Source organism: Salmo salar, chromosome ssa01 (assembly GCF_905237065.1).
Source record: "Salmo salar chromosome ssa01, Ssal_v3.1, whole genome shotgun sequence".
NCBI classification, from domain to species: Eukaryota; Metazoa; Chordata; class Actinopteri; order Salmoniformes; family Salmonidae; genus Salmo; species Salmo salar.
Window position 1 is genome coordinate 32,240,754 of NC_059442.1, and position 288,358 is coordinate 32,529,111.

Sequence of the window (288,358 nt, forward strand, 5' to 3'; positions counted from 1 at the left end):
GTACATTGTGTTTATGCCAATGCATGTAGCAGCTCAGGTGGATGTGAAACCCCCATGGTTTGTTACAGGAGGGGCTGATGTATTCAGCAATGGGAAGGGGGACCCCTGCTGGTGGGCTATTAAGGTGGGTAGTGCACAGTGATGAAAGCGCCATAGGATGGCGCCATAGCCACAGGCATCTACTGTACATACCTGCAGTAGAGTATCAATATGCCACTGTGGTTGCACCAGTCTCGATGCTGTGTAGGCTGGTGCAGACTTTTTGCTGATTGCCACCCCAAGTGTTCTGTGATGCACAGTGGATGCTATGACACAATGTGTCCAATACATATTTTTGTGCTTATGCTCCACGGTCAGAGAAGGAATTCATGTGTGTGTGTGTGTGTGTGTGTGTGTGTGTGTGTGTGTGTGTGTGTGAGGTTAAACAGATATTGACAAAGATGAAACAAGTTGGTGTGTACCTCTATTTATTAGTCTCCATAAGCAATTCACTGAATAAAGCAAATACTGTTACAGCACAAAATTATTATTTTCAAAGCAATCTTGGCAACAAGTTATAGTAACAACTTCATAATAAAAAGACAACAGTTATATCCATTTCTTGCAGTTTTCTTCACTTTAATTAAATAATACTATAAAATGTACAGAAAGGTTGATAATTCACCACTAGATAAAACATAGAAGGGGAAGGAGGATGTTTGTTGGTGGTGTAGGAAGAAGGGTCCTTTAGCAAAATGGGAGGGTTGGGTTTATACAAGTTACAGAAAGCTGATCATCTATACATCAACACTAGCAACATAACAAAGTAGTTTTTTGTCCATTTTATTTTGTACAAAGTGGGGAGTCTTACAAGCGAGCATCATCGTCTGCACTGTAGAGTACACAAGTGAGAGTTAAGGCAGATTTTCTGTTCACGTTTGAAAAGTGACATGAGAAATGTCATGTTTTTGTTTCGTTTAGTATTTCTACTCTCTATCAAGATTTTGAATAGGAAGTTGTCATTGCATATCTTAGGCTGTTGACCTAGCCTATTTAATTCCATTAAATGGGTGCTGGATTTTCGCTTTTATTCTTCATCTCTCCCCAATGAAATAGACAGATGAAGTTATTTCCACTTCATTCCTTTAAGTAGCATTTGCAAGACTGACGATGCTGGCACTGGAGGGGTGAATTGGCCTTTCGGTCACAACGATGAAGGCGATATTAAGGTGTGTGTGTGTGGTATTCCTGGTGTGTTAGGGTGAGGAGGACTATGCATCAGGGCCACTATGCGTCAAAGGTCTGTGGAAGTGCTTCAAAAATCATAGTTGTGAGTATTTTCAGTTCAACTGTGTTCGCAGCAAAGAATATCTACCCTGACACCTAGTGGCAATTCTTAGCTTCACACAGTTATTTATATTTTACTGAGATGCCTCCAGTCCAACAGACAATGGCAGCAGTGGTCGGCTGAAATCAGTTGAACCCACACATGCACACACAGACCCAGACACACATTTCTGCTGTCAGACTGAAGCCCGACCTGTTTCATTGTCTCAGTTTCAGCTGTCTCCCACATCTGTCAAGAACCGCAGACACTACAAGTTTCCAGTTTCAAGGCTATATTTGTCTAAGTATCTCTGGTTCGCATTACATATGGTGATGAGGTCAAGTAAAAGTGAATGAAAGAATGGAAATTATTCCTCATTATCTCTGTTTCTTATGTGATCTCTAATTTTGGTTGAAATCATTGAGGATTAGTCAGTGCAAAAGTTATTTGTTTGCAAATTAACTGCTACTCTTTGAGTGTGCAGTAGGATGACTGCAAAAGGCTAGGTTGCCGAGTCTGGAAATGTATTTTTTTAAGATATATGCAGTACCAGTCAAAGGTTTGGACACACCTACTCATTCAAGTTTATTTTTTTATTTGTACTATTTTCTACATTGTAGAATATAATAGTGAAGACATCAAAACTATGAAATAACACATATGGAATCATGTAGCAACCCAAAAAGTGTTTAACAAATCAAAACAATGCCTTGATGACAGCTTTGCACACTCTTGGCATTCTCTCAACCAGGTTCATGAGGAATGCTTTTCCAACAGTCTTGAAGGAGTTCTCACATATGCTGAGCACTTGTTGGCTACTTTTCCTTCACCCTGTGGTCCAACTCATCCTAAACCATCTCAATTGGGTTGAGGTCGGGTGATTGTGGAGGCCAGGTCATCTGATGCAGCACTCCATCGCTCTCCTTGGTCAAAAAGCCCTTACACAGCCTGGAGGTGTGTTAGGTCATTGTCCTGTTGCAAAACAAATGATAGTCCCACTAAGCCAAAACTAGATGGGATGGCATATCGCTGCAGAATGCTGTGGTAGCCATGCTGGTTAAGTGTGCCTTGAATTCTAAATAAATCACAGACAGTGTCACAAGCAAAGCACACCCACACTATCACACCTCCTCCTCCTCCTCCATGTTTCACGGTGGGAACCACACATGCGGAGATCATCCGTTGAGCTACTCTGCATCTCACAAAGACATGGCGGTTGGAACCAAAATCTCACATTTGGACTCATCAGACCTAAGGACAGATTTACACCGGTCTCATGTCCATTGCTCGTGTTTCTTGGCACAAGCAAGTCTCTTCTTATTATTGGTGTTCTTTAGTAGTGGTTTCTTTGCATAAATTCGACCATGAAGGTCTGATTCACTCAGTCTCCTCTGAACAGTTGATGTTGAGATGTGTCTGTTACTTGAACTCTGTGAAGCATTTATTTGGGCTGCAATCTGACATGCAGTTAGCTCTAATGAACTTATCCTCTGCAGCAGAGGTAACTCTGGGTCTTCCTTTCCTGTGGCGGACCTCATGAGAGTCAGTTTCATCATAGCTCTTGATGGTTTTTGCGACTGCACTTGAAGAAACTTTCAAAGTTCTTGAAATTTTCCAGATTGACTGACCTTCTGTAATGGACTGTCATTTCTCTTTGCTTATTTGAGCTGTTCTTGCCATGATATGGACTTGGTCTTTTAACAAATAGGGCTATCGTCTGTATACCACCCCTACGTTGTCACAACACAACTGATTGGCTCAAACGTATTAAGAATGAAAGAAATTCCAGAAATGAACAAGGAACACCTGTTAATTGAAATGCATTCCAGGTGACTACCTACATTTTTGATCTTTTATTTATCTAGGCAAGTCAGTTAAGAAAAAAATCTTATTTACAATGACAGCCTAGGAACAGTGGGTTAACTGCCTTGTTCAGGGGCAGAATGACAGATTTTTACTTTGTCAGCTTGGGGATTTGATCTATAAACCTTTTGGTTACTGGCCCAACGTCTAACCACTAGGCTACCTGCCGCTAATGAAGCTGGTAGAGATAATTCCAAGAGTGTACAAAGCTGTCATCGAGGCGAAGGGCGGCTACTTTTGAAGAATGTCAAATATAAAATATATTTTGATTTGTTTAACACTTTTTTGGTTATCAAATGATTCCATATGTGTTACTTCATAGTTTTGATATCTTCACTATTATTCTACAATGTAGAAAATAGTAAAAAATAAAGAAAAACCCTTGAATGAGTAGGTGTGTCCAAACTTTTGACTGGTACAGTATATATATTTATTTTAAAACCGGAAATTCAAGGAAATAATTACTGTGAAACAGAATCCTAGTCTTGGCACGGGACAGGCGAAGCCTAAATGCCTGACTATCATGCGGCAGATTGTGTTGCAGTGCTTACTCTGAGTCAACAGTCTCTAATCTGAACATTGGTCTCTGGTTCCACCTGCTTGGCATACACAGACACTGGCAAACACTACTGTCATCGGGGAGGAAGTCAAGATAGAGCAGTTGGAACAATACATGGATGGAGAGAGAATGAATCTCTAAACATCATTTTAGTTAGTGTGTGTGTGCATGTGCGTGTGTGAGAGAGTACATCATGGAGGGTGGTGAGTCGTTGCTGTGCGTGTGTACGTGTCTGCAAATCCATGCATGTGTGTGTATGTTTATGTGTGTAACACTCCAATTTTTGTTATAAAACATGCAACCCATAGCTCTGGCTGGTGTGTGGAATTACACTTCCCATCGGTGTTCAGGGGAAGAGAAAGAGGGTTCAGACCCAAAGGGAAATGGGAGAGATGGAAAAAGAAGTTGGCAAGAAGCTGGAGATTTTGGCTGGACAGATAGAGCATGAAAATCAAAAGAGTAAATTTTATGTTGACAGAAGTCTATAGGGAGAAATCCTTGCACCAAAATACATACTTTTATTTGAACCTGACAAGCAACATGATGCTTTCTAATTTCTCTGTGCAACTGACAAACTTAGAGCCTTTTTGACACCCCCATGTGGTACACTACCCACCAATTTGGCAACATGTACTGTAAGTGCAACTCATTTTGGGTAATAATACATAAGGTTCGTCATTATGTCCCTCAATAGACTCTCAGTCCTTTCAGATCACTGAGCACCAACTAGTGTGTGTGGGGGGGCTGTTAGTCTCTACCGGCAATATAAACTAGAATGAAGCAAAATATACACTGCCAAAATGTTATAATGCAGACAGATTAACACTGGCAAAGGACAACATTTTGAACAGGGTGAAGGACAGGGAAGTGAGATGATTCCCCATATCATAATGTAAATATGACAAAATCTTTGACTCATTAAAGAATTGATTAATTTGTTTCAGTAGTTTGACTTTACAAATAGTTCTACAGTACGTTTGGACCAGTGTTTCCAGAGAATTATCTATGACTGACAAGCAAATTTGATTTAAGAGAGCCAGCTTCCCTTGTCAATGATAAATCCTAGTGCAACATTACGACCCTGAGCACTAGTGACGAAACAATGCTAATGGCTGTGGTATCAACTCTCGATTGACGCAATCCCTTTGTGGTGTGATAAGCAGCAGTCATACTTTTGCTTCCATGATGAAAGTCACATCATTACCATAACCCTACTGTACACATCAGAGATGTGGCTGAAGATATAGCATTATCATCAATATCATTGCGGTGTTAAAAATGTAAATACAGCCGTGACGATTACAATTAGAATTACACATCTGATTTTGTCTGACCAGGAGCTTGCAGAGAAGCAAAATAGCCTCCACGTTGGCAGAGATTGCACATTGTCCACAGTTACCCACCGTCGTTTGCTGGTGAGGTCTCTACCCTGTTGTCCACAAATCAGTGAGTGAGGATAAACTTGAAAATTCTTGTATTTTATGACCATGAAACCCACTGAAGATGAGCAGTTCAATAGTGCCAAGGTCTCCTTTTATTGTGGAGATATCCCCACTGCTCCACAAGGGAAAGGTTCTGTGACGCAAAGGGGCCCCTGGTATCTCCAGGAATAGAGTGTGCTACAGTCAGAACACAAGGATTTCACCCCTCCTCTTTTTTCTTGTTATTATTCCTCAACCTGTGAGGCTCAGAAAATGTCTCCCTCTGATTGTTACCTTCCATTATGAGATGTCTCTTTTTGGTTTCCAGTTCAAAACAAATGTCCTGTCACCCTCAATGGTGGGATGGGGGTTGGAGGTTAGCATTTTGTGCTGGTTGTGATCATGCAAAGGTGGGGGGCGGGTGGGGATGACTTTAGCCTGAATTTCTTGCCACATAAAAATGCTACACCTTTCACTTTGGAACAGATTGGCTAAAAATGCTACCTTAGACCTCTTCCAGCGAACACAAAACTGCTGGTAAATCTATTGGCTTAGCATTGTGGCTTATCAGTCTGACAGCAGAGATCTGACAGAGCATTTGCTTTGGAAGGAAGGGAGAGAGGGGCAGTATGGGCTAAAGGAATGTGTCTCAAGAGAAAATAACACGTCTGGTCTGGGTTAAAGGTGAATGCCTCCAAGTCCCACTTCCACTGGTCCAGGGGTTATTGTGGTCGGCCTGTGCCGAGTTGTTAAGATTAGGGTGACAAGGCTAGAATTTTGAGTGCTAGTTGGCTGGGAGAGAGGTTCATGGGGTGGAGAAGCGAGGGGTGGATAGTGGAAGGCTAGTGTTGTCAAGAGCTTCAACAGCATACCTCATTCTGTAGGGGAGTTACTGCCACCTGTCTGAGCTGAAATATGAAAGGAGAAAGAGGATCCAGAATTAGACATGTTAGATCAGACAAAGGGAATCCCCATTCTACAGGTCTATTTTTCAACCAGACATCTCTCTCGCTCAGATCCAATAGATTTACTGCTGCATGCTTGACTAAAGTAACATTAGTGTGTTATCAACCCTGACATCAAGAGTATATTTTCCTTCACGGTTGTACATTTCTGTCAGCACCCTCTCTCAGATCAGGTCAAAAGCTACGGCAAGGGCAGTGGTGAGGGAAACATTGCAATAGATCTATGCCGACAAAAAAGGTAATTTTATGTTTGATGAAGAAAGGTCTCTAGATATTTAAACAATATGATCAAACAGTGCAATTGTATGCATCAAAATATGCTGCAAAGCAGCACAAGCACAAAATACCCTACACAAAGTTAAATCGGACATCTTCATGTTTTGAAGGCCTTTTTGAAAAACTGTCAGACTGTTTGATATTTTTGTGATATTTCCACACCACCTTTAGGGACAGGTACAGGGCAGAGATGATGGGAGGGGGACCTTCTTGGGTCCTCAGTAGAGGGTGCCATGAGACCAACCTTTTCTGCCTCATTTGTTCTGATTGCGTATTCGCAGGCACCTCCTCTTTAGCGGCGGCTCCAGCTCGGGGCTCCCTGCCCCTGCTGCCAGGGGAGCGCTGATGCTGCATGACACGATGGCCGTCTTGTCGCTGGGCTTTGGCAGGGGCTGGATGACACAGCCAGCCTTGGGCTGCAGCAGTGCATAGGCGTGGTCGTCATCATCGTCCAGATCCATAAGGTCGCCGTTGGCTTCCAGCTTGCCTTCCCAAGTGCCCCCCTGCACTGCCTCCTCACTTGGGCCCCTCTTACCTGGTTCCCACTCTGGCACCAAGCAGCTGTTCTCCTTCAGCGCCTCCCGCTCCAGCTCGCAGTTGGCTGGTTCGCCGCAGCCTCCTCCTCCTCTCCGGCCAGGGTCAGACAGAGGTGTGGGTAGCGTGCTCCGGCTGGGGCCGTCTGTGTGTTGACTGCTGCCATTTACTATGACATCACAGGGGGCAGGTGGGCTGCAGGGCTGGGTCCGTGGGGTGCCAGGGTGATTTGTGAGCTGGGTAGTATAGGAGTTTTGGTTTGGCTGTGGGGATGGTGATGTGGCCTGGCTACAAGGCAGGAAGCCTGGCTCCAGAGAGTCACTAATGGCCTCCCTGACCTCCTGGCTCATGTCCTCTAGGCTGCTGTCCCCCTTCCCCTGCCCAGAGGCATTCAGAGGGGATGGTCCAGAAGGTGGGGGGCTGGTTGAGTCCCCGTCTCGTTCCACCTTTACATGGACACTGGGCACCACCCGCTGGATGACCTGCTGCAGCCGCGATCGCCGGCCCAGAGTCAGGTCGATCACGCCCTCGGGGAGGGAGGCCGCGGTGGAGGCACACCCCGGACTCTCAGTCTTCACGGTCAGGTCCACCACGTCAGTCCTACTCCTCTCAGAGCCAAAGCGGGCCAGATCGTAGCCAGAGAAGCCCGGGGAGTGCACCCCGGAACTGGAGGGCCCAAACTTGTGATCCCCTCTGGAGGAACCAGCGGAGAAGGGCCTGTGGTCCTCCCCTGATGCACTGGGAATGGGGTTGTTGTTGTTGCTGGGTTTGTCCTTGGAGGTCTTGGGGTTGAAGGGGAAGGGTATGGGGATAGGGATGGGCACCGGCAGGGGCACGATTACAGGGTAAGGGACCAGCAGGGTTGGCGGGGGAACCAGAGGGGCGAGGGAAGGCATACCAAAGTTCATCATGGGTGGCATAAGCATGGGCCCGTTTGGCATCATGTTGGAGTGGAAGGGAAAACCGGGTATGTGTAGGCCTGGATGGGGTGGCATCATCCCTGGGGGGGTTCCCTCCCAGGTTGGGGTTGTTGGAGGGATGGTGGTGGGGTGAGAACTGTGTCCTGTGCATAGGGCTGGATGGTGGACCCAGGGTTCTCGGCGGGGGTGGTGGTGGTCCGATGCCAGGGATCATGGGGTTGGACAGGGGGCTGTTAGGGCCTGGGCCATGGTGAGGTGGGCGGAGGAAAGGTGGCCGCATCTGCTGCATCATCTGGTGCTCCATGAAGAAGGGCAGGGGCACGGGTCCCCGGGGCGTCATCACCATTGGGGGGCTACCCAAGGGGACTCCCATGGGAGAGTGCAGAGAGGGGTGTGGGGGAGGGGGTAAGGTGGGGCTCTCGTGGGGTCTGGGCGTGGGGTTTTTGGAGGAAGGGGAGCAGACAGTGCCTGTCTCAGAGGGAGAGGCAGCGGTGGAGCTGGAGGGGACTGGCACAGAGGGGTTTCCCCCAGGGGAAGGGGCTTTGCGACGTAAGTCACCCAAGGGTGTGCCCCAGGACTCGGGGGTGAGGAGCTGCGCCCCGGTGCTGCTCTCCGACTTGCCCTCCACAGGGCCGTGTCCTGGGTTACACAGCCCCCCCTGGCAGCGCCGCCTGAGTCTCTTTGTAGAAGATGTCCATCTTGTACTGGTTCAGGCATTTGGCACTGCAGAACTGCAGCCTCCGTTCACCAGCACCAAAGTCCAGGTACTCCTTGGTGTGGCGGATGTGTTTGCACCAGTCACACACCTGTAACACAAAACACAAGACAAAAGACATCATCAGGTATAATGCATTACAGATACCACACATAAGCAGTTAAAAAAGTCAGCAACATTGCCCTTTTGCCATGTGGCTATTCAAACAACTTTGGTAACCAGAATGTAATCTCAGCCTCCCACAGTATCTGCAGATTAGGTACACTTAAACCTAGATTGTAATTAAATTAACTGGTCAAATTTTGTTTCGTTACACCAAGTAAATAAAAGTAAATCTGCATGGCATGTTTGTATCCTCGTAATTGAAACCCATCTGTATTTTTGTGCTTCCATTGCATAATGGCACATGTATAGTCTACATGTAGTGAGTGAGACAGAGAGATTTTCATACTAACTTCACACTGCTATGACCCTTCAGGTACAGGTAATGTACAACACATGGTAACATCCTGATAAATGCTTACAACTTGAGGAAGAAGTAGCTTTCAACTGGCTTTAAACGTGAGTGCAAATCTGGATCGGCGTACTTAAAGCTTTTAAATGAAAAACACTTTGTCCAGACATGTAATTCACATTTACACCTGCCATGGGGTTTTCACCTCTTAAACTTCCTTCATAAGGAGGAACCACTCCGATAAACATGAATCCACTGAGCCGTGTGTGACAGTGGCCACAGGCACAGCCGCAGGACATAACAGCCTCAAGTAAAAGGTTTTCCCTGTAAGGCATGAGCATAAGTGGGGGTAGATGAATGTGGTGGCTGGGTGAGATGGACAGACGGAGACAAGTGAACAAGCTGCCAGTAGGGGGCATGGAAGTGAGAGTGACAGCTGGGTGGAGTTTTACTGTGTTCTGGTGAAAAATGGCTGCTGAGAACCACCTAGGTGGGTGCTATGATGCATTACTTAATTCACTACTGGTGTGTAACTTTAATATGAGTGTTTTGGATATTTTTATTGCATAAAAAGATTCTGATTAATTAATTGACTGTATTAAAGTAGAATTGACTGCATTAAAGTAGAATTGACTGCATTAAAGTAGAATTGAATGCATTAAAGTGGAATTGACTGTGTTTAAATGGAATGTGATTATCGAACCCTACCCCGGGGGCATTACACACATTGGTCAGGGCAGGGGAGCAGCCTGGCACAGCTTGTCAACACTGTGGGATGCCAGGGCCTTGTGATGCCAGGATATTTTTCACTGGCTACAAAAGTTTCCAAAATGCTCACTGTGAACGTTCAATCATCATGTGGCTGTTAGTTTCCAAACTGTTAGTTTCATTAGTGTACCTGAGATAATGAACATGACCCTGGTGAGTGGATGGCAATGGGTGGGCCAGGGAGATGGGTACGGCCCGGGCACACAACTCACTCTGCCAGCTCAGAAGGACGTGACAGCGACTCACTGAAGATAATTAAAGCATTAATCAGCTGTCAGACCCATGAACGACGTCCATCCATCACACACACCATAATCCCCCTTGTTGAATGCTAATAAATTGTGGGATGCTACTGGAAGACGACTAGGTTCGGCTCACAGACATACATGTACTGTATGATCCTTATGATCCTAACCATTTGATTTTTCAGAGATCACATATATGCCTGCCACACTTGAGTCAAAATTAGATTTGAACACGCACACAAGCACGCAAACACACACACGTCATGACAACCTCAGATTTGGAACGGTCATGGAACCCTCATAATAATATGCTACTCTTGTGTCATCCTCCTCTGAACCCTGGCCTGATTCATTGATTTGTACCTCATTTTTCACTAAACTAGATTTTCCATAAAGTACTTAGATCTCAGTTGATAGGCCACCCTGATTCATTCACTCTTCTTTAATCTCTCTTTTCCATCCCTTCCCCGTCTCTCAATTGACAGGTCACACATGTCAAAGAGATGGACAAATCCGTCAATGACAATCTTGTCCATAATTGGATTTTAATGTTAAACAGAGGTCTCCTCCATCACTCGATTTCAGTCAAATGGCCACTGTTAGAAAGGCTGTCATAATGTAGACATGACCATCAGAGACCATATCTGTAGTGCTCTGTACTGTTATAGAGGCGCAGCATTACAGGACCAAAGACTAGTGTTCCATATACTGTCAGCCTGGTTTCATAGACTAGATGTATCATAGTAAACAAAAATCTCGTACGCTCAAATTAGTACGATATGTTACGTTTGGTATGGGTACATAAGACAGAAGGTTACGTGTTCGAATCTCATCATGGACAACTTTAGCATTTTAGCTAATTAGAAACTTTGCAACTACTTACTTTTTTTCTCTACTTTGCAACTACTTAGCATGTTAGCTAACCCTTCCCTAACCGTAACCCTGTAACCTAACCCTAACTTTAACCTTAACCCCTAGCCTAGCTAACGTTAGCCACCTAGCTAAGGTTAGCGTTAGCCACCTAGCTAACTTTAGCCACAACCAATTGGAATTCGTAACATCTCATACGTATTGCAAATTCAAAACATATTGTATGAATTGTAATTCATAAGATATCACATAAATTGTCATTCGTAACATATACGAATTGTAATACGCAATATATCATACGAAATGGATGATGGATATCCACAAATGAATGTTACGTCTAGCCCTGAGTCCAGGTTGATATTGCAGCTTGGTACTTTTACAGGTGAGTGATCAATAGTCAGCCCTTTAGCCTTGATATCAGTAGTCTTCTTTTTTTGTCCATTTGGTACACAATGAGCCATAGCTAAAAAAGTCTGAAAAGTGCTCTGAGAGTTGGGTTCAATGATGGTAAGCCTGGATATTTTAAATTATAAATGTGTTGACATTTTCTTGGGCTAAAAAAGAAGACAGATGGAGTGCAATTAACGACTTTCTGCACTGTGAGTGAAATTTCACTGTGCATTACCCTAATGGAGTTATTTTTTTCTCTCTCTCTACTCACTTCCTCTCCTGCACAAAGATGTTTGCAGTTTAATGTAATTATGGTCATTTATTTCAACCACGGCCATCATACTGGTGGTCGCTCTGGCTCGGTTTAACCATTTGCTTTGCTGTAGGTAATTACCTAGCTACCTGGGCTTCCCGAGTGGTGCAGTTGTCTAGTGGCACAGTGCTAGCTGTGCCACTAGAGATTCTGGGTTTGAGTCCAGGCTCTGTCCCAGCTGGCTGTGACAGGGTGACCCATGGGGTGGTGCACAATTGACCCAGCAGTGTCTGGTTAGGGAAGGGTTTGGCCGGGAGGGATGTCCTCACCACAGCGACTCCTGTGGTGGGCTGGATGCAGTGCACGCTGACACGGTTGCCAGGTGTACGTGTTTCCTTTGACACAATAGTGCGGCTGGCTTCTGGGTTAAGTGGGCATTGTGTCATCAAGCAGTGCGGCTTGGTTAGGATGCAATACCGATTTCTAGTTTGTCTAGAGAATTTAGTTTTTGAAAACCTGTCCATCTCGCTAACCGTCTGGTTAAACACTTAACAAAGTGATCAGCAAGGGAACAGATTCTGATACTGTGTGTGATAGTATGTGCTGGAGGAACACTATCTGATGGGGTGGAAAGTATTATTCGGGAAATTATATTACGGGGACCAGTATCTGCTGGGGGTACAATGTCTGGATCATGATGATCTTATGAAGCTTGCAAAACAAAGTGGGTATATTCCATCACAAATAATTTAAATTCATTCATTGAACCTGACACGATTCAAATAGAAAATTGCCAATGTTGTAGAGCTAATCTTTACAGGTGAACCGCATGTCCAATTCTATTACTGGATTGAAATGTATTGAAATGTCAGCAAAAAAAATGGTCAAGATAAAATTGGCAGAAAATTCCTCATTATGGATCTATGAAGAGAGAACACAACATCTGAATCTAACACAATGCAGAATGAAAATGAGAAAATAAAACAATTTGAATGAAAAAAGTATGTGATTCACTTTAAATCAACGTAATTGTTTTATATATAACTAAAGGCTAACAGTACATTCTCTAAAAACAAACCTCTTTACATTATTCAACACATCAAACAGTCATGAATATCAAAATATGTCATTACATTTCTAGCCATCAAAAACTTAAACTCTATCTGTGTTAAACGTTTTAGTCCTTACAAGCACATCGCTGTTTGTCTTGAAGACAAGCCTGGGCGTATCCTTAGAATAGCTGTGCTGGGGTAATTTCTCACCACGGCCGTCTTCGTCTCTCGCCTGAGGGGAGAAATAACGGCCTCTTTTTACGAACGGACAAAATAAACAGGTGGACAGAAAAGAAGAAGGGAAAACAACAACAAACTTATGAATGGAAAGACACCGACAAAGGTAAAATGGTGAACATGCATTTGGGTTGTGGAATCATATGCAGGTTCTCATCATCATAAAATAAAGCCATGTGGAAAGTGTGTGTGTGTGTGTGTGTAGTAACTATAGTTAATTGTTCACATTGACAGCTATAGAGCCTAGATGTTATATTGGCATTATGAACTGTGAAAGAGGGAAATTCTATGAAATTGCACATTAATCTAAACATTGTTATCCGGGGAGTAAATGCTGCATTAATCATTTTTAAAGACTTCCAAGGAGAAACAACTGTTTAACAATATCACAAGCAATGTCCCAGTAATAAAGGTTAAAGGAAAGAGGATATGGGATTTAAAATCCACCAGCATCGCTGGGTTGACGGGATGCTCTCTCTTTTTACATTGGCACTAGACACTGTGCAGTCACATCTATAAGCATTGAAATTTACACACACACACACACACACACACACACACACACACACACACACACACACACACACAGATGTGTCATTGTGTCATTATCCAGTCTCCATTTTGTGCTGTGACCCTCTGGTCCTGTGCCAATTCATTTACATATAGTGCTAATGAGGTGCTGGCACAGTGAACGAAGCATGAGGGGCACACACACACATACACAAACAGAGAGAGGGAGAGAGAGAGCGATGGAGAGAGAGATCAACCAGCACCAGACATAGTGTCGGGTGAAAGTACAGTCATACAATGGGGACACCACGTCCTTTACTGGGAATCAGGCACAACTGTGTTGTATGACGATACTGAGAGTATGAAGGAAAACCGGCTACCTGGTGATAAACCCAGACATTGGCTATGAAAGTGCCTACCCGCCATGGGTAAAACATTTGTCCATCCAGAGAAGTCAAGCTGCATTTTGAAACAACTTTCCTTCCAAAAAATCATATAATCATTGGCCATCATTTCTAATCATCAGTTGCTGTGATTATGAGTGACGATGTCCCACTCTCCACTTTTTGGAAGGAAAGCTGTTTCAAAAGTTACTCTTCCTCAAACTACTCCTTGGCTATTAGAAATGTTATTTACGCAAATATATTCCACAGCTTATTCCCCTGGAAAATCCAGTAACACTTTTTATCACAGAAAATATGTGATGTCTTATTGTTGGAAACACTATGACAACTAAATACAGTTGCAGTCTGGCTAAAGTGTCCGGTGTAAACATGGCATCACAGTTCCACACCACCGGTATCTGTGCCCATTGGTGACTAAGATGCCCAGAGGCAGTGGCACACCAGCTGTCACTGTGCAAGCCTCCATCTGGGCATCAGTGCCTGCCCAGGTGTGTGTGCTTTTCACCTGTCAAGAGGTGTGTTTCCCAAAAGGAATACCCTCACATATATATACACACACACACATACCCACAACAACAAGAAACAGACAATCATGGAGACGTCCCATCGCACAAATACACACACATACACACTCACACATTCTCAAACACATCTAGCACAAATTTACAACTTTCCACCCACCTGGGAAAACACACATCTTTGGGCCAACCCCCTCCTTCTGTCCTCTCATTAGATTACCCAGCTAACAGGAAATGTTCCTTGAACGTTCTTTTTTTTGTTCATGTTTGGTTGTGGGATAACAAGCTTGTTTAAGCTTGTCAAGTAACTTATGTACTGCTGTTGTAAAAGTGATCTTCATGTCATATTACAACGATCTAGAAAGTCAGTGTTTATTTATCTGACTAACATTTATTCTGTCGGTAGGTGCGCTGATTGGTCCATCCAGGCCTCTTTGTTGTGATTTCTAATGATCATCAACCTTTACCTAAAAAAGAAATACAAAATCTAAGCCCGAAGCTATCTAGCGAGGATAGTTAGACTTTGAGAGGAAGAGAGAGCATGATATGACCATGTCTGTGTAGTGCAAGTTCAAGCTCCAGTTTCTACCCTCAAACTACTCTCTAAGTTTCCTCCTTTCCCTTTTTTTGTATTAATCGCTGTCAGCTATGAAATAATCACCTCCCTTACTAGGCTCTCCTGCTGCGACATGGGGACCTATAGGTTCCCTAACCAGGACTGAATCACAATGAGGACCGGTAACACAGTTTATCAAACACACACAAATACACATCTTATTCAGTGTGTCTTCCTTGATATTGGATCCAGATGGTAAAGTAAATTGCACAGTGCGTCAGAGCAGTGCAGGCAACCGACAGCCTGTGTATAAAAATTTGTGTCTGTTTGAGGTGATGTGACATTACTGGGGTTACGTAAAGAAGCACTTGCCTGGAGGGACCTCAGAGACAAAGACAGAGATGGAATTTTACAGGTCTCTAGAGGTGTAAGGAAAGATTCCTGAGCCATTAAAAAAGATAGACGTATTACATCAGAAATGGGCTGTAAAATACAAGCTAGGGCCTCTTCACTTGGACTTTACCCTCTCTATCTTTTACATGATGTGAGGGGAGGGCTGAGAGAGAGAGTGTGTGTCTATGTTGAATGTCTATGTGAAATTACCCAGACTAGTCATTAGATGAGCTCAAAACTGGATCAGAACTCTTCTACCCCCAGCCACCCTATCACATGGCTGAATGTTGGTATTATTCCTGGTGCACTGGATGGATGGTGTTGTGCAGTGGCAATGGAGGAAACTGAATCCTCCTCACCCGCGCTCGCCATAAGAGGAGATTGGATTACACGGACGAAGCAGCTGTAGATATTTAGCGAAACATGATGCGTCTCCACTGCCCACCCCAACGCCACCCTACTCGCTATGTCCTGGCTCCCCTTTCAGACACAAACAGACAAGATACGTTTTCAGCCATGCCATTTTTTTGTTGGAAAAACTGGAGGGTTTGGAGTTGTGGCCAATCTTGTGGGTGCATGAAAAAAGAAACATGTGGATATCACTTACACAAATGGCCTGCATGAATGTGAGAGTGTGAGACATAATATAGAGTCTGCACCACCTCAGCAGACAAGGACTTTCTGTGCTCTAGCCATGTCTGTTTTCCTAACGTGGGAATTCTGTCCCTGGATAGCTCTTCACTTTGGTCCTTACTCACTGAAATGTAATACCACTTCAGTTGTGCTTTTGTTTATATATCTACATACAGTACTCATAGAAGTGTCAAATAAACTTAGACTTTAGTGTGAACTTTCACTTTACGACTAGCAATACTTAACAAATGTGGGAGAAACCACAGTAGGTACAAGCAACTCATGCTATGAAAATTGATAGTGTGAACAGAAAAAACTGGATTCCCGTACAGTATCTTACATTATCAGACATATGTATACTTCCATTTCAACAGCCGGTAGCATACAGAGCTATGCTAAGTGATTATGTTTTGATGAAAAAAGGGAAAGGAATAAAGACATAAATAAAAACATATCATACTTACACTGTAATTCCTTACATATCCAAGCTTAGGTATAAGAAAGAAAGCAGAATGTTTAACTTCAGAAATCAGGACAAATTAAAACACTATTTACTTTATGGTCTGTCTTTGGAAAGATAAAATATTCTGATAATTGGAACCAATGCATGTTTGAAAGTCAACTGCATAGGGTATGACTGAAACCGTGTTTCTGCATATTCAATGATGAAACCACAAGCCAAGGATGGATATTGGTTTTGTGTTATTCTACTACAATGGGTACTCAAAAGAAAGGCCAAAACTCAGGGGCGAAATATCCAAAGTACCTAAGCTTCAGGGCTCCTCACCCAGCCATCTAGTGGAGATATTGTACCAAGTTGAAAGTTGGTCAATACAATTCCTAAGGATTGACAAGTGTACTACAGCATCTTAATCTGAGAAATCAGGAAGAGTGGATGTAGGGAGGAAGTGATGTATGTCAGTACATATATGTACCACATGGTCTTGTGTGCACTTGCATAATTGGTTCATTAATGAGATAGGAGTGTTAAGAAGGAGTTTACCTTGTTTCTCTTGAAGTAGGCTCTGCGGCAGGCGGCAAAGCACTTCTCACTGCAGAAGCTCTTCAGCTCAGTGCCCATGTTGAGGGAATAGCGTTTGACGCCAACCTTCTGACACCATGCGCACATGATCTGGACGTTAGACACATCCTCGTCTGGGGGACCACAAACACAAACAGACACAATGTGAGGATAACTGGATAACACTCCAGCCAACCCCCCCCCCACCCAAACAAACTGACAGCCACCTGTCAAATCTCATCATGTGAATGATCCGACCAACAATGCATCCTGACAGTATTCCCCTTCCAAAAGAGGACAGTGCTTCCCACAGTGCTTCCCACCCCAAGGGTTTTTTGCTGCAGTCATGAAGGCAGTTAGAGACATTCTAACTAGACAGAGATGCCCTAAGAAAACGCTGTGGACAAAAATTGTTTGTCGATTTTAAAATGCTTCAGCTGAAGTCTACCTAATTAAATTGCAGAGGGCTTCATCGGAGATTCATTAGAACATGGAAACTAAACACCCTCCATGACATCAAATGGGTCTCTCATCTTAAACAAGGGTTGCTGGGTAATTTACATTGTTTTTTAGCCCCTCAGTGTTGTACTATGTGGAGAGACTTCTTCCTGTGAGACTCACAATTATCACATTATGACTAAGTGTGTGCAAAGGTGAAAAGAAATGTGCCCATTAGTCTTTCACCTCCGCTCACTCCCTTATCACACTGTGGTGGGTACTGGGAAGGCTTTTTCCCTCTTGTTAAGCTTAATAGATCTATAGTGCAAATCTGTTTTAAAGGAAAGACATTTTCAATTAAGGGGAATAACTCCCGGGAGGCCCAAAGATAGCACCGTGGCCACAGCATGCATATTTTATGCTCCTTTATGCTCCTGCTGTATGGCCCATATTGAGAGATCTCTGTAGAGGTAGGTGTGAATGGGGGTAGAAGAGCTCCAGTTAAAAATATGAATTTATTCTTTTAGAAAATATTCCTGGGGAAGTTCCCCCTCTACATCCCTGCATTATTGCATTGTTTTAGAAAATGTATGTTCTAAAGTCCCATGGCAACCTGGCAGTAATTAAATAAAATATTTGGCAACAACAAACAAGTTGAAGTGTGGCAGATAGCCGAGCGGTTAAGAGCGTTGGGCCAGTAACCGAATGGTTGCTAGTTCGACTCTCCGAGATGACTAGGTGAAAAATCTGTCGATGTGCCATTGAGCAAGGCACTTAACCCTAATTGCTCCTGTATTTTGCTCTGGATAAGAGTGTCTGCTAAATTACTAAAATGTAAAGTGTTCATTTGAAAGCATCTAATTATTTTCATACAAAAAGGTCACTTGACGTGGTATGTTTGCATTCAGATTTTTCTGGCCTTTTTCTCGGCTCTCGTTATGCGTTTCCTTATTAAAGAACTCACATCTGCTGGGAGAGAGCCTTGTACTGTAATTATGCAGCGCCCATATTAAATACCTCTATCATCCAGTGTACCTACACCTCAAAAGCCCCTCTATTGCTCTTGCAGGGCATATGAATAATTCAAAAGGGGTACAAGTTGGATGGGCGGTGGGAGGGGGAGCGGGGGCGGTTGGTGTTGAGCTGTGAGAGATGGACCATACCATCTGTTTTTCCCCCTGTGCTGTGTGAGGTTGTGTGAGGCTGTGAGGCCGCCTCTAGGGTGATGCCATGGCACTCTCCTCTCCCCACGCAGGCTGATGAGCCTCTTGAGTATCACGGCACACTTGTGGTTCAATGAAGCCCTCTGTCCATGTACATTTCCACTGAGTTGACCAGGTGATACTGACACTTAAACAGTTGGAGGAGGGGAGCCTGGGGTGTGTGTCTATGTATTTACAGACCTTTGTTCCTCATTTATCAAGTGATTGTAAAACTGACAGTGGATTTGAGCACTGAAATGGCAGTGATTCGTTAGATTCGTACTACACTTATGTATATTTGGGATTCGATTGTAGGATCCATTCTGATAGTCCTTAAAGTGCAAGCTTAAACACATGCAGTATGTTTGTTGTTTTTAGGTGTGTGTGAAGTGTTTTACCTGCTGGTGGCTTGATCATGGGGGGTGGGATCAGTGGAACTATGATGGGCATGTTCCCATGCTCCCTGGTGCTGGGTGTGGAGGTGGACGGGGTGGTGGAGGACTCTGTCACTCCGTTCCTCAATGTCGGTGTAGAGTGGGAGCTATTGGCTTGGTTTGGGGAGACATCACTATTCTCCCCCGATCCTCCTGGGATTTTTGGTAAAGAGTTTTCTGAGGGAGACAAAGTGAGTGTGCTGGTCTTTCTGGACTTGCTGTATGTAAAGCAATGGAAATGGACATCATTCATCACTTCAATGAATCCAAAGAATTATGCTTTTGACGCAAGATGGGTGTCCTTTGTGTTACCCTGGAAACCATGTTGGCAGCTTTGATTAGATAAGGCCCTATGCTTGCTCAATGCCTGATGTGAATTTCTACAATTTTATCCAACATTATAATCAGGGATCACCATGTAGAGATTCCAGAGACACTTGTTTAATCACCAATAGGAAAGCAAAGTGCAACTACACCATAATGACTGGATGATGCAACTACAGCAGATTTTGAACTGGATAGCCTGACTGAATTGCCTCATCAATCATGATAAACTACTGCCAAGTTGCAGCAGTACTTTCCCCAGCCTCTGTCCCTGACCCTGCAGAGGGAGTTTTCAACTCAGCATAGACAGTAAATGTCACATTTTGCATCACTTTTAATACCACTTGCAAAACCGTATTTTTAGATTAAGAAGTATGCTCCTGTGCACAGAAAATAGCTTTTTCAATGAATCAACAACTGCAATGACCAGATAAATAAATATCTGTCTCCATGGTTATGCTCACCTTTCAGGACAGAGATGTGTTGTTGTGCCTCTCCATCTGGGTAGTTCCGTATGTCGATGTTGTCCTGGTCTCTCAGGTCCACCTTGTCATAGCCATACCAGCCAAGCAGCTCATTCATGGTGTTCTCTGCAAAACTCTGCAAGACAAGAGACACAATATTTGCCATTAGGATTAACAAGCATGAACCCCGTTTCACTATTACATCACAGTGTAATGAGGGGAGCAATGAGGGATAAAAGGGGTTGTTTGCATATGAACAAGGTTTCCCCCCCCAAAACACACAATAAAGGAAATGCTTGTTATATGAAACAAAGCTACATGTTTTTTGAATGGGTTGCTCCAATTTCCTGCAATAATGCTTAATATATTCACAGTAGCAATTATTCACTGATGGCAGAATCCTAACTAGAGATACATGCACACGTACTAGATCAGGACAACTTGACAGCTGACTTATCCCAGACTGGTTTGATCAAGGCCTCGATTTACCAGCACACAATCTAATATAGCTTTTTACAGTTGATTTCCAGAAGCAATCCACATGAGTAGCATGTAACAAGTCTATACTGATCACAGCACAACAATTCCACATTGTCTACGTATCATACGTTATACAGAATTCCCAACCCATTAAACCATGACTGAGCACGACCACAGAGTTATTTTCACTGCACTTCCACTGCAAATCTACACAGGCAGTAATATCCAGTCAACCCCACCTCACATCCTTACATGTAAGGAGCACAATAGTGTTATTCTATTAAGACAGAACCCTCTGCCCCTCATACATTAAACCTGAAAATCTCAAGACACTCTCATAGTAGCACCAGAATTGTATGTAGACAGAGTTTGGTCATCTTTAGTGGTGCTACTATATGTTCATGTTGTAATTCTAACAGTTCAATTAGCTATCTAATTAGTGAATGTTAGGCTACCCAGGAAGCATTAACATGGCTGCCATAGCATTATGTGATGTCATGTAAATGACATAAATACAGCTTTTTGCCTGCAATTTCAATGGACAATCTCTCTCTCTCTCGCGCTCTCTCTCTCAATAAATCCAAGATGGCGTAGCAGTCAGACATCTTTGTCTTTGTCTTGTCCCATGTACATATCTTTTTATATCTTTTACTTTTTCTTCGCATTCTTTTCAATATTTTTCCTAAACCTCAACTTCTAAATACTCTCCTGCAACCCGCCTCACCCAATGTGGTGTGGATCTGTTTTTTTTCCTAAAGTATTTCTACTTACATCAGAACTGGAACTCCTCAACTGAAGCTAGCTAGCTAACTAAAAAATGCATGAAATGAAATGTATGCATTCACTACTGTAAGTCGCTCTGGATAAGAGCGTCTGCTAAATGACTAAAATGTAAAATGTAAATGTAGCTACCAGCTATCAGTCAGCTAACCACTGCTAGCGGTCATCAGCTAACCTTTAGCTTGGAAAGCTCTCACCAGTTCGAACAACGCGTTTCAAACCAGAGCATACCGGACCTATTTTTCTTTCCATATCCCCGGATTCCTACCGCAAACTCTGAACCTTTTCATCTGGACCATGGCAGCTAGCTAAGCGCAACCCGGGTTGACAACTCCTGGCTAACGTTTCTGTCCCGGAGCAAGCACCAATTAGCCTGCAGCTAGTCCATGCTATGCCCATCTCCCGGTGAGGGCTCCTGGGCTACTCCTGAAGCTCACTCCTCGGCTACAATATCCGAACCCCTTCTACTGCCGGTACGGGGTACGGAACCCCGCCGATCCTTCACGACTGGAATACCGACATAATCTGCCCGAGGATTCCAACAGACCCCCCAGGCGCGACGTCCCCTGAAGGCCCATTCTGCTAACCGCGGCCTGCTATCTATCTAGAGCATATTGGACTGTTAGCTGATCCATCGGCCAGTTTCTTGGACCCCTCTGCTACTTGGAACCCTACAAATTCCATGACTGGTCTACCGACGTCACCGCACGAAGAGGCAAAAACAGACTTTCCCCCATCGCGATGTCCCTCTAAGGCAATCTGCTAATTTGCTAGCCCCGGCCTGCTAACTACTAGCTTGCTAATCCCCGGCCTGCTAACTGCTAGCTTGCTAGCCCCGGCTTGCTAACTGTCTGAATCGCAGTGTCCCAAGCCAGCCCAACCACTCACTGGACCCATACCCATATGGCTGTGCATGCTTCTCCCTAATATCAACATGCCTTGTCCATTACTGTCCTGGTTAGTGATTACTGTCTTATTTCACTGTAGAGCCTCTAGCCCTGCTCAATATACCTTAACCAACCAGGTTGTTCCACCTCCCACATATGCGATGACATCACCTGGTTTAAACGTCTCAAGAGACTATATCTCTCTCATCATTACTCAATGCCTAGGTTTACCTCCAATGTACTCTCTTCCTACCATACCTTTGTCTGTACATTATGTCTTGAATCTATGCTATCGGGCCCAGAAACCTGCTCCTTTTACTCTCTGTTCCGAACGTGCTAGACGGCCAGTTCTTATAGCCTTTAGCCGTACCCTTATCCTCCCTCTCCTCTGTTCCTCTGGTGATGTAGAGGTTAATCCAGGACCTGCAGTGCCTAGCTCCACTCCTACTCCCCAGGTGCTCTCATTTGTTGACTTCTGTAACCGTAAAAGCCTTGGTTTCATGCATGTTAACATTAGAAGCCTACTCCCTAAGTTTGCTTTATTCACTGCTTTAGCACATTCTGCCAACCCAGATGTCTTAGCCGTGTCTGAATCCTGGCTTAGGAAAACCCTGAAATTTCCACCCCTAATTATAACATTTTCCGCCAAAATAGAACTGCCAAAGGGGGCGGCGTTGCAATCTACTGCAGAGATAGCCTGCAGAGTTCTGTCTTACTATCCAGGTCTGTAGCAAAACAATTCGAGCTTCTACTTCTAAAAATTCACCTTTCCAGAAACAAGTCTCTCACCGTTGCCGCTTGCTATAGACCACCCTCTGCCCCCAGCTGTGCCCTGGACACCATATGTGAATTGATTGCCCCCATCTATCTTCTGAGCTCGTGCTACTAGGTGACCTAAACTGGGACATGCTTAACACCCCGGCCATCCTACAATCTAAGCTTGATGCCCTCAATCTCACACAAATGATCAATGAACCTACCAGGTACAACCCCAAATCCGTAAACACGGGCACCCTCAGATATCATCCTAACTACCTCGCCCTCCAAATACACCTCTGCTGTTTTCAACCAAGATCTCAGCGATCACTGCCTCATTGCCTGCATCCGTAATGGGTCTGCGGTCAAACGGCCACCCCTCATCACTGTCAAAAGCTCCCTAAAACACTTCAGCGAACAGGCCTTTCTAATCTACCTGGCCGGGGTATCCTGGAATGACATTGACCTCATGCCGTCAGTAGAGGATGCCTGGTTATTCTTTAAAAGTGCCTTCCTCACCATCTTAAATAAGCATGCTCAATTCAAAAAATGTAGAACCCGGAATAGATATGGCCCTTGGTTCACTCCAGACCTGTCTGCCCTTGACCAGCACAAAAACATCCTGTGGCGTACTGCATTAGCATCAAATAGCCCCCGTGATATGCAACTTTTCAGGGAAGTTACAAACCAATATACACAGGCAGTTAGGAAAGCTAAGGGTAGCTTTTTCAAACAGAAATTTGCATCCTGTAGTACAAACTCAAAAAAGTTCTGGGACACTGTAAAGTCCATGGAGAATAAGAGCACCTCCTCCCAGCTGCCCACTGCACTGAGGTTAGGAAACACTGTCACTACTGATAAATCCACAATAATTGAGAATTTCAAGAAGCATTTTTCTACAGCTGGCCATAATTTCCACCTGGCTACCCCTACCCCGGTCAACAGCCCTGCGCTGCCCACAGCAACTCGGCCAAACCTCCCCCACTTCTCCTTCACCCAAATCCAGATAGCTGATGTTCTGAAAGAGCTGCAAAATCTGGACCCCTACAAATCAGCCGGGCTAGACAATCTGGACCATCTCTTTCTAAAATTATCTGCCGAAATTGTTGCAACCCCTATTACTAGCCTGTTCAACCTCTCTTTTGTATCGTCTGAGATTCCCATAGATTGGAAAGCTGCTGCGGTCATCCCCCTCTTCAAAGGGGGAGACACTCTAGACCCAAACTGCTACAGACCTATATCTATTCTACCCTGCCTTTCTAGGGTCTTTGAAAGCCAAGTTAACAAATAGATTACCGACCATTTCGAATCTCACCGTACCTTCTCCGCTATGCAATCTGGTTTCAGAGCTGGTGCACCTCAGCCATGCTCAAGGTCCTAAACGATATCATAACCACCATCAATAAGAGACATTACTGTGCAGCCGTATTCATCGACCTGGCTAAGGCTTTCGACTCTGTCAATCACAACATTCTTATTTGGCAGACTCAACAGCCTTGGTTTCTCAAAGGATTGCCTCGCTTGGTTCACCAACTACTTCTCCTAGAGAGTTCAGTATGTCAAATCGGAGGGCCTGTTGTCCGGACCTCTGGCAGTCTCTATGCGGGTGCCACAGGGTTCAATTCACGGGCAGACTCTCTTCTCTGTATACGTCAATGATGTCGCTCTCGCTGCTGGTGATTATTTGATCCACCTCTACGCAGACGACCCCATTCTGTATACCTCTGGCCCTTCGTTGGACACTGTGTTAACTAACCTCCAGATGAACTTCAATGCCATACAACTCTCCTTCCGTGGCCTCCAACTGCTCTTAAATGCAAGTAAAACTAAATGCATGCTCTTCAACTGTTCGCTGCCCGCACCTGCCCGCCCATCCAGCATCACTACTCTGGACGGTTCTGAATATGTGGACAACAACAAATAACTAGGTGTCTGGTTAGACTGTAAACTCTCCTTCCAGACTCACATTAAACATCTCCAATCCAGAATTAAATCTAGAATCGGGTTCCTATTTCGCAACAAAGCATCCTTCACTCATGCTGCCAAACATACCCTGGTAAAACTGACCATCCTACCGATCCTCGACTTCGGCGATGTCATTTACAAAATAGCCTCCAACACTCTACTCAACAAATTGGATGCAGTCTATCACAGTGCCATCCGTTTTGTCACCAAAGCCCCATATACTACCCACCACTGCGAACTGTATGCTCTCGTTGGCTGGCCCTCGCTTCATACTCGTCGCCAAACCCACTGGCTCCAGGTCATCTATAAGTCTCTGCTAGGTAAAGTCCCACCTTATCTCAGCTCACTGGTCACCATAGCAGCACCCACCCGTAGCACGCGCTCCAGCAGGTATATCTCACTGGTCACCCCCGAAGCCAATTCTTCCTTTGGCCACCTCTCCTTACAGTTCTCTGCTGCCAATGACTGGAACGAACTGCAAAAATCTCTGAAGCTGGAGACTCTTACCTCCCTCACTAGCTTTAAGCACCAGCTGTCAGAGCAGCTCACAGATCACTGCACCTGTACATAGCTCATCTGTAAATAGCCCATCCAATCTACCTCATCCCCATACTGTATTTATTTATTTATCTTGCTCCTTTGCACCCCAGTATCTCTACTTGCACATTCATCTTCTGCACACCCTACCATTCCAGTGTTTAATTGCTATATTGTAATTACTTCGCCACCATTTATTTTTTGCCTTACCTCTCTCATCCTACTTCATTTGCACATGCTGTATATAGATTTTTCTACTGTATTTTTGACTGTATGTTTGTTTATTCCATGTGTAATTCTGTGTTGTTGTATGTGTCGAACTGTTTTGCTTTATCTTGGCCAGGTCGCAGTTGCAAATGAGAACTTGTTCTCAACTAGCCTACCTGGTTAAATAAAGGTGAAAAAAAATACATATCACTATTGTCTCGCACGGACAAGGGGGCTCACCATGGAGTAGGGCGGGTTGCCATGGAGATCACCCGCCTTGCCTGCCCATGGGTGGGCCCGCTCAGCCCGAACCTGATGAGACACGAGTCATTTCATTACATTCTGGCATTGAACTGTCAATCAAATAGTACTCAATCAAGCATTTAATTGTCAATTACGGGCTGCCCTGTCAATACCACTGGATCAGGGAGGTAATTTCATTACATGAAAGCGTAATCAACATCAGTTATAACATCAGCTCGGAATCAAAAACTGTAGATGTGGAATCACAAGGCATGACATACAAGTAACATTTAGCCAAAGAAAAAAGGCAATGTTTTAGAAATACAAGCACTGAAAAACGTATATCTTACACCAAGAACAGACTGAGACAATACTAGGCTAGCTGCTTCACATGCCGATCATGTATATATTCATACCATATCTACTAAAGCGAACATCATGTCAAATCAATAATAATTTTGTTTTCATTATGACATTTGTAATCTATGCCCTAACCGATGAATTGCTTTTCAAAAGTTGCCTAAGCATCCATTGATATTACTGCCAGTCTTTAGCAGGGATGACTGGACCCTTAAGTGAGGTTATTCATTACAATCAGTTGGTCCAACACATTCGTTCAGGGTGAGGTGAGTTACCCCAACATCAATTCGGAGTGCAGCTGCACGAAACCCGATGGTAATGCCTGTGGTAAATTTGGGTTGACTTTGAATATCCCTATGGGGCTAGTTAGGGACCATCCGTAAATTACACAATGTACATGGGACAATATGTTCAAATTCCAATAGCTCCAAATTTCAATGACTTAATCACCCCCCCAGGACTGAGTTTGGGAAACCCGGTCTTAATATACCAAATCTAAAATTAGGCAAAATCAGCCGTCCTTTAAAAAAATGTTTGCCTTCAGCCCCTCTAGAGCAGTTGAATATTCCAATCACTAGGTGTCACTAAGGATGCTGAGAGGCATATCCACCACTTCACTGAGACTTCTTAGTCACTACACTCACAACAACATAACATAAAAAGACACAACGTCTGAGTTTCATCACCAGTCAATATCAATACTTATGGAGATCAAAAGATATAAACACATGAATAGTTAGTGAAAACAAAATCTAAGACATCATGACATCAAACACAAAAGGTCAATTGAAGTTTGCCTGAGACAGGTTCAATGAAAGAGTTTGTAGTCCCTACTATTGTCTCGGTTTGATTCTGCTGCGCTACTTCTTTCAACAACTTCTGAGGTTTTTACATGTTACAGAAGAATGTTGACTCTTGCTTGCCCATTGACTAAGTGCTTGTTTGACTCAGATGTGACTGGATCACATTACTCAAACAAAATGAAAGGGTGTAAAGCCAGCAACGGTCATCTGTCTGTCTCTCTCCGTCTTCAAGAAGGTTTGCCCTCGTCTTTGCTCCCTGTCCCCTCTGTCACCCTGCCACTTCCAGAAAGAGGGAGTGGTAAAGTGAGTGGAACCCAATCTGTTTGGCAGGTCATGAAAACAGCACACAGGCTTGATGAGGAGGGAGGCAGTGCTATGGTGCTGTCTGGTCACTGATAGTCAACTGTTTATTGCAAATGTGCAAACTCTCTGGACTGGACTAAACCTCTTCTATGGCAATACAATTTGTCAGGCTTGTCCTACAGAGTGTCCTTCAATCCTGGTCCTACAGGACTTTGTTCCAGCCCAGGACTAACACACCTGATTCAACTAACCATCAACCTCTTAATCAGTTGAATCAACAGAGATCAAAAGTGATCAATGTAGAAACAGAAGTATGAACAAACTTTAATATAAGAAATGGTCGCAAAATACCACCATTCAACCCCAATCACAGCTCTGCAAAACACTGACTTGCTGCCAATGTTCAACTTTGGAACAGAAAAAACTTTAGCAGTTTAGAATAATGATATTATTTTTATACAAAAGCTTGTTTCCTTCAGTTAGCAAGGGGTGCAAGGTAGGGGCGATCAGGGGGAATCCGATACCTTGGGCAGAAACCAGAGTAGGTCACAGTACACCATAATAAAAGTCTCATTGAGTGGGCCCTCCTTCAGACTCTCCTAGCCCAGACTTTCTCCCACTGCTCCGATTTCATTTCCCCCTACCTTCCTTGATATCTGATCCTGTGCAGACGCTCAGGTTTCAGTTTTTACAGCTTAGGCAGCCTATTGCTGTATACATTCCTTTCTCCCCTGCTCTTACTCTGCACTATCCCCTATCCCACCAAGTATCTCCTTGATTACTTACTGTGGCTTATTTTACCATGGTGCACATTAAAGCGGCACAAGATGAAGGAAACACTGTTGGATTTTCTGAGGTATGATCTCTCACAAGGGCACATTGTGTGGTGTTTTTTTTTTCATTCTTGCTTTTTCAAGCAGAAGAGAGAGGAGGGAGAAAAATGTTTAAAGTAGCAAACAGGCCTTCAGTTTATGGTTAAGGGAGAGAGTTAAACTGTAGCATGTTTGGCAGAGAATGTTTAAGATAGAGGCTTTTGAGATAAATACTGTATCTTACGGAAACATGGAACTAGGGCTACTTTTTCATCTGTATCCGCTAGTCTTATTGGTCTTTGTTTAGCAGTAACAATTTTGTCACACTGTGACATACAGTGCCTTCAGAAAGTATTCACACCCTCTTGACTTTTTCCACATTGTGTTGTGTTACTGTCTGAATTTAAAATGTATTACATTGAGATATTGTGACACTGGCCTATACACAATACCCCATAAGGTCAAAATGGAATTATATATACTGTACCAGTCAAAATTTTGGACACACGTACTCATTCAACGGTTTTTCTTTATTTTTTTTACTATTTTCTACATTGTAGAATAATATTGAAGACATCAAAACTATGAAATAACACATATGGAATCATGTAGTAACCATATTTTAGATTCTTCAAAGTAGCCACCCTTTGCCTTGATGACAGCTTTGCACACTCTTGGCATTCTCTTAACCAGCTTCACCTGGAATGATTTTCCAACAGTCTTGAAGGAGTTCCCACATATGCTGAGCACTTGTTGGCTGCTTTTCCTTCACTCTGTGGTCCAACTCATCCCAAACCATCTCAATTGGGTTGAGGTCAGGGGATTGTGGAGGCCAGGTCATCTGATGCAGCACTCCATCACTCTCCTTCTTGGTCAAATAGCCCTTACACAGCCTGAAGGTGTTGGATCATTGTACTGTTGAAAAACAAATGATAGTCCCACTAAGCTCAAACCAGATGAGATGGAGTATTGCTGCAGAATGCTGTGGTAGCCATGCTGGTGAAGTGTGCCTTGAATTCTAAATAAATCACAGACAGTGTCACCAGCAAAGCGCCCCCACACCATCACACCTCCTCCTCCATGCTTCACAGTGGGAACCACACATGCAGAGTTCATCCATTCATCTACTCTGCGTGGTTGGAACCAAAAATCTCAAATTTGGATTCATCCGACCAAAGGACTGATTTCCACCGGTCTCATGTCCATTGCTCGTGTTTCTTGGCACAAGCAAGTCTCTTCTTATTATTGGTGTTCTTTAGTAGTGGTTTCTTTGCAGCAATTCGACCATGAAGGCCTGATTCACGCAGTCTCCTCTGAACAGTTGATTTTGAGATGTGTCTGTGACTTGAACTCTGTGAAGCAGTTATTTGGCCTGCCATTTCTGAGGCTGGTAACTCTAATGAACTTATCCTCTGCAGCAGAGGTAACTCTGGGTCTTCTTTTCCTGTGGCGGTCCTCATGAGAGCCAGTGTACATCATTGCGCTTGGTGGTTTTTGCGACTGCACTTGAAGAAACTTTCAAAGTTCTTGAAATGTTCCGCATTGACTGACCTTGATGTCTTAAAGTAATGATGGGACTGTTATTTCTCTTTGCTTATTTGAGCTGTTCTTGACATAATATGGACTCAACTTTTAACAAGGCACACCTGTTAATTGAAATGCATTCCAGGTGACTACCTCATGAAGCTGGTTGAGAGAATGCCAAGAGTGTGCAAAGCTATCATCAAGGCAAAGGGTGGCTACTTTGAAGAATCTCAAATATAAAATAAATACAAATTGTTTAACACTTTTTTGGTTACTACATGATTCCATACGTGTTTCATATTGTTGATGTCTTCACTATTATTCTACAATGTAGAAAATAGTAAAAAATGAATAAAAACCCTTGAATAAATGAGTAGCTGTGTCCAGACTTTTGACTGGTACTGTATACAGTATATATATATTTTTTTTTAATTAAATAATAAAACTTGAAAAGCTGAAATGTCTTGAGTCAATAAGTATTCAGCCCCTTCGTTATGGCAAGCCGGAATAAGTTCAGGAGTAAAAATGTGCTTAACAAGTCACATAATAAGTTGCATGGACTCACTCTGTGTGCAGTAATAGTGTTTAACATGATATTTGAATAACTACCTCATCTCTGTACCACACATACAATTATCTGTAAGGTCCCTCAATCGAGCAGTGAATTTCAAACACAGATTCAACCACAAAGACCAGTGAGGTTTTCCGATGCCTCGCAAGAAGGGTATTGGTAGATGGGTAAAAATGTAAAAACAGACATTGAATATCCCTTTGAGCATGGTGAAGTTATTCATTACACATTGGATAGTGTATTATTTTTATTTCACCTTTATTTAACCAGGTAGGCCAGTTGAGAACAAGTTCTCATTTACAACTGCGACCTGGCCAAGATAAAGCAAAGCGGTGCGACAAAAACAACAACACAGAGTTACACATGGGATAAACAAACGTACAGTCAATAACACAATAGAAAAATCTATGTACAGTGTGTGCAAATGTAGTAAGGTTAGGGAGGTAAGGCAATAAATAGGCCATAGTGGCGAAATAATTACAATTTAGCATTAACACTGGAGTGAAAGATGTGCAGATGATAATGTGCAAGTAGAGATACTGGGGTGCAAAAGAGCAACAACAACAAAAAATAACAACATAGGGATGAGGTAGTTGGGTGGCTCTGACTGCTCTGTCTTCTCTGACAGCTGATGCTTAAAGTTAGTGAGGGAGATATAAGTCTCCAGCTTCAGTGATTTTTGCAATTCGTTCCAGTCATTGGCAGCAGAGAACTGGAAGGACAGGCAGCCGAAGGAAGTGTTGGCTTTGGGGATGACCAGTGAAATATACCTGCTGGAGCGCGTGCTATGGGTGGGTGTTGCTATGGTGACCAGTGAGCTGAGATAAGGCGGAGCTTTACCTAGCATAGACTTATAGATGACCAGATGCCAGTGGGTTTGGTGACGAATATGTAGTGAGGGCCAGCCAACGAGGGCATACAGGTCGCAGTGGTGGGTAGTATATGGGGCTTTGGTGACAAAACGGATGGCACTGTGATAGACTACATTCAATTTGCTGAGTAGAGTGAGTAGAGTGTATCAATACATCCAGTCACTACAAAGGTACGGGTGTCCATACTAACTCAATTTCCAGAGCGGAAAGAAACCTCTCAGGGATTTCACCATGAGGCCAATATTGACTTTAAAACAGTTACAGCGTTTATTGGCTGTGACGGAAGAAAACTGAGGGTGGATCAACAACGTTGTAGTTACTCCACAATACTAACCTAAATGATAGAGTGAAAAGAATAAACCCTGCACAGAATAAAAACATTCCAAAACATGCATCCTGTTTGCAATAAGGCACTAAAGTTAAACTCCAAAAGAAGGTGGCAACGAAATAAACGTTAAGTCCTGAATACAAAGTGTTATGTTTGGGGCAAATCCAACATAACACATCACTGAGTACCACTTTTTATATTTTCAAGCTTGGTGGTGGCTGCATCATGTTATGTGTACGCTTGTCATTGGCAAGGACTAAGGAGTTTTTTAGGATAAAAAGAAGCTAAGCACAGGCAAAATCCAAGAGGAAAACCTGGTTCAGTGTACTTTCCAACAGACACTGGGAGACAAATTCACCTTTCAGCAAGACAAAAACCTAAAACAGAAGGCCAAATATACACTGGAATTACTTACCAAGTTTTGACTTAAATCAGCTTGAAAGTCTATGGCAAGACTTGAAAATGGCTGTCTAGTAATGATCAACAACCAACTTTCAGAGCTGTAAGAATTTTTTCAAGACTGTGCAAATATTGTACAATCAAGGTGTACAAAGCCCTTAGAGACTTACCCAGAAAGACTCACAGCTTTAATTGCTGCCAAAGGTGATTCTAACATGTATTGACTCTGGGGTATAAATACTTACATAAATTAGATATTTCTGTATTTAATTTTCAATAAATTAGCTAAACTTTCTAAAAACAGATTTCCACTTTATCATTATTGTATTGTGTGTAGATGGGTGAGATAATTAATTTGGAATTCAAGCTGTAACACAACAAAATGTGGAATAAGGGGTATGAATACTTTCTGAAGGCACCGTAAATGGCATACAAAATAAAATCCATGAACACTTTCAGAGTCAGATTTGATTAAGTACCAGGTGCAAAGTTTAAACCTTGTTTTTCCAGATGGAATTACTGCATCTCAGTCAACATACATTGTGGCCCCATAACATTGTGGCCCCATAAGAGTATTGATGGTCAGGAACAGCTTGTTGGCACTACAGAACATCCTATAGACACAAACTGGCTAGGAATGCTATTTGATCGGTCTCTAATTCTATTACCACTTCCTTGATAATCACTTATCTGTTAAGGCTGACATAGAACTGGAATTCACAGTAGTAATTGAAAGATGTACATTGTACTTGATTTAGACTTTTGCTGTTTTCTGGCTACCATCAGCTCTGAATTGGAACTGTGTTCTTCCTTGTTGAAGGAGAATCAGTTAATCTTATATTTGGTTGTACGGAGACATACAGAATTCTCTACATATGCTGATACTTATACTATAGATGTGGCACCTTCCCCACTTTAAACTAAGCTAATTGCTTTAAACTAAGCTCATTGCTTTAAACTAAGCTAATTGCTTTAAACTAAGCTCATTGATGAGGAGATGGAACAGAAGGATATGGCAGCTTTGCTCTGAGTAGTTTTTTACAACTGATGTCAGTCAGTCACTTCAGAGAATGAATATGACTATTGAGTCATTTTCCCAACAGTGCAGACAACTTTTTCTGTCTGACACTATGAAATTAATTAAACTCTTGGACAGCATTTCATAATTTGATTGAGGGAGACAAAGAAACAAAATCTAATCCACAGAATACCATTATGTGCTAGTCAAAATAATTCCCATTTAGAATGCTTATTGGTCCATTGCCTCCCACTGGGCACAAAACAGTTGAATTGACTTTGTTCTCACGTAATTTCAATGAAATTACGTTGATATGCCACTCATTTTGTGGAAATTAAAATGAATCAATAAATAAACACGGCATCTTAAATGCAATAGGGCTGAATGTAGCACGCATGAGACCAATATTCAAATCCAAATATTGTATGTAGCATGCCTCCACACAATTCACAGCAAGAGAAAAAGGGGTGTTTCTCTGAAACCCAGTACACACACCTCTTTGACGAGAAGAGACATACATGATGCACACCAAAACGTCCGTAGGCTTTTCTGACAATCTTTGTTCATAATTCCTCTAAATCAAAATATAACAAATAAAACCCATACTCTAACAATAAGCCTATATCTGAATATGCTTTGGGAATTATTCTCTACTGGAAATTATTTTTCTCAACCCAGGCATAGAATGTGTACAAACAATGAACACATGATGAAACCCTGAGACAAAGCAGCGATAGGTTCCCTGCATGCCATGCCCTCTTCACGTTTTTTCCACAATGTACGACAATTCCATCACAGCAGGAAAATCTATCTTACTGCTAAATATTTAGATCAAAACATGGCATGCATAAGTGTACCATTAGGTAGACTTATAATGTATGCAGAACAGTATAACGCACGATAAACAATGTGATCTTGTGCGTCTGTAGACACACATCTGGAAGCACACCTCTAGCGCTTCGGCTCGTCCACAGCTGGAAAGGACAGATATCGTTTGGCTTAAGTTCACGATGCCGTCTCGAGACGATGTCGAGCGTTAATAATTTGCAGTAAGTCAATTTCCTTTCATAGATCATGATAGTCTCCCCGCGATGTTTTATTTTAAATGCGTAGGCTACACTCAGTGTTGTTTCTGCGGGAGTAGCGGTAGTAATAGTATAGTGGCACTGTTGACGCCTTGACTGACGCACTGGATTTACCATTTACTTCAATGGAACCATGTGGGCCAAGGAAAACCACACAAATTACTATAATGGGGTCCTAATTCTCCAGAATATGTTTTCCCATTCATTGCCAAAAAGTAAATGTGGGCTACTGGTAGGCCTATGTGGAACAACAAAGACGGTGTAGCCTAGGCTGTATTATAACGCATGGCAAGACATTCTACCCTATCCGTTTTTATTCAACCTGCTGTGGACACTGGACTATAAATGGGTTTAATTAATTCCCCAAAATGTATATGACGTTGAACTTATTCGCTATTCATCCAATACATTGCATCAATGAATCAGGTCTGCTCTAAAATGTGAAAGAGGATGCGCGCTTTACGCATCCACATATATCACGCGTTTTAATGAGTGCTCTGTTTCCATGCGTAATCACAACCAAGTGGTCCAATGTCGATCACTTACCTTCATTTCTTCGTTGATTTCCCTTTTCACGGGGTGAGCCGGTTTTCTGCTTCTTTTATTTTCGGGGGGTCTGCCCTCTTTTTCCATCTCTGCCATTTTTTATAATAGCTCTGTCAATATTTGCGATTGGGGTAGAGTGGACAAGTGCGAGGCGGGGCCGCTTTAAAGTTGCCCAAAGGCTAATGTCAAGCTGGGGAACAGCCCGGGTGAAGTTGATGATGCCGTTGAGGGCTTGCGTTGCCCAGTTAAGTCAGCCATCTTATGCCCCTATTTTTCCACGGTCTGTGCGCAAGTTGGTGTGTGTGAGCTGCCTCTGAGTCAAATGAGAGGTTGAGTGAGAAAAAAATCTAGACAGGGGGAGGAGCGTCCCCTGTAACATAATATGACGCTGTTGATCAGAGGTGGGCTATTTCCTCTCGATTTTCCGTAACGTTTTAACTTTGGGCCCTCCTCACCTCACACATGCAATCTTACAACCTAGTCTGGTGGGTTCTCCCACTTCATGAAGGTATTTTCGCCCTATCCTGTCTGCCACTGCTGGACAGATGTTGCTTATCTGTAGCAATTACAGATTTACAATAGAAATTGTGCAAGCCTCTGACAGGTGGTCCCAGTCAAGTTCTTGACCTCTTCCGTGTGATAGAACCAAGGAGTTTAGGTAGAACTCAGTTGCAAAGAAGGCAAAGCTCTAACACACTTGCATGATTTTATGGTGAGAAGAGGCAGATGCCCCCCTACTTAGCATATTAGCTCCATGACTTTCCACAGAGTGTATCTACTGTAAGGTGGCTTCCTTCCTTCCTGGTAGGCTATAATTGCTTTTACTATCCTCAATGCAGATGAAGGAAAGGAGAGGCATCATCATCAATCCACAGAGGAGTCCCAAAAATGGGAGCTCCTTGTTCTAAAAGAAAATGTCCTTGAAATAATATCCCTGTCTAGTCTCGTTCATAAGCAGATAGTGTGACTCAATGAGTGCATTGTCCAGCGTATGCATGCACAGACAGACAGACAGACAGACAGACAGACAGACAGACAGACAGACAGACAGACAGACAGACAGACAGACAGACAGACAGACAGACAGACAGACAGCCTGCCTGCAGTTCAATACTGTTACATGAATTGAAACATAATAATTATGTTTTTCCTGTAGAATAGTCAACACAAAATGTAATGTAGCACAGCTCCTTCCACTCAACCAGACCCTCCAGACATCTGCAATTGGTAGTTGTGTTATTACACAGGTAGGCTTATATGAGAAACTTGGTGTGTTATCAAAATGTTTAATGAAAGTAAACACATATTTAATGAAATTACAGCTATCAGTCATATTTAACAGATTTAGATTTTTTTCCCTTGAGTCCTTGCTCAACGGCTGCATTTACACAGGCAGCCCAATTCTGCTATTTTTTTCAACAATTTTGTCTTTTGACCTATCAGATTCGACAGTAGATCGGAATCGGACTGTCTGTGTAAACACAGCTAAAGATGCTCTAAGGCTGCATTTACACAGGCAGCCCAATTCTAATTGATGTTTTGAACAATCAGATCAGCTCTTTTGCCAATAATTGGCCAAAATATCAGAATTGGGCTGCCTGTGTAAATGCAGCCAAAGTTCTCAGAATAAGAGTGAATTTACAACTGTGACCCATGGTGAAGATCCCACGCTTATAGAGTATGACGTAGATGTAAAAAGTAAACAGCATAGTGGGTCAATTTCCGCAACAACTAACAGCATTGAAGAGCGAAGCTACAACTTCTCCCCTGTTTGGTGTGATGGCTACCATGCTGTCAACAGCATGAAGCGAACCCGTGCACATGTGTAGATACTGTGTGTGACTGTGAAAGAGCCAAGTCTTCCATCTCGCTCATCTCAATATCTGCGGTGCTGCTCGTGGCAACGTCATTTCGCTGAGTCTACCTTTAATTAGGCAAGCTTTTTTATTGGTAGCACACTGGTGCTCCCAACTTTAAAAAGTTAGGAGCACAAATTTTTGAATATTTTATTTCAAAAGAAACATTGAACATCTAACAGTCAAATCATGGTGTAAAACAGGTGAGCTGGTTCTACTCTTTTTGGCCATTTTCTAGTATTTTGTGGTGGAAAACTGAGCTGGTTGAGCACAGGCCTAACTTAAAATGTTTTGACAATTTCATTTTTTTGCTTACAATTGCCCTTCCCTGTTGCACACAACAAGCTTCCATTCCCCATGTCACAAGAGGATTTATGGCTGATTTTAGGTTAAATCGTCAACCCTGTTATTTTATTTGGCACTTAATAGGCACTTACTATATAGTATTTTGTTTCTCTTGAGATGTGAAAACGTGTTTTTTATTAAGTTGAACATGTGCTCTGTATGACAGAATGTTAAAATGGGGTGAAATCAAAGTTTTTGTTGTTGTTGAAAAGGCACCAATTGGTGGAACGACCCAAAGAGGGCTAAGCAATTTTATCAACTTCCACTGTCCTCCCAAGAGTTTCTGAATTCCCTCAGGTGAGGTGAAATGATAGGCTACAATGTATCGACTTTGCTCGCCGCTGATACAAACGTAACAGCAGCAGGAGCGCACCAGACACGAACACAAATGTAACAACTGTGATGCCAATGACAAATTCTAGCCTACATGGTGGTATCATGTCAGCTTTGTTAGCCTAAATGACTTTTCAATAATCATATTATATCAAAGACACTTCTTCTGAAGGATATCCAAAATCGGAAGAAAAAAATCCATGTTTTTTTCCTCCATTTTATTTCACACCGAATGTTGGATCCTTCTCAATTAGTCAAATTAAACAATGTTTTGTCAATTTTTCTACACGCAACCCTAATCTTTTTTTGCTAAATTGCGTGACGGTTTGTACTGAATGACGCGTTTCCCCCCAAAACATTCTTCAACGTTCTCGAACAGATTTTGAGGTACGTTTACTCCGTTAGGTGGGTGTCGCGGGTGTGGCTTGAAGCTATGAGTGCCTTATTCAAAGGCCAGCAATGCATTTTGCCAACCCCTTCCCATTTTTCAACTGGTTGTTCAGAACCGCACAGTTTCCGTTTAACTGAATGTTGCACACCGTTTTTTCGGCTCGCCACTGGTTAATAAGGCACAAAGTCCATGAGACACAAAGTAATAAACACCACCAATTTCTACAATTTATCTTCTTAAAACCTGTTTTTAAACCTATCCCTAACATTAACCACAATGCTAAGCGTATGCCTACAATAATCTTAAATTAAGACCATAAAGCAAATGTTTGTTTTCATACATACATTTATGTACGATATAGCCAATAGTGGATGTGCTATCTAGTGGAAACATTGTTTTCGAACTGAACGCAGCCCAGGGCACGTCAATCAACAACTGTTGTAAAGTTTCTGCGACATACCGTATTGCGTTTCGTCAAGATGGCGGCCTCCTATGTCATTGTTTAACATTTTAGGTCGTGTGTTACGGTATATATACTGGACATTTTATAGGATACATTAAAGGGTATACGTATCAAATTAAGTAGGGTGATAACATTATGTATAATACTTATTTCAGTTAATGTGACTGTCGACAGCGAGGATGATATCCATCATAATAACATTAGGTTCTGTAAATATGGATGGATAGCTAGCTAACAGTTACATATCTAATTTAATCAGTTAATGTAATTTTCCTGCCACCGTTTATTTATTTAATCGACTTAGCTATCTATACTAGCTTGTGTCAAGCTTGGATATAGACCTGTAAAGGGTTTGCTTGATATCTGTTTAAACTTTAATTAGTAAAAGACCTTCAGCTGTAAAGATGACAGTAATTTGGTCTCGGCTCTCGTGCATTGTTTTGCTAAACCGTGGACAGAGGAACATAAGTCTTTTCTCCAACACAACGCCTTCTAATTGGAATAAAGTGGTCTCGGATGCAGAGAAAATCGTGGGTTATCCGACTTCTTTTATGAGCCTACGCTGCTTGCTGAGTGATGAACTCAGTAATGTAGCAATGCACGTGAGGAAACTGGTTGGAACAAAACACCCGTTACTCAACACTGCAAGGTATTGTTTACACACGATCATCTAGTATTGCATACATTACATAATGTTTGTAATGCAAATGCCAAATCTTCCAATGCACAATTTCATCATACACAATGCAACTCTATATTGGCTGTGGTTTTAGAATACCTGATTTTATGGACCTGTCATGGCTATGACGTCATTCACCATCTTTTACATTTTTTATTAATTTCACCTTTATTTAACCAGGTAGGCCAGTTGAGAAAAAGTTCTCATTTACAACTGCGACCTGGCCAAGATAAAGCAAAGTAGTGTGACACAAACAACACAGAGTTACACATGGAATAAACAAACGTACAGTCAATAACACAATAGAAAAGTCTATATACCGTGTGTGCAAATGGCGTAAGGAGGTAAGGCAATAAATAGGCCATAGTAACGAAGTAATTACAATTCAACAAGTTAACACTGGAGTGATAGATGTGCAAGTGGAAATACTGGTGTGCAAAAAAGTAAATAAAACAATATGGGGATGAGGTAGGTTGTTGGATGGGCTATTTACAGATGGGCTGTGTACAGCTGCAGCGATCGGTAAGCTGCACAGATAGCTGATTCTTAAAGTTAATGAGGGAGATATGTCTCCAACTTCAGCGATTAAAAAAAATAAAATAATAATAATATATATATATATATATGTGCAATTCGTTCCAGTCATTGGTAGCAGAGAACTGGAAGGAAAGGTGGCCAAATGGGGTGTTGGCTTTGGGGGTGACCAGTGAAATATACCTGCTGGAGCGCGTGCTATGGGTGAGTGCTGCTATGGTGACCAGTGAGCTGAGATAAGGTGGAGCTTTACCTAGCAGAGACTTATAGATGACCTGGAGCCAGTGGGTCTGAGGGCGAATATGTAGCGAGGGCCAGCCGACGAGAGCATACAGGTCGCAGTGGTGGGTAGTATATGGGGCTTTGGTGACAAAACGGATGGCACTGTGATAGACTGCATCCAGTTTGCTGAGTAGAGTGGTGGAGGCTATTTTGTAAATGACATCGCCAAAGTCGAGGATCGGTAGGATAGTCAGTTTTATGAGGGTATGTTTGGCAGCATGAGTGAAGGAGGCTTTGTTGCGAAATAGGAAGCTGATTCTAGATTTAATTTTGGATTGGAGATGTTTAATATGAGTCTGGAAGGAGAGTTTACAGTCTAGCCAGACACCTAGGTGTTTGTAGTTGTCCACATATTCTAAGTCAGAACCATCCAGAGTAGTGATGCTGGTCGGGTGGGCGGGTGTGGGCAGAGATCGGTTGAAGAGCATGCATTTAGTTTTACTAGCGTTTAAGAGCAGTTGGAGGCCACGGAAGGAGTGTTGTATGGCATTGAAGCTCGTTTGGAGGTTTGATAACACAGTGTCCAAAGAAGCACCAGATGTATACAGAATGGTGTGGTCTGCATAGAGGTGGATCAAGGAATCACTCGCAGCAAGAGCGACTTCGTTCATATATACAGAAAAAAGAGTCGGCCCGAGAATTGAACCCTGTGGTACCCTCATAGAGACTGCCAGAGGTCCGGACAACAGGCCCTCCGATTTGACACACTGAACTCTATCTGAGAAGTAGTTGGTGAACCAGGCGAGGGAGTCATTTGAGAAACCAAGGCTGTTGAGTCTGCCGATAAGAATACGGTGATTGACAGAGTCGAAAGCCTTGGCCAGGTCGATGAAGACAGCTGCACAGTCCTGTCTTTCATCGATGGCAGTTATGATATCGTTTAGTGCCTTGAGCGTGGCTGAGGTGCACCCGTGACCAGCTCGGAATCCGGATTGCACAGCGGAGAAGGTACGGTGGGATTCGAAATGGTCAGTGATCTGTTTGTTAACTTGGCATTTGAAGACTTTAGAAAGGCAGGGCAGGATGGATATAGGTCTGTAACAGTTTGGGTCTAGTGTCACCCCCGCATCTTCCCAAGTATAACTTCTGATAGAGCTGATCCAACCAACTTCTGCCTTCTCGACTGACAAGTTCACCCCCACAACAATGCCCCAAAATGTAGGTGCACTAAAGGGCATGCTTTCTTTCATATAGGGCTGTCACAGCTGGCACCATATGCCGTCGGGCCACTAGAGCTCACTTTTAGTGACCCAAGCCATGCTGCAGTTACTGGGTACTAGTGTGTGTGCCATCATGGCACTCCTTGTCATGGAAGTTGACATGAAGCAAACAGATCTGGGACCAGGCAATGCTGCAGTTAGTTACGAAATGTGGCGATGAATTATGTAGACAATGCCATGCACATTTACATAGAAAAATGCTAAATGTCCCTTGTCTGTCACGAATGTTGAATACAATTATATTTAAACTTACTCTGCCGATTGTCTGTGGTGTTGGTGGTCCATCTCTGGTCGAAATCTGAGAGAAAATATCCACAGGAAAGTATTATTAAACCTACTTCAGAAAGTGGGTCTATGGGCCTCCCGAGTGGCACAGCTGTCTAAGGCACTGCATCACAGCGCTTGAGGTGTCACTACAGACCCGGGTTCGATCCCAGGCTGTGGCACAGCCACACACAATTGGCCCAGCGTCGTCTGGGTTAGGGGAGGGTTTGGCCGGCCGGGATTTCCTTGTCCCATCGCGCTCTAGCGACTCCTTGAGGCGGGCTGGGCGCATGCAAGATGACTCGGTCACCAGCTGGACGGTTTCCTATGATACATTGGTGCGGCTGGCTTCCGGGTTAAGCGAGCAGTGTGTCATGCATACTAACCGAAGTCTTACAGGTGTTTACATGGTTTTGTTTACATTTTGAGCAGCTGAAGGACCAACACTACGGACAATCGGGCAGAGTGTAAGTTCAAATATAATTTTATTTAACATTCTTGCTTGCAGAGCACCTGAGAGGACCAATCCATGATCCTATATTTGGTGCACCTACTCTGTCATGTTAGGTTGTATTTTGAGTTGACAATTCCTTTTAATTTATCATAATTACATTTCATTAGAAAACCCATTGTTTCTGGCGCCTCAGTACAGTCTACGCCAGGGGTATTCCGTTCTTACCCTTCAAGGTCCGGAGCCTGCTGTTTCTCTGTTCTACCTGATAATTAATTGCAGCCACCTTGTGTCCCAGGTCTAAATCAGTCACTGATTAGAGGGGAACAATAAAAAAATGCAGTGGAACTGTCTTCGAGGTCTAGAGCTAAGTTTGAGGGGTCTAGGCTATAGGCTAAGTGTGGCAAAGATGCTGGCATTGAGAGCAAGTGTGATTGACTGGATGGTTGTCACAGGCAAAGCCCCATAATTAACCATCCTAATGTCTCAGAAAAGTTTGAATTTCTTATTTTATTTCATGGTTGCTTTTACTGCTCCCAGAGTAAGATGCTGGTGTGTCTTGTTTCTCTGAGCTGTAGAAGAGTGAGCTGGGTACAGTGGCTACCCCCTTGTGGCTTGTACTGGCAATTTAAATAGTCTCCTCTCCTCGTACAGTGCCTGCTGGTATTGGGTGCAAAGTTATGTGTAGACTAGAGTGACCTCCTCTGACAAATAGTGTCATCCAGTAAATGTAACAAAGCAAAAAAAATAGCCTGAAATTAAATGTGAACATAACAAAACATATTGGCTAAGTTGCTTATAAAAACAGCCTACAGTAAATCAAATGGAGGATTTAAATAGAATAAAAAGACGCAATGATGCATTGTGGATCACGGAATGACAACTAAAAGAAAGCCAATTTTGGTGATTTTCCTTAAGTGAATTGTAGTCTACTAAAAGGTGAAACAAAATAAACTTCTCGTTTTATTATTCCATGTCTAATTTAAATGAAAAGTCCCATGGAATCTGTGCTGTTTGGATTATGTTAAATGATCAACCCCAAATGAGTGTGTGACATTGACAGAGTGAAATTAACTGATCTAACATTTGACCTCTGTTAGAGGTTAGAACTTTGATTTTATAGTACGCCTATCACTTAGTTGAAAGTGATTCATTACAAAGCCTCGTAGCTGAATTTGACCAAATTACCCCTTAAGCATTTACCCTCCCACCACTTCAACAAAGATATTCCCCTGCAATACGTCTTATTTTTTACCTCACTAAACTATCAGCTAGATAGAGTGCATTCGGAAAGTATTCAGACCCCTTGGCTTACAGCCTTATTATAAAATGTATTATAATTCCCCCCAATCAATCTACACATACTACCCCATAATGACAAAGCAAAAAAGGTTTTTAGAAATGTTTGCTAATTTATAAATCAAAAAAACGGAAATATCACATTTACATAAGAATTCAGACTTTGTTGAAGCACCTTTTGGCAGCGATTACAGCCTAGATTCTCCTTAGGTATGATGCCTCAAGCTTGGCACACTTGTATTTGGGGAGTTTCTCCCATTCTTCCCTGCAGATCCTCTCAAGCGCTGTCAGGTTGGATGTGGAGCACAGCTGCACAGCTATTTTCGGGTCTCTCCAGAGATGTTCGATCGTGTTCAAGTCCGGCCTCTGGCTGGGCCACTCAAGGTCAAGGACATTGAGAGACTTGACCCGAAGCCACTCCTGCGTTGTCTTGACTGTGTGCTTAGGGTCGTTGTTCTGTTGGAAGGTGAACCTTCACCCCAGTCTGAGGTCCTGAGCGCTCTGGATCAGCTTTTCATCACGGTTCTCTCTGTACTTTGCTTGGTTCATCTTTTCCTCGATCCTGACTAGTCTCTCAGTCCCTGCCTCTGAAAAACATCACCTTAGAATGATGCTGCCACCATGCTTCACCGTGGAGATGGTGCCAGGTTTCCTCTAGATGTGACACTTGGCATTCAGGCCAAAGAGTTCAATCTTGGTTTCATCAGACCAGAGAATCTTTAGGTGCCTTTTGGCAAACTCCAAGTGGACTGTCGTGCTTTTTACTGAGTGGCTTCCGTCTGGCTACTCTACCATAAAGGCCTGATTGGTGGAGAGTTGCAGTGATGGTTGACCTTCTGGAAGGTTCTCCCATCTCCACAAAGGAGCCTTGGAGCTCTGTCAGAGTGACCATCGGGTTCTTGGTCACCTCCCTGACCAAGGCCCTTTTCCCCTGATTGCTCAGTTTGGCCAGGCGGCCAGCTATAAGAAGAGCCTTGGTGGTTCCAAACTTCTTCCATTTAAGAAGGATGGAGGCCACTGTGCTCTTGGGGACCTTCAATGCTGCGGAAATGTTTTTGTACCATTCCCAAGATCTGTGCCTCGACCCAATCCTGTCTCGTCGCTCTACAGACAACTCCCTCGACCTCATGGCTTGATTTGTTTTCAACTGTGGGACCTTATATAGACAGGTGTGTGCCTTTCCAAATCATGTTCAATCAATTGAGTTTACCACAAGTGGACTCTATCAAGTTGTAGAAACATCTCAAGGATGATCAATGGAAACGGAATGCACCTGAGCTAAATTTCGAGTCTCATAGCAAATGGTCTGAATACTTATGTAAATAAGGTATTTCTGTTTTATTTTTAATACATTTGCAAAAATGTCTAAACCTGTTCTCTCTTAGTCAATATGAGGTATTGTGTTTAGGATTGATGAAAATATTTTATACATTTTCATATAAGTCTGTAATGTAACAAAATGTGGATAAAGGGGTCTGAATACTTTCCGAATGCACTGTAGTTAGTTTACCCTCCAGTGCCATCTCTCTTCACTGGGGATGAATGGCTCCTCACTGAAAGAAATAAAGAAAGGGACATGGAATGATAGTGCTGGAATCCAATCCCGCCATTGCAGACGAGTGTGTTGGAAACTGTAGCTCAAGGGTGTAATAACCTATACACCTAAATCTGATATGACAATCCATTTGGGTGTTGTAGTGCGGGGGCGAAGTGGACCTCTGACAGTCTGACTCCTCACTGTCAGCTTGGGTTGGCTGGTTCCTATTTCCTACTGTGTCTCCGCCCAAGACGCGGCGCAGATAAAAATATCCACAATAGCAGACAGGCAGACCCTTGTGGAGTTGTGTTTCGGTTTTCCGTTTCCTTTCATTCAAAAAAATGCAGCTCAGCTAACTTTGCCCAAAGTCTGGAGTTAGTGTGGCCATGCAGGAAAAAGGACCTTTCACTTTGTAGCAGGGAAAGACCTTGACACAGTTTGACTTTTCTCTTCAGGTGGCTTCCATTCTTTTTGACTGAGTTTTGTCCTGCTTTTTTGTGTGTCACATTTAGGGTTTTAGGAAATATTTAGAGGTAGATGTCAAATCCTATTTTGTACACTAAGAGTTTATCCAAATGTTCCTTTTAAGTGCTTAAGGCTTCAGTGGTTGTGCACTCACTTAAGAAATGGTTATTGCTGCTTTACCCCAAAATTGTCTAACTAGGCCTACATGCAATATATTTGAATGATTATGCAGGTCTAGGTAGAGGACCGGTAGATAAGATTTAGAGAGCACTGTAATAAATGGTGGCTAACATGTAGTCCTACCCATTAAAATGACATTGACCCATCTCTCTCCCTCTTTCCCTCTCTCCCAGCACTCATCCAATCCCCACCCCTTTGCAGGAGGGTGATTATGATTGATTGATGTGCCATGGTGTAGAGACTGGCATGCATATTAATCATTTGTCATCTTCAGGCTGCAGACTTGTCCAGTCTCGCCATAGGCAGACAACATTTTTGGTGTGGTTGCTGTTGTTTAATTGAAAGCTATAGGAATTCCAGTGTAATTTCACCCCTCGTAATGTCAGTTTTTACCTTTGAATACATATTTTTTGGTTACATAAAGTGCTTCGAAAGGCTAGTCAAAGACCAAAGACCATCACCACCTCTCTCGCCAATGCACTCAACCCTCCAATTTGCCTACCGCCTTGACAGATCCACGGACGACACAATCGTCATTGCACTGCACACTGCCCCTACCCACCTGGACAAAAGGAATGCATTTGTGAGGATGCTGTTCATTGACTACATCTCGGCCTTCAATACCTTAGTGCCCTATAAGCTCTTTACAAAGCTCACAGCCCTGGGTCTGAACTCCTCCCTATGCAACTGGGTCCTGGACTTCCTGACGGGCCGCCCCCATGGGGTGAAGGTAGGCAACATTACCACCTCAGCACAGATTCTCAACACGGGGGGCCCCACAATTGTGCATCCTCAGTCGCTTCCTGTATTCCCTGTATACCCACGACTGCGTGGCCTCACACAGTTCCAACTCCATCATGAAGTTCGCTGACAGTAGTAGGCCTGATTACCAACAACGATGAGGCGGCCTACAGAGAGGAGGTAGGCACTCAGACGGCGTGGTGCCAGGTAAACAACCTCTCCCTCAATGTCAGCTAAACAAAGGAGCCGATTGTGGACTTCAGGAGGATCCAGGCTGGACACGCCCCCATCAACACCAGGTGTCGCAGGAAGGCCAAGAAGATCATCAGGGACCACAGCCACCCAAACCATGCCCTGTTCTCCCCGCTTCAATCGATCAGACGCAGGCAGTACAGGAGCATCATGACAAAAACTGGAAGACTTATAGTTTCTACCATCAAGCTGCTGAATAGCCAACACTAGTCAGCTACCTTCCCCCCCCCCCCAAACTGACTTTTACTCTGCTCCCACCTCAACGACATTCATCACTGTTGTTAATATGTATATTAGAGTAAAAAAAAAAAAAAGTAAAATAATTTTTGTTTTTATTTCACTTGGTCCCCCACCCCCTCAATGGTCATGCTGCTCCCCCTATGGTCATTCCACCCCTTCAACAATCTTTACTCTGCCTCCACCCCAATGGACATTTTATTTATTCATCACTGCTACAGTTGTTATGACGTGTGTGTGTATAGTGCTATTTATATTGTAGTTTTTTTTATTACCATTTTCATTGTTTTATTTCACTTACTCCTGCATGTTGAAGCTCGGGGCCTACAATGTTCACTGTACTCTGCAATTACACCTGAAACCCTGTACATGGGACTATTAAAAACTCAATCTGATGTAGTAGGTATTTTAGAAACCTGGTAAAAGTTTTGTGGTTCACCTAGGCTACATGCTGTTCTTTTTGTTACCATTACGAACACTGGAAAGTATCAGACCACAACTTACATTATTTCATGTGATGGTTTTCGTTAGGGTCCATTGGATTTAACAGATCTAATTAGACTTGTCACTTTCCTCGCTTATCTATTGCACTTACTGTATCTCCTATCATCTCCCTTTTTTTATTTCTCTCCATTCCCCTCTCCCTGCTGTCTCTCTCTCCCTTCTTCCTCTGCCTTTTACTCTCCCTTCATTTTCTGTCTGTCTCTTTCTTCCCCTCCTCTGCCTCGCTCCCTCTCCCCTCCCTGTGGTGCAGGGCTGGGTCAGGGGGAGGGAGACTGTCTTGTGGACGCTGGTGTCTGGGCTCGAGCAGAGTGGGCGGTGCTCAGTGTCTACTCGGGGCTCTAACGAGAGTGTGATTCATGGCACAGGGGGCACCCTGGGGACAGGATTAGATGTGCTCTGTCTAAGCGCTCCCACGAGAGTACAGATATTTTATCTCCAGAGTGGCAAGACCAGTGCTAGACTTGCAGCTCTGCATGTTGTGCCACCGCTGATCAATATGGTTTGATCTTTAATGAATCATTAGTCTCTTTTATCTTTCTAGGCAAGTCAGTTAAGAACAAATTCTTATTTTCAATGACGGCCTAGGAACAGTGGGTTAACTGCCTTGTTCAGGGGCAGAACGAGAGATTTTTACCTTGTCAGCTCAGGGATTCGAACTTGCAACCTTTTGGTTACTAGTCCAACGCTTTAACCACTAGGCTACCTGCCACCCCAATGTGTAGTGAGGGCCAGCCAACGAGAGCATACAGGTCGCAGTGGTGGGTAGTGTATGGGGCTTCAGTGACAAAATGGATGGCACTGTGATAGACTACATCCAATTTGCTGAGTAGAGGTTTGGAGTCTATTTTGTAAATAACGTCGAAGCTTGCTTATTTAAAGCTATATATTTGTTTCCATCAAAGACTGGGGTCCACCAACAAAAATGGAGTAGTGGAGCAATATTCCAAGGTCCATTCAATGATTATAAATTTTCACAAATAGCAAATCAAGTTCTTCCCTCACCTCCCCATAGCTGTGCTCTCAGGTGGACACTTTCCCCTAGCAATTAAAAAAGGTTTGTCAGCTACTGAAAATGTTTATCTAACTCAGAGCTCTTGAATGAATAAAAAGCCCTTCCACTATTTGCAATTTTTATTTATTTTACCTTTATTTAACTAGGAAAGTAAGTTAAGAAGAAATTCTTATTTTCAATGACGTCCTAGGAACACTGCGTTAACCCTTGTTCAGGGGCAGCTTGGGGATTCCTTGTCAGCTCGGGGATTCGAACTTGCAACCTTTCGGTTACTAGTCCAACGCTCTAACCACTAGGCTACGCTGCCGCCCATATGCCACAGTGATGTAGCCCAAATAATCTTTGGCAATGCAGCTGAATTAATGATGATCTCGAAAAGCAGTTGTCTTCATGAGTGTGTTGACCTTTCTCTATGCGTCACCCCCATGAAGCAGCAATTAGCCATTTTGTTTGCGTAGCGACGATGTGAGTGAGAGGGAATAAAGGGATTTTTGGGGCACCCCTGGAGAGAGGTGGTGAAAGCTACACACAGCCTCATTAGCATAGTCACACCACATCTCATTTCCATACAATTACTGGCCATTTTCTGTGTCATTGTTAAGAGGTTGCTTGCTTAGCCTGCCATCCCAAGTCAATTCCCTGCTTGTCAGAATGGATTTATGAATGTTAGTTTTTTTTCTTACTCCTGAAGGACATTTCTTTAAATGTGTGGGAACTAACAAATATCCTACATGAAATGGCCAATTTATTAAAATTCAAGATGTGGCACGAGGGCTGCCTGTTTTATGGATTTTCTGTGTATGAAACAGAGTATTCCCACATTTATAAACCCTTACCCAACAATAAATATGTCAGTGATGCTTGTCCCTCTTCTCAGGGGCTTCGTGTATGACAGTAGAAACAACCTTCAGATGAGGGGCCTGGTTGTCCTACTGATGTCCAAGGCAGCCGGTCCCGGCCAGCACAAAGCCTCAGACGTCTTCCCCCAGGATATGGTCAGTGGCATCTACCCCAGGTAAACACGCCTCTCTGGGGCTTTGTCTTCACATTCCTATATCTTCCTTTCCTTAACTCATTTCCTTTATTACCACTGACTTGGTGAAAAGACAGGAAAATACTTGTCATTGCTCCTGATCTGACAGCACCCACACACACCAGCTCCAATTTATGTCCTTTTTTCTGATGACGACATTCACTCACACAAGCACACCGCACATACACAGAATGTTGCCCAGAAGAGGGAATTCTGTGTGAAGATCACTCTACAACCTTGCCAAGTGGTTACCAGAAGTCGCTGTTGTGTTTGGCAGGTGATGCGCTGGGTGTCTGAATGGCCCTTTTCTCCTAGCTGGCAAGCAGCACTGCCTCTACTATAGGATCAGTGAGGGAGTCTGTCAAGCAGGGCATGTGGAGGGGATATTGTGGGGTGGCAGAAATTAATATGCTTACAGTCTGACTTGTCCATGGTTAATAATTTGGTAAGATTAAGGCACCAGCTATTGACATGACCAACTATTCAGATTAAAGAGAATGAACGGTATCTTGAAAACTACTCGTGTATTTTTTAAATCTTCTGTTTTGGACTCGACATGGCAATGTCGGGTTCATACATGCATAGTACACCATTTATCTTTTCCTGGCGGAGAAAACCTAGCAGTACATTGAATGCATAAAATATTTGGAGTGGCTGCGGTTCCTGATTTTCTGGAACCTGGAAGTTTTGGACTAAAGATAGAGATTTCTGCACATGTGCAGGATCTGCTGCGCGCTTCCTCCTTCAGTCCTTTCAGCTGTGCTCGCTCACTCCTTCACTCCGCTGCCGCTTGTTCGAAGAAACGTAGTTCTTTGTCTGTTGTAACAGTGATCAAATCAAACATTTTATAAAAAAATGTATTTTAACAAGGCAAGTCAGTTAAGAACAAATTCTTATTTACAATGACGGCCTACACCGGCCAAACCCGCGCCACCCTATGGACTCCCAATCACGGCCGGATGTGATACAGCCTGAAATCGATCCAGAGTGTCTGTAGTGACACCTCTAGCACTCAGATGCAGTTCCTTAGACCGCTGCGCCACTCGGGAGCGCAAGCATGACACAACAGGCAGTCTAGAGATTTCATGTAATTTTTTCAGAAGGGGAGTTAGCCTACATGCAGCTATTTAGGCAAGCTATATACAAAGTATATCAACAAGCAAGACACGGAGAGTCATTTAATGGGCAACCATTGGCTATTGGGAGACAGAGTTCTTATTTCAGCAACTCTGGCAGCATAACTATAAAGATTACATCACATAAAACGCTGATAGTTTTGCCCCAATGCAATCTATTGCAAAATACAGATAGCCTTCATATATATTTTTGGGAAGGTTCGTTCAAATCCCCACCAAGTTTTTATTTTAGCTGTTCAGAAATACAGTACCAGTCAAAAGTTTAGACGCACCTACTCATTCAAGAGTTCAATTTTTTTATTTTTTATTATTTTCTACATTGTAGAATAATAGTGAAGACATCAAAACTATGAAATAACACATGGAATTATGTGTAAACCAAAAGTGTTAAACAAATCAAAATATATTTGAGTTTCTTCAAAGTAGCCACCCTTTGCCTTGATGACAGCTTCGCACACTTTTGGCATTCTCAACCAGCTTCATGAGGAATGCTTTTCCAACAGTCTTGAAGGAGTTCCCACATATGCTGAGCTCTTGTTGGCTGCTTTTCCTTCACTCTGCGGTCCAACTCATCCCAAACCATCTCAATTGGGTTGGATTGATTGTGGAGGCCAGGTCATCTGATGCAGCACTTTATCACTCTCCTTGGTCAAATAGCCCTTACACAGCCTGGAAGTGTGTTGGGTCATTGTCTTGTTGAAAAACAAATGATAGTCCCACTAAGTGCAAACCAGATGGGATGGCGTATCGCTGCAGAATGCTGTGGTAGCCATGCTGGTTAAGTGTGCCTTGAATTCTAAATAAATCACTGACAGTGTCACCAGAAAAGCACCCCCATACTATCACACCTCCTATCACAGATCATCCGTTCACCTACTCTGCGTCTCACAAAGACATGGCAGTTGGAACCAAAAATCTCAAATTTGGACTCATCAGACCAAAGGACAGATTTCCACCGGTCTAATGTCCATTGCTCATGTTTCTTGGCACAAGCAAGTCTCTTCTTCTTATTGGTGTCCTTTAGTAGTGGTTTCTTTGCAGCAATTCGACCATGAAGGCCTGATTCACGCAGTCTCTGAACAGTTGATGTTGAGATGTCTGTTACTTGAACGCTATGACGCATTCATTTGGACTGCAATATGAACGTATCCTCTGCAGCAGAGGTAACTCTGGGTCTTCCTTTCTTGTCTCATGAGAGCCAGTTTCATCATAGCGCTTGATGGTTTTTGCGACTGCACTTGAAGAAACTTTCAAAGTTCTTGAAATGTTCTGGATTGACTGACCTTCATGTCTTAGAGTAATGATAAACTGTCATTTCCCTTTGCTTATTTGAGCTGTTCTTGCTATAATATAGACTTGGTCGTTTACCAAATAGTCCTTCTTATCTTCTGTATACCACCCCTACCTTTTCACAACACAACTGATTGGCTCAAACAGATTAAGAACAATAAATCCCACAAATTAACTTTTAATGAGGCACACCTGTTATTTGAAATGCATTCCAGGTGACTACCTCATGAAGCTGGTTGAGAGAATACCAAGAGTGTGCAAAGCTGTCATCAAGGCAAAGGGTGGCAACTTTGAATAATATCAAATATAAAATATATTTTGATTTAACACTTTCCATATGTTTTGATGTCTTCACTATTATTCAACAATTTATAAATTAGTAAAAATAAAGAAATCCTGAAATGAGTAGGTGTCTCCAAACTTTTTACTGGTACAGTATGATGCAAAGACATAGGCTACATCATAATGTCGTTCAAATTGGTTGAGCGGTTCAGAAAAGGATGAGTAAAGCACAGAGTAAAGAGAGTAACTTGAACGTGTGTGTAAAATAACAACGTGATTCGAATCCTTAGTTTTGAGAAAGTGGTTTCTGGAGGGGCAGGCGGGCGGGAGAACTCTAATCGTATCCTTGGTTTAAAATATTTAGTGATTGTGAGTTGCGCGCTCGTCCCTTTCATTGTGAAACTGCACTTACAAATTCTTAACATACTGTATTGTACGCATTGGAATTCGTAACAAATCATGCGAATTGGACGACGTAACACATCAATCATACGAAATGGATAGTGGACATCCACAAATGAATACGTAACATATCATAATAAATGGAGGGACACAAATGTATTGTCAACACGATCAGAAACACTCTGCTCACAACCGTTTATCTTTTAAATTGTTTCGCTGGCGTGTTTTTTTTTTTTTAATTTTCGAATATAAATTGCGCAGTAGGCTTAATAAGGCTTTTAACAGGCGCGAGTCCATCTTTATCCTTTTGGCACAACACTAACTTTTTACGCGCTCGAGAAATGTATAGTGAATCAAACGTTCACCCACTTTTTAGATAAGAAAATATCGACCTAACTTTTTATGTCATCCATCCATCAAAATCAAATAATTACATGTGTCCGCCTTTTGTCTTTATAAACGTTCACACACGTATTCCATGATATGGGGTAATCTGGGCAACATCAACTGTTGATTGCCAGTGATAATCATTAACGTAATGTTACCATATGCTATATATAACCAATACTCATCTTCCAAGGAAATAGGGTATTTGATGCAAACATAAGTATAATTTTCCATTGTATAAATGTACATTAAATGATTTATAGATACAAAGTGCTTTCATTTCTAAACGGTAAAACAAAGTTGTATGAAAATACCCTCAAATAAAAAGGTCACATTCTGTACTGTTGCCTCAGATGAAACATTTTATTTCAAATCCAAAGTGAGTATAGAGCCAAATTAAACGTTTTAGCTACACTTTCCAAATAAATACAGAGGAGTGTATGTTCGCTGTCAGCTGGTAGCTACTGTAGGGAAGTTACAATCTAATGAAGCATTTTGTTAAATAACAAATTATTTTAGTCCAGGGGTCATGTTAACCCAGGATTCTGCTTTTTTTCCATGCAGAAAAGGAAAAACTGCTTTTACAAAAAAAGGGTTTTCTCCATTAAAATGGAAGATTAACATTTGGAAGTGTAGCTGGCTACATTCTTTCTATGATTAACATTATTATTATAATTGCCATGCATTGTTTTTACAAAAATACAAATGAACTTGTGTGGCACATCTGTCTGTTGTCATTTGATGATAAATATTTTTTGGCTGAAATGTGTTTCACAAAATGAAAAGATGAAATGTCTTGAGTCAATAAGTATTCAACCCTTTTGTTATGGCGAGCCTAAATAAGTGTGGTCAACAAGTCACATAAGTTGCATGGACTCTGTGTGCAATAATTGTTTAACATGATTTTTAAATGACTACCTCATATCTGTACCCCACACATACAATTATCTGTAAGCTCCCTCAGTTGAGCAGTGAATTTCAAGCACAGATTCAACCACAAAAACCAGGGAGGTTTTCCATTGGTTCGCAAAGAAGGGAACCTATTGATAGATGGGTAAAACAAATAAAAAAGCAGACATTGAATATCCCTTTGAGCATGATGCAGTTATTAATTCACTTTGGATGATATATCAATACACCCTGTCACTACAAAGATATAGGCACCCTTCCTAAATCAGTTGCAAAAAAAAAGAAAAAAAGGAAACCACTAAGGGATTCCACCCTGAGGCCAATGGTGATTTTAAAACAGAGTTTAGTGGCTGTGATGGGAGATAACTGAGGCTGGATCAACAACATTGTAGTTTCTCCACAATATTTAACATAAGTTAGAGTGAAAATAAATTAAAATATTCCAAACCATGCATACTGTTTCAAATATGGCAAAAAATTTAACTTTTTGTCCAGAATAAAAAGCATTATGTTTGGGGCATATCTAACACATCACCGAGAACATATTTTCAAGCATGGTGGTGGCTGCATCATGTTATGGGTATGCTTATCATTGGCAAGGACTAGGGAGTTTTTTAGGATAAAAAGAAACAGAATGGAGCTAAGTACAGGCTAAATCCTAGAGAGAAAAAACATAGCAGAATTGCAAAGGAAAATCCATATTTCAGGCTGTCCAATAAAAGATAGGCAAAAGAACAGACACTGGACAGAGGAAGTCATCCTAGAAGGCCAGCATCCCGGGTTCGCCTCTTCACTGTTGACGTTGTGACTGGTGTTTTGTGGGTACTATTTAATGAAGCTGCCAGTTGAGGACTTATGAGGCGTCTGTTTCTCAAACTAGACACTAATGTACTTGTCCTCTTGCTCAGTTGTGCACCGGGGCCTCCCACTCTTCTTTCTATTCTTGTTAGAGACAGTTTGTGCTGTTCTGTGAAGGGAGTCGTACACAGCGTTGTACGAGATCTTCAGTTTCTTGGCAATTTCTCGCATGGAATAGCCTTCATTTCTCAGAACAAGAATAGACTGATGAGTTTCAGAAGAAAGTTATTTGTTTCTAGACATTTTCCTTAAATCTGCTGTTTCCAGCTACAATAGTGATTTACAACATTAACAATGTCTACACTGTATATCTGATCAATTTGATGTTATTTTAATGGACCAAAAAATTTGTGTTTCTTTCAAAAACAAGGACATTTCTAAGTGACCCCCAAACTTTTGAACGGTAGTGTATGTCCCTGAGTGGCCTAGTTACAGTTTTGACTTAAATTGTCCTGAAAATCTTTAGCAAGACTTGAAAATGGCTGTCTAGCAATGATCAACAACCAACTTGACAGAGCTTGAAATTAAGTAATATTGGGCAAATATTGTACAATCCAGGTGTGCAAAGCTCATAGACTTATCCAGAAAGACTCACGGCTGTAATTGCTGCCAAAGGTGATTCTAACATGTATTGACTCGGCAGTTTTAATCATTATCTAATCAAGATATTGTATATTAGTGTTTTATTTTCCATGCATTTTTCTAGATTTTTTTCCACTTTCACATTAGAGTATTTTGTGTAGATCATTGACAAGAAATTACACTTAAATCCATTTTAATCACACTTTCTAACATCAACATTTTTGGAAAAAGTCATGGGGTGTGAATACTTTCTGAAGGCACTGTATGTGACATCGTGCACAATTTTCAGATACCTTTTTTGGCTCTTGAGTGCTACTTTTAAAGCTACTGGCTTAAAGTATACACAACCTTGTAGTGGCTCTTAAAAAAAAAGCAAATCTACATCATCCATTTTTTTAAGTCACTGCAAGATGTTGCATCCAGTTTCATGACCTCGTGCCTTTGTCATGTGTCGTGACTCATGATGACTAACTATTGTATTGTACTCACTGACATTTGCATACACAATCATATGTGTGTAGACACACACACTAAACCTAACCCTAGCTCCTAACCCCAACACTAATTCAAACCTTAACCCTAAACCCCCTAGAAATAGCATTGTGGGGACTAACAAAATGTCCCCAGTTGGTCAAATTAGTTTTTGTTTACTATTCTTGTGGGGACACGTCCACACACACGCACACTCAGAGAAATCTCTGCTGGGTCACCTCATTTGCTCCTTTCACTTTTTCTGTACCACAACCCCCCCCTTTTCCTCTCTCTCCTTCTGTCTCACCCACTCTTCCCTGTCAGAGTGTGGGCTCATTAGCACCTGGGCCAGAGCACTGATGGGGGGATTGATTGATACCTCTAGGGGAATGTTCTCCCCCCTTCTGACAGCCAGCATTTGTAAAATGTCTCCCACTCCAGTGCCCAATACTGATGGCTCACCAGGGAACTAAACACAGAGAGAGGGCCAGAGCTGTACAGAATCAGAGAGATGGAGAGAGAAAGACAGACAGAATCTGAGAGAGGCCAGATACACAGCTGTATTGCAGGGTAATGGGGACCCTGTAGAGGGAGGAAAATGGAACAGAACACTCAGGACAATGGGCGTGTTGGGGGCGGGAACGCCTCAGCGAGATGGCATCAGTTGCTATGCAACCGGGTGCCGAAGCTATTTATACACAAGTCCCCTTTTTCCTCTCCTGGCGAAGACGCTGCTTATCATGAGTTGTAGATCTAAGGCAGAGAAGGGGCGAGGATTCTGTAGGGGTCCTAGGGTGGGGTGGGAGGAGTGGTGAATATCGTCAGAATAGCTCCTAGTGCCAACATTATTATTTAGCTGCGTTTGTACAGGATGTACTCAATATCCTGCTTTTCACTTTTGCTGCTGTAACAATGTGTTCGGTATTTGTCTGATATATTTGTACCAAGGTTACTATTTGATGTAGGGAGTATGAACATAAAAATTATTAAACTATTTTGAATGTTGAATCCAATAATGAAATAGGCCTATTTTGAATGTAAGGTCTTAATTCATCTTGTTAAATTAGATCAATTGTTCTCAACATTTAGGCTGTCATTTTCATCCCTAACTTGAATTGTCTGTTAAAACGTCTACAGCAACACAATTGAATCCTGTGTGTGTTAACAATAACATCAATGCAGTGTCAGGGATTGAAATGAAAGACATTGCCAAATTTTCTCCACAGAAGGGGGACAATAGATATGATTGAGCAGAGAAATAAATTACAATATTGCATTTTAATAACAACTCTCTCTGAGCAACTGTAGAACATGCAATTACCTGCCGTTAGACAAAGCACATATGTGTATGGGCAGGAACAATTAGAATTGACAGACGACTGGAATTGAAATGTCTTATCAGGACTGTTTCACACCGGCTGAAAGATGGTCCTAAGTGGCCATCAGCGCACCCATCCCTGGCTCCCTCCACAGACAGATCCCCCTGTCTGTCTCGCCCTGGCAGGCTCAGCCCATATGGAGAGGGACGTAATTATCCACCCGCAATGAATGAATCAACATTTGATTATAGGCTTCCTCAGGCCAAGTTCAAAAACCAGTTGATCGTCTTTTTTATGGTAATCATGAACAGCAGTGAGTTAAGGCTTATTTTTTTCTCTCAATAATGGTAAACTTTTTTCTCTAGGTTATATAAAATCTATTTAAAAATAATCTCTGAAAAATCGTCACATTTGTAGGATGTGTGAACGCGCTTTGGTGACGCAATTTCACTTCCTTATGCTATAAAATACATTTTATAGCATTTTAATCCAAATTATAATTATTCATGTTCGGAATCGTTAAGTGGTGTTTTCCTCTAACATAACATTAACATATCCAAAAAGTTGGATTTCGTAAACTAATACATCCGATAATAACCACTGAGCGCTGTTGATATAGCGGTGCAGGTTTCTCATAACCGCTTTTGAGGATTTTACATTTTGTGGTATCAGCGGGTCGAAAAAACAAACATTATCATGACAGACCTAAATTAAATGAAAGACTTTGAAAATAAAAAGCTTTCTTATACGCTCAGTGCTCTGTTGACATTTCAGAGTTAAGTTTGTTTTTGTGCGAAATCTTCGAAAATGAACAGGAATTTTAAATTAATATGCAAATCGTATACTAAAACGCTACGTCATGTCTCAAAATCGATATCCTTCCAATTCGAGAAGAAATATGACGAGTTCAATGTGAAAGTGAGCCTGTCAGGTAGTCAGTAGCCTTAATACTAGCACATAATCCAGCCTGACACGATGCAATTTTCCTGATTAATTCTTTTTTTTAGCACTTTTTCCCCCCTGTCTGGCCTCCATTGATTTAGTCACCCTAATTCTGGCCATGCTACAATGGAAAAAATTCCAGTAACTTATGAACGGATTATGATGGAGACATGAGGTCTGGACCATTGGTTTTCTTAGAGGATTGTCTACACAATTTAGTCATTGGTCAAACTGTGTTTTTGATTAGACATCCTATAATTTGCACTTTTGATCTTTAAACCATTGTAACGCATTAACATTTGATACATGCTTTTGTAGAAGTGAATGTGAAATAGAATGAGCTTCAAAGGTATTGGGAAAGTGACACATTTTGTTGTTTTGGATTTGAAATGATACAATGACTGAGGTTAAAGTACAGACCGTCAGCCACTCCTCAGTTTTAGAAATGTAGAAATTACAGCATTTTCTTCTTTCTTTTTCATAGTCCGTCCGTCCGCCCCACCTGCCCATTTTAGGGGATCAAAAGTATTGGAACAAATTCACTTATGTGTATTAAAGTAGTAAAAGGTTTAGTATTTGGTCCCATATTCATTGCACGCAATGACTACATAAATATTTGTGACTATAAATTGGTTGGATGAATGCTGTTTGTTTTGGTTGTGTTTCAGATTATTTTGTGCCCAATAGAAATTCATGGTAAATAATGTATTGTCATTTTGTAGTCACTTTTATTGTAAATAAGAATATAATGTTTCTAAAACACTTCTACATGGATGTGGAAGCTACCCTGATTTTGAATAATCCTGAGTGAGAAAGTTAGACGCACAAATATATATGCTAACCTCCCGTCTTATTGTAATGGTGAGAGGTTAGGATGTTTTGGGGGTATGATATTTGTGTGGCTGTAACTTTTGGTCCTCTAAAATGGGGGGGACTATGTACAAAGAGTACTGTAATTTCTTAACGGTTCACCCGATATGGATGAAAAAACCCTCAAATTAAAGCAGATACCCACAGACTTCCAGTCATTGCTTTAACGCTAGTTAGTATTGGCTCATGAAACTACCTTTAACTTGCTTCATACTGGAGACATAAAAATGGTATCCACTAGTTAATCTGACTAGGGAAGTAGATAAAGGGCCTCATTGCCAAAATCCCAAAGTATCCTTTTAACCTCGTTATATCATATTTAAATCCAAATTGCTGGAGTACAGAGTCAAAACAACCAAATGTATCACTGTCCAATACCTTTGGAGCTCACTGTATGTGTTAAATTGGATGTTTTATTGATGTCATAAAGTGTGTTTTTCTCCTCTGCAGCCAGCGGAACCTGGCAGAAATCACAGAGCTCATCCACACGGCTTTCCTGGTGCACCGTGGGATTGTCAACCTCAAGGAGTGGACCAACTCAGACGGACCCCTGAAGGACATGCAGTTTGGAAACAAGATGGCCGTTCTCAGTGGGGACTTCTTGCTCGCTAACGCCTGCACCGGACTGGCCCAGCTAAACAATACTAAGGTATGAAATAGTCATCATATAACAAATTCTGTTGGAGATAGAAAGATTTCTTGCCCTGGAGCTTTTTTGTTCGGCCTTCAAATGAGTCTTCCAAAATGCAATCTGAATTCAGCATTTACATGTCTGAGGTCTCAATAGTTTTTCAGTGAGATGAAATGATACTTGACAATGTTGAGATCGTTGCAGTATGGCTAACGATATTGATGAGAACACAAACCGTCTAAGCGGAGGAGTTTAACACCACTCAATTTTTCCTGGCTGTTGTGGACTGATTGAATCAACAAATCTATTCTCTCACTTAGACCTCTGGCAGGCAGACAGCTACTCACACACATAAATAAATAAAAATATGTTTGGGTGGGAATAATTCACCCGCATATACACAGTACGTAGAAGAGGTTGCGTTCTCTTACAGCCTTCTACTCATTCTTACCAAGCACTTCTGCAGATTATGTTTGTGTGTCTGTGCGTGCATGTGTCCGTGTCTGGGTGCAGGCATGGGTGTCACAGATCACTTCGTGTGTACGCTGGCAACCCATTGCTGACAATCTGTGACCAAGCTCAACTGTCAGAATGTGGCTGCACAAAATAATCTAAATAACCTATTTTCTCTCTGCTTTGCAATCTTAACAAATTCTCCTCCTTGCATCAGCTCAGATGGTTCATGCTCAGATAGAAAAACGGGCATTTAAAATGCCACCTCAGGTCATGGTGATCATGATCAAAGGGATAGTAGAAGTACTTTTTCCCCCCTCAAATACATTTGGGCATATTACAGCAAATACATCTGGCAGCTTTCAGGTTGTCAGGAACAGTAAACATAGGCATTATTACACCTTCACCTTATTACACTTTCATGTGTTTTGCAGTGTTAATATCTTTTCACCATTTCATCACATTCTAGAGCTCCCCCTGCTGGACAGACATGCATGTCAAAAATATGTTTGGGTGGGAATAATGCACCCCTATATACACAGTAAGTAGAACAGGTTGCTTTCTCGTATGGCCTTCTACTCATTCTTACCAAGTACCCACTCTTTCCCTCAGATGAAATCATATGTTATGGGTCAGATACACATATTGAGCAGATGTTATCACAGATGCATCAAAATGCTTATGTTTATAGCTCAAAGTGCAGTATACCTAAATTAAAATAAAGAAATATCAGAACGAGCAATGGCATAACCTGGAATATATACATATAGTTGAAGTCGGAAGTATACATACACCTTAACCTGAATTTAAATGTATTTGGCTTTCACAATTCCTGACATTTAATCCTTGTAAAAATTCCGTCTTAGGTCACTTAGGATCAACACTTTATTTTAAGAATGTGAAATGTCAGAAAAATAGTAGAGTGATTTTTATTTAAGCTTTTATTTCTTTCATCACATTCCCAGTGTGTCAGAAGTTTACATACACCCAATTAGTATTTGGTAGCATTGCCTTTAAATTGTTTAACTTGGGTCAAACGTTTTGGGTAGCCTTCCATAAGCTTCCCACAATAAGTTGGGTGAATTTTGGCCAATTCCTCCTGACCGATCTGGTGTAACTGAGTTAGGTTTGTAGGCCTCCTTGCTCGCACACACTTTCAGTTCTGCCCACACATTTTCTATAGGATTGAGGTCAGGACTTTGTGATGGCCACTCCAAAACCTTGACTTTGTTGTCCTTAAGCCATTTTGCCACAACTTTGGGAGTACGCTTGGGGTCATTGTCCATTTGGCAGACCCATTTGCGACCAAGCTTTAACTTCCTGACTGATGTCTTGAGATGTTTCTTCAATATATCCACAATTTTCCTCCGTCATGATGCCATCTATTTTGTGAAGTGCACCAGTCCCTCCTGCAACAAAGCACCCCCACAACCGTGCTTCACGGTGGAGATGGTGTTCTTCGGCTTGCAAGCCTCCCCCTTTTTTCTCCAAAGATAACGATGGTCATTATGGCCAAACAGTTCTATTTTTGTTTCACCAGACCAGAGGACATTTCTCCAAAAAGTACAATCTTTGTCCCCATGTGCACTTGCAAACCATAGTCGGGCTTTTTTATTGGCGGTTTTGTAGCAGTGGCTTCTTCCTTGCTGAGCGGCCTTTCAGGTTATGTCGATATAGGACTTGTTTTACTGTGGATATAGATACTTTTGTACCTGTTTGCACTTTTCGCACCAAAGTACGTTCATCTTTTGGAGACAGAACACATCTCCTTCCTGAGCGGTATGACGGCTGCGTGGTCCCATGGTGTTTATACTTGCGTACTATTGTTTGTACAGATGAACGTGGTACCTTCAGGCGTTTGGAAATTGCTCCCAAGGATGAACCAGACTTGTGGAGGTCTACAACATTTTTTCAGAGGGGTTTTCTTTTTGATTTTCCCATGATGTCATGCAAAGAGGCACTGAATTTGAAGTTAGGTCTTGAAATACATCCACAGGTACACCTCCAATTGTCTCAAATTATGTCATTTAGTCTATCAGAAGCTTCTAAAGCCATGACATAATTTTCTGGAATTTTCCAAGCTGTTTAAAGGCAAAGTCAACTTAGTGTATGTAAACGTCTGACCCACTGGAATTGTGATAGTGAATTATAAAGTGAAATAATCTGTCTGTAAATAATTGTGTCGGCACAGATCTGGGGAAGGGTACCAAAACATTTCTGCAGCACTGAAGTTCCCCAAGAACACATTGACCTCCTCCATTCCTAGAGCTGGCCGCCCGGCCAAACTGAGCAGTCGGGGGAGAAGGGCCTTGGTCAGGGAGGTGACCAAGAACCCGATGTAACTCTAACAGAGCTCCAGAGTTCCTCTGTGGAGATGGGAGAACCTTCCAGAAGGACAACCATCTCTGCAGCACTCCACCAACCAGTCCTTTATGGTAGAGTGGCCAGACGGAAGCCACTCCTCAGTAAAAGGCATACTGAGGCCCACTTGGAGTTTGCCAAAAGGACGATACCTTATATACATACATAAGTATTCAGACCCTTTGAGATGAGACTCGAAATTGAGCTCAGGCGCATCCTGTTTCCATTATTCATCCTTGAGATGAAAACTTGGAGTCCACCTGTGGTAAATTTCAATTGATTGGACAATTTGGAAAGGCACACACCTGTCTATGTAAGGTTTCATAGTTGACAGTGCATGTCAGCAAAAACCAAGCCATGATTTCGAAGGAAATTTCCGTAGCGCTCTGAGACAGGATTGTGTCGAGGCACAGCGCTGGAGAAGGGTATCTGTGCCTCCCCAAGAACATAGTGGCCTCCATCATTCTTAAATGGAAAAAGTTTGGAACCACCAAGACTCTTCCTAGAGCTGGCCGCCTGGCCAAACTGAGCAATCGGGGGAGAAGGGCCTTGGTCAGGGAACCATCTCTGTATCACTCCACCAAACAGGCCTTTATGGTAGTGTCCAAACGGAAGCCACTCCTCAGTAAAATGCACATGCCAGCCCGATTGGAGTTCGCCAAAAAGGCACCTAAAGGACTCTCAGACAATGAGAAACAAGATTCTCTGGTCTTTTGAAACCAAGATTGAACCCTTTGGCCTGAATGCCAAGTGTCATGTCTGGAGGAAACCTGGCACCATCCCTACGGTGAAGCATGGTGGTGGCAGCATCATGCTGTGGGGATGTTTTTCAATGGCAGGGACTGGGAGACTAGTCAGGATTGTGGCAAAGATGAATGGAGCAAAGTACAGAGAGAACCTTGATGAAAACCTCATCCAGAGCTCTGTCTGCCCTCAGACTGGGGCGAAGGTTCACCTTCCAATAGGACAACGACCCTAAGCACACACCAAGACAACGCAGGTGTGGCAAGGGAACATGTCCTTGAGTGGCCCAGCCAGGGCCCGGCCTTGAACCCAATCGGAGAGACCTGAAAATAGCTGTGCAGCAACGCTCCCCATCCATCCTGACAGAGCTTGAGAGGATCTGCAGAGAAGAATGGGAGAAACTCCCCCGAATACAGGCGTGTCAAGCTTATAGCATCATACCCAAGAAGACTCGAGGCTGTAATCGCTGACAAAGGTGGTTCAACAAAGTACTGACTAAAGGGTACTTAACCTCTCTGGGCTAGGCGGGACAAATTCGTCCCACCTACGCAACAGCCAGTCTAATCCAGTGGCGCGATTTTCAAATACCTTAAAAATCCTATTACTTCAATTTCTCAAACATATGACTATTTTACAGCTATTTAAAGACAAGACTCTCGTTAATCTAACCACACTGTCCGATTTCAAAAAGGCTTTACAACGAAAGCAAAACATTAGATTATGTCAGCAGAGTACCAAGCCAGAAATAATCAGACACCCATTTTTCAAGCTAGCATATAATGTCACAAAAACCCAGAAGACAGCTAAATGCAGCACTAACCTTTGATGATCTTCATCAGATGACAACCCTAGGACATTATGTTATACAATACATGCATGTTTTGTTCAATCAAGTTCATATTTATATCAAAAACCAGCTTTTTACATTAGCATGTGACGTTCAGAACTAGCATACCCCCGCAAACTTCCGGCGAATTCACTAACAATTTACTAAATTACTCACGATAAACGTTCACAAAAAGCATAACAATTATTTTAAGAATTATAGATACAGAACTCCTCTATGCACTCGATATGTCCGATTTTAAAATAGCTTTTTGGTGAAAGCACATTTTGCAATATTCTAAGTACATAGCCCAGCCATCACGGGCTAGCTATTTAGACACCCGGCAAGTTTAGCACTCACCAATATCAGATTTATTATTACAAAAGTTTGATTACCTTTTGTTGTCTTCGTCAGAATGCACTCCCAGGACTGCTACTTCAATAACAAATGTTGGTTTGGTCCAAAATAATCCATCGTTATATCCGAATAGCGGCGTTTTGTTCGTGCGTCCCAGACACTATCCGAAATGGTAAATCAGGGTCGTGCGCAATTCGTGACAAAAAAAAATCTAAATATTCCATTACCGTACTTCGAAGCATGTCAACCGCTGTTTAAAATCCATTTTTATGCCATTTTTCTCGTAAAAAAAGCGATAATATTCCGACCGGGAATGTCCATTTAGCTAAACAGAGGAAAGAAAACAAAGCTTTCGGTCGACGCGGGCACGAGCCTGAGTCTCACAGTACTGTAACCAGCCACTACCCAAACGCGCTACTTTGTTTCAGCCAGAGCCTGCAAAGCCACGATTCAGCATTTTGCCGCCTTCTGAGAGCCTATGGCAGCCGTAGGAAGTGTCACGGTACAGCTAAGATCCTCACTCTTCAATAAACAGAGACAAGAAGAACGACACCTTGTCAGACAGGCCACTTCCTGCATGAAATCTTCTCAAGTTTTTGCCTGCCATATGAGTTCTGTTATACTCACAGACACCATTCAAACAGTTTTAGAAACTTTAGGGTGTTTTCTATCCAAAGCCAATAATTATATGCATATTCTAGTTACTGGGCAGGAGTAGTAACCAGATTAAATCGGGTACGTTTTTTATCCAGCCGTGTCAATACTGCCCCCTAGCCCTAACAGGTTAAGTAAATATGATATTTCGGTTTACATTTTTTCTTCTTCTAAAAAACATTTTTTGCTTTGTAAAAATGGGTTAGTGTGTAGGTTGAGGGGGAAAATGATTTAATTAATTTTAGAATAAGGCTTTAACGTAACAAAATCTAGAAAAAGACAAGGGGTCTGAATAATTTCCGAAGGCACTGTATGTTGTGGGTAAAACAGTATGTCAACATTATTAAAGTGACCAGTGTTCAATGACTATGTACATAGTGCAGCAGGGTAGAGTACCGGGTGGTAGCTGGCTAGTAACAGTTACTAAGTTCAGGGCAAGGTACTGGGCAGAGGCTGGCTAGTGATTATTATTTAACAGTCTCATAGCCTGGAGATAGAAGCTGTTTCTCTCTGTCCCAGCTTTGATGCACCTGTACCGTCTCCGCCGTCTAGATGCTAGCAGGGTGAACAGGCCGGGTGGCTAAGGTCCTTGATGATCTTCTTGGCCTTCCTGTGATACCGGGTGCTGTAGATGTCCTGAAGGGCAGGCAGTGTGCCCCCTGTGATGCGTTGGGCTGACTGCACCAACCTTTTATAGAGCCCTACGGTTGTGGACAGTGCAGTTGCCATACCAGGCGGTGATACAGGCTGACAGGATTCCCTCAATGGTGCATCTGTAGAAATGTGTTCGTCTTAGAGACCAAGTCAATTTTCTACAGCCTCCAAAAGGTTGAAGAGGCGCTGTTGTGCCTTTTTCACCACACCGTCTGTCTTGATGCAAATTTACTGACCTCGACTTCTGGATGATAGCGGGGTGAATAGGCCGTGGCTCATGTGGTTGATCTCCTTGATAATCTTTTTGGCCTTCCTCTGACATGGGATGCTGTAGATGTCATGGAGGGAAGGTAGTTTGCCCCCGGTGATGCGTTGGGCAGACCGCACCACCCTCTGGAGAGCCCTGTGTTTGAAGTTGCCATACCAGGCAGTGATACAGCCCGACAGGATGCTCTCAATTGTGCATCTGTAAACATTTGATGGTTTTAGGGGTCAAGCCAAATTTCTTCAGCCTCCTGAGGTTGTAGGACCTCCTGAGGTTGTTGCACCTTCTTCACCACACTGTCTGTGTGGGTAGACGATTTCAGATCGTCAATGATGTGTACGCCAAGGAACTTGAAGCTTTCCACCTTCTCCACTGCGGTCTGGTCGATGTGGATAGGGGCGTTCTCCCTCTGCTGTTTCCTGAATTCCACCATCAGCTCGTTTTGTTGAGTGAGGTTATTTTCCTGGCACCACTCTCCCAGGGCCCTCACCACCTCCCTGTAGGCTGTCTCGTCATTGTTGGTAATCAGGCCAACTACTGTTGTGTCGTCTGCAAACTTGATGATTGAGTTGGAGGCGTGGGTGAACACGGAGTACAGGAGGGGGCTGAGCACGCACCCTTTTAGGGCCCCTGTGTTGAGGATTAGCGAAATGGTTCAGTTACCTTTGCTTTCTTGGGTACAAGAACAATGGTGGACATCTTGATGCAAGTGTGGACAGCAGACTGGGATAGGGAGAGATTGAATATGTCTGTAAACACTCCAGCCAGCTGGTCTGTGCATGCTCTGAGGCTAGGGATGCCGTCTGGACCGGCAGCTTTGCGAGGGTTAACACGCTTAAATGTCTTACTCACGTCGGCCACGGAGAAGGAAAGCCCACAGCAATACACTTGGTAGTGGGCCATGTCAGTGTTATCCTCAAACTGGGCAAAGAAGGTGTTTAGCTTGTCCGGAAGCAAGACGTCGGCGTCCGCGTCGTGGCTGGTTTTCCCTTTGTAGACCCTGCCACATGCGTCTCGTGTCTGAGCTGTTGAATTGCGACTCCACTGTGTGTCTGTACTGACATTTGGCTCTTCTTTATTTTTATTGCCTTACGGAGGGAATAACTACACTGTATTCGGCCATATTCCCAGTCACCTTGCGGTGGTTCAGTTTTCAGTTTTGCGCTAATGCTGCCATCTATCCAGGGTTTCTGGTTTGGGTAGCTTTTAATAGTCACAGTGGGTACAACATCACCTATACATTTCCTGATAAACTCAGTCACCATATCCGTGTATTCGTCGATGTTATTCTCAGAGGCGACCCGAAACATATCAAAACAATTAGTACTCACACTTGTGTTTAAACTATGTTCATGACACTGCCTATTAAACAAAAGGACAATGACAACCATATTCAATCCTTAATGGAGAATAAAATGTTTTAAACTCACCAATTGCTTGAGGTGTGATGTTAAATTTTGTTTTGTGTTTGTGTCACCAAGACAGACATGACTGTAGTAGCAGTTGTAGCATTAGCACTGTGGTTTCGCAAAATATATTTTTTTAGGAGAGCAATTCATCTGGATTATGTGTCCCGGCTTTGAGAGGAATCCTAGGCCGGTACTTGTATAAATGGTAAAGTGATCTCAGAGCCCAGCTCCGGTTTCTCTCCCTCACAGACATGTCGGCAAAACACGATCCGCCTGGATTTGGGAATAGAGTAAGGGGGAGGCGGGGGCTTATCTGATACTTTCCCCAAAAATGTTCCTCATACCCAGCCTAACAAAGATAGCACATCTGGTAGCACTTTAGGTGCATTGTCCTTTTGGGCCTTTTGTGAGGCTGGTTACTAAGACTAGAGACAGACAGTGCAACCACTTTTTTAAATTATGAAGGAGAAAAAAAACTTTAATGTATTGAGGGAGTACAATGTATGAATTCTCTTTTTCTTGTCATCTACGTAGACCTGTAAATGTTTGCCCATACGCTGTTCTTTCTGAAAAATTGGTTGTGAAAGAAGATAAAGCTAACCTTTTGTAAAAATCATGGTTTGAGATTTAAACTCAGTCACTGGTTTGAACAACCACAAAATAAGGTGTCTGATTGAATTTACTTTGGAGGATTAGTATCACATGTGTAAGCAAGGGTGCTATTTAAAATGTAGTCATGGATGCCCCCTGCAAGAGGGATATGGCAACTGCAGACAGATGACACAAAAGTTTAGTGGAGCATAATGAGACAAAGCTGTTCAGCCTCCCAAAATTCTTTGACTTGGCATCCCAAAGGTCACAATTTTACCTGGGGCAAGTTGAATCCTAAATAAGAAAAAAACAAATTTAGTAAGAAGAACCTTTTTAATTTTTGAACATTTATTCCACATGCACACACACCTGGACCTAGTAGAATTCCTCGAAGGCGAGGGAGGGTGCTAGTGAAGAACATCTAAATCATGATGAATGTACGATACCACCCAGCAACACACTGTTGAACAGAGTGAAGTTATATCTAAAACAAGAAGAAGGTATCAATACCGAGTTGGGTTGTTAATGACAAAGAGCCACAGCAACAGATGTCAGACCACTGCTCTAGAGCCTCATCAACACCCACAGCCCCCATGACATTTCCTGATTTCTGCCTTGCCATCTGCCTTTCAGCTCCTCAGACTTTATACCTGATAAAGCCTCATATTTCAGTTTAAACTGGAGGTCGCTATAAATAAAAATTGAAAAAGCTCAGTCTGGGTGTACTTAAAGAAAACAGCAGGCAGTCCTCACTGGTCTGATAATGTGAGGAGTTAGAGCTGGTCAATTCACAGCCCAGACACCCACTAAGTCTCAACCCTGATGTTTACAGCCACTCCCTTAGTCTAGATCCCATCCTCTATACCAAGGATCAACAACTAGATTCAGCTGCGGGACAATTGTTTTCTTGAGATGGTCAGGGCACCGGAACATAATTACAAATAATTTGTAGACTGCACATTTTCTGCAAGAAGCCCAAAAAGATGTAATATTTGGGTAACACTTTACTTGACACGCCATAACACTGTCATGACCCATATATTTACATCTGTGACATATTGCATTATTTTATGGTTGGTTATGACACCTGCATAAGTGTCAAAACCCACATTTATTCAAATGTATTTTTTCCCTTGTGTGCAATTATAATTTAATATGGTCAATTTCATAAAATGTGCGACAAACGTACTGTTGACATGTAGTCTATGGTGTAATGGAATATTTTGCGTTGTGTGGTAGGTTTTGACACTCTTATGAAGGTGTCATAACCAGCCGTAAAATAATGCAATATGTCACGTGTTATGATGCTGGGTGTCAAGTTAGTGTTACCCATTGACTAAAACAATCATTTCAAACCTTGCTTACATTTGTATACGAGCACACATCTCTCTATGTGTGGGAATACTTTGGAGAACAGATTTCCAACATTAAAATCACTTGGAGCTGGTGTTTAGTCTTTTATGTCCAACAATAAAAATGTAAAAAATACATATATACAGTACCAGTCAAACATTTGGACACACCTACTCATTCAAGGGTTTTTTATTTGTACTATTTTCTACATTGCAGAATAATGAAGACATCAAAACTATGAAATAATGTAGTAACCAAAAAAAGTCTTAAACATATCAAAATACATTCTCTCAACCAGCTTCACCTGGAATGCTTTTCCAACAGTCTTGAAGGAGTTCCTACATATGCTGAGCACTTGTTGGCTGCATTTCTTTCAACCTGCGGTCCAACTCATCCCAAACCGTCTCAATTGGGTTGAGGTCGGGTGGTTGTGGAGGCCAGGTAATTTGATGCAGCACTCCATCACTCTCCTTCTTGGTCAAATAGCCCTTACACAGCCTGGAGGTGTGTTGAGTCATTGTCCTGTTGAAAAACAAATGATAGTCCCACTAAGCCAAAACCAGATGGGATGGCATATCGCTGCAGTAGGCACACTGGTTAAGTGTGCCTTGAATTCTAAATAAATCACTGACAGTGTCACCAGCAAAACACCATCACACCTCCTACTCCATGCTTCATGGCGGAGATAATCCGTTCACCTACTCTGAGTCTCACAAAGACACGGCGGTTGGAACCAAAAATAAAACATTTGGTCTCATCAGACCAAAGGACAGATTTCCACCAGTGTAATGTCCATTGCTCATGTTTCTTGGCCCAAGCAAGTCTCTTCTTATTGGTTTCTTTGCAGTAATTCAACCATGAAGGCCTGATTCACACAGTTGATGTTGAGATGTGACTGTTACTTGAACACTGAAGCATTTATTTTGGCTTCTATTGCTGAGGCTGGTAATGCTAATGAACTCTGGGTCTTCCTTTCCTGTGGCGGTCCTCATGTACTTTAGATTTGTGTGTATTGTTGTGAAATTGTTAGATATTACTGCACTGTTAGAGCTAGAAACACAAGCATTTCGTATCATCTGCTAAACATGTATGTGAAATAAAATTTGATTTTGAGAGCCAGTTTCATCAGAGCTTGATGGTTTTTGCGACTGCACTTGAAGAAACGTTCAAAGTTTTTGAAATGTTTTGCATTGACTGACCTTCATGTAATGATGGACTGTCATTTCTCTTTGCTTAGTTAAGCTGTTCTTGCTATAATATGGACTTAGCCCTATTTGGTAAAAGACCATCTTCTGCATACCACCCCTACCATGTTACAACACAACTGATTGATTGGCTCAAATGCAATAAGAAGATATTCCACAAATTAACTTAAGGCACACCTGTTAATTGAAATGCATTCCAGGTGGCTACCTCATGAAACTGGTTGAGAGAATGTCAAGAGTGTGCAAAGCTGTCAAAGGCAAAGGGTGGCTACTTTGAAGAATCTCAAATATAAAATAAATACATTGTTTAACACTTTGTTTACTACATGATTACATATGTGTTATTTAATAGTTTGTCTTCACTATTATTCTACAATGTAGAAAAACCCTTGAATGAGTAAGTGTGCCCAAACTTTTGACTGGTACTGTGTGTAGATTTTTAGTTGTTGTTGCTCAGAAAACTTGGGGGGCCAAATACAATCCTGTTGGGGAACCCTTCCCTATACCATCTCTCTTTAGAGCAATTTCAATACTACATAAAGTGCTTTCATGGTGGTTAACCAAAGCTTTTTTTATGTTGTGTTTGACAGGTTGTGGAGTTGATCTCAAGTGCCATTGGTGACTTGGTGCAGGGAATCTACCATGAGATGCCCAACAGTTTGGAGGTAAGACCATTTCCATACCACTACCAGGGACAGTGTAGCTAGTTAGCTGTAAACTCACCTAAACAAACTGCACTGTCAATTTAGGCGTCTACAATCTCACCATGGTCAACCTGCAGATCGATGTGCCTCACAGAGTGGAGTCTTAACATACGCAACAGCAGATATACTTTTGAGGAGATGGGGAAATGTTGTCCATGCTACATCAATTGGGCCACACAGTGCATTCTGGGACAAGGAGCCCTCCTTCAAGGAGTGAATGGGAGTCTATTGGGCGCTAGCTCAAAAACACAACATTAGCTTGAATTTCGTCAACAAAAAGTACAACATTACAAATCCTTTCTGAGATGTTAGATAATTAACTTGCTCTCCTGTAATAACGAATAGCTTTGGAATCATGACATTACGGACTTTCGAGGAACATAGGCACGTTTCTTCGACATATACATTGACTTTGAGAAGGGATTGTGTGACGATTAGCGTAGCAACCACGACGTAGCATGACAATGTGAACGTGATTGGTCGACAGTCTGCTGTGTGTGGCTTTATACTTTCCTTCATTCATTTGATACCTATCTATAATATCTCTGGCAACGCACCCTGGACTAAAGAGGCAGACAAATAGGAAATGTGCTAGACCCTCCATTAAATTACACATTTCTCAAGGTAGGAATATCGCCAATAAGTCAGATACACATGAAATGAGAGTTGCACAAAAACAATGAAACATTCAAAGTGGGTGTACCTTTCCTTTTAAGTATGTTTTATATAATCATAACAAACATAACATCATACTAATTTGACTGTCTCTTATTGAGCTTTACTATGTTACGTCCAGCCTGTGAGACCAGGCTGCCAGAAAGGTACATTAGCAGGCCACTCATGTATTTTGTCAGGATGTAGCCCAGTGTTAAGATTGGCATATAGGAAAATATGGGCTTCTCCTCTCCAACTTCCCACCCATTCTTAATGCTGTAGGCTATTTTACATTCAGCAAGCAAGAGCAATAATGCCTCTATCGTCCAATAAGCTATTAGTAGGTTAAAGAAAATAAGTGTCCAACAAGCTTTTGTAGGCTAGTATAGCTTTTCCTGGGACTCCACAAGATTTAAGAAGAAAAGATGTGTAAATGTAACACTAAATGTGTGCTCACAAAAATAGAGATTTAAACTTGGCGCAGGCCATACATACACACATTTCCCTTTATTAATCAGACCTGTTGTGAAAGTGTGCACATGTGAACTAGCATTATAATTCCACCTTAAACACCCATCATTCACCTTTTATGGCGACAAAGCCCTTATTTGCTGTATACAGTGCATTCGGACCCCTTGACCTTTTCCACATTTTGTTACGTTACAGCCATATTCCCCAAAAAATCTACACACAATACCATAATGACAAAGTGAAAACAGGTTTGTAGTTTGCAAATAAAAACTGAAATACATTATTTATATAAGTATTCAGACCCTTTTGATATGAGACTCGAAATTGAGCTCCGGTGCATCCTGTTTCCATTGATCATCCTTGATATTTCTACAACTTGATTGGACATGATTTGGAAAGGCACTAATTTAATCCATTTTAGAATACGGCTGTAACAAAATGTGGAAAAAGTCAAGGGGTCTGAATACATTGTAAGAAGGCCCTTCGTCAGGGAGGTGACCAAGAACCCAATGGACACTCATACAGAGCTCCAGAGTTCCTCTGTGGATATGGGAGAACCTTACACAAGGACAACCATCTCTGTAGCACTCCACCAATCAAGCCTTTATGGTAGAGTGCCCAGACAGAAGCCACTCGTCAGTAAAAGACATGACAGCCCACTTGGAGTTTGTCAAGTCACCTAAAGGACTCTGACCATGAAAAACAAGATTCTCTGGATGCCAAGCGTCACGTCTAGAGGAAACCTGTCACCATCCCTACGGTGAAGCATGGTGGTGGCAGCATCATGCTGTGGGGATATTTTTTAGCGGCAGGGACTGGGAGACTGCTCTTTCCCTTGATCCTGACTAAAGTACATAGAGATCTTTGATGAAAATCTGCTCCAGACCGCTCAGGACCTCAGACAGATTCGAATGTTAACCTTCCAACAGGACAACAACTCTAAGCACACAGCCAAGACAATGCAGGAGTGGCTTCGGGACAAGTCTCAATGTCCTTGAGTGGCCCAGCCAGAGCCTGGACTTGAACCCGATCTAACATCTCTGGAGAGACCTGAAAATAGCTGTGCAGTGACGCTCCCCATCTAACTTGACAGAGCTTGAGAGGATCTGCAGAGAAGAATGGGAGAAACTCCCCGTATACAGGTGTGCCAAGCTTGTAGCATCATACCCAAGAAGACATGAGGCTGTAATTGCTGCTAAAGGTGCTTCAACAAAGTACGAAGTAAAGGATCTGAATACTTACGTAAATGTATATTTGTTTTTTTTCCTAATAAATTTGCAAACATTTCTAAAAAACAGTTTTTGCTTTGTCATTATGGGGTATTGTGTGTAGATTGAGGGAAAAAACTATTTAACCAATTTTAGAATAAGGCTGTAACAACAAAATGTGGAAAAAGTCAAGGGGTCTGAATTCTTTATGAAGGCACTATGCAGTGCCTTCAGAAAGTGTTCATACCCCTTGACTTATTCCATATTTTGTTGTGTTACAGCCTCAATTCAAAATGGATTAAATAGATTTGGGATGAGTTTGCTGTAGAGTAAAGGAAAAGCATCCAACAAGTGCTCAGCATATGTGAGAACTCCTTCAAGACTGTTGGAAGAGCTACCTCATAAAGCTGGTTGAGAGAATGCCAAGAGTGTGCAAAACTGTCAAGGCATAGGGTGGCTACTTTGAAGAATCTCAAATATAAAATAATTTGATTTGTTTAACACTTTTTTGGTTACTAAATGATTCCAAATGTGTTGTTTTATAGTTTGTCTTCACTATTATTGTACAATTTAGAAAATAGTAAAAATTAAGAAAAACCTTTGAATGAGTAGGTGTCCAAACTTTTGACTTGTACCGTGTGTGTATAATGTACTGTATGTATATATTGACAGTAACATGTCTGGAAAATACATAAAATATGCAAACATGACAGTGATGGGAAAGGTCATAAGATTTTGCACCAAAATCATCACAAATCAAGAGATTGCAAAAACAACAGGTGGTACAGGAGGCATAAATAGCCTACATTGTCACCAGGTTTTGAGGAAACGTTAAATTATAATATACAATAGGCACAATGAGAGATGCGCATAGTAATATGTTGTATGGGTTCTTTGGGAATATTAACTTATCATAGCGAGAAAAGGTAAGGAATTTATTCCGCTAAGTTTGGACACCTACTCATTCAAGGGTTTTTCTTTATTTTTACTATTTTCTACATTGTACAGTAATAGAAGACATCAATGCTATGAAATAACACATATGGAATCATGTATTAACCATAAGTGTTAAACAAATCAAAATATTTGAGATTCTTCAAAGTAGCCACCCTATGACTTGATCACAGTCTTGGTATTCTCTCAACCAGCTTCACCTGGAATGCTTTTCCAACAGTCTTGAAGGAGTTCCCACATATACTGAGCACTTGTTGGCTGCTTTTCCTTCACTCTGCGGTCCAACTCATTCCAAACCATCTCAATTGGGTTGAGGTCAGGTGATTGTGGAGGCCAGGTCATCTGAGGCAGCACTTCATCACTCTCCTTGGTCAAATAGCACTTACACAGCCTGGAGGTGTGTTTTGGGTCATTGTCCCGTTGAAAAACAAATGATACTCCCACTAAGCGCAAACCAGATGGGATGACGTATCGCTGCAGAATGCTGTGGTAGCCATGCTGGTTAAGTGTGGTTTGAATTCTAAATAAATCACTGCCAGTGTCACCAGCAAAGCACCCTCACACCACCACCTCCATGCTTCATGGTAAGAACCACACATGCGGAGATAATCCGTTCACCTACTCTGTGTCTCACAAAGACACTGCGGTTCGAACCAAAAATCTCAATTTGGACTCATCAGACCAAACAACAGAATTCCACCAGTTTAATGTCCATTGCTTGTGTTTCTTGGTCCAAGCAAGTCTCTTCTTATTATTGGTGTTCTTTAGTAGTGGTTTCTTTGCAGCTGGATGGTTTTTGTAACTGCACTTGAAGAAACTTTCGAGGAAAGTGGTCTACTAAGCTAACATATGGAAATATTTTAAGATTTTCGGGATGGTCTGATTACACTGCTGTAGCTCAGCCACCTTCCACCGTAGATGCGGAAGGCTGACATAGACGGATGCGATGGATTGAGATGCAGCCCATGCAAAAAAAATATTTAGCTTAAATTGACCGATGTTAAAAAAAAAAAAAAAATTAAATTTTAATTTTTTATTTTAAATAAAAAAAAAAAAAGTATATATTTTTTTATTATGTTACTTAGATTGACGCACAGGTGCATCAAGGCTCTTAAGGATTTTAAACTGCGCTTCGGATCGTATCAAATAGAGCAAAACACTTGATATAGCTTATCTATTTACTACTGTGAAGTGTGTCCAATTAAATGAAAGATGGGACGAATGGTAGCCTAACCATCACAGAAAAGGTGAGATATTTATTCTGCAATGTTCATGGAAATGAAGTAAATTATAGGAAATAGACTATCTAATTATTTTAGAATGCAAAGATAAAATAAATATGTTTTTGCTCTTCTCACTAACAGCAAATGATTGCATCTTATTCTATTAAGCGACTTGTTTTTTTTGTCATGAATAAGAGTGTCATCATATTCCTGCAAAAGGCTACTACTAGGATAAAAATGTACTTCCACACAATGGGAACAGTCAGAACTGAATACATAACGTTTGACGTAAACTGCTATTTTCAGGACAAGAGCCTGACTGATGACATCAACATGGTTACGTGGGAGGAGCAGAGGTTCTTGTCCCATGGTGCCTTGCTGGCGAAAAGCTGTCAGGCAGCGATGGAGCTCGCCAAACATGACAAAGATGCCCAAGGACTGGCCTACAAATATGGCAAGCATCTATCACTGGGCCACAAGGCAAGTACTGCATGGAGATGGAAGGGGCCTCCCGAGTGGCGCAGTGGTCTGAGGCAGTGCTAGAGGCGTCACTACAGACCTGGGTTCGATCCCAGGCTGTCACACAAAGGGCCGTGATTGGGAGTCCCATAGGGCGGCGCACAATTGACCCAGCCACATCTGGGTTAGGGGAGGGGGGCTTTACTTGGCTCATCGCGCTCTAGCGACTCCTTGTGGTGGACCGGGCGCCTGCAGGCTGACCTCGGTCTTCAGGTGAGCAGTGTTTCCTCCGAAACATTGGTGCAGTTGGCTTCCGGCTTAAGCGGGCGGGTGTTAAGAAGCGTGGTTTGGCGGGTCATGTTTCGGGGGATGCATGACTCGACTTTCGCCACCCGATCCCATTGGGGAGTTGTAGAGATGAGATAAGATCGCAACTGGGGAGAAAAATGGGATAAAAGACAAGAAATTATGAGACCGAAGACCGGAATCAGTTCAACCATTATCTAGAACAGGGATGGGCAACTTTTAAAAGGGTGGTGGGGGCCACTCATCATGAGGGTCTGCAGTGGCTCGGGGGTTTGTGTATCCATACACACACATGCAGTCAGAGCCGGCCCTAGCCTTTTGGGGGCCCTCCCTCCCCCACCTAGAGGAGCAAAACTTTTTAGCTGCCCCAGTCTTGACAGCGGAGATATTGTTTTTTAAAGTGAGTTAATTTCCTGCAATTCTACTCATTTTGCCATGGGGCGGAGAGAACATGTTTGCAGTTTAATATCATCTGAGGGTACTATGCTGCATACAGACGCCGCTGTGCACTCAATGTTGCGGGGAAACTGAAGTGAGCTTTAGTCTGTTGTCTGTTTGAGTCTTATAAAAAAGAAAATGTAACATTGTCTATTTGCTGCTTTTCAATCAATAATGTAGCTGTTCTTTAGGCTATGGCCTAAAATAAATGTGTTCATATGGGCAGAATATTATATTTTTTTGTAGCGTAGGCTACTGAATTTATGAAGATAACCAGTTCATGTGAAAATATTCAGATCTGGTAAAAGGCCAACATTTGGTTGTTTCAATAAAATAAAAAAGACTGTCACATGACAATAGAAATGGAAACTTTGTGATTTTAGAGACAAAGTAACAATAGCCTCTACAATTAAAGGGATCAGAGTCCATCTTATTGGGCTCTTACCATTATTTATATCTTTCAAATTCACCAAACAATTTTGTTTAAAAGCCCACGAGGCTACGCATTTGTTGCATTAAATGTTTTTGAATAATAGAAAGGAAAATGCCGTTGGGTGTTAATGCAATAGCCTATCCTACACAATTGCACACAGTAGCCTACTGTACCTCGGTGTCCAATCCAAATACACAGAAACATATGAAAACATTAACTCATTACCTTGATGCTTTCTCTGTTAAATCTTCTGGACCCTGCTGTAACTCAAGCAGACGAGCAGATAGTTAACAAATGTAGGGGTATTGGATTGGATACAACACGGATCACAACTGCCTTCACCTGCACAACAAACGAGACAACATATTCTGGACATTCTTCTGAACGCTGTTTTGGCATTATGTGCTATATCACAACAGCTATCATTCAGAAACATATTTCCTGGATCAGCTGATAATGGCCTAACTAAACGTGCATCCAACAAGTAGGTCTAGCCTACCATAGCCTATGGAAGAACCACGAGAGTTAGGTGACTTTCGGTTAGAAGCATTCGATTTTGCAACCGCATACATCATTTTGGATTTACCAACCCTGTTTTATTCATTCTGTCTAAAAGGAATGCAACACATTTTTATTTATACAATATTCTGCCCATATTTTTTTTGTGCATAAGGGAACCAATATATGAGAACCTTCAGACCGGTTTAAACAAGTTTCCTCATGGAGCCATTGCATTTTTATTTATTTTACTCAATATTTTGCCTATATGAATTAATTTATAAAATATTTTTCCCATTTTAACAAAAAATTTTTAGGGCATAAGTGAACCAATATATGAGAGCCTTCAGACGGGTTTAAACAAGTTTCCTCACGGCGCAACCAATCGTTCCCCAGCCAGCGTGTGTGCGCGGGCGAAAAAGTCGCCGACAAAGGAGTTTGCTTCTGCTGCAGCCTTCGCTGTAAATATTACTCATTATGGAGGTGGTTCGCACACTCCGAGTAAGAGTGACGAACAATGGGTGCCCCATGGTCGGTAATTCGACCATGATTACTATAAAATGAGATCGCTGGCCGCTAGACTAACTTGCCAGTCAAAAGAAATGTAGTTGACATGGGCTAATTGAGTGACTGTCAGTGACTGACATAACAAGAGGAAAAACAGCTGATGCACAATCAAATTTAGAAATTGCACCTTGTGTATTCTGCTATTCTAAGTTGAGACCCGAATTCCCCAAAAACATTTAACATTTTTACTGATCTGCGGGCCAACAAAAGGGGCCAGTTGGCCATCCCTGTTCTAGAACGTGCTTGGTTTCAACACATACAACCCCCATGATGCTCCGCTGCACAACCCCAATACACCACATCTCTTCCCCTCCTACCTAAATTGTCCCCATTATGAACAATAGTCCTGAGAAGCTGACTGAGCCCCTATAGGCCAGGGTGTCAACCAATAACAGTTCCGGACCACTCCCGACTGGTGGTTCTGTCGGTGTTGCGGGACCAGTCTGAGCAATGACTGTAGCAGGAACCCACTTTGGTCCGTTGAGGTAGTTCCTAACGAAGACAGTTTCTCCAGGATTGAAAGCTCTGTCTTTTGTTCTCAGTTCACAACGTTTGACTTGACTCTCCTGTTGACGTCGCACTCATTTTCCTTCTGAGGTTTGAGTAGGTCGAAGCTTGTGCTTAGCACCCTTTTCATGAGTAGCAAAGCAGGGAAGCCTTGTTTGTTGCATGAGGCTTGTTCCTTTAGGATAGCAGGAAGCTGTTCAAGCGTTGGTGCAACTTTCCTTGACCATAACACTTTAAATGCATGTTTCATGATCTGTATGAACCTCAACGCCAGCCAGTTTATAGATGGATGATACGGGGTGGGCCTGATGTGCTGTACGCCATTCAACTGTAGGAACGTAGCCATTTATTGGGACACTAGGTGTGGTCCATTGTCGCTAACGAGTTGAAGTGGCGATCCGAACCGACTACACTTCCCCAAGTTTCTCGATGGTGTTCTCTGCAGTAGTAGACCTCATGATGGCAACATTTGGCTACTTGCTATGAGCATCCACAACCACAAGAAACATGGTCTTCAAATGGACCTGCGAAGATGCGTTGCCACGCCTCCTCTGGCCAATCCCACGGATGAAGAGGTGCAATTTGAGGTATGTTTGCGAACCTTCTGACATGAGGAACACGCTTTCTCCTCCATCCAGTCCATCAGAGGTGGCTTTGTGCAATTTCCTTCGTTAAAAAACATTCCACAATTACCTGAGTGTAGCTGGTGCATTTTCCACTTGTCTGGAGTAAAAGACCACTTGGCGGGACTCTGGCTTGACCACAGGTAGTGGTAACCTGGAAGAACTGTAACACAGATGGATTTAACTTGCGGCTTTTGATGTCCTTTGCAGCAAGTGACTGCAGTCCAAATGCTCGTCAGCGGACGATGATCTGTAAAAAGGGTGAACTTAGTCCTGTACAGCTACTGGTGAAATATACGCCCTCCAAAAACAAATGCCTAGGGCTTCTTGTTCTATCTGTGCATAGTTAGTTTCGGCTTTGTTCAATGTCCTTGACGCGAAAGCGATAGACTTCACCTGAAGGCATGATATGGGACACGACTGCTCCCGCACTATAGGTACTAGCATCAGAAGCTAGTTGGATGGGCAATGACTGGTCGACGTGCATCAGATTTCACAAGTGTTTCCTTGGTTTTCACGAATGCTTCCTCGGATTGTTCTGTCCATTTCCATGTTTTGTCTTGACAAAACAACTAATGCAGCGGCTTCATTGCTAAGCTCGGAATAAATCGTCCTTAGTAATTAAGTAACCCCAGGAAAGAACATAGTTGGCTTACGTTCTGAGGAGCTGGGGTCCAAGATAATCTTGACCTTGGACGGAGCCTTGTGAAGGCCCATTGTGTTGATGACGTGTCCAAGGTATTAAATCGGTGATTAGAATGCACTTTTTTTCCCCCACCTCAATCTGCACCCCATAATGACAAAGCAAAAAACGTTTTTTAGAAATGTATTCAACAAAAAAACGATACCTTATATACGTAAGTATTCAGACCCTTTGCGATGAGACTCGAAATTGTGCTCCGGCGCATCCTGTTTCCATTATTCATCCTTGATGTTTTGAAAACTTGGAGTCGACCTGTGGTAAATTTCAATTGATTGGACATAATTTGGAAAGGTACACCTGTCTATATAAGGTTCCATAGTTGACAGTGCATGTCAGAGCAAAAACAAAGCCATGATTTTGAAGGAATTGTCCGTAGTGCTCCGAGACGACAGGATTGTGTCGAGGCACAGAGCTGGGGAAGGGTACCAGATCTGTGTGTCCCCAAGAACACAGTGGCCTCCATCATTCTTAAATGGAAAAAGTTTGGAACCACCTAGACTTCCTAGAGCTGGCAGACAGTCAAACTGAGCAATCGGGGGAGAAGGGCCTTGGTCAGGGAACAATCTCTGTAGCACTCCACCAAACAGGCCTTCATGGTAGTGTCCAAACAGAAGCCACATCTCAGTAAAATACACGACAGCCTGGTTGGAATTTGCCAAAAAGGCACCTAAAGGACTCTGACCATGAGAAACAAGATTCTCTGGTCTGAAGAACCAAGATTGAACTCTTTGGTCTGAATGCCAAGCGTCACGTCTGGAAGAAACCTGGCACCATCCCTACGTTGAAGCATGGTGGCAGTATCATGCTTTCAGCGGCAGGGACTGGGAGAAAAGTCAAGATCGAGGGAAAGATGAACTGAACAAAGTACAGAGAGATCCTTGATGAAGACCTGCTCCAGAGCACTCGGGACCTGAGACTGGGGTGAAGGTTCACCTTCCAACAGGACAATGACCCTAAGCACACAGCCAAGACAACGCAAGAGTGGCTTCGGGTCAGGTCTCTCAATGTCCTTGACCTTGAGGGGCCCAGCCATAGCCCAGATTTAAACCCGATCGAACATCTCTGGAAAGACCTGAAAAGCGTCAGGTCTCTCCAGAGCATCATACTCGAGGCTTTAATTACTGCCAATGGGGCTTCAAAGTACTAAGTAAAGAGTCTGAAGACTTAGGTAAATGTAATATTTATTTTCTAAAGTCTAAAAAACAGTTTTTACTTTGTCATTATGGGTTGTTGTGTAGCTTGATGAGAACAAAAAAACTATAATACATTTTAGAATGAGGCTGTAAAGTAACAATGTGGAAAAAGTCAAGGGGTCTGAATACTTTCTGAATGCACTGTGTATACAAAACTAGGTGGACACCCCTTCAAATTTGCGGATCCGGCTATTTCAGCCACACCCGTCGCTGACAGGTGTATAAAATTGAGCACACAGCCATGCAATCTCCATAGTCAAACATTGGCAGGAGAATGGCCTTACTGAAGAGCTCAGACTTTCAACATGGCGCCGTCATAGAATGCCACCTTTCCAACAAGTCAGTTAGTCAAATTTCTGCCCTGTAGGCCACACAAGCTCACAGAACGGGACCGCCGAGTGCTAAATCGTGTAAGAATCGTCTGTCTTCAGTTGCAACACACACTACCGAGTTCCAAACTGCATATGCAAGCAACGTCAACACAAGAAATGCTTGTGGCCGAGCCGCCTCACACGAGACTAAGATCACCATGCGCAATGCCAAGCGTCGGCTGGAGTGGTGTAAAGCTCGCTGCCATTGGATTGTGGAGCAGTGGAAACGCGTTCTCTGTAGTGATGAATCACGCTTCATCTGGCAGTCTGACGGACAAATCTGGGTTTGGCAGATGCCAGGAAAATGCTACCTGCCCCAATGCATAGTGTCAAATGTAAAGTTTGGTGGAGAAATAATGGTCTGGGGCTGTTTTTCATGGTTCGGGCTAGGCCCCCTGTTCCAGTGAAGGGAAATCTTAACGCTACAGCATACAATTACATTCTAAACGATTGTGGGAATCCAACTTTGTAGCAACAGTTGGGGAAGGTCCTTTCCTGTTTGAGCAGTGCCCAGGTGCACAAAGTGAGGTCCATACAGAAATGGTTTGTCAAGATCTGTGTGGAAGAACATGACTGGCCTGCACAGAGCCCTGACCTCAACCCCATCAAACACCTTTGGGTTGATTTGGAACACCGACTGCGAGCCAGGCCTAATCGCCCAACATCAGTGCCCGACCTCACTAATGCTCGTGTGGCTGAATGGAAGCAAGTCTCCGCAGCAATGTTCCAACATCTTGTGGAAAAACCTTCCCAGAAGAGTGGAGGCTATTGTTGAGGACCAAATCCATATTAATGCCCATGATTTTGGAATGCGATGGTCGACGAGCAGGTGTCCACATGCTTTTGGTTATGTAGTATATGTCCTTACGAACTCCTAGTCCGTAGTCCTTCAATCTCTGTAAGGTCGTATCCAAGTTCAGGAGATGGTCTTCTTCGTCTTTCCCGGTAATGAGGTGTCATCCAGGTAGCATTGTACTCCTGGCAAGATCTTGTCCATCGCCCTCTAGAACAGCACCGTCGCACTTGGGATTCCAAATGGTAGATGAGAGTACTTGAAGAGCCTCGTGTGTCACGATGGTCAGAAGCTCCTTTGACTTTTCATCCATGTGCATCTGCAAGTAGGCCTGGCAGAGGTCGATCTTGCTGAACCTTTGACCCCAGGTAATCCTGTGAAAAGGTTGTGTGGTAGCAGATTCTGCTTAGTGGACAATTCAGGGTTAACGGTAAAGTTAGTCTCCACATATCCTAATTCCACCATCTTTTTTTACGGACTGGTACGATGGGTGTTGCCCATTCACTCACGCTGACCGGCTCCAGTATTTTGTTCTTGACTTTTGGTCTTATAGCATAAGGTACGAGTCGTGCTTTCAGAAACGTTGGTTTGCTGTCTAGCTTAATGCTAAGCTTCAATGTAATGTGTAGCATGAAATACAACTCTCCGTTAAAGATTTCTCTTATTTTCAGTTGCAACTCCCTGCACTTTTCCTGATGAACTCAACTACTGAGCCTCTTTAGCAGCTAGTTCCATGGACACAGACTTAAATGTCCTTTGCCAGTGTCAGATTACTTGCAGTCAGTCTCTTTTGTGTAGCTTCACGCCATAGCACACATACTATGTCTCTAATGGTGTCATTTAGAACATAAAGAAACTAATCAGAGCACTGAGTTTAATTAACAAAGCAGCAAACATTATCACTGATTCTCCCTCTTCCTGATTTCTTCTGTGGAACCTAAATTTTTCAGCAATAACTAGTGGTTTTGGTGAAAAGTGTCCTTTCAGTATTTCCACAGTATCCCCATATATCTTATTATCTGGCCTGTGTGGCTGTAGCAGACCGCATAGTCAATTAAATGTCTTTAGCCCCATTAAACAAAAAAAATGTAGGCACAATTTTGTCCTCATCAATGTCATTTGCAAGAACTAAATATTCAAACCATTCTGTATATGAGCTCCACACTTTCATTAAACTGTCCAATGTTTAACAATTCTAGCAATTTTTCATTTCTCAATTGGCTCCTGATTGTCACTCACTTGAATATTTTCCTCAGTCATGTGATCTTCATCCACTTCACTTATTGATGTTTCATCCTTAAATTTCCCCAGTTCTTCCTCGCATGTCCATTCCTCCCTTTTTAATCACTTTTCTCGCTTCGACATCCGTCTCAAATCCTTTTCTGCCGTCCATGACAATGCAAGCTCTCTCTCTTAGCTAGCTCGACTATGCACTTGCCTCTACTAGTAATACACTGTCCTAACATTAGCCTTAAACTTGTTAAAACCGACTTCTTCCAGACAAAATAGTTCCCATAGGTTCAGACTCGTTGCCAAAGTTTCATTATTTCTTGTGAGTTTCATAATAATGACACGGGAATCAATTTATCTAGAACATGCTCAGTCTCAACACATAAAGCCCCATGATGCTATGCGGCACAACCCCAATACACCACACTGCAGGAAACCTGAAAGATTGGCTTTGCTGAAAAGGAATCATGCTGAAATGTGAGTGAAAAGGACATAATAGTACAGCTGATTCAAATAGTCAACTCCTCATCAAGCTTTGATTATTTTAATCAGCTGGGTAACACTAGGATAACAAAACGTGCACCCCTTGGGGTCCCCAGGACCAAGTTTGGGAAACGCTGTAGTTGGTGACATGTAAGGATCATGATTAGGCTGTCATGACTGACTAATGCTGTCATTTCCCACTCTTTAGTTGAACTCTGACCTGCAGCCATTTGTGAAGAACAGTTCAGCAGGCCCAGTAACATTCAGTTTGAACTCTGCTCCCGTGGTTTTCCACCGGCAGATCGTGGGGCAGGAGAGATGGCGTCATCAGCTGCAACAGGTACTGAACCACTTATCCCGTGCCATTACTTTTCCCCTGACAGTTTAATTGGTGTGTGTGTGTGTGTGTGTGTGTGTGTGTACACACACACACACACACACACACACACACACGGTAAAGATCTACACCGAGTGTACAAAACATTATGAACACCTTCCTAATATTGAATTGCACCTCCTTTTGCCCTCAGAACAGCCTCAATTCGTCAGGGCATGGACTCTACAAGGTGTCAAAAGCATTCCACAGGGATGCTGGCCCATATTGTCTCCAATGCTTCCCACAGTTGTCAAGATGTCCTTTGGGTGGTGGACCATTCTTGAAACATACGGGAAACTGTTGAGTGTGAAAAACCCAGCAGCGTTGCAGTTCTTGAGACAAACCGGTGCGCCTGGCACCTACTAACATACCCCGTTCAAAGGCACTTCAATCTTTTGTTTTGCCCATTCACCCTCTGAATTGTACACTTACACAATCCATGTCTCAAGGCTTAAAAATCCTTCTTTAACCCATCTCCTCCCCTTCATCTACACTGTTGAAGTGGATGTAACAAGTGACATCATTAAGGGATCATAGCTTTCACCTGGTCAGTCTGTCATGGAAAGAGCATGTTTTATACTCACTGTAATGTCTTTCCCTTTTTCTCGCTCTGAACAGGCAAAAACTATTGGAACTATTGACTATACAAAGGTAAGCAGGGTGGATGTACATACATACAGTGGATGTTTTATTATTGTGGTATGGTGGCAAGGTTGGTTGCAAGACTAAGATGCTTAGAAACGGTTGACATCCGCTCTAACCAATCTTAAGTTTGAAATTTCCTTCCCAAAGTCAGTTGGAGGGAAAGGAGGGAACAGATGGGGCGCAGGAAGAAACAGAGGTGGTGGGGGGGGATCTCTGGTCACGTCTGAAACCAGATCGTGGGGGATTAGGTACCTAGGACTATTTGTGGAGGAGACAGCGACGGTGGCATTGTCAGAGTCTCCTTCATGAGGACAGGAGGGGGGATATGGGGAGAATGTATCCTCCTTAACGGCACCCCAGTTATTGTAGTTACTCTAACTTCCATTTCCATATAGATTAGTATTTAGAATAGAATACATTTGTTCTGCTTGCCTGGGCTTTTACTCTGAAATGTATATTGTGTCAAACACTAGGTGTACCCTGTGCACTGCTCCTCTTAGTCGTAAATGTAATGCAGTCTGAAACCCTGAAGATGGTCTCATTCAGACCATATTTTGGAAATATCTGCCACCTGTTGTTCGACATAAGAAAGTTGTGGACAGGAAGGACAGGGCCTTTCTGGGAAGTAATGGAATGTGGAGAAGATCCTTGGAGTGTGCCGTGTCCCTGTTTTGAAACTGACGAGCGTGCAAACACATTAGCGCAGTGGAGCAATGCTCCCTGCCTGCTGTTTTTTTAAGCGAAGGCCCACAGGGGCTTTTCGGTCTCAGAATTCATTAGGTAGAACGCCCTGAGCAAAAAATATGTCCTGACAGAGCTAGAGCAGCAGGGGGGAAAGACACCTAAGATTACTCAGTGTGTCTGGGATGAGGGGTTCTAATGACCAATGTACAGTCTTGTTATGACCACTGCACGTTGCATCCTCCGCAGTCACAATAGGCTGCTCATTTCAACATTTGCTTACATTAAAAAAATGCTGTCGTCCTATGGTCTCTTCCTGCAACAGCTGCGGTCCACGATCAAGTTGGAGGAAGGTGTCACCTCGACAATGGACCTGTGTCGTTACCACGGCAACAAAGCTCTGGAGTCCATCCAGTGTTTCCCTTCCTCTGAGGCACGCTCAGCTTTGGAGAACATCGCGAGCACTGTCACAAAGTTCTGACCCCCCATTACCCTGTGGCCTCAGGATGAATTGCACCATCAATTGATGCTCAAATACACACAAAATAAAAACAATCTTTGTTCTATTTAAGCCAATCAGTGAGCAGAACTCAGTCCTATAGATGTTTACCAGAAATGAAACTACAGATTGCCCTTTTCAAAACGCCATTTAACTGTTTGCTATTAAAACAGTTCCTATCCAGTCATCTGAGTTATTTTATTGTGTTTGCTACTATTACAACTTTGCTATGTCACTGTGCAATAAAGAAATAAAATCTAGGTGGGGAAAAATGTCAAAGCTTTCCTTGGCCCTGCCACGAGAAGCACACTTGAAGCTCCGCAAGCAGTAATTATTAATGAGGTCCATTCCCGTGACCTGCAGCAAATGGACAGGAAATGCAAGGGTATTGATTGGGCCGCTGTGCGCTGCGGGCTGGCGCCAGGGTGGTGGCCTGTGGTTTCCCAGGCACTCTCGGCGGGGACAGCCAAGGTGTGAAACTGGGTAGAGGAGCGTCACCACTACCAACAGTGTCTGTCACATGCGGCCCGGCCTGAAGGGCACACGGCAAGGAGGGGGAAAGGACAGAGGCTGATCCAGGAATGCAGAGGGCATTTCAAATACAAATTTGGATCTCAGTCGATGGTAGTTTGTGTCCACTCCCGCTATGTTTTTGGCTCTGTTAGGTTCCTTCATTCAGTGTGTACAAGGGCAAGCCTCCAGCCAATGATTAAATATTCATCCATGCTGTGAGCAGTCAGGAGGAAAGAAACATGGGAAGTTAAAGGTACCTGCTTTGGGTCTTCTTCAAATAACTAAAACTAAGAACATCTTTGACTGAGAACATTTACCTGTTCTTGAGATCCTTGCCACAGGGCTACAGGGCCTGAATTACATGTGTGGATCTCTAGTTAGCACTAATCTGTAAGGACTCGATTCTAACTTCAAGGCAGGGAGGTTGCATTTTAGAAGGCTCCATACAGAGGCACAGCTCCATGTACAGTATCATACATCTGAAACTCAAGACTCTGGTATTATTCATAGAGATGATTTTTGTGGTTTGCCGTCTGTCACACCCAGACTGCTCGGCTGTCAAGAGGGCTGAGTTTACATAAATGTTGGAGGGGGCAGCAGGCATCAGCTACCCCCCGTGGGTGGGTGTCTGTGTGTTGTAATTACAGATGGGGCACAGTGGAGAGCTAGCCAGCGCAGCAAAACAGATTCCATTACAGCGTCCCCACATCATGCTCCTACAGACAGAGGACAATACCACTTCAAAGTCCACAAAACAGAGACTTCAGACTTCAATGAGTGTGTTTGAGGGGCAGAATCTTCAAATGCCACTCAAATGAAGATGAGTACTCTGGCCTTGTCTACTAACATCACAGCATATTTGAAGTAAACCTCTACTCTCTGACAGGAGTGTCCCAAAAAGGGGGGGACATCCATCCATTGGTTTGCCTGCATTCTAGACCAACTTAAGACCTAGGCTACCCCTTTGCCTTGCATTTATTATTATATTTTGTAGGCATTGAAAACATGATACGTAAAAAGAAATCTGATCCATAATAGTGGGATATTAGACTTAATTAGTATTTTTTTTACAAGTGAACACCTGTTAATAACATCACATGGCTGACTGATGGATGAAATCACTCAGTGCAATAGGAGCAATATGCTATTCTCTCTTCTACAGAAATGAGCATATTGTCCAAAAATGGCATTTTAACGAGCACTTCTCAGTGTTAAGTGCTGATTCCCAGACCCTCTTTGCAAGCCTTCGCTTCAGTGATCCCCGACTCGGCTTTCCAGCACAGGTCTCGCGCTTATTGGCTGACAGATCAGACTGCTGCGCCACACGCTGCCACTGAACCAGCTCATTACCCAAATAATGACTGTCGCACCATCTCAGTTGCAGTGTCTTGTTATATACCCAACAGACACATTTGTGACCAGTCAGTGCTAGAACATTGGGTACTAGAGTGTGCGTGGATGTTAGATATGTTCTCTACAGAAAGAGATCAAGTTGTGCTCCCTACATTGTGACGGCACCAATTAATTACATTGCTTTGTTAACTTGCAGAATCCATACGTAATGCCATGGAATTTGGGTCTGGGATTTGGAACCTGTCCAATAGGGTCATTTCTATACAATTATTTATATCCATTAGGTGACACATTTTGCCTCGAGCAACCCAGGAGCGATAGGTTCTTATGGGGAGATGAATTGGTATTGCTTGCCTCTTCATCTCGCCTCCTTTTGAAAAAGGTCAAAAGGTAATCGAGGGGAGGAGAGGAAACGTAGAAACAAAAGCACTTGTGCTTGTGTTAAATTACTCCTTGTCCACTAGCGCGTCATCAGGAAAATTACTTTTTTACAGAGAAGGAATCCCAAAATATGAGTTGTGGTCAAAATAAATGTAGCTAGTTGTGCCAGACATTTTATAGATTCAAAATGATAGGGTACTTATCTTTTTTAACTTGCTTTTCTAATCCGATATAACAACCGCTGTTTCAAGGGGGGTGAGGTTTGTACGTTTGCCCACTGACAAAGAAATGATCAGTCTATAATTTTAACGGTAGGTTTATTTGAACAGTGAGAGACAGAACAACAAAAAAATCCAGAAAAACGCATTTCAAAAATGTTATAAATTGATTTGCATTTTAATGAGGGAAATAAGTATTTGACCGCCTCTCAATCAGAAAGATTTCTTGCTCCCAGGTGTCTTTTATACAGGTAACAAGCTGAGATTAGGAGCACTCCCTTTAAGAGTGTGCTCCTAATCTCAGCTTGTTACCTGTATAAAAGACACCTGTCCACAGAATCAATCAGATTCCAAACTCTCCACCATGGCCAAGACCAAAGAGCTATCCAAGGATGTCAGGGACAAGATTGTAGACCTACACAAGGCTGGAATGGGCTACAAGACCATTGCCAAGCAGCTTGGTGAGAAGGTGACAACAGTTGGTGCGATTATTCGCAAATGGAAGAAACACAAAAGAACTGTCAAGCTCCCTCGGCCTGGGGCTCCATACAAGATCTCACCTCGTGGAGTTGCAATGATCATGAGAACGGTGAGGAATCAGCCCAGAACTACACGGGAGGATCTTGTCAATGATCTCAAGGCAGCTGGGACCATAGTCACCAAGAAAACAATTGGTAACACACTACGCCGTGAAGGACTGAAATCCTGCAGCGCCCGCAAGGTCCCCCTGCTCAAGAAAGCACATATATGTGCCCGTCTGAAGTTTGCCAATGAACATCAATGATTCAGAGGACAACTGGGTGAAAGTGTTGTGGTCAGATGAGACCAAAATGGAGCCCTTTGGCATCAATTCAACTTGCCGTGTTTGGAGGAGGAGGAATGCTGCCTATGACCCCAAGAACACCATCCCCACCGTCAAACATGGAGGTGGAAACATTATGCTTTGGGGGTGTTTTTCTGCTAAGGGGACAGGACAACTTCACCGCATCAAAGGGACGATGGACGGGGCCATGTACCGTCAAATCTTGGGTGAGAACCTCCTTCCCTCAGCCAGGGCATTGAAAATGGGTCGTGGATGGGTATTCCAGCATGACAATGACCCAAAACAGACGGCCAAGACAACAAAGGAGTGGCTCAAGAAGAAGCACATTAAGGTCCTGGAGTGGCCTAGCCAGTCTCCAGACCTTAATCCCATAGAAAATCTGTGGAGGGAGCTGAAAGTTCGAGTTGCCAAACGTCAGCCTCGAAACCTTAATGACTTGGAGAAGATCTGCAAAGAGGAGTGGGACAAAATCCCTCCTGAGATGTATGCAAACCTGGTGGCCAATTACAAGAAACGTCTGACCTCTGTGATTGCCAACAAGGGTTTTGCCACCAAGTACTAAGTCATGTTTTGCAGAGGAGTCAAATACTTATTTCCCTCATTAAAATGCAAATCATTTTATAACATTTTTTACATCCGTTTTTCTGGATTTTGTTGTTATTCTGTCTCTCACTGTTCAAATAAACCTACCATTAAAATTATAGACTGATCATTTCTTTGTCAGTGGGCAAATGTACAAAATCAGCAGGGGATCAAATACTTTTTTCCCCTCACTGTAGATTTCAAAACTCTTCCGCATAGGATACACTTGTGCATCCTCCGCCAGAGGAGGTAATCGAGGAGAGGAGCAAACTTCTCCGTTCGCCTATTAATGAATTTACACTTCTACATTTGGCTTTCAGTTTCTGGGTAACAGAGGATGGAGGAGTCTAGGAGGATGGACTTTTATCCAATTGAGAATCTCCCATTGCCTCCTCTTGTATAGCCTCTTTAGCTTAAAGGGCAGTTCAAATAATTTAAAATGGTAGAATAGTAGTTGCCTTTTGTCTACATAATGACTTAGGGCTCTATTTGATCTGAAGCGTTATAGATTCCGCTACAGAAAATTAAAGCCAGTGTTTACTGTGAATGCAGTCACCGCTAAAACAATTCACGGATTTAATAGATTAAAGCCTCTAGTCATCAGAGACAGGTTGCTGTCCACATGCATGAATGACCTTACAAAACTGGATTTGTATTGTTAGATGTTGACATATTCCTTAGATCAAAGGGTTATGATGTTGGATTTGGGGCATTTTAAGTGTGAAATAAATAAGTTAAAAAACATAGCACATATTATACATGTTAGGTCAGGGATAAGATATTTAATTAAGTTCGGCTGACTTAAAGGGCCATGGGAATCTAACGTGGACCCCATAGAACCATTTCATTACCTCCACCCTCTGTTGTAAATACAATTCTGTTTAAAACCACAGTAGGGTGACAAACCATATAGTAATGTTACTTTTTATGTTCAATTTGCAAGTGGAGCTGAAAAGGGGGTTGTTGATTGCAATGTGTATTAAAGGGGTTTATAAATCAATTTCATTGATGTTTTCATTGTCGTAGAATGGTTTATAAACAAATTATGCATTCAATCACAAATGTTTAGGTAGGCTATATAGTATCATGGAATGTCATTCCATAAGAACACTATAATTTACTTTGTGCAGGTGAAAATGTCATGGGATGCATTTTCTCCATTGTTTACATTTAGTTTGTGGCCCACTCTGTGAAGGAAATGGTGTTTAACAGTTTTTATAGACCCCCCCCCCCCCTTAAAAAAGAATAATAATCGAACACGTCAGCCACTCACATGGTATAGACTTCCGATCACTGTCCATGGTGCTGAAATTGCTACTTCTATGCGGCTGCTTATCGAATTGATGATAGGCTGTCTGTGGTGCCAGGGCATGTATCCTATAGCTTTTCTTTAGCAAATGGATAATTGTTTATTGGTAGGCCTATTTGGTTGTCATTTTCTCATGTTAAGCCTAACATTTCAAGAAGCTATTCACGGTGTCGTAATGCTGACATTTAGAATGCTGGCTGGCGGCAATAATGTAAATTACTTCTTCAGTAATTAAAGTTGGATTTTTGTTTCGTTTTTTTTACACCTTTTTACACCTTTTCCTCCCCAATTTTCGTGATATTCAAATTGGTAGTTACAGTTTTGTCCCATCGCTGCAACTCCTGTACGGACTAGGGAGAGGCGAAGGTCGAGAGCCATGTGTCCACCGAAACACGACCCTGCCAAGCCACACTGCTCGCTTAACCCAGCCGCACCAATGTGTCAGAGGGAAAACAGTATAACTGGTGACCGTGTCAGTGTGCATGCGCCCGGACGCTGGAGTGCGATGGGACAAGGACATCCCGGCTGGCCAAACCCTTCCCTAACCTGGATGACGCTGGGACAATTGTGCGTCGCCTCATGGGTCTCTCGGTCGTGGCCGGCTGCAACACAACCCGGGATCGAACCCGGATTTATGCGCCTCTCGGGAGGCCCATAAAGTTGGAAATTCAAACAATGCAGATCGTAAAATACATTTCATGCAACAGCATACTAATCAGCTACTGTACCAATTGTCCTGTATAGCATATCTGAACCTGCATGACATGAGCCGTCCTCGCACTCTCGCCCAGCTTCCATAGAAAGTTGTGGTGTGTAAAACCAGTCTAATGCCAACTAATAGTCAGTCCACCCTCAAAGCACTAGCTTGCTAGGGATTGTTTCATTATGCAGTGTAGCCTACTATATATATAGCTATATAAAGTATTAAGCTGCTATATAACAATTACACATCAAATAGCCTAACAATTCTCCTTAAGTGTTTCTTTTTTTGTGTTTCTTTCTCAGAAATACGTTTCTCTGTCTGTCCTCTTCTATTTTTTTTTCTACGTGGAGGGCTATAGTAGCTACAGTATGCGACTGCATTGCCTTGCATTTTTCTGTGCAAATGTTTTCACTACGGCCTGTAGGCCAAGTTGCGGTCCCAACTGTTTTCTATAACAAGTATTGATAATTCTTTCCTAAGACACTATGCATTATATTGTGCATGACTCTACAAGGTGTCAAGTGTTCCACAGGGTTGCTGGCCCATGTTGACTCAAATGCTTCCCACAGTTGTGTCAAGTTGGCTGGATGTCCTTTAGATGGTGGACCATTCTTGATACACATGAGAAACTGTTGAGCATGAAAAACCCAGCAGCGTCTGGTCAGGGGCGAAAATCTGATATCAACTTTGGAGGGGACAATGAGGGGGACACCAAAAGTAGTGCTGTAACACATAGCCTACATTGTAATATGGTAAATGTACATTGAGGAACCAAAGAAATAAGGCATTTGCCGTACCCAAATCTACACAACTAATCACAACAGCAATACCATTGCCTTTAACAAATCTTAGTTCAGTCACCAGTTTAAGTTGAGAGTGGGGGTATCCATGGCATTTTCCAATTATGTTCCTATTTTACAAGTCAAAAAAATTGAGAATCTTTCATAATGTTGCCAAACAAAGACTCAACAAACTTACCTGAGACTCCCTGTCTCTGCCAGTCTGTCCCTGCATATCTGTCCCCAACTCTGCTGTCTGTGTGCCATCTGTTGCCTGCTCTGCCTAATGACATCATTGTGAAACATTTCCATTAGAATTTCATTTCTTTCTTATGAACATTTTATCAACTAGTCTTTGAGATATTAGGCTACTAGGGTTCTTACTTTGCGTTTTGGTGTACTGAAAAATACTCTGATGTCCGTCTTTTATTTTTCTGACATTTTTCTACCTGGCTGGCTGGCTACACACACACACACAGTGTGTAGGTTATTTACAGTAGGATATGGGCTTCTATCATCTTATCTTTTATCATTCTATTTGGGCTTCGATCTAAAAGGTAGCTAGCAAATGTGAAACGGATTAAAATGACAAGAGTTGACAGCTGTATGAGTTCACCATTTACACAACATATGCTGCAACCTTTTGTAATTTTAATAGTTTGTTTCATATTGGCTGGCTTCCAACAATAGCTGAATTTGCAAAGCTAGCGAGCACCAAAGCTAGCGAGTGGTGTTTGCTATAATCTTTGTTACCCGGGTTAAATAAAGGTGAAATAAAATAAATAAATAAAAGTTCCCTTGCGACAATTTAGCTTCTGCAACGAGACCATTAAATATGTTTAAGACAATGGTAGAAGAGAGTGTAGTTCTGTTCAGTTTGGACTTCAGTTTATCGCTAACCTTATCACAGGGACTTTGAAGCACTAACTTACATCATCTGCATGCTGATCTTGGAATAAATTGACGATAGCAAAGATTCCATCTTTGACGAGGCCACATAAATGGAATAATTACTAGCTAGCTTAATAGTTAATATTTGCCCGCTAGCTCTGCATATTCAGCTAGTGTGTGTGCGCGATTGACTGGATTAACCTCACGTCAGTTACGTTCATTGAGTGCCTTTCAGACAGTGGATACCACCCCTCTGTTACCTTGCCAACTAAGGAACTGGCAGTGGATCAAACCATTGTGAGGCAAAGGGTGGGGGGGGTCGCAATCTTTTGAAACTTAAAAACGCGCTATTAACCTCTTGGGGCTAGGTGGGACGCTAGCGTGCCACCCGTGGTGCACTCCATCAACAGCAGGTGCATTTCAAGAGCGGCAAATTTGAATCCAAATAAATGTCAAAATTCAAATTTTTCAAAAATACAACTATTTTACACCATTTGAAAGATAAACATCTCCTTAATCTAACCACGTTTTACGATTTCAAAAAGGTTTTACGGCGAAAGCATAAATTTAGAGTATGTTAGGACAGTACATTTACAAGAGTTGTGTGTAATGTTTTGTCAAGTCAAAGACAGGGTCACCAAAACCATAAAACCAGCTAAAATGATGCACTAACCTTTTACAATCTCCATCAGATGACACTCCTAGGACATTATGTTAGACAATGCATGCATTTTTAGTTCTATCAAGTTCATATTTATATCCAAAAACAGCGTTTTACTATGGCATTGATGTTGAGGAAATCGTTTCCCTCCAATAACCGGCAGTCAAGTCAGCGTCACAAATTAAATAATTAAAATTAGAAAACATTGGTAAAATATTATATTGTCATTTAAAGAATTATAGATTTACATCTCTTGAACTCAATCAACTTGCCAGATTTAAAAATAACCTTACTGGGAAATCACACTTTGCAATAATCTGAGCACTGCGCCCAGAAAAATACGCGTTGCGATACAGACTAGACGTCATGTTGGGGAGATCTAAAATCGAAAATACTATGTAAATAATCCATTACCTTTGATTCTCTTCATCAGATGTCACTTCCAGGTATCACAGGTCCATAACGAATGTAGTTTTGTTCAAAAAAGCTCATCATTTATGTCCAAAAATCTCCGTCTCGTTCGCACATGATCTAAGCCAGCCGGACTTCTCGTCATGAACGAGGGGAAAAAATATATTTCCGTTCGTTCAAACATGTCAAACGTTGTATAGCATAAATCATTAGGGCCTTTTTAACCAGAACATGAATAATATTCAAGGTGGACGAATGCATACTCTTTTATAACGTATTGGAACGAGGGTACCCAACATGAACTCCCGCGCCAGGTGTCTAATGGGACATCATCGTTCCATGGCTCTTGTTCGGTCAGATCTCCCTCCAGAAGACTCAAAACACTTTGTAAAGGCTGGTGACATCTAGTGGAAGCAATAGGAAGTGCCAAAATATTCCTAAGCCCCTGTGTTTTTCAATGGGATAGGTTTAAAGTCAATACAACACATCAGGTATCCACTTCCTGTCAGAAAATGTCTCAGGGTTTTGCCTGCCAAATGAGTTCTGTTATACTCACAGACACCATTCAAACAGTTTTAGAAACTTTAGAGTGTTTTCTATCCATATATAATAAGTATATGCATATTCTAGTTACTGGGTAGGATTAGTAACCAGATTAAAATCGGGTACATTTTTTTTATCCAGACGTGCAAATGCTGTCCCCTAGACCCAACAGGTTAAGTGTCTATAATCAGCACAATTGCTTTCATTGCGTATTAATATTATTTAAATTACATAGTTAGGTTTCAGTGATATATTGGGGGGGAAAATCATATTTTTCCCAGGATGGGGGGGTCGTGTCCCCCTCGTCCCCCCCGGGATTTCCGCCCCTGCGTCTGGCACCTACTACCGTACCCCGTTCAAAGGCACTTAAATCTTTTGTCTTGCCCATTCACCCTCAATGTCACATATACACAATCCATGCCTCAACTGTCTCAAGGCTTAACAATCTTTCTTTAACCTGTCTCCTCCCCTTCAGCTACACTGATTTAACAAGTGACATCAATAAGGGATCAAAGGTTTCACCAGGTCAGTCTGTCATGGAAAGAACAGGTGCTCATAAGGTTGTGTACTCAGTGCATGTCCATTGCGCTGCACACAATTTATGCATGCTAAGATATACCAGAGACTGTTGATATAGCAACCACACAACTCAAGCGCCGGTTCACCAGTATGAACGAAATCGGAAACCGCTTGTTTTGTTTCAACCCTCAAGAACTGTTGTCCGCTAAAGATGATCTGTTTGCATCTGCCACTTTATTGGCTGTCCAGTATCCAGACGACCTGTCCCCAGAGCTTCCTATACAGTTCATCGGTTTCTGTAACGTGTTGAGGCCGGCAATTAAGGATAATGAGAGGCTCAATTAAAGATGTTTCAGAACTGCTTATTTGAAGCACCACTCCCCTCTGCCAAGTTTCCCTGATGTTGCTATGGCAATCATGCTGTTTTTAACCATCCCTGTAACTTGCTTCGGCGGCGAGATCATTTTCTCAACAAAAACTTTTTAAGAACTAGGCCTACCTAAGAAGCATTAGGCTCTCGGTCTGATAAGCTCACGTTATTACGAAATAATTCTCATTATTATGAGAAATATAACATTATTTCGAGAAAGATGTCCGGTTGCATGTCAAGGTGAAATAGCCTTCTATGCTGAAACAGTAGCATTGGGTACTTGGCAAGCAAGGCATCCTCTCATGCACAGGTTGACATTATGGCTGGTTTGCTTGAGTTGATCAACTTTTATTTCCTCCTCCGTTTGAGGTATTGGGAGATATTCATGTCATTGAGCAATATAGATGGTGTTGTAATTAGTTTACGGAGAATTCTGAGTTCGAGGCTCTACAGCAGACGGAAAAAAACGAATCTGACCTCCTTGACCGATATGGGCAGCTTCATGGATACAAACTGATGCGGGATATATGGTTACCCAAAATTCAGTCTGGTGTTTACGTCATATTCTAGACCCCCATGGAGTGCGCATTTGGGCAGAAGTCTTACTTTCACAACCATGATGACATAGAGGTACATCTTAGGTAGGTTTCCTTTTTGTCATATAATTTCACATTTGGAAGGAGCATTGAAATAATTAGCTAGCATGATATAATTTCTAGAACAGACATATCTAGCTAGCAAGCTATATGAATGATGCACTGAAATTAACTACTCGAGGGGGATCACTATGATGGCTAATCTCAAGAACAAGCAAGCCCCTACCTGAGAAGCATGTCCTCAATGCATCCAGCATTCTACTCAATGCATTGTCAATGAGCGCTGATTATCAAAAGTGCATTTATAGTGGCTTGTAAATAAAATGACATTGCAAAAGGAAGCATAAAATTAGTAAGAAAACCTTTTGACATCGTCAGATTGACAGTATAACTAACCCAAGATTAGACCACAGCCTGTAAATTCCAATGTGAATAAATGGGTCATAGTGGACAGAACAAGCAAGGAGGGGGGGCAGAGACGTGCACGAGCTAGCGAGATCCTATTGGCGCATTCTAGCATGTACAGTATTTGCATATTTCTGTTAGGGAACACCTACTCTGAAGTGCGTGTGTGCATTAAATCAATTAACCCTTGCACTCCTAAACAACTTCAATTATTTTATTTTGGCAAAGGGTAAAATCTACAAAATACAGTCCACTCTGTAACAGATTCTAGTGTTGGGAAAGGAAAACGGTATTAAGATCAAATGTTTCATCAATGAGAACATTTGTATAATGCCTACCAAAATCCATCATGCTCCATCTTCTCCCACTGCCGCCCACTGGGCTTCCTCACCACCATATATGGCTGTATCACATCCGGACGTGATCGGGAGTCCCATAGGGCGGCGCACAATTGTCCCAGCGTCGTCCGGGTTTGGCCGGGGTAGGCAGTCATTGTAATTAAGAAATTGTTCTTAACTGACTTTCCTTATTTACATTACATTACATTCATTAAGTCATTTAGCAGACGCTCTTATCCAGAGCGACTTACAAAATGGTGCATTCACCTTATGATATCCAGTGGAACAACCACTTTACAATAGTGCATCTAAATCTTTTAAGGGGGGGGTTAGAAGGATTACTTTATCCTATCCTAGGTATTCCTTAAAGAGGTGGGGTTTCAGGTGTCTCCGGAAGGTGGTGATTGACTCCGCTGTCCTGGCGTCGTGAGGGAGCTTGTTCCACCATTGGGGTGCCAGAGCAGCGAACAGTTTTGACTGGGCTGAGCGGGAACTGTGCTTCCTCAGAGGTAGGGGGGCCAGCAGGCCAGTGGTGGATGAACGCAGTGCCCTTGTTTGGGTGTAGGGCCTGATCAGAGCCTGAAGGTATGGAGGTGCCGTTCCCTTCACAGCTCCGTAGGCAATCACCATGGTCTTGTAGCGGATGCGAGCTTCAACTGGAAGCCAGTGGAGAGAGCGGAGGAGCGGGGTGACGTGAGAGAACTTGGGAAGGTTGAACACCAGACGGGCTGCGGCGTTCTGGATGAGTTGTAGGGGTTTAATGGCACAGGCAGGGAGCCCAGCCAACAGCGAGTTGCAGTAATCCAGACGGGAGATGACAAGTGCCTGGATTAGGACCTGCGCCGCTTCCTGTGTGAGGCAGGGTCGTACTCTGCGAATGTTGTAGAGCATGAACCTACAGGATCGGGTCACCGCCTTGATGTTAGTGGAGAACGACAGGGTGTTGTCCAGGATCACGCCAAGGTTCTTAGCACTCTGGGAGGAGGACACAAGGGAGTTGTCAACCGTGATGGCGAGATCATGGAACGGGCAGTCCTTCCCCGGGAGGAAGAGCAGCTCCGTCTTGCCGAGGTTTATTTAAATAAAGGTTAAATAAATTTTAAAAAGTGAGTGGAAACGCCAACCAGAAACGTCACACTTATACATCCGGTGAAATATCTGGCTCATTGTTCTATGTGGTATAACGTTTATAGCTAGCTAACATTGAGGGGACACCACCGGATGTTGGCTAGCTAACATTCCTAGCTATTTTTGACAAATTTGTCACCCCTCCCTAGGATGTCTGGAGAATTTTGTACTGCAAAAATGGGTTGAATGGCCTGCTGGGAGTGATTTTGATTGGATGTTACATTTAAAGAACCCTCCCCCACACACCCATAGAAGGTGTGCTGTGTGTTATATACAGTCGAAGTCAGAAGTTTACATACACCTTAGCAAAATGCATTTAAAAACTCAGTTTTTCACAATTCCTGACATTTAATCCTAGTAAAAATTGCCTGTCTTAGGTCAGTTAGGATCACCACTTTATTTTAAGAATGTAAAATGTCAGAATTTATTATTTATTTCAGCTTTTATTTCTTTCGTCACATTCCCAGGGGGTTAAAAGTTTACATACTCAATTATTATTTGGTAGCATTGCCTTTAAATTGTTTAACTTGGGTCAAACGTTTTGGGTAGCCTTCCACAATAAGTTGGGTGCATTTTGGCCCATTCCAACTGACAGACCTGGTGTAACTGAGTCAGGTTTGTAGGCCTCCTTGCTCGCACACGCTTTTTCAGTTCTGCCCTCAAATTTTCTATGGGATTGAGGTCAGGGCTTTGTGATGGCCACTCCAATACCTTAACTTTGTTGTCCTTAAGCCATTTTGCCACAACTTTGGAAGTATGCTTGGGGTCATTGTCCATTTGCGACCAAGCTTTAACTTCCTGACTGATGTCTTGAGATGTTGCTTAAATTATGTGGATATATTGTCCTTCCACATGATGCCATTTAATTTTGTGAAGTACACCAGTCCCTCCTGCAGCAAAGCACCCCCACAACATGATGCTGCCACCCCCGTGCTTCACGGTTGGGATGGTGTTCTTTGGCTTGCAAGCCTCCCCCTTTTTCCTCCAAACATAACGATGGTCATTATGGCCAAACAGTTCTATTTTTGTTTCATCAGACCAGAGGACATTTCTCCAAAAAGTATGATCTTTGTCCCCATGTGCAGTTACAGACCACAGTCTGGCTTTTTATGGCAGTTTTGGAGAAGTGGCTTCTTCCTTGCAGAGCGGTCTTTCAGGTTATGTCAATATAGGACTTATTTTACTGTGGATATAGATACTTTTATACCTGTTTCCTCCAGCATCTACACAAGGTCCTTTGCTGTTGTTCTGGGATTGATTTGCACTTTTCGCACCAAAGTACGTTCATCTTTAGGAGACCGAATGTGTCTCCTTCCCGAGCGGTATGATGGCTGCGTGGTCCCATGGTGTTTATACTTGCGTACTATTGTTTGTACAGATGAACGTGGTACCTTCAGGCGTTTGGAAATTGCTCCCAAGGATGAACCACACTTGGCTGGATTTCTTTTGATTTTCCCATGATGTGAAGCAAAGAGGCACTGAGTTTGAAGTTAGGCCTTGAAATACATCCACAGGTACACCTCCAATTGACTCAAAATATGACAAGTAGCCTATCAGAAGCTTCTAAAGCCATGACATCCTTTTCTGGAATTTTCAAAGCTGTTTAAAAGGCAGAGTCAATTTAGTGTATGTAAACTTCTGACCCACTGGAATTGTGATACAGTGAATTATAAGTTAAATTATCTGTCTGTAAACAATTGTTAGAAACATGACTTGTGTCATGCACAAAGTAGATGTCCTAACCGACTTGCCAAAACTATAGTTTGTTAACAAGAAATTTGTGGAGTGGTTGAAAAATGAGTTAACGCTCCATCCTAAGTGTACGTAAACGTCCGACTTCAACTGTAAGTCACCGTCCGGGTAGGACACATTTTGTAGAGAATTGATGCATTTGCTCATTTCAAGTTATCAAATGTGGCCGACAGTCTGCAATTCATATTTATTGAAAGTGGATTATGCTGGTGAAGTCAAACATCACAACAGGTTCTAAAACCGCTCTTGGTTCTATTTTTGACACGCTGCAAGTCCCACCTCTCCCATCTCCTCATTGGTTTTTAGAAGCACATACCCACGTGGGTGATTTTAAGATGAACTGAGGTCCACAGTCCAGTTGGTGGTGGTAATGCACCTTAAAGTTGGTTGCAACCGCCATATAAAGTCAAAGAAGAAGACCGAACGAGGAAAAATTACTAAAAACTAACTCGGTTTACCCTTTTATCTGTGGAGTAATTGTCAGAGTAGAGGACCTTGTGCATTTCAGGTAAAATAACAACCCAATGTTTAAATTCTATGAAAAATTAGCTAGCAGCAGCAAGCTAGCTAAATGGCCCTGAGTGTGTCATGTGTTTCGCTCTTTCCCCAAATTAATATAGTTGCTTCAGAGTTCGTTTCGATATTTCAACATGCGTGTCCTGATCGCGTCTGGTGTGAATGGCCAAAATCAACATGCACACGCGGATGCTCGCCCAGTCTAGTCTAGTCGGCATGTAATGAAGCCTGTTTCTTTGTTTTTTGTCCTCAGACATGGAAAGTTGTGAGACTGTTTGCAGCTGAAGAGAGGTCCCAATGAAAGATCTAATCAAACTATTTGTCACATGCGCCGAATACAAGTGTAGACCTTACCATGAAATGCTTACTTACAAGCCCTTAACCAACAGTGCAGTTCAAGAAGAATTAAGAAAATATTTACCAAATATAATTTATTTTTAAACTTTTGCTTAAGTAACACAATAACATAATAACGAGGCTATATACAGGTGGTACCGGTACCGAGTCAGTGTGCGGGGGTACAGGTTAGTTGAGGTAATTTGTATATGTAGGTAGGGGTGAAGTGACTATGCATAGATAATAAACAGCTAGTAGCAGCAGTGTACAAAACAAATAGAGAGGGGGGCGGGTCAATGTAAATAGTCCGGTGGCCAGTTGATACATTTTTCAGCAGTCTTATGGCTTGGGGGTAGAAGCTGTTAAGGAGCCTTTTGGTCCTAGACTTGGCGCTTTGGTACTGCTTGCGGTGCGGTAGCAGAGAAAACAGTTGGGTGACTGGAGTCTCTGGCAATTTTATGTGCTGTCCTCTGACATCCTCTATTATATAGGTCCTGGATGGCAGGAAGCTTGGCCCCGGTTATGTACTGGGCTGTACGCACTACCCTCTGTAGCACCTTACGGTCAGATGCGGAGCAGTTGCCATACCAGGCGGTGATGCAACCGATCAGGATGCTCTCGATGGTGCAGCTGTAGAACCTTTTGAGGATCTGGGGACCCATGCCAAATCTTTTCAGTCTCCCGAGGGGGAAAAGGTTTTGTTGTGCCCTCTTCACAACTGTCTTGGTGTGTTTGGATCATGATAGTTCGTTGGTGATGTGGACACCAAGGAACTTGAAACTCTCGACCCGCTCCACTACAGTGCCACCGTGGAATCCAATGTCCCAGGAGACATTTCCATACAGGATTTACCCCAGTGTTTTACCCAACAGCTCAGACTTTTCTGTTTCCATCTACGCAGGCCGGCACACGCGTTTCACTAAGCCATGGATCCAGCGGACCTGCTCTCACTTGGGGCCAAAGCCAGGCCACTGGTACTTCTCGACTAGCATTTACATAACAATGGCTAACTGTGAACTAGAATACCTTCTCACAAAGCAACTGTGTATACCAGCAGTATTTTTGTATAAAACATTTACTAACATAGGTAGGCCTAACTATATGCCATGAGTTATATGTGGAGGCCTACCTATGTTAGCACATGTTGTATACACAAATACAGTTAAACAACACACACAATGTATAAACCTATTACAATTGGAGCACGCCAACCTTGCTGGATGTCAGCTGGGTGTGCAGGGCTCTGTCTCAGCCCAGCAATAACACACCTGATTCAACTTATGAAACCTAATGTGTTGATAATCAAGTGGGCTATTGCTGGGCTGGAATAGAAGTCTGCTCACCCAGTAGATCAGGGATCAGTGGAGCAAGGTTGGCTACCGCTGGTATAGAGTTTTTTTTGTTCACCTGAAATTATGCTCTAGTAATAATAGCATACGTGTTACTACTCAATTATCTATTGTTGTATAGACAAAGATGTCTAATCATTACATACAACATTTTGTAGATGAAGTGTTGAATCTTTGATGTGAAGTGTTTAAACTTGTTTAAATTGTTGAACTAGTGTCAATGTTGATTAATCACATTCCTGCAAAAAAGAGGGGAAGGGGTTCTGTGTCTGTTGTATTCTCAAATTAACATTTCCTTTTTGTCTATTTGTAAGAACTCCAAGCTGTTCCCTCCCCCCTCACTCTGTCAGCTATCTGAATCCATGTAGCAGCTTATCATAATATTATGGCATGCATTGCCATAGGCCTACAGCAGTGTTTCCCAAACTCGGTCCTTGGGACCCCGAGGGGTGCACGTTTTGGTTTGACCACGTCATTTGTTCACCAATATCCCCTTACTTTCAATCAGTAGAATTATGTATTTTTCAAGGCCTGAGGCACTTTGATCAGTCACATTCTTGAAGGTCAAAAAATTAACACTTAGCTTCCTAGTACATATGGAAATATTTATTGTTTTATTATATTTTCTTTTTAAATAGACATCGATGACAGGCACATGGGCCCCCAGAGCTGTGAGGGTGTCCAGTACTCCTGTGTGTGAAGGTACTAATTATGCACATTTACCCTGTTTTATAGTCTATGACATCTATAGAGAAGTGCAGTTGCAGCAACCTGTGGAAATGCAGAGACAATCTCTGGTTGGGCCATGTTCTGCCAGTAGGCCAGCTCACGTGGAATACCCTGCATAGCTATCAAGCCTCTGATATGGGAATTTGAGAATTATCCACTAATTTTGAAGCTAGTTACCTTCCAATGAATTATATTTGTACACAAGGAATTGTCATAAGAAATACCTGGTGTACCGAAGTTAAAAACATTGCAAGCTCCCGTTCACCCGACCTGGAGTTTCTGATGATAAAATGCCGACCCCACTATATGCTGAAGGAGGCAGACTTAATGCTGCAATCAAAAGATTGTTTTGAGAATACTGATCGACTTTGGTCACACATCTGAAAATATGGCGCCTTACTGGATCGCCGCCGTTTTGCTAGCTCAGACCCAAGTTCACTATTTTGTGATTATTTTGTCATTTATTTCATTCTTTATTTTTTCAATCTATCCGCTACTATTTCTTACAACCGATGTTAACTTTTGAAAATCAGATCAGCAGTTACCTCAATTCTGGCTTCAACTTCGACTCATCTGCCCTGGGCTCTTTCTGTAATTCCGACCCAAGAGGAAATTGGACGTTAGAGGCAGGAGAGGGGAGATTCTTGCAAGATTAAGGCGAAGGGAGAACCGTCCACCTCTTCCCTCCATTCTACTTGCCAATGTACAGTCACTTGATAATAAGATGGATGACCTCCGATTGCAAATTTGCTACCAACAGGACTCTCAACACTGCAATATTCTCTGCTTTTCTGAAACATGGCTCTTGGACAAGATATCCCCTATGGCTATCCAACTCAAATTCTTAATGAACCATTCTGACAGGACAGGAGTCTAGGAAATTGAGGGGAAGGGGTTTGCCTCTTCATCAACAACAACTGGTGTGCTGACTCGAGAACGGTGGAAGTGTCGCCCCATTGTTCACCCGTCTTGGAATACCTGATGGTCAAATGCAGACCCTTTTACCTCCTGAAGGATTCTTCAGCTGTTACCGTGACTATTGTACACATTCCATCTCAGGACAAGAAAAATAATGAACTGGCACTTAAACTGTACGAGGCTATAACTTTTCTGGTTGCCGGCAATTTTAATTCCACGTCATTAACTTTTTAGTGACAGGGGGCAGTATTCGGAAATTCAGATGAATGACGTGCCCAAATTAAACTGCCTGCTACTCGGGCCCAGAAGGTAGGATATGCATATTATTAGTAGATTTGGATAGAAAACACTCTGAAGTTTCTAAAACTGTTTGAATGATGTCTGTGAGTATAACACAACTCATATGGCAGGCAAAAACCTGAGAAAAATCCAACCAGGAAGTGTGGAAATCTGAGGTTTGTAGTTTTTCAAGTGATTCCCTATCCAGTATACAGTGACTTAGGGTTCATTTTGCACTTTCTAAGGCTTCCACTAGATGTCAACAGTCTTAAGAACGTTGTTTCATGCTCCTACTGTGACTGGGAAGAGAATAAGAGCTCCTGGAGTCAGATGACTGAGAGAATGACATGAGTTCAATGGCGCGCACTCCCGTGAGAGTTAGCTGTGTTCCTTTTCTTTTCTGAAGACATTGGAATTGTCCGGTTGGAATATTTTTGAAGATTTATGATAAAAACATCATAAAGATTGATGCTATACATCGTTTGACATGTTTCTACGAACGTAAATATAACTTTTTTCTTACATTTCGTTGTGACATTTTGCGCGCGCTTCCTGCATTTGGAGTAGTGGACTAAACATGTGAACAAAAAGGAGATATTTGGACATAAATGATGGACTTCATCGAACAAAACAAACATTTGTGGAACTGGGATTCCTGGGAGTGCATTCTGATGAAGATCAAAGGTAAGTGAATATTTATAATGCTATTTCTGATTTTAGTTGACTCCAAAATGCGGGTATCTGTATTGCTTGTTGTTGTCTGAGCGCTGTACTCAGATTATTGCAAAGTGTGTTTTCGCTGTAAAGTTTTTTTAAAATCTGACAGCGGTTGCATTAAGGAGAAGTGTATCTATAATTCTTTGAATAACAGTTTAATATTTCATCAACGTTTATGATGGGTATTTCTGTAAATTGATGTGCTCATTCACCTGATGTTTTGGGAGGCAAAACATTTCTAAACATTACACGCCAATGTAATATGTGGTTTTTGGATATAAATATGAACTTTATCGAGCAAAACGTACATGTATTGTGTAACATGAAGTCCTATGAGTGCCATCTGATGAAGATCATCAAAGGTTAGTGATTCATTTTAGCTGTATTTCTGGTTTTTGTGACGCCTCTCCTTGCTTGGAAAATGGCTGTGTGGTTTTTCTTGTCTCGGCGCTGTCCTAACATAATCTAATGTTATGCTTTCGCCGTAAAGCCTTTTTGAAATCGGACAATGTGGTTGGATTAACCTGTTAGGGCTAGGGGGCAGTATTGACACGGCTGGATAAAAAACGTACCCGATTTAATCTGGTTACTACTCCTGCCCAGTAACTAGAATATGCATATAATTATTGGCTTTGGATAGAAAACACCCTAAAGTTTCTAAAACTGTTTGAATGGTGTCTGTGAGTATAACAGAACTCATATGGCAGGCCAAAACCTGAGAAGATTCCATGCAGGAAGTGGCCTGTCTGACAATTTCTTGCCCTTCTTGATTATCTCTATCCATTACAGAGGATCTCTGCTATTACGTGACACTTCCTACGGCTCCCATGGGCTCTCAGAAGGCGGCAAAAAGCTGAATCGTGGCTTTGCAGGCTCTGGCTGAAAAAAAAGTAGCGCGTTTGGGTAGTGGCTGGTTACAGTACTGTGAGACTCAGGCTCGTGCCCGCGTCGACCTCATGCTTTGTTTTCTTTCCTCTGTTTACCTAAACGCAGATTCCCGGTCGGAATATTATCGCTTTTTACGAGAAAAATGGCATAAAAATGGATTTTAAACAGCGGTTGACATGCTTCGAAGTACGGTAATGGAATATTTAGAATTTTTTTGTCACGAATTGCGCCATGCTCGTGACCCTTATTTACACTTCGGATAGTGTCTTGAACGCACGAACAAAACGCCGCTATTTGGATATAACGATGGATTATTTTGGACCAAACCAACATTTGTTATTGAAGTAGCAGTCCTGGGAGTGCATTCTGACGAAGAACATCAAAGGTAATCAAACTTTTGTAATAGTAAATCGGAGTTTGGTCAGGGCTAAACTTGGTGGGTGTCTAAATAGCTAGCCGTGATGGCTGGGCTATGTACTCAGAATATTGCAAAATGTGCTTTCACCGAAAAGCTATTTTAAAATCGGACACCTCGATTGCACAAAGGAGTTCTGTATCTATAATTCTTAAAATAATTATGTTTTTTGTGAGCGTTTATCGTGAGTAATTTTGTAAATTCACCGGAGGTTTGCGGGGGGTATGCTAGTTCTGAACGTCACATGCTAATGTAAAAAGCTGGTTTTTGATATAAATATGAACTTGATTGAACAAAACATGCATGTATTGTATAACATAATGTCCTAAGATTTTCATCTGATGAAGATCATCAAAGGTTAGTGCTGCATTTAGGTTTATGTGACATTATATGCTAGCTTGAAAAATGGGTGTCTGATTATTTCTGGCTGGGTACTCTGCTGACATAATCTAATGTTTTGCTTTCGTTGTAAAGCCTTTTTGAAATCGGACAGTGTGGTTAGATTAACGAGAGTCTTGTCTTTAAAATGCTGTAAAATAGTAATATGTTTGAGAAATTGAAGTAATAGCATTTCTAAGGTATTTGAATAACGCGCCACAGGATTCCACTGGCTGTTACGTAGGTGGGACGATTTCGTCCCACCTTCCCTAGAGAGGTTAAGAAAATACCAAAAAAGTAAGAGAGAAGAAAAACAAATAATTAAAGAGCAGCAGCAAATAACAATAGCGGGGCTATATACATGGGGTACTGGTTCAGAGTCAATGTGCGGGGGAACCGATGTCGAGGTAGTTGAGGTAATTATATACATGCAGGTAGGGTTATTAAAGTGGCTATGCATAGATAACAGTGAGTAGCAGAGGGTGCAAATAGTGTGAGTAGCCATTTGATAAGCTGTTCAGGAGTCTAACGGCTTGGGGGTAGAAGCTGTTCAGAAGCCTCTTGAACCTAGACTTGGCACTTCAGTACCGCTTGCCGTGCGGTAGCAGAGAGAACAGTGTATGACTAGGGTGGCTGGAGTCTGACAATTTTTTGGGCCTTCCTCTGACACCGCCTGGTATAGACGTCCTGGATGGCAGGAAGCTTGGTACCGGTGATGTACTGGGCCGTACACACAACTCTCTGTAGTGTCTTGCAGTCAGAGGCCGAGCAGTTGCCATACCAGGCAGTGATGCAACCCATCAAGATACTCATGATGGTGCAGCTGTAAAACCTTTTTAGGATCTGAGGACCCATGCCAAATCTTTTCAGTCTCCTGAGGGGGAATAGGTTTTGTTGTACCCTCTTCACAACGGTCTTGGTGTGCTTGGACCATGTTAGTTTGTTGGTGATGTGGATGCCAAGGAACTTGACAAGCTCTCAACCTGCTCCACTACAGCCCCGTCGATGAGAATGGGGGGCGTGCCGGTCCTCCTTTTCCTGAAGTCCACAATCCTCTCCTTTGTCTTGATCACGTTGAGGGAGAGGTTGTTGTCCTTGCACCAAACGGTCAGGTCTCCTCCCTATAGTCTGTCTCGTCGTTGACGGTGATCAGGCATACCACTGTTGTGTCATCAGCAACCTTAATGATGGTGTTGGAGTTGTGCCTGGCAGTGCAGTCATGAGTGAACAAGGAGTACAGGAGGAGACTGAGCACGCACCCCTGAGGGGCCCCTGTGTTGAGGATCAGCGTGGCGGATGTGTTGTTACTTACCCTTACCACCTGGGGGCGTCCCGTCAGGAAGTCTAGGATCCAGTTGCAGAGGGAGGTGTTTAGTCCCAGGTTCCTTAGCTTAGTGATGAGCTTTGAGGGCACTATGGTGTTGAACGATGAGCTGTAGTCAATGAATAGCATTCTCACATAGGTGTTCCTTTTGTCCAGGTGGGAAAGGGCAGTGTGGAGTGCAATCGAGATTGCATCATCTGTGGATCTGTTGGTGCTGTATGCACATTGAAGTGGGTCTAGGGTTTCTGGAATAATGGTGTTTATGTGAGCCATGACCAGCCTTTCAAAGCATTTCATGGCTACAGACGTGAGTGCTACGGGTTGGTAGTCATTTAGGCAGGTTGCCTTTGTGTTCTTGGGCACAGGGACTATGGTGGTCTGCTTAAAACAAATCCCACTGTGAATGTATAAGACTGCATAATTGCATTGGGGGCATGCATACAGTTATTCAATATACAACCTAGCCCTCAAACTCAAGGTGGCATTCTGCCTTACCCCTACAGTTTTCATCCATTAGCTTTTCCCACGACTACAATCCCAACACTGTGTTTTAACATTTAGAAATGCCAGTAATCGTTGCTTCCGATACGGCTTTAGAAACATATGGGCATCATCTTTCATCAGAAAGAATCCTTTAAATAAAAATGATGAACTTACTGTAGTAGTTTTGCACATATCCATAAAGCTATGGGTACCTCCATCCGACGAAACTACGCTTCTGATACACTTCCCGAGTTATGCTTACACACAGGTGTTCAGAGCATGCTAGATAGGTAGGTAATAGGTAATTAGCACAGGTGGTCGTTCGCCTCATGTTTTCCGTTAACAAGCATTGTAACATGAACATATGGCCGTGTGGGAACACTAATCCTATCAAGGTGTGTATCAATTTAATTTAAAAAAATTATCGCTGATATGAAATATAAGGTCCTTCCAAAACCGTACCGCAAGCGACAGTTGTTACTGTTCAGATTGAGCGTTGGGGCTCTTAACAAAACTCCCGGTACAGAAGACGCCTTTGTCCAATGACTCTTATGTGTAACGTAATGGAACTGAGTCATATCAAGGGCTATGTGCAGCCTTAACTATGGAAATTAAGTATCAGCCTTGTCAGTGACACACACAGATTACAATCCCAAAGAGTTTACACAAATATTGGCGTCATAGTTATTGCAGGATTTTGACCCTTGGAAATCACCTCACCAGTTAGTCTATTGTATTATTGAACATTAATATTGGACTGTACTATGGAGTGCACACCAATGAAATTGGGTTATCAGCCTACTCAGTGACACCCACAAAACACAACACAATTATGCAGTCTAATACACTTTGAAGGCAAATCGCAAATTCCTCTTTTGTGGGTAATCCTTATTGTCGCTAGCTTCACAGGCCACACCGCCACACAAGACACATCCACAGCTGTGCGGAAATGACACTGCAGGCGCGCGCCCCGACACGTCACGCGAGACGACACAGACCCCCCCCCCTTCCAAAAGGAGAAACACGAACAGTGTGAAATTCCCACGGCAGAGATGTTGATCACCTCTTCCATTATTGCAAAGGACTACATTAAACCGTAAAGGTGAGTTCGAGCTAAAGCATCTGTGTTTTCATTTTGACAATTCCACGAAGAGTGGGGAAAACTCGTACAAGGATATACACTGACGCGTCACGAAATGATAAGCTAGCTGTAATGCGAAGTATAAATGTATATTATCGGTGTATTCAAATACATGTTATAGCGTTTTTTAATTGCCACGAAAGGCTGAAGTTTTTATTTCCAGTGGGAAAAGTAAAACAGTTGTGTGTGTGTTCCATGTTTTGGATCATGGGCTTCTAGTGTAGAAGAATGAGGAAGTGGATGGGACAGAAACCAAAGGGGGCGAGTGAAGCAAATCATATAAAGCCTCCACAGACTGAGTCCTCTTGCATCAGAGAACACAAAACTCACACACCGTTAGAAGTTAAACAATAGAGCACAAGTTAGTGTCTTATATTTAATTGTATAATGAGCGTAGCTTACTGCGGTGCTGTCCAATATTTTCGTTAAGTAAACATGCGCCCAAACTGCTGATCAAATAGCACGGGTTCAGAATATCATCCATGTATGCCTATAAACATATAAAGCGGTGCAGTAGACAAGGGCCTGATTGATTACAACAATATTACATCAAATGCTTTACTTTTTCTATGGAACAACAATCACAATTGTTGTTGAAGCATAGAATGTGACTTTTAATTTGAAAGATGAAGTCTCTAACAACATTAAGACAATGCAATCAAAGTAATGTGCCTATTTAGAGAAATTACAACAGTCAAGGTTACTTACCAGTGCAGTGACATTGGAATTCTGAAAATGGCATAAACAGAGATGTTGCAGATTTTATTTATTTTTGACTCTATTGTTTTACTATAGGATATGAATTCCTCTGACCATAGGGAACACTCAGATGGAGAAATGCTTGAGATAGGTAAGTATAAACCATTTAATATTCTACTGTTATTGCAACTATTCACTTCCAAACTGTTTGGATTTAGCAACAGCTAAAGTGGGGAAATCTAATCAAGCTGTATATTGGAAATAACATAACAATGATTTGAAATGTTTATTTTCTGCAGAGCGAGAACCCATTCAAGACATCAAGACGGAGACAGATGAATGTACTATTAGTGAGACAACTGAAGGACCCCGAAGATGGTACCTTGGAACTAGTGAGGCCACCAGGAAACGTACTGCCAAGGACATGGGCTGTGACGCACACAATTCTGAATTGCTCCAGTCGACCAGCAGCAAAAGAGTCAGGGTCTCTAGTGAGGTAAATTAATGAAATGGCATAATCTATGATTATGACTAACTTAATTTGGTAAATAGACATAGGCTTGCTTATTCCTGTTTTTATTTACATGACATTAAAAATACATTGTTTTTTAAATTTGAGATAAGAAATGCATAATGTTGTTGTTGTCTCTGTGTAGGCAGGGCGGCACTTTTTGAGGAGATTGTCTGAAGGGTCCACAAGGCCACAACCCCTCTGCCTGACATCTGCGGAGAAGGACCCTGACCAGGAGAAGACTATAGCCTCTTACAGGAAGCCTCTCTACAGCATCTCTCACAGAATCACAGAGAAGAAGCACACATCAAGCCTGGACCAGCAGCCTCAGCATGAGGGAGGAGTGCAGCTAAGCTACAGCAATCTCATTTCCCCTCAACTGGTCAATACAGGGGAGCACAGCCGAAGTGAACCCCTCTCTGTCCTGGGGGCAGCAGGGTCCATGTCTTCAACAGACTCTAATCTATACTCCCTCATTGAGAAGATGTTTTTCATCCTCAATACGCTCAACTCAAGCATGACCCAACTGCACAGCAAGGTGGATCTACTTTCCCTGGAGGTCACTCGCATCAAAAAACAGATCAAACCCTCAGAGATGGCAACTGAGTTCCAGCCTCCACCAGAATACCTGTTGACAAGTGAGGAGCTGAGTCAACTGATGGAGCAGACATCAAATGCTGGCGAGTTGGGTTGTCGACTGCTAGTACATCTCTTCCCAGAACTTTTTAAAGCCAAGGAGTGCACTCCTGGTTGTATCGCCAACAAGAGAACGTTGGATTCCCTACAGCTGCAGCTAATACGCAACTATGTGAAGGTGTGTTTTCCTCTGGTAAAGAATAACAACATTTGGCAGGATGAATGCCTATTACAGATTAATAACTTCTTTAACCGCTTCTGGGCTCAGAAGGATATGGAGAGCGGGCCACAGTCATGTGGGAAACAGACTATTACAGACTTTGGTTTAAAAGCTGAGCGGAACCAGCCCTGCCATTTTATAAATGAGGAGGGGCAAGAAGTGCACCTCGACTTAGACTCCAATAGTGACCACACCAACAATAAAGTAGTGGTGCCAGACCTTGTGTTTGACACTCAGGAGGTTGGAGAGGATCTTGATAAGCTCTCCTCCCCAGAAGACTTTATGTTTCTTGTAAACAGAGTTTTCCCAGAGGTTTTTGAGGAGGGGAAATTGCCAGAGGGTAGTGTGGGAAAGATGATCCTGGACTCAGACAGGATAGAGATTATCCGTAAGTACATGGAAGCTAATTTTCCTGACGTCCCGGAGGATAGTTGGCTGCATGTGTGTGTGCAGCGCATAGAAGATGCCATAGAGGGTTATCACAGTAACGGTAATTGCAGTGAGCCTGAGAACATGAACGATGAGAGCTATGACTCCACAAGCCTCCCTGATGATGTCTCTATCATCAAGATCAGTGACATGTGTGACTACGAGAGACCAGGTCGTAGGTCAAAAAAGTCATTGCTTGTGCCAGTCGATTTTGAACAACTTGAGATCCCCCTACCAGATTTCAGTGTGCCTCAAGAGTATCTGCTCTCTAGGGAGCAACTGAGGAACAACTATGACTGTAGCTTGTCAATTGGGAACTTTGCCTCTCGCCTCTTGGTACTTACATTCCCTGAGCTCTTCACCTACGAGAACACACGGAAGCATTACAACTGTAGTGGCTCTCTCGGGAAGAAACAGCTTGATCCTGTGCGGGTCAACCTTATTCGCCACTATGTACAGCTACTATATCCACAGGCCAAGAATGACAGAGTGTGGACCCTGGAATTTGTGGGTAAACTGGACGAGCGGTGCAGGCGACGAGACACGGAACAACGGCGGTCGTACCAGCAGCAACCCAAAGTCTATGCTCCTGAGTTCGAGCAAGGGCCTGTGGACTTTGTGGCTGCTTGCCAAGTGAACCAGCTCAACACAGAGCACTTGGAGGACTTTGAGATCCCTCCACTACCCCCTGAAAAAAGTAGCAAAGATTTCTGCATGATCCCCCTGGAGGAATTGACGGTGTCGATTCCAGACTTCCCAGTGCCTTTGGTCTACTTGCTCTCAGACACGGAGGTGCGAGAGATTGTCCAGCAGAGCCTTTCAGTGGGAAACTTTGCCGCCCGCCTACTGGTGCGCCTCTTCCCTGAGCTCTTCACTCAGGAGAACCTGCGGCTTCAGTATAACCACTCAGGCGCCTGCAACAAGAAGCAGCTGGATCCAGTGCGTCTCAGGCTCATCCGCCACTATGTAGAAGCCGTGTACCCAGTTGAGAAGATGGAGGAGGTCTGGCATTATGAATGTGTGCCAAGCATAGATGAGCGATGCCGGCGGCCCAACCGCAAGAAGTGTGACATACTAAAGAAGGCCAAGAGATCAAATACTGTGTCCTAGTAGCAAAGCTAAAGACAATTTGTATTTTTTATTCTAAATATTTGCACAAGGACAGAAGCTGAATAGCAGAGTGGAGCCTTTACAAGTTGGCCTTATCCTACATAGGACAGTGTGCAAAGGCTTTTCATTAGTACTCAATGTATTTGTAATATTGAACTACAGTATTAGACAGTTTAGTTTTTCATCATCTGCTTGTGTGAGATTATAGACTATGTATACAACAAAACAAGTGTCATAGCTCATCTAATTTACCCTGTATATAAGATGTGTAGCCTTAAAAACAATAACCATGTAAACATTACAAAGACAGGTCACAGGCAAAGATGGATAAAAATGGTGATTGGGACAAATAAGCAATGGAAAAAACAGTGGCACCACTGGTCTTTTATAACAATGTTATACCTTCTTATAGAAGTTTGTATTATAAATATGTATTAAAATCATGGCAACAGATCCCATTAAGCCATTCGTAATCAAGTCAGTCGAATTCAGCATTTCACTTTATTAGCATTTAGCACTCCATAACTTATCCCACACATATCCCCTTGCATCTGATTCAAACCATGACCATCCATTTCATAATTACATAGTAATATTGAGAATGAGTCTTACTAATATTTGTTAATAGAAAATTGTGTCAAGGCCCAAGGCCATTTGAAACCAGATAAGCCAATGATGACACATACCAAGAAGACTATGTAAAAAATGCACCATTCACTTTGACGTAACATCATGCATAGACATAGATACTCCAAATCCCTTGTCAATGGGGAGTGGTATATTCAGTATTGTACACAAACTCATTGTTTAAAGGCGTTCTGCTTGGGAAGTTCTATGTTTTTCCAGCGCCTCAGAACAACTTTGTACCGGTCTCCATCCTTGGATTCACCCAATTCCTTCTTAATGATGACTCTCAAAAGCGTGACACTGTCTGTTTCTTTGTTCTCTGACAATACCAGGTCCAAGGTGTCCCCAACTTTAACCTGAAGAGAGAACCAAAGACGGGTACAATTAAGAAACTTAGGGTTTGATTCAATCCGTATTGCTGAAGATCTGCGTTATATACTGAACAAAAATATAAAACATGTAAAGTGTTGACCCCATGTTTCATGAGCTGAAATAAAAGATCCCAGAAATGTTTCATACGCACAAAACGCTTATCTCAAATTTTGACAAATGTTTACATCCCTGTTAGTGAGCATTTCTCCTTTACAAAGATAATCCAGGCACCTGAGGCATATCAAGAAGCTAATTAAACAAGTGCACTTTGTGCTGTGGACAAAAGGCCACTAAAATGTGCAGTTGTCACAACACCACACAGATGTCTAAAGTTGAGGGAGCGTGCAATTGGCATGCTGTCTGCAGGAACGTCCAGTGGTGTTGCCAGAGAAGTGAAAGTTAATTTCTTTACCATAAGCCCCCTCAAATGTAATTTTAGAGAATTTGGTAGTACGTTCAAATAGCCTCACAACCATGTGTAACCACGCCAGCCCAGGACCTCCACTTCCGGCTATTTCACCTGTCTGAGGGGGTGCCAAGGAGTATTTCTGTCTGTAATAAAGCCCTTTTGTGAGGAAAAACTAGAGTCTGATTGGCCGGGCCTGGCTCCCAAGTGGGTGGGCTTATGGCTGCACCCTTGCCCAGTCACGTGAAATTAATATATTTGGGCCTAATACATTTATTTAAATTGACTGATTTCCTTATATGAATTGTAACGAATAGAATCTTTGAAATTGGTGCATGTTGTGTTTTTATTTTAGTTCAGTATAGATTTTGTTTATATAGCGCTTATCATACAGAATCTCAGTCGATGGGAGCTGGCAGTTCATGGGAGATGGTCTTCTACAGCTGGATGGTGATGCAGTTCAGTAAAGGAGTAGCTTGGGTGGAGGTGGTGTCGATCGTCAGGGAGGGAGAAACATTAATCAGACAGGCAGGCCCGGAGCTGTTCATTAGGCACCTCTGTTTCTGAAGTTCACAGTTACTCCCCTTCTGTAGGTAGGCTTTAACAGATGCACCATGAAAAGTGTAGCGCCCATATGGCTGCTATTACAAGCACAATTTAAATATTAAGGTTATTTACTGTAAATGCAGTGCCTGAACGAGGAAACATTGCCTTTAAATTTCAGTCGCGCTACAGTGCGGATATTCAGTGCTACGGATTGAATCGAGCCCTTAGACTTGTCCCTGACAATCCAGTTGGTTAGACTGCTCTACCACTTCAGTTCACGGGGGGTGGGTTTGGATCCTAACAGTCCTGTAAGATGTTGAAGGTTGACAGAAATATTGTTTATTTTATACATCATTACTAGGCACAAAAGTAACTCACCAATTTACTTTTCTTGACAAGTTTCTGTCCATTTAGCCAAAGCTTGTTGCCATAGAATGCATCCTCCACTTTGCTGAAATAAAGACAACAAAAAATCAGTTGGCCACTGAGGATAGGCCTAGATTAAAGCCTTTTAAGTAATTCCATATCAATCAAATAATTTGACCTCATCTCTTCATTCAAGCTTTCAGGAGGTGCGGAAAGTCGACCCATTTGGATTCCCTCAAATTGTTGTCATTATTGATGCCAAATATTAATGATACCATAACCCAACCCTCTTTTTATCTCATTGAGTGCATCCATTTGAAAACAAAGGCATATCTCTGTAACAACTCACTTGCGTGCTATGTCAAGGCCAGCTTTCATGATAACATCATATCGAAAGGACTGCACATATTTCTCTATGTCTTTGTAGTCTTTTGGCACACTGGGGTCATCCTCAGGTTCATCTTCATAGTCACTGTCCTCCAGGTCCTTTTCATCATCTTCTTCCTCTTCCTGTACAACCTTTGCGCCTCCTTTCTTCTTGCTGCTTTTGAACCTCACGTGATGAAGAACCAACCTGCTCTTAGCTGAATTCCAGCGTTTAGGAAGCTTGTGTGGCCCAAGGGTCAGGGAAGAGGGGGAACCACACAGCTGGCGGGTGTGTAGTGTCCTTGGGCACCATTCTGTCCAGTAAGGTCCCGGTCCAGGGTTCAGCAGCTTTCGGGTACTCAGCCTTCCCAACTGTCTCAGGGCCAGTGCCTGTATCAACAATCCCTGCATGCTGTAGCTCCTTCTTGTGACTTGAAAAAAGTAGACAGTCGTTTACAACAATAGAGCTATAAAGAGCAGTTGAATGTGGATTTTTGGTACAACATGCCTTTAGGAAATCAATAACTATATATGTAATATAGATAGGATACATTGTCAAGTTATGTTGGTGGCCCACTATGGTAATGGTATGCCTCCAGAGTCGTGCAGCGGTCTAAGGCACTGCATCTCAGTGATAGTGGCGTCACTACAGACCCTGATTAGATTCCAGGCTGTATCACAACCGGCCGTGATTGGGAGTCGCACAATTGGCTCAGCGTTGTCCGGGTTAGGCCGTCATTGTAAATAAGAATTTGTTCTTAACTGACATGCCTAGTTTAATAAAGGTTACATTTTTAAAACGTTTAATTTATGTGGGGGTGTGGCCATAAGAGCAGCACTCATTAGGGTTGAATAGCTTTAACTAACTAGTGCACAAGCTACCGTTACCTCGTTTGTTTTTAACTAAGGTTAACTAGTTGACATGCAGTAGCTAGCTAGCTACATAATCACATTGTTTATATTATGCAGTGTACTCAACCTCTTGTCCACAGCTAGGGTACATGATGTATGTAGCTAGCTAACTTAAGTCTGTCTAAACGTTTTTTTTTTAATACTACAAATAATTGTTTTCTTCAACCTATGCTAAAGTGAGCTTACTTTGTAATGTGTCACATTAGTTCAGCTAACGTTACTAACTGAAATAAATACCTTGCTACAGAGATAAGCAATAAAGCTAGTAGCTAATAAACGTTGTTTCCCCTCATGATTACTGGTTGTAGCAAAGCCCATTCATGTCGTAGTTACCTTTATTTTGAGATGAGTCTCCTTCATTCAATTAGCTTGATAGCTAGCTAGGTACTTACACCATGACCCGTGTGCAGGTCAGCAACAGTAATATCACTTCCGCGTCAAGTTAGACAATCCTTCAAATTAAAAGTCCGCTGTATTTTTTTTAATTTAACCTTTATTTAAACTAGGCAAGTCAGTTAAGAACAAATTCTTATTTACAATGACGGCTCTTGCTTTTGTACAGATTGTATATTCCTCTATTATGTCTCGCAGAAATGTATGTGTTGGATTACTAGTCAGATAAAATGATTATTGTGCCAGTGGTCCATCTTTTTGCCTTCATAATTCATTTTCACTGTTTTACGTCTCTTGTCTTAGGTCTCTCTTTATGTAGTGTTGTGTTGTCTCTCTTGTCGTGATGTGTGTTTTGTCCTTTATTTGTATTTATTCATGTTTAATCCCAGCCCCCGTCCCCACAGCATGCCTTTTGGTAGACCGTCATTGTAAATAAGAATTTGTTCCTAACGGACTTGCCTAGTTAAATAAAGGGGGGAAAAAACAGGAGTTTGTTGCTTTTTTTATTGAAAAGACGGTGTACAGGTGGATTTACACCTCACGAAAACCATTATTGTTTGCGCCCTAACTTTTAAATTAATAATTTCCAGCATTTCAATGAAACAACCTTCATCAGTGTTTGTTAATGATGGTTTTTTAATAGTTCAAAGTATATGAGGTTCCTCAAAAACTGGTGACAATGTCGCCTATTTATGCCTCCTGTACCACCTGTTGTTTTGTATACAGTGCCTTAAGAAAGTGTTCAGACCCCTTGACTTTTTCCACATTTTGTTACTTTACAGCCTTATTCTAAAATTGATTAAATCGTTTTTTACCCTCATCAATCTACACACAATACCCCATAATGACAAAGCAAAAGCAGGTTTTTAGAAATGTTTGCAAATTTATTATAAATAAAAAACGAAAATATACATTTACGTAGGTATTCAGATCCTTTACTCAGTACTTTGTTGAAGCACCTTTGGCAGTGATTACAGCCTCAAATCTTCTTGGGTATGACGCTACAAGCTTGGCACACCTGTATTCGGGGAGTTTCTCCCATTCTTCTTTGCAGATCCTCTCAAGCTCTGTCAAGTTTGATGGGGAGCGTCACTGCACAGCTATTTTCAGGTCTCCCAGAGATGTTAGATCGGGTTCAAGTCCAGGCTCTGACTGGGCCTCTCAAGGACATTCAGAGACTTGTCCCGAAGCCACTCCTGCATTGTCTTGGGCTGTGTGCTTAGGGTCTTGTCCTGTTGGAAGGTGAATCTTCGGCCCAGTCCAAGGTCCTGAACGCTCTGGAGCAGGTTTTCATCAAGGATCTCTCTGTACTTTGCTCCGTTCATCTTTTCTTCATTCCTGACGAGTCTCCCAGTCCCTGCCACTGAAAAACATCCCTTCAGCATGATGCTGCCACCACCATGCTTCACCGTAGAGATGGTGCCAAGTTTCCTCCAGATGTGATGCTTGGCATTCAGGCCAAAGAGTTCAATCTTGGTTTCACCAGATCAGAGAATCTTGTTTCTCATTGTCTGAGAGTCCTTTAGGTGCCTGTTGGCAACCTCCAAGCGGGCTGTCATGTGCCTTTTACTGAGGAATGGCTTCCGTCTGGCCACTCTACCATAAAGGCCTGATTGGTGGAGTGCTGCAGAGATGGTTGTCCTTCTGGAAGGTCCTCCCATCTCCACAGAGGAACTCTGGAGCTCTGTCAGTGTGACCATCGGCTTCTTAGTCACCTCCCTGAGCAAGGCCCTTCTCCCCCGATTGCTCCGTTTTGCCTGGCGGCCAGCTCTAGGAAGAGTTTTGGTGGTTCTAAACTTCTTCCATTTAAGAATGATGGAGGCCACTGTATTCCTGGGGACCTTCAATGCTGCAGAAATATTTTGGTACCTTTCCCCAGATCTGTGTCTCGACACAATCCTGTCTCGAACCTCATGGCTTGGTTTTTGCTCTGACATGCACTGTCAACTGTGGGACCTTATATAGACAGGTGTGTGCCTTCCCAAATCATGTCCAATCAATTGAATTTGCCACAGGTGGACTCTAATCCAGTTGTAGAAACATCCTCCAGCCTCCAGTATTTATGCTGCAATAGCTTATGTGTCGGGGGGCTAGGGTCAGTCTGTTATATCTGGAGTATTTCTCCTGTCTTATCCGGTGTCCTGTGTGAATTTAAGTATGCTCCCTCTAATTCTCTTTTTGGTAACATCTCCAAATTTTTGTGTTATCACGGCCAAAATGTAACCCCTAGAGATTACTAGTTAAAAGGTATTGAGGGACTAATCACCTAAGATTTACATATATACAGACCCATTAACAATCTTATGCCATGAGGTTTTCAGTAGTTGTTAGTTTCCTGCGGACATACATCTTTGTTCATACACAAAGTCATGGTATCTGTGAATACACTGCATTGTCATAGGGAGGTCTCCACATTGGAGCCATTCCTATGGAAGGACCTGCGATTGTGGTAGTTCTCCCTGCAGTGGACATGATTGTGGCAGTTCTCACTACAGTGGACAATGAGCACTGGGAAGCAGAGAGCATCCTGGTAATCCAGGGGGTCCTCGTCGTCAGTGCTTAGGCGTCCGGACAGGCAGCGGGCGTTCTCACTGGGACTCAACTGCTCATCCAAACTGTTTCTACTCCTCCAGAAACAGCTGCGCTGCGAGCCATAACGCCGGCCCAAGGAGAAGCGGCTGTCGCTGTAGGACACCCGGCCGACGCACGGGCTACTGCCGGTACATAAGCTGAGGGCACTGCTGGAGAAAACGGAGGAGCTGCTCATTGCCCAGTGACAGCTCTTGCAGTTCTGTTAGAAGCCACCAGAGGAGCACTGGGCCCTTTCCATGAGACAAGCCTCAGAGTAGCTAGGCACCAGCTGCTGGTTGGAACGGATGTGCCACCCCAGATCTGTTCTGTCGATTGTGTTAACCCGGGGGATCCGGTGGCTGTAAGGGCATTCGTCGAGAGGGGTCACAGGGACGTAATCCGCCCCGAAGAGCTTCTCCACACGGTAATGGACGTAGGCAGTGTGGTACTCTGTGACAACCCTCAGGGGCCATGAGAAGGTGAGAAAGGATGCTGCCCAGAACACATGATGAGACACCATATCATGGACGGTGGTCAGGGTGAGAAAACACAATCACACACTCCTTTAAGTTGACGTCCTTCAGGTGCATCCCCCTGTACCTCCATATAGTCATCTAGCTCCTCGTTGTGAAGAACCTTGCTCTTTGAGTGAGGTAGGAGTTCTCAGACTCCACATTAGCAAAACTAAAACACTCAGTGAACCTCAGTTTTGTGAGTGGGGCCATGCAGTTGTTTTGAGACGTCCTTCACCCCACAGGGAACGTTGTCATATTCTGCCTCAGCCACATGGGCATTTACCCATTATTGGTAGACCTGGGTGCTGGTGTAGGCGTCCCCATTACGGTAGTGTGTGACCTGCCGGGTCTGTCTAACATAGTGGTAGCTAATGGTCTTCCACCAGATGCAGGGTTTAGCTTGCTGCATCTTTTGAACACGTTCATAAATGCCTTCCACGTCCCATTTTATGCTGCAGCCCACTCTTGTCATGGTGCCAGCACTCCACTAGGTAGAGCAGTTAGAGCATGAGTAGGAAGGCCAGAGGGGTGTAGACGTAGCCATCAGAACAGGGGTTGTCATGGTAGATCATGGACTTCCCTTTAAAGGCACTGTCAAAGGTGAGGCGGGTCACCTTGGTGAAATGACACCACACCATGGCTCCTTTGCAGCCATACATGAGCATGGAGAGCAGCAGGCCTTTCCAGATGCTCTCTTTACACGGGGACTTGATCAGGGATTGTTTCAAGTGCTTCTGCTGTTAATTAAAAGCATGCAAAAAAGGGAGGATAGTGTAAGTAAATGTAAATGGACACAGCATTTTGAATTTCAAACCATTCAACATTTCATGACCATTGTTGAGGTCTTCTGACGTTTTATTCACAATGTTTATCCTTTTTCCCCCCACATCTATGAAGCTCCTATTTAATTCACTGCAAGGTTGCTTGACTCATATTTTTTATATATATATATATATAGGGAAGCAGATTTGATATATATATATATCAAATATATATATATATATATCAAATCTGCCTAAACCTATAGGCAATTGAAACAATTTGCTTCGTTCTTGATAGGAAAATACTATAAAAAAAAAATACTATTAAATAACAGGATAAAAGGTATCTTCATACCTCCTTAATGTTTTTTTTTTAATATGGCTTTATTTCCACCTTGTTCATCCTAGGCTACACCTGAATACAGTAAGGTCTGAGTAAAAGCAGGCATCTGATGTACGAATATACATGTTGAATCTTTCGATTGCCATCAATATTCGACCATGTATTGCTTTTGTTATAGCAAGGCTTGTGGAAATTGTATGGCAGCATAATATGAGTGGTACCTCTTCTCTGGTGTCATCCTCGAAAACGGTGGTTGTACTGCTCTCACTCGCTGTCGCAGCCGAATTTCCGAATTGAGTTTACTTAGATTGCTTGCTCCAACGTAGAGATAGTTGCTTGTGTCTATCCAGTTTCCTTTGTTAATTTTGCACATAAAAAGCGTGATTTATTTGCTTATAATCTATAGGGTATGTATTTTAAATAAAGGCATTCAGCAGCCGAGAGAGCTGATGGCAGACATTTAATCGAATAAAACATACAGGTAACAGACTAAAATGTCGCGATCAAGAAAGCATTTACACCAGCGGCGTCTTACAAGAGATCAGGGTATTTAGAATCGTGTTTGAATTCTCCCTCACTCAGATTAAGGAACGTGACCTTGTCGGTATGCTGAAGTTATCCTCTCCACTAAGCATTTTATAGTCAACCTGAGCAAATTGGGTCGGTTCATACACACCTGTTATAAATACTTTATAATATGAACAACAACCTAACAATAATAGAATTACTAATTTCCTAGTAACAATACAACTGATTCAGCCTACTAGCCTAATACTTGCCCAGGCTCCTAATACCAATAGTATGTACTATAATTGTATTTATAAATAAACACTAAAGAATGGTAAGAAAACAAAAAGCAGACGGGCAAGACATGGTGAAATTGTTATGCGACATGTCTTGAGTTTCTTCAGGTTAAAAGATTGTTCTGAAATGCAAACCCTCAATGAAACGGCAGATGGCAATGTAGGCCTACGCACGTACAATATGAGTAAAAAACGAAGGCAGTAAAAAGTGTTAATTTGTTGTGTAGGACTATTTTTTTTGAACATCCCTACTGAAAGTAGATCAGGGTCTTTATGGATAATTTCCTCTCCAATATGTCTCAGCATATGAATAACTAAAAATGGCTAACTGTTTACATTAAGGTATAGGACCTGCTTGAAATGATGTATAAAAGAGTTCACGTAGGTATACTGTAACGGTTAATTATTAGATTAATCCAATATAATTTATGCATCTATAAATTAACTAACACATTGATATGTGTCCTTGTCATTAGCTGCACGCATTGGCAATAATAACAGGCTAATTATCAATGGGCTACAGTAAAGTCACAAACTCACTATTTGGCAAGGAACAAAAAAACAAGCACACAATTTCTACCTATGTGTTTATTACAGATTCATAAACTATTCATAAACCCCATATACAATAATTTTTAACGGTTTATGAATAAATCCGATTAAGTAGACAAGTTACCGAAATATAAGTAGGCTAGCCTATACTTTGGCTGGGAAAGATGGTGAGACTCAAAGCATCTTGATTGAAAAAGTATCCTACAATTGTTGCTCCTCGCTAGGGGCGCTGGTTGAACACAGTGCAATAGAGAATACAATGTAGCCACTCAGTGTCAGCCAAATCCATGATATTAACACAATCTAAAGAGCAAGGGGAGTTTCCAAAGTCATCAAACCCGTCCAACTTTCTCATTTACAGCTATAGACCACTGAAAATGGATCCTATTAGGGCTGCTGTTCCTTTGCTATGGCTTTCCCTGTGCTTTGGGAATATTCTGGAGGCAGCGGTACTTGGATCATTGCAGCACCCCTCCGGTGCGGATGATAACGGGCTTGTTTCACATCTGGATGAGCGGAGTCGCAGAGAGCCGACAGCGGTGTCCAGGAAAGACCCTCCGATAAATGATACTATCGTCCCCCATGAGTATATGGTATCTCTATACAGGACACTATCTGAGATAGAGAGCAGAGGGCTTAACAGCAGTGTTCCTCGCACCGCAAGACACGCCAACACGGTGACCAGTTTCGTGGATCAAGGAAAAGGTGGGTGAAAGTGAAATCAGTAGGATTATTATTATCACTCAAGGTAGACTTAAACATGGTGGTTGCCATTTATTTGGGGTTTGAAAGCAATTCAAATAGCTGACTCTACTGGACGTAATACATTAATTGTGATTAATGGGTTACAATCAATCAGTTATCCAAATATCCATAGCCTACTGCAAATTGCTGTATTATAGGTCGACCTATTTGGACAAGTCTGTGTTGGAAAATGATATGGTAAATACGCGACAACTGGTTTGGGAACATTTAGAAAAATGTCTGTTATAGGATTTAAAAAAAAATTAAAAACCATGATTTCCCCTCATTAATTAAAAAAGAAACATTTAATTGCAATATCTTGAAAAACCTGATAACCTTACAGCGAATTGTTTGACAATTTCCTTCTCCAGCATTCATTATTTTAAGATGAATGCATTCATTTGAAATGCTCCCCTACGCCATATCCCGACATCTGTCAAGTTGGCAACAATGCGTTATTGAAAAGTATTAAGTAGGCTACCTACAACTGAAACATTAGTCTATTTGGGGAGGTAGGCTACATTTGTTTCACATTTATATGGGAGTTTTCTAAATACTCTAAATACTTCCAACGAAATATGAAGTCAAATGTCTCGTATTTCCAACATCTGTGATGTATAAACCTCACTGGCACCTTGAGCTAAACACTTCGAAAAGGCCTGCTTTCCCCGAGTCCAGGTGTTGCTGATAAAAACATACTTGTAATTTAAAACGGGTGTTCACATAGAATATTTGTTTGAATAAGTATACTCTGTCAGTAGGCCTATTCCATCAAATTAAATTGCTGGAATACAAGTACCTAAACTATGTCCAAAACGTTTTTTTTTATTGGGCATAGTGCAATTTGTTAATCAGGATTTTTAAGGAATACATTTTCATGTAAATATAATAACAATTACACCGTTTTAGGTTAATGTAAACCTATACATTACAACAACAACAATAATCATAACTATAATAACAACAATAACAATAACGACAATGATTATTCAACATTTTTGTTTGTAGACCTGTGGCAAGGAATTATTTCTCTACTTCCTCTCAAAACATGTAATAACTGTGTGTTATTCTTGTGTGTTATGAAATGTGTTATTATTTTCAAAGGACTATAGTCATTTTACATAATCTTTTTGAGGATTCCAAACTTGTTTTAAAGAACAAACACAATTAGAAGGTAAAAGTGAAGGTAATTAAAAATAATTTTAAACTAGATTCCAAAACAGACATTAACATCTTTTCGGTCTTTATGCATTTCATTTCCTTGCATTTTGGTTTCAAAGTCAGCAATTAGTAGTAGTCTTAATATTAGACAATATTATAGTTTTTTATTGATGTAATTTAGTTTTGCCAACAAAGTAATCTAGTCAATGTGCACCTGTGTGTGAGTTTAAATGTGTGCACTGACTTTCCTATTGACTTTCCCCCATAAAGGTCACAGAGCAAGTTCACCTCAGGTACATGTAGACACAAAATATATGAAAAGAATGCAGCTTTATCTTTTATTCACTGAGATTACAACATAGTCCGGGTTATGTCATTGCAAGCGGATATTTGCTAGGATAGTGCTGCTCCCTTCACCTTTCATTGTCTGGGTATTCCACTTAAGCCTGCCTGGCTGGTCTTTCTCAGAGGGGGACAAGGGGTAGAGATCATCTGCACTCAACAAAGGCTTGAATGCCCTTTTCCAGCAGGAGCCTCACTCTGCACAATTCCGTTTTATTTTGAGGTCTCTTCCATAATGCATCGATGACACGACACCACAATCTGGCCTTGGATTCTTATGCTACCCATCTGTATTGGAGAAGAAAGTCCCTTCATGTTTTAACCATGGAACTGCGGTTTCGTCCTCAGGTTGCACCGTATCCCAAGACCTCTTGCTTGGGTTGAATGTCAACATGAAAACTTTTGAAAGTTAGGCGATAGTCTGTTCCCTCTTAGCAAGCTTTCCCCCCTGCCAATTGCCACATCTCCGTCATGGTTGCAACTGTGGTATGGCTGATGCTGTGAATAGCTGTTACGCGCCAAACGGAATTCTCTGGGGAGGGAGGACGTAGACGTGACTAACATATCAGATGCATAGAAATTATTTAAATATTATTTTGTTTGTCTTTCTTTTTCATGTATGTGATACTTCAGGTGAGTGTCAGGTTTCTGTTTGTTTGTGGACTACAGCTGTATGTGCACCCATCACTATATGAAATCCAAACATTCTACAAAATATACATTACATCCCCATCTCTTTGGTGTGTTCAAATCTCTAAAGCCACCACTTTCTCTCTATGATAAATATGGACCGAAGGAGGAAGAAAGGAAGGGAGCTGAGGCCACTTCAGTTTCAGTTTCTCCAGTGTCTCGCCAAGCCCTCCTCTCACTCAATCAGTGTAATTAGCACATACTGCCAAGGACTTGAGCCTGCCTACAGGTCAGCCAAGTGCTTTCCTCCTGGCCTGCTCCTGCAGCTTTTGTCAGCTCTGTTGCTTGCATGTGGAAACGGTATTCCCACCGAGGGGGAGACACACAGACAGGGCTTCATGGCCACAGGCTTTCTGTCTAGCGTAGAGAGCCACTGCACTTGACCAAAGGGGAGTTCCTGCCAAACGTTGAAGACTTGTTTACATATGGCCGCAGACACTCAAAGAGATTTAAGTCAGCTGACGCCCAGTGCTTGGTTTGCGTTCTCCACCCTCTTTTGGAATAGGTGTGTTTTAATAACTGTGTATGTGTGTGTTAGTGTTAGATTCAAGTGACTAGCCTGTGTTTGATTCCACTACAGATCACTCCTCCTGGGGAAGTGGCCAGCGCTATCTCTTCGACCTCTCCAGTCTGTCCAGGACTGATGAGCTTGTGGAGGCAGAACTGAGGATCCTGAGAAAGCCACCGCTGGATCTCCTTCCTGTGCTGACATGGGGCAGGAATCTTTATCGCCTCCTCCTCTACACTTGTTCGTCTGAGGGGAACTCTGGGAGACGGCTGCTGGATTCCAGGACAGTCGACGTTCTGGATGGCGAGCCTCCCAAATGGGATGTATTTGACGTGTGGGCAAGCGTGAAGGCTCGACGAAGGAGCCACAGGACAGCAGCGGGCAACGACCTCCTTGTGGCCTGCTTTGACCTGCTGGTCGTTTCGGAGTTGACCAAAGAGGCAGCCAACCCTCTTACAGTAGGGCTGGGACGCCAGTCTCGGCAGCCACAGGAGAGGGCCTTGCTGGTGGCTTTTTCTCGCACCCGCAGGAAAGAGAACCTGTTCAAGGAGATCAGGGAGCAGATAAAGGCAGTGCGAGGAGACATGGGTTTTCTGGATCCTTTGGACCTCTCTGGTGACGTGGTTGGTCACCTATCCAGGCGTCGCAGACGCCGGACTGCCCTGACCAGCAGATCTATAGGTGGAGCTGGTGGGGGAGGAGGAGGCGTCGGTGCTGGAGGAGGTGGAGGAGGAAGGAGTGGTGGAGGCAGCGGGCGCAGGAAGACTCGATGCAGCCGCAGGCAGCTCCACGTCAACTTCAAGGAGTTGGGCTGGGACGACTGGATCATCGCACCGCTGGATTACGAGGCGCACCACTGTGAGGGCGTGTGTGACTTTCCGCTGCGCTCACACCTGGAGCCAACAAATCACGCCATCATTCAGACACTTATGAATTCTATGGACCCTGACTCCAGCCCGCCCAGCTGCTGTGTCCCCTCCAAACTCAGCCCCATCAGCATCCTCTACATTGACTCTGGCAACAATGTGGTCTACAAGCAGTATGAGGACATGGTGGTGGAGAGCTGTGGCTGCAGGTAGCATTGCGACAAGAGGGGGATGTCTGATTGTCTTGTCGGAAAATCAATTGGTGGTTTGATGCGCTTGTTAACGCAGGCCTCCCCTATCTCTTCCCCCTAAACCAACTGTATTTTGTGATTTGCTGAAAAAAAGTACCGACAAGTATGCTCATTACTGATCTGCCTTAACTTGAGTGAAACATAATCTAATTTGCTGCTTAATTTATTAGAATTTGTCATTGAGCTGCTATTTAATTTCATGAGCTCTTTAGCATTTCTTTACTCATAACATGCTCTGGCTCTCTCTCTCTCTGTCCCCTTGGCTCTGCATGTTGTTCGATGCTGTCAACTTTAGTAAATGTCCCATTCTTAAACAACCGCTATGCTTCTGACTTTGGTTCTATTACATTACTTTAGTAATCCATTTATGATCAGGTGTATAAAACATCAGCCCTAGCTTTTAATTTGCTGAACAGCAGACAGAATGAATTGAAATGAACAAAACCCCAGACTTCTAGCATTATGACAACAACGTTAGAGTACATTTGTGTGCCTATAAGAGATGCATGGGAGTAAATGATTTGATATCCTTAACTATCAGATCACATAGTAAGACAGTTTTTAGTTACACTGAACTGCTCCCACTGTGCTTGCTCTTAACTAAAACAACATTTCAATTGTATGGGAGGACACAATCAAAAAGGACTTTTGAATATTGCAATTTGCATCACAGAAGACCCTACCGTCATCTCTTGGACATGTTTTAGATAATGCTGCTGTCAGTATTGAGAAATATGGACATTGTTATGCATCTCTTTAGCAAGACAGAAAACGTCTCCCATTTATGTAGCTGTCTGCTGTAGAAACCTCTGTCTATCAGCCCAAGTTGGAGGAACAGTGATCTTTAGTTAGGGATATGCTATAGGACCAATTTACACAGTTAACTTAGAAAAATAGCTGTGTCACAATGCATTTGCTTATATCACTCTATATCATTACTATGCAAAGATCAGAGGTATATGATATGGAACATTTAAGGTATGAATGAAGGCGGTATGAATGAAGGGCGACAAGGTGAATTTGAAGCAGATTTTTATGGCATGACTCCGATTTATTATTGCTTGCAACTGAGAAATTTCGTTTTTTTGCAGAGTAGGCTTTCTACTACAGCTGGTAATGTACATGACTTAAACAAGCAGATCCCGTGCTAACTTTGATTGATATGGCGATTCATTTCCCTGTCAACAGCACAGAACCTATAGGCTATATAATGTCCATAGGAATTCCTTGTCAGGGAAATGCAACATTGGGATTCACTATTTAACACTCCAGGTACTGAATTATAAGAGCACATGATTTTGCTAAATACTATTGATCAAACAGCAACATGTGTTGGTCTCTGGATGTAATTTCCATTTATTCCATTTTATTTTAGAGTTCAGTCCAGAGTGGCATGTTAGCCTGCTGGTCCAAATACACTATATATACAAAAGTATGTGGACTTGGCTATTTCAGACACACCCATTGCTGACAGGTGTATAAAATTGAGCACACAGCCATGTAATCTCCAGACAAACATTGGCAGTAGAATGGCCTTACTGAAGAGCTCAGTGACTTTCAACACGGCACCGTCATAGGATGCCACCTTTCCAACAAGTCAGTTCGTCAAATTTCTGCCCTGCTAGAGCTGCCCCGGGTCAACTGTAAGTGCTGTTATTGTGAAGTGGAAATGTCTAGGAGCAACAACGGCTCAGCCGCGAAGTGGTAGGCCACAAAAGCTCACAGAACGGGACCGCTGAGTGCTGAAGCGCGAAGGAATCGTCTGTCCTCGGTTGTAACACTCACTACCGAGTTCCAAACTGCCTCTGGAAGCAACGTCAGCACACTAACTGTTTGTCTGGAGCTTCATGAAATGGGTTTCCATGGCAGAGCAGCAGCACACAAGCCTTAAATCACCATGCGCAATGCCAAGCGTCGGCCGGTGTGGTGTAAAGTTCGCCGCTATTGGACTATGGAGCAGTGGAAACAAGTTCTCTGGAGTGATGAATCACGCTTCACCATCTGGCAGTCCGACGGACGAATCTGGGTGTGGCAGATGCCAGGAGAATGCTACCTGCCCCAATGCATAGTGCCATCTATAAAGATTGGTGGAGGAGGAATAATGGTCTTGGCTGTTTTTCATGGTTCGGGCTAGGCCCCTTAGTTCCAGTGAAGGGAAATCTTAATGCTACATCCAACAATGCCATTCTAGATGATTCTGTGCTTCCAACTTTGCGGAAAAGCGAGGTCCATACAGAAATGGTTTGTCAAGATCGGTGTGGAAAAACTTGACTGGCCTGCACAGAGCCCTGACCTCAACCCCATTGAGCACCTTTGGGATGAATTGGAACGCTGACTGCGAGCCATGCCTAATAGCCCAACATCAGTGCCCGACCTCACTAATGCTCTTGTGGCTGAATGGAAGCAAGTCCTTGCAGCAATGTTCCAACATCTAGTAGAAAGCCTTCGCAGAAGAGTGGAGGCTGTTATAGCAGCAAAGGGGGTACCAACTCCAATTTAATGCCCAAGATTTTATAATGAGATGTTCCATGAGCAGGTGTCTACATACCTTTGGTCGTGTAGTGTATGTTTGTGCTTTAGCCAACTCTTCCCTGCCATGTTTGTTCATTGTCATTCCAAACATACAGGTATCACAGCAAGAAATAAGTTATTACCTGCTTTTCAAAGGTGGTAATTAAGTGTAAATTCCTCACTGTATATTATTTCACAAATCCCAGTGGAATCACATTAATACAAGGTAACTAAATATGCACAGTCAACACATAGGAAACAAAACCACTTGCAAAGTGTAAACTAGGCACAGATCATATGTGGTGTCGCTAGGAGAGAACTCCCTTGCAGATATTTCATAGTATTGGTGAAAGAGATCAGCCTTTTGCTTCACACTCTCTCTGTAATATATTTAACGGTGTTTGTGGTAACGTCATATCACTGAGTCTCAGTTTAAATGTAATTAAATGTAATTCCAAGTCAAATTCAAACAAAGATTCTCGAATTTGAAATGACCAAACCATTCTGTCAGCATTGAACCCCGTGTGGTGTATCAATATTTATGTACATTTAGTTTTATTTCTTCAAATAGATATATTCCCATGTTTTTGCACAAAAGGCAAATAGTTGATCATTTATGACTACAGACTAGTGCATTTCTAAGTACAGGAGTATTTGTACTGATATACAATATGTGAGTCAAATGTAATGTACTAATTATCATATTTGAGTGTTTGCTTCTTTTGTTTGGAATTCTGTTTGTTAAAATATTTCATTTCATTTCTAACCAAAATCCAAAGCAGCTTTCATGCATTTTGTTCCACATGTTTTTGTCCAAACCAGAGATTGTTTATTTTTTACGGTTTTCTTTTACGATTATGTTAAACCGATTTGGTTCTTTATGAATTAAAACAAAATCCTGCAAAACGGACTATAGTGGCATTTTGAACTAAGGACTACGCTCAAAAACAAACAAGAAATTCTCTGCTTGTGTTATAATTTCAAACAGCAGAAGACATTTTGTGGCACATAATTTACAGGAGGCCGATACATGGCTATAATGCAACTCCCCAAACATCATTGAATTCACTTAACATACATTGATCAATAGCAATGTTTGAATCAATTTTCCAGAGTTTTTATTTAAATGTAAACATGAAACTGCCCAAACATTAAGAAAAAGGGGGTGTAATGATACAACTTCCTGTAAATTCCTGTTGCACATATTTTCGATGGAAACATGATTACTATCAAAGTTACCCTCCTTTTTGAATATCTTTTCAACTGCAGTGACATTCTGCTCAGTGGAAAATAGTTACCATAAGAGCTTCTTGATTAGCGTGTATACCCTTTATCTAAATTACATCAATACGGCAAAGGATAATAAAACAAAAGTGGCAGGCAGAAAATAAACCCCAAAAGCTAATTTAGTCCAGAGAGTAGCTCCTCTGGTATGCTATGCCTTGATATTAGATACATTTGTATTTTTTCCACTTTGTTTGTGTGCGTGTCCTATTACAGCTACTTTGTATGACTGTTTTTTTTTCTGCTTCTTTGTGATCCATAATGCCAAACACATTTTCATGAAAATGGCAGGACAAGGAAGTGATTGGGCTGTTCCATACTTCATTGCATGTTTACTTCAGCAAGCTTGTCTTAGCATGTCCGTTGTCTTGAAATAGTATTCCCCCTGCACAGTTGTTACATTTTGTTGCACATTTTGCGACTCCACTCAACTTAAATCTGTTTGAAAATCTGTGGCAAGACAGAGTTTGCTGTAAATCAACGATCCCCATCCAACTTGACAAAGCTTGAGCAATTTTGCCAAGAACAATGGACACATGTTAGGATGTGGTGTTGAGTGTTGTAAAGCTCATTGGGGGAAAATGCCTCAAAATCCTAGACTCTAACGCAACAAAAGGTGAAAGCTGTGCAATGGTTAGGATGGATGTTGTTTCAAGACTCATGGATGCTTCAAGAGTGCAAAGTGTTGTTGTGAACATCTGACTGACTCCTGGGTCGGCTTATCCAAGGATGGTCTCTGTTACAAAGGCACTGTGGGAGGTATTCTGACTTGAGATCTGCATGCTTGATTCTAATTTAACAATATCATCAGTTGCGGTTTGACCTGGGCAATGTTAAAGTTAGTAGCTGTTAACACAGACAAAATATATTTAGAGTTTTGTTTGTGTAAGAGCATTGGTTCGTAATTGAATTGGGATTCTGATATGAAATTCCCAGTACTTAACAACATCTATGCAATGTGTATTTCCCCATAATTCTGCTTTAACCTATTCAAATATGATGTCTTCCCCATGCTTTTCAAGGGAAATTCAGATAAATGTAACCTTTTCCTTTTCATTCTCCTCCTTTTCACATTTATTGATTGGATTTATTGAATATTAGAGAGCATTTGATTTCTGTCAAGAAACAGAAATTGTATGAAAGTCCCCCACATATTTTTTAAAGACATGTAAGCTTCTGTATAAAGATCATTGTACAAGTAAAAGCTTGGTCAAGTTCATATTTTGTTGAGAAGGGAAATGTTTGAGATTTAACCGTTAGACGGCCATTAGTTTTATATGTGTTCATATAAAATGCACTGTGTGTATGTATGTATGTATGTATGTATGTATGTATGTATGTATGTATTCTATGGGTTATAAAGGTCTGTACATAATGTAATTGTAAATGAACTGTAAACAGCTCTTTTCTCTTTTGGAAATATTTTATAGTAGTATATATTTGAAAAAGTATATGTAAGCACACTTTTTATCCTCATTTTATGTTCACCAGGTTTTTTTGTAAAGATTATTTTATTAAATATTGTATTCATAATAATATGTATAATCTTCCTTTGAGTCTTCCTGTAAGTGACTTTGAGAGCCTTAGTAACACAGATAAGAGCAAAAACTGTGACAACCACGGTCTTCCCTGTATAGCACTAGCTAGATTTGAAACACAGACTTTTTGACCTTGGGAAAAAAGAACCCACCCACACAGTGCCTTCAGAAAGTATTCACACCCTTTGACTTTAAAAATGTTTTGTTGTCTTACAAAGTGGATTTAAAATGGATTTGTCCTTTTTTGTCAATGATCTACACAAAATACTCTAATGTCATAGTGGAAGAAAAATTATATAATTTGTCAAAAAATGCATGTAAAATAAAACACAAATGTATCTTGATTAGATGAGCATTCAACCCCCTGAGTCAATACATGTTAGAATCACCTTTGGCAGTGATTACAGCTCTGAGTCTTTCTGGGTAAGTCTCTAAGAGTTTTGCACACCTGGATTGTACAATATTTGCACATTATTCTTTTTAAAATTCTTCAAGCTCAGTTAAGTTGGTTGTTGATCATTGCTAAAGAGCCATTTTCAAGTCTTGCCATAGATTTTCAAGCCGATTTAAGTCAAAACTGTAAGTAGGCCACCCAGGAACATTCAACTCCAGTGTATATTTGGCCTTGTGTTTTAGGTTATTGTCCTGCTGAAAGGTGAATTCATCTCCCAGTGTCTTTTGGAAAGCAGACTGAACCAGGTTTTCCTCTAGGATTTTACCTGTGCTTAGCTCTATTACGTTTCTTTTTTATCCTAAAAACTCTCTAGTGCTTACTGGTGACAAGCATACCCATAACATGATACAGCCACCACCATGCTTAAAAATATGAAGAGAGGTACTCAGTGATGTTTTGTGTTGGATTTGCCCCAAATAGAATGCTTTGAATTCAGGACATGAAGTTAATTTCTTTGCCACATTTTTTGCAGTTTTACTTTAGTGACTTATTTGCAAATAGGATGCATGTTTTGGAATATTTGTATTCTGTACAGTCTTCCTTCTTTTCACTCTGTCATTTAAGTTAGTATTGTGGAGTAACTACAATGTTGTTGATCCATCCTCAGCTTTCTCTTATCACAGCCATTAAACTTTGTAACTGTTTTAAAATCACCATTGGCCTCATAATGAAATCCCTGAGTGGTTTCCTTCTTCTCCGGCAATTGAGTTAGGAAGGACACCTGTATCTCTGTAGTGACTGGGTGTATTGATACACCATCCAAATTGTAATTAATAACTTCACCATGCTCAAAGGGATATTCAATGTCTGCTTTTTTAATAGGTGTCCTACGTTGTGAGGCATTGGAAAACCTCCCTGGTCTTTGTGGTTGAATCTATGTTTGAAATACCCTGCTCGACTGAGGGACCGTACAGATAATTGTATGAGGTAGTCATAAAAAAAATCATGTTAAACACTATTATTGCACACAGTGTTCATGCAACTTATTATGTGACTTGTTAAGCACATTTTTACTCATTAACTTATTCAGGCTTGCCATAATAAAGAGGGTTGAATACTTATGGACTCAAGACAATTCAGCTTTTCATTTGAATTAATTTGTAAACATATCAAAAAACATAATTCCACTTTGACATTGTAGGCACAACATAATGTGGAAAATGTTGAGGAGTGTGAATACTTTCTTCAGGCACTGTAAATGTTGTTGTGGGATTTGGAAATGAAATGATGTAATTTTGTTATAAACATTTGAGGAAGGCTGAAAATAAGCTACTGTATCAATGTCAAAACAAAACATAACAAAGGGAAACAATAAAGGGACTTTGTAAAATTATGATTTGTTGCAGACGATGGTGGAACAGGAGAAATACAGAATATTTCTAGGTATTTTTTTGTCCCCGCAAGGGGACCTGCACCACTAAAGAGACATAACACAGTAATGCTTGTTTGATTTTGCCACAGTTTAAACCACCAGGGCAGGATTACTCCATTTCCCGCCACAAAATACCCTTGTCTCATGGTTTAAATCAAGGATAAGTTAATTAAGGGGTTTTGTCATTCCTTTTGATGGGGCCAAAGAGGGAGATTAAAGTAGGCTTGGTTTACACAGGGATTCTTTCTTCCAATGTCTCCACAATGCAGCTGGTGATGGTTTTCTCTAGGGAGATGTTTCCCTCTATGTTTTCCATAAGTAAAAACTAGCATGGGGTTTGGGTAGGGTAAGATATGACATCTACCTAAAGCAGATCTTTGATAGAGCATGCACAGGCACCTTGGCCGTCAGTCCATGGTCAATGCCAAGTCCATTCACAGAAAAATCGAAACGATGTCCACGAGGGATATAACAATGTGTAGCCAATGCTCAGACCAAGATTTAGTCCTCAGAACTTCAATGGAGTTCAATCCATTGGTGTCATTCCTGAGCTTGAGTTTATTTAAATCAAGCAAAAACTAAATATGAACTCCTTCAAAAAACATTTAGATTTTAGATGACTTTGCCCTAAGGCAAATTAAGAAACTTTTCTTTTTTACAGTCCTAGAATTTGAAAGCCTTCAGATGTCAGCAAGCTCAACCCATCCTTCCTGACCCAAAAAGGGCTGACAGCTTACTCTGACAAAAGCAAACTCTTACTTCCAAGATTAGTAGTTTTTTGTCAAATAATAGATTTTGGTTTTTGTATTCAAAACTCAAAGATATCGCCTTCACTTAAGCAGTCAATAAATTGTTAAATTCCAATAATTTTCCAAGTTCAGAAAAACTTACATTAAAGTACTGCAATTCTGACAACATTGATAAACTGTGAGAAACTCATATTTTGAGATCAGGTCCCCTCTGTCCATATAATCATATTAATTTATGATTTAAAAAGGCAAAACCGATCAGAACTCCTACTCTGAGACTCTTTATAGAGGCCCTGGAGTGTTTTTGGTGCCTGCCTCTGTTCAACATGACTGAGGGAAATGCCACTTCATCTTCAGAATGGGGATAATTGTCCTGAATCAGCTCTTGTGTGTTTTGGCTGCACATGTCTGTCTCTATTGCCATCTTGTTGTACTTTTATGGAAGAAATTGACTATTTAACCCCTCCTTCTAAGAGGCGGAAAAAAGTCACAGGATTTTCTGAACTGTGGGCAATTTGATATAAAGGGACCATGCCATGGCTTTAAAAGGGTATGCTGAAATGTCAGAGCAAATATTAACTCACACACCACTACATTGTCTTTCTTTGTGGAGCTGGGAAATAGAATTTAAAAACCCAATAGTTAGTCATCAATGATACATTACTTTGTCTCACAAATTCTATTTTTTTTTAAAAGGAAATGTGAAAGTAGAGGCACTGCAATCACAAAGCAAGACAATGGATATGAAAGAACATACATTCCCCAGATAAATACTTTTCCTTAATTTATTTCAATTCGAAATATTTACAAGGAACAAAAGCTGTCTCTTTTTAATAATTATATATATATATATATATATATTACACACATACATATATACATACATATATATATATATATTACACATACATACATACATACACACACACACAGTACCAGTCAAAAGTTTTGACACACCTACTCATTCCAGGGATTTTCTTCATTTTTTACATTGTAGAATAATAGTGAAGACATCAAAACTATGAAATAACACATATGGAATCATGTAGTTATCAAAAAAGTGTTAAACAAACCAAATACATTTTAGATTCTTCAAAGTAGCCACCCTTTGCATTGATGACAGCTTTACACACGCTTGGCATTCTCTCAACCAACTTCATGAGATAGTCACCTGGAATGCATTTCAATTAATATGTGTGCCTTGTTAAAAGTTAATTTGTGAAATTGATTTCCTTCTTAATGCATTTGAGCCAATCAGTTGTGTTTTGACAAGGTAGGGGTGGTATACCGAAGACAGCCCTATTTGGTAAAAGACCAAGTCCATATTATGGCAAGAACAGCTCAAATAAGCAAAGAGAAATGACAGACCATCATTACTTTAAGACATGAAGGTCAGCCATTCCGGAAAATTTCAAGAACTTTGAAAGTTTCTTCTAGTGCAGTCGCAAAAACGATCAAGCGCTATGATGAAACTGGCTCTCATGAGGACCGCCACAGGAAAGGAAGACCCAGAGTTACCTCTGCTGCAGAGGATAAGTTCATTAGAGTTAACTGCACCTCAGATTGCAGCCCAAAGAAATCCTTCACAGAGTTCAAGTAACATATAATATGCCAAGAGTGTGCAAAGCTGTCATCAAGGCAAAGGGTGGTTACTTTGAAGAATCTAAAATCTAAAATATATTTTTGGTTACTACATGATTCCATATGTGTTATTTCATAGTTTTGATGTATTCACTATTATTCTACAATGTAGAAAATAGTAAAAATAAAGAAAAACCCTGGAATAGGTGTGTCCAAACTTTTGACTAGTACTGTATATATATTTGATTTCATAATTTTCATGACAATTACAAAACATTTAGTTAATACAAGGTACATAATGATTAGTAATTTAAAGTAATATAATCTAAAGTAATGTAAAACCAAATTTACCCATGAGCACAACTCTCAAACATTTTTTGTAGAGGATCAACCACCAATTGCTTTGTTTAATGAATTTCTGTTAGTCTCTGTATCTGAAATCCTTTCTATTGCATTGCAGTCATGACAAGGATGAACGAAACCCCATCTAGTCTGTAACTCTCTCTCCCTCTCCGCCCAGATCTCATCCATCACACTGGTATAAACAACATTAGTCTCAGTGTGTATTCAACAGGAGCCTAAGCTTCAGATAACACTAAGCCTTCCATATTCATTTGCATTTTAAAATGGGCAGATATCAAATACATCCAGACAACTAATAAACCAAGATTCCCCATCAAACACATAAATTAAGGAAGGCTTTTTGAAGAGCTTCCCTGTAAATGGTTACATCACCAGTGGCTGGTGGCCAACAGTGGAAGGAGTGCTCGGTCAGAGGTTGGAAGTCAAAGATGAACACTAAATCTGCAGATACCTTTGTCAGAAATAGACTTTCTTCGATTTCCAAAATATAGGAAATCCAACTTTAGATGGAGTTAACATTTTGGAATGATGAGCATGCCTTTTTGTTATTTCATCACAGATTTATGGCTAAATTCAATCAAACATGCACTAAAAACACATTGTTCCGGCACTGCGCTGTAGGGCAGGAAATGGAGACAAGTTATCTGTATCAGGCTGTGTTGACAGAACACAGAAAAATATAAATCAAATAAAACCATTGAGTTGATCTGCCAACACATTTTGCCATGTGCAATCAAACATGTTCAACACGTGTCTGGGATAATTCAGAAACAGCATTCTTTCTTTCCGTGTATCTAGAAAGCATGTTTGAGTTAATATGCCTTTGAGTTTGTTTGACACTAATGTGCATTTTTGCAAAACAAAAAGGATGTTGTTTTTGATTGAATAGTGCCATATGTTACATTACATTACATTACAGTGTAATTAAGAACCTATGAACTAATCAAATGTATAAATAGATTCCAGCTGATTTCTCTTGGTCCTCTTCAGCAAACACATACCATTACTTTACAAAGTGAAGCATCACAATTTCCTGCCAACCCAACAGAAATTTGGCAACAACAAATACATATTTATATGATTGGTGGTCCAATAAAGATATAACGCAATATGCAAATCAATACAATTAGAATTAATAATCGTATCAAGGTTTTGGTCCTTATGCATTACTTTGCTATTCAGTATATTGAAATAAAAACTAATTTTAAAATTTAAAATCGGGAAAGAAAACAGACAGAACAAAGTTTGGGGTCCAATGTCAAAATACAAGTCAATTTTGGGATTTTCATAAAAACGATGTGGTTGTTGAAGCTTACCTGATATCTCTGTAACTATAAGGCAGTGATGGTACTGTAGGGGCTATAATCACACGTTATAGCATAGGGAACTAGTTTAGTGCTTAAAGAGCTTTGACAATGATTTGGACAAATATCTTCATTCTTTCATTTCACTACCAGATGTCATCACTCCTTAAAAGTTTTACATTAATTTAGGTAACATAAACCGATAATATCATTATCCAATTAATATTTCGATGACAATTTCTTTAAATCACGGTCGCACTGTCATGCTGCTTGGAGCGTATTTGAAACTAGCTCCATGTTTGCAAATCTTTGCGGATCCATTCAAAGATCATACCAGCCACTTCCTTTCCTGCGTCCAAGACGAAGGCATGACGAATTCCTCGACTACACAGTCTGATGTCTCCCTCTGGAAACTTCCTCTTGATCTCCTGATAATACTGCACAGGGCACCAGTGGTCAGTGGCTCCATAGTAAAACACAAGCTGAACAGAGGAATGACAAAATATCCATAACTAACACTTTTCATTATCAATTTACAACTCCATTTGATCTGTGGATACAATTGGCACTGGAAGATTCAAAGGTTTTCATTCACTTATTTTAGTTCTCCTTTTTATCCGACAATAGATGAAGTCCAAAGACTGTCAACCAGTGCAGATCCATCGCCTCCGCCCATCCTCTGTGAGGATGGGGATTCTGGTTAATATCACAGAGAGAGAAGGAGTACACTAGCGAGAACGCATACACGCATGCACACACACTGAAGGGGATACACATTATTCTCATTATTCTTCATGAAAAAATGGATAACAATAAAGTGGGAGAGAGAGAGAGAGAGAGAGAGAGAGAGAGAGAGAGAGAGAGAACGTTGGGCTCAATTCAGAATTTTGGAATTGACTCGCACTCACCTCATGAGTTGAAATCCAATTGAATTGGCCACACCACATGGGATGTAGAATTTTAATTTGAGTGAAAGGAAGTAGAATTTAATTCAATGCAATTCAAAGAAATTCTACTCAGTTATAAAACATGACTTTCATTGAATCTGACAGGTCACACTTCCAGATAGCAAAGAATACATCACTTTTCTCTGGAAACAAGGTTCATAATACTCCTTTAGCCTTAGTGCTAAAGAATTGTTTGGCTTTTTTTTGAAGGGTCCGTGCTATTTCCCTGAATTCAATTATATTTCCTTTAACAAAAACATAAATTCAAATTCAGTTCAAATACAATAATTGAATTAGAATATGTGAGGCATCCTCAATTTAATTCTGGTTTAAGCCCAACCCTGATAGAGAGATTGGAAGGGGGATCCTTACAGTGACACCTTCTATTATAATCTGACCACGCCCTCTGCACATCAACTATGAAGCAAGAGCTTATCTCCCTTTGATCAGCTTGAATGTGACACTCACCTCTCCACTCTCTTTGAAAAGGAAGAAAATAAGTATCTGCCATTTAATGTCTGGCTTTTGTCTTTACTGTGTATGTGTGTGTGTTCGAGAGAGAGAGAGAGAGAGAAAGAGAGAGTGTATGTGTGAGAACGTTATAGCTACAGAGTGTAACCCATAAAATATTCACATCTGCCAACAAGGAAACGTTAAAACGTGAGGGTATATGAACAGCAGATTTATGAGGCTAATAAAATGGATCAACTGAGACATCTCTTAACTGCAGTTTGTAAGTGTTCCACTGCATTTGGCCAAGAGTCCTCAGGAGTTCAACACCTCCCTGTGAATAGGTAACGGGAAGGTAAATGGATGGTGTGTAGGAGGATATGTTGCAGGTCCTCCAGTAGTTTAAATGGGTCAGAGAGGGTCTAACACTTTGAAGGACTGGCACATGGGAGAACTTCTGTCACTGTGTTTCAAACAACACCTTATATTAACATGCTGACTAGACCGGGCATGTGCGTGCGTCCGCATGTGCCATTAGGCGCATTTTGATTTTGTCCATCCCCAACAGACGTGATCAGGACACGCATGTTGAAATATCAAAATGAACTCTGAACCAACTATATTAATTTGGGGACAGGTGGAAACACATGAAACATTAATGAACATTTTGTTAGCTAGTTTGCTGTTGCTAGCTAATTTGTCCTGGGATATAAACATTGGGTTGTTATTTCACCTGAAATGCACAAGCTCCTTTTTTTTTTTGTAGAATCTTTTCCCATTTTGAGTCACAAAAAATGGTGAGTTCTCTACTCCAACTAATAATCCACAGATAAAAGGGGAAACCTAGTTAGCTTCTAGTAATCTTTTCTCATTCAGTCTTCTTATTCTTCTGTGGACTTTATATGGCGGTTAGACACCACCTTTGACTGGAGTGTGGACCTCATTTCATCTTTCAATCACCCATTTGGGTGGATATATGCTCCTAAAATCCAATGAGGAGAGGTGGGGTTTCAACATAAAACCAAGTTTTTTTTAGCGCCTGGCTATGCAGATGCTCGTTGGCGTGCGAGCAATTTGGATGAAATGTATGAATAACATGTATGTGTACATTTATTTCGCAACGCTCGCGCACGCACCGCTCACACACGCAATGCGGGTGGTGTGGTCAGCATGTAACATGTCAATCCATTTCTCAATATGTCCACCAGAGATGGTTTGTTTTACCGTCTGTATTCACCCTGTATCTATGGGTAAACTTTATCAAGCCAATATCGGGATGGAGTTATAGTGCATTCTTCAGACCCCTTCACTTTTTCCATATTTTGTTACGTTGCAGCCTTATTCTAAAATGGATTCAAAATCTTATTATTATTTTTTTTTACATTTTAGCAAATGTATTAAAAATAAAAACAGAAATATCACATTTACATAAGTATTCAGACACTTTACTCAGTACTTTGTTGAAGCACCTTTGGCAGCGATTACAGCCTCGAATCTTCTTGGGTATGATGCTACGAGCTTGGCACACCTGTATTTGGGGAGTTTCTCTCATTTTTCTCTGCAGATTCTCTCAAGCTCTGTCAGGTTGGATGGAGAGTGTCACTGCATAGCTATTTTCAGGTCTCTCCAGAGATGTTCGATCGGGTTCAAGTCCGGGCTTTGGCTGGCCACTCAAGGACATTCAGAGACTTGTCCCGAAGCCACTCCTATGTTGTCTTGGCTGTGTGCCTAGGGTCTTGTCCTGTTGGAAGGTGAACCTTCGCCCCAGTCGGAGGTCCTGAGAGCTCTGGAGCAGGATTTTATCAAGGATCTCTCTGTACTTTGTGCCATTCTTCTTTTCCTCGATCCTGAATAGTCTCCTAGTCCCTGCTGCTGAAAAACATCATGCTTCACTGTAGGGATGGTATTGGCCAGGTGATGAGTGGTGCCTGGTTTCCTCCAGAGGCCAAAGAGTTCAATCTCGGTTTCATCAGACCAGAGAATCTTGTTTCTCATGGTCTGAGAGTCCTTTAGGTGCCTTTTGGCAAACTCCAAGTGGGCTGTCATATGCCTTTTACTGAGGAGTGGCTTCCATCTGGCCACTCTACCATAAAGGCTTGATTGGTGGAGTGCTGCAGAGATGGTTCCATGACCAAGGCCCTTCTTCCCCGATTGCTCAGTTTGGCCGGGCGGCCAGCTCTAGGAAGAGTCATGGTGGTTACAAACTTCTTCCATTTAAGAATGATGGAGGCCACTGTGTTCTTGGGGACCTTCAATGCTGAATAATTTTTTTCGTACCCTTTCCCAGATCTGTTACCCGACACAACCCTGTCGCTGAGCTGTACGGACAATTCCTTCAACCTCATGGCTTGGTTTCTACTCTGACATGCACTGTCAACTGTGGGACCTTATATAGACAGGTGTGTGCCTTTCCAAATGTCCAATCATTTGAATTTACCACAGGTGGACTTTAATCAAGTTGTACAACATAATACCTGTTGTATTCGGCGCATGTGACTAATATATTGTTTTTGTTGTTGATTTAATCTCAAGGATGATCAATGGAAACAGGATGCACCTGAGCTCAATTTTGAGTCTCATAGCAAAGGGTCTGAATACCTATGTAAATAAGGTATTTCATTTTTTTTTTAATACATTTCTAAAAACCTCTTCGCTTTGTCATTATGGGGTATTGTGTGTAGATTGATGAGGGAAAAAATGTATTTAATCGATTTTAGAATAAGGCTGTAACGTAACGAAATGTGGAAAAAGTGAAGGGGTCTGAATACTTTCCGAATGCACTGTATATTCCAACAAGATCACAATGAATATTAAGTGTTTCCTACCTTGTGAAGGTTTTGATTGATGGTGAAGTTGTCTCTCTCCAGAACTTCCAACATCTCTTGACTCCCCATGTACATAGCATTGGCTGAAATAAAAGAGGAAAAACAAGCCATATAATTAAGCTGTTGTTATTACATTCGATGGCCAGTTTATTAGGTTAGTGTTAGGTTCATGAAACTAGGGCAATGCTCGCTATATAAAGCAGGCAGACAGGCATTAAAGCATTCAGTTACTGTTCGATTGAACGTTAAAATGGGCAAAACGAGTGACCTAGGAAACTTTGAGCATGGTATAATCGTTGGTGCCGGCCTCCTGGGCTTTTCACAAACGACAGTGTCTAGGGTTTACCGAGAATGGTGTGACAAACGTAAAACATCCAGTCAGCGGCAGTCCTGTGGGCGAAAACAGCTCGTTGACGAGAGAGGTTCCACTCCTATCAGCTGAAAACAAGAAGAAGCGGCTCCAGTGGGCAGGCGATCACCAACACTGGACAACTGAGGAGTGGAAAAACATTGCCTGGTCCGACGAATCCCGGTTCCTGTAGCATCATGCTGATGGCAGAGTCAGGATTTGACGTAAGCAGCATGAGTCCATGGCCCCATCCTGCCTGGTGTCAACGATACAGATGTTGTAATGGTGTGGGGAATGTTTTCCTGGCACACGTTAGGTCCCTTGATACCAATTGAGCAACATTTGAACGCCACAGCATATCTGAACATTGTTGCTGACCAGGTGCATCCCTTCATGCTACAGGGGTCCGACCGGGTACTAGATGGGTGTACCTAATAAACTGGCCACTGAGTATATAACACTGTAAAAACACACAGACAGACATGTAGTATCACACAGGCATGTGTAGTATCATTGTTTTAACATTCAACAAAAATTCAAAGGAAAGAGTACGAGGACTAAGAAATCAGAGATGAATGTATCTCACCCCCCCCCCACTAACTCCCAATTATCCATCTCAATCTTACACAGCTGGAAAATATAATGGGGGAGAAGGGGGGACATGGATGGCTCATTGGATACCAGAAATGATAACGGTAAAAATGTGAGTGAAAGATGGGGAAAACCCTCCCCAGAGAGCAGTGTAACTCAATGCCTTTGATTCTACGTTCCATTACATTTCCCTTTCAGCAGCATGTACTTTTTATTAAAAACATTAGTCGAGGGACACTCTTTTTTTTTTAAAGCTGCACTCGCTGGAAAATATTGCTGCTATTTCAGAAGTTTTGAGAGTCCATCAATAATTCAGACACGCAAGCTGCACGCACACAAACACACACACACAAAATCATCGAACTGAATAGCTAATTTCTGCTCAACACAATGATTCAAGGAAATGTTCAGTGAGAGTTATCTCTAGGCTGTAGTCAGTGGGTGGTTGGGGAGGAATACATGGATGAGAAAACTGTTAATATCCTGTACGAATATCCTCCTGTCCTATGAGTGATCACTCACGCCTATCTCCTCACTGCCACGGTCCCTTTCTGGATGAGGTGGTGGCAGTGGGGGGTTTGTGTGTGTGTGTCTGTGTGAGTGTCTGTGTGTGGAAGGGGGAGGGGGGATTCAGGTCCCCATAGCTAGCCACTCATATTTCCATCTTTTGCTGTTCCGAGGAGGAGGAAGCGAGGGTCCGTTTGCAAATCTCCACCACTTGTGCGCATATTAATCATAATCTGTGAGCGGCGTCGCCTTGTATTGTGGAGTGCCGGCTTTGAAGTGCTTTGTACCTGGCACAGGACTGGAGCGAAAAAATACTTTTCTTACTCCAAAGGCCAAGGGTGAGAGGCAGAAAGAGTGAAAGACAAAAAGTTCCAAGTCTGTAAAGAGGGTGTGATTCTTTCATATAGCACTGGTTTGTTTAGTCTTTGAGGTAATTTCCTACATTTTGTGGGCTTAGCCCAGGGTTGTAAGGCAGCTTGTACGTCTCCCAGAGATCCCGGTGAGTTGGGGGTTTCAACAGCGTCACAGCAACAAGAGGGACACACTTAGCTCTATGATTTATGCTGCAGAGGGATGGCCAACGGGAGAGAACGGCCTAGTGAATGCAGGCATTGTGTGTGTGTCAATTTGTGCAAAAACTGTGCGACACACTGCAACCTGAAGGATCTCAACAGATGTGCTGCACATATGTTTCTAAAATACAGTCTCCCTTGAAAATGAAATCAAAATGTGATATTATATTACCATCTGGCTATTGAATAAGCAATTCAATTGTACATCCAAGATGAGTCAATCATAGCTTCTGTGAGACTGTGCTTTCAGACACTCAAAAGACAGGGGGGGGAAACTATTATATATCGAATGATAGGAAACATTGAAACCTCACCGTAACCCTGTCTCAATCAACATCTAGCTGTCTAGAAAAACTCAACCAGTAACTCCTGTTTGTGAGCCATCTTGAGGTGCTGCCCCGGGTCTTTATGAGCTACTTCCTACATTCCACACACATTTTTAACTATCTCCGTAAATCTTCACTCTCTGTAAAATCCAGCTTTTTCTGAGTGTGTAAATTACTTCATGATAGCATCCCCTTGGTTCCAAAGGTCTTTAACCTTGTCAAGCTGAATACTTTCTCTTCCCACCATTGTGTAATTACTCATAAATGGTTAATCTACTTCCATTTAGTTACACAGCCTTACTGTTGCCTATGGAGCAATACTACATCAAAATAAAGGTTTCCAGCTTATTCCTCTTTGATGGTATGCACATTTGACAGTGTGGCTTTAAGTAAAAAATGTATTGAGTATTACACCAAGGAGGTTCACCGAAACCAACTAGATCCTGTTTCAGGTAGATGTTTTACTATTTTGAGAGAATATATAGTACTGTATATGGTGATATAGGAAAAACCAACCTCAAAGCAAATACACCTTGATTTCAAAGCCTTTAGGCATTTGGGTTGGGTGATGTTTGATCTCTCACAAATGACCAGTTATCTGCGTATTATGACAGAAAACAAAATCTGTACCCCCTTCCTCCGTGCGTAACCATGGTGACTCATGTGTACCAGCCGATATCAGCAATATTATGTTTAAAATATTCTGTTTACCCCAGTCACTCACATGTCAAGTTTGAACATAGTAGCCTCTAGGCTACGTTCCTGGTCTTTCTGTAACACACGACTGAGGACAGAATCCTAACTTGAGGAAGTCAAGGTAAATCATGCATCAATGTCAATGGAAGACTTGTGATGCAGCTTGAGTTACATGTAAGTAAAGATGAATTAGAGCAGATGGGATGACAAAGAGAGTAAGAGTAATAGGAAGTTAGGAAGAGATAGATGTGAAGAAATTCATGTAAGGAACTTAGCAAGAGAGAGAGAAACAGAGTGAGAGAAAGAGAGAGAGAGAGTGTGTGTGTGTGTGTGTGTGTGTGTGTGGGGGGGTGAGAGCTAAGGGGAGGGAGAATCCAACCTGTCCATGAGATCTGTTGGAGGAGACATCCCCAGCTGTAGCAAGCTCCCTTATCTCTAGCAGTGGAGTTGGGGGGTGGATGGGGGGTTGTACTTGGTAGGGCATGGCATTCCAGCCCAATTTACAGATCCTCACACATGTGGCTCGTTAGCGACTGGCTGAGGAGATAAGACCAGAGAGAATCAGCAGCACAGATCCCAGATCAGATTGAAACCACTGTCTCACTGCTGCTGCCATGACTAATAAGTAGCTACAGTGCCTTACTATAGCGAAACACTCCCACCTGAAACAGGCTGAAACAGGCTATCATCTTGCTGTTTTTGTGAGGTTTTAATCTACCTGTAGCATAACATTGATTTTATAACGTAGAAAATCTCATGCAATCAGCAAAGACCAGTGCGATGAGGAAGTTGATAAGTCCAGTCACCTTTACCCTGTGTTTAGGTAATGATGGCAAAACATTACACATATCAAAGAAAGTTAGTGCAAGACTTTCTCTTCGTGCTGCATATCCCTCTTCCCAGTATGGAGTACGTGGAGAGGATATTGTTCACTGTGTTACTTGGACTTCCTTAAGAAGAAAAAAGGCCAGTCTCCCTCCAGCTGAGTGATGACATTGCTCTACCTGGGGCAAGGTTGCCTGCTTAGAGTAGTTTAATCCCCTTCCTGCTGTGCTCCTGATGTATGTGCTGCTAACTCTGTTCCACTTGGCCCCTGAGTCTGAAGAGACAGGCTGTGGAGTCAGTCTCTGACTAGATTGCCAACTCACCAGCAAACAGAGGATGAATACCAGCAACAAGCAAAGGCATGCAGGAATGAGAGAACAATGAGATGTTTTCAAATAAGCTGAAGAACAAACAAATATTGTATTCCAAGAGACAGATGGGTGGGATGGAGTGTCTGTGACACAGTTCAGCTAATAAGTGAGCTATACTTACTAAATAAATCAAATGAATACTTCAAACAATACAGTGTGAACAAAATTCTATATATTTCGTATTGTATAATAATTGGCATTAGGCTACAATTTATGGTCAACTCAATTGTCTAGAGCAGTACAAGCTAAGAAATGGGGTACAGACTATTGCTTTCCCTTCAAAGCCGTATAAGAATGGTGGCGGCCTGTGACTGCTACTGCTATTGAGCACCCAGAACCCTCCTTCAGCACCAAAACACCAACGTTCTCTGCTTCTTCTTCTTTAAAAAATAAAATAAACGCTGAAATTTATGCAGGAAATTCCATCTAATCGCAACATGTTTTGTTAATTAGGCCTGTCAACTGGCCATTTATTATATACTGTATTTAACACATGACAGAGAACCATCTGTAGCCAAGGGCCAATGTTCAATAGCGCAACACCAATAAGGAGCAACTCTATTCCACCTTGCCTTTAGAAATCAAAGAAAAATGATCTTCTCTTTTCGAAAAAAGGTGTAAAACTATTAAGAATTGAGGTTGTTTAAAGGCTTATTTAACTAGTCCGAATATAATTAATTGTGCAGGAAAACGCAAAGCATTTTGACCATGAGGGAATAAAAATTCCAAAAGAAAATGAAAGGGAAGTGCTAATGATTAAAAACATGCTCAGCAGAGGCAAGAAGAAGAAGAGGCTTTCTGACCTCACAGGAGAGACTGAGGGAATGGCTACTTGGCTGCAGAGACCTTTTTTGGCATAGGCCCTCAGGTCGCCACAACATCAATCTCTCCCCTCCCAGGACAGACGGTGGGGGAAAACACAGCGCACTTCAAATCCGAGGGAAAGAGAGAGTGAGCTTTCCTCCACTCTGTGCAGGAAGAAGGGATGGCTGGCTCTTCCCCTCCTCTAAGGAGCGGTCTTAATTACTCCCGCTCATACCCATACCCCAGCAATCATCTGGCAAATAAAGAGGAGGGGATATATTCTAGGAGTTCTTAATAAATAACATATAATCTCTGACAGTGAAATATGCCATCCTCCTCTTGGCAGCCACTCCCGGCTGGGATTATCTTTGCTTTATATAAACCTAATTACAAACATCGTATCTCCTGATGCTACAGTAATGTATGCCTTCGTTTGCCAAAACGGAGATACTTTCTTTCTTCTTTCAAAAGACTGGATAAAGCAACATGAGATTCACACGCAACGTTTTATGGGGGAAGTCACTACTGGATAAAAGAGAACACTGAAGGAGAATATACACATACAGTTGAAGTCGGAAGTTTACATACACTTAGGTTGGAGTCATTAAAACTCATTTTTCAACCACTCCACACATTTCTTGTTAACAAACTATAGTTTTGGCAAGTCGGTTAGAACATCTACTTTGTGCATGACACAAGTCATTTTTCCAACAATTGTGTACAGACAGATTATTTCACTTATAATTCACTGTATCACAATTTCAGTGGGTCTGAAGTTTACATACACTAAGTTGACTGTGCCTTTAAACAGCTTGGAAAATTCCAGAAAATTATGCCATGGCTTTAGAAGCTTCTGATAGGCTAATTGACATCATTTGAGTCAATTGGAGGTGTACCTGTGGATGTATTTCAAGGCCTACCTTCAAACTCAGTGCCTCTTTGCTTGATATCATGGGAAAATCTAAAGAAATCAGCCAAGACCTCAAACAATTCTAGACCTCCACAAGTCTGGTTCATCCTTGGGAGCAATTTCCAAATGCCTGAAGTTATCACGTTCATCTATACAAACAATAGTACGCAAGTATAAACACCATGGGACCACGAAGACATCATACCGCTCAGGAAGGAGATGTGTTCTGTCTCCTAGAGATGAACGTACTTTTGTGCGAAAAATGCTAATCAATCCCAGAACAACAGCAAAGGACCTTGTGAAGATGCTGGAGGAAACAGGTACAAAAGTATCTATATCCACAGTAAAACGAGTCCTATATCGACATAACCTGAAAGGCCGCTCAGAAAGGAAGAAGCCACTGCTCCAAAACAGCCATAAAAAAGCCAGACTACGGTTTGCACCTGCACATGGTGACAAAGATCATACTTTCTGGAGAAATGTCCTCTGGTCTGAGTAATCAAAAATAGAACTGTTTGGCCATAATGACCATCGTTATGTTTGGAGGAAAAAGGGGGAGGCTTGCAAGCCGAAGAACACCATCCCAACCGTGAAGCACGGGGGTGGCAGCATCATGTTGTGGGGGTGCTTTGCTGCAGGAGGGACTGGTGCACTTCACAACATAGATGGCATCATGAGGAAAGAAAATTATGTGGATATATTGAAGCAACCTCTCAAGACATCAGCCAGGAAGTTAAAGCTTGGTCACAAATGGGTCTTCCAAATGGACAATGACCTCAAGCATACTTCCAAAGTTGTGGCAACAAAGTCAAGGTATTTGAGAGGCCATCAAAAAGCCCTGATCTCAAACCTATAGAAAATCTGTGGGCAGAACTGAAAAAGTGTGTGCGAGCAAGGAGGCCTACAAACCTGACTCTGTTACACCAGCTCTGTCAAGAGGAATAGGCCAAAATTCACCCAACTTATTGTGGGAAGCTTGTGGAAGGCTACCTGAAACGTTTGACCCAACTTAAACAATTTAAAGGCAATGCTACCAAATACTAATTGAGTGTATGTAAACTTCTGACCCACTGGGAATGTTATGAATGAAATAAAAGCTGAAATAAATCATTCTCTCTACTATTATTCTGACATTTCACATTCTTAGAATAAAGTGGTGATCCTAACTGACCTAACACAGGACATTTTTACTGGGATTAAATGTCAGGAATTGTGAAAAACTGTGTATAAATGTATTTGGCTAAGGTGTATGTAAACTTCCGACTTCAACTGTAGTTGTGTGCATGTACAGACTATGGAAATGATAATATAGACAGACATGGACAGACCAAAGTTTGATTGTCTTTACATGGACAGGTTAATCATTGTAGTTTGACAAAGCTTGACTTCACTGGTTTCCCCTTCTTATTTGGCTCTGAAGTGAAATTAAACTGAATAGAACAGAGGGAGAGACTCACCAGCGGTGTCCACGTTAATGAGGCTAACAGTAGGCGGCACGGTCGAGTGGTCCAGTGAACGCAGCCCTCTGAAGACCAGCTTCACCATGAAGGCCTTGAGTACATCAGGTAGAAGAGAGAGGAGGAAGATGGGCAGGTAAGCCACATAGCGCAGGCGGCACAGCACCGGGGTCATGACCCTTCCCTGAGGGGTCGCCGCCATGCGCTCGATGGTGGGGAACAGCATCACTGACTTCACCACCTGCACAAGTACGTGTAGAAGAAAGGATGTTAGCAATACCCAACTTAAACCTTCTTCTATGCATTCATTCAGTCTGTGTGTCTTACAATAAATGTAGAAGCATAGATATTCCATGACATTCACAGACCTTCACCTGTCTTCAGCTTTTTATGGCTTCAGTTTTAAAGATGGACTATTGCACTTTTTGGGCATCATGTTTTAATAAATACGATGAATTTTTGACAATGTGCAGATATCTTATTGCAACATTCAGTCTAGAGTTAAAAGTTCTGTGCAACTCGAATGTTATGCTACACTAGTGCTGCCAGGGGGCACTATGTGAAGAAGGAGTTGCTTAAGTGGAGGAGCAAAGGCATAAAAGACAAAACAGATGGAGAGAAAGAGAGACAGAGACACAAAGAGAGAGAGATAGATAAATAAATAAATAAAGATATTATTGGTGAGAGCAAGTGTGTCGGAGTAGTAGAATGAAAGCGGTAAAAGCGATGAGAGGTCCAGGAAAAGAGAGGGCGTGACATGGGCAACGCATGTGCTTACATGAGCTGGAGAACAAATAAAGGAGAGGAGAGGGAAAAAGTGAAAGAGAGAGAGATAGATATATAGATAGATAAAAAGAGAGTCAAAGAGAGAAAAGACACCAGTCCTAGGAAACAGGAAGCACCTGCCCCTGTTTGGCCAGCAGCAGGCTGGAAGAGTGATAAACCTCAACATAACAGTCAGTCATCGACCCAGAGAGAGCAAGGATGTGAATATTATCCATCCTTTGTGGTTGATGTATTTCTCCTTCTCTTACCAGTTCAAAGCAGGGATTGATTAACTAGATCGAGAGATCCTTATGGGCGACCCGGGGGTTTAACTCCTTTTCAAGGACTGCACCAGGGACATAAGGGATGGATGGAAAGGTGGGCGGAAGGATAGGTTTAAATTTAGGGGTAAAAGGGGTGAAGAGGGGGAAAGAGAGAGACAAGGAGGGAGGAAGAGAGAAAGGCCATCCTCCAATGTCAGTGAAACACTAAAAGACTAAGGCATCCCCTTAAGACCAGGTTGGCTGTCCATTGTCATGCCATTTGTCCACCGCCATCACCTCGTGTTTCAGCATGATAATGCACGGCCCCATGTCGCAAGGATCCGTACACAATTCCTGGAAGCTAAAAATGACCCAGTTCTTCCATGGCCTTCCCTGTGGCTCAGTTGGTAGAGCATGGTGTTTGCAACGCCAGCATGGTGTGTGCAACGCCAGGGTTGTGGGTTCGATTCCCACGGGGGGCCAGTACAAAATATATATATATATATATATATATTAAATATATATTTTTAATAAATCATTTAAAAAAATTAAGTATGAAATGTATGCATTCACTACTGTAAGTCGCTCTGGATAAGAGCGTCTGCTAAAATGACTAAAATGTAATGTAAATGTACTCACGAAACATGTCACCCATTGAGCTTGTTTGGGATATTCTGGATTGACGTGTTCGACAACGTGTTCCAGTTCCCACCAATATCCAGAAACTTTGTACAGCCATTGAAGACGAGTGGAACAACATTCCACAGGCCATAATCAATAGCCTGATAAAATCTATGCGAAGGAGATGTGTCACGCTGTATGAGGCAAATGATGGTCACACCAGATACTGACTGGTTTTCTGATCCACGCCCCTACCTTTTTTAAGGTATCTGTGACCAGCAGAAGCATATCTGTATTCCCAGTCATGTGAAATCCATAGATTAGGGCCTAATGAATTTATTTCAATTGACTGATTTCATTATATGAACTGTAACTCAGCAAAATCTTTGAAATTGTTGCATGTTGCTTTATATTTTTGTTCAATGTAGGTAAGCTCTTTCAACCTGAAATACAATTATATATAAATGCATGCTCCACTCTCAAGTTGGAGTTGAACTTGTTGACTGATGCCATGGCGGTGGCTGCTAAGAAGAAGGGAGCAGCTGCGAACCAGAAGGCTGCAGCCAAAGCAGCACTGGTCCACACCTGCCCTTTCTGTCAGTGAGTAGTATTGGTTGGTACTGTATGTGCCTTTAGGTTCCTCTCCATGTGCAGGCTATTGTACTGGCCTGTGTGGTACAGTCTTTCATATGGGTAGTAGTTTGTTGCAACGTATTGCTTAGTTTATCATTTGTGTCAACTTCAATCTAAGCCACAAATTGTTAACTTCCTCCATTTTGTATTTTAACTTTATAGATGCAGACCAGATGACATGCAAGCAGCACTTTGAGAGCAAGCATCCCTAAATGACCACACACACTCAAATGGACCTATAGCTGGGGTAAGATTCTTCCATCATTCACACATAGTAGACATAGTGTAAACCACCATGTTGTCAACAAAATGCTGTCCTCAAATATTAAGGTGTATTGTCTATGGCTCAATTTGTGGAAATACTGTAATCACTCATTGTAATTGTCTTTAATATTGTGATTCACAGACACACAATGACCACGATTTTAATGCTGCAACTGAGATGGAATGACGCAGAGGGACACACGCTGAGACCCCGAGTATGACTGGACATGAGCCGGATACTTGTGACAACAACCTAAAAGGGATGCAGAAGCACTCCAGCACCCCATTTTATGTTTATTCCATGGGAAACCATTGCTCTAGATACCCTTTATTCCACACTATGCCTTTATGCCCCATGGTCCCTCAACTTCAGACACTTTGGAACTCTCTATCTTATCTCTATTAGCCCCCCTACCTTCACCCATATTCCCTATGTTGCTTGTTTCACTTGTTCTTCTCCTGATTTGATAACATCACCAATCATCCACCAAATTTCACAGTGGGTGTGAGACACTGTGGCTTGTAGGCCTCTCCAGGTCTCGCATCCACTGTGAAATTTGGTGGAGGATTGGTGATGATCTGGGGGTGCTTCAGCAAGGCTGGAATCCGGCAGATTTGTCTTTGTGAAGGACGCATGAATCAAGCCACAAACAAGGTTGTCCTGGAAGAAAACTTGCTTCCTTCTGCTCTGACAATGTTCCCCAACTCCGCAGATTGTTTTTTCCAGCAGGACAATGCTCCATGCCACACAGCCAGGTCAACCAAGTTGTAGATGGAGGACCACCAGATCAAGACCCTGTCATGGCCAGCCCAATCTCCAGACCTGAACCCCATTGAAAACCCCTGGAATGTGATCAAGAGGAAGATGGATGGTCACAAGCCATCAAACAAAGCCAAGCTGCTTGAATTTTTCGCCAGGAGTGGCATAAAGTCACCAAACATCAATGTGAAAGAATGGTGGAGAGCATGCCAAGGCGCATAAAATCTGTGATTGAAAATCAGGGTTATTCCACCAAATATTGATTTCTGAACTCTTCCTAAGTTAAAACACTAGTATTGTGATGTTTAAAAATGAATATGAACTTAGTTTCTTTGCATTATTCGAGGTCTGACAACACTGCATCTTTTTTGTTATTTTGACCAGTTGTCATTTTCTGCAAATAAACGCAATATATTTTTATTTGGAATTTCGGAGAAATGTTGTCAATAGTTTATAGAATAAAACAAACATTTTCATTTTACCCAAACACATACCTATAAATAGTAAAACTAGAGAAACTGATCATTTTGCAGTGGTCTCTTAATTTTTTCCAGAGCTGTATATGCATTGTTTACAATTTTGATTTCCTTAAAACAATGTAATTGTTTGACTTCAGGTGTTTGACGAATTGATGGGTGACTAGGTGCATTCTTGTCAAATAAATATGCTTATTCATTCATGATTATAGATACATTCTGCAATGAGTTAATTTGGCTTTGAATCTGCAACAGAACATGTCAAAACGTTAGTTCTGAATTGCTTTAATACAGCAGTGCATTTTGACACCATGAATTGAAATAGATTTCACCTTGTTCATATAGTTGGCAGAAATTATAAGGGATTAAATAAAGACTTCCACCGGCTGAAGAAGAGGATCTAGTAAAATAATGGTATGTTGCTAATATCATCTAGGTAGGTAGCTAGCTAGCTATATAGCTTCTTTAAAAAAAAAAATGTGTATAGTATTCATGGCACATTATAAATATCTTCACTGCTACTAGGATAGTATTCTGTACAGGACACAAGACCAAATGCATAAATAAGACAACAAATATTACTTTGTAAAATAGTTAGTTTGTAAAATAAAATATGGAAGAGTAAATAAAAACAAAATCAATATATCTTTCATTTTAGATCAAGGTAGAAAGTAGCTAGCTAGCTGACAGCAAATGTGTCAGCTAGAGATGGCTTGCAGGGGGTTGCAGGGATTTGCAGTCTTATGCTAATTAGCATTTTCTAATCTGAAAGTAAATAGAGACGAATGTATTGATAAAAAAGTCACCTTGTCCAAGAGAGATTTACAAAGTTATCAAAAATTCACACCAGGGTAAGTTTACACAAAACACAGCCCTTATTTAAAAGTCTTTCTAAAATCCACATTGGATAAATGAATGGTGAAAAAACAGTTGTAACCATTTCGGTGTTTGACCGCTATGTTTTATGGGTATTATGACGTGTCCACTGTGGGGCTCAATCAGAGGCTCTCCCTTTTAAAACAATCAATGCTGCTTCATCATTAATCTTCCAATTTCATGGCCCGCTTTGGCAATACTTCAACATTAAGTACCAACGTAGCCTTGTAACTATAGATTAATGGAGATGTTGAAAGATACCAATATGTGGTGGTGTGAGTGTGAGCGTGAGAGAAAATGTAGTATGTTTGAGAGCAAAAGAGAGACAGAGAGAAAGAGGGTGGGCAGAGGGACACAGGTGAGCTTTGATGTGTAAAGCGGTAGTTTTGATGGGAAGCAGCTCCTCTTCCAGTGGAACAGAGGAATGTTCTAAAGACTGTAGAAAGAAGAGGCTGGTGCTTAAACACGGAACAAACTGCATAGGCTCAGACACACCCTATGAATGAATAATACTAACTAACCAATATAATAACTAATAACACAAACACACACAAAACACACCCAGACAACCACACACATGCACAGACAAACACACTTTATTCTTCGGTCTCTTCCTCTCCCTCTAACACACCTAAAGTGCCTTCAGAAAGTAGTCATAACCCTTGACGTATTCAGCATTTTGTTGTGTTACAGCCTGAATTCAAAATGGATTAAGTGGATTATTATTCTCAACCATCCACACCCCATAATGACAAAGTGAAAACATGTTTTAGAAATCTTTGCTAATTTCTTGAAAATGAAATACATAAATATCTAATTGACATAAGTATTCACAAGACTGAGTCAATACATGTTAGAATCACTTTTGGCAGCGACTACAGCTGAGTATTTCTGGGTACGTCTCTAAGAGCTTTGCACACCTGGATTGTACAATATTTGCCACATTATTCTTTTCAAAATTCTTCAAGCTCTGTCAAGTTGGTTGTTCATCTTTGCTAGACAGCCATTTTCTAGTCTTGCAAAAGATTTCCAAGCCGATTAAAATCAAATCTGTAAGTAGGCCACTCAGGAACATTCAATGTGATCTTGGTAAGCAACTCCAGTGTATATTTGGTCTTACCTTTTAGGTTATTGTCTTGCTGAAAGGTGAATTTGGAAAGCAGACTGAACCAGGTTTCCCTCTAGGATTTTGCCTCTGCTTAGCTCTATTCCTTTTCTTTTTATCCTAAAAAACGTCCTAGTCCTTGCCAATGACAAGCATACACATAACACGATGCAGCCACCACTATGCTTGAAAATTAGAGTGGTACTCAGTGATGTGTTGTGTTGAATTTGCCCCACACATAACGCTTTGTATTCAGGACATAATGTTAATTCCTTTTCCACATTTTTTGCAGTTTTACTTAAGTACCTTATTGCAATCAGGATGTATGTTATGGAATATTTTTTATTCTGTACAGGCTTCCAACTTTTCACTCTGTCATTTAGGTTAGTATTACGGAGTAACTACAATGCTGTTGAGCCATCCTCAGTTTTCTCCCATCACAGCCATTAAACTCTAACTGTTTTAACAGTGACCGTATTTCCGCCACACCGGCGGTCACGAGTCATGATGGCAGTCAAATTCCAGGTGACCGTTTAGTAACGGTTATCAGGCTTCTCCAAGCTCTAATGCTGCTGATGGCCATTATACCAAACTTGCTAACTGCCTGGTACTTAGCACTCTATTGTCCCTCTAATGACTCTGACATCAATACAAATGTAATCAAAAATCAAATCAAGCTCATGTTGCACAACATTTCTATAGGCTATGCAATTGCGTGAGAAAACAGAGTGATGGCCTCTATTAAAAAGAGGAAGATCCCATCAGCTTTCTATAGGCTAGGCCTACTATATTTATTTCTCAACTTTCCTAATATTAAGCAGATTGCTTCTCTTTACAACAGGAGTATAGACTACCTGGCTGGCATGAAAAGGAACCACGGGAAAAGTGTCCTCCATTCGCTATTGAAGTGCATAGATGACATGTATTTTATTTCTTTCGCTGCCCCCCATGCTTTTTATGCAACTTTTTCAAATCATAGTCGCACACCTCATGTAGCCTAGCCCATAGGCCTATATGTTTTGATAAGGTTTGTATCACAACTAAAGTGGCCAAATAACTACTTAAAACTAAGCACATTAATCCGCTTTACAACGGGTGGGGAAGACAAAGGTGCATTTTTATGGTGAACATTATAATAAAAGCATTACATGCACAGTCGCATTTGTGGTCACTTTTGAGAATGGTGTTTTCCTGCTAATGGAATATTTGCGCTTATAGCCCATTGCCGTGTGAGCATTGCTGCGCTTATAATATGAAGCCATTTTAAGCTAAACATTCTCATCTGTTGCGTCAGGCTCGTTGCTTAAAACTGGGTTTTAATGCTAGTGGTTGTATTCACTTGGGATCTATCGCATCCCATAACTGTCCCAGACTTTGTTTGGAATATTTATTTCTCACACGGAATAGAATAGGTCAACCTTTGTACTATGGGGGATAGTAGATTGACATAGGCTAGTGCTTTTACTGTTCTTTAGGCCTACTCATCTTGTTGGCTGACGTAAAAAAAAGTAAATGTGGACAGTTCTTCCAACATCTTCAATATGCGCCTCGGAAATGGATGAGGACGTGCGCAGTTGCGTGCCCGATGTGTCTGTCTTCACTTGTAGCCTGTGAAAAAGACCCAATCACATGACAGAGAGCCATGTGAGTGAGAGGTGCTTCGGCACACATCCGGGAAAAGGGAACTATAATTATTATATTCAGCCCAAGCGCACAATGGCTACTGGCCGCAAAAGGCATGGATTTTTTTAGGGGGCGTTACGGCCACACAGAGGGGATGCAGCCAGGAAATTCGAGGCATTATCAAGTGCTTGTCAAATTGTGAATGAGAGACTGATGAAGTGTGTACAGCCTGTGCAAAAAAACAAAGCAGAGCTCATGCCTTTCATGTGACCTTTTTAAAATCATCATTAGTCGTATCATGCAGCCTTAAAATGTATTACAAATCAAAACATATAGACCAACATTTGTATCACGACTAAAGTTAAATAAATAACTCTAAATTAAGCATATAGGAGTACCTGTTTTTTTGTTAACGCTCAACACAGAATAGCTGCATGTGCGCACTCCCTCAAATCGTTTGGAGAAAATATCCTATTTTGTTCAGCTATGTTCAATTGTATTCTTCATACTATAAAATAATATAAAATAATGCCACGAAATTCTAAGCAAATCTTGTCTGCTTAATGAACTATGAACTAGCACACAGTCATATGGCATAGCCAGATCAGGACCTAACATAAGGACAACTCAAAGTATGCTATTCTGTTCTTCTGAAATAGACTACATTTTCTTCATATCATGTTTCTTTAGACCTGTCTAAAATAAATAATGGATTTATTGTGATAGTGTAGGCTATATTAGATGGATTTATTAGACTTTTTAAAATGTAGATGTTCCAAAGGTCTGCATCAGTGGGTTGTAGGCTATGGGTGGAAGCCAGGAGATGCTAAATGTGTTTATGTTAATTAACGGTCAATTACCGTGAGACCGGCAGTGATTTGCTTGAGAATCACCGGCTGACAAAATTTCATGACCGCCACAGCCCAAGTCTCATGGTGAAATCTCTGAGCAGTTTCCGTCCTCTCCAGCAAATGTTAGGAAGGATGCCTGTATATTTGTAATGACAGGTGTATTGATACACCATCTAAAATGTAATGAATAACTTCACCATGCTCAAAGGGGTATTAAATGTCTGCTTTCTTCTTACCCATCTACCAATACATGAACTTCTTTGCGAGGCATTGGAAAACCTCCATGTCTTTGTGGTTGAACCTGTGTTTGAAATTCACTGCTCGACTGAGGGACATTACAGATAATTGTGTGTTAAATACTATTATTGCACAGAGTGTGTCAATGCAACTTATGATATGACTTGTTAAGCACATTTTTACCCCTGAACTTATTTTGGCTTGCCATAACAAAGGGTTGAATACTTATTGACTCAAGATATTTCAGCTTTTCATTTTTAAATAACTGTGTACAAATGTCTAAAAACATAATTCCACTTTGACATTATGGGGTATTGTGTGTAGGCCAGTGACACAAAATTTCAATTTAATACATTTTAAATTCAGGTTGTAACACCAAAATGTGAACCGTTCCAGGAAGCTAGGCATATGTCACACATCACTACTACACAGGAGAGGCATTTGAACATTTTGGCAGAAATTCCTTCTGGAACAAGAACTGCGAACTTTAATGTGCCTTAATAACAAACTTGCATGCCATCTGTAAATACGAATACAATTGTTAAGCCACAGAAAAAGACAGGAACCTTCCCGCTAGCCATGATTGACTGAGATAATGGATTGGCTGGACATGCCGAGAGATGAGTTTGGATAGGTCTGCCATGTAGCATGCTTCTGTCTATAACATGAGCTGCTCAATATGTGTAGATAATCCATTCTACCGCAGATGTTTTGAAAGATATCCCGAAGAACTGCAAAAGTGTTGCTACTACTCACAACTGAATTTAAAAGGCGCTATCAACAACGATTTTGTGGGAAAAGTTCTGATGGACTATTCTGGAGGATGATCGTGCAATGCTGACTCTCTCTGGCTCTGAAAATGAACTAGACATTGTAGAGTCTTCTCATGAAAGTGATGGGGAAGATACTGCGATCATCAGTGTTGTTGTCACGGAAGAGGTTGACCGAGTTTTGAAATCAGTGGAATGTCCGGTGGAAGCAGAGTATGATTGCAAATGCGGTGGGAGTCGAAAAAAGAACAAGGATAGCTGTTGTATAAAACACCTGTCTCTGGATTACATCTTCAAACTAAGGGCAACCATGGCATCCATGACAGAGAGGGAGAAGCGTTCATTCATGTATACGGGTAAGAGTATAGCTACATTTTCAGCTATTATAAGTTTGACATTTTGTCAGAAAGTCGTTTTCATTGCAAGTTAAAGCATACTGTTAGCTAACTAGCTAACATTAGCTGGCTGGCTCACTAGCTAATGTTAGCTGGCTGGCTCGCTAGCTAACATTATGTGTATGAGCTGTGTAGTAATATTATTTGCATTTCAGAAAGCCATTTGCATTGCTAGTTATAGCCTAATGTTAGCTAGCTGACATTGAACATAGTTGGTTAGCTAAGGGCAACCAGGGAGAGGGAGAAGCGTTCATCCATGTATACGGGTAAAAGTCTAGCTACATTTTCATATATTATGGTGCTTTCAAGACAACTGGGAACTCAGCAAAATACGAGGTCAAATCATGGCGTCAGTGATCTTCAGGTCGGAAAGTGGGAGCTCTAGAATGAGGCACGAGTTCCAGAGTTGGAATTAAGATGACAGTTCAAAACGACTTTTCCCAGTCGGGGCTCATTTTTGGCCAAGTTCCCAGTTGTCTTGAATGCGGAATAATACATTCCTAATTTTGTCAGAAAGCCATTTGCATTGCAAGTTAAAGCGTACTGTTAGCTAGCTAGCTAAGGTTAGCTGGCTGGCTCACTAGCTAACGTTACGTGTATGAGCTGTTTCATATCTCAGAAATCCATTTGCATCTCTACTTATAGCCTAATGTTAGCTAGCTAGCTAACACTGAACCTAGTTGGTTAGCTTTAGCTACCTGCAGATTCATGCATTGTGCGTGGTACTACATGACACCTGCTCATTCCAAAATCATGGGCATTATTGTGGAGTTTGTACCAACCTTTTCTGCTATAGCAGCATCCACTCTTCTGGGAAGGCTTTCCACTAGATGTTGGAACTTTGCTGCGGGGACTTGCTTCCATTCAGCCACAAGAGCATTAGTGATGTCAGGCACTGATGTTGGGAGATTAGGCCTAGCTCGCTGTCGGCGTTCCAATTAATCCCAATGGTGTTTGATGGGGTTATGGTCAGGGCTCTGTGCAGACCAGTCAAGTTCTTCCACACCGATCTCGACAAACCATTCCTGCATGAACCTCACTTTGTGCATGGGGGCATTGCCATGCTGAAACAGGAAAGGGCATTCCCCAAACTGTTGCCACAAAGTTGGAAGCACAGAATGGTCTAGAATTTCATTGTATGCTGTAGCGTTAAGATTTCTCTTCACTGGAACTAAGGGACCTAGCCCGAACTATGAAAAACAGCCCCAGACCATTATTCCTCCTCCACCGAACTTTACAGTTGGCAATATGCATTTGGGCGGCGAGCTTTACACCACTCCAGCCGACGTGTGGCATTGTGCATGGTGATCTTAGGCTTGTGTGCGGCTGCTCGGCCATGGAAACCCATTTCATGGAGCTCCTGACGAACAGTTCTTGTGCTGACATTGCTTCCAGAGGCAGTTTGGAACTCGATAGTGAGTGTTGCAACCGAGGATAGACAAATTTTACGTGTTACGCACTTCAGCACTCAGCGGTCCCGTTCTGTGAGCTTGTGTGGCCTACCACTTCGCAGCTGAGCCGTTGTTGCTCCTAGACGTTTCCACTTCCCAGTAACACTAACAGTTGACCGGGCCAGTCTAGCAGGGCAGAAATTTGATTAACTGACTTGTTAGAAAGGTGGCATCCTATGACGGTGCCACATTGAAAGCCACTGAGCTCTTCAGTAAGTCCATTCTATTGCCAATATTAGTCTATTGAGATTGCATGGCTGTGTGCTCGATTTTATACACCTGTCAACAACAGGTGTGGCTGAAATAGCTGAATCCACTAATTTGAAGGGGTGTGCACATACTTTTGTATATATAGTGTAGTATGGGTTGGGATTACAGGTCTAAACTGTAGTGTTTACACCTTTGGAATCCTGTGCATGTGACAAATAAACTTTGATTTTCTTTTATATAGTGAGTATTAACCAGAGACGGTAATGTGAAGAACAACATGACCTGCACCAAAGTCAGATTAGGATATAGGCCAAGGACTAGATAAAGACTATTTTTACTATTACTTTCAGCACTTTTAGTCTTAATCTTTGATTGTTTACTACACTACCGTACTCTGTTTAGCACATGGCCTCAAATGTGAATCCTAAAAGACATGAGTGGGGCTAAGGCTTAAGATGGTGTGAGCAATGCTGAATGGGTGTAGACAAAGAAGAGCTCTCCAGTAGGTGTACCAAAACATTCACGGGCCAAGTTTATCAACTTTCAAAGAATAATTACTTTCCCATTGTTCCTTAACTGCAGTGTTTGATATAACATTTTCTAGCTCTGAGTCTATACTTTCATCCAATGTAAAAAAAACACCATTTAAAATGTTGCTACATACGACTGAATCAAGGTGTTGGGTCACAAATGTAGAAAAAGTCAAGGGGTGTGAATACTTTCTGTAAGCACTGTACACAAGCTTCATGTCTTCCCTTCAATTACTGCTTGTTTTCTTAGGACACACACGACCAGTCCCTGTGGCCGGGCCAGAAGAGTCCTTGAACCTGCAACAGCATCTGGCTGTACTGTGCTGGACAGAGGATGGACGAACGGAGTGGACTTAAGATGTCCCAGTGAAAAGGGCTGATTTCTAAAGACCTGAGCTCTAAATGTGACAGAGCAGGAATGTTAATGTTTTACAGATGCACCAGAGCTGCAGCCAACAGGACACGTACATTTCACTTGGGTGTATGTTCAGTCTGTTTCGTGAAATAAAACACGCACGCATGCACACGTACGTACTGTTTACTGAAGTCAACTCCTGAAGTCAAACTCCTGAGACAGTGAAACATTTGTAAAGAACACACAAGCTCAGAGAGGTACAGCTTTACCCAGGAACTAAGGAAAGCAAATGGTTTTCCCGAAATGGGAACAATTTGTCAACGACTAAACCTTCCAGCATTAGTTGTTTTATAGATATATTACCTTCCTTTTTTTATTGTTACTGAGTTGAGAAATGAAAGGAGTAGGAAAGAGAGAAGGAAAGTTAACAGAAGGTTCTGGGAACAGCATGGAACGTTGGTCAGGGGCTTTCAGCCCGCCCTAACACACTCTGTAACGAGGTCCAATGGACCGACAGGCCACGCAGTGCCAGGCCAGACCCAGCGCACTGTTAGACAGCAGGTGTTCCTCTGGTCGTAAAACATTAGTGTACAGGCCACCTGGCCATGGAGCGTGCGGAAGGCCTTGTGCAGCCCATGTGCAGCCGCTGCTAAGTGACAGAGTGTGGGTTAAGGGCTGCACTAAAGCTCTCCTCGCGTACCTCTCTCGCACCTCATAAGAGAGAAGTAGCCTGGGGACTGCTCAGGCTCCATTGATATGCCCAAACTCCCTGCTATAGGCCTGCTTCGTGGATTTTCTGACTAGGAAAGAGGAGGGAGCTGGAGACAGGGAAGGATGGAGTTGACCTAAGGGCTCACTCTCCAGTCTCCATGGCGTATGATGTGGTGTCTACGTGTGTCAGCTGTCTCGGCTGGTAAGTGACATCAGGTGGAAAGTACAGTTATGGAAAGCTGGACCAGAGAACGTATGTGGGGATGACAGGTAGATTTGTGACGACACACTTATGGTGAAGGTCATAATTTAACGAATAATCCTGATCACAGAGAAAGGTAATGAGAGGTCAACCTTTTTCTTGCTCTATAGAAACGCCTTCATTATCAAGATGAAAGACGAAAGCAGATTAAAATGTTTCAATATGTATTCATTTATTTATCATTTGTAGATGTAATATTCCCATCTGGCTGATGAAAATGATCCAGTTTGTAAAACTTGCCAGAGCCCACCCAAACAGTTAACAAGCCATCAATATTCTCCATTACACTATTAGACTCCATTACACTATATAGGGTGTGTACATTGTATATAGAACCTCTAGAGCAGGGGTCAAACATGAGGCTCAGGGGACATTTTAGGACCCCACTTGTTTAAACTGCTTGTTAATGCAGTCAAGGCAATTGCCAGATTATGGTGTTAAGTAAGTATATAGGCTACATAAGTGTGTAACAATGTACTTTTTTGTCGTCACCAATATGCAGCCCTCCTGAAATGTGGCTTTACAGAAATGGCCCCATTGGCAAAATTACTTTGACACTCCTGCTGTAAGGCACTGAACAGCTACAGAGCTGCATTAATGATACACATATCTCCATTAAAAGGCATTGAAAACATTTCTATCCATGTCCAACTCATGTCTCCAGTCACTCAACATTTGAGGCGTGGTACACTACCTTGGCCATTACTCTCTTAGTTTCAGCATCCACCCCAAAACAGTGACAAAGACTTCATAGGGCTACTACGGTACTGATGATAACTCAGTCCCATAGGAAAGTACATTTCCATTTCTAACTACCGCCTCACATTCCCATGTGAAAGATGTTCTGAGCCTGGTGGAGATGTAGAGCCTGGCTTTGCGAAGTCAAAACCATGAATAATGGGTGTGATAAAATGTTGCCATTCAACAGAAACAGCTGGGGCAGTTTGAGCACCTAGGAAAAAGTGAGATTTTAAGGGCCTCCCAGATCTGACGTCTTTCCAGAGGCTTGTGTTTTGAGGCCTTGTCACCATTTGTCATCACATCATAGTTTCTAGAAGAAATTCTGAAGATTCGTTTTTCCCATCATTATACGTGTTAACTAATATTTGTTACTCGTTTCAGGAAACTAGGCGCATGTCGCACGTCACTACTTCTCAGGAGAGACATTTAAACATAAACTTTTTGAAATTAAAAGTTTTTTTTTGGCAAAGATGCCTTCTGGAACATGTGAAGTTTCATGTGCCTTAATAACAGACTTGTATGCCATCTGTAAATACAAATAAAATTGTTAAATTACGAGCCTACTTGGTTTAGCCACAGAAAAAGTCAGCAACCTTCCCGCTAGCCATGATAGGCTGAGATAATGAGCAGGCTGTCACGTCCTGACCAGTAGAGGGTGTAGTTGGGTCAGTATGTGGCAGAAGGGAGTGTGTGTTTTTTATTGTTTCATTGATTTTGGCCGTGTGACTTCCAATCAGGCACAGCTGTAGAGGGTTGTGGTTGATTGGGAGTCACACATAAGTTGCCTACGTTTCCTTTGTGTTTCGTGGGTAATTGTTCTTGTCATTGTGGTTGCACCTGACAGGACTGTGTTGCCTGTCAGTTTTGTTGTTTTGTAAATTGCATAGTGTTCGTTTAATTAAATATGACGAACCCTAACACCGCCGCATTTTGGTCCACTTCTTCCTCAGACAGCCGTTACACAGGCTGGACATGCCGAGAGATGAGTTCGGATTGGTCTGCCATATAGCACATTTCTGTCTATTTGAGCTGATCAGTATGTGTACAATAGGTTATCCTGTCTAACGCAGGTTTAAAAAAAATAAAAAGTATCAAGTAGTAGAACTGCATAAGTGTTGCTCTCTACTTTCTGGAGGACCGAGGTTTGAAATCAGTGGAATTAGAGTATGATAGCTAAGGAGATGGAGAAAACACCTGTATCCGGATTACATCTTCAAACTAAGGGCAACCATGGCATCTGTGACAGGGAGAGGAATACATCCATGATATTACACGTTTCTAATTTTGACAGAAAGTCATTTTCATTTCAAGTTAAAGTGTACTGTTAGCTAGCAAGCTAACGTTAGCTGGCTGGCTCGCTAGCTAACGTTACGTGTATGATCTTATTATTCGTATCTCAGAGCCATTTGCTTTGCTAGTTATAGCCTAATGTTAGCTAGCTAACATTGAACCTGGTTGGTTAGCTACCTGCAGATTCATGTAGGGTAGAAACATCATGAGTTGGGATTATGGTTCATTGTTTACCTAGCTAGCTAGCTACATGTCTTAACAAAAGACTCCACTATACAACTGTTGATAGACGTAGCTGGTAAATTCGCTCTGGCTATCTACTCTGATTTCAGAGCACTCTCGTCTGAGTGTGCCAGAGCGCAAAATAACTGACACATTTACGAACGCTCAACACCTTTTGAATATGGCTGGTGTCGGTAAACTTTGGCAAAAAAGCATAAATTGTTGCCAGCAGCACAGTTGCAGTCACCAAAGCTCTGGATAACATAAAAACAGCTTAACCTGCTCTACTAGGGCGAGTAAAATTGTCAGTGAACGGTTCTCTCACGTTAGCCAGTTAGCTTGAGTGCTTGACTGTTGTTGTTAGGACAGAATGCTCGGATCAAAACATTCAAAGGCCATTTTCTCAAAAGTGAAGTTACAAGTTTATCGATTTTCAAAGCAGAATTACTTTCCCATTGTTCTTCAAATGCAGTGTATGAAATACCATTTTGTAGCTCTGTGTCTCTGCTTTTAACCAATGTAAAAAACACAATATCAAGTTTTGCTACATAAGACTGAATCAAGGTGGTCGGTCACATTTATCATAACACAAGATTTATCATGTTAGGCTATCACAGGCATTCTCAACCTTTTTCATATCAAGTAATTTGACTGCCATTTGAGAATGGCCTGAGACTGCTTGTTAATGTGTTAATGTGTAACGTCCTGAACTAAACTAGACACATGCATGGGGAAGTGTAGGCTACTGGCTGTTGTTATAATATTTATGATATTAGTGGTTATCGAGTTTGTGGCAGCTCAATTCTATGTGGCTATGGCTGGGTCGTGATAGCAGTCTCTCCTTATGGCAGGATGCACTGCGGTCCCAATGTTATAGTGTCGGGTGCAGGTCGGGGGAACTACTAAGCTATATGGAATTGTTTTAAGAAGGTCAAACCAGATTCAAATTTTAAGACCCCTTGAAGTATCAATAATACATATGAAAAATATATTTTTGCCATTACTGCTATTAGCCCACTACAGTACCTTGCAAAAGTATTCACCCCCCTTGGCGTTTTTTTTTTTTTTTACATGTATTTAACCCTTTATTTTTTACTGTCTAAGCCAGGGGAGGGGGGGTCTACTAAGCTATATGGAATTGTTTTAAGAAGGTCATACCAAGGATAATTTTGCTATTTGATTTAGAATATTAAGACCCCTTGATTTATAAGTATATAAGAAAGATCAGGAAACATTTACAAAAATGTTTTATGTCTTTAACCCCTTATTTTTGTCACTAAATACACATTACATTTTTTTCAACTGGTACCGGGGGATCTTCAGATGAGTCTTGTGAGGCCTGTGGGCATCCTAGAGCTTGTACAGTACCAGTTAAAAGTTTGGACACATCTACTCATTCAAGGTTTTTTTTAAACTATTTTCTACATTGTAGAATAATAGTGAAGACATCAAAACTATGAAATAACCCATACTGTATTGAATCATGTAGTAACCAAAAAAGTGCTAAACAAATCAAAATATATTTAAATTTGAGATTCTTTGCTTTGATGACAGCTTTGCACAATCTTGGCATTCTCTCAACCAGCTTAATGAGGAATGCTTTTACAACAGTCTTGAAGGAGTTCCCAAATATGCTCATCCAACTCATCCCAAACCATCTCAATTGGGTTGAGGTCGGGTGGTTGTGGAGGCCAGGTCATTTGATGCAGCACTCCATCACTCTCCTTCTTGGTCAAATAGCCCTTACACAGCCTGGAGGTGTGTTTTGGGTCATTGTCCCGTTGAAAAATAAATGATAGTCCCACTAAGCGCAAAGCAGATGGGATGGCGTATTGTTGCAGAATGCTGTGGTAGCCATGCTGGTTAAATAAATCACTGACAGTGTCACCAGCAAAGCACCCCCACACATCACACCTCCTCCTCCATGCTTCACGGTGGGAACCACATGTGGAGATCATCCGTTTACCTACTCTGCATCTCAAAGACACGGCTGTTGGAACCAAAAATACAACTTTTTGGCTCATCAGACCAAAGGACAGATTTACACCAGTCTAATGTCCATTGGTCATGTTTCTTGGCCCAAGCAAGACTCTTCTTCTCATTGGTGTCCTTTAGTAGTGGGTTCTTTGCAGCAATTCAACCAGGCCTGATTCACCAGTCTCCTCTGAACAGTTGATGTTGAGCTGTGTCTGTTACTTGAACTCTGTGCTCTGTGAAGCATTTATTTGGGCTGCAATCTGAGGTGCAATTAACTCTAATGAACTTACCCTCTGCAGCAGAGGTAACTCTAGGTCTTCTTTTCCTGTGGCGGTCCTCATGAGAGCCAGTTTCATCATAGCGCTTGATGGTTTTTGCGACTGCACTGGAAGAAACTTTCAAAGTTCTTGAAATATTCTGTATTGACGGACTTTCATGTCTTAACGTAATGATAGACTGTCCTTTCTCTTTGCTTATTTGAGCTATTCTTGCCATAATATGGACTTGGTCTTTTACCAAATAAGGCTATCTTCTGTATACCACCCCTACCATGTCAAAACACAACTGATTGGCTCAAACGCATTAAGGAAATAAATTCCACAAATTAACTTCTAACGGGCACACCTGTTAATTGAAATGCATTCCAGTTGACTACCTCATGAAGCTGGTTGAGAGAATGCCAAGAGTGTGCAAAGCTGTCATCAAGGCAAATGGTGGCTACTTTGAAAAATCTTAAATATATTTTGATTTGTTTAACACTTTTTTGGTTACTACATGATTCCATAAGGGTTATTTCATAGTTTCATGTCTTCACTATTATTCCACAATGTAGAGCATTAAAATAAAGAAAAACCCTTGTGTCCAAACTTATGACTGGTACTGTACGTGTTCACCTTTACACAGAGGGGTCCTATTAAAGTGTAGCCCAAACTACAGACAGAAGCTGGCAGATCGGCTGTACCGACTTCACACGAGTCCAAAGAAGCTTGTGCGAGAACACCATCGTGTTCATGAGATTCTCATCTTCCCATAGAGGGGTCATAATCGTTTTTAGGCCAAACCATTCGTACGCTACAGAAAATGTTAAGAGAAGACCGATTTTCGGGGTCTCATGGTCTGACAAACATCGCGTTTAGCTCTGTCACTTTTCACTGCAAATGTGGCAATGTTACACAGGCGGATGTGGTGGATTGAGACGCATCCAATGCAAAAATAAACAGATCTCTCTAGTTTAAATTGACGGATTCCTTGTGGATTTTTGTATTATGCTAATTAGATCAGGGGGTTTTAATGCCCCCCCCTAGCAATAAAGGTTTTCTATAAGCAATGTGGTTAATAACATCATTATTGTTATTCACTGTATATTTATTCCTTGTGTCATAATTTCAATTTTTTATTTTATCTTTAACTCTGCATTGTTGGAAAAGGACCCGTAAGTAAGCATTTCACTGTTAGTCTACATCTGTTGTTTACGAAGCATGTGACAAATACAATTTGATTACATTTTTGATTTAAGAGGCTGTAAAATATAAAACGTTTCTTTAAGAAGAAACTCTACACTGCAGTTAGAAACGTTGATTACACGCTGGATTTTTTGTCTTTGCCTTTTCATGCCGTCGTTCAAAGCAGGGTGCTAAAAGAGAGAGCGTGGACCAGCAGACCAGCGTGATCATCGCCTCAGGTTAGGGCCCAGCACTGAAGAGAAAAGGATGTTTCATTTTGTGTGGACCGGAGTATCAACTTCCTCGTAACTGGAGCCTCACTTCACCAGAACTTGGGAATCTTGCCTGTTTCTGGAAATGTATGACTTTAGTATACTGATTCAAGTCATCAGGAAAGGTATTATTAAAAAGGGAAGCAGCAGCTTCCTAATTTTGTGCTTTGGGGACTGGCAGAATGTGACTGCAGAATGGGTGTTGTATGTGGAGGATGAGGGTTGCAGTAGGTATCTCAGACTGGGGGTAGTGAGGCCTAATAGCGTGTTATAAATAAGCATCAACCAGTTGGTCTTGCGCCACGTATACAGAGATGGACCGTTTACAGAGGAGTATAGAGTGCAGTGATGTGTCCTATAAGGAGCATTGGTGGCAAATCTGATGGACGAATAGTAAAGAACATCTGGCCGCTCGAGAGCACCCTTACCTGCCGATCTATAAATTACATCTACGTAATCTAGCATGGGTAGGATGGTCATCTGAATTAGGGTTAGTTTGGCAGCTGGGGTGAAAGAGGAGCGAATTACGATAGAGGAAACCAAGTCTATACTCCCAAGTTCTTGTATGAGGTGAGGGGGGCATTCTTCTTACCAAACCGCATGACCTTTGTTTTGGAGGTGTTCAGAACAAGGTTAAGATACAGAAGATGAAACTGAAGGCTGTTGGGTCAGTTACCCTGCTTGACAACACATAGGCTCTATAGGCTAGATGCCATACATATTCTTCCTCTAGACATAAACAACCTGGTCCAGATATCCAACAATCACTTTTCCACTCTGTCTTTATTTCTCTGCCAATCTGCTTCTGTCTGTCTGGCCTGATAACGATCCCCTAGAGATTAACATAAACAAGTCAGCGGGGGTTACCAGTGAAATCACTGTTTTGGCATATCATATCCAATGTTCTTCCAAACAGTGCTAAATATACAATCACAACGTAGCCTACTAAAAAGTACTGTTTATCGGGCGGCGCACAATTGGCCCAGCGTCGTCCGGGTTAGGGTTTGGCCTGGGTAGGCCGTCATTGTAAATAAGAATTTGTTCTTAACTGACTTGCCTAGTTAAATAAAGTTTCAATAAATAAAATAAAATACAATTAGTGTGGACAGAATTTAGAATTTATCTATATACTGTAAGCACAAACTCAGAACACATAGTATTGATCTATTGCGGTTAATAGCCCACATAAACATAGACAGGCTCAAATATAAACTCCCCTGAACTGCGTGCGACCATTGTTTTCACAGCTTCCAGCACCCCCTGTTGCAGTGGGTTGTGAGGCTACATTCCTGCGGCATATTTCTCCTGACCCCTCAGGCTATCAGCTCTTCATGCCTGCACTCCAGCAGTGTTCCAGCTATCCCCTGCTACTGGACCCCAATGTCTGCTTCTGAAGTTTGGGCAACAAAAACCCCAGTAGTATTTGCACAGTAGCATAAACATTAGACATGGGGGTAGGCAGCAAACAAATGCATAAATGTTCAACATGCTGGTTTGAATCTAGCCTTCCCCTGCCATTCAAAGATGGCGTCTCCATAGTGTAGTCTCCCACTTAAGACCACTCTTGGCAGCTGTGCTCTTAATCTTGGCCTTAGACAATGATCTCGGGGGAGACAGATGTCAATGTATATCATAGATCATTGTCTTCTGACAGGTGGCGTCATTCTAATGTGAATCACAGCATTTACTCAGTGATGGGCAGCCAGAAAACTCCAGCATAAGCCTCACTCAAGCCACACTCCATTGAACCAAAGTGCCATTGTGGAAACAGTGTGAGGATTTCCATTTGAAATAAGACAGACTTGGCTCCTTGTAGCCTGCTGTGCTGTGCCCAGTATCAGGGTATCACCCTCTCCATTACTACAACAAGCCTTGTGGTGAAAGGCGGTAGTAAGAGAGAGCTGCCACGCTAAATATATTTTGAGGCAGCTGGTTTCCTTAAAGTCATATTGGATGTATACAATATGATCTGATGGCTATCTCGCGCCAGCATGGTCTAACCTATCATTTCACATTAATTGGATTCCAGTTCGAACTGCCAGCCTCAAAGCTGAAAATGATTTAGAACGCTCCTCTGACCAGAGAATCCCCAGAGACACCTTTCTTACGTACTAACTGTATGAGCAAGATGGAAAGCCATCTGTTGTCGAGTCAACGGGAGATGGTGTTTGTGTGTAAATGACAGGTACGGAGATTGAAAAGGGATAGGTTAAGTGAGTTGGCTTCTAAAGAGCTTTTTGTTTGACTCAGTTCTCTGTACTGGTAAGGAAAACCTGATGGTGCTGCCAGGAAGATCAGACAGATTTTTTAACCAATATACACAGACTATACCAAACATTAGGAAAACCTTCCTAATATTGAGTTGCATCCTCCTCTTTTGCACTCAGAACAGCCTTAATTTGTGGACTCCACAAGGTGTCAAAAGGGTTCCACAGGGAAGCTAGCCCATGCTTCCCACAGTTGTGTCAAGTTGGCTGGATGTCCTTTGGGGGATGGACCAATATGATACCCAGCAGCATTGCAGTTCTTTTATTTCTTTTTTATTTACCCCCTTTTCTCCCCAATTTTGTGGTATCCAATTGGTAGATACTCCCATAGAGACTCGGGAGAAGCGAAGGTCGAGAGCTGTGTGTTCCCCATAAACACAACCCAGCCAAGCCGCACTGCTTCTTGACACAATACCAGCTTAACCCGGAAGCCAGCCGCACCAATGTGTCGAAGGAAACACCGTGCACCTGGCGACCGTGTCAGCGTGCATTGCGCCCGGCCGCCACAGGAGTCGCTAGTGCGCGATGGGACAAGAACATCCCTGCCGGCCAAACCCTCCCCTAACCCGGACGACGCTGGGCCAATTGCGCCACCCCATTGGTCTCCCGGTCGCGGCCGGCTGCGACAGAGCCTGGACTCGAACCAGGATCTCTAGTGGCACAGCTAGCACTGCGATGCAGTGCCTTAAACCACTGTGCCACTCGGGTGCCCTTGTGTTGCAGTTCTTGACACACCGGTGCATCTGGCACCTACTACCATACCCTGTTCAAAGGCACTTAAATAATGTGTCTTCACCCTTTGAATGGCAGACATACACAATCCTTGTCTCAAGGCTTAAAAATCCTTCTTGAACCTGTCACCTTCCCTTCATCTACACTGATCGAAGTGGATTTAACAAGTGACATCCATAAGGGATCATAGCTTTCAGCTGTATCCACATGGTCAGTCTATGTCCTGAAAAGAGCAGGTGTTCATAATGTTTTGTATACTAAGTATATGATACCTTGTACACACACACACACACACACACACACACACACACACACACACACACACACACACACACACACACACACACACACACACACACACACACACACACACACACACACACACACACACACACCAACTTCTCTCCAAATTGTGTCAGATGCAAAGCAAAGCTTGTAGTATTGTATGAACATGGTGTTAGAAAGACCAGGCCAAACATAAAGTCTTCATAATGCACCTGGAGAAAACTCTGGGCATAACCTAGACATTCTCATCAGGCTTTCCTCCCAAATCAAATTTTCAGGGGCAGGCAGCGTGCCAGATGCTTTGCTCTGGAAGTGTGCTAACTCAGCCCAGTCTGGTCCCTGCTACAAGCTGAACTCGGACTCCTTTTCTGTCTGTAAGTATACTAAAAGCCCCGCCACCGCTTACCTAGGCCTCGTCGGTGTCCCAACCCATAAGGCGAGCCATTATTCCAACACAAATACCTGAGACCCAAAGGAACAGGAGTTTCTGATTATCACACATCATATGTTACAGGACATAATCGCTTGTGTTTTCTTCTTGGCAGCCTGCAATCTTCAGTGGGAAAGGAAGTATTTTTCTCCTCATTCTTTTTTTACCGACAAGAATATGGCAGAGCCGGCTGGACCACAGAATGGGCTTTGCCAAATCTCAGGAGGAGATACCAGCTCAAGGAGAAACAGAGAGGGAGAGTGACGCAGCTCAAGGTTGATGCATAAACGTGTAGCCTATTTAAGTGGTCGTGGGGTAATTGGGTAACACTACTTAAAGTCAACTGGTTGTTTAAGTTTTTTACTTGAAAACATGAGATCCAATAAAATAACCTGATAGAATTAGCTATTTTTATGTACTTCATGTTTTCAGACTAAGCACTTTATTATTCATTCCTTGACTATTCCAGATCTGTATATCTATAAAGGCCTACATACAGTTGGAAGTCGGAAGTCATTAAAACTCGTTTTTGAACCACTTCACACATTTCTTATTAACAAACCATTGTTTTGGCAAGTCGGTTAGGACATCTACTTTGTGCATGACACAAGTAATTTTTCCAACAATTGTTTATAGACAGATTACTTCACTTATCATTCACTGTATCACAATTCCAGTGGGTCTGAAGTTTACATACACTAAGTTGACTGTGCCTTTAAACAGCTTGGAAAATTCCAGAAAATGATGTCATGGCTTTAGAAGCTTCTGATAGGCTAATTGACATCATTTGAGTCAATTGGAGGTGTACCTGTGGATGTATTTCAAGGCCTACCTTCAAACTCAGTGCCTCTTTGCTTGACATCATGGGAAAATCAAAAGAAATCAGCCAAGACCTCAAACAATTCTAGACCTCCACAAGTCTGGTTCATCCTTGGGAGCAATTTCCAAATGCCTGAAGTTACCACGTTCATCTATACAAACAATAGTACGCAAGTATAAACACCATGGGACCACGCAGCCGTCATACCGCTCAGGAAGGAGACGCGTTCTGTCTCCAAGAGATGAACGTACTTTGGTGCGAAAAATGCAAATCAATCCCAGAACAACACCAAAGGACCTTGTGAAGATGCTGGAGGAAACAGGTACAAAAGTATCTATATCCACAGTAAAATGAGTACGAGTCCTATATCGACATAACCTGAAAGGTCGCTCAGCAAGGAGGAAGCCACTGCTCCAAAACCGCCATAAAAAAAGCCAGACTACGGTTTGCAACTGCACATGGGGACAAAGATCGAACTTTTTGGAGACATGTCCTCTGGTCTGATGAAACAAAAATAGAACTGTTTGGCCATAATGACCATCGTTGTGTTTGGAGGAAAAAGGGGGAGGCTTGCAAGCCGAAAAACACCATCCCAACCGTGAAGGACAGGGGTGGCAGCATCATGTTGTGGGGGTGCTTTGCTGCAGGAGGGACTGGTGCACTTCACAAAATACAGGCCATCATGAGGAAGGAAAATTACGTGGATATATTGAAGCAACATCTCAAGACATCAGTCAGGAAGTTAAAGCTTGGTCGCAAATGGTCTTCCAAATGGACAATGACCCCAAGCATACTTCCAAAGATGTGGCAAAATAGCTTAAGGACAACAAAGTCAAGGTATTGGAGTGGCCATAACAAAGCCCTGACCTCAATCCTATAGAAAGGAGGCCTACAAAGAGGCCTACAAACCTGACTCAGTTACACCAGATCGGTCAGGAGGAATGGGCCAAAATTCACCCAACTTATTGTGGGAAGCGTGTGGAAGAAAACGTTTGACCCAAGTTAAACAATTTAAAGGCAATGCTAACAAATACTAATTGAGTGTATGTAAACTTCTGACCCACTGGGAACATGATGAAAGAAATAAAAGCTGAAATAAATAATTCTCTCTACTATTATTGTGACATTTCACATTCTTAAAATAAAGTGGTGATCCTAACTGAGCTAAGGCAGGGAATTTTTACTAGGATTAAATGTCAGGAATTGTGAAAAACTGAGTTTAAATGTATTTGGCTAAGGTGTATGTAAACTTCCGACTTCAACTGTATCACTAAGAACTATTTGCTTGAGGAAATGTTAAAGATAGCACGATTAAGATTAGACAGAGCAGTTAACAAAGTTTCTACATTTTGGTCTCCTCAACACATAGGACATAGGAAAAAGCCCCACAGAGAAGGGAAATTACAGACAAGTAGAGAAACAAGACAAAAACAACCTGTGAAAAGGCTCTGTCTGAAATAAGAGCTGGAATGCCCCCCAGAAAAAAAGACGATTTCTTGTTATTCAATCCATTAACCTTTAACGTTGCGAGCGGAGTGGAAAGGTTACAGGGGGTGTCCTATCTCGGCCTCGGATGTTTTCACAGGCCGTCTCTAACATGTACCTCTCCCATGCTGAGGCAGTGTTTTCACTGCACTTCGCAATGTGCCATGCTCCCACCCTGGAACCAGCCTAACCCATCACTGGACAGAGTGCCATGAAGCAGAGGCAGCTATATGGGAATCAATGCTCAGAGGCCCACATGCACCAATTTGGCTAACAAATTTAGGCAGCCTAAAGACATCCTTTATCATGGTGGTAAAAGAATGGCATAATTCTCAAAAATGAATGCAGTAATTCTAACGTATGAACATTAAAACTGGGTCAAGAAGGTTGTAGAGATCTATGAAAACCTTCCTAGATCACTTAAAGCTTGGCAAATTACACTACAACTTCACTTCTACAGTAGTACTTGAATCAAAGTGGGGTCTCACCTGCAGCTCAGGATCCCTCTTCATCATCTCTAGGATGAGGTAGCAGCCAATGGAGTGGCCCACCAGGACCAGGCGAAAGTCCCTTGGAACGTGCTCCGTGAGGAAGGCCAGCTTGTGCTCTATCTGCCCGTTCAAACCAAACACGTCCCCCGCTGCCATCACGGTTGGGTCTGCAAAGAGCAAGGTTCATCATTAGTATTCAGTATTACATCTGTATGACATCATCTATTTCACCATCACCCAAATCATTCTGATCAAGGACATGAGCCAGCATCATTCATCAATATCTCTGTACACAAGATAGTCTGTATTTACATTTGGCACATGGATCACCCCAACATAGGCCCAGGGACATCATGTTATGGTAATGTTCACTGTTTCATTCACTGATGTCCTCTCATTAGTAGTACTCAGGACCCTTTGATAACAAAATTAAAACAAGAACATCCAAAGGGCAATCGAAGTTAAGAAGTATTCCAGAAACATCTTGATTTCATTTCTGTAATCTTTTTGGAAAGATATTTAACGATATTTTATCATATAATGCTGTAAATCTAGGGACAGAACAAAGCTTTGAAGGAAGCAGTTAACAATTCCCTACCTGTGCAGAGCAGTCAAATCCAAGACAATGTTACGATTAGAGTGAGGGATGATGAAAGAGAAGGTAAGAAAGACCGAAAGGAAGAATAGAATGTGTCTATGGTAATTTAGCGGACGGGAAAAGACAAATTCTAAATTAATTTCATAACGAAAAAAATCAATCCCCATAGAATTGAACATAATTGGTGAGGGACTTGATGTTTGATTCTTTCAGAGTGGAATTTGGAGCAGCCGTTCTGTGCAGACAGCATAAGGATCGGGTGGGGAAGGTTGTGGGGGTTGGGGATATGCTTACTGTATAATGGAAAAACAAAATGAGTGCAAATTGTGATTAATGGATCAATAAAGAATAACATATGGCAAAGACAAATTCCCCCACACAACATAATGATCCTCTTGGCAAGAGAAAGAACATCCCAGGCTGGGCCGGCCCGTTAAGCGATTAAAGCCTTCTCACAAATGTGCAATAAATGTGTGCTGCATTTTTTCTTCTAGGGAAAAGGTAACTGATTTCCTATGTGTCAAAAGAAACCTAACTTGTGGTATTACTGATTGCAACATGGGAGGTGTTTTTTATTCTCTCCTCTGTAATTGGGTGTGGTTGCACCATTAATGAAGCTGACGAGGATACGGAGAAAGAGATGAGGAGATTAGCAACAGCCTCGGTCCTGTACTGCATTGTGCATACTTCCTCTCAGATTACAAACTTCCTTCTCAAAAGGGTTTGTGAAGCTGGGTTCAACATCTGTACCACAGTGGTAGCCCACAGTTGTCATCCTTGCATAAAAAACGAGAGATCAAGAAACAAGATAAAGTGAAGGTTGTCTTGAAATTATTTGATCAGATTGAAAAGCTGGGCATCAGACCAAAATGTCATAAAGTGGTGGTAAACAAAAAGGTTTAAGTCATTATTGCAAATTTCTACTGCTTTGTGCCATTTCTCTCCAACACTTATTTTCAAAAGATATGCTCAAACAATCAACCAACCAATATCCATGGCACAAATCACATGGAGTTGTAGACGTGACCGACGATAGCGGTGGGAGGTGGGAGCATAATTGGAATCAGAAAGACTCCATAAAAACCTCTCGTGATATTAGACCTTGGCTGGTGTAGCATTTTTTGGGGGGATTACATTTTCTGAATGCATGTTTTAGTACTCTGGACATTAATAGTGTGCAATTTAGCCATATCAAAGTGAGAAAGTTGCTGGTGAAAAGTAGCGTTGCAAACTCATTCTGACAAAATGAATGAGATCTGAGGCCCCTGGAGGATCCCGTGACCCAGGAATGGATTATTGATGCTGGCACAGGGAGAATGTTCCCTGTGTTTGCATTAACAGATATTTTTACAGTCATCAAAACCATCAAGCAAAACTTGCCTTGCCACAGGAACACTTCTACCACTGGAAGATTTGGAATAGAACCTTTAATGCTGCACCTTTTTTTTTTTACTCTGTTTGTTTTTCCAAAACCGGAAAACTTTTTTTCAACTTCATCAAGTATGCATTAGCTGTTAATAATAATAACTGGCAGTCTTTAATTTGCACAAGTCACTGGAAAGTCAGAGGAGGCCCAATCAATGCTGTATGGGTTTCTCTGTATCGGCGAGGCCTTTCCTTGGACGTCCCAGAGGTTTTAGAAGCTGCTGCTCTACGATGCCACCCTATCCCTTAGCAAACTGAATGCTCTTTGACGAGTTGTAAATCAATGGCAAGCATTCAAGGGGTTGACCAGGGTGGTAAATCCCCAAAGGCTTGGATTGAAGCCGCAAGAAGAGAGGTGAAAAGGAAGCTGATATGTCAGACATGTTTGTGTTTCCGTGTTGGATGTTTGTAATAGTCGAGTGGATATGGAAAGTGCCATCCAAAGAATGAACACCTAGTTAGTAATGCTGGACTAATACTGCATGATAACCACATGAGCGCGCAGGTCTAGCCTGGCTATCATAGCCACAAGCAGATAAATTATTTAATAGTATTTACAGTAAATCCTAATCATAGTGAGCAGATTTCCCTGGATAAGGGCATCTCACCAAATGGAAAGACATGATGAAGGGCTATTGAGATGAACACAGGACTTGCTGCTAGACAATTTGATCCTTTCTCTGGTCTTAATCAGGGCCGTTGTTGAGGTTTTGGGATAAAAGATGAGTCCTTCCCTGCCCATCTTGAGATAGGGCTGCTGCTCATTGTCACCCCCTGGAACACCAGGCTGAACAGAGTGGTTTTCATTTATTCTCTCTGATGATCGGATGACATGCTACGAATTGGCAGGGTTGTCTGATTTTATTTTTACTGTATCTATTGACTATCTCCAGACTTTGCCTTGTGTGTTCCATGAATCATTTATGAGTTGGAAGTTTCGACAAGTGTGTGCCATGTGTTCACAATAAAAGAGGAACTGTTCAATGCTTCACTTTGTTACATGAATGTCTATTTAATCTAGACCAACTCTACCAAACCTCTGGAAAAGACTAAGTATTACATCATTATTTCTCATTATAATAAAAAAAATATATATTGTGTCATGACCATAATCATCTGACATCTGCAAATTCAACCTTGGTATCTATATGGTCAAAATAGGTTGTCTGATTACGTGACTTTGTCATGTCAGTCTCCAGGCTTTTGAGCTACGTAAAAAGAAGCCTGGAAATCAAGGCTTCCGTCAAGTTATCATCAGAACTCATGCTAGTTATCGCACATCCCAAATGAGGCTACCTACCAGGGTACACATTGACAGAATGTTAACTTACACCTACACACTTATCTGTCCTTTACAAGATGGATATATTTGTCCTTTGTCCTTCTCAAGGTGGACAGATCCAAACTGTATCATCCAATGTATCTCATGAGCCCTCAGAAAAGGGATTTAACTTCCTACATGTGAGGGCTTGGTAATGTCTTTCCCATGTATCAGGCACAATAAAAACGTCCTCACTGCTTTATGAATGAATATTACAGGGCTCATATGGTGGTGCTGGCTAGAGAGGGAGAGGGAGAGGCCCCTTGGCTCAGGCTAACTCGTCCAGCTCAGCTAACATTCCTCTTCTCCTGCGCCATCCTTAGCATCTACTTTAGTATTGGAGAGTGAGCTAACAAGGATCTGCCCATTTCAAAGCTAGCTAATCAGTCATTAGTGTTCAGATGTGCTGTTGATGTGGATAAGTGGAAGTGGATCAGTGTGGATACACCAGCAATAAGGACTCATAGAGAGTCCAGCTGCACAAAGCACTCTCAATAAGAGATATGAATTAGTTATGTACCTTCAATCATGTCCATAGTATCAGGAGGCACACAGTGTCCAGCATGGCTCACTGCCCACACAGGGTAGCGCCGCCCCAATGTCTGGTGAAGCGTCTGCATGAAGGTCTTGTAGAAGCCAACCACACCTGGGTTACCTGCAAAGATGCCGAAAACACTATAAACATTATAAAGTGCTCTGCAAATGTAACACCACATGATAAAAACTAGGGATGTAACAATTCACAGATTCACAAGTTGGGGGGGCAGGTAGCCTAGTGGTTAGAGTGTTAGACTAGTAACCGAAAGATTCCAAGATCGAATTCCCGAGCTGACAAGGTAAAAATCTGTTGTTCTGCCTCTGTTCCTAGGCTGTCATTGAAAATAAGAATTTGTTCTAAACTGACTTGCCTAGTTAAATAAAGGTAAAAAACACAACAAAAAAGATATGACTGCATCTGTCTGTGGACCACAAACTGCAGTGTTGTAGTACTCGAGACTGGTCTTGGTCTCCAGACCACATATTCAGTGTCTTGGTGTTGGATACATAGACAAAAAACATAGGCTACATTGCCCTCCCCTAATCTGATAGTGGTAGCGGGGTGGTAGATCACTTTGATTCGTTCTCTAATCAAACCGAATCATACTCAAACATATCATTCCTGTATTGTATCGGAGCCCATGTCTCCAGATATGTATCAAATCACCTTGAAAGGAAAAGATGCACATCCATAACAAAAACATAAACTACACTTTATGGAGGTAGGCTACATGACTAAATGCCATAAAACAAACCATATAAAAAATATATTGACAGCCAACCTTACCAACTTCTTAGTATGTTAATAATTTTCTTCTCTACTCTTGAAGATGTCACGCATGACGAGTGTTGGCCATGTAATGGTTGTCATTCCCTGGACTTTGCCATCAATCTCATCAGCCCCCATACAGCAGCATATCATAGGTAGCACTTTCATCTCAGCTGCTAGCTAAGGACTTTATTTAGCTCATGGTACTGATGTCTTTACACAGAACAAAGAGGGACTTTTATTCCATAGGTAAAAAAGGAGAGTTTATCCTGGGTGGGGTTTTATTTCGGACTATCAGGGTGTGATAAAAGTGCAAAAAAACTGTATAGCAGCTGCTAAAGAACAATGGCTACTCTGTGTGGTCTGTCTTTTTTTGTCCAACAGGACAAATGTTCGTCGATGTTTTGTATAGTGCTTGTTTGAGTTGCTTGTATGCATATATATGCTACTTTGATGTATACTGTAAGTGTGAGTGCGTATTATCCGGATGTGTGTTAACTGCATTATTTTGGAATCTTTGTTATGATGATTTTGCCTGTATGTGTCATTTCATGAGCTTTCAATGTATAACTGCCTCCGTGAGAGGGTGCTGAGAGAGAGCCACAGGTGCAATCTTTGGAAGAATTGAGTGTTACAACAACCCTGGGGCGGCAGGGTAGCCTAGTGGTTAGAGCGTTGGACTAGTAACTGAAAACTGAAAAGTCTGTCATTCTGCCCCTGAACAAGGCAGTTAACCCACTGTTCCTAGGCCGGCATTGAAAATAAGAATTTGTTCTTAACTGACTTGCCTAGTTAAATAAAGGTAAAATAAGAACATACCACATTTAGGCTAAAGCATGTGGAACAATTAGTTAAAGCAATCTAACACTTTGGATAAAATTCACCTGGGTGATTTGTTTGTTAAAATGGTGTTGAGTTGTTTTGTTGGTTGGATAGATCTTATGCCACTGTTAAAAATTGAATGTTGGAACATTTCTTGGTGGGAGAAAATACGGTCAATGAGTGAACACATTGCTTCTGTTACATTAATTTTAGTTTATTATCCCCAAAATACATCCAATTAGTTTTATGCATATTGGGTGTGTATAAAACGCATAAGAAATAACTGGCAACACGCAGACCCCATACTTTCCCCCCTGGTATGTTCTTTATGAAGTAAACCCATTGCAACACACAGATGTGAATCTAGATGTTTTTGCATTTAAGAGCTCTACCGTCTTGGATTTGAACCCACATGTATTGCATTCTGAAAGCAGCTAACCACATGCTCCCATCAAGCTAACAAGCTAATAAGTAACAATCACACATAGTTAATATCATCAAAATAATTAACTTGTCTTATTTTGCCTGGCAGAAGGGCTTGGATTCCTTGTGAAAGCTGATGCAATCTTGAAACAATCATAAACATTTACTATGAGTTCAACTCAATTCTTCTAGGGTGGGTGACGGCAACCATAAAGTACATGGACCTACCATAGATGAGGCTTTTGTGGGAAATAATGATAAACAGTGGTTTGAGGGTGAGGGATATGGGATAAAACCTGTAGTCTGAGTCTGAACTCTCAATACAGTGGGCCCGAGTTCAAAACACTTGCCGCAGTTCTCGGTAGTGTTTTCATATTTTCATTCACATATCCTGAGTCATTAATCAAGAGCCAAATGCAGCTGAAGATGTTGCACAACACTTTGTGTGAGAGCAAGCAAGCTTCTCTGCTGAGCCGAGTGTACAAAAATAAATATGGGAGGCAAATAGACTTAGAAGAGTACAGATACAGTGCCTTCAGAAATAATTAATACCCCTTGACTTATTCCACATTTTGTGTTACAGCCTGGATTCAAAATGGATTAAATATTTTTTTTTCTCACCCATCTACACACACCATAACGACAAAGTGAAAACATGTTTTTAGACATTTTGGCAAATTTATTGAAAATGAAATATAGAAATATCTCATTTACATAAGTTCACACCCCTGAGTCAATAATTTGTTGAAGCACCTTTGGCAGCAATTTCAGCTGCAAGTCTTTCTGGGTAAGTCGCTAAGAGCTTTCCCCACCTGAATTGTGCAACATTTGCCCATTATTCTTTTCAAAATTCTTCAAACTTTTTCAAATTGGTTGCTAATCACTGCTAGGCAACCATTTTAAGGTGTTGCCATAGATTTTCTTTCAAGCAGATTTAGGTCAAAACTGTAACTTACCCACTCACGAACATTCACTGTCTTCTTGGTAAGCAACTTGGCCTTGCGTTTTATGTTATTGTCCTGCTGAAAGGTGAATTCATCTCACAGTATCTGGTGGAAATCAGACTGAACCAAACTTTCCTCTAGGATTTTTCCTGTGCTTAGCTCCATTCCGTTTCTTTTTTATCCTGAAGGTGCCCTTCTTTGCCAGGCATTGGAAAACCTCCCTGGTCTTTGTGATTGAATCTGTGTTTGAAATTCACTGCTTGACTGAGGGACCTTACAGATAATTGTATGTGTGAGGTACAGAAATGAGGCAGTCATTCAAAAATCATATGAAACACAATAATTGCACACAGAGAGTCCATGCAACTTATTATGTGACTTGTACACATTTTTTCTCCTGAACTTATTTAGGCTTGCCATAGCAAAGGGGCCGAATACTTATTGACTCAAGACATTTCAGCTTTTCATTTTTTATGAATTTGTTAAAAATTTGCAGAACCTAATTCCACTTTGACATTAAGGAGTATTGTGTGTAGGCCAGTGACAGAAAAGTTTTATTTAAGAAATTTTAAATTGAGGCTGTAACACAACAAAATGTGGAAAAAGTCAAGGGATGTGAATACTTTCTGAAGGCACTGTATTTATGAAGCACAAGTTATTAGAAGGACAATTCCCCCTAGTAATAGTTCAGGGAGGTGGAAACTTATTCAGTCTTATTCATTTAATTGACAGGAGTAAGCCTAGGTTGTGATGATCAGTGAAAAAACAACTCACTTGAATCTCATGAAAGCTCATGCCTCCACTGTAGTAGATTCAGCTAGAATGGACACCATCACTTTGTTTTGACCTTTTTGAACGTGAAATCCAACTTTCCCCTTTAACCGACCATGACAGATAAGGCCCCCTCTTTTCTCTCATCGCTGGGCAACCTTTCTCCAGGCTCCCGCAGTTGAACATTGTGTCGACTCTCTCCTGCTCTCCACAAGCTGAGTAAACAGTCAACTCCCTCTTTCTCCCAGACAGTGGGGAGTGTGCAGGGGATGGGCTTTCCTTAAATGCAGCACCCTTTTCTAGACTCCGTCCACAGCCCCTCCTAGCCTGCTGATTAAATACATTTGTATGTTTTTATTCACGCTGGGTTTCCAAATCTCTCCCAGATGGCCCTAGACATGCTCAAGAAGCAGGTTTGCAGAAACCTAGCCCATACCAGAGATGTGCCATTGGAAATGACAGTGCTATTTTTGCTAGGCACCACAATAGACGCCCCCCGCTTGTGGCTTGCACTCCCAAGAGAAGTAATGAAGGCCCCCTGAATCCCACTGTCACACAGCTTGAATCAGTTTTAACTCGAGGCAAGTGTAGAAAAGAAAACAGCTTTATACTGTAGCAGTCTGGGACCACACCTCAGACCGCGCTTTTGTAAGAAGTAGACAGGTACCCGAATCTGAACACATAATTGGGATGTGAACAGATGAACTTTCAACTGATTCTTGGTCTTTATGAACATAAGCTTCAGTATTTGTATGAGTTTTGGGCCCAACATCTGTCTCTATCAGCAAAGCTGAGTTTGGAATGTGAATCGCTGGAGGTTACATCTGTCTGGTGTTCACAGCCAATTGATGGACCAGGGGCGGATTACGCGGGTTCTATGTTGCGACGAGTGTACCTCTCACTAAAGAGAGGTCATGAAGGAGATTGCAGAAGTCCCCTTTTGTGAAAAAATAGAACAAAAACAAATGAATAGAACAAATGACATTAGTACACAATGTTAAGTCTGTGGGCTGAAAGAGAGACAGAGCACACAGTAAGAAACCTGAACTAACAATGGGTTACAAATGAGTTGATGGAGAGAGATGGCTGAGGTCTCACAGGGTCATGAGTCAGTGGTTGAGAGGGAAAAGCCTGAATACTTAACTCCACAATAAGACTCTTCAGAATAGGTGGTCTTAGTAAACACCTGAGTACTGAATGATCCATGACAGAGGTAAGAGGGTTTCCGATTGTTGTACTCAGATACTGTAGGTAAAGCACAATAGCAGGACGAAATTCAGATGTCATTGTTTTCGATGAGACAGCGATGGGAAATTCCGACGAAGTTACACCATCTACCACAACAGCAAAGGCCACACCAGATGTCGGTTAGCTATCAAACAAGTCATAACTAATTTAGACTACAATGAGGACTTCACAAGCACACTGTACCCATATGCACCTAAAGAAATTGGGAAATGTAAAACATTTTTGATTTCAGCAACTGGTACCAAAAATGTAACTGATACAATAAATATTACAGACTACAGGGAGATAAAGGATATACAGGGAGATGAAGGTTAAGCAGCATGCTAGTCTTCACTGGTTAGGCCATTCTTCATAGCTGTCTGTGACGACGCTGCACATTGCAGGCAAGGGGTCTTGACTTGATAGTCATCATTCACTCTCTCTTTATTACTCAATCTCCTCTCACACCCTGCTCTCTTGGGGTTCTCACAGATGGCCTTCTTAAAATGTATTTTAAATACATAATTCTAACTCTTGACCAAAAAAATGTGAGAGAAAAACTTGAAAGGGTGAGCAGCCAGTTAGTAATGTAATGTCTTACTACATATAAATAATATCTGTTTATTTAACCAGTCAGAGTGAACTACATGCTACTTAAGTCTGCAGGGTCGACCCAGACAAATTATGAGGCTATAATGGTATTTCATTCAACCTAAGGAAGAAGGTGTTTACTTTATAATGCTTTAAAGAGATCTGTGGGTCAAAGTATCAAATACCAGGGGAGGTCCTGCATCTGTTCAAACTGCAGACAATGGGTAGAGAGAGAGCTGTCAGGCTTGAATCCACACTTTAATATGTTTCCCTTCCCCAACTAGCACTGTGTGACAGTAACACCACTCCCTCTATAGGAGGAACGAAGCAGACATCCTATAGAAGGAAAGACAAGTCAGACGTCTTCTTGATTAGGGAATAAGTTAGTAAGAGATTACAGTTAGTAAAACAGTTATTTCATTATTATTATTATTATATGTTACATTGTTGGAAATATCCATTATTTAATCAAATATCCTTTGTTTCTAAGATATAATAACTCAATACATGTACATTCTTATTGTTTTAGTGTGTCTGTCGATTTAAAGCTGCAATATGTAACTATTTGGGTGACCAGACCAAATTCACATAGACATGAGTTATAGATCTGTCATTCTCATTGAAAGCAAGTCTAAGAAGTGATGCATCTGTTCTATGTGCACTATTTCTATGCTTCCCATTGTAAAGTTTTGTTTTTGCGTCTTTTACTTTCAGTTTTGTACACCAGCTACAGATATTTTTGGTTATGGAAAATATATTTCACAGCGGTTTAGATGGTACAATGACTCTACACTATACTTGCTTGCTTTGTCACGTAAACTGAAATTAGGCGATCAATAAAAATGTTAGCAACCAGGAAATGGCAGAGCAATTTCTGAATTGTGCACCTTAACAGAATTCCCTGTTAGCCACAGTTCAGGTCCTAAATCACCTTATTAATGGCGGCAACAGCAGTTAACAAGTGCGCAAGTGCTTCTTGAGGTATATAGCAGACACTGCCAATAAGAGAGTGACACATGATGATGCACTATTAATGTAGTGACATACTGTAACTACCTTAATATGAGACTGACTCATTACACAATAGTCCATTGGGTATCTATTAGGCCTAATTCTTTAAATACAGATGTCTCATGACCAAATGTATCAGTTTTTGAAGAGCACAACTCCTGAATCCCTCCAAGCTTGAGTAATTCAAGGAAAAGTCAAACCAACCCCTCCCAGTCTTTCCCACTTGTTATCTTTCCTCCCTTCTTCCCTCACCAGAAAGGTCGCTTTTCCAGTGCCGATAAATTTGGGCCTGCTGAGCTGAACACTGTGCAGACCTCCCTCCCTAGCGTCTTTGACCTCTCGGCTTGGTGCCAGAAGTACCACAGCAATGACGTAGTCCCGCACCTGCAGTGCACTTAGAGCTTCCACATCACTTCCAAAGATTGAGTTATACTTCCAAAAACACATTTGCCTTGTAGGCTTATTCTGCGAAAATCAAGCAGTTTAAGTTATCAATGAGCAGTGGTAAATCTTACAGACTGCAGTCACTGCACCTTAAAATATGTATTTTAACTCACTTTAATCACGGTGGTACTACAGGGGCACAATTCAGACGTTTATCTAATAGTGACATGCCTGGTACTGCTAATAGCATTGTGGCATGTGGATTGAGGGCTAGCACTGGAATGTCAGCCAAAGTTATTGGTTTTGCTTTTTTCATACATTGCTGAAATATTTGTTGGAATGATTTTGGAATGTAACCTGGAGGTAACATTTGATTGCCATTCCCTCTCTTGATCTTGCTGACCTTTTTAACTCTCCTCCATCTGTTGAGAATGGAGGGATGCCTGGAGGGAGGGTGGAGGGATATATCGATGGAGGGTGGCCGATGAGGGTGGCCTTATGTATCAAGTAGGCTATCCTATCCATTTACCCTTGAGGCTACTTTTTTTATCCGTTTTATTTCATTTAACTTTATTGATCCTCAGGAGGAAATCAAGACGTCAGAGGCACACACACAACACAATCACACAGAATACAGAACATTTGCCTGCACATTACATAACATATTAGGTGCTGGTATTAAAAGTTTTCAAACTTTTTACGAACAAACTTTTCATGTAAACATTTCACAAGGAATATACACTACATGACCAAAAGTATGTGGATACCTGCTCGTCAAACATATAATTCCAAAATCCTGGGTATTAATATGGAGTTGGTCCCCTCTTTGCTGCTATAACAGCCTCCACTCATCTGGGAAGTCTTTCAACAAGATCAAAATCAAATGTTTTATTGGTCACATACCCATATTTAGCAGATGTTATTGCGGGTGCATGCTGGAATGCTTGTTGGATGTTGGAACATTGCTGCGGGGACTTGCTTCCATTCAGCCACAAGAGCATTAGTGAGGTCGGGCACTGATGTTGGGAGATTAGGCCTGGCTCGCAGTCGGCGTTTCAATTCATCCCAAAGGTGTTCGATGGCGGTTGAGGTCAGGACTCTGTATAGGCCAGTCAAGTTCTTCCACACCGATCTCAACAAACCATTTCTGTATGGACCTTACATTGTGTACGGGGGCATTGTCATGCTGAAACAGGAAAGGGCTTTCCCCAAACTGTTGCCACAAAGATGGAAGCAAAGAATCGTCTAGAATGTCATTGTATGCTGTAGCGTAAAGATTTCCCTTCACTGAAACTAAGGGGACTGAAAAACAGCCCGAGACCATTATTCCTCCTCCACCAAACTTTACAAATCAAATCAAATGTTATTGGTTACATACACATATTTAGCAGATGTTATTGCGGGTGTAGCGAAATGCTTGTGTTCCTAGCTCCAAAAGTGCATTAATATCTAACAATTCACAACAATACACAAATCTAAAAGTAAAAGAATGGAATAAAGAAATATATAAATATTAGGACTTGCAATATCGGAGTGGCATTGACTAAAATACCGTAGAAAAGAATACAGTATATACAGTTGAAGTCGGAAGTTTACATACACCTTAGCAAAATACATTTAAACTCAGTTTTTCACAATTCCTGACATTTAATCCTAGTAAAAATTCCCTGTCTTAGGTCAGTTAGGATCACCATTTTACTTTAAGAATGTGAAATGTCAAAAAAGTAGTAGAGAATGATTTTTCCTCCAAATATACTGCAAAAAAAAAAAAAGGGAACACTTAAACAACACAATGTAACTCCAAGTCAATCACACTTCTGTGAAATCAAACTGTCCACTTAGGAAGCAACACTGATTGGCAATACATTTCACATGCTGTTGTGCAAATGGAATAGACAACAGGTGGAAATTATAGGCAATTAGCAAGACACCCCCAATAAAGGAGTGGTTCTGCAGGTGGTAACCACAGACCACTTCTCAGTTCCTATGCTTCCTGGCTGATGTTTTGGTCACTTTTGAATGCTGGCGGTGCTTTCACTCTAGTGGTAGCATGAGACGGAGTCTACAACCTACACAAGTGGCTCAGGTAGTGCAGCTCATCCAGGATGGCACATCAATGCGAGCTGTGGCAAGAAGGTTTGCTGTGTCTGTCAGCGTAGTGTCCAGAGCATGGAGGCACTACCAGGAGACAGGCCAGTACATCAGGAGACGTGGAGGAGGCCGTAGGAGGGCAACAACCCAGCAGCAGGACCGCTACCTCCGCCTTTGTGCAAGGAGGAGCACTGCCAGAGCCCTGCAAAATGACCTCCAGCAGGCCACAAATGCGCATGTGTCTGCTCAAACGGTCAGAAACAGACTCCATGAGGGTGGTATGAGGGCCCGACGTCCACAGGTGGGGGTTGTGCTTCCAGCCCAACACCGTGCAGGACGTTTGGCATTTGCCAGAGAACACCAAGATTGGCAAATTCGCCACTGGCGCCCTGTGCTCTTCACAGATGAAAGCAGGTTCACACTGAGCACATGTGACAGACGTGAAAGAGTCTGGAGACGCCGTGGAGAACGTTCTGCTGCCTGCAACATCCTCCAGCATGACCGGTTTGGCAGTGGGTCAGTCATGGTGTGGGGTGGCATTTCTTTGGGGGGCCGCACAGCCCTCCATGTGCTCGCCAGAGGTAGCCTGACTGCCATTAGGTACCGAGATGAGATCCTCAGACCCCTTGTGAGACCATATGCTGGTGCGGTTGGCCCTGGGTTCCTCCTAATGCAAGACAATGCTAGACCTCATGTGGCTGGAGTATGTCAGCAGTTCCTGCAAGAGGAAGGCATTGATGCTATGGACTGGCCCGCCCGTTCCCCAGACCTGAATCCAATTGAGCACATCTGGGACATCATGTCTCGCTCCATCCACCAACGCCACGTTGCACCACAGACTGTCCAGGAGTTGGCGGATGCTTTAGTCCAGGTCTGGGAGGAGATCCCTCAGGAGACCATCCGCCACCTCATCAGGAGCATGCCCAGGCGTTGTAGGGAGGCCACACACACTACTGAGCCTCATTTTGACTTGTTTTAAGGACATTACATCAAAGTTGGATCAGCCTGTAGTGTGGTTTTCCACTTTAATTTTGAGTGCGACTCCAAATCCAGACCTCCATGGGTTGATAAATTGGATTTCCATTGATTATTTTTGTGTGATTTTGTTGTCAGCACATTCAACTATGTAAAGATAAAAGTATTTAATAAGATTATTTCATTCATTCAGATCTAGGATGTGTTATTTTTGTGTTCCCTTTATTTTTTTGAGCAGTGTATAATGATGGTCATTAAGGCCAAACAGTTCTATTTTTGTTTCATCAGACCAGAGGACATTTCTCCAAAAACTATGATCTTTGTCCCCATGTGCAGGTGCAAACCGTAGTCTGGCTTTTTTTATGGCTATTTTGGAGCAGTGGCTTCTTCCTTGCTGAGCGACCTTTCAGGTTATGTCGATATAGGACTCGTTTTACTGTGGATATAGATACTTTTGTACCTGTTTCCTCCAGCATCTTCACAAGGTCCTTTGCTGTTGTTCTGGGATTGATTTGCACTTTTCGCACCAAAGAACATTCATCTCTACGAGACAGAACGCGTCTCCTTCCTGAGTGGTATGACGGCTGCATGGTCCCATGGTGTTTATGCTCGCAAACTATTGTTTGTACAGATGAACGTGGTACTTTCAGGCGTTTGGAAATTGCTCCCAAGGATGAACCAGACTTGTGGAGGTCTACAATTTGTTTTCTGAGATCTTGGCTGATTTCTTTTGATTTTCCCATGTCAAGCAAAGAGGCACTGAGTTTGAAGCTAGGCCTTGAAATACATCCACAGGTACACCTCCAATTGAGTCAAATGATGTCAATTAGCCTATCAGAAGCTTCTAAAGCCATGACATCATTTTCTGGAATTTTCCAAGCTGTTTAAAGGCAAAGTCAACTTAGTGTATGTAAACTTCTGACCCACTGGAATTGTGATACAATGAATTATAAGTTAAATAATCTGTCTGGAAACAATTGTTGGAAAAATTACTTGTGTCATGCATAAAGTAGATGTCCTAACCGTGGTTGAAAAACACGTTTTAATGACTCCAACCTAAGTGTATGTAAACTTCCGACTTCAACTGTACATATGAGATGAGTAAAGCAGTATGTCAACATTAGTAAAGTGACTAGTGTTCCATTATTAAAGTGGCCAGTGATTCCATGTCTATGTACACAGGGCAGCAGCCTCTCAGGCTAGTGATGGCTATTTAACAGTCATATGGCCTTGAGATAGAAGCTGTTTTTCAGTCTCTCAGTCCCAGCTTTGATGCACCTGTGCTGACTTTGCCTTCTGGATCATAGTGGGGTGATGTCCTTGATTATCTTTTTGGCCTTCCTGTGACATCGGGTGCTGTATGTATCCTGGAGGGCAGACAGTGTGCCCCCGGTGATGTGTTGGGAAGACAGTACCACCCTCTGGAAAGCCCTGCGGTTGTGGGCTGTGCAGTTGCCGTACCAGGCGGTAATATATCCCAACAGGATGCTCTCAATTCAAATCAAATAATAATTCAAATATAATAATTATATTTGTCACATTCGCCGAATACCTTACAGTGAAATGCTTACTTACGGCCCCTAATCAACAATGCAGTTTAAAAAATACGAATAAGAATAAGAAATAAAAGTAACAAGTAATTAAAGAGCAGCAGTAAAATAACAATAGCAAGACTTTATACAGGAGGGTACCGGTACAGAGTCGATGTGCGGGGGCACCTGTTAGTTAAGGTAATATGTACATGTAGGTAGAGTTATTAAAGTGACTACGCATAGATGATAACAACAGAAAGTAGCAGCAGTGTAAAAGAGAGTGGGACAATGCAAATAGTCTGGGTAGCACTTTGATTAGGTGTTCAGGAGTGTTACGGCTTGGGGTTAGAAGCTGTTTAGAAGCCTCTTGGACCTAGACTTGGCACTCCGGTACCGCTTGCCTGTGCGGTAGAAGAGAGAGCAGTCTATCAAATCAAATCAAAAGTTTATTTGTCACGTACGTCGAATACAACAGGTGTAGACCTTACAGTGAAATGCTTACTTAAAGGTTCTAACTAATAGTGCAAAAAATGTATTAGGTGAACAATAAGTAAGTAAAGAAATAAGTTACAAATAACGTGGGAAAAAACACATAAGAGAGAACAGTCTATGACTAGGGTGGCTGGAGTCTTTGACAATTTTTAGGGCCTTCCTCTGACACCACCTGGTATAGAGGTCCTTGATGGCAGGAAGCTTGGCCCCAATGATGTACTGGGCCGTTCGCACTACCCTTTGTAGCGCCTTGCGGTCGGAGGCCAAGCAGTTGCCATACCAGGCAGTGATGCAACCAGTCAGGATGCTCTCGATGGTGCAGCTGTGGAACCTTTTGAGGATCTGAGGACCCATGCCAAATCTTTTCAGTATCCTGAGGGGGAACGGGTTTCGTCGTGCCCTCTTCACGACTGTCTTGGTGTGCTTGGACCATGTTAGTTTGTTGGTGATGTGGACACCAAGGAACTTGAAGCTCTTAACCTGCTCCATTGCAGCTCCGTTGATGAGAATGGGGGCATGCTTGGTCCTCTTTTTCCTGTAGTCCACAAGCATCTCCTTTGTCTTGATCACGTTGAGGGAGAGGTTGTTTTCCTGGCACCACACGGCCAGGTCTCTGACCTCCTCCCTATACGATGTCTCGTCGTTGTCGGTGATCAGGCCTACCACTGTTGTGTCATCGGCAAACGTAATGATGGTGTTGGAGTCGTGCCTGGCCGTGCAGTCATGAGTGAACAGGGAGTACACACCCCTGAGGGGCCCCTGTGTTGAGGATCAGCGTGACGGATGTGTTGTGACCTACCCTTACCACCTGGGGGCGGCCCGTCTGGAAGTCCAGGATCCAGTTGCAGAGGGAGGTGATTAGTCCCAGAGTCCTTAGCTTATTGATGAGCTTTGAGGGCACTATGGTGTTGAATACTGAGCTGTAGTCAATGAATAACATTCTCACATAGGTGTTCCTTTTTTCCAGGTGGGAAAGGGCAGTGTGGAGTGCAATAGAGATTGCATCATCTGTGGATCTGTTGGGGCGGTATAAAAATTGGAGTGGGTCTAGGGTTTCTGGGATAATGGTGTTGATGTGAGCCATGACCAGCCTTTCGAAGCACTTCATGGCTACAGACATGAGTGCTACGGGTCGGTAGTCGTTTAGGCAGGTTACCTTAGTGTTCTTGGCACAGGCCCTATGGTGGTCTGCTTAAAACATGTTGTTATTACAGACTCGGACAGGGAGAGGTTGAAAATGTTAGTGAAGACACTTGCCAGTTGGTCAGTGCATGCTCACAGTACAAGTCCTGGTAATCCGTTTGGCCCTTGTGAATGTTGACCTGTTTAAAGGTCTTACTCACATCGGCTGCTGAGAGCGTGATCACAGTCTTCCAGAACAGCTGGTGCTCTCATGCATGTTTCAGTGTTATTTGCCTCGAAGCGAGCATAGAAGTACTTTGCTCATCTGGTAGGCTCGTGTCACCGGGCAGCTCACAGCTGTGCTTCCCTTTGTAGTCTGTAATGGTTTGCAAGCCCTGCCACATCCGACGAGCGTCAGAGCGGTGTAGTACGATTCGATCTTAGTCCTGTATTGATGCTTTGCCTGTTTGATGGTTCGTCGGAGGGCATAGCGGGATTTCTTATAAGCTTCCGGGTAAGAGTCCCGCTCCTTGAAAGCTGCAGCTCTAGCCTTTAGCTCAGTGCGGATGTTGCCTGTAGTCCATGGCTTCTGGTTGGGGTATGTACGTACAGTCTCTGTGGGGATGACGTCATCAAAGCACTTAATGACTGATGTGGTATACTCCTCAATGCCATCGGAGGAATTCCAGAAAATATTCCAGTCTGTGCTAGCAAAACAGTCCTGTAGCTTAGCATCTGCTTCATCTGCCCACTTTTTTTATTGATCTAGTCACTGGTGCTTACTGCTTTAATTTTTGCTTGTAAGCAGGAATCAGGAGGATAGAATTATGGTCAGATTTGCCAAATGGAGGGCGAGGGAGAGCTTTGTATGCGTCTCTGTGTGTGGAGTAAAAGTGGTCCAGTGTTTTTTTCCCCTCTGGTTGCACATTTAACATGCAGATAGAAATTTGGTCAAATGGATTTAAGTTTCCCTGCATTAAAATCCCCGGCTACTAGGAGCGCCGCCTCTGGGTGAGCGTTTTCTTGTTTGCTTATGGTGGAATACAGCTCATTCAATGCTGTCTTAGTGCCAGCCGCTGACTGTGGAGGTATGTAAACGGCTACGGAAAATACAGATGAAAACTCGGTAGGTAGTGTGGTCTACAGTTTATCATGAGATACTCTACCTCATGCGGGCAATATCTCGAGACTTCCTTAGATATTGTGCACCAGCTGTTATTTACAAAAAAACATAGTCCGCCTCCCCTTATCTTACCAGACGCCGCTGTTCTATCCTGCCGGTGCAGCGTATAACCAGCCAGCTGTATGTTGATAGTGTCGTCGTTCAGCAATGTCTCCGTGAAGCATAAGATATTACAGTTTTGAATGTCCTGTTGGTAGTTTAATCTTCCGCGTAGGTCATCTATTTTATTGTCCAAAGATTGCACGTTTGCTAGCAGAATGGAAGGAAGTGGGGGTTTATTCGATCGTCTGCGAATTCTCAGAAGGCAGCCCGCCTTCCGGACCCTTTTCTCCGTCTCCACGCAAATCACGGGGATCTGGGCCTGTCCCGAGAAAGCAGTATATTGTTCGCGTCGGCCTCGTCAGACTCGTTAAAGGAAAAAAAGGATTCTGCTAATCCGTGGTAAGTAATCGCAGTCCTGATGTCCAGAAGTTATTTTTGGTCATAAGAGATGGTAGCGGCAACATTATGTACAAAATAAGTTACAAACAACGCAAATTAACAAACAAAAAAACACAATCGGTTGGGGGCAAGTAAAACATCTGCCTTCTTCTCCGGCGCTATCTTACCACAATTGTGCATCTGTAAAAGCTTCTGACGGTCTTTGGGGCCAAGCCAAATTTCTTCAGCCTCCTGAGGTTGTAGAGGCTCTGTTGCGCCTTGTTCACCACACTGTCTGTGTGGGTGGACCATTTCAGATCGTCAGTGATGTGTACGCTGAGGAAATTGAAGCTTTCCACCTTGTCTACCGCGATCCCGTCGATGTTGATAGGGGCATGCTCCCTCTGCTGTTTCCACGATCAGCTCCTTCATTTTGTTGATGTTGAGGGAGAGGTTATTTTCCTGGCACCACTCCCCAAGGGCCCTCACCTCCTCCCAGTAGGCTGTCTCATCATTGTTGGTAATCAGGCCTACTACTGTTGTGTCGTCTGCAAACTTGATGATTGAGTTGGAGACGTGCGTGGCCAAGCAGTCATGGGTGAACAGGGAGTACAGGAGGGGGCTGAGAAGCACCCTTGTGGGGCCTCTGTGTTGAGGATCAGCGAAGTGGAGGTGTTGTTTCCTACCTTCACCACCTGGGGGTGGCCTGTCAGGAAGTCCAGGACCCAGTTGCACAGGGGTGGGGTTCGGACCCAAGGCCCCAAGCTTAATGATACGTTTGGAGGATACTATGGTGTTGACGGCTGAGCTATAGTCAATGAACAGCATTCTTACATAGGCAGTCCTCTTGTTCAGATGGGATAGGGCAGTGTGATGGCATCGTCTGTAGATCTATTGGGGCGGTAAGCAAATTGAAGTGGGTCTAGGGTGTCAGGTAAGGTGGAGGGGATATGATCCTTTACTAGCCTCTCAAAGCACTTCATGATGACAGAAGTGAGTGCTACGGGGGCGATAGTCATTTAGGGAGACATTGAATATGTCTGTAAACACTCCAGCCAGCTGGTCTGCGCATGCTCTGAGGACGCAGCTAGGCATGCCGTCTGGGCCGGCAGCCTTGCGAGGGTTAACAAACTTATATGTCTTACTCACATTGGCCACAGAGAATGAGAGCCCACAGTCCTTGGGAGCTGACATTTTGCCTGTTTGATTGCCTTATGGAGGGAATAACTACACTGTTTGTATTCAACCCTATTCCCAGTTACCTTGCCATGGTTAAATGCGGTGGTTCGCTCTTTCAGTTTTGCGCGAATGCTGCCATCAATCCACGGTTTCTGGTTTGGGCAGGTTTTAATAGACACTGTGGCAACAACATCCCCTATACACTTCCTGATGAATTCAGTCCCCGTTTCCGTTTAAATGTCAATGTTATTCTCTGAGGCTACCCGGAACATATCCCAGTTTGTGTAAAGTCCAGTGTAGTTCCATGAGGGCCGCCATGGTATCGCCTTGAGGGGGAATATACACAGCTGTGACTATATTACAGAAGAGAATTCTCTTGGGAGGTAATACGGTCAGCATTTGATTGTGAGGTATTCTAGGTCGGGTGAACAAAAGGACTTGAGTTTCTGTATGTTATCACAATCACACCATGAGTAGTTAATCATGAAACAAACACCTCCGACTTTCTTCTTCCCTGAGAGTTCTGTCTGTGTGATGAACCGAGAACCCAGCTGGCTATATGGATGGGGACAGTATATCTCGAGAGAGCCATGATTCTGTGAAACAGAGTATGTTACAGTCCCTGATGTCGCTCTGGAAGGAGATCCTCGCCCTGAGCTCGTCTACTTTATTGTCCAGAAACTGAACATTAGCGAGCAATATACTCGGAAGCGGTGGATGGTGTGCCCGCCTCCTGAGTCGGACTAGAAGTCCATTCCGAATACCTCTTCTCCGCCGGCGACATCTTGAAGCAGCCTCTGTGATAAGTTCAATTGTCCTGTGGGTTACAAACAAAGGATACAATTCGGGAAAGTCGTAATGCTGGTGAGTTTCCGCCGCTCTGATATCGAAAAGTTATTTCCGGCTGTATGTTATAACACAAAAACGTTCTGGGCTAATAATGTAATAAATAACGCTTCCAGAGGCAGTTTGGAAATCGATTGTGAGTGTTGCAACCGAGGACAGACGATTTTTAAGTGCTGCACGCTTCAGCACTCAGCGGTACCGTTCTGTGAGCTTGTGTGGCCTACCACTTCACGGCTGAGCCGTTGTTGCTCCTAGACGTTTCCACTTCACAATAACAGCACTTACAGTTGACCGGGGCAGCTCTAGCAGGGCAGGACTTTGATGAACTGACTTGTTGGAAAGGTGGCATCCTATGACGGTGCCACATTGAAAGTCAATGAGCTATTCAGTAAGTCCATTCTACTGCCAATATTTGTCTATGGAGATAGCATGGCTGTGTACTCGATTTTATACACCTGTCATCAATGGGTGTGTCTGAAATAGCCAAATCCCCTAATTTGAAGGGTGTCCACATACACTATATATACAAAAGTATCTACTGAATGTCTATAATTCTAGTCGGCTACATGCATTGATGTTTTAGAATGATTGGCTGTCGCACCTGTGTTCTATCGAAACAGTAAAAAAAACATACGTTTCATTGGAGGAGGTCATGGTTTCCATTCGTCAATCAAAACATAGACACCTACAGAGAACACAGAGGCACCTGTGAGTGCTTTACGGTATGAAACACCGGTTGTACCTAAGGTTGGACACAAAGATCAATGCTCTGATCACAAGGAAAAGGGCAGCTGGTCTACAATAACAGGGCCTTCGCAGTGTCTCTGTCAGCCATAAAGGGTCCATTGAGCCCCAAGTTCAGTGATATTCAGAGGGCAATGAACGAGCTCCAGTTACTGCGACCTTTCAAAGGTCACTGGCATGACTGAATCTCCCCCTGACTCTATGGCTCATTTTTCTCAAATTTTCCAAATTTAAACACAAAGAAGTGGGTGACATACGCAGAGTTGTATCGAGGCATACGAGACCCAAATTATGTTTGTGTACTATTTGGTCCAGAGAACATAGTCTCAGACTCTCAGGATAGTGAGTAAGGCTTAACACATTTAATATCAACATCGCATGACATGATGATGATGATGAGACACCAAGGGTAAATTACAGCAAACGGCTTAGTCAGGAATACAATTTAATTTGTAGTATTAACAATAGCACTTTTATATCTCCAGTTTAAAGGGATAGCCCACTCAAAATACCTTGGCTGTAGTCGATTTACCAATACAGATTTGGGATGAAAACTAGAGGTCGACCGATTAATCGAAATGGCTGATTAATTAGGGCCGATTTCAAGTTTTCATAACATTCGGTAATCGGCAATTTTGGACATCGATTGTGGACGTTTTATTTTTTCTTAACTTTATTTAACTAGGCAAGTCAGTTAAGAACATTCTTATTTTCAATGACGGCCTAGGAACGGTGGGTTAACTGCCTTGTTCAGGGGCAGAACGGCAGATTTTTACCTTGTCAGCTCGGGGACAAGGTAAAAACCACCTGCCTTACATTGCACTCCACGACAGTGGCGGTTCTAGACCATTTCAACTGGGGGGGCCAAGCTGGGGCCAGTTGTACTGTTAGAGGGGCCAGTTACATTAGACGTTATTGTTGTCATATCGTTTTCTTCACTGCATTGCAGGCATTAGCAGACAAAAGACCATGTTCATAATCATCATCGTTGCCACTGTCTAATAACGGATGTAAAAAAAGAATGATAGCAAAAATTAGTTCAGTAAAAGTGATTTCATACTCCACATTTAGGGGGGCCACAAGGGGGTCCAAAATTGTTGTCACAGGGGCACTGGCCCCCCCTGGCCCTTCCCCCCCCAGAACCGCTAGTGCTCCATGAAGAGCCTGCGTGGCAGGCTGACTACCTGTTACGCGAGTGCAGCAAGAAGCCAAGGTAAGTTGCTAGCTAGCATTAAACTTATCTTATAAAAAACTATCAACCTTAACATAATCACTAGTTAACTACACATGGTTGATGATATTACTAGTTTATCTAGCGTGTCCTGCATTGCATATAATTGATGCGGTGCCTGTTAATTTCTCATCGAATCATAGCCTACTTCTCCAAACGGGTGATGATTTAACAAGCGCATTCGCGAAAAAAGCACTGTCGTTGCACCAATGTGTACCTAATCATAAACATCAATGCCTTTCTTTAAAATCAATACACAAGTATATATTTTTAAACCTGCATATTTAGTTAATATTGCCTGCTAACATGACTTTCTTTTAACTAGGGAAATTGTGTCACTTTTCTTGCGTTCTGTGCAAGCAGAGTCAGGGTATATGCAGCAGTTTGGGCCGCCTGGCTCGTTGCGAACTGTGTGAAGACAATTATTCCTAACAAAGACCGTAATTAATTTGCCAGAATTGTACATAATTATGACATAACATTGAAGGTTGTACAATGTAACAGCAATATTTAGACTTAGGGATGCCACCCAGATAAAATATGGAACGGTTCAGTATTTCACTGAAAGACTAAACGTTTTGTTTTCGAAATTATAATTTCCGGATTTGACCATATTAATGACCTAAGGCTCGTATTTCTGTGTTTTATTATGTTATAATTAAGTCTATGATTTGATATTTGATAGAGCAGTCTGACTGAGCGATGGTAGGCAGCAGCAGGCTCGTAAGCATTCATTCAAACAGCACTTTCGTGCGTTTGCCAGCAGCTCTTTGTTGTGCTTCAAGCATTGAGCTGTTTATGACTTCAAGCCTGTCAACTCCCAAGATTAGGCTGGTGTAACCGATGTGAAATGGCTAGCTAGTTAGCGGGGTGCTAATAGTGTTTCAATCGGTGACGGCACTCGCTCTGAGACCTTGAAGTAGTTGTTCCCCTTGCTCTGCAAGTGCCGCGGCATTTGTGGCGCAATGGATAACGATGCTTCGAGGGTGGCTGTTTTCGATGTGTTCCTAGTTCGAGCCCAGGTAGGGGCGAGGAGAGGGATGGAAGCTATACTGTTACACTGGCAATACTAAAGTGCCTATAAGAACATCCAATAGTCAAAGGTATATGAAATACAAATGGTAGAGAGAGAAATAGTCCTATAATTCCTATAATAACTACAACCTAAAACTTCTTACCTGGGAATATTGAAGACTCATGTTAAAAGGAACCACCAGCTTTCATATGTTTTCATGTTCTGAGCAAGGAACTTAAACGTTAGCTTTCTTACATGGCACATATTGCACTTTTACTTCCTTCTCCAACACTTTGTTTTTGCATTATTTAAACCAAATTGAACATGTTTCATTATTTATTTGAGGCTAAATTGATTTTATTGATGTATTATATTAAGTTAAAATAAAAGTGTTCAGTCAGTATTGTTGTAATTGTCATTATTACAAATAAATAAAAAAATAAAAATCGGCCGATTGATCGGTATCGGCGTTGAAAAATCATAATCAGTCGACCTCTAATGAAAACTACAGGCATCTCACAATAATCTAACCAGGTATAACATAATGCATTTCCCTTGAATTAAGAAAATGCTTTAATGACACTCACCTGGTATGATGAGAAAAAGCATTTTAGGTTGATTGCCAGAGTGTAGGTTACAGGTGCCGAATTTGAGGACTTCTGTGACAGCACCACAGCAGTATAGGTGCTCTGTGCAGGCCTCATCCTTATCCTCCATCACCGAGGATCCCATCTCAAAGGCTTAGCAAGAGAGAGAGAGGCATAAACAGGGTTATGTATTGTTATTTCATACTGTACATCTGGAAATGTTACATTATGTTTGTTATGCAACAAACAATTGTTTTTATTCATAGGATGAATATTGGGTACTAGCCTTCATTATTATGGAGATAATCAGACATTCACCCTATGAAATACATCCTATCCTTAGTAATAGCTTTACAGAAGTAGCCTAACATGTTCTATGCATCTCAACTGCACAGCTACTGTAGCTAGTAGAGGCTGTCCTTTCGAGAATGGTCCAATTTCACTGAGATTAATAGAACACACTACACTCAACCTTTCACCTATTTGTTATCAGCTAAACGTGTTATGAACTTTGACACCCAGTCAGTGTAATACATTAACTATATGATCTTATAAGCATTAGTTGAGCATTTAAGGAATCGTTTTTAGGTTGTTTGACATGTCTTGCATTTGAAGTCTAGCTAGCTAACTTGTTAGCTCATTGCATATGAACATTTGTCTGTGAGCTGCCCAGCTAGCATTATGTTGCTAATGTTGGCAATAGGTCAGCTAGCTAGATTTTCACAGCGATAATTACATACCAAATTACTTCTCGAAATGAAATGTTTTGCCGCAGCTACTGTATTCCAAATGCTTTGCTACACAGAAGATGGTGATGCCTTAGTAGTGTGTGCCAGTGAGACTGAAGAAGCACGAGCGATAGCGCGCACCCGGCTTCGTGCTGGTCCAGTCTGACAGTCTTCGGTGTCGTTCCAGATTAGCTAGCTACATTTTAACCCTGTTCAGCAAATTATCACACCGTGAAGACACGACCGCATTTGTGGGGACCTGAGACCATTGAGCTGTGTATCAGATCTTTTAAAACATGGGAGCAGCGTTTAATATGGCTGAAATCCCATCAATACTTAACGATTTGATATTCTGCGCAACACAACTACAATATAAGTGGTCTGAAACGTCGCCGTTTGCTTCGTCTTCTTCTTTCTCATTGAGGTTCAATACCAGTGTGCAAAATATTGTTTAGGTGCATTACCGCCACCTTCTGAGCTGGAGTGAAAACATTGTTCTTCAAACAAACAAAGCTATTTAAAATAAAATAAAATAGTGTCTGTCACATGCGCCGAATACAACAGACAGTACAGTGAAATGCTTACTTACAAGCCCATAACCAACAATGCTTTAAGAAGTTTTTAACATAAATAAGTGTTAAGTAAAAAAAGAGAAAATAAAAACTAAAAGTAACAAATACTTAAACAGCAGCAGTAAAATAACAATAGTGAGGCTATATACAGGGGATAACATTACAGAGTCAATGTGCGGGGGCACCGGTTAGTAGCAGCAGCGTAAAAGAGGGGTCTGGGTAGCACTTTCATTAGCTGTTCAGGAGTCTTATGGCTTGGGGGTAGAAGCTGTTAAGAAGCCTTTTGGACCTAGACTTGGCGCTCCTGTACCGCTTGATCACGTTGAGGGAGATGTTGTTGTCCTGGCACCAATAGGGTGGTCCTGGCACCACCCTATTGGCTGTCTCATCATTGTCGGTGATCAGGTTGTGTCTGTTGTGTTATCAGAAAACTTGATGATGGTGTTGGAGTCGTGCCTGGCCATGGAGTCATGAGTGAACAGGGAGTACAGGAGGGGACAGAGAATATTTAATGTTGGTTGTTGATGGGAATGTGGATGCCTATGTGTGTGTGTGTGTGTGTGTGTGTGTGTGTGTGTGTGTGTGTGTGTGTGTGTGTGTGTGTGTGTGTGTGTGTGTGTGTGTGTGTGCTTTGATTTCAGGAAACACGTTAACATGCAGGACTGAGAGCCTCCCTCGGGAGAGGAGATAAAACTCTCCTCAACTCATTGGATCTGGCCTAAACCTAAATCACTTAGCCACATTTCAGAGCTTTCACTATATAGGGGCTGATATATGCCTGACCAGGTCCATAAAACAGCAGCTGGGCAATGATTGAGAAACATGTAAGAACCATAGCACACTTACAACCACTGAACATCACATCCATTGTCCAGCAAAATTCATGATCACAGTACTTACTGTTACACCTGCACCGTGTCAGATGGGACAGTACATTCAAAAGTTGGTTAACATGTCCTGTTTGGCTGTTGCATTTACATAACAACTATCCGCATCCCACCCCATCAATTGCTCTCTCTCTCTCTCTCTCTCTCTCTCTCTCTCTCTCTCTCTCTCTCTCTCTCTCTCTCCTCACTCTCTCTTTCTCTCTCTATATGGACATTTTCCATATTCACGCTGGCGGGCTGCTGTCAGACATTTCCTGCTGAGTGTTACGCTGCACCAGCTGTGATCCCCAATGTGGCAAAGGTGATGCCCCCGTTGGCCATGAGTGGGGAGCCAGTGATGTGCAGCCTACAGAGACACCTGCAAGTCATTTGGGTCCAGCTGTGAAGAGTTCACTCAGAGAGGAGCTAGGCTTGGCACTGTGCATCACAAAATTGGATGTGCTCCCAAACCTGCAGGGAGGGAGAGCGGAGGCTCTCATGCAGCCTGTGGGAGGCAACAGTGGTGGTGAAGTTGCTGCTGTTTCCAATGGAATGTGGTGTGATGTGGTGTGGTGTGATGGGGTGGCTGAAAAGTTCCCAGCCCTGAACTCCTTATTATTTAGAAGCCACAAGCTGGGAGCCGTTAATGTTTGAGGGCTGACGGAGAAGACAATATCAGCACATTGTGTGTAGCAATGAAATCACTCCTCCTAGGTGGTGGGATGTCCCTCTCCTGCTGTCAAAGGTGCCTCTCTTCCATTTGCAGATTTGTTATTTAGCTGTTTTTGTGGGGCATCCTTCTTAGTAAGTGAGGCGGAACGTTACTTTACAGGATTGATACAAACAATAATGGAATTTGAAAAGCTTACACAGAATTATCATGAGTATCATGCCATAATATTTCAGTGGCAGAAGATAGTGTTTATTTGCCTTTATATCAAGTTTGTGTTAAGTCAGTTCAGATTGACTTAAGGAAAACCTTTTCATTTCAAGAGCGATGGGTGTCAGCAGGTGCGAGAAGAGAGCTACTGGCTGGCTTTGGTGTCTTTCTTAAGTACCAGTGTGTCTTCCCTAAAGGAAAGGAAACTGACCTTATGACTAATATGATCCTGGTGCAAGGTGCTGATGACACCCAAATGCCAAGGTCTCTCAGGAGCAAGGCTGCATCTGATCTTAAAGGTCAAATTAGGACTGAGACGAAACATTGCAAGAATTTACAGTCATTTATATGATTTTTATCAAATCAATTCAACTCAAATCCAATGTTATTTGTCACATGCGCCGAATACAACAGGTGTAGACCTTACTGTGACATGCTTACTTACAAGCCCTTAACCAACAATGCAGTTCCACAAATAGAGTTAAGAAAATATTTACTAAATAAACTAAAGTAAAAAAAATAAAGTCTTATCGCTTGGGGGTTGAAGCTGTTAAGAAGCCTTTTGGATCTAGACTTGGCGCTCCGGTACCGCTTTCCGTGCGATAGCAAAGAGAATAGTCTATGACTTGGGTGACTGGAGTCTTTGACAATTTTTGGGGCCTTCCTCTGACACCGCCTAGTATATAGGTCCTGGACGTCAGGAAGCTTGGCTGTATGTACTACCCTTTGTAGTGCCCCATGGTCAGTTGCCGAGCAGTTGCCACACCAGGTGGTGATGCAACCGGTCAGGATGCTCTCGATGGTGCAGCTGTAGAACTTTTTGAGGATCGGCGACCCATACCAAATCCTTTCAGTCTCCTGAGGGGGAATAGGTGTTGTCGTGCCCTCTTCACAACTGTGTTGGTGTGTTTGGACCATGATAGTTGGTTGGTGATGTGGACACCAAGGAACTTGAAACTCTTGACCCGCTCCACTTCAGCCCTGTTGATGTTAATGGGGGCCTGTTCGGCCCTCCTTTTCCTATAGTCCACAATCATCTCCTTTATCTTGCTCACATTGAGGGAGAGGTTGTTATCCTGGCACCACACTGTCAGGTCTCTGACCTCCTCCCTATAGGATGTCTCATCGTTGTCGGTGATCAGGCATACCACTGTTGTGTCGTCAGCAAACTTAATGATGGTGCTGGAGTTGTGCTTGGCCACACGGTTGTGGGTGAACTGGGAGTACAGTAGGGTACTAAGCACACACCCCTGAGGGGCCCCAGTATTGAGGATCAGTGTGGCAGATGTGTTGTTGCCGACCCTTACCACCTGGGAGCAGCCCGTCAGGAAGTCCAGGATCCAGTTGCAGAGGGAGGTGTTTAGTCCCAGGGTCCTTAGCTTTTTGATGAACTTTGTAGGCACTATGGTGTTGAACACTGAGCTGTAGTCAATGAACAGCATTCTCACATATGTGTTCCTTTTGTCCAGGTGGGAAAGGGCAGTGTGGAGTTTGATTAAGATTGCATCATCTGTGGATCTGTTGGGGTGGTATGCAAATTGGAGTGGGTCCAGGGTTTCCGGCATGATGGGTTTGATGTGAGCCATGACCAGTCTTTCGAAGCACTTCATGGCTATCGACGTGAGTGCTACGGGGCGGTAATAATATTGGCAGGTTACCCTCGCGTTCTTGGGCACAGGGACTATGGTGGTCTGTTTGAAAGATCTTGGTATTTCAGACTCGGTCAGGGAGAGGTTGAAAATGTCAGTGAAGACACTTGCCAGTTGGTTTGCGCATGCTTTGAGTACACATCTGGTAATCTGTCTGGCCTCGCGGCTTTGTGAATGTTGACCTGATTAAAGGTCTTGCTCACATTGGCTACGGAAAGCGTGATCACACAGTTGTCCGGGAACAGCTGGTGCTCTCATTCATGCTTCAGTGTTGCTTGCCTCGAAGCCAGAATAAAATGCATTTAGCTCGTCTGTAAGACTGGGCAGCTCGCAGCTTGGTTTCCCTTTGTAGCCCGTAATACTTTTCTAGCCCTGCCACATCCGATGAGCGTCAGAGCCGGTGTAGTAGGATTCAAACTTGGTCCTGTATTGATGCTTTGCCTGTTTGATGGTTCGTCTGAGGGCATAGCTGGATTTCTTATAAGCGTCCGGATTAGAGTCCCACTCCTTGAAAGCTGCACCTCTAGCCTTTAGCTCGGTGCGGATATTGTTGCCTGTATTTCATGGCTTCTTGTTGGGAAATGTACGTACGGTCACTGTGGGGACGACGTCGTCAATGCACTTATTGATGAAGCTGGTGACAGGTGGTATACTCCTCAATGCCATTGGATGAATCCCAGAACATATTCCAGTCTGTGCTAGCAAAACAGTCCTGTAGCGTAGCATCCGCGTCATCTGACCACTTCCGTATTGAGTGAGTCACTGGTACTTCCTGCTTTAGTTTTTGCTTGTAAGCAGGAATCAGGTGGGGAGAGCAGGGAGTGGGAGGATAGAATTATGGTCAGATTTGCCAAATGAAGGGTGAGGGAGAGATTTGTATGTGTCTCTGTGTGTGCAGTAAAGATGGTCTTGAGTTTTTTTCCCCTCTGGTTGCACTTGTGACATGCTGGTAGAAATTAGGTAAAACAGATTTGCCTGCATTAAAGTCCCCGGCCACTAGGAGTGACACTTCTGTATGAGCATTTTCTTGTTTGCTAATGGCCTTATACAGCTCGTTGAGTGTGGTCTTAGTGCCAGCATCGGTTTGTGGTGGTAAATAGACGACTATGAATAATATATATGACAACTCTCTTGGTAGAGACTGTGGTCTACAGCTTATCATGAGGTATTCTACCTGAGGCGAACAATACCTTGAGACTTCTTTAATATTAGTCATCACGTACCAGCAGTTATTGACAAATAGACCCACACCCCCACCCTTCGTCTTACCAGACGTAGCTGCTCTGTCCTGCCGATGCACGGAGAAGCCAGCCAGCTCTATATTGTCCGTGTCGTCATTCAGCCACGCCTCTGTGAAATATACGCTATTACAGTTTTTAATGTCCCATTGGTAGGATAGTTTTAATCGTAGATCATCCAGTTTGTTTTCCAATGATTGCACGTTGGCCAATAATACGGAGGGTAGTGGTGGTTTACCTACTCATCTGAAAATTCTTACAAGGCGCCCCGCCCTCCTCCCCATTTTCCTCCGTCTTTTCTTCACGCTGATGACAGGGATTTGGGCCTTGTCTTGACAAAGCAGTATATCCTTTGCGTCGTACTCATTAAAGACACACAGCTGACAATGTGCATGAGGAATATTATGGGAATGGGGTGGGGGTGTCACGGCGGATGTTTCATTGCCTTCTACGCACCCCGTAAATCACAGACATTTTGTTTTCTTTTGCAGCCTTTTTACTCCTTCACAGAAATTAGATTACTCAAGGCTGGCAGTAATCCAATTCAGGGATATTTAACAATAGGACATCTTATTAATGACCTCTGAAGTCACTTTAACATCTGGGCGATAGCTTGTGTTATAGAAACATTGTCAGTTAAGTCTGGCCACTTGTAGCATATTGTGGCACCCTCTGGGCAAGCCAGTAGGTGCACAGGTCACCTGCAGACATACAGTATGTATGATGCCATTCCACCAATGTCTGCTCGAGAAATAAGCCTATATGTGATCATGTTGGTATGACGATGTAATACGAAATGGGGTATTGGGACGGGATGGGGTGTTCTATTTTTGCCTTTCATTTTGGGGTCAGGTGGGGAGAGCAGGGAGTGGGATTGAATAGCAGAAGAAACAACTGTATAAATCTATATACTCCATATGTCTTACTAGAAAAAGATGAAAACAAATGTTTTGCTAGTGTCCAACACCAAAACACACCGTCATTTGTTGACCTCTATGAATATTTAAAGAAATATGATGTACGTTTGTTCCTGAAAATAAAGCCACACTGAACTTTTCATTTTTGACATTTTCTGAAATTAACATGAAACTCATACAGATAGATACTTGTCCAAGCTGGACATGCGACTTAGTCACTTGAATCTGAAGGAGATTGCTCATAATGAAGTAATACATGAAGCCAAAGTCCTTTCTGCTTCACCTTTCCAGCATTGATCTTGAACCTTTTTTAGTCTAATGTGAGTTATTTATAAGATAGAATACATTTACATATTTTGATATTGTTGATGTCCATATAGTTTGATGTTTGAGCAAAACTCAAACATAAAACTTTTTGATAGACTACTGTGGGAAAAGCAGCACGCTCGGGCGACCAACACAGCCCTGAATTCCAAACAGGTGACAGCCACCATGCTTAGCAACATTTGTTATGGGCCCCTCTTCGGGAGAGTATATGAAATAGCTGTGGGGGGCATTAAGTGTCCAACCAGGTAACCAGGGGAAATAAGCAGGGGGAATGTGGCACACAGTATGAAAGAGGGCAAGAAGCTGTATGGGATATTTGGAGTGAGAAAGAAGGGAGGGCAAGAGGGAGAGAAGAGGCAGGGTGAAGGGTGAATAACTGGACTCAGCAAACAAAGGTTTTTAGCTTCCTATGTTGTAGACAGCTGAACTTCTAAAACAAGAAATATTCCAATGAGTTGGACTACCCTGCCATCTAAGGGCCACACTATTTCAACCTAGAGCTCCAACAAAAGAAGAATCTTGGAGTCTGTACTTTATGTGTGTGAACCATCTTCCATTGTTGGGATGTAAGAATCCCACTTGAATGCATTGTTGACCATATCTTGGAATTGAACAATGTACAGTATTACACTTGTGCTGTAAAAATTCCCTTTTTGTCTCAATTAACATGGTAATCAAAAAGAAACAACATGCTACATGAATTGTTAATTGTTCAGGAATTTAAAAATAAAACTCCCTTTAAACTTTAACACAGAGATACATATATAATAACAGCTCAAACATGATGTATATGTGTTAGTATAATATTTTTTGGTTTTCCATAGCAAAGTCACAGCTCAAGCATAACGTATATGTTAGTATAGTGTTTTTTTTCTCCATATAGCACAATCAATGCAGTTAGCTGTTCTCATTCAAGTGGTGATAAGCATTGCTCACTCACTGCCTGATCTGAGTAGGCCACTCACTGAAAGGCTTCCGGAAGAAGGGAAGGGGAAAATCAACATCCATCTTTTTCGAGGTTACTCTAATGTATGGAGCCATGCTTTACGATACCTGCTCAATCAGGTTGATAAATTCATTGAGTCCCCCATAAAAGTCAGACTGTAAAATAGCAACAAGCTCCTTGAGGTCACTGTCCACACGCTCCATGGTCACCTCATTATAGGTTTTCATTTTGGCAGTATTTGTACTCGCCAGCTTCAGATCATGCCACAACCAAGATTTTGCGGGCCATTTCCTCGATTTCCTCCAATTTGAGGAATTCTCCTGCCATCTGCAGTTCATTCACTTCCTGGATCAGCTCTCCTGCCATCTGGAAACATAGTTGCAGGAGTTCATTCACTTCCTGGATCAGCTCCTCCAGACTCACATCCTCCAAGTCGCTCTCTTCGTCGGTTATATTTATTTATTTTTATTTTACCTTTATTTAACTAGGTAAGTCAGTTAAGAACAAATTCTTATTTTCAATGACGGCCTAGGAACAGTGGGTTAACTGCCTTGTTCAGGGGCAGAACGACAGATTTGTACCTTGTCAACTGGGGGATTAGATCTTGCAACCTTTCGGTTACTAGTCCAACGCTCAGGTTGGCAACAACATCCTTTCCGTTGAAGACTACATTGCTACCAGGGAGGGGGAACTCAAAACCTTTAATGAAGCGTTCAATCTCAGTTATGGCCTCCGTGAGATTTAAGAACCTTTGGGCAACCCGGTCAATGGCTGCAGACACAGAGCGTCTAGCCCTCTCATAGAGCTCCTGTCCAGAAAGTCTCTTCTCTAATCCGGGAAGAGCGAAATTGGTCTCACGCAAGAACATAAGAACTGAAAACCTAATGGATGCGTGTTGCTCATATCAGTGATGTTGATAGACAGTATGTTGTCAGCTGCCAAACATCTCTCTCATAAAATTCTGTAGTGTATCAAGACCCATTGGGACCTCATGATAGGCTCTCTCAATGACGTTGGAGACAGAGTTCTTCAACTTCATGGAGGCACGGTTTACATCGAAGCCAAAGTGAGCTGTGTGATACTTGTTTATGAACTTGAGCAGCACATCTGCGATGGCAGGCATCCGCTCTTTGAGCCCTTCAATGGTGGAATGCATGGTATCCATGTTCCAGGCAACCTGGAAACTCAACTTCTCAGAGTTCTTCAGAGTGGCTTTGACACTCACAATGTCCGTATCCTTGTCGGGGTTAGACTGGATAGAAAAGGAACAAGATAGGATCAGCATTTGTCTCATACCTTCAGTATAAACACTAATTAAGGCAAAAATAATGCAATGTACTGTGTCCATTAAAAAATAACATCTAAAAAACTCTAAGCTTTCATTATGACAATTTATAGTAAAGAGGTTTGTAGTATGTGCAGTAAATAAAAGTGGCAGTAATTCAGGTGTTTCTTACCAGTTAGCGGCTGAACACTTTTCCGTACACCTGTGAAGGTGACCTCCGTGTAAGAAGGAATATGAGGAAACCAACCGAAGCCATGAAAGCGGTGATGCCATCTTTGCGGGAAGCATCGCAGAAGCTCACACCAACATAGGTTTGGCTGGTGATATCCACATTCAAATTATGACAATATACCCTGAAAGATAATGGAACATTTAGTTCAATTTCTATGCAATTTGCATAGGTCAGGTCTGGGAGGTCGGATAGGTAAAGTGCTTTAAAGTCTTAAAAGATGGCCTCGGGTAGATGCATTGGAACCTCATATTCTTAGACCTGGTCGATGAATGCAATGATCTTTTCTTTGATTTCCTCAAAGTCTATGGTCATGGCTGGTACAGTGTAAGAACTCCGAATGGTGAACTCAGGGACTGAGTTTTGGGCCGGAATGCTTATGTCCTGCAGCCTGTTCAGTTCAGGTTGATTTGGATGGTGGGAATGACGAGGTCAGTGAGAGAGGCACTAAAAAGGAGGAAATCTCAACCTCTGCTGTCTTTAGTGCATCCTGAATGCCATCCACAGCCTGACTAATCTTGATTAATATAACTTGGTCCTTGGCCACCTTGTGGATTTTCTCAATCAGTTTGTTGTACTGAACAGAAATGTAGGCGACCTTGTTGGTTTAGGAGTCACTTGCCTTTTGCAGATAGATGAGTATCTCCTCTCTAATGTTCATGCCATTAACTCTATCTCTCATATCTTGAAGGGCTTTCTGTTTAATCATCTTTATATCATCGAAGGCTGTAGTATCAATCACATCCGTCATCATCTTTACGACAACTTTTGGCTCTTTGAGTTGTTCCTATTATTTGAAGATTCTCCGGAAGAGCGACTCCATATGCTTCAATTTGATTATTAACATAACTTGTTAGTTCACTGATCTTCTGGTTAGCATTGTCAATAAACATATTTTAGTCAAACTCCTTTATGGTTTTGATGACTCCAGAAATGTATTCATTTAGCTCATTAATGCTTTGCTTGAAGTCAATTGATTTAAACGTACTTACAACCCCATCCAGTAGTTGCATAACTTTGTCATACATGACTTCAGTGTATAGATCTCAAGGCATCAATCTGCGATAGCACAGTTTCTTGAACTTTGAATTCCTTAATGAGTACTACAGTCTGATCCATGAACACTAATTATCTTGTCAAAATCATACCTGAGAAGCAGATCTCTGATGTGAGAATACACAGCATTGATTTTGTCTGCAATTTCATATTCTTCAACCAGTTGACAATTACATCCATTATAGATTCAAGGACCTTGGTCATCTCCTCAGAGGGAATCTGAGCAGTTAGCTCCACATATATAGCAAAATTGATTGCAAGGATGTAATCCCTCAGATCCTGGAAAAACATTGTGACATCAAAGGTCTCAATAACCTGTTTCAATTCATTCATTTTATCTTGAAGTTTTTCTTTGATTCTAAATCAACCATCAATGTCCCCCAACCAGGCAACACTGCTGTCGCCTAGCTTCTGTAGATCAATCTGTATGATGACATCCTCAATTGCATCAATAGCTCGGACAAATTAAAACTGAAAAACTCACATTTACATAAGTATTCAGACCCTTTACTTTGCTGAAGCACCTTTGGCAGCGGTTACAGCCTTGAGTCTCTTGGGTTTGATGTTACAAACACCTGTATTTGTGGAGTTTCTCCGATTTTTCTCTGCAGATCCTCTCAAGCTCTGTCAAGTAGAATGGGGAGCGTCGCTGCACAGTTATTTTCAGGTCTCTCCAGAGATGTTAGATCGGGTTCAAGTCCGGGCTCTAGCTTGGCCGCTCAAGGACATTCAGAGACTTGTACCAAAGTGTCACGTCTGCTCCTGCTCCCCCCGGCATACGACGTCGCCAGAGTACTACCCACTTGTCCTGGGATTCATCATTACGCACATTTATCAATGTTGCGTAGAAAAGCTTCTAAATAAACTCGTACAAAGAAAATGTAGAATGTTCGCAAGAACAAAAAGTTGGTATTTATCAATTGCTTGTACACTTGATTTACACACACCTGTAAGTATTTTGCCTTGATAAATCAGACACATTCTAAAACACTGTGCTAGTGCACGTGAAGTCTCATTTACATAAAGAACCACCCTAAATGACCATTTATAGTCAGAAAACCTTCCCTTTGAAGCTGCAAGAAATGTCACCTATTTCTGTCCGCCAACATGGAGAAATCAAAGAAGACAAAGAAAAAAAAACTTTTCAGACGCAGAAATATAACTTTTGATCACCGAAGTGGAAGCATCAGATCCTCCTCTCCACCCTCTCCGAGCTGGGCATCTAGACGACACACAATTAATCTTCTCCTTTCCCCCTTCTGACAACCAGGTGGCGAATCGCATCTCTGCATGTCTGGCAGACATATCAGTGTGGATGACGGATCACCACCTCAAGCTGAACCTCGGCAAGATGGAGCTGCTCTTCCTCCCGGGGAAGGACTGCCCGTTCCATGATCTCGCCATCACGGTTGACAACTCCCTTGTGTCCTCCTCCCAGAGTGCTAAGAGCCTTGGCGTGACCCTGGACAACACCCTGTCGTTCTCCACTAACATCAAGGCGGTGACCCGATCCTGTAGGTTCATGCTCTACAACATTCGCAGAGTACGACCCTGCCTCACACAGGAAGCGCCGCAGGTCCTAATCTAGGCACTTGTCATCTCCCGCCTGGATTACTGCAACTCGCTGTTGGCTGGGCTCCCTGCCTGTGCCACTAAACCCCTACAACTCATCCAGAACGCCGCAGCCCGTCTGGTGTTCAACCTTCCCAAGTTCTCTCACGTCACCCCGCTCCTCCGCTCTCTCCACTGGCTTCCAGTTGAAGCTCGCATCCGCTACAAGACCATGGTGCTTGCCTACGGAGCTGTGAGGGGAACGGCACCTCCGTACCTTCAGGCTCTGATCAGGCCCTACACCCAAACAAGGGCACTGCGTTCATCCACCTCTGGCCTGCTCGCCTCCCTACCTCTGAGGAAGCACAGTTCCCGCTCAGCCCAGTCAAAACTGTTCGCTGCTCTGGCACCCCAATGGTGGAACAAGCTCCCTCACGACGCCAGGACAGCGGAGTCAATCACCACCTTCCGGAGACACCTGAAACCCCACCTCTTTAAGGAATACCTGGGATAGGATTAAGTAATCCTTCTACCCCCCCCCTTAAACGATTTAGATGCACTATTGTAAAGTGGTTGTTCCACTGGATATTATAAGGTGAATGCACCAATTTGTAAGTCGCTCTGGATAAGAGCGTCTGCTAAATGTCTTAAATGTAAATGTAAAACAAACCATACTTTTTGGAGCCCTCAGCAATGGCTTGACAAATAAAATAAAAAAAATATTGCTTGGGAGCAGGTTAGAGCTGTGGTGAATACTGCCTCATCTGAGTGCAGAACAGTTAATGAAATGAAAAAGAAATGGTTTGATTTGAAAACATTGCAAAAAAATATGATCCACAAAAGTGATATAGGTGCAACAAGGAGGAGGGCAGAGTGACTCTTCACTGTCTGCTATGGACCAGCACATTGGCAGCATAACTGGAGAGACCTCAGTGTCTGGCATCATTTGTGATGGTGATACTGAGGACCCTCTCCCAGACCCTGAAGGAATACCAGACACACCAACTGATGGTGGTACTGAGGACCCTCTCCCAGACCCTGAAGGAACACCAGACACACCAACTGATGGTAAGTCAAGCTTTATTTTCGCAACCATATTCAATCATGGACCACATCTAAATATGTTCTCTTGGCCATAAATATAACAAATATATAGATAACAAAATAAATGTAACAAAATAACAAAATACGAAATATTGACAGATGTGGGTGATTTGCCTGATCCCTCATCCCCAGGCCTACAAGAAGGGTGTCCTCTTTGGCGAGCGCGTCAGCTGCACCGCATGTTTTGACTGACGCAGTCCTGAAACAACAAGAAGAGATCAACACATCAATTATTGGACTCAAACAGCAGCTGGAGGATGTATGCCACAGTCTGAGAGTGATATCAATCATTGAAAGAACTTGTTGATTGTGTCAAACATGTGAGACAAATTTTGGTGCAATGCAAATGTGTTTTCCTTGTTGATTTGATTACAATATTTGGAAGAACAGATGCCTAAAACCGTTGTTTGATGTTAACTCTTGTTCTCAGTGCCAGAGCTATGGGGGGTGGTAAACACTCCCTGTCAGGCATGGGCTCATCAGGTCTGGGTGGATCATTCAGTGGAATGCCATTTTTGATTGCAATGTTGCACACTGCAAGCCTTGACAATGTAGCAAACCTTGAAAGGAATTTGCACATTGTATTACATTCACGTAATGGCATTTGAAGTAATGTCATTGCAGAGGCAAACCTTGCTAGGCTGGTATTGCAGCCAGGCAATGCCCTTTCAGCAGGCCTATGGTGTGCTCCACTGTTGCTCTTGTGCATGTGTGGGCTTGGTTGTACCTTGCCTCTTGTTGGTTTGAGAGGTTTGTGAGGGGAGTCATCAGCCATGTTTTTAATGGGTAGCCCCGGTCTCCTGCAGTTATGAACACAACATTCAGATATTGTTTCCCAGTGGAGGTCTAACATGGCAAATAAAACCTTGCAAATAAAACATAAGTCACTTACCAATAAGCCATTCATCCTCAACAGCTCCTTCCTGGAGGTTAAGGCTGGCTGAACTGTCCTGCACAATGAATGAATCGTGTATCCCACTTGGCCATTTGGCCTGCACATTGACAGAATGGAAACCTTTTCTGTTGACGAAGTTGAATTTGTTCAATGATGGTGCTTTTATTGCGATGTGGGTGCAGTCAATTGCTCCAAGGACATTGGGGAAATCCATCTATTTTCACTCTGGCCTGTTGCACAGCAGTGTACGGATACTGCATGTATTGTGGGGTCAATGAAATAATGCCAAGAAGGACTGCAGGCAATATTCGGCTCATGGTTGGTTGTGAAATGCCAGACCGATCCTCAATCTCCCGTTGGAATGTTCCTGTGGCCAAAAATCCCAGGGTGGAGAGGACTTGGGTATGCACTGGGATGGCATTGGTGTGTTTCGTCTCCCTTTCTATTACTGGAGAGAGTTGGTTGCAGAGATACAATAAAATATGCCTTGGAAAACGAAATCTACTAATAAGCCAAGTGTAACTCTCAGCAAAAAAATCCGCACGCTCATTGAAACCACGCTCTCTGTGTAATGCAGCTTGTGCCAGCTCCTCCAGCAATGCAAGATTTTCCATTTTGGACAAGTCACAATGACTTTTATATTATTTAACTGGTTTAACTAAATTGTCTCCAACCTTACATTCCACTCCATTTCTAATTTACTTTATTATTCAATTAGGCTTAAATGGTTTCATATTTATGAATTCGATAGCACCCTGAGAAAGCTATTAGTAGCTTAAGTGTCTATAAAAGGAATACATGACTAAACCATTAATGTATTATCTTTTTTTTCATAGTTTATTATTTGATACATTATGTCAATCCTTTCTCCATTTGGTGAATGGTCATTAGCAGTTTGACTTTCCACCCACAAGGTGCTGTGCACACGCATGGTCAGAGGTGTGCTTAAATTTACTCACATTCTCAAGTATCAGTTCAAATTGATAAATCCCACACTTTACTTAGAAATGATCGCACGCATGGTTTACCAACATTTCTGTTAGTAGGCAACATTGATAAATTAGGGCCCTGGCACTCATCATTACACACACCTGTTAATCATTATGATTCACACCTGGACTTTATTACCTTCATAATTTCCTCCCCTGCATATGTCACTCTCCCATGTTCACTCACCAGTTGGTATTGTTCTTGTGTATCGGCGTTCTGCCTTATGTGTCACGCCCTGATCTGTTTCACCTGTTCCTGTGATTGTCTCCACCCCCTCCAGGTGTTATTTTCCCAAGTGTATTTATCCCTGTGTTTCCTGTCTTTCTGTGCCAGTTCGTCTTGTATGTTAGTCAAGTCAACCAGTGTGGTTTTCCCGTTCTCCTTTTGATAGTCTTCCCAGTTTTGACCCCTGCCTGACTCTGGACTACTTTCCCGCCTGCCTGATCATCCTGCCTGCCCTGACCTTGATCATGCCTGCCCTTCGGTACCTTTTGGATTCTGAACTGGTTTTGACTCTTGCCTGTCCATAACCGTTCTCTTGCCTTACCCTATTGGATTAATAAATACTGTAAGACTCCAACCATCTGCCTCCTTTGTCTGCATCTCGGTCTCCCCTGCAGGGAGCCACCATTGGGAGACTTCCGGAGTTGTTCCAGGGCCTTTTGGAAGGGCTCAGTTCCTTGACGGAACGCCACGACTATGGGTTAAAGACTATTATGGAGCAAATCAGGGAGTTAGCTCAGACTGTCTGCCACATCTGAAAAACCCCAATCACCCAGTCATTTTTTTTCCCTATCTGTGGTAAGTTTGTACAGCCTATCCCGACTCCCCGTGAACCCCGCTTACCACCTCCAGAGCGATATTCGGGGAATCCTGGTACCATCACCCGCACACCCCTTTTTGCTCTTGTGCTGTGGGGAGACCAATCTAAGTCTCCCCGAGTGCTCATTGACTCTGGGGATGATGAATGTCTTATAGATGCCACCATAGCTTCGGAGGCAGCCTCTCTCTGTGCCCATGGATGCCAGGGCACTGGATGGCCGCTCTATAGGGGAAGTCACCCATAGTACCGTGCCTGTTCAATTACGGGTTTCTGGTAACCACATTGAGACAATACAGTTCCGCCTCATTGCATCTCCCCATGTTCTGGTTGTTTTGGGATTTTCCTGGCTCCAAAAGCACAATCCTGTGATGGACTGGACCACAAGCTCCATATTGGGTTGGAGCCCATTTTGCCATTCTCACTACCTTCAAGCAGCACCGCCTTCCCTTAGTTGTCTTCCTCAGGAGGTTAGCAAGATGATGGATGTCTCTGTTATCCCCACGGAATACCATGACCTCCTGGAAGTGTTTAGCAAGGCACGTGCTAATTCCCTTCCCCTGCACCGTCCTTATGATTGTGCCATTGATCTTCGCCCAGGCACTACACCACCTCGGGTCGGTTGTACTCTCTGTCCAGACCAGAGACCATTGCTATGGAGGAGTACATAGAAGAGTCTCTGGCCATTGGGGCTGTCCATCCTTCTGCATCTCCTGCCGGCGCAGGGTTTTTCTTTGTGGAGAAGAAGGACAAGACCCTGCACCCGTGCATTGACTACCGGGGACTTAACGATATCACTGTCAAAAATCATTACCCACCTCTCCTCTCCTTGGCGTTTTAACCTCTCAAGGGGGTAACCATGTTTTCCAAGTTGGACCTGCGGAATGCCTACCACCTGGTTTGTATATGTGAGGGGGATGAGAGGAAGACAGCCTTCAACACAGCCAGAGAACATTATGAGTACCAAGTCATGCCATTTGGACTCACCAATGCCCCCGCTGTCTTCCAGGCTTTGGTCAATGATGTGCTTCTGGGCATGCTAAACTGGTTTGTGTTCGTCTACCTGGACGACATCCTGTTTTTTTTCCCGATCCGCCCAAGAACATGTACTCCATGTCAGACAGGTCCTTCAGAGCCTCCTGGAGAACTAATTGTTTGTGAAAGCCGAGGAGTGTGAGTTCCACCGCTCTACAATCACCTTTCTGGGATATGTCATTGCTGAGGGCAATGTTGGATCCTGGAAAGGTGAAAGCAGTGGTGGATTGGCCTCAACGTCCAGGGTGCAGTTGCAACGGTTTCTTGGTTTTGCAAACTTCTACCGTTGTTTCATTCGGGATTACAGCACCCTGGTGGTCCCCATCTCGGCACTCACCTCCCCCAAGGTACCGTTGAAATGGTCTCCATTGGTCGACAAAGCCTTTGTGGACCTGAAGCATCGGTTCACAACAGCACCCATCCTCATCCATCCGGACCCCTTTTGTCAATTTGTGGTGGAAGTGGATGCTTCGGATGTTGGAGTGGGGGCCATCCTGTCCCAGCGATCTGCCCAGGACCAGAAGCTTCATCCCTGTGCCTTCCTGTCCCATCGTCTCAATCCTGTTGAGAGGAACTACGATGTTGGCAACTGTGAACTCCTGGCGGTGAAGATGACATTGGAGTGGAGGCACTGGCTGGAAGGAGCAGAACAGCCATTCCTGGTCTGGACCGACCATAAACTTGGAATATCTCCATTCAGCCAAGCGCCTCAAGGCAGGCCCGGTGGGCCCTCCTGTTTACCAGACTCAACTTTACCATTTCCTATCGTCCTGGGTCTAAAAATGTGAAGCCTGATGCTCTCTCCCGCCTATACAGTTCCTCTGCCACACCTTCGACTTCCAAAACCATTCTCCCTACCTCATGCCTTGCTGCCACTGTGGATTGGGGTATTGAGAACCTGGTTCGCGAGCCGCAACGCTCCCAGCCTGGATCTGAAGGGGGCCCGGCTAACTGGCTGTTTGTCCCTAACCCAGTCCAGTCCCGGATCCTGGAACGGGCTCATTCCTCCAGGCTAACCTGTCATCCAGGGTCCGGTCGTACACTAGCCTTTCTTTGACAACATTTCTGGTGGCCCACATGCTCCCTGACGTCTCTGCCTTCGTGACCGCATGCACTGTGTGTGCTCAAAACAAGACTCCACGGCAAGCTCCTTCTGGCCTCCTGCAGCCACTACCTTTTCCTCATTGTTCCTGGTCTCATATCTCTGGACTTTGTCACTGGGCTCCCTCCGTCTGATGGCAACACTGTCAGGCCGCTCATTTCATCCCTCTCCACAAACTGCCTTCTGCTAAGGAGACGGCCCAGCTTATGGTGCAGCATGTCTTCTGGATCCGTGGACTCCCGGTAGACACGGTCTCCAGTCAGGGTTCTCGTCTCAGTTCTGGAAGGCATTCTGCACCCTTATTGGGTCGTTGGCCAGCCTGTCATCCGGATTCCATCCCCAAACTAACGGTCAATCGGAGCGAGCCAACCAAGACCTGGAGACCACCTTAAGGTGCCTGGTCTCAACCAATTCCACTACCTGGAGCCGTCAACTGGTCTGGGTGGAGTATGCCAGGAACACTCTTCCCAGTTCTGCCATGGGACTCACCCCATGGAGCACTCGAAAGGGGAATCAGCCTCCACTCTTCCCTGAACAACAACAGCAGGAGGTCAGCATACCCTCGGCCCAGATGTTTGTCCGCCGCTGTCGACATACCTGGAGAAGAGCCAGGGCAGCTATTCTCAAGACCAACTCCAGGTATCGTCGACAAGCAGACCGTCGCCAGACCCCAGCTCCCCGCTACCACATTGGGCAGAGGGTATGGCTTTCCACTCGGGATCTGCCCCTTCGAGTAGAGTCCCGCAAGCTGTCTCCCCGGTTCATTGGTCCTTTTCCCATCTCCAGAGTCCTGAGTTCCACTGCTGTCCATCTTGTGTTACCCCATAACCTCCATATTCACCCTACCTTCCATGTGTCTAGGATTAAGCCTGTGTCTCACTGTCCTTTGTCTTCTGTCTCCAGGCCCATCCCTCCCCCCGGGTTATCGGTGGCCAGCCAGCATATACGGTGAGACGCCTCCTGAAGGTTGGACCACAGGGCAGGAGTTTCCAGTACCTGGTTGACTGGGAGGGTTATGACCCGGAGAAGAGGTGCTGGGTTCCTGCTAAAGACATCTTGGACCCAGCCCTCATCGCCGATTTCCACGGCCGACACCCTGGTCAGCCAGGTATGCACCCAGGTAGGACACCAGGTGGCGTCCCTAGGGGGGGGTACTGTCACGCCCTGATCTGTTTCACCTGTTCCTGTGATTGTCTCCACCCCCTCCAGGTGTCACTTATTTTCCCTGTATCTCTGTGCCAGTTCATCTTGTATGTTAGTCAAGTCAACAAGCATGTTTTTCCCGTTCTCCTTTGGCTATTTTCTTTTTGACAGTCTTCCCGGTTTTGACCCCTGCCTGACTCTGGACTACTTTCCCGCCTGCCTGATCATCCTGCTTGCCCTGACCTTGATTCTGCCTGCCCTTCGGTATCTTTTGGACTATGGTTTTGACCCTTTTGCCTGTCCACGACCATTCCCTTGCCTTACCCTATTGGATTAATAAATGTTGTAAGACTCCAACCATCTGCCATCTGTGTCTGCATCTGGGTCTCGCCTTGTGTCATGATATTATGTTAGTGTCATGTTCTTGGTTTTGTTGTTTTAGTAAAATGTTGCACCTGCTTCCGACTCACCGCACCATCATTACAAAATACCAACTCAAAATATGGAAGCAGCAGGACAACCGGACATCTCCCAGGTGATTGATGAACAAGGTTACCTTCTTCGTCAACACAATGATCAGCGGGCTCAACTGGGGATGGCCATGGAAGATGTTCTCGGCAGTCTACAATGTCTCAACAGCGGAGGATATTCTAGAGCCAGTCTACCCAACAAGCTAGCACACCAGCCCATCCAGCAAACTGCTCAGGTCAGCAATGCCCATCTATCCCTCCCAGAGAAATATGATGGGACACCATCCAAATACCATGGCTTCCTCCTTCAGCGCTCCCTCTATTTCGCACATCAGATGGGAGCCCCCACCACCGAGAGGTCTGAGGTTGCCACGGTTATTTCTCTGCTGACTGGGCGGGAATTGGAATGGGCTACGGCCGTCTGGGAGAGAGGAGAGGAGCTTGAGTTTTATGAGGGGTTCATGTATTTTTGATCATCCCGTGGAGGGCAGAGAGGGGGGTGAGCATCTGCTTCAGCTCCAGCAGGGGAATCAGACAGCTGCTGAGTATGTGCTTACCTTCCAGACAGTAGCAGCTTCCAGTGGATGGAATGAGCCGGCGCTCAGCACGTTATTTAGAAGAGGTCTGTGCGAGGAGATCCAGATGGAACTGGCCTGCCGAAATGACAACTTCACCCTGGACGCACTCATTGTGATGGCCATCCGTCTGGATAACCTCCTCTGGGAGCGTCGGCATCTTCATCGCTTCTCTCCCTCTTTCAGCAAGTGTTTGTGATCAGAGCCTGAACCCATGGAGGTAGGGGTCACACGCATTCCCGTGGTGGAACGACGCAGACGGATACAGCTGGGGCTCTGTCTGTACTGTGACCAGGGAGGGCACAAGTGCCAGCAGTGTCCGTTTCTTCAGAATCCGGGATCCACTAGAGCAGAGGGAGGGTCACGTGATGTTACATCCCCTGGACCAGGAGTGAGTATTCCATCTACTACTCTTCCTGTTAGATTCTTTGTAGTACCATCACTCTGGCTGCCTGTCCCTCATGCCCTGTGTCTACAGCTGTTACGGATACAGGTATCCTGTGTATGTATCCTGTGTGTGTATTTCTTTTCTCTCCTTCGCCCCTCCTCACAGGTGACAATCATCATTCCCCAATCAGTCACCAATCAGAAGACACCTGCTCCTTTTCCATTACCCTATCACAGCCCCTTTCCCTTGGTTTAAAAACCCAGTCAGTTGTTTTCTCTGGAGCTCGATCTCTCTGTTTCAATCTCTCTGTCATTCAATATCTCTCTCTCTGGATTGATCTCTCTTTTGTTTTTGCACCTACATGTCACTTTGTCCGTCAGCCTGTGAGTATTGTTTTGTTATAGTGTTTGACTGTTTGTTTGATGGTGGGAAAAGGGGGTACCAAGACCAGTTGCCCATGGGCCTACATTACAGGTAGAAAAACAGTGTCTAAATACACTAGTTAGAACTGGGCGGACCACCCACTGTATTTTTGGTTAGTTAGCTAGCTGTTATTGAAGTAGGCTTGTCTAGCTTAGGGGTGTTTTTGGATTATTGTTTCTTTCCTTGGGTCCAGCTCAGCCCCTTTTCCCGCCCCCCCTTACCGTGTGTTTAAAAATAAACCCTGAGAGTTTGACGGTAGATTTAAGTTGTCTGTGGTTTTTGTTCTCACTGTTCCTTTTCACTATTATAATTTGCATGATTTATGTTACGGGTCTCGTTTCCATCACCCATAGACTGCAGGGCCAAAGGGATTCGTAACAACAGCTTTAGTGGATTCCGGCACGTCGAGGGACTTTATGGATCAGACCCTTGCCTCCTCTCTCAATATTGCTACCTACCCGCTCTCCTTCCTTTTCCGGTTCAAAGTCTCTACTGTCGGTCTCTAGGATCCGGAACCATCACACACATCACCCAACCACTCACCCTCACCATGGAGCCCAATCACCAGGAAAACATCCCCTTCATCACCAGTGCACAAGTTCACAAGATCATCCTCAGCCTACCTTGGCTTCAGCGCCATAACCCTACCATCTCATTGTTGAGGATGAGAATCACCAACTGGTCAGCTGAATGCCGGAAGACCTGCTTTCCTGTCCCCTGTTTATATGTCGGTTGAGAGTCCTGTGGTTGCCCTTCAGCCTAACATCCCGAAGGAATATCAGGATCTAAGGGAGGTATTCTCAAAGACCCGCGCTACCTGTCTCCCTCCTCATTGCCTCTGGGACTGTGCCATTACCTGTTTTCCGGTGCTACACCTCCCCACCTGCTGGACCTGCGGAGTGCCTACAATCTCATTTGCATCCGGGAGGGGGATGAGTGGAAGACGGCATATAGCTTGATGTCTGGTCACTATGAGTACTTGGTTATGCCCTTTGGCTTAACCAATGCTCTGTCAGTGTTCCAGGCATTCGTCAACGAGGTGTCCAGGGACATGCTCGGACGTCAAGTGATTGTGTACATCGATGACATCCTGATCTTCTCAACCAACCTGGAAGATCACGTCACTCACGTTCGAGCAGTCCTGGAAACCCTCTTGGCTAACCATCTGTTCGTCAAGGCGGAGAAGTGCCAATTCCACCAGAGGGCTGTTTTCTTCTTGGGCTACCAAATCAGCCTGCAGGGAGTGAGGATGGAGGACAAGAAGGTAAATGCGGTAAGGTCATGGCTAGTCCCAACCACCATCAACGGGTTACAACGGTTTTTGGGGTTTGCCAACTTTTACCGCCACTTCATCAGGAACTTCAGCACCGTTGCCGCCCCTCTCACCTCCCTCCTCAAGGGTGGGCCTCGTAGGTTGGTTTGGTCTCCAGCAGCTGACGAGGACTTTCGTCTCCTCAAGGAGCGTTTCACCTCAGGCCCCTTGCTAAAACACCCAGATCGAACGCTACCATTTGTGGTTGAGGTAGATGCATCGGAGGTGGGTGTGGGGGCAGTTTAGTCACAAAGACAGGTGGACCCATTAAAATTGTATCCTTGTGCTTTCTTCTGCAAGAAACTGTCCCCCGCAGAGAGGAATTACGGCGTCAGCGATCGGGAGCTCTTGACAGTGAAGTTGGCATTAGAGGAGTGGAGACACTGGCTGGAGGGTGCCAAGGAACCATTCATCATCCTCACCGACCATCGGAAGCTTGAGTACATACGGACAGTGAGAAGACTGAATCCGCGCCAAGCCACGTGGGCCCTCATCTTCACCAGGTTCTACTTCATGCTGCCCTATCGCCCAGGTTCTAAGAACATCAAGGCCGATGCCCTGTCCCGCACTTACGATTCGGGGGAGGGTCCTGTCCAGAGGGCACCCATAATCCCATCCTCCCGAGTCATGGGTCCAGTGGTTTGGGAAGTAGATGTGGACATTCAACAGGCTCTAGAGAGGGAGCCCGCACCCCAGTGAGACCCCTGTGTTTCATCCTGGGGATCATGTCTGCTCCTGCTCCTCCCCCCCGGCATATGACGTTGCCAGAGTACTGACCATCGGTCCTGGGATTGTATCATTATGCACACCTGGCACTCATCATTACGCGCACCTGTTAATCATTATGATTCACACCTGGACTCCATTACCTTTATTTCCTCCCCTTTATATGTCACTCTCCCATGTTCACTCACCAGTTGGTATTGTTCTTCTGTATCGGCATTCTGCCTTATGTCAGTGTCGTGTTCTTGGTTTGGTTTTATTAAAATGTTTCACCTGCTTCCAACTCACAGCCCCTTCATTACACAAAGCCACTCCTGCGTTGTCTTGGCTGTGTGCTTAGGGTCGTTGTCTTGTTGGAAGGTGAACCTTTGCCCCAGTTTGAGATCCTGAGCGCTCTGGAGCAAGTTTTCATCAAGGATCTCTCTGTACTTTGCGCCGTTCATCTTTCCCTCGATCCTGACTAGTCTCCAAGTCGCTGCCGTTGAAAAACATCCCCACAACATGATGCTGCCAGCACCATGTTTCAACGTAGGGATGGTGCCAAGTTTCCTCCAGATATGATGCTTGGCATTCAGGCCAAAGAGTTCAATCTTGTTTCTTGTGGTCTGAGAGTCTTTAACTGCCTTTTGGCAAACTCCAAGCGGACTGTCATGTGCCTTTTACTGATGAGTGACTTCCATCTGGCCTCTACCATAAAGGCCTGATTGGTGGAGTGCTACGGAGATGGTTGTCATTCTGGAAGGTTCTCCCTTCTCCACAGAGGAACTCTGGAGTTCTCTCAAAGGGACCATTGGGTTCTTGGTCACCTCTCTGACCGATTGCTCAGTTTGGCCGGGCAGCTAGCTCTAGGAAGAGTGTTGGTGGTTCCAAACTTTTCTCATTTAAGAATGGAGGCCACTGTTTCTTGGGGACCTTCAATGCTGCAGACATTTTTTTGGTACCCTTCCCCAGATCTATGCCTCGACACAAAACACAGGCGTGTGCCTTTCCAAATAATATCCAATCAATTGGATTTACCACAGGTGGACACCAAGTTGTAGAAACATCTCAAGGATGATCAATGGAAACATGATGCACCTGAGCTCAATTTCGAGTATCATCGCAAAGAGTCTAAATACTTAACAAAATTTAAACAGAAATACCTTATTTACTTATCGCTTTGTCATTATGGAGTATTGTTTGTAGATTGAGGACGTGTTTTTATTTCATCCATTTTAGAATAAGGCTGGAAGTAAAATAATTGAAATTGACGTTAGATTAATTCCCATCTGACGCTGAATAGCAGCTGAGTGGTTCCCTTGGGTGCAGATATGGAGAGTTTGATAACATTCCTGCTAATGGTGACTTTGGCATTCAGAGAACTCTCATGGTATATGCTGGTGTGCATCTCGATGCCAGCCACCACAAACTCAGGAATGTCGAGGCCCATTTGTGTAATATACTCCACATCAATAGATTGCATGAAAGACAGCTGCTGCTACAGCTAAGAAAGGCATAATTTACACCTAAAAATCACCTAGGATCCTAAATAAATGAAAGAATTTGTCCAAATATAGTCAAAATCCATAAAATATGTTCCATAAGGCCTATACATTTAATTGAAAAGAAACAAAAGAGCAGGCAGTTTACCATGACAGGGGAAAAGTTCAGACCTCCCTTAGCTCCAGGGGCGAAGACACCAGACAAGGAGAATTTCAGGGGTAAGGCAGACACAGAGGGAAGGGAAAAACTCTAATCCAGGAAGATATAGTGGGCAATGAGCTCATTGTCAGTGCTGGACATCAGAGACTGCATGGCCTGTACAAATATAAAGAAAAGGCAAATTGAAACAAAGAGACTTTGGGTGTGGGTCAGTTAAACTCTAAATGTATTGAAATCATGTTTTGCTTCATTTTTAATTCACTGTTTTGTTATCTAGTTTCCACACACTGTATATTATTATATGCTTTCCCTCTCAGAATGACCTATTCAGTCAACAATGATTTAGTTTAAGAGGCATTATCTTGAAGAACACGTCAGTACATAGCTAGGGTCGGGGCCATGTGCTCCATCTCACTGGACTTGATGTATCCAACTTTATCTCCAAGAATCCTTAGGTAGGCCTTGGCCTCAGCGGAGTCTTGAGAGTGCAGTTCCCTGACAAGCTTTTGGAAGTTCTGTCCAGTGTCTCTTACGAGGTCCTGTGGGGCCTGTAAGATATGGATTATTAAAAATGTCTTTAAATACTTCAGCTCACACTGAAAAGCCAAACGAAAAGACTATTCCTTGAACAGCAATATATCAAATTATACAGTTTTCCAGCACCTGTTGGACTGAGTCTGGCATCTTGAGACCAGCCCAGTACGGCCCTTGGAGACAGGAGTGAGACCTTGCTCTCCAAAAAGGGCCTCAAGGCTCAGTTCATATCCATTACCTTCAATTGACCTTGAAAATGGAAGTGGACAAAAAGGGGGAGACAAGATATCAATGTAATCACACCAATATAGATGCAATATTCTTTTAAATAATAAACATTTTAATTACATTTTTCATTTATTATATAAATATATATTTAAAAGTTTCTGTCGTTTTTTAAAACCTCTAACATATCACCGTTATACCCAAAGGCTTTGAAGGTGGTCTCCAGCAGGACTTCCTTTGGCAGGGATGCAGTGGAATCAAAGATCATGTTGCTCTTTATGGAGCCCATGGCGGTGTCCATTTTGCAGTTGCGGGACATTGTAGCGAAGTGGTGCTGATGGTCTTGCAATGCCTCCTCGATATACTTATTGTCTTATTCTTGAGGAAGAGAGAAAGAGAGCACTTTTCAGAACCCACAACTTGCTTGAGTTGCACACGTGATTATGGGGATTAGGACAATAAAGGATATTATTTTGCTGTGATTCTTTTGAACACAATCAAGCCCATGATTTTGCAGCTGGACAGACAGATGAAAAATCGGTGGTGGAAAAAGTACCCAATTGTCATACTTGAGTAAAAGTACACATACCTTAATAGAAAGTTACTCAAGTAAAAGTGAAAGTCACCCAGTAAAATACTACTTTAGTAAAAGTCTAAAAGTATTTGGTTCTAAATATACTTAAGTATCAAAAGTAAATGGAATTGGTCAAATATACTTATGTAGTAAAAGTATAAATCATTTCAAATTCCTTATATTAAGCAAAGCAGAAGGCATCATTTTCTTGCTTTTAAAATGTACAGAGGTACACTCCAACACTCAGACATAATTTACAAACAATGCATTTGTGTTTAGTGAGTCTGCCAGATCAGAGGCAGTAGGCATGACCATGTGTTCTCTTGATAAGTGCGTGAATTTGACAATTTCTGTCCTGCTAAGCACTCAACATGTAACGAGTAATTTTGGGTGTCGGGGAAAATGTATGGAGTAAAAGGTAAATTATTTGCTTTAGGAATGTAGTGAAGTAAAAGTAAAAGTAGTCAAAAATATACATATAAAGTACCCCCAAAAACCTACTTAAGTAGTACATTAAAGTATTTTTACTTAAGTACTTTATGCCACTGTGAAAAATAGAAACTCAATGAAGATGATTTCCTTAGCCAGGTGTCAAATACTTATACAGTAGAAGATACAGAAAACATCAACACCTTCCACCACTGTGATCACACACATTAAATTAATAATGTAAATGAAGAGGGAGTGACTGAACATATCATGTAGAAAACAGTCACTTACCGTTACATTTTGGGAGCAACAGAGTGGCAGATGTTGTCAAGGTGGCAGGCCACAAAGCTCCTGATCTGTGGGTCCTGCTCGTCCTTCAGCATGGTGATCACCTTGCTAAGCAGCGCATTGTCAGGACTCTTCATAAGCATCAGATAAGCTGCCACACGTTCCTGGATGAGGCTCTCAGCATCTTGGTACCCTTCCAAGAGAGTTTTTCTGACCTGTCATTCACAGCACACATATTTCTAGCTGTATCTGTATGTTAGGTATAAAACAACACAATACTTAAAACATGACTTGTAATATTGCTTATATGCAGTTGTATACCCTTAGTATCAGGAAAGTAATATCCTCATCCCTTGAGCAGTCTCCCAACATGGTATCCATGAACTCTTTCACCTATTTGACCTCAGGGGTGGAATGTCCTGGGTGAAACCTGCAGATGAGGGTTGGGAATATGTTACCCAATAGTTCTGAATTGTATTGTGATGTATTGCCCTCTGGTGGTTAACTTTTTTTTTAAATGAATAAAAATCTAAATGGTTAAAAAGCTGTTATGGTCAAATTAACACCAACCATGTTCCCAGATAAGAAAAAAGATAGAAAAAAAGAAAGGCAATTGACGAGATATCTATGATTCCAGTTATTTTGAGATGAAAGACTAATTTCACTTACTTCCTGACAGTGTTTGCCAGAGCGTACATAATATCTTTAACCTTGCTGACGCTGGAGATCACAAATAATAGGCAAATCAATTTGAATAACTGCATGAACAAGAATTATACCACCTCTATCAATATTTCTCATATACTACCTCATACCCCCTGGCTAAGTTTTAGATGTTTTCTCCAAATTGAGTCAGTATTTGTTTAAGACAACATCCTGGGTTCACAGTCAAAGACCCACAACACCACTTGACCTCTGGACCCTTTATGTTCTAAATGGCAATTCTCTTAGTGAATAACATCAATTGTACTGAATCATAAACATTATGGCGCAAGGTTCAGATCTAGCCAGGTCCAGCTCTGTTATCTCCAGTTCCACTAAAACAAAACATCCTAAAGCTGAGGTTATTGATTAAGGTCAGTGTACAGGAAACATGCTTGTACCTTGTTTCCTAAGGCCCCTGCCTACATGCTAGGGATTCACTCAGGGCCAAATCATCACTTAAGACAAATCATCACTTAAAACAATCAACATAACTTTTCAACAATCAACATAACTTCTCAACAATCAACATAACTTTTCACTGAAATCATTTATTAACTGAATGTAAGATTAACAGGTCAAGTAAACCTTTAGAGACTTCTGTTCATCAGCATTCTCACTGCTTTTCTCTAAAAATACAAATAAAAAAGTCCTCATGTTAGTAAACATCTTTACATTGGTGTAGCATTTATTTATTATTTAGTTACATTGAATCTGTGTAAATGTCAGAGACATGAGGATACATTTTTAGACATAATTTGGTCTTTTAGAAAGTCAAAAATTGTATTGAGACCTAAATTAGGTTGGATATTGAATCAAGGATAACGTGGTTCAGCAGTATAGGACACCAACTCAGAAACCTGCTTTACACTAATGAGAGCTTGAGAGAACACCAACTTCTGAAGAAGTTCAGAAAGGGACCTGGTCTATCTAAAATCATGTATAATGTAATTAATTAAAGTATAGTGTAGTATGGAATATAATATATTTTTTTTTACATATTACAAAAATATTTATCATCCTATATTGACTAAATACAATGCAAATGAAGAATGGTCTTCACCATCAAAATGAGATATTGGTGCTCAGAAGCAGATCTTGGGGTCCCCCATGATGGGAAGCTCGGTCTCTTACGTTTAGTTGAGTTCTCTCTAGAATAAGTGTTTTGCAGATTTGTCAGTATTGATTCTTCCATTTGGCAATTGTTTTGTGTCAAAATATAATTGTCTAATGTTTTGTTTCTCAGGGATCTTGTCTACTGTCCTGTAGCAACTTACAACAACTACCTGTTGCACGTTATGTAGGTCAATATACTATATGAGGAATTCTAGCTATTCTTTGCTATAATGTTCCATACAGTTTTTGGAAAAGTTGTACAAAAGTATATTATAGTAATGTACGCTGAATAAGAGTAGGATTTGGTATTCTTTTTAAAAAGATTTTGGAACTTGCAGAGATCTGATACAGGTACTGATAAACTTTCAATTTAACCCTTCTCTTATATTCGAAAAAGCTATACACGGATGATGTTCTGGGTCAATTTGACCCAGTACAGAAAGTACTTTGATACATGTGCCAAAGTCATTGTCAATCAAATTATTACATTTAATGACATTTAGGATATTTTTGCCAAACTTCAGATCACTGTCGTTTGGCCTCTGAACATCACAGGGGAAACATACTTATATCCCTATGACAGTCATGGTTAGACTGTTACTGCACATGAGGCCATTTGTCTCTAGCACAAAGGTCAAATGTCAAATTGCAGGTAAAATTGCAGGACAAGTACAGAGTCAAATACAGGTCAAGTACAAAGTAGTGTTTTTTTTTGTTGTTGTTTTGTTTATTTACAAGTTCATTACCCCTACCTAGAGGACTAGATGAAGGGTCATCGTGATTTTTTTATTGTTAAATTGTATTTCAGGCCACTTCCATGTAAAAGGTCCCATGAGCACCAACAGGTGAAGTTCATAGGAGCATATCAAATTGGGTGTTAAATGAAAGCTAAGAGTCTTCAAATCAAATCAAAGTTTACTTGTCACGTGTGCTGAATACAACAGGTGTAGATCTGACAGTGAAATGCTTACTTACAGGCTCTAACCAATAGTGCAAAAAAGGTGTTAGGTGAACAATTGGTAAGTAAAGAAAGAAAACAACAGTAAAAAGACAGGCTATATACAGTAGCGAGGCTATAAAAGTAGCGAGGCTACATACAGACACCGATTAGTCAGGCTGATTGAGGTAGTATGTAAATGTAGATATGGTTAAAGTGACTATGCATATATGATGAACAACGAGTAGCAGTAGCGTAAAAGAGGGGTTGGTGGGTGGTGGGTGGCGGGACACAATGCAGATAGCCCGGTTAGCCAATGTGCGGGAGCACTGGTTGGTCGGCCCAATTGAGGTAGTATGTACATGAATGTATAGTTAAAGTGAGAGTAGCAGCAGCGTAAAAAGAGGGGTTGGGGGGGCACACAATGCAAATAGTCCGGGTAGCCATTTGATTACCTGTTCAGGAGTCTTATGGCTTGGGGGTAAAAACTGTTGAGAAGCCTTTTGGACCTAGACTTGGCACTCTGGTACCGCTTGCCATGCGGTAGTAGAGAGAACAGTCTATGACTGGGGTGGCTGGGGTCTTTGACAATTTTTAGGGCCTTCCTCTGACACCACCGGTGTAGAGGTCCTGGATGGCAGGCAGCTTAGCCCCAGTGATGTACTGGGCCGTACGCACTACCCTCTGTAGTGCCTTGCGGTCAGAGACCGAGCAATTGCCGTATCAGGCAGCGATGCAACCAGTCAGTATGCTCTCGATGTTGCAGCTGTAGAACCTTTTGAGGATCTCAAGACCCATGCCAGGCTGTCTCGTCATTGTCGGTGATCAGGCCAACGACTGTTGTGTCGTCGGCAAACTTAATGATGGTGTTGGAGTTGTGCCTGGCCATGCAGTCGTGGGTGAACAGGGAGTATAGGAGGGGACTGAGCACGCACCCCTGTGGAGCTCCAGTGATGAGGATCAGCATGGCAGATGTGTTGCTACCTACCTTCATCACCTGGGGCGGCCCGTCAGGAAGTCCAGGATCCAGTTGCAGAGGGAGGTGTTTAGTCCCAGGATCCTTAGCTTAGTGAGAAGCTTTGAGGATACTATGGTGTTGAACGCTGAGCTGTAGTCAATGAATAGCATTCTCACATAATTGTTCCTTTTGTCCAGGTGGGAAAGGGCAGTGTGGAGTGCAATAGAGATTGCATCATCTGTGGATCTGTTTGGGCGGTATGCAAATTGGAGTGGGTCTAGGGTTTCTGGGATAATGGTGTTGATGTGAGCCATTACCAACCTTTCAAAGCACTTCATGGCTACGGACGTGAGTGCTACGGGTCTGTAGTAATTTATGCAGGTTGCCTTTGTGTTCTTGGGCACAGGGACTATGGTGGTCTGCTTGAAATATGTTGGTATTACAGACTCAATCAGGGATATGTTGAAAATGTCAGTGAAGACACCTGCCAGTTGGTCAGCACATGCCCGGAGCACATGTCCTAGTAATCCGTCTGGCCCTGCAGCCTTGTGAATGTTGACCTGTTTAAAGGTCTTACTCATGTCAGCTACGGAGAGCATGATCACACAGTCGTCCGGAACAGCTGATGCTCTCATGCATGCCTCAATGTTTATCACGTCCTGACCAGTATAGGGGTTATTTGTTGGTTGGTCAGGACGTGGCAGAGGGTATTTGTTTTATGTGGTTCGGGGGTTATGTGTATTGTAGAAGGGTGTTTTATTTATGTATTACGGGGTTTTGGTGTATGTTCTGGGTTTTGTATTCTAGGTTGGTTTTCTAGTTTGTTTATTTCTGTGTGGTCTGTGTGGCTCCCGATCAGGAACAGCTGTACGTCGTTGTCCCTGATTGGGAGTCAAATATTAGTTGCGTGTTTTCACCTGGGGATTTGTGGGTAGTTGTATTTCGCACTGCTAGTGATTATTGTAGCCTGTGAAACTGTCACCTGTCGTTCTTTGTTTATTGTTTTGTTTCGTGTTATCTTTATTCATTAAATATAATGATGAACATGCAACCCGCTGCGCCTTGGTCCTCTCTACAATACGACAGCCGTTACAATGTTGCTTGCCTCGAAGCGAGCATAGAAGTGATTTAGCTCGTCTGGTAGGCTCGTGTCACTGGGCAGATCGCGGCTGTGCTTCCCTTTGTAGTCTGTAATAGTTTGCAAGCCCTGCCACATAAGACGAGCGTCAGAGCCGGTGTAGGATGAGTCAATCTTAGCCCTGTATTGACGCGTTGCCTGTTTGATGGTTCGTCACAGGTCATAGCAGGATTTCTTGCAAGCTTCCAGGTTAGAGTCCCATACCTTGAAAGCGGTAGCTCTACCCTTCAGCTCAGTGCGAATGTTGCCTGTAATCCATGGCTTCTGGTTGGGGTATGTACGTACAGTCACTGTGGGGACGATGTCCTCGATGCACTTAATGATAAAGCCAGTGACTGATGTGGTGTACTCCTCAATGCCATCGGAAGAATCCCGAAACATGTTCCAGTCTGTGATAGCAAAACAGTCCTGTAGTTTAGCATCTACTTCATCTGACCACTTATTTATAGACCGAGTCACTGGTGCTTCCTGCTTTAATTTTTTCTTGTAAGCAGGAATCAGGAGGATAGAGTTGTGGTCGGATTTACCAAATGGAGGGCGAGGGAGAGCTTTGTACGGGTCTCTGTGTGTGGAGTAGAGGTGATTTAGAATATTTTTCCCTCTGGTTGCACATTTAACATGTTGATAGAAATTTGGTAGAACTGATTTAAGTTTCCCTGCATTAACGTCTCCGGCCACCAATAGCGTCGCCTCTGGGTGAGTGGTTTCCTGTTTGCTTATTTCCTTATACAGCTGACTGAGTGCGGTCTTAGTGCCAGCATCTGTCTGTGGTGGTAAATAAACAGTCACGAAAAGTATAGCTGAAAACTCTCTATGCAAGTAGTGTGGCCTGCAATTTATCACAATATAATCTACTTCGGGCGAGCAAAATATAGAGAGTTCCTAAGATTTCGTGCACCAGCTGTTGTTTACAAATATACACAGACCGCCCCCCCTCGTCTTACTGGAGTGTGCTGTTCTATCTTGCCGGTGCAGCGTATATCCCGCTAGCTGAATATCCATGTCGTCATTCAGCCACGATTCAGCCACGTTGCAGACATTCCTTATTTATTTCATAGATACATTTTCAACAATTTTTCTGCCAACTAATATCAACACTACAGCTCATTTGGAAAATATTCAGAACCCTTACATTTACATTTTTACATTTAAGTCATTTAGCAGACGCTCTTATCCAGAGCGACTTACAAATGGACTTTTACCACATTTTGTTACGTTACAGCCTTATTCTAAAATGTATTAAATAAATAAAAATCTATATATACACAATTCTCCAAAATGACAAAAAGAAGAAATTATTTTGCAAATGTATTAAAAATAAAAAATACATACCTTATTTACATAAGTATTCAGACCCTTTACAATGAGACTCAAAATTTTGCTCAGGTGACTCCTGTTTCCATTTATCATCCTTGAGATGTTTCTACAACTTGATTGGAGTCCAACTGTGGTAAATTCAATTGATTGTAAATTATTTGGAAAGGCACACACCTGTCTATATAAGGTCCCACAGTTGACAGTGCATGTCAGAGCAAATACCAAGCCATGAGGTTGAAGGAATTGTCTGTAGAGCTCTGAGACAGGATTGTGTCGAGGCACAGATCTGGGGAAGGGTACCAAAAAATGTCTGCAACATTGAAGGTCACCAAGAACACAGTGGCCTCCATGCTTCTTAAATGGAAGAAGTTTAGAACCACAAATACTCTTCTTAGAGCTGGCCGCCCGGGAACACTGAGCAATCTGGGGAGAAGGTCCTTGGTCAGGTTCACTCTGACAGAGCTCCAGAGTTCCTCTGTTGAGAAGTGAGAACCTTCCAGAAGGACAACCATTTCTGCAGCACTCCAACCAATCAGACCTTAATGGTAGAGTGGCCAGGCGGAAGCTCCGCTTGGAGTTTGCCAAAAGGCACCTAAAAACTCTCAGACCATGAAAAGCAAGATTCTCCAGTCTGATGAAACCAAGATTGAACTCTTTGGCCCAAATACAAGGCGTCACGTCTGGAAGAAACCTGGTACCATCCCTACGGTGGAGCATGGTGGTGGCAGCATCATGCTGTGGGGATGTTTTCAATGGCAGGGACTGGGAGACTAATCAGGATCGAGGGAAAGATGAACAGAGCAAAGTACAGAGAGATCCTTGATGAAAACCTGCTCCAGTGCATTCAGGACCTCAGACTTGGGAGAAGGTTCACCTTCCAGCAGGACAACGACCCTAAGCACACAGCCAAGACAACGCAGGAGTGGCTTCGGGACAAGTCTCTGAATGTCCTTGACTGGCCCAGCCAGAGCCCGGAATTGAACCCGATCAAACATCTCTGGAGAGACCTGAAAATAACTGTGCAGCGATGCTTCCCTCCCAACTTGACAGAGCTTGAGAGGATCTGTAGAGAAGAATGGGAGAAATCCCCAAATACAGGTGTGCCAAGCTTGTAGCGTCATACCCAAGAATATTCAAGGCTGTAATCGCTACCAAAGGTGCTTCAGCGAAGTACTGAAAAAAGGGCCTGAATAATTATGTAAATTTGATATTTCATTTGCAAAAATTTCTATAAACCTGTTTTTGCTGTGTCCTTATGGGGTATTGTGTGTAGAATGATGAGGGGGAAAAAACAATTTAATCAATTTTAGAATAATGCTGTAACGTAACAAAATGTGGAAAAAGTCAAGGGTTCTGAATACTTTCCAAATTTACTTTATATTTAGGTGAGTTTTGGAGAAATTATTTGCCTTCTGTAAATGTAAGAAAAATTGCCTTTTTCCTTGTAATTCCGTTAACAAAAACCAACATATCTTTAAGATATTTTCTAATTTCTCGCCCTCGTGAGGAGGGAGGACAATGAAAGTTCACAGAAATAACTAAGGTAGACCTACCAATTAGTTAGTGTTTTTACTGATATAGATTCTTGTTTATGAATTATTAAGTGGTTAAAACTCGTAGTTCTAACAGAATTACTGCAATTGAAAATCATAGTATTCACAAACCGCAATTGTGTCACCTGCTACTGTCCTCCCTTCCACTGGCATACTGTTATGTTCAGCTCATAACTTTTTCTCTTTCTGTCGTCTGGTGGTCAAAGTGAGAGTGTGTAAACAGTCTGGACAACCCCTCCCTTATTTTCTCTTCTCTCTCTCTCTAGTTAATGTTACCTCTCCCGGGTCTTCCTGACTCCTACCCATGAGTCCCCTCTCTTTCCATTTACTGTAACCAGCATCCGCACACACACTCGACCATCATTGGATGTCCATGGACATTGAAAAGTAGTTGAAAGTTGGTCAGTCCGCTCTGGCCTTGATTTCAACGTTCACAAACAATGTTTTATGGGCCAGTCCGGACCGGCCTTGATTTCAACGTCCACAGTAGTTGATCTTTGACCTTAATTTGGCCCAAACATAGATGTCCATGACTGGAGACTGGACCAAAACTGAACCAATCACAGAAGTCCATGTTTCACAAGTTTGGACAGCACAGCACATCACAGTAAAGTAAAGAACAGTAAAGTATAGTTCAGTACAGTACAATTTGTAAAATTTGGTTTTGTTTGGGGGTGGAGCTCATTAGAATAATAGTATGTAGCGGACATGAGTCAGTCATGGTCACGTGATGAGGTAACCATTCCTGCGAACTTCAAAATGAGTGTCTGCCTTCATTCCATGTCCTTTTGGTCTAATGGCCTAGGACGTTGGTTGCTCCCAAGGGAGAACCGGGTTTTTTATAAAGACGTGAGGTTAGGGTGAATCGGTCATGGCCACCTGATGAGGCAACCCTGCCTGCTAACTCTTGGTCTAATGGTCTGTCGTGAGAGAGAGTAGACCAAGGTGCAGCGGAGTTAGTGTTCATCATTGAATATTTAATAAAGAAAGAACACTATACAAACAAAACAAGAAAACAGACAGCCAAACAGTCCTGTCAGGTGCAAAACACTAACAGAAACAATTACCCACAAAATCCAAAGGAAAAACATGCTCCTTATGTGTGACTCCCAATCAGCAACAACACTCTACAGCTGTGCCTGATTGGAAGCCACACGGCTAAAATCAATGAAACAAACCAACATAGAAAAAAGCACATAGAACGCCCAATCAATGTAACACCTTGGCCTAACCAAAATAAAGAACAAAAACCCCTCTCTATGGCCAGGGCGTTACATTGTCTAAGATGTTGGTTTCTCCCGGGGAAGACCCGGATTCACATCCTGTGTGCTGCATGTAGAATAATACCCATACATGCAAAGGATTATATTGCATATTTCTACCTTTGTGTACCTATTCAGTATACATCACCATGAAGAGAAGGACATTCCCATCCATAATGATGTATTCCTGTGTAGTACAGATCAGGGACCCATGATGTAATTCCGTTACTATAATTATGTTACCAGGTGTAAATCCACTTCACTTACTGTAGTTCAATAAACAAAATAGATTTTCTCACCCTCAAGGTGTCATGTCATAGCTGACACCCCATTCTTTCTGCAGACATATTTTTATCTTAATTCGGAGCAGAAATTTTGTTTTTGTAAAATGTGGTCGCATAAAAAACTGAGGGAGATTTTACTGTAATTCTGTTACCAAACTTTGCATCTGCACAGTTCTTCAGGTAAATGTGTTTTTGTGACATTTTCTGTGTAAATTGTTCAAAGCTATCCTAGTGCATAAAGCTCTATGGTTTGCTAAACTTTGAAATAAATAGTTTTTTGTTGGTATACATTTTAAAATGAGAAATCTGAGTCTCAGTGTAATCCTGATACCGTGAAATTGCCCTTCAGTGTTGTTAAACTCACTACTGGGTCAAATTGACCCGCAACATAAGGGAAGGGTTAATATTCGTTTAACAATATTCGTTTAACATTCCAGAAACCCAATCAGTATGACTTAACGATCTGAACTTGTGCACTACTGCAAGGCGTTACAAAGGTTGGTGCGGACAGCCCAGTACATCACTGGGGCTGAGCTCCCTTCCATCCAGGACCTCTATACCAGGTGGTGTGAGAGGAAGGCTCTGAAAATTGTCAAAGACCCCAGCCACCCAAGCCAGAGACTCTTCACTCTGCTACCGCACAGAAAGCGGTACCAGAGCGCCAAGTCTGGGACCAAAAGGTTCCTGAACAGCTTTTGTGAGTGGACGAATGTGCGCGGGTAGCCTACCGGAGTGCCTTTGTTAAGTGACTGTTAGACAATCAGATGACAACATCATGACAGGTTGTGTTTATGCCACATTAAAATCATAGGTGGCGTGTCCATAAGGCTAGGGGAAGCTAAGCTTTCCCTAAAGTAAATTTAATTAAATTGCCAAAATTATATAGCCTAATTAGCTTAATCCTGTCTATACAGAAATAAATAAATCATTCAAAATAGGCTTCTACAGCAGAAAGCATGATTTGGCCACAGAGGATCATTATCTTATTAAAAAAAAGCTGTGGAGTGTTTTAAATTGCATAGTCTACAGTTGGAAGGCCCGGAGGGCCCACAATTTGGGCAGCGCACGCTGCAAATACCAATAATATATATTATACTGAACTGACTTGTACTGTAAAATACATTGAACAAAAATACAGTATAAACGTAACATGTAAAGTGTTGGTCTCATGTTTCATGATCTGAAATAAAAGATCCCAGAATTGTTCTATATGCACAAATATGTTTACATCCCTGTTAGTGAACATTTCTCCTTTGCCAAGATAATCCATCAACCTGACAGGTGTGGCATATCAAGAAGCTGATTAAACAGCATGATCATTACACAGGTGCACCTTGTGCTGGGGACAATGAAAGGCCACTCTAAAATGTGCAGTTTTGTCACACAACACAATGCCACAGTTGTCTCAAGTTTTGAGGGAGTGTGCAATTGGCATGCTGACTACAGTAATGTCCACCAGAGCTGTTGCCAGATAATTTAATGTTAATTTCTCTACCAAAAGCCGTCTCCAACGTCATTTTAGAGAATTTGGCAGTACGTCCAACGGCCTCACAACCGCAGACCATGTGTAACCACGCCAGCCAAGGACCACCACATCCAGGCTTCTTCACCTGCGGGATCGTCTGAGACCGGCCACCCAGACAGCTGATGAAACGGAGGAGTATTTCTGTCTGTAATAAAGCCCTTTGTGGGGAAAAACTAATTCTGATTGGCTGGGCCTGGCTCCCCAGTGGGTGTGCATGGCTCCCAAGTGGGTGGAAATGGCTCCCCAGTGGGTGGGCCTATGCCCTCCCAGGCCCACCCATGGCTGCACCCATGCCCAGTCATGTGAAATCCATAGATTAGGGCATCATTTATTTATTTAAATTGACTGATTTCCTTATATGAACTGTAACTCAGTAAAATCGTTTAAATTGTTGCATGTTGCGTTTATATTTTTGTTCACTATCGATGATTGTTGAATTGTGACTGTCAGTAAAAAGCAGAGAGACCACCAAGGCATATTTCAATATTTAAAAATACAATCACGAAAAAACTGTTAACAAAGCAAATGGCTATTTCTGCAGATAAATGACAATGAAAAGACTCCAATCTGTCTTTTAGTTATCAAAATTCTTAACTTAATTGAGGGAACAGCAGCCTAACTTATTGGATACCAGTTGACAACATCAGCCATATCCCCGGTGAGTGTGCCTATTCACTGTCTTTATCATTTGGTCTGTGCCACTTTTGTTTGTTTTTGGACAAGTTAGATGAATGTCATATTGGATTTGTGTCTCCTCTTTTTCATAGTCCAATTTTATGGATCAGACAACATTGTTTTATTGATCTGTTTGTCAGTGTCATCAGAGTAGGCTACCCTGTGCACGCACTTGGGTGTCCCGTACCGGTAAGAAATTAAATCTACTTTCACTCCTGCCTACATGTACATATTACCTCAACTAACTCGTACCCCTGCACATTGAGTCCGTACCAGTACTAATTCAGGAGACCATAACTATATGCCCATATCAGGATTGGCTAAAAGTAAACAATTCAGAGACTGAAACGAATAAATCAGAATACTTATATTTAAGCAGAGCAAATCGATATATAATCCCGAAATCTGCTGTAACTGTCAACAGCAAAACAAAGCTTAAAACGATGTTTGAGAACTCTGAATGCAGAAAAGTAATGGTGAATTCACTTCCGGACACGGTAGGCTCTATGCTGTCGAAACAAGCTCGTCTTTCCTTGATTTTAGTTTGTTCTGCTCCTAACATCTGCCTCTCAGTTGACAAAAAAATGGTGGATTTGCCTCCTTCCCAGTCAGTAAGAAATGCCCTTACAGAAAAAGATCGCAGTTTTGAAATTGCAGTAAAAGTGCACTAACTGCAGTCGACTTTGGTATTTTGGAAGCAGTGATTGCAGAATAACTGCAATGTACTGCAGTTATACTGCACTGTAAGTAAAGTTACACTGCAAAATAACTGCAGTTAAAAAAACTGTGTTATTGTGGACGCAGTATTTGCAACATACAGTACTGTAGTTATACTGCACTCTGACTGCAATCTATTTTTGTTAGGGCGACCCGCAAGTATTCTTCTCAACTCAACGCCCAGCGCTCACAGCAGCAGCAGGATGAATACAGCTGCACGCTTTTATTTTTAAGGCTGATACCGGAAGTTAATGTTTTGTTTGCAGTTCCCAACCATCTCGTGACTTCTATCATCATAACAGTGGGGATGGTCTGTTTTACGAAGCAGCTGCTTTATAAGTGGGATGCACTGCTGAGCGCTACATTCCGAGGGGTTCGTGCTGATTGTACAGAGATTGTGACAGCCGGTTAAATGGCGTCCCTTGACAAGGCAAGAACAAGATGTCAGGAGAAGTGCAGTACTATCATAAGGAAACGTATATTTGAAATACAGAAGAGGAATGGAGGGAAAAATAGATGCAGAGGAGATTTAAGAGAGAGAGGGAGGAAGAGGTTGATCTTGAGTCGGTTAAAAATGGCGGAAAAAATGGAGATGGTTTGTTAAAGAAGAATGGTAGAAAGTGTAAGCAGAGTGAGCTGAAGACAGGAGAAATGGAAGTGAATGAGTTCGAAGTATCGGAGGTGGTAAGTGTGGTGAAGTTCACGGAGCCCGAGGCTTGCACTGAGGGTCAGCATTAAGATAAGTCTGTGACAGTAGGAGTGAAGTTTTTGGAAAAAGTGGACCCTTGCCGTTTGGCTGATCCATTTCTGGTTTCAGGGTGGGTGAAAACAGAGTTGGGTGCTGTGGAGTCGGTGAGGGTAACCAGAAGTGGTCTTGTGACAATTGTTTGCGTTTCTGCTGGCCAGAGGGAGAAGGCACTCTGCGTTTAACGAATGGGGGCAAGAAATATGAATTGCTGTTGTTGTTTTGCTCTCAAGAAAAGGGTGCCATTGAAAGGAGTGATTACTGGGGTAGCAGTAAATGTAAAAGTTGACCAACTGAAGGGGAAGATTCCCGGTGTTTGTGATGCTCGTCGTTTGGTGCGACGCAGACAGGGTGGCGTGAGTGGTGAAACAGAACAGTCATTGTCCGTTCTTTTTAGTTTTGATGTTGAGTCTTTGCCCGACAAAGTGATGTCAGGATATGTAACTAATCCTGTGCAAGTTTTTGTGCCAAATACAATACGTTGTTACAGGTGTCAAGCTTATGGACATATGGCAGCAGTGTGTAGGATGGAAAGTAGTGGTATGTGTTTATTGAAGGGGTACCCATGGGGCTGGGGATCAGAAATATCCAGTGCGAGAGAGGCAAATTGAGGTTCCCAGGGTTAGAGTAGTGCAGAAGTTGTCATATGCTGAGGCAGTGAAGAAAGTAGAGGAAGATGGGTCAAGGGGGAGGGATCCTGAGAGGAGTGGTGTGAGTAGTAGATATGTACCAGTACAGAGGGATAGACCAGAAAGTGATATACAGTACCAGTTAAAAGTTTGGACACACCTACTCATTCAAGGGTTTTACTTTATTTTTACTATTTTCTACATTGTAGAATAATATTGAAGACATCATAACTATGAAAAAACACATTCCAAAACTCTTTATAATAGCTACATAAGGCATAATAACATTACAATTATGAACAACATGATATGATACAATTCTAACAGTTGGATTTTAACCCCAAAACATTGCTATAAAGGCTACTGGCATACCTAGATGTTACATGTCTGACATGTGTTTTGCAGGTTTCAAAGAAATACAGGGAAAGTGAAGAGTTCTACTACAGACTCATTGGTCAGTATCGGAAGATTACCTTACCGGATATGCCTTGCAAGGCTCTGTTTGTAGGTGAGGCAGACATCCAGGAGCGTAGGGTGGCCATTGACAAACTAGTCAAGTTCATCTCCATGAATTCCACACTTGCTACTTGCCCAGAGGTGTTGGAGTTCTTAGGTAAGGTACCAAAATGCACTTCAAGTCTTTTCCATGCAGTTTTGAGAAATGTTGTGAAATTACTTGTTCCTTCCCTCTCTTTCCAACTAAATATGGCACCATGCACTGTTGGCCGGTAAATAACTAGTTTGATTTGCTTGTATCTGACTGAAACTTGCACTTGCTAAGTCGGAAGTTTACATACACCTTAGCCAAATACATTTAAACTCAGTTTTTCACAATTCCTGACATTTAATCCATGTAAAAATTCCCTGTCTTAGGTCAGTTAGGATCACCACTTTATTTTAAGAATGTGAAATGTCAGAATAATAGTTGAGAGAATTATTTATTTCAGCTTTTATATCTTTCATCACATTCCCAGTGGGTCAGAAGTTTACATACACTCAATTAGTATTTCGTAGTGTAACCGATGTGAAATGGCTAGTTAGTTAGCGGTGGTGCGCTCTAATAGCATTTCAGCCAGTGACGTCACTCGCTCTGAGACTTGAAGTAGGGTTTCCCCTTGCGGCGGTAACGATGCTTCGTGGGTGTCAGTTGTTGATGTGTGCAAAGGTTGGGGCGAAGAGAGGGACGGAACCTACACTGTTACAGTAGCACTGCCTTTAAATTGTTTAACTTGGGTCAAACGTTTCGGGTAGCCTTCCACAAGCTTCCCACAATAAGTTGGGTGAATTTTGGCCCATTACTCCTAACAAAGCTGGTGTAACTGAGTCAGGTTTGTAGGCCTCCTTGATCGCACACACTTTTTCAGTTCTGCCCACATATTTTCTATAAGACTGAGGTCAGGGCTTTGTGATGGCCACTCCAATACCTTGACTTTGTTGTCCTTAAGCCATTTTGCCACAACTTTGAAAGTATGCTTGGGGTCATTGTCCATTTGGAAGACCCATTTGTGACCAAGCTTTAACTTCCTGACTGATGTCTTGAGATGTTGCTTCAACATATCCACATCATTTTCCTACCTCATGATGCCATCTATTTTGTGAAGTGCACCAGTCCCTCCTGCAGCAAATCACCCCCACAACATGATGCTGCCACCCCCGTGCTTCACAAAATAGTTGGGATGGTGTTCTTCGGCTTGCAAGCCTCCCCCATTTTCCTTCAAACATGGTCATTATGGCCAAACAGTTCTATTTTTGTTTCATCAGACCAGAGGACATTTCTCCAGAATGTACGATCTTTGTCCCCATGTGCAGTTGCAAACCGTAGTCTGGCTTTTTATGGCGGTTTTGGAGCAGTGGTTTCTTCTTTGCTGAGCGGCCTTCAGGTTGTGTCGATATAGGACTCGTTTTACTGTGGATATATATACTTTTGTACCTGTTGCCTCCAGCATTTTCACAAGGTCCTTTGCTGTTGTTCTGGGATTGATTTGCACTTTTCGCACAAAAGAACATTCATCTCTACGAGACAGAACGCGTCTCCTTCCTGAGTGGTATGACGGCTGCGTGGTCCCATGGTGTTTATGCTTGCATACTATTGTTTGTACAGATGAACGTGGTACCTTCAGGCGTTTGGAAATTGGTGGTACCTTCGGCTGATTTCTTTTGATTTTCTCATGATGTCAAACAAAAGAGGCACTGAGTTTAAAGGTAGGCCTTGAAATACATCCACAGGTACACCTCCAATTGACTCAAATGATGTCAATTAGCCTATCAGAAGCTTCTAAAGCCATGACATCATTTTCTTGAATTTTCAAAGCTGTTTAAAGGCAAAGTCAACTTAGTGTATGTAAACTTCTGACCCACTGGAATTGTGATACAGTGAATTATAAGTGAAATAATCTGTCTGTAAACAATTGTTGGAAAAATGACTTGTGTCATGCACAAGGTAGATGTCCTAACCAACTTGCCAAAACTATAGTTTGTTAACAAGAAATATGTGGAGTGGTTGAAAAACGAGTTTTAATGACTCCACCCTAAGTGTATGTAAACTTCCGACTTCAACTGTATGTTAATGCCACCCCTGCCATCTCAATGCAAACTGGTTGATATAGGTCAGAACATTTTCAACTTTGGGGATTACTACTCTTACTATTGCTCTGCACCAAACTACCAAAACACTTACATTTGACATTACCGTGGCTTTGCACTCAAATGTGTCCTGTGAAATGATTATTTGAACAATGAGGTTACAATATACCAAGGTGCTCAGGGGTTCAAATTCAAGATGTACGCCTGTGCATCTACCTTGCTAGTTATTATTGAAAGGTAATAAAACATGTACAGTATCTCCCTGTAATGTAGACACACAATACCCTATAATGTCAAAATTGAATTATGTTTTTTTTGACCAATTAATTAAAATGCCTTGAGTCAACCCCTTTGTTATGGGAAGCCTAAATAAATTCAGGAGTAAAATTTGCTTAAGAAGTCAAATAAGTTGCATGGACTCACTTTGTGTGCAATAATAGTGTTTAAAATTATTTTTGAATGACTCCCTCATATCTGTACCCCACACATACAATTATCTGTAAAGTCCCTCAATCAAGCAGCGAATTTCAAACACAGATTAAACCACAAAGACCAGGGGGTTTTCCAATGCCTCGCAAAGAAGGGCACCTATTTGTAGATGGGTAAAAAAAAAAGCAGACACTGATTATCCTTTTGAGCATGGTGAAGTCATTAATTACACTGTGGATGGTGCACTCAGTGGCCGGAGAGGAAGAAAACTGCTCAAAGATTTCATGGTGACTTTAAAACATTTACAGAGTGTAATGGCTGTGATGGTAGAAAACTGAGGATGGATCAATAACATTGTAGTGTAGTTACCCTGCAATAATAGTCTAAATGACAGAGTGAAAATAAGGAAGCCTTTACAGAATACATTTTTTCCCAAAACATGCAACCTGTTTGCAATAGGGCACTAAAGTAAAACTGCAAAAAATATGGCAAAGGAATTAACATTATGTCATGAGTACAAAGGGTTATGTTTGGGGCAAATCCAACACATCACTGAGTACCACTCTTCATATTTTCAAGCGTGGTGGTGGCTGCATCATGTAACGGATATGCTTGTCATCGGAAAGGAATAGGGAGTTTTTTAGGATACAAAAATGGAATAGATCTAAACACATGCAAAATCCTAAAGGAATACCTGGTTCAGTCTGCTTTCCAACAGACACTGGGAGACAAATTTACCTTTCAGCAGGACAATAACCAGTGGTGATTTTAGCATTTAAATCTTGATGGGGCAAACTAAACATTTTGGGTGATGCATGCCAGCAAAGCCACTACACAACACCATTTTGAATAATGGCGCAGGAGGAGATGGCTGCCGTTTTACGGGCTCGTAACCAATTGTGCTATTGTGTGTGTTTTTTCGCGTTATTTGTAACTTCATTTGTACATAATGTTTCTGCCACTAACTCTTATGACTGAAAAGAGCTTCTGGATATCAGGACAGCGATTACTCACCTCGTACTGGACAAAGATTTTTTTCTTTAACGAGTCAGACGCAAAGGATTTACTTAACACCCGACAAGTCCCAATTCCTCATCATTGAGACGGAGATACGGAGACATAGGTCAGGGTGCCTTGTAAGGATCTGACGGCAAGTGGGTAATCTGCCTCAACCATCAGTCCTATTAGCCAATGTACAATCATTGGATAACAAAACAGACGAGCTACGATCACGAATCTCCTACCAACGGGACATTAAAAACTGTAATATCTTATGTTTCACAAAGTCGTGGCTGAACGACGACATAGATAACATACAGCTGGCGGGGTTTACGCTGCATCGGCAAGATAGAACAGTTGCCTCCGGTAAGACAAGGGGTGACGGTCTGTGTATATTTGTGAAGAACAGCTGGTGCACAAAATTTTATACTAAAGAAGTCTTGAGGTTTTGCTCTCCTGAGGTAGAGTATCTCATGATAAGCTGTACACCACACTAGTTACCATAAGCAAACAGGAAAACACTCACCAGAGGCGGCGCTCCTAGTGGCCGGGGACTTTAATGCAGGGAAACTTAAATCTGTTTTACCTAATTTCTACCAATATGTTAAATGTGCAACCAGAGGAAAAAAAGCTCTACACCACCTTTACTTCACACATAGAGACACGCACAAAGCTCTCCCTCGCCCTCCATTTGGCAAATATGACCATAATTCTATCCTCCTGATTCCTGCAAAAACTAAAGCAGGAAGCACCAGTGACTCGGTCAGTAAAGAAGGGGTCAGATGACGCAGATGTTAAGCTACAGGACTGTTTTGCGAGCACAGTCTGGAATATGTTCCAGGATTCATCCGATGGCATTGAGGAGTACACCACATCAGTCCCTGGCTTCATCAATAAGTGCATCGATGATGTCATCCCCCAACCAGAAGCCATGGATTACAGACAACATCCCGCTATGCCCTCCGATGAACCATCAAACAGATTTTAATGTCCCGTTGGTAGGATCATCTTGATCTTAGGTCATCGATTTTATTTTCCAATGATTGCACGTTGACCAATAGAACGGATGGCAGTGGGGGTTTAGTCGCTTGCCTACAAATTCTCAGAAGGCAGACCGCCCTCCGCCCTCTTTTTCTCCGTCTTTTCTTCAAGCAAATGATGGGGATTTGGACGTGTTCCAGAGAAAGCAGTATATTCTTCACGTCGGACTCGTTAAAGGAAAAAGTTTCTTCCAGTTCGAGGTGAGTAATCACTGTTCTGATGTCCAGAAGTTATGTTCGGTCATAAGATGGTAGCAGCAACATTATGTATGAAAAAAACGTTTTTTTAAGTTACAAACAATGCAAATAAACTAACAAAATAGCACAGTTGGTTAGGAGAACGTAAAACCGGCTCTGACGCTTGTCGGATGTGGCAGGGCTTGCAAACTATTACAGACTACAAAGGGAAGCACAGCCGCGAGCTGCCCAGTGACACGAGACTACCAGACAAGTTAAATTACTTCTATGCTCGGTTCGAGGCAAGCAACACTGAAGCATGCATGAGAGCATAAGCTGTTCCGGACGACTGTGTGATCACGCTTTCCGTAGCCGATGTGAGTAAGACCTTTAAACAGGTCAACATTCACAAGGCCGCAGGGCCAGACGGATTACCAGGATGTATACTCCGAGCATGTGCTGACCAACTGGCAAGTGTCTTCCCTGACATTTTTAACCTGTCCCTGACTGAGTCTGTAATACCAACATGTTTCAAGCAGACAACCATAGTTCCTGTGCCCAAGAACTCCAAGGTAACCTGCCTAAATGACTACCGACCCTTAGCACTAACGTCTGAAGCCGTAAAGTGCAACGAAATGCTAGTCATGGCTCAAATCAACACCATTATCCCAGAAACCCTAGACCACTCCAATTTGCATACCACCCCAACAGATCCACAGATGATGCAATCTCTATTGCACTCCACACTGCCCTTTCCCACCTGGACGAAAGGAACACCTATGTGAGAATGCTATTCATTGACTACAGCTCAACGTTCAACACCATAGTACCCTCAAAGCTCATCACTAAGCTGAGGACCCTGGGACTAAACACCCCTCTCTGCAACTGGATCCTGGACTTCCTGACAGGCCGCGCCCAGGTGGTAAGGGAAGGCAACAACACCATCTGCCACGCTGATTCTCAACACGGGGGCCCCTCAGGGGTGCGGGCTCAGTCCCCTCCTGTACTCCCTGTTCACCCATGACTGCATGGCCAGGCACGACTCCAACACCACCATTAAGTTTGCCGACGACACAACAGTCGTAGGCCTGATCGCCGACAACGATGAGACAGCCAATAGGGAAGAGGTCAGAGACCTGGCCATGTGCTGCCAGGATAACAACCTCTCCCTTAACGTGATCAAGACAAAGGAGATGATTGTCGACAACAGGAAAAGGATGAACGAGCATGCCCCTATTCTCATCCACGGGGCTGTATTGGAGCAGGTTGAGAGCTTCAAGTTGCTTGGTGTCCACATCGCCAACAAACTATCATGGTCCAAACACACTAAGAGTCGTGAAGAGGGCACGACAAAGCCTATTCCCCCTCAGGAGACTGAAAAGATTTGGCATGGGTCCTCAGATCCTCAAATAGTTCTACAGCTGCACCATCGAGAGCATACTGACTGGTTGCATCACTGCCTGGTATGGCAACTGCTTGGCCTCCGACCCGCAAGGCACTTCAGATAGTAATGCATACGGCCCAGTGCATCACTGGGGCCAAGCTTCCTGCCATCCAGGACCTCTATACCAGGCAGTGTCAGAGGAAGGCCCTAAAAATAGTCAAAGACTCCAGTCACCCAAATAATAGACTATTCTCTTTTCTACCACACGGCAAGCGGTACCGGACTGCCAAGTCTAGGTCCAAAAGGCTTCTTAACAGCTTCTACCCCCAAGCCATAAGACTCCGAAACAGCTAATCAAACGGCTGCCCAGACTATTTGCATTGCCCCCTCCCCCCTCTTTTATGCTGATGCTACTCTCTGTTTATTTTCTATGCACAGTCACTTTAATTCTACCTACATGTACATATTACCTCAGTAACCTCGACTAACCTGTGCCCCCGCACATTGACTTTGTACCGGTACCCCCTGTGTATAGGCTCGCTACTGTTGTTTTACTGCTCCTCTTTAATTATTAGTTATTTCTATTTTTTACTTATCTATTTTTTACTTAGCACTTATTTTTCTTCAAACTGCATTGTTGATTAAGGGCTTGTAAGTAAGCATTTCACTGTAAGGTCTTCACCTATTGTATTCTGCGCACGTGACAAATAAAATTTGAACACTGAAGAATACATTAATTGCACTATAACGGTGACAAACGGTGCCCACAAACTGTTGGGGCCTACATAAAGCTGTTCCAACAGCAGAGTCTCAACAGCAGTCACTGCTACACCTGGCTATCAGCGAAGCCTTGTCTAGCAGCGAAACAGTTAATTCAGCCTCATTTACTGACTTAAAAAAAACATAGTTGATATGGCTGACTTGCTTAAACAAATGTGGTTTCTACTGACAATTGAGATGTACGAACTATGGCATAAGGGGACGACAAGTGGATAAAAGGCAATCCGTAACTACGATTAAGACAATGGGTGAACTAGGACGGACGTAGTCAATATAACTATTTGTTCAGCACTTTTGAAATGTACAGCAACAGAATTCAGAACATGGGCCATTCTTACAGTGTTCTCCCTGTACACCAAGTCAGAACCATAGGATAAATAAATGGGGCATATAAGCACACAATGAAAGCTCTTAAAATATTTGATAATTACATGTTCTCCACCAAGTCAGAACAGTAGGCCAAAATAAGAGGGGAAAATAGACCAAATGATTAGGGTGAGGTACATGGGCTACTAACAGCTTTCTACACAACATACACTTAGTATTACTTTCTTCCCTAAAGTATACATATCTCCCTGGCATATTACATCATTTATGCAGCAGCCTACAAGACATTTTTGGACTCACCTTGTTGTGCTGTGCTCACTTGAACAGGGAGGTGGCACAGAGGTCCTTCGTGGGAAAATTTTGTCATCAAAGTTTGGCATTATCTGGATTTATGGGGCATTCAAGACAATTGACAACTCTGAAAAAAAAACAAGGTCAAATCATGATGACGTCAGTGATCTTCAGGTCGGAGCTGTAGAAAAAGGCCTGAGTTCCCGATTTACAATTCCGAGTTGGATGACGGTTGAAAATGTATTTTCCCAGTCGGAGCTTGTTTTCCCAGTTGTCTTGAACTCACTGAAGTCAGATTTCCCAGTTCCGAGTTAAGTTGTTTTGAGCGTGGCAGAAATCATGCTGGATTGACAGCATGGCCAATGTTGAAAGTTTATCGTTCGGGCTCCCGAGTGGTGCAGCGGCCTAAGGCACTGCATCTCAGTGCTTGAGGCGTCACTACAGACACTCTGGTTAGAATCCAGGTTGTATCACAACTGGCCGGGATTGGGAGCCCCATAGGGTGGCGCACAATTGGCCCAGCATCATCTGGGTTTGGCCGGTGTAGGCCGTCATTGTAAATAAGAATTTGTTCTTAACTAACTTGCCTAGTTAAAATAAAATAAAAAATAAGCTTGGAAAAGAGACCCTTAAACCCAGACTTGGGGCCACACAGCCACTCCACTGAATGAGAGGCTAGTGATTTCTTTGCAACGCTTGCATTTAGCCAGTAATTCCTTCCAAACCACTCATTGTTCATTTTGCGATTTCCAACCTGGGTAATGTTTATGGCCGATGACCACCGATACGTTTTATCAATAATTTATCTTTATATGAGAAGGATTAAAAAGTATTTGCAAGTAGATTGTCAACTTGATTCATGATGATGTCTCCTAGCTTGCTAGCTAAGATTTTGAAAGTCTGATGTTGAGTCCAATCAAAGCTACTGTAGATATAACATGATTTGACATCATTTTATATGTGGCCAATGACCTTGAGCCTTCTTGGATTGGCACTTCTAATGTAACTCTATGGCAGCACCCAATGGGGCTTGAATTTTGAGCTCTACCCTTAGATTTGGAGGTGATGTAGTGTCCCCATGAGTGACAGAACACTGAGCCAATCACGGCGCAGCTAGAGAACATTACCAACGCCTACGCTCCGTATTTTCCGCTGGCTGCCTGACCACCACAGAAAGCACAGAGCTAGGCTGAAACACCTGCATTTTGGAGCTGCCTTACTCAAGAAAGCAAAAAAGAGATAATGTTCGTATGTGGCCTTATTAACTACATTTTTTACATTGTTTGCAAACTGATATGTGACGCATATTCATGCGTGTCACAGCTGCCCTGAATGATAGGTCGTCACTGACAATAACCTAATACACAAGGCCAAATATACTGTGGAGTTGCTTACCAAGACAACATTGAAAGTTTCTAAGTGGCCAATTTACAGTTTTGACTTAAATCGGCTTTAAAATCTATGGCAAGACTTGAAAATGGCTGTCTAGCAATGATCAACAACCATCTTGACAGCGCTTGAAGAATTTTTTTAATAATAATGTGCAAATATTGTACAATCCAGGTGTGCAAAGCTCTTAGAGACTTACCAAGTAAGACTCACAGCTGTAGTTGTTGCCAAAAGAAATTCTAACTCGGGTGTGTGAACACTTATGTAAATTAGATAAGGGGTGTGAATACTTATAGAAATTAGATATTTCTGTATTCCATTTTCAATACATTTGCAAACATTTCTAAAAACATGTTTTCACTTTGTCGTTATTGGGTATTGTGTGTAGATGGGTGAGAAAAAATATATTTAATCAATTTTGAATTCAGGTTGTAACACAACAAAATGTGGAATAAGTCAAGGGGTATGAATACTTTCTGAAGGCACTGAACATACTATTGAAAAGTCATTCACAATTTGGTTATGGTGGTGCCAATCTGAGACAAACTTATTTTTGTAAATTTTTACTCAGCAGACCATATTATCCTCAGACATATATTCTGTAAAATAAATCATAGATTTTTGTCTGCTGGGGCCACCTCTAGGAAGAGCTGCAGGAACACAGTGACTTTCTCCAACAGTCCAGGGCACAGTTTGAAGTGGATGAAGGGCACATAAACCAAAACACCACTAAAGATAAACAAGGTGACATAGAGGTACTCTATTGCGGGGTTGTCAATTATAGGTGCCAGCACAAGGAAAATTGCTGCGATGATGACCAAGATGGGGATTACAATAGGAACCTGGATGAACAAACAAAAACAATGGTACGCTCACAAGAGGTGTGGGCAGCAGATGTGACCATTTGTGTAATTAAATTGTTATAAACCAATGTCTTGTTCAAATGGACTCAGACCTTTATAAATAAAAGTAGAAATGAGATATCGTATAAGACTCACCCTATATGGCCTGGGAAGTTCAGGTTTCTTGATCTTGAGGTAGAGGAGCCCAGACAGAGTGATTGCATAGAAGAACCAGGCAGTGAAACTGGCAATATCAATGGAGAGGGATGTAAGATAAATAAAGCAACAACAAAAAGTTGATGTATTGAGCAATTTTAAAGTCAGCATAAACTACCTGAAGTAGTTGACAATGCTCTGAAAGTCACCAGGGATGAGAACCAGGAGTGAGATAGCCGTGGTGAAGATCAGGGCTGGAGAGGGGGTCAGTCGATTCACATGGGCCATGGACAGAATATCAGGCTGGGGAAGGAAAAAAACACAAATGTTGACATAAAAAACTACCACTTACATCAGAAAAAAAAGGTTTTGATAAAATTGTCTGTCTCTCGAATGTGTTTCTCACCATGTGTCCCTCTCTTGCAGCCACAAAGCACACCCGGCCGCCACTAAAGAATGTTCCATTCAGGGAGCCGAAAGCAGACAAAGCGGCTGCGATAGACATCACCCATCCCCAGCTCCCGAGCACCTTATTCCTGTTGACGACAACTAGGTAATTTCTCAGCTCACCACAAATGTAAAGAAATGAGAGAGAGGTGTGTGGATGGAGTCAAGCTCTCTCACCCCCAGGTGACAGCCACTGCATTCGACGACATCAGTTCTCTTGGCGTCATGGCAGCCAGGTAGCTCACATTGACTAGTAGATACAGCATGGTTACCATGGGGATGGCAATTATAACTGCCCTGGGCAGATTTACCTGAGAGGGTGCAAGGTGGAGAAAGATAGTTTACATCCTTAAGATCATGTAAGGAAATGCATTACTTATTACAGTGCATTCTTACCTCAGGTCTTTTCAACTCTTCTGTCACATAGTTCAAGTTGTACCAGCCAGCGAAGGACCAGAGGCCTTGGTAAAAAGCCATCCCTATGGAGCTCAAACCCAAGTTCGTACCATCAAAAGCATTTTGTTGTACAGCAACATTGCCCTGTGCAATTATCACTATCCCTCCAATTACTATAACCATCAGTGCAAATAGCTTAGCCACCAAGAAGACCACCTGAATTCTCATGGCTAAACGTACATTCAAGATGTTTGCCATGGCTACAACCATGATGGCTACAACAGCAGCACACTTCACTATTAGCTGAGGAGGAGAACAGTCTTGGTAGAAAGGTGCCACAGCATATTCTGCAAAACTGAGGGATATTGCTGCAATGCTCGCTGGTTTCACCAATAGTAGGAAGGTGAAGGCCACAAAGAAGGCAGGAAACTGTCCATAGATTCGAAGAATGTAGATAAAGTCCCCTCCTGATTCTTTAATAATGGTTCCTAGCTCAGCATATGAGAGTGCCCCCAGCATGGCTACAAGGCCAGACAATGCCCAAATGATCAGGCTTGCCCCTGGACTTCCAATGTAGGACAGCACAAACTGAGGGGACATGAATATTCCCGATCCAATCATGGTTCCTGCTACCAATGACACAGCACTGACTAAACCCAACTCGCGCTTCAGTTGAATCCTCTCTGTTTCTGTTTCTGCCATGGCCAGACCCCAAATTTATTCAAACAACAGGAGAAACTGTTGTCAACGACAGATCCTCTCTTCTTTTAGGCAAGAACAATTATGACAAACACCTGGCTAATCTTTGATGCTGGGTGTAAAGTCCTTAGTTAATATTAACTTCTCAAGTTAAATAAAGTATATTGTTGTGTCGTCTTTGTTTATAGCTGTAAAATGGTTCCCATAAAGATTACACCCCCCCCCCAGGAGAGTGATAAAAGAGGATGCTATGTCATCGTACAGTTAGATTATTCCTTTAAATGTTTATGGATGGCGTAGAAATTCCTTCTCTTTCCCTGAGGGTTGGAAAAATCAAGGCCAAGGTTGACCTCTCACTATTGTTATGTGTGTTGGTGCTAAAGCCACCTGCAATTGCTGTCAGAAGCCATGTGAATATAGAAATTACAGCTGAGTGTAGACTTGCCCCCTAGCTGATGATGTTGGTCTGCAGACATACTATATGTTACACTGTCTTTCCATCTGGATCAGTCTATCAAACGCAATCTAGATAAGGGCACACAGTATCGCTGTCTGTGGGATTGTTCAAATATCAAAGCATTTTGTCAGGATGCGATAAATTATACTTTTTGTCAGGTATTGGTGCAGTTGATTTTCCTGCATATTCTATACTCAGTATTTTTGGTTTGTTTCATGTGGCCTGTAACCTCAGTAGTACAAAAAATGAAATGGTCTATTTTTTCTACTCCAGGTAAAACATACAATTGTAGCACTCCAGAAAAATCCAGACAAAACAATATTAAACTGTTTATTGTTGTTTCCTTACCTCAGGCCGTTTTAGTTCTTCTGTGACATAATTCAAAGTGTTCCAGCCATCATAGGACCACAGACCCTGATAAAGAGAAATCCCAATGGAACTGATTTCCACATTGGTCCCTTTAAAGGAATCCTCAAAGTGTTCAGTGTTCCCCTTGAAAAGCAGCACCACACCTCCAATAATTATCACTGCCAAGGCCACCAGCTTGATCACCATGGAAAATACCTGGATGAACATAGCCAGACGTACATTCATACTGTTCACAATTGCTAACACCAAAATCCCTGCTGCAGCCACACACTTGACCACCAGCTCTGGAGGGGTACAGTCATGGTAGAAAGGAGCCACTGCATATTCAGCAAAGCTCAGTGCTATCCCTGTTGCACTGGCAGGTCTCATCACAATGACGAAGCTAAAGACAAACATGAAGGCAATTACTTGGCCAAATATCCGCAGAATATATATGTACTCTGCCCCAGACTCAGAAATGACAGTGCCCAGTTCAGCATAGCAGAGGGAACCCAACGTGGCCAGCAGACCACAGGCTGCCCAGATCACCAGGCTGGCTCCTGGGCTTCCTATGTTGACCAGCACAGACTGAGGGGACATAAAAATTCCAGATCCCATCATGGTCCCGGCAATGAATGAGATAGCACCAATAAGCCCCACCTCACGCTTCAAGATGAGTTTCTGTGTTTTAGCTGCCATCCTGAGACTTGGTAGTAGATCTATTCTCAACAGATATGTTTTACCAAGGTCCAAACTGGGGAGAGGCATAAATGTTTTGTCCGTATAGGACAAGGTCACACCTACTATTACATCAGTTAACTATTACTAGACTGGGACTGAGTTGAGTCAAGGCTGTCGGCTTTAATCTACTAGGAAACTTTAACCTACTAAAGAAGAAAGAAACATACCAGGAATATATATACCAATATACTATAATTTCAAACATTCTGGAACAATAGTAGTACCTCAAATAGCTCAGAGGAAGGGTGATTCACTAAAATGTATGATGTTTCACTTTGTTATCAACCGAGTTGGTCCTAAATCATCAATAGGTATACTGTTTTTTATGTGTCAGGGACACAGTTAAAGTAGGGCATGTTTTGCTTCCCTGTGCCTTGGAGTAAAGCATGCTGCATTATTGAAAATACAGTAGATACCAAAAAGATGCAGGCACAGCATACCTAAACCACTTTTAGTGGTCCTTTGAAATCACCCTGTATGAGATATAATGAAAATATGATGTATTACAGTATGGACTTTAAATCAGTACTAACATAACTATAATGTGCAGTTTCTATAGGCTAATGTAAGTGTGACAGCTCTACAATGTGTGACAGTTCTGTTATTTTCTACCTCAGGATGTTTCAGCTCTTCTGTCACAATTTAAGTTGTTCCATCCATTGTAGGACCACAGACTCTTATAGAAAACAATACGTATTGGATTGATGGCTGGTCCCTTTAAAATAATCGTGAAAGCCTTTGATGAGCAATACCACTCCTCCAATAATGATTACTGACAGTGCCAGCACAGTGCCAACATGAAGAACACTTGCATTCCTAAGTTCTTGCCTTTCTAGGGAATGTTGCCTAGTCACTGTGCTTCTACATCTGCATTGCTTGCCTTTTGGGATTTTAGGCTGGGTTTCATTATAAACACTTTGTGACATCTGCTGTATAATGGGCTTTATAAATACTTTTGATTTTATTTGATATTCAACAAAGCTCAGTGAGATCCCTGCCCCACTGGCAAGCCTCACAAATATGATTGAGCTGAAAATTAACATGAAGGAAATGTGTCCTTAACAAAAACAATGTACCATACACCAACAAGATATCTGTAGAGAAAAACTTTAACTTCTGTGTCCAAGTATTTTATAACCACATTTCAGTGTCAATGGATTGTTACAGATTAGATAGGGACTGCTGTTTTCTTTTTTTCTTTTGCACCAATGACAACTTTGTGTGTGTGTGTGTGTGTGTGTGTGTGTGTGTGTGTGTGTGTGTGTGTGTGTGTGTGGTGATTGACCACCTGATTATCCGGTACACCCATTGCACATGATTAACCGTTTTTACAAATTGTTTCAACATTATATACAGTACTACTCAAATTAGTTACGTCACCCTAGATCATCAACTAGATTCAGCCATGGGCCCAAACTGTAACGATCGTCTAAAGGAGTAGACCAAGGTGCAGCGTGGTAAGTGTTCATCTTGATTTTATTTTAAATCAGAACACTTAAACAAAATAATAAACAATGGTAAACGACCGTCACGTCTTGCAGGCTTTACAAAGCAGTACAAAAATAAGATCCCACAACTCAAGGAGGGAAAAGGGGTGCCTAAGTATGGTTCCCAATCAGAGACAACGATAGGCAGCTGCCTCTGATTGGAAACCATACCTGGCCAAAACATAGAAATATAAACCATAGAATGCCCACCCCACACCCTGACCTAACAAAATAGAGAAATAAACCGTCTCTCTCCGGTCAGGGCGTGACACAAACAGATATATTTTTTAAATTTTCAAACCATGCTTACATTTGTAAAGAACTACTTCTCTCTGTTTTGCGTGGGAATACTTTGGAAATTTTTTTAGTTGGGTGGGCTGGTCGAAATTGACACACAATTTTTTATTATATATATATAGGCAACAGGTGTAGACCAATCAGAGGCAGATATATATATATATACACTCACTAAGGTGTTTCAGATGCCAACAGGGGAGGATTGGCCAGATGGTCGAAATTGACACACACAATTTTTTATTTTATATATATATATATATATATATATATATATATATATATATATATATATATATATATATATATATATATATATATATATATATATATAAAATAAAAAATTGTGTGTGTCAATTTCGACCATCTGGCCAATCCTCCCCTGTTGGCATCTGAAACACCTTAGTGAGTATATATATATATATATATATATATATTGCTCAAAAAAATAAAGGGAACACTTAAACAACACAATGTAACTCCAAGTCAGTCACACTTCTGTGAAATCAAACTGTCCACTTAGGAAGCAACACTGATTGACAATACATTTCACATGCTGTTGTGCAAATGGAATAGACAACAGGTGGAAATTACAGGCAATTAGCAAGACACCCCCAGTAAAGGAGTGGTTCTGCAGGTGGTAACCACAGACCACTTCTCAGTTCCTATGGTTCCTGGCTGATGTTTTGGTCACTTTTGAATGCTGGCGGTGCTTTCACTCTAGTGGTAGCATGAGATGGAGTCTACAACCCACACAAGTGGCTCAGGTAGTGCAGCTCATCCAGGATGGCAGATCAATGCGAGCTGTGGCAAGAAGGTTTGCTGTGTCTGTCAGCGTAGTGTCCAGAGCATGGAGGCGCTACCAGGAGACAGGCCAGTACATCAGGAGACGTGGAGGAGGCCGTAGGAGGGCAACAACCCAGCAGCAGGACCGCTACCTCCGCCTTTGTGCAAGGAGGAGCACTGCCAGAGCCCTGCAAAGTTACCTCCAGCAGGCCACAAATGTGCATGTGTCTGCTCAAACGGTCAGAAACAGACTCCATGAGGGTGGTATGATGGCCCGACGTCTACAGGTGGGGGTTGTGCTTACAGCCCAACACCGTGCAGGACGTTTGGCATTTGCCAGAGAACACCAAGATTGGCAAATTCGCCACTGGCGCCCTGTGCTCTTCACAGATGAAAGCAGGTTCACACTGAGCACATGTGACAGACGTGACAGAGTCTGGAGACGCCGTGGAGAACGTTCTGCTGCCTGCAACATCCTCCAGCATGACCGGTTTGGCGGTGGGTCAGTCATGGTGTGGGGTGGCATTTCTTTGGGGGGCCGCACAGCCCTCCATGTGCTCGCCAGAGGTAGCCTGACTGCCATTAGGTACCGAGATGAGATCCTCAGACCCCTTGTGAGACCATATACTGGTGCGGTTGGCCCTGGGTTCCTCCTAATGCAAGACAATGCTAGACCTCATGTGGCTGGAGTGTGTCAGCAGTTCCTGCAAGAGGAAGACATTGATGCTATGGACTGGCCCGCCCGTTCCCCAGACCTGAATCCAATTGAGCACATCTGGGACATCATGTCTCGCTCCATCCACCAACGCCACGTTGCACCACAGATTGTCCAGGAGTTGGCGGATGCTTTAGTCCAGGTCTGGGAGGAGATCCCTCAGGAGACCATCCGCCACCTCATCAGGAGCATGCCCAGGCGTTGTAGGGAGGTCATACAGGCACGTGGAGGCCACACACACTACTGAGCCTCATTTTGACTTGTTTTATGGACATCACATCAAAGTTGGATCAGCCTGTAGTGTGGTTTTCCACTTTAATTTTGAGTGTGACTCCAAATCCAGACCTCCATGGGTTGATAAATTGGATTTCCATTGATTATTTTTGTGTGATTTTGTTGTCAGCACATTCAACTTTGTAAAGATAAAAGTATTTAATAAGATTATTTCATTCATTCAGATCTAGGATGTGTTATTTTAGTGTTCCCTTTATTTTTTTGAGCAGTATATATATATATATATATATATTATATTTTAGATTTTAGATTCTTCGAAGTAGCCACCCTTTGCCTTGATGACAGCTTTGCACACTCTTGGCATTCTCTCAACCAGCTTCACCTGGAATGCTTTTCCAACAGTCTTGAAGGAGTTCCCACATATGCTGAGCACTTGTTAGCTGCTTTTCATTCGCTCTGTGGTCCAACTCATCCCAAACCATCTCAATTGGGTTGAGGTCAGGTGATTGTGGAGGCCAGGTCATCTGATACAGCACTCCATTTCTATCCTTGGTCAAATAGCCCTTATACAGTCTCGTGTGGCTCAGTGCAACGCCAGGGTTGTGGGTTTGATTCCCACGGGGAACCAGTACGGGGAAAAAAATGTATGAAATGTATGCATTCACTACTGTAAGTCGCTCTGGATAAGAGCGTGTGCTAAAATGACTAAAATGTAAAATACAGATAGTCCAACTAAGCGCAAACCAGATGGGATGGGGTATCGCTGCAGAATGCTGTGGTAGCCATGCTGGTTAAGTGTGCCTTGAATTCTAAATAAATCACAGACAGTGTCACCAGCAAAGCAACATCACACCTTCTCCTACATGCTTCACGGTAGGAACCACACATCTGTTCACCTACTCTGCATCTCACAAAGACATGGTGGTTGGAACCAAAAATTTGGACTCATATGACCAAAGGACAGATTTCCACCGGTCTAATGTCTGTTGCTTGTGTTTCTTGGCCCATGCAAGTCTCTTCTTCTTATTGGTGTCCCTTAGGAGTGGTTTCTTTGCAGCAATTCAACCATGAAGGCCTGATACACACAGTCTCTGAACAGTTGATGTTGAGATGTGTCTTTTACTTGAACTCTGTGAAGCATTTATTTGGGCTCCAATTTCTGAGGCTGGTAGTTCTCATGAACTTATCCTCTGCAGCAGAGGTAACTCTGGGTCTTCCTTTCCTGTGGCGGTCCTCATGAGAGCCAATTTCATCATAGCGCTTTCCGGATTGACTGACCTTCATGTCTTAAAGTAATGATGGACTGTTGTTTCTCTTTGCTTATTTGAGCTGTTCTTGCCATAATATGAACTTGGTCTTTTCCCAAATAGGGCTATCTTCTGTATACCACCCCTACCTTGAATCGGCCCAGAAGCTAGTATGGGTATTCGAACACAGCTAATGAGTATACAAAACATTGCAACAGGTGTAGACCTTACAGTGAAATGCTTACTTACAAGCCTTTAACCAACCATGAAGTTTTAAGAAAATACCTAAAAATAAGAATAACAAATAATTAAAGAGCAGCAGTAAAATAACAATAGCGGGGCTATATACAGGGGGTACTGGTACAGAGTCAATGTGCGGGGGCACCGGTGTCGAGGTAATTGAGGTAATATGTACATGTAGGTAGAGTTATTAAAGTGACTATGCATAGATAACAACAGAGAGTAGCAGCAGATGTTCAGGAGTCTTTTGGCTTGGGGGTAGAAGTTGTTTGGAAGCCTCTTAGACTTGGTGCTCCGGTTCAGCTTGCCGTGCGGTAGCAGAGAAAACCGTCTATGATTAGGGTGGCTGGAGTCTTTGACAATTTTTAGGGCATTCCTCTGACACCGCTTGGCATAGAGGTCCTGGATGGCAGGAAGCTTGGCCCCAGTGACGTACTGGGCCGTACGCACTACCCTCTGTAGTGTCTTGTAGTCGGAGGCCCGAGCAGTTGCCATACCAGGCAGTGATGCAACCAGTCAGGATGCTCTCGATGGTGCAGCTGTAAAACCTTTTGAGGATCTGAGGACCCATGCCAAATCTTTTCAGTCTCCTGAGGGGGAATAGGCTTTGTCGTGCCCGCTTCAGGATTTTCTTAGTGTGTTTGGACCATGTTAGTTTGTTGGTGAGTGGACACCAGGCAACTTGAAGCTCTCAACCTGCGCTGCTACAGCACCGTCGATGAGAATGGAGGCGTGCTCCGTCCTCCTTTTCCTGTAGTCCACAATCATCTCCTTTGTCTTGATCACGTTGAGGGAGAGGTTGTTGTCCTTGCACCACATGGTCAGGTCTGTGACCTCATCCCTATAGGCTGCTCTTTCAATGAGATAGACTATCCAGGTGAAAGCTATTATCCCTCATTGATGTTAAATCTACTACAATCAGTGTAGATGAAGGGGAGGAGACAGGTTAAAGAAGGATTTTTAAGCCTTGAGACAATTAAGACATGGGTTGTGTATGTGTACCATTCAGAGGGTGAATGGGAAAGACATAACATGTAAGTGTCTTTGAACGGGGTATGGTAGTAGGTGCCAGGCGCACTGGTTTGTGTCAAGAAATGCAATGCTGCTGGATTTTTCCAAGCTCAATACTTTCCAGTGTGTTTCAAGAAAGGTTTACCATCCAAAGGACATCCAGCCAACTTGACACAACTGCATTGGAGTCAACAATGCAGGGGTGCAACTCAATATTAAATATCAAATTCAAACATGATTAAGAGTGTTGGGAAAGGTCACACTCCTCAAGATGTTCAATGTATGGTTTCCAGATTTTATCCAACTTGTTTTTTTTTGCTGAATTTTTTTTAAACACAAAATCTAATGGAATGTAACTACAAAGTTCAGCCCTCCAGTTTCGTTATTGACTGTTAGTATGATGCTTTCCAATTGATAGCTATACCTTTTTTGCAGCAATTAGACCTAAGTTACAAAACTTTCAATGTATATATTTCCCAACAGACGTATTTGTGGAGATGAATGGAAAAAAATTCGTAGACACAATGATGTGATTGCACAGACATTATCCCAAAGTGATGTCGGTTTGTCACAGGACCAGAGCATAATAATTGGGTTCCTTAAAAAAAAAATGCATCTCCAACAGATATTACATTTCTAGATGCATTACATGTATTCTGGCAGGAGTGTAGTACGTCCTATGGATTATCTTGAATTGCAATAATTTATGTGTAAGGTTGTAGGAGCAAATAGGAACATTTTCACATATCTGTGACCAATAGTTCTCATCAATTTCTTCTTTGAGATCTGTTTTCTGAGCTGTCAGGTAGAAATGCATTTAACCCATATCATGGCAATCAGCTTCTTTCAGTATTTTTTCAATGCTTGATGCTTTAGGTCCATCCAGATTCTTTTGAAGCGATTGACTAATATTTCTTAGTTGTCCGAATTTAAAGAAATTGGTCTTGGATAACTCATATTTTTCTTGTAATTGATTGAATGACAGTAGAGAACCATTATAATATATATGCTCAAAATTCATGATGCCACTTTGGAACCAGGACTTAAAGGTATTGCCATTAAATGCTGGAGCTATGGTTGTGTTGTTCCAAATATTGGTGCCTGGCGATATTGGTTTCTTCCATTTCATGAATTTATGCACCTTCTCCCAAATACGAATTGAAAATCATTGGATGGTCAGTTTTTTCTTTAATGCCTTGGACCCAAAGTAGTGAATATATTTTAAATCATAGGGTATTACATGTATGGCTTCAATACTCCTCCAAGCACAAAGATAGTCTGCTGTCCATTGTTTAAATGAGCGCAGTTGTGCGGCCCAGTAACGCATTTTCATATGAGGTAGGTGTAAAACATTCAATTTGACACTTGACGTCTTTCCATTCCAAATAAAGTTGGAGAGTTAGCCATTTATTTTCTTAAATAAATTGAATGGAATTGAAATGGGTAAATCTTGGAATAAATAAATCAACCTTGTTAAAATATATTCATAACCTGTTGGGGCTACAGGTTAGCAATGAACCCCGAGCCGGGATTGCTAACAAGGCTGGAAATTCAAAACATCAAAAATCTAATAATTTCAATTTCTCAAACAATCAACTATTTTACACAATTTAAATGATAAACATCTCCTTAATCTAACCACATTGTTCGATTTTCAAAGAGGCTTTACGGCAAAAGCATAAAGTTAGATTATGTTAGGACAGTACATAGCCACAAAAGTACAAACATCCATTTTCAATTCAAGGTCAGGCGTCACCAAAAGCAGAAACCAGCTTGAATTATGCACTAACTTTTGTCAATCTCCATCAGATGACACTCCTAGGACATTATGTTATACAATACATGCATTTTTTGTTCCATCAAGTTCATATTTATATCCAAAAACAGCATTTTACAGTAGCGTGAAATTCAGATTTTTTCTTCTCTGAAATGCTTCCGGTGAACATAACAAAATTACTATTCGAAAACATTGGTAAATTATAATATTGTCATTCAAAGAATAATATATTATCATCTCGTAATTGCTACCGAATGGCCAGATCTCAAAATAACTTTACTGGGAAATGACATTTTGCAATAAACGGGGTGCTATGCTAAGAACAACAGGCTATGCTATACAGTTAGCATCATCTAAAATCGATAATAACATTGTAAATATCCCCTTACCTTTGATTATCTCCATCAGAAGGCAGGCATCCCAGGTCCGGAAGGCATCCCAGGTCCGGAACAAATGTGGTTTCTTTTGACAAAGTTCATAATTTATGTCCAAATAACACCAAGTACTTAGCGTTCATTATGCTCCCACAAAACGTGGTGGGGGACTGTAAAATCACGCCGAAAAGCTAAAAAAAACCTAGTAAATAATCTATTTATGTTCGTTCAAACATGTCAAATGTTGTTTAGCATTAATCTTTTGGTCCATTTTTAACGTTAAACATCAGTAATATTTTCACACAACCTATCTATCCTATGTCGAGATAAACAATGAAGACAAAACTCACGTTTCTCAGATTTATGCGCAGGCGCAAAAAAATGAAGTGATGACATGTCAACTTCCTTGGATTCTAATTTGCTCTCTGTTTATCATAGACGCTTCAAACAACTTTATAAAGATCGTTGACATCTAGTGGAAGCCGTAGGTGTTGCGAAATGAATCCTTTCTCACTATGGTATCTATAAAACAATGACACTAAATAGTACAGTCACAAAATTCACATTTTTTTTAAATCTATTTTTCACAGGTTTTTGCCTGCAATATGAGTTTTGTTATACTTACAGACACCATTCAAACTGTTTTAGAAAATTCAGAGTGTTTTCTATCCGAATGTGTTAATAATATGCATATCCTAGCTTCTGAGTTGGTGTAGGAGGCAGTTAAAAATGGGCACATATTTTTTTCAAAATGTCTCAATACTGCCCCCGAGCCCCAACAGGTTGGCCCTACCTAAGATAGAAATAGGGAGAGTTCTTCATCTCTGAACATTTGATTCAATATTATCCAGCACTGAACAAAAATATAAATGCAAAGCTCTAATCTATGGATTTCACATGACTGGGCAGGGGCGCAGCCATGGGTAGGCCTGGGAGGGCATATGCCCACCCACTGGGGAACCAGGCCTAGCCAATCAAAAAGTGTTTTTCGCCAGAAACATCGCTTTATTACAGACAGAAATACGCCTCAGTTTCATCAGTTGTCTGGGTGGTTGGTCTCAGGTGAAGAAGCCGGATGTGGAGGTCCTGGGCTGGCGTGATTACACGTGGTCCGCGGTTGTGAGGCCGGTACGACGTTGGTGGCGGCTTATGGTAGAGAAATTAACATTAAGTTCTCTGGCAACAGCTCTGGTGGACATCCCTGCAGTCAGCATGCCAATTGCACACTCCCTCAAAACTTGAGACATCTGTGGCATTATGTTGTGTGACAAAACTGCACATTTTAGACTGGCCTTTTATTGTCCACAGCACAAGGTGCACATGTGTAATGATCATGCTGTTGAATCAGCTTCTTGATATGCCACACCTGTCAGGTGGATGGATTATCTTGGTAAAGGAGAAATGCTCACTAACAGGGATGTAAACAAATTTGTGCACAAAATTGGAGAGAAATAAGCTTTATGTTCATATGGAACATTTCTGGAATCTTTTATTTCAGCTCATGAAACATGGGACCAACACTTTACATTTTGCGTTTATATTTTTGTTCAGTAATATATTACATTTTTAAATGTTTGCTAAGATGATGTATGTATAAATTGTACATGCTGAAACAGTCATTAGTTTTGGGCTAGACTATGATCTGTAAACGTCTCCCCTTTTTAAAAAGTTTAGCACTCGTCAACCTCAGATGTGTATTAAGTATGCATGTAAAGTGGACTTGAGTGCTGAAAACCTAAACGTATAAAACTAAATTGACCAGGAGAGATAGCCGTCAAACATAATTGGATGGCAAGAATCATCACAGATACCCTTTAAGGTGTTGTGTAGTATGTTTATTGTTGAATATGTAATATAGTGAAACAACATGTTTTATATATGCTTAGTAAACAATGGCATAAAAAGGCAAAACGCAATAAAGAGAAAATACATTTACAATGGTTCTCTATATTAGTATTACCTACATCAGCCCATTAAAACATCTAGGTAGAGCACAGAGGACTTAGAGCATGTGGCTAAACGAATAAAACCACAAAACTAATGAAAGAGCAGACAGGGCCACACACTTCAGGAGCACACAGACACCAACAATGTCCCTGGCATCAATAGTTTCAACTGGCTCGGCTCGCTATTACAGCACCACCAATTTCTATTTATTGAAGGCGGATAAAATTCCTATTGAGAAAGGTGGCTGGAAACTGCAGATGAATCGACCAAAGTCTGCCAAAAGCTACAGCACTGTGTTTGTTACAGTGAAAATCAGGAGATACCCCATTTGTTTGAGCTCCTCCGCAAAAACCTGTTACAGAGTCTAGCCTTGCATAGTGTGGCACTGTCGTTGACTCCCTTGTGAAGAAGAAGAATATGAGCACCATGACAATGGGGAAGTAGAGGATGGTGGTGGCTGATGATCTGCAGCTTGGAGAAGAAGTAGTGCATGTCGTAGACCAACAGGTAGACTGCCATGAAGAGACTGGTCAGGAAGGAGTGCCACCAGCAGTGAGTCCTATACAAAACAACACACTCTTTGGGTTCGGCTCAATACAATGTTTGACACTGTAGTGAGGTCTAAGTGCTTGGATCGATGAGCAGAGATAAAATTAGTGCTGTTTTATTTTATTTAACCTTTATTTAACTAGGCAAGTCAGTTAAGAACAAATTGTTATTTACAATGACGGCCTACCAAATGGCAAAAGTCTTCCTGCGGGGACGGGGGCTGGGATTAAAAATATATATATATATATAGGACAAAACACACATCAGGACAAGAGAGACACCATAACACTACATAAAGAGAGACCTAAAACAACAACATAGCATGGTAGCAACACAACAAGGCAACATGGTTGCAACACAACATGGCAGCAGCACAATATTGTAGCAGTAGAAAACATGGTACAAACATTATTGGGCACAGACAACAGCACAAAGGGCAAGAAGGTAGAGACAACAATACATCACGTGAAGCAGCCACAACTGTCAGTAAGAGTGTCCATGATTGAGTCTTTGAATGAAGAGATGGACATAAAACTGTCCAGTTTTAGTGTTTTTTGCAGCTCGTTCCAGTCGCTATGAGAAATGAGAAAGAAACATTTGCATAATTTAGAATGTTTACATAAAACTAAAATAGATTTACTGTTGACACGAAGACTTCACACTTGGTAGCTAAATATAACGACATTGATAATCTTGCAAACTGGAAATGTTGGAAATCCGTTTGACTAATATTACACAATGCATTTACAGTACATGCAGAGAGCGAGAGCACAGTATTGAGATAACCACATCCATGTACAGTGCCTTTGGAAAGATTTCAAACCCCTTCACTTTTTCCACATTTTGTTATTATTCTAAAATTGATTAAAAAAAAAATTCCCCTTATCAATCGACATACAATACCCCATAATGACAAAGCAAAAGAGGTTTTTAGACATTTTGGCTAATTGATTAAAAATATAAGACAGAATATACATTTACATAAGTATTCAGACCCTTTACTCAGTTTTGTTGAAGCACCTTTGGCAGCAATTACAGCCTCGAGTCTTCTTGGGTATGACACTACAAGCTTGGCACACCTGTATTTGGGGAGTTTCTCCCATTCTTCAGTTTCCTCTCAAGCTCTGTCAAGTTGGATGGGGAGCGTTGCTGCAAGGCTATTTTCAGGTCTCTCCAAAGATGTTCAATCGGGTTCAAGTCCAGGCTCTGGCTGGGCCACTCAAGGACATTCAGAGATTTGTCTGAAAGCCACTCCCGTGTTGTCTTGGCTGTGTGCTTAGGGTCGTTGTCTTGTTGGAAGGTGAACCGTCGCCACACTCTGGAGCAGTTTTCATCAAGGATCTCTCTGTACTTTGCTCCGTCCATCTTTGCCTCGATCCTGACTAGTCTCCCAGCACCTTAAAAACACCCCCACAGCATGATTTTGCCACCACCATGCTTCACCGTAGGGAGGTGCCAGGTTTTCTCCAGACGTGATGGTTTTTATTCAGGCCAAAGAGTTGAATCTTGGTTTCATCAGAGCAGAGAATCTTGTTTCTCATGATCTGAGAGTCTTTAGGTTCCTTTTGGCAAACTCCAAGCAGGCTGTCATGTGCCTTTTACTGAGGAGTGGCTTCTGTCTGGCCACTCTACCATAAATGCTTGATTGGTGGAGTGGTGCAGAGATGATTGTCCTTCTGGAAGGTTCTCCTATCTCCACAGAGGAACTGTGGAGATAGGAGAAATCTGATGTTAATCTGATAATATACATTAGCTAGTTAGTTGATGTTGTTCTAGCTAGCTCACCCAAAGCAGGCTTTTCTCCTCCTCGCTGGTCTGCAGACTACATGATCATGATGTTGTGGCTGTACTGTAACATTTAACGGACACTACAACAACAACAACTATTTAGCTATATGAGATAGACATTTTCAGGAAAAGCAGCTCTATAGCAAGCCAATAAAATTAATATCATTGCATTGGTTCGACATTGGCATCGAGCTAGCTCATCTCGCCTGGGTACTAATCTTCCCCATCCCCTCGTCTTGATTCTCCATGAAGCCAGAGGCGATTTTAGCATGTACATCTTGGTAGGGAAAACTCCCCACCAAAATGTTGAGGCATGCCAGCAAAGTCACTATGCAAAACAAAGCAACACTAATCAATACATTAATTGAACTATAACAGTGACAAACGGTGCCCACAAACTGTTAGGGCCTACATAAAGTTGTCCCAACAGCAGAGGTTTTTTTCAGCACCATGGAGTGAATCCTTACCACTGCTACACCTGGCTGTCAGCGGAGCCTTGTCTGGCAGCGAATCAGTTCATTCAGACTCATTTACTGCCTTTAAAAAAAACATAGCTGATATGGCTGACTTGCTTAAACAAATGTGGTTTCTACTGACAATTGAGATGTACAAAATATGGCATAAGGGGGCGATGAGCGGATAAGTAATTTAGATTAACATATTAATGAGCGACCTAGGACGGACGTAGTCAATATAACAATTTTTCAGCACTTTTGAAATGTACAGTGACAGAATTCAGAACATGGGCCGTACTTACAGTATTCTCCCTGTACACCAAGCCAGAACCGTAGGATAAATAAATGGGGCATGTAAGCAGACAATGAAAGCTCTTACAATATTCAATGATTACATTTCTCCTATAAGAGGTTAAACAGGCTATAGGCTACATGTGCACCACAAAGTCAGAACAGTAGGCTAAGTTATGAAGGGGAAGGGGACCAAATTATTAGGGTGAGGCACATGGGCTACTAACAGTTTACTACACAACATACACTTAGTATTACTTTCTTATCTACAGTATACATATCTCCTTGGCATATTACATCATTTATGTAGCAGCATACAAGATATTTTTGGACTCACCTTGTTGTGCACTTGAACAGGAAGGTGGCGTGGTGGTCCTTCTTTTAGGCACATTTTGTCTTCAAACTTTGTATTCAAAGTCTGGCATTCTCTGAATTTATGGTGCTTTCAAGACAGCTGGGAACTCTGAAAAAGGTTGAATCATGACATCAGGGATCTTCAGGTCGTAGGTGTAGAAAGAGGCGTGGGTTCCTGACTTGGAATGCAGAGTTGGAAGACCGTTAAAAAAGTATTTTCCCAGTCAGTTAGCCACTGATTTCTTCCAAACCACTCATTGTTGAACTTGCGATTTTCAACTTGTTGTGTAATGTTTATATCCAATGGCCGATGAGCACGATACGTTTTATGTATAATTTATCATCATATCACAAGGATTGAAAAGGATTTGCAAGTAGATTGTCGACGTGATTCATGATGATGACTACTTGTCTAGCTTGTTTGCTAAGATTTTTGAAAGTATGATGTTGATATCAGTCCAATCAAAGCTACTGTAGATATAATGTGATTTGACATAATTTTATCTGTGGCCAATGACTTTGAGCCTTCTTGGATTGGCACTTACATTTACATTTTTTTTTTTTTTTTTACATTTACATTTTAGTCATTTAGCAGACGCTCTTATCCAGAGCGACTTACAAATTGGTGCATTCACCTATAATATCCAGTGGAACAACCACTTTACAATAGTGCATCTAAATCTTTTAAGGGGGGGGTTAGAAGGATTACTTTATCCTATCCCAGGTATTCCTTGAAGAGGTGGGGTTTCAGGTGTCTCCGGAAGGTGGTGATTGACTCCGCTGTCCTGGCGTCGTGAGGGAGCTTGTTCCACCATTGGGGTGCCAGAGCAGCGAACAGTTTTGACTGGGCTGAGCGGGAACTGTGCTTCCGCAGAGGTAGGGAGGCGAGCAGGCCAGAGGTGGATGAACGGAGTGCCCTTGTTTGGGTGTAGGGCCTGATCAGAGCCTGAAGGTACGGAGGTGCCGTTCCCCTCACAGCTCCGTAGGCAAGCACCATGGTCTTGTAGCGGATGCGAGCTTCGACTGGAAGCCAGTGGAGAGAGCGGAGGAGCGGGGTGACGTGAGAGAACTTGGGAAGGTTGAACACCAGACGGGCTGCGGCGTTCTGGATGAGTTGTAGGGGTTTAATGGCACAGGCAGGGAGCCCAGCCAACAGCGAGTTGCAATAATCCAGACGGGAGATGACAAGTGCCTGGATTAGGACCTGCGCCGCTTCCTGTGTGAGGCAGGGTCGTACTCTGCGAATGTTGTAGAGCATGAACCTACAGGATCGGGTCACCGCCTTGATGTTGGTGGAGAACGACAGGGTGTTGTCCAGGGTCACGCCAAGGCTCTTAGCACTCTGGGAGGAGGACACAAGGGAGTTGTCAACCGTGATGGCGAGATCATGGAACGGGCAGTCCTTCCCCGGGAGGAAGAGCAGCTCCGTCTTACCGAGGTTCAGCTTGAGGTGGTGATCTGTCATCCACACTGATATGTCTGCCAGACATGCAGAGATGCGATTCGCCACCTGGTTGTCAGAAGGGGGAAAGGAGAAGATTAATTGTGTGTCATCTGCATAGCAATGATATGAGAGACCATGTGAGGATATGACAGAGCCAAGTGACTTGGTGTATAGCGAGAATAGGAGTGGGCCAAGAACAGAGCCCTGGGGGACACCAGTGGTGAGAGCACGTGGTGCGGAGACAGATTCTCGCCACGCCACCTGGTAGGAGCGACCTGTCAGGTAGGACGCAATCCAAGCGTGCGTGGTGCCGGAGATGCCCAGCTCGGAGAGGGTGGAGAGGAGGATCTGATGGTTCACGGTATCAAAGGCAGCAGATAGGTCTAGAAGGATGAGAGCAGATTAGAGAGAGTTAGCTTTAGCAGTGCGGAGAGCCTCCGTGACACAGAGAAGAGCAGTCTCAGTTGAATGCCCAGTCTTGAAACCTGACTGATTAGGATCAAGAAGGTCCTTCTGAGAGAGATAGCAAGAGAGCTGGCCAAGGACGGCACGTTCAAGAGTTTTGGAGAGAAAGGAAAGAAGGGATACTGGTCTGTAGTTGTTGACATCGGAGGGATCGAGTGTAGGTTTTTTCAGAAGGGGTGCAACTCTCGCTCTCTTGAAGACGGAAGGGACGTAGCCAGCGGTCAAGGATGCGTTGATGAGCGAGGTGAGGTAGGGGAGAAGGTCTCCGGAAATGGTCTGGAGAAGAGAGGAGGGGATAGGGTCAAGTGGGCAGGTTGTTGGGCGGCCGGCCGTCACAAGACGCGAGATTTCATCTGGAGAGAGAGGGGAGAAAGAGGTCAAAGCACAGGGTAGGGCAGTGTGAGCAGGACCAGCAGTGTCGTTTGACTTAGCAAACGAGGATCGGATGTCGTCAACCTTCTTTTCAAAATGGTTGACGAAGTCATCCGCAGAGAGGGAGGAGGGGGGGGAGGGGGAGGAGGATTCAGGAGGGAGGAGAAGGTAGCAAAGAGCTTCCTAGGGTTAGAGGCAGATGCTTGGAGTTTAGAGTGGTAGAAAGTGGCTTTAGCAGCAGAGACAGAAGAGGAAAATGTAGAGAGGAGGGAGTGAAAGGATGCCAGGTCCGCAGGGAGGCGAGTTTTCCTCCATTTCCGCTCGGCTGCCCGGAGCCCTGTTCTAATGTAACTTTATGGCAGCACCCAAGGGGCTTGAATTTTCGAGCTCTCCCCGTAGATTATGCGTTGATGTAGTGTCCCCATGAGTGACAGAACACTGAGCCAATCACAGCGCAACTAGAGAACATTACCAACCCTATGCTCCGTATTTTCCACCACCACAGAAAGCACTGAGCTAGGCTGAAATAACTGCATTTTGGAGCTGCCTTACTCAAGAAAGAAAAAAAGAGACCATGTTTGTATGTGGCTTTATTAACTTAATGATTTCATTTTTTTTTACATTGTTTGCAAACTGATATGTGACACGTATTAATGCCAAAATAACATGCAAAACAGGCAAAACAAATTATGACGGGTCGCCACTGCAGGGATCTAGACTCCTAACGTTAGCCAACTTGAGAAAATATCTCAGCTTGCTAACTAGCAAAGTCAACCAACTACACACCAAATATACACAGAGCAAACAATTATTTTCTAATGTTATTCTCTACTAAAAGACAAGTACATCAGACCTATTGCTCTGATACACAATGTATGAACCACTAGATACAGGCCAGCCAGAAGCCTCTAATGCTAGCTAGATAACTGTACTATTCAGGTATCCGTAGCTGAACTGGAGTGACGTGATGTGTTTTCAGACTGTACTTCGGTAAACTGGAGAGTCTAATAGGGTCCAGCTGCGAAGTCATCTCTCAGAGAAGTCATCCCTCAGGGTCCATATGCTGCCACCTACCAATATGTCATCTCTTAGTGCAGTGCATCTCTCAGGAAAAGTGGGGGTGTCGAAAAGGAGTGGGCGTTTCGAAAGGAACCATATATGGAGAAGTGGGGGTTTCGAAAGGAATCATATAAGGAGAAGTGGTGATTTCGAAAGGAGTCTTTTAAACTAGAAGCGCTGGAATTCCATAACCACTAGAACCACCATGACTTGATATTTCAATTATTATTATTCAATATTCAATAATAAATAATACATTGTAAAATGAATGCATTTTTTATAAGGTAAGGTAGCTAATGTTAGCTAGCATTTACATTTACAAAAAACGTATTGTTACATACATGGCTACCAGTAGGTAACATTCAAAGACACAGCTCACAGTGAGTGACTATACTATTTTTTTTGCATAACTGAAATTTCTTACTGTCATCTCTGTAGACCATGACTAAGGTCCGATAACCCTAACAATGTCTTGAGTGGCACCTTTCGAAACCCCCTCTTCTCTTTATCTGGTTCCTTTCGAAATGACCACCCACTTTTCCTGAGCGATGCACTGCACTGAGAGATGACATATCAGTAGGTGGCAAAATAGAGACTCTGAGTGATGGCTGGTCTGAGATATGATGTCGCAGCTGGACCCCTCTCGAGTTCTAGACAGTTACAATTAATATTGTAACAACATAACATGCTGTCAGACTAAACCACAAAAAAATAGATGGCTCTGTTACAACTACCATTCAGCTTGTGTCTACAAGAAAATCTTGCCGAAAACCGGAAGATTTGGTTACAAAAGTTTTAATTGTGGCGTTGCTGAAAAGGAGGAAAAAGTGCAGTATTCTACGTTCTTACACGTTGCGGGAGAGGAGGCAATCAAGGTATGCAACACGTTTGAATTTGCTGAAGGCGTGAAAGACAAGATTGCCTAGGTGAAACAGAAATTCAAAGACTATTGTGAACCCAGGAGGAACCTAGCTTACATTTGACACATGTTTTTCATGAGGGCTCAGGGGCCTTCAGAAAGTATTGATGCTTATGTCACTGACTTGAGGAACAAAGCAAAAGACTTGTGTGTTCGGTCAACTGCATGAGTAAGACAGAGAATCGTTTGTGGCATAAAAGATGACCAAGTAAGAGGCAGGTTGTTGAGAGAAGCGTATCTCACATTGGCTAAAGCTATTGATGTGTGTCGTGACAGTGAAATCACGTCCAGTCAGGTAAAAATGTACACAAGATAAGAAAAGTTAAACCTGCAAAGAGGTTCAACAAGAACAGAGCAAAGGCAGCTCAAGATTCACAAAAGAAGAGTCACTTTGCCAAAATCTGCAAGTCACAGAGCCAGCAGAGCCAACCAAGGAAAATGCAGGCAGTTGAGCAATTAGGACAGTGACAGTATGTTCCTAGGCACAGTTGAGATGTGTCAGGGATTTCTTCGTCGTCAGACGATATGGCGAAATCATCGTCGGAAAATGAGGACCAATATGCAGCAGAGTTGAGATAGTTCATTTTGAACATTTAATGAACTCAAAAATGAACATACAAAATAACAAAAACGAACTCACGATTTCTAGACAGTCCTGTTAAGCTCACTCACGCTAAACAAGAAACAATCTCCCACAAATACACAGACAAACACACCCAACTAATATAGGACTTCCAATCAAAGGCAACACCACACAGCTGCCTTCAATTGGAAGTCCACCCCAATTAACTCAACATAGAAACAGATTACCTAGACTAAACATAGAATTACATAAACAAGGAACAGTGCCCAAAAACCCCGGAATACATCAATCAAATGCCCTTTTAGAAAATCCACCACCCCGAACCACATAAACCAAATACCCTCTGCCACGTCCTGACCAAACTACAATAACAATTAACCCTTATACTGGCCAGGACGTGACAAGATGACTGGAAAAATAAAACAAATTGAAGCAGTCACTGCAGATATGGACAATGTCAAAGAGAAATGGACTGAGAAACTGAGAATAAACAACAAAGATGTGCTATTCAAGCTTACACTTGTGCTCAGTGCAACATAATATCTTCAAAGATCTTCAATTCACTTGGACTGAGAAAGAAATTGAAGAAGTCTACCTGCAAACACCTTACCTATTCTGCCTACCAGATGTCACCATTGGGTCATAAATCATTAACCTGTGTGTAGAAAGGACAGAGAGACATGGTTGAGTTCCAGATTATTGAAAGAGATGCTCCAGCAATTCTCGGGCGAAATACATGTCAAAAACTAGGCATTGTGAAGAGAATACATGATATCATATTCAAAGACAATGACATACTGAAAGACTTTGAGGATCTGGTGGCCATCTTGACTAGATTCATGGGAATGCTACAGTATCTTGCCAAATTCATTCCTAACCTGTCTGAGGTTAGCGCACCACTCAGAAAGCTACCTGAGAGTGAAACTGAACGGCATTGGGAACAAAAACAGAAGAACAGTTTTGATAAACTCAAAAGACCGGCAATAAACGTGGCAACACTGACGTTTTTTGACATTAATAAACACCTACTACTGTAAGTAGATGCCAGTTCATGAAGTACTGTATAGGAGCAGTCATACTCCAAGATGGTAGACCTGTTGCATGTGGTTCTCGGTCACAACTCACAGACTGTCAAAGTAGATATGCTCAGATTGAGAAGGAACTACTTTCCATAGTCCCAAATAAATCCATCCATAATGGACGTTCAAGGAGGAAATCAGCTACACATCAGGACTGATGTTCAAAGCCGCAAAGCTCATTGTACCAAATCAACTGAGACAAGAAATGCTGAAGAGTTCACAAATCACATCTGGGATTAAAGAAAAAAAAAGAAAGAGCAAGAGGCATTATATGTTGGCCAGGTATGCCAACACAGATTGAGGACATTGTGTCTCAGTGCGCTGTCTGTAACGCCAACAAGAACAGCAACCCGAGAGAGCTATTGTTTTTTAATTTAAATTTTTTTATTTCACCTTTATTTAACCAGGTAGGCTAGTTGAGAACAAGTTCTCATTTGCAACTGCGACCTGGCCAAGATAAAGCATAGCAATTCGACACATACAACAACACAGAGTTACACATGGAATAAACAAAACATACAGTCAATAATACAGTAGAACAAAAGAAAACAAAAAGTCTATATACAGTGAGTGCAAATGAGGTAAGTTAAGGCAATAAATAGGCCATGGTGGCGAAGTAATTACAATATAGCAATTAAACACTGGAATGGTAGACGTGCAGAAGATGAATGTGCAAGTAGAGATACTGGGATGCAAAGGAGCAAGATAAATAAATAAATAAATAAATACAGTATGGGGATGAGGTAGGTAGATAGATGGGCTGTTTACAGATGGGCTATGTACAGGTGCAGTGATCTGTGAGCTGCTCTGACAGCTGGTGCTTAAAGCTAGTGAGGGAGATATGAGTCTCCAGCTTCAGAGATTTTTGCAGTTCGTTCCAATCATTGGCAGAACTGGAAGGAAAGACAACCAAAGGAGGAATTGGCTTTGGGGGTGACCAGTGAGATATACCTGTGGGAGCGTGTGCTACGAGTGGGTGCTGCTATGGTGACCAGTGAGCTGAGATAAGGCAGGGCTTTACCTAGCAGAGACTTGTAGATAACCTGTAGCCAGTGGGCTTGGTGATGAGTATGAAGCGAGGGCCAACCAACGAGAGCGTACAGGTCGCAATGGTGGGTAGTGTATGGGGCTTTGGTGACAAAACGGATGGCACTGTGATAGACTGCATCCAGTATTGCTTCCACACACTCCACCAGAAAGACCATTGGCAAAGATCGGCACTGATCTGTTTCACTACCTCGGCTCAGAGTATCTTCTCTGTGTCGACCATTACTCCAAATATCCACTGATCACCAAACTGAGGGAAACAACGAGCAGAGGTGTCATCACAGCCATGAAGTCTACATTCACCAGGCATGGCATAGCAGATGTTGTTGTTCCCGAAAATGGTCCACAATATGCAAGCACCGAGTTCAGATGCTTTGCTGAAAGCTGGGAGTTCGAGCACATAAATTCCAATCCAGGACACGCTCAGTCAAATGGACAATCGGAGAGGACTGTGCAAATGGTCAAGAACCTACTCAAGAAGGCGCAAAGAAGCAACTGTGACACCTACGTAGCTCTGCTGGAGTACCACAACACACTACTAGAGGGCATAAGGTTATCACCAGCACAACTACTAATGGGACAACGGCTGAAGTCCAAGTTGCCAACCTCTACCACCCTACTGACTCCTGAAGGTAACGTTCAAATCCAAGACAAGCTGAAGAACAGACAGCTTAAACAGAAAAGCTACTACGACAGACAAACGAGACAACTACCAGACATACACGCAGGAGAAAACGTCAGGATCCAGAGAGGAGATGTGTGGCAGCCAGGTGCCGTGCTGAACAGACAAGAGCAGCCAATGTAATTTGTTGTTCGTATGCCGGATGGACGAATCTACAGGAGAAACAGAAAGCATCTGCTGAAAACAGGCGAACAAGCATTTTTACAAACGGAGTCAGAGAGAGACATTAGTGCTGATTCTGGGATCACAAACACTCACGCGGATGATGATAATCAGTCAGCATCTAACAAGATCACATACCAGCCTGACACACCTCAGAGAGTCACAACCGTGTCAGACAACTAGGTAGAGAGATCAAAGTTCCAGCTAGATTCAGAGACGAAAAGACACACGGCACAGAATTACACGTACACAGTTTATGTTCATGTATTGTGTATGCTTAAAGATTCCTCATTCCACATTCCTGATTCCTCATGGCTAGCTGGGGAGCCAGGCCCAGCCAATCAAAATGTGTTTTTCCCCACAAAAGGGCTTTATTACAGACAGAACTACTACTCAGTTTTATCAGCTGTCCAGGTGACTGGTCTCAGACGATCCCGCAGGTGATCCGGATGTGGAGGTCTTGGGTTGGCAGTTTACACGTGGTATGTGGTTGTGTGGCCGATTGAACCTACTGCCAAATTCTCTAAAACAACTTTGGAGGCGGCTTATGGTAGAAAAATTAACATTCAATTCTCTGGCAACAACTCTGGGGAACATTCATGCAGTCAGCATGCCAATTGCATTCTTCCTTAAAACTTGAGACATCGGTGTCATTGTGTTGTGTGACAAAACTGCACAATTTAGACTGGCCTTTTATTGTCCCCAGCACAAGGTGCACCTGTGTAATGATCATGCTGTTTAATCAGCTTCTTGATATGCCACACTTGTCAGGTGGATGGATTATCTTGGCAAAGGAGAAATACTCACTAACAGGGATGCAAACAAATTTGTGCACAAAATGTGAGAGAAATAAGCATTTTGTGCATATGGAACATTTCTGGGATCTTTTATTTCAGCTCATGAAACATGGGACCAAAACTTTACATGTTGCGTTTATATTTTTGTTCAGTATAGTTGCAATCTTGAAAATCTTATTGAATTTATTCACATATCAACTTACCTGTTCGCAAGTGTTGTTGTATTTATTCACACCACATTATGCACGTGCATTGATTCTCAATTTCTTTGCAACTACAGTGCCTTGCAAAAGTATTCATCCCCCTCGCTGTTTTTCCTATTTTGTTGCATTACAACCTGTCATCTACATTTATTTTTATTTGGATTTAATGTAATGGACAAACGCAAAATAGTCCAAATTGGTGAATTGAAATGAAAAACAATTACTTGTTTAAAAAAAATATTAAATAAAAATGTAAAAGTGGCGCGTGCATATGTATTCACCCCTTGCTATTTTTATTTGACCTTTATTTAACTAGGCAAGTCAGTTAAGAACAAATTCTTATTTTCAATGACGGCCTAGGAACAGTGGGTTAACTGCTTTGTTCAGGTGCAGAACGACAGATTTGTACCTTGTCAGCTCGGGGATTCGATCTTGCAACCTTTCGGTTACTAGTCCAACGCTCTAACCACTAGGCTACGCAGAAGCCTCTAAATAAGATCTGGTGCAACCAATTACCTTCGGGAATCACATAATTAGTTAGAAGTCCACCTGTGTGCAATCTAAGTGTCACATGATCTCAGTATATATACACCTGTTCTGAAAAGCCTCAGTCTGCAACACCATTAAGCAAGGGGCACCACCAAGCAAGCGGCACCATGAAGACCAAGGAGCTCTCCAAACAGGTCAGGGACAAAGTTGAGGAGAAGTACAGATCAGGGTTGGGTTATAAAATTTTTTATCAGAAACTTTGAACATCCCACACAGCACCATTAAATCCATTATTAAAAAATGGAAAGAATATGGCACCACAACAAAGCTGCCAAGAGAGGGCCGCCTACCAAAATTCACAGACCAGGCAAGGAGGGCATTAATCAGAGAGGCAACAAAGAGACCGAAGATAACCCTGAAGGAGCTGCAAAGCTCCACAGCGGAGATTGAATTATCTGTCCATAGGACCACTTTAAGCCATACACTCCAAAAAGCTGGGCTTCACGGGAAGAGTGGGCAGAAAAAAAGCAATTGCTTACTCTTGAGGATACCCTAGGATAGGGGGCGCCACAGCGCATTTTGAAAAAAATGTTCCCATTTTCAACGGCCTACTAATCAAACTCAGAAGCTAGGACATGCATATACTTATTATATATGGATAGAAAACACCCTAAAGTTTCTAAAACTGTTTGAATGGTGTCTGTGAGTATAACAGAACTCAAATGGCAGTCAAAACCCCGAGACCGATTGAAACAGGAAGTGGAATTCTGAATTGTGGACTCGACTTCTCATCTTTCCCTATTAATCACACCGTTAACAATGGTTCAGTGAGCACTTCCTATTGCTTCCACTAGATGTCGCCAGTCTTTTCACAGTGGTTTGAGCCTTATACAGTCGAAACTCAGTGAATGACACGCATTGGAAATTGGTCACAGGGGATGGGCCATCACCATTATGACGCCGGCGGCCATGTCTACCCCCACCTTTGGAAACGGTTTGAAACACAATGAAATCATCCCCCTCGAATCTTATTGGCTCTCTTGGTGTTACAGGCCCTGAAGATTAATGTTTTACAACGTTTGACATGTTTGAACGAACCTACAGGCGGGAAAATCTCATTTTATCCGAAACTTCAGGCTGCGCACGTCGGAGAATTTGGAGAGAGCCCTAGGACGCGCTACCAACAGCAGGCTAATGGGACGTGAAGGAAGGACTTTTTTCGACCGAAAATACATCTGTTGTGGACCTGGGATTCCTGGAAGTGCTTTCTGATGAAGACAACTAAAGGTAGGCGATTATTGACAATATTATACAAGATGAGATGTGACATGCGATTGTTCCAAGATGGCGCCGAGCTCTGTATATTAGCTCATTTTCTGAGTATCGCATCTCCTTTTATCGCAAAGTGTGATTACCCAGTAAAGTTAATTTAAAATCTGGTATGACAGGTGTTCTCAAGAGATATTCATCTATAAATGTTAGATTGACAATATAAATTTAAAAAATCGTTATCGGATAGTAATTTAGGGAATTGTAGCATTGTTTCCCGGGACGCATTTGAGGGGAAAATAGTCAGTCAACGTTACGCGCCGATGTAAAATGCTGTTTTTATATATAAATATGACCTTTATTGAACAAAAGAATGCATGCATTGTGTAACATGATGTCCTAGGTGTGTCATCTGATGAAGTTTGTAAAAGGTTAGTGCTGCATTTAGCTGTTTTTTGGTTATTTGTGATGCAAGTGGTTGGTCGGAAAATGGCTATGTTGCTGCTTTTTACGATGGACTCATCTAACATAATCTAATGATTTGCTTTTCCTGTAAAACCTCGGACGAGGTGGGTCGATTCAGGAGAGGTGTATCTCTAAAAAAAAATAAAAAATTATTATGATTTTTTTTAATGCTAATTGGCGATATGATTTTTCGCTGGATTTTGATCCCGCTAACGGGATCAGACGCTGAAAAAACGTTTGGTGTTCGCCAAAAGGCATGTGGGAGACTACCCAAACATATGGAAGAAGGTACTTTGGTCAGATGAGACTAAAATGTAGCATTTTGGCCATGAAGGAAAACACTATGTCTGGCGCAAACCCAACACCTCTCATCACCCCGAGAACACCATCCCCACAGTGAAGCATGGTGGTGGCAGCATCATGCTGTGGGGATGTTTTTCCATCGGCAGGGACTGGGAAACTGGTCAGAATTGAAGGAATGATGGATGGTGCTAAATACAGGGAAATTCTCGAGGGAAACCTGTTTCAGTCTTCCAGAGATTTGACACTGGCACCGAGGTTCACCTTCCAGCAGGACAATGACTCTAAGCATACTGCTAAAGCAACACTCAAGTGGTTTAAGGGGAAACATTTAAATGCTTTGGAATAGCCTAGTCAAAGCCCAGACTTAAATCCAATTGAGAATCTGTGGTATGACATAAAGATTGCTGTACACCAGCGGAACCCATCCAACTTGAAGGAGCTGGAGCAGTTTTGCCTTGAATGGGCAAAAATCCCAGTGGCTAGATGTGCCAAGCTTATAGAGACGTACCCCAAGAGACTTGCTGCTGTAATTGCTGCAAAAGGTGTCTCTACAAAGTATTGACTTTTTTTGGGGGGGTTAATAGTTATGCACGCTCAAGTTCTGTTTTTTTTGTCTTATTTCCTGTTTGTTTCACAATAAAAAATATTTCGCATCTTCAGCGTGGCAGGCATGTTGTGTAAATCAAATGATACAACCTCCGCCAATAATTTTTTTTTAATTCCAGGTTATAAGGCAACAAAATAGGAAAAATGCCAAGGGGGTTGAATACTTTCACAAGCCACTTGACAAAACTCAGAATTTTGTATTTTATTAGGATCCCCATTAGCTGTGGCAAAAGCAGCAGCTACTCCTCGTGGGGTCCACACAAAACATGAAACATGACATAATACAGAACATATATAGACAAGAACAGCTCAAGGTCATAACTACAGTACATGCATTTAAGTATACAACTCATTTTTTACATGTGAAGATCATACTTTACTTGCTTGTATAATTCATTCATTATTCCGAGGCCGAGGCTCTGCATCTGTCCTCGTGCTCCTAGACCTTAGTGCTGCTTTTGATACCATCGATCACCACATTCTTTTGGAGAGATTGGAAACCCAAATTGGTCTACATGGACAAGTTCTGGCCTGGTTTAGATCTTATCTGTCGGAAAGATATCAGTTTGTCGCTGTGAATGGTTGTCCTCTGGCAAATCAACTGTAAATTTCGGTGTCCCTCAAGGTTCCGTTTTAGGACCACAATTGTTTTCACTATATATTTTACCTCTTGGGGATGTCATTCGAAAACATAATGTTAACTTTCACTGCTATTTGGATGACACACAGCTGTAGATTTCAATGAAACATGGTGAAGCCCCAAAATTGCCCTCGCTGGAGCCTGTGTTTCAGACATAAGGAAGTGGATGGTTGCCAACTTTCTACTTTTAAACTCGGACAAAACAGAGATGCTTGTTCTAGGTCCCAAGAAACAAAGAGATCTTCTGTTGAATCTGACAATTAATCTTGATGGTTGTACAGTCGTCTCAAATAAAACTGTGAAGGACCTCGGCGTTACTCTGGACCCTGATCTCTCTTTTGACAAACATATCAAGATTGTTTCAAGGACAGCTTTGTTCCATCTGCGTAACATTGCAAAGATCAGAAATGTTCTGTCCAAAATTGATGTAGAAAAATTAATCCATGCTTTTGTTACTTCTAGGTTAGACTACTGCAATGCTCTACTTTCCGGCTACCTGGATAAAGCACTAAATAAACTTCAGTTAGTGCTAAATACGGCTACTAGAATCCTGACTAGAATCCCAAAATGTCATCATATTATTCCAGTGCTACCCTCCCTACACTGGCTTCCTGTTAAGGCATGGGCTGATTTCAAGGTTTTACTGCTAACCTACAAAGCATTACATGGGCTTGCTCCTACCTATCTTTCCGATTTGGTCCTGCCGTACATACCTACACGTACGCTACGGTCACAAGACGCAGGCCTCCTAATTGTACCTAGAATTTCTAAGCAAACAGCTGGAGGCAGGGCTTTCTCCTATAGCGCTCCATGTTTATGGAATGGTCTGCCTACCCATGTGAGATGCAGACTCGGTCTCAACCTTTAAGTCTTTATTGAAGACTCATCTCTTCAGTAGGTCCTATGATTGAGTGTAGTCTGGCCCAGGAGTGTGAAGGTGAACGGAAAGGCACTGGAGCAACGAACCGCCCTTGCTGTCTCTGCCTAGCCAGTTCCCCTCTCTCCACTGGGATTCTCTGCCTCTAACCCTATTACAGGGGCCGAGTCACTGGCTTACTGGTGCTCTTCCATGCCATCCCTATGAGGGGTGCATCACTTGAGTGGGTTGAGTCACTAACGTGGTCTTCCTGTCTGGGTTGGCACCCCCCTTGGGTTGTGCCGTGGCGGAGATCTTTGTGGGCTGTACTCGGCTTTGTCTCAGGATGGTAAGTTGGTGGTGGAAGATATCCCTCTAGTGGTGTGGGGGCTGTGCTTTGGCAAAGTGGGTGGGGTTATATCCTAACTGTTTGGCACTGTCCGGGGGTATCATCGGATGGGGCCACAGTGTCTCCTGACCTCTCCTGTCTCAGCCTCCAATATTTATGCTGCAGTAGTTTATGTGTCGGGGGGCTAGGGTCAGTCTGTTATATCTGGAGTATTTATCCAGTGTCCTGTGTGAATTTAAGTATGCTCTCTCTAATTCTCTCTTTCTCTCTCTCGTGGGACCTGAGCCCTAGGACCATGCCTCAGGACTACCTGGCATGATGACTCCTTGCTGTCCCCAGTCCACCTGGCCGTGCTGCTGCTCCAGTTTCCACTGTTCTGCCTGCGGCTACAGAACCCTGACCTGTTCACTGGATGTGCTACCTGTCCCAGACCTGCTGTTTTCAACTCTCTAGAGACAGCAGGAGCGGTAGAGATACTCTCAATGATCGGCTATGAAAAGCCAACTGACATTTACTCCTGAGGTGCTGACCTGTTGCACCCTCGACAACTACTGGCAGAACTGAAAAAGCCTATGCGAGCAAGGAGGCCTACAAACCTGACTCTGTTACACCAGCTCTGTCAGGAGGAATGGGCCAAAATTCACCCAACTTATTGTGGGAAGCTTGTGGAAGGCTACCTGAAACGTTTGACCCAAGTTAAACAATTTAAAGGCAATTCTACCAAATACTAATTGAGTGTATGTAACCTTCTGACCCACTGGGAATGTGATGAAAGAAATAAAGGCTGAAATAAATAATTCTCTATTATTCTGACATTTCAAATTCTTAAAATAAAGTGGTGATCTAAGTGACCTAAGACAGGGAATTTTTACTAGGATTAAATGTCAGATATTGTGAAAAACTGAGTTTAAATGTATTTGGCTAAGGTGTATGTAAACATCCGACTTCAACTGTGTATATATATATATTTCCTCACTTCGTGGGCTTATTTTGATGGACAGATTTTAGGCGGAGTAAACCTCTCGCTTCGCTTTGCCTTCTCCTCTCTGCGTTTATGTACCGGATGTTTATACAGAATCCACAGAAACAGCTGAGAGAGAACAACAACAAAGTGATAATGAACAAAAACAGACTTGAGGGAATAAAATTATTAACATGGAAAAGGACATATTAACTACAACTAGCTAAAGTCCAACTAATCGAAAAGACTTTGAACATTAAGACCGGGTTGTGTTTACGGCATGACATCATGGTTTTCGACTTTCTCAAACGTTAGATGCCATCGACATCGTTTGCTAGATATGGCGTTACTGAGTTTGACAAGAAGGTCATGAAAGACTGAGTGAGTGAGTGAGTGAGTGAGTGAGTGTGGTCAGAGCCTGTATGGCAGTTGTCATTGATGTGAGTGTAACGTTAGAGGTGTAATTTAAATTCTCCATCTTATCTTTCAGAGATCAGCATTAACCCACTCCTTCCCTTTGGTCCTGCAGGTGAGTGTGGAGGCACACGACTCTTCGCCTGCGCCAAATGTGACACCATCCTGACCAACAGCTCGGAACTCATCTCCACCCGCTTCACCGGAGCCACTGGCTGAGTCTTCCTCTTCAACAAGGCACGCCGCCATGACACCAGCCTGCTACTACTGCCAGAGACATGTTTTCATGTTGGTATTTCCACCCCTGGAGTGAAATAGTCCAAATAAAACACCTTTTATGCTCAACACTCAAACTAAAAACTTTTATGCCAGGCTCACTATGCTTAGCAAGTGCACTCACATAACTTACACAGAAAGTTACACTACATGTGACCCCTAGAAAACCCACTTCCGCAATAGACAGAAGTAACACACCTAGCAAACACATGTTAATTACCATGTGATGACTGTAATAACCTAGCATTATTATTCATTATCTGTTAGATGGTGAACTTGCAGTACAGCCAGGTACAGGATCGCGTGATACTGACGGGCACACATGGTGCAAGACGTCAGCTGTAAGAACTGCTACAGCAAGCTGGGCTGGATCTATGAGTTTGCCTCAGAGGATAGCCAGCGCTACAAGGAGGGCACTGGTCAGGGAGAGTGAGGGCTTCGAAGAGCATGTCCCCTCTGACAACTCCTGAGCTGATGCTCGAAATACTCGCTCACGCTCACGCCCTTGCCCTAACCCTGTTCCCCCACACTCCACAGCCTCAAACTCAGCATCCCAGGCCATATTGTCTTGGCTCCACCCTCACCATTGACCTACAGGTAGCTATGACTTTTTGACCTCTCCTGGTTGGCTGGATCTCTTGATGCTGTGTTGGCATCTCCTAAACCCCTCCTCCAAAGACCACCTCCTGTCACCTAGAGACTTTGACAGGGGCCCGCTTTCACATAGTTATGGACTCCATGCACACTCGCACACAGGATTTTGAACACAACTAGAAACACTGCAAGACACACGCATTCATATTTACATACGAGACGCTCACATTCATGATTAATACGGCCGGGACGAAGTATCTCACGAAAATATGTGCTTTAGCTTGGGAAATAAATCAATGTGACTCTGGATGACAACATAATGTTTGTTTCCACAATTAAGACTGTTTTCCTAAAGAAGCGAAATTTGCTTCGTGTTTTTTCCCCTTGCCACCATCCTAACGAGTATCGCGATACTGGTATCGTACCGGTCCTAATGACAAGTAGATATGTTCACTCACTCTGGATATGTTGTCAACTTTATAGCTGGAGTCACTATAACTTCCTCCCAGTGCTGTGTGTACTGTGTATCATTATCCTCGATCTCTACCATTCTGGATGCTTGTCACCATGCACATCCCCACAAGTACCTCTATGTGAGTGAGGAATACAAGCAGCCCGTTGCCTCTTTGTAAGTGTGGAGCTGAGCAGGGCCGGGCAGTAACATGCCCAAAGACTGTTGGCCTGCTGGGATGGCCTTTACATGAACTGTTACTCTTCCTCCCAAACTCTTATGATTCCAGCCAATTGGAATGAAGGGAGCGGTGTTTTCAGTCACACTGTATCCTCTGTTTCCAACCTCTGCCCAGGACAATATGCAATAGATCAATTTGACACAATATCAAATCATTATTTCATTAGTAGAGATGTTATCATTTTATTAATGGTTATCATTGTATTTTTATTCTTAGTAGTTATTATTATTCAGATGTTTTTCTTGATATGAGGTTAAAAAAGAAAGAGCAAGATCATCTATTTTTCCCATTAGTCTGCTTTGGCAATTTTTCCTTTGTAGTGATGATTTCTGAATAAAGTGTGTATTCTTGCTGAAAGTAATTTTCCAATTGTTGTTTGATGCAATTTGAACTTTAGATCACTAGATGGCAACCGAATACAAATGACATACTGTGTGCTGCGATGGTAATCCTATGGACAGTCGGCACATTCAACAATGGCCAAATTTAAAGACGAGTCGAGACTGACTGATCTACAAATCCCCTAGCATCATAAATAACTACTCCATAGTATTTGTAGGTAAGTCACAATTTACCCATGATACATCACGGTTTTGATGCTCTCGAACACGGCCAATATCTTATCAATAGTTTTGTGTAGACTAAAAATAACAGCAACGGCAGAGGGTTAATCACACTGTGTTAGTGCATAGCCTACACAGGAGTCACACACTGCCACTTTTTTGTCTAAAGAATGTATTTTTTAAAATATCTTTTTTACTCATGTACAGCACACTTTAAAATACAGGAAATATGCTCTCCATTAGGGGACAGTGGGAATTAACAACAAAAAATTAATAGAAAACAATACCAACTCTCACAACAAACTGATAGTGGATAACTTCAAAGTGGGTACAGAGAGGAGTGGAAAGTGTGAGGAATGGGGACCCCCAGTCAACCCAGATAAGGAGACAAACAGGCACAGCTGTGTGACCAGACAACGCAACCACAAGCACTTTTGTGACTCAACACAGGCCACAAAATATCCCCACTAAAGGGGTTTGGTGGTGTGTAAAATTGGCTTATTAAAAAAAGGCAGTGACAAAGCATTCCTAAACCACCCATAAATATTAGAGCTAAGCATGGGCAGGGGCGGAAATCCCGGGGGGACGGGGGACACACGACCCCCCCCATCCTGGGAAAAATATGATTTGTCCCCCCCAATATATCACTGAAACATAACTATGTAATTGAAATAATATTAATAATATGCAATGAAAGCAATTGTGCTGATTATAGACACTTAATAGCGCGTTTTTAAGTTTCAAAAGATTGCGACCCCCCCACCCTTTTCCTCACAATGGTTTGATCCACTGGCAAGGTAAAAGAGGGGTCGTGTCTACTGTCTGAAAGGCACTCAATGAACGTAACTGACGTGAGGTTAATCCAGTCAATCACGCACACACTAGTTGAATATGCAGAGCTAGCGCGCAAATATTAACTATTAAGCTAGCTAGTACCTATTCCATTTATGTGGCCTCGTCAAATATGGAATCTTTGCTATCGTCAATTTATTCCGAGATCAGCATGCAGATGATGTAAGTTAGTGCTTCAAAGTCCCTGTGATAAGGTTAGCGATAAACTGAAGTCCAAACTGAACAGAACTACACTCTCTTCTACCATTGTCTTAAATATATTTAATGGTCTCGTTGCAAAAGCTAAATTGTCGCAAGGGAACTTTTATTTATTTATTTTATTTAACCCGGGTAGCAAAGATTATAGCAAACACCACTGAAATGGAATTGGTGCTCGCTTGCTTTGCAAATTCAGCTATTGTTGGAAGCAAACTATTAAAATTACAAAAGGTTGCAGCATATGTTGTGTAAATGGTGAACTCATACAGCTGTCAACTCTTGTCATTTTAATCCATTTCACATTTGCTAGCTACCTTTTAGATCGAAGCCCAAATAGAATGATAAAAGATAAGATGATAGAAGCCCATCTCCTACTGTAAATAACCTACACACTGTGTGTGTGTGTAGCCAGCCAGCCAGGTAGAAAAATGGCAGAAAAATAAAAGACGGACATCAGAGTATTTTTCAGTACACCAAAACGCAAAGTAAGAACCCTAGTAGCCTAATATCTCAAAGACTAGTTGATAAAATGTTCATAAGAAAGAAATGAAATTCTAATGGAAATGTTTCACAATGATGTCATTAGGCAGAGCAGGCAACAGATGGCACACAGACAGCAGAGTTGGGGACAGATATGCAGGGACAGACTGGCAGAGACGGAGTCTCAGGTAAGTTTGTTGAGTCTTTGTTTGGCAACATTATGAAAGGTTCTCCATTTTTTTGACTTGTAAAATAGGAACATAATTGGAAAATGCCATGGATACCCCCACTCTCAACTTAAACTGGTGACTGAACTAAGATTTGTTAAAGGCATTAACCTGTTAGGGCTAGGGGGCAGTATTTGCACGGCTGGATAAAAAAATGTACCCGATTTAATCTGGTTACTAATCCTACCCAGTAACTAGAATATGCATATACTTATTATATATGGATAGAAAACACCCTAAAGTTTCTAAAACTGTTTGAATGGTGTCTGTGAGTATAACAGAACTCATTTGGCAGGCAAAACCCTGAGACATTTTCTGACAGGAAGTGGATACCTGATGTGTTGTATTACCTTTAAACCTATGCCATTGAAAAACACAGGGGCTGAGGAATATTTTGGCACTTCCTATTGCTTCCACTAGATGTCACCAGCCTTTACAAAGTGTTTTGAGTCTTCTGGAGGGAGATCTGACCGAACAAGAGCCATGGAACGATGATGGCCCATTAGACACCTGGCGCGAGTTCATGTTGGGTACCCTCGTTCCAATACGTTATAAAAGAGAATGCATTCGTCCACCTTGAATATTATTCATGTTCTGGTTAAAAAGGCCCTAATGATTTATGCTATACAACGTTTGACATGTTTGAACGAACGTAAATATATTTTTTCCCCTCGTTCATGAAGTGAAGTCCGGCGGGCTTAGATCATGTGCTAACAAGACGGAGATTTTTGGACATAAATGATGAGCTTTTTTGAACAAAACTACATTCGTTATGGACCTGTGATACCTGGAAGTGACATCTGATGAAGAGAATCAAAGGTAATGGATTATTTACATAGTATTTTCGATTTTAGATCTCCCCAACATGACGGCTAGTCTGTATCGCAACGCGTATTTTTCTGGGCGCAGTGCTCAGATTATTGCAAAGTGTGATTTCCCAGTAAGGTTATTTTTAAATCTGGCAAGTTGATTGCGTTCAAGAGATGTAAATCTATAATTCTTTAAATGACAATATAATATTTTACCAATGTTTTCTAATTTTAATTATTTCATTTGTGGTGCTGACTTGACTGCCGGTTATTGGAGGGAAACGATTTCCTCAACATCAATGCCATAGTAAAACGCTGTTTTTGGATATAAATATGAACTTGATAGAACTAAAAATGCATGCATTGTCTAACATAATGTCCTAGGAGTGTCATCTGATGGAGATTGTAAAAGGTTAGTGCATCATTTTAGCTGGTTTTATGGTTTTGGTGACCCTGTCTTTGAATTGACAAAACATTACACACAACTCTAAAATAGTTGTATGTTTGAAAAATTTGAATTTTGACATTTATTTGGATTCAAATTTGCCGCTCTTGAAATGCACCTGCTGTTGATGGAGTGCACCACGGGTGGGACGCTTGCGTCCCACCTAGCCCATAGAGGTTAAAGGCAATAGTATTGCTGTTGTGAGTAGTTGTGTAGTTTTGGGTACCGGTAGTTAGGAGTACGGCAAACACCTTATTTCTTTTGTTCCTCAATATACATTTTACAATGTAGGCTATGTGTTACAGCAATTTCATGTAATTGTCCCCCCCAAAGTTGATATCAGATTTTCGCCCCTGAGCATGGGGGTTATTTTTAGAGTTGATCCTGGTGGATGCCATCTTTGTCTGTGGGTGTCATGGATGGTAGAATCAGCAGGGGTCTGGAATCACTCAAGGAAGGAACAGAGTGCTAACCAACAGTTACTAGGCAGGCTCTCAGAAATCTTGATTAACTACACAGGTTTGGCAGGATAGAATAGGGGGTCCATTTTGTTAGAACTAGGTGGGGTAGTGTACTTGTAAGGTACTGCATCTCAGCTGATTGAACTAAAGAGGATAAGGGTCAGGAGGTTAAAATAAGGGTGGATTAAAAGATCAACATGATTAGGTCTGGCACTCAACAACTCCACCAATACTCAAGGTAGAAAAAACAGAAAGATCAACAAACAAGTTTCTGGTCCCCAATATGCATTGTATTGGTGATTCTTTTCCCTAGCTGTGTTGTCCACCCATGCAGTCACACCCACCCTAAGCCACAGTTAGATCTCTTTCAGCAGACTTCGCCATCGAAGTCATCTTAGGTTAATTACACTTCCTATTACTCTGCACGCAATAGGATATAAGTTAATACACTGGGAACTGTATATGTTGGGAAGCACCGTTTATGTATACAGTGGCAAGAAAAAGTATGTGAAACCTTTGGAAATACCTGGACTTCTGTATAACTTTGTCATAAAATTTGATCTGATCTTCATCTAGGTCACAACAGTAGACACAGTCTGCTTAAACTAACACACAATTATACGTTTTCATGTCTTCATTGAACACACCGTGTAAACATTCACAGTGCAGGGTGGGAAAAGTATGTGAACCCTTGGGTTTAATAACTGGTTGACCCTCCTTTGGCAGCAATAACCTCAACCAAGCGTTTTCAGACC

The 288,358-nt window shown here is 42.4% G+C and overlaps 7 protein-coding genes and 1 pseudogene across 12 annotated transcripts; 3 read left to right on the forward strand and 5 right to left on the reverse strand.

Annotated features, from left to right (window-relative positions):
• Positions 1-4,642: 4,642 nt before the first annotated feature.
• On the reverse strand, positions 4,643-34,535 carry sobpa (sine oculis binding protein homolog (Drosophila) a). Its single transcript, XM_014192170.2, is given in 11 exon segments — positions 4,643-6,057; positions 6,635-7,931; positions 7,933-8,502; positions 8,504-8,650; positions 12,728-12,823; positions 16,307-16,330; positions 16,846-16,997; positions 18,902-19,114; positions 19,726-19,861; positions 25,578-25,649; positions 34,202-34,535. Coding segments are annotated over 10 exon segments (2,793 nt in total). The 5' UTR covers positions 34,298-34,535; the 3' UTR covers positions 4,643-6,057; positions 6,635-6,644.
• pdss2 (prenyl (decaprenyl) diphosphate synthase, subunit 2) lies at positions 33,336-85,436 on the forward strand. Of its 3 annotated transcripts, none has more exons than XM_014192265.2 (8): positions 33,336-33,619; positions 48,124-48,261; positions 58,178-58,376; positions 69,821-69,895; positions 74,751-74,924; positions 83,257-83,388; positions 84,043-84,075; positions 85,076-85,436. In XM_014192265.2, exons 1-8 carry the CDS (start codon positions 33,597-33,599, stop codon positions 85,229-85,231), a joined length of 930 nt encoding a protein of 309 aa, XP_014047740.1. In that variant the 5' UTR covers positions 33,336-33,596; the 3' UTR covers positions 85,232-85,436. The 3 variants fall into 3 exon arrangements, with proteins under 3 accessions (XP_014047740.1, XP_014047723.1, XP_014047731.1); XM_014192248.2 differs by lacking the exon at positions 33,336-33,619 and adding an exon at positions 37,575-38,238; XM_014192256.2 differs by lacking the exons at positions 33,336-33,619; positions 74,751-74,924 and adding an exon at positions 37,575-38,238.
• A 23,417-nt stretch (positions 85,437-108,853) lies between these two features.
• Positions 108,854-113,060, forward strand: LOC106600707 (BEN domain-containing protein 3). The gene is made up of 4 exons (XM_014192277.2): positions 108,854-108,958; positions 109,793-109,847; positions 109,996-110,192; positions 110,353-113,060. The coding sequence occupies exons 2-4, from the start codon at positions 109,796-109,798 to the stop codon at positions 112,600-112,602; spliced, it is 2,499 nt and encodes an 832-aa protein (XP_014047752.1). The 5' UTR covers positions 108,854-108,958; positions 109,793-109,795; the 3' UTR covers positions 112,603-113,060.
• Positions 113,061-113,084: 24 nt separating this feature from the next.
• Positions 113,085-116,664, reverse strand: mtres1 (mitochondrial transcription rescue factor 1). Its single transcript, XM_014192290.2, has 4 exons — positions 116,531-116,664; positions 115,269-115,716; positions 114,932-115,004; positions 113,085-113,585 (listed from the first exon to the last, which is right to left on the reverse strand). Exons 2-4 carry the CDS (start codon positions 115,694-115,696, stop codon positions 113,403-113,405), a joined length of 684 nt encoding a protein of 227 aa, XP_014047765.1. The 5' UTR covers positions 115,697-115,716; positions 116,531-116,664; the 3' UTR covers positions 113,085-113,402.
• Positions 116,665-118,734: 2,070 nt separating this feature from the next.
• Positions 118,735-120,416, reverse strand: LOC106600331 (transmembrane protein 151B-like; annotated as a pseudogene).
• A 1,959-nt stretch (positions 120,417-122,375) lies between these two features.
• Positions 122,376-128,183, forward strand: LOC106600726 (growth/differentiation factor 6-A-like). Its single transcript, XM_014192313.2, has 2 exons — positions 122,376-122,840; positions 125,653-128,183. Exons 1-2 carry the CDS (start codon positions 122,423-122,425, stop codon positions 126,657-126,659), a joined length of 1,425 nt encoding a protein of 474 aa, XP_014047788.1. The 5' UTR covers positions 122,376-122,422; the 3' UTR covers positions 126,660-128,183.
• Positions 128,184-137,344: 9,161 nt separating this feature from the next.
• ldah (lipid droplet associated hydrolase) lies at positions 137,345-200,470 on the reverse strand. Of its 3 annotated transcripts, none has more exons than XM_045717016.1 (7): positions 200,076-200,470; positions 199,336-199,488; positions 178,960-179,094; positions 175,093-175,262; positions 149,484-149,724; positions 142,076-142,158; positions 137,345-138,290 (listed from the first exon to the last, which is right to left on the reverse strand). In XM_045717016.1, exons 2-7 carry the CDS (start codon positions 199,478-199,480, stop codon positions 138,141-138,143), a joined length of 924 nt encoding a protein of 307 aa, XP_045572972.1. In that variant the 5' UTR covers positions 199,481-199,488; positions 200,076-200,470; the 3' UTR covers positions 137,345-138,140. The 3 variants fall into 3 exon arrangements, with proteins under 3 accessions (XP_045572972.1, XP_045572971.1, XP_045572976.1); XM_045717015.1 differs by having other exon boundaries at positions 137,345-138,335; XM_045717020.1 differs by lacking the exons at positions 199,336-199,488; positions 200,076-200,470 and adding an exon at positions 179,764-179,826 and having other exon boundaries at positions 137,345-138,335.
• A 48,855-nt stretch (positions 200,471-249,325) lies between these two features.
• Positions 249,326-253,305, reverse strand: LOC106600731 (b(0,+)-type amino acid transporter 1). 2 transcript variants are annotated; one of them, XM_014192321.2, is made up of 6 exons: positions 252,553-253,305; positions 250,830-250,963; positions 250,612-250,741; positions 250,384-250,508; positions 250,206-250,293; positions 249,326-250,049 (listed from the first exon to the last, which is right to left on the reverse strand). In XM_014192321.2, exons 1-6 carry the CDS (start codon positions 253,249-253,251, stop codon positions 249,819-249,821), a joined length of 1,407 nt encoding a protein of 468 aa, XP_014047796.1. In that variant the 5' UTR covers positions 253,252-253,305; the 3' UTR covers positions 249,326-249,818. The 2 variants fall into 2 exon arrangements, with proteins under 2 accessions (XP_014047796.1, XP_014047804.1); XM_014192329.2 differs by lacking the exon at positions 252,553-253,305 and adding an exon at positions 251,049-252,523.
• Between the last annotated feature and the right edge of the window lie 35,053 nt (positions 253,306-288,358).

Excerpts from the sequence above, each read along its gene's own strand:
- pdss2 (XM_014192248.2), top strand. The coding sequence starts at position 37,994 with ATGACAGTAATTTGGTCTCGGCTCTCGTGCATTGTTTTGCTAAACCGT. Across the intron at positions 48,262-58,177 it reads GTCAGTGGCATCTACCCCAG|CCAGCGGAACCTGGCAGAAA; the intron begins GTAAACACGCCT and ends TCTCCTCTGCAG. Across the intron at positions 83,389-84,042 it reads GGCGTCATCAGCTGCAACAG|GCAAAAACTATTGGAACTAT; the intron begins GTACTGAACCAC and ends CGCTCTGAACAG.
- LOC106600707 (XM_014192277.2), top strand. The coding sequence starts at position 109,796 with ATGAATTCCTCTGACCATAGGGAACACTCAGATGGAGAAATGCTTGAG. Across the intron at positions 109,848-109,995 it reads TGGAGAAATGCTTGAGATAG|AGCGAGAACCCATTCAAGAC; the intron begins GTAAGTATAAAC and ends TATTTTCTGCAG. Across the intron at positions 110,193-110,352 it reads GAGTCAGGGTCTCTAGTGAG|GCAGGGCGGCACTTTTTGAG; the intron begins GTAAATTAATGA and ends GTCTCTGTGTAG.
- mtres1 (XM_014192290.2), bottom strand. The coding sequence starts at position 115,696 with ATGCAGGGATTGTTGATACAGGCACTGGCCCTGAGACAGTTGGGAAGG. Across the intron at positions 115,005-115,268 it reads GGCCTTGACATAGCACGCAA|CAAAGTGGAGGATGCATTCT; the intron begins GTGAGTTGTTAC and ends TCTTTATTTCAG. Across the intron at positions 113,586-114,931 it reads TTGTCAAGAAAAGTAAATTG|GTTAAAGTTGGGGACACCTT; the intron begins GTGAGTTACTTT and ends TTCTCTCTTCAG.
- LOC106600726 (XM_014192313.2), top strand. The coding sequence starts at position 122,423 with ATGATATTAACACAATCTAAAGAGCAAGGGGAGTTTCCAAAGTCATCA. Across the intron at positions 122,841-125,652 it reads TTTCGTGGATCAAGGAAAAG|ATCACTCCTCCTGGGGAAGT; the intron begins GTGGGTGAAAGT and ends ATTCCACTACAG.
- ldah (XM_045717015.1), bottom strand. The coding sequence starts at position 199,480 with ATGGGATCCTCGGTGATGGAGGATAAGGATGAGGCCTGCACAGAGCAC. Across the intron at positions 149,725-175,092 it reads AGAGGGATCCTGAGCTGCAG|GTGGTGAAGTCAGTGATGCT; the intron begins GTGAGACCCCAC and ends GTACTTGTGCAG. Across the intron at positions 142,159-149,483 it reads CATTAACGTGGACACCGCTG|CCAATGCTATGTACATGGGG; the intron begins GTGAGTCTCTCC and ends CTTTTATTTCAG.
- LOC106600731 (XM_014192329.2), bottom strand. The coding sequence starts at position 251,750 with ATGGCAGAAACAGAAACAGAGAGGATTCAACTGAAGCGCGAGTTGGGT. Across the intron at positions 250,294-250,383 it reads AGCATTGTCAACTACTTCAG|TTTCACTGCCTGGTTCTTCT; the intron begins GTAGTTTATGCT and ends TGATATTGCCAG. Across the intron at positions 250,050-250,205 it reads AACTTCCCAGGCCATATAGG|GTTCCTATTGTAATCCCCAT; the intron begins GTGAGTCTTATA and ends TTGTTCATCCAG.